The sequence below is a fragment of the Symphalangus syndactylus genome, chromosome 3, assembly GCF_028878055.3.
Source record: "Symphalangus syndactylus isolate Jambi chromosome 3, NHGRI_mSymSyn1-v2.1_pri, whole genome shotgun sequence".
NCBI classification, from domain to species: domain Eukaryota; kingdom Metazoa; phylum Chordata; class Mammalia; order Primates; family Hylobatidae; genus Symphalangus; species Symphalangus syndactylus.
The window spans coordinates 60,399,135-60,687,492 of NC_072425.2; the positions used below are offsets into that span (position 1 = coordinate 60,399,135).

Sequence of the window (288,358 nt, forward strand, 5' to 3'; positions counted from 1 at the left end):
CTTGCCTTTGCCACTTAACCATGTAGGCTCGAGGAAGTTACTTGTTTTCTGTTTTTAAATTTTTTTATTTCCATAAACATTCATTGACTCTCTGGGATGTGCTTATTATCTATTATGCATTAGACATTGACTGTGCTCAACAATGGAGACGTAAGGCCAGGCGCAGTGGCTCACGCCTGTAATCCCAGCAATTTGGGAGGCCAAGGCGGGCAGATCACGAGGTCAGGAGATCGAGACCATCCTGGCTAACACGGTGAAGCCCCGTCTCTACTCATAATACAAAAAATTAGCCGGGCATGGTGGTGGGCGCCTGTAGTCCCAGCTACTTGGGAGGCTGAGGCAGGAGAACAGCGTGAACCCAGGAGGTGGAGCTTGCATCGAGCTGAGATTGCGCCACTGCACTCCAGCCTGGGCGACAGAGTGAGACTCTGTCTCAAAAAAAAACAAACAAACAATAGAGATATAAAGATAAATAACAGGTTGGGCACAGTGAATCACACCTCTAATCCCAGCACTCTGGGAGGCCAAGGTGGGAAGGAAGGCTTGAGACCAGGAGTTCAATACCAGCCCAGGCAACATACAGTGACCCTATCTCTACAAAAAATTAAATTAGACCGGGCGCAGTGGCTCATGCCTGTAATCCCAGAATTTTGGGAGGCTGAGGCAGGTGTATCCTGAGGTCAGGAGTTTGAGACCAGCCTGGCCAACATGCCAAAACCCCATCTCTACTAAAAATACTGGGCATGGTGGCGGGGGCCTATAACCCCAGCTACTGAGGAGGTTGAGGCAGGAGAATCGCTTGAACCCAGGAGGTGGAGGTTGCAGTGAGCTGAGATCATGCCATTGCATTCCAGCCTAGGTGACAAGAGTGAAACTCCGTCTCAAAAAAACAAAAACAAACAAAAAACAAATACAAAAAAAAATTTAAAATATTAGCCAGGCATGGTGGTGTGCACCTGTATCCTAGCTACTCTGGAGGCTGAAGTGGGAGGATCATTTGAGTCCAGGAGTTCAAGGTTACAATGACCTGTGATCAAACCACTACACTCCAGCCTGGGCAACAGAGTAAGAACTTGTCTTTTAAAAAAGTCATAACGTTTAACTCCACCATCCAGAGATGATGGTGGTTATCATTTTAGTGAATTTTGTTGAACATTTTTACATCTTATGATTTTTTATTTTAGTTTTAAAAATTATTTTACTTTACAGACAGGGTCTTGCTCTGTCACTCAGGCTGGAGTGCAGTGGCTCCATCATAGCTCACAGCAGCCTCCCACTCTTGGGCTCAAGCAATTCTTCTGCCTTAGCCTCCTAGGTAGCTGGCACTACAGGTGCAAGCCACTATGCCCAACTAATTCTTTCTTTCTTTCTTTCTCTTTCTTTCTTTCTTTCTTTCTTTCTTTCTTTCTTTCTTTCTTTCTTTCTTTCTTTCTTTCTTCTTTCTCTCTCTCTCTTTCTTTCTTTCTTTCTTTCTCTTTCCCTCCCTTCCTTCCTTCCTTCCTTCCTTCCTTCCTTCCTTCCTTCCTTCCTTCCTTTCTTCTTTCTTTCTTTCTTTCTTTCTTTCTTCTTTCTTTTTTTTAGAGAAGGGATTCTCACTGTGTTGCCCAGGCTGGTCTTGAACTCCTGTCCTCAACTGATCCTACTGCCTCGGCCTCCCAAAGTGCTGGGATTGCATAAATGACCCACTACACCTTTGGCTTTCTTCTAATCTTCTAGGTCCACATGGTCAACCTATGGTTTTGTCCAGCACCAGACTGGACAAATGTGTCAGTTAGCAATGCAGACATCATTGAAGATTTTGCAGGGGAGAGAGAGGAAGGGGTTTGAATTGCATACTTCACAGCAGGAACATAAAGGCCACCACTGGGTGGGCGTGGTGGCTCATGCCTGGAATCCCAGCACTTTGGGAGGCCGAGGCAGGCAGATCACGAGGTCAGGAGTTCGAGACTAGCCTGACCAACATGGTGATACCCCGTCTCTCCTAAAAATACAAAAATTAGGCCGGGCGCGGTGGCTCACGCTTGTAATCCCAGCACTTTGGGAGGCCGAGGCGGGCGGATCACGAGGTCAGGAGATCGAGACCACGGTGAAACCCCGTCTCTACTAAAAATACAAAAAATTAGCCGGGCGCGGTGGCGGGCGCCTGTAGTCCCAGCTACTCGGAGAGGCTGAGGCAGGAGAATGGCGTGAACCCGGGAGGCGGAGCTTGCAGTGAGCCGAGATCGCGCCACTGCACTCTAGCCTGGGCGATAGAGCGAGACTCCGTCTCAAAAAAAAAAAAAAAAAAAAATACAAAAATTAGCCAGGAGTGGAGGCGCGTGCCTGTAATCCCAGCTACTCAGGAGGCTGAGGCAGGAGAATCGCTTGAACCCAGAAGGCGGAGATTGCAGTGAGCCGAGATTGTGCCATTGCACTCCAGCCTGGGTGACAGAGCGAGACTCTGTCTCAGTCAATCAATCAATCAATAAATGCCTCCATTAGCCATTCCCAGTGTCCCTGGGATTCCATTATCAGTTATCCTCTGCCTCCTCTCTGCTTCAGCTTCTCCCAACACCACCCCTTTCCCCCATCTTCCTCATTCCTTCTCAAGAGCAGTCAAATAATTCTTCCCCTTGTCTCATATGAGCAACACCACCCTCCTCTCTGAAGTTTGGGTACCAACCAAATCAGGCTTAGGAGGCTTATCTTCCACCTAGGGGCAGGCTAGCAAAGCATCTTCTCAGCAAAACTTTGTCTGTCCACACATGGATTTCCCGTTCCAGCTCTTAAGGAATAGGACTCTCCATGCCATCACAGGAAGGCTTTAGGCAAAGGACAGACAGTGAGATTCATGTCGTAGATAGATCAGCGTAGAAGGTGTGGAGGGTGGATTTGTAAGTGCAAGACTGGAGACAGGTGGACTAGTTGGTAGGCTGTTGCAGTAGTCTAGGTGAGTGATTGCGAGACCTTGAACTAGAGTAGAAAGGATTTGAAATATTCAGATGTAAAACAAGCAGAATTTGGTGACTAGAATAGGGAACGGGGTGGAGGCGGGGAGGAAATAAAGGTAGCCTCCAATGAGTCTTGCCTCCTAGTATTCATACTTTCATGCAGCCTGTCTCCTGAATGTGGGATAGACCCAGCGACTTGCTTCTAATGAACAGAATGTGGCAAAGGTAATGGGATATCCTGTCTACAATCAAATTATAAGTGACTCTGACTTCTCTTTTGCTGATTTTCTTTCCAGGGCTCATCTTACATGCTCAATGTGATGCAGAGGGCTACCTGTTCAAGGAACTAAGGGGAAGGAACTGAGGGCAGCCTCTGGCTAATAGCCAGCAGGAATGTGTCCCTCAGTCCAACAACACTCAAGAACTACCACCAAACACTATAGAAGCTTGGAAACAGATTCTGCCCCAGTTGACCCTGAAATGTTCGTGGCCCTGACTGACACCTCGATTGCAACCTTGTGACAGCCCTGAAGCAGAGGATCTAGCTAACCCACGCTCAGATTTCTGACCTATAGAAGCTACGACATAAGATTTTTTTTTTTTCTTTGAGACGGAGTCCTGCTCTGTTGCCAGGCTGGAGTGCAGTGGTGCAACCTTGGCTCACTGCAACCTCCGCCTCCGGGGTTCAAGCAATTCTCTGCCTCAGCCTCCCAAGTAGCTGGGATTACAGGTGTCTGCCACCATGCCCAGCTAATTTTTGTATTTGTAGTAGAGACGGGGTTTCACCATGTTGGCCAGGATGGTCTTGAACTGCTGACCTTGTGATCCGTCCACCTCGGCCTCCCAAAGTGCTGAGATTACAGGTATGAGCCACCGAGCCCGGCCAAGAAATTTGTTTTAAGCCACTAAGATTTGAGGAAATAGCTCAGCAATAGATAAATAATAGGTATATAATAGTGTTTAGTAGATGAAAATGTCATTTTTCATCCATTGTCAGCCAGATTGTTACCTTAGACCAGAATATTTCAAATTGCAGGCTGCAATCCATTAGTAGGTCATGAAATCAATTTAAAGGGTTGTAATCAACATTAAGAAAAATTGGGCTGGGTATGGTTGTTCATGCCTGTAATCCCAGCATTTTGGGAGGCCAGGGCAGCAGGATCACTTGAGGCTAGGAGTTCAAGACCAGCCTGGGCAACACAGCAAGAATCCATCCCTACAAAAAAATAAAAAATTAGCTGAGCGTGGTGGCCGGTGCCTGTATTCCCAGATACTTGGGAGGCTGAGGTGGGAGGATTGCTTGAGCCTGGAAGGTTGAGGCTGCAGTGAGTCATGATTGCACCACTGTACTCAGCCTGGGTGACAGAGTGAGACCTTGTCTCAAAAAAAAACAAAAAATTGAAGTAGAATAGGGCCAGGCACAGTGGCTCACTCCTGTAATTCCAGCACTTTGGGAGGCTGAGATGGGAGGATCACTTGAGGCCAGGAGTTCGAGACCAGTCTGGTCAACATAGCAAGATCCTGTCTTTAAAAAAAAGAAAAGTAGAATAGAATAAAATAAAATACATAGAACGTTGCACTTAGTAAAGGTAAGTATTGTTTCCCAAAACTTTTGTTTTCATTCATTCATTATTTATTTATTTATTTATTGAGATGGAGTCTCGCTCTGTTGCCAGGCTGGAGTACAGTGGTGCAATCTCGGCTCACTGCAACCTCTGCCTCCAGGATTCAAGTGATTCTCCTGCCTCAGCCTCCCGAGTAGCTGTGATTACACGCTTGTGCCACCACACCCAGCTAATTTTTGTATTTTTATTTTTATTATTTTATTTATTTATTTTTTTTGAGATGGACTCTCGCTCTGTTGCCCAGGCTGGAGTGCAGTGGCGTGATTTTGGCTCACTGCAACCTCTGCCTCCCGGTTTCAAGCGATTCTTCTGCCTCAGCCTCCTGAGTAGCTGGGACTACAGGCATGCACCACCACACCCGGCTAACTTTTGTATTTTTAGCAGAGAGGGGTTTCACCATGTTGGCCAAGCTGGTCTTGAACTCCTGACCTCAAGTGACCCATCCACCTTGGCCTCCCAAAGTGCTGGGATTACAGGCATGAGCCACTGTGCCTGGCCTTGTTTTCATTTATACACATACCTGTGTATTGAGTCATGATGTCAAGTGAATTTCTGATAGTGGCTCAGTATCAATCAAATTCGAAAGCCACTGTCCTGGGCTTGCTTTTCAGGTTGGGGTATGGATTATTTCCTAGTCTCCCAAGGTTCCCCTCATGATTGGTGGAGATTGCGGTTGCCCAATTTGACCATAGGGCCAAGCAAATCCACCTGGCACCAGTTGACAGGACCCAAGCAGTATGTTTCCTTAGGAAAGCTAACATTCTCTACACTGAATTAAGGAGCCAAAGGCAAAATGATGGCACAGAAACCCCCCCTCCTTTTTTTTTTCAGACGGAGTCTCACTCTGTCACCCAGGCTGGAGTGCAATGGCATGGTCTCAGGTCACTGCAATCTCCGCCTCCTGGGTTCAAGCGATTCTCCCACCTCAGCCTCCTGAGTAGCTGGGACTACAGGGGCGTGCCACCACACCCGGCTAATTTTTGTATTTTTAGTAGAGATGGAGTTTCACTATGTTGGCCAGGATGGTCTCGAACTCCTGATCTTGTGATCCGCCCGCCTCAGCCTCCCAAAGTGCTGGGATTACAGGCGTGCACCAACGCTGCCTGCCAGAAACCCCATTTTTAAAGTATAAAGCTTCTTTTCTCTCTGCCAGAGAAATTAAGGGAATTCATCAAACATTATAGCAACATTAAAAGAATTTAAAGTGGGAGAAGAGGTATGATCTGTGGTTTCCTTAATACTTCCTTTCTTTCCTGGATCCAGCTTTCTCAAAATGTGGGTGAGGGAAGATGATTTAGGCAAAAAGGGCACATATTTCTTTATTTAATTTGGTCTAACTGTAATCTTCTGTTTGTTACTGCTTTTCTGGTAAAGTGGACTGGGCATGGATGTTTTTCTCTGTAGGACAAGCATCCCAAAGCTGGTCTCCCATGGGACATATGCAGAGTTCTTCAGTGGACCTGAAAGATACAGTTCCCTTAAGGAGAAGACATAGTTCCCTTAAGAAGATCCAGCACTGGCTCAATTACTTCTGCTAATCCCAAGCCCAGCCCCTCCCACTGCCTCTTACTGTTGGGGACTAATCTGCAGGAGACAGTCCTCAAGACAATCTTCATGGGGCTTTAGCTTGGGTACCCTCCAAAGGATCCCCTGGACCATGAGCAAATCACAGGTTCTCCCCCTGCTAAACTGTAGGAACACAGGCTGCTCTACTACAGCAACCTCTCAGTTGCTTCGCTCCATTCTTGAGAAGCAGATCAGCTTACTTCTTCCCCTAGTTGCTCCCAACAGAAAGCCAGGTTTCCTATTCTAGCACATCACACAGGGTTTGCCCGTCACTCTTAGAGCCTCCTTTGACTTAGGTGGGAGGCCTCTAACTCTCCAACCTGCAAGGCCCAAGACCCCTTGACTCCACTGCCGAGTCTTTCTTACAGAGACTTAAAAAAAGAGATAGGATTGGAACTTGAATGGAATTAGCCTAGTCCTGCTATAAATCTTAGGGAGGAAGGGTTGGCAATGACTGGCATTCACTTTACAGTGTGGGGAACTTAAGTAACTCCTGTTCTCTAACTCTGGACTCAAGACATCAATTTGGGGACAATGGAAAATGACCCATTCTAATGCTGTTAGGCATTTACTGACCTCCTCTCTGCAATTATGTGGCTTCTTGAGAACTTCTGTTGAGACTTCTGGGTATTCCTAGACTTAAATTGTTATGTACTATTAATTATTGAAGCTTTGTCAGCAGACCAGTCTGACTTACCAATTCACAGTCATGATGTGAGTTTTTGTTTGCTTTCAAAGAGTTCTAAAAATGCAACATAATCAATTCAAATATTAGAATTTTAAAAATTATGTATTATGTATTATTTTTTTGAGGTAGAGTCTCATTCTGTCACCCAGGCTGGAATGCCATGGTGCAACAACGGCTCACTGCAGCCTTGACCTCCCAGGCTCAAACGATCCTCCCACCTCCGCCTCCAGAGTAACTGGAACTGCAGGCATGCTCAGCCACACCTGGCTAAGTTTTGATTTTTTGTAGGGATGGGGGGGTCTCATTATGTTGTCCAGGCTGGTTTCGAACTCTTGGGCTCAAGTGATCCTCCCAGTTCAGCCTCCTAAAGTGCTGAGATTACAGGTGTGAGCCACTGTGCCCAGACCGAATTTTTAAAATTTTAAATAATTCAGTTAAAAGAAAAAAAATAAAAACTATACATAAAATAGTCAGCTTTTTTCCCCCACCTTCATTCCTATATTTCATGAGAGAAAGAAGGCTTTTTGAAGATGCTTAGATTGTGCTACTAAAAACAGGAGGCATTAAAGCATTTAAAATCAAATTGGTAAAGTTAAATATTAGCATACGACCCAGCAATTCCACTCTTAGGTCCATACCTAAAAGACCTGAAAACAGGCTCAGCGCGGTGGCTCACGCCTATAATCCCAGCACTTTGGGAGGCCAAGGTGGGCAGATCACCCGAGGTCGGGAGTTCGAGCCCAGCCTGACCAACATGGTGAAACCCTGTCTCTACTAAAAATACAGAAAACTTAGCCAGGCGTGGTGGTGGCGCATGCCTGCAATCCCAGCTACTCCAGAGGCTGAGGCAGGAGAATCACTTGAACCCATGAGGCGGAGCTTGCAGTGAGTAGAAATAGCACGACTGCACTCCAGCCTGGACAACAGAGTGAGACTCCATCTCAAAAATAAATAAATAAATAAATAAATAAAAATAAAAAAAAAAGGAACTGAAAACAGACATCCAAATATTGTATGTGAATGTCCATAGCAGCATGGAAACAGCCCAAATGTCCACCACCAGCTGATGAATGGATAAACAAAATGTGGTTTGTCTATATCCATACAATGGAATATTTTTCAGCCCTAAAAAGTCCTGATAGGGCCGGGCATGGTGGCTCATGCCTGTAATCCCAGCTACTCCGGAGGCTGAGGCAGGAGAATCGCTTGAACCCATGAGGCGGAGGTTGCGTTGAGCCTAGGTGGCGCCATTGCATTCCAGCCTGGGCAATAAGAGCGAAACTCCATCTAAAGGGCCGGACGCTGTGGCTCACGCCTGTAATCCCAGCACTTTGGAAGGCCGAGGCGGGCAGATCACGAGGTCAGGAGATCAAGACCATCCTGGCGAACACAGTGAAACCCTGTCTCTACTAAAAATACAAAAAATTAGCCGGGCATGGTGGCACGCGCCTGTAATCCCAGCTACTCGGGAGGCTGAGGCAGGAGAATCGCTTGAACCCGGGAGGTGGAGGTTGCAGAGAGCCGAGATCACGCCACTGCACTCCAGCTTGGGCGACAGAGCACGACTCCGTCTCAAAAAGAAAAAAAAGAAAAGAAGTCCTGATAGATGTTACAACATGACTGCATCTTGAAAACATTAAGCAAAAGAAGCTAGACACAAAAGGTCATATACTGAATGATTCCATCAATAATGAAATGCCCAGAATAGGTAAAGCTATCATAGAGTCAGAAAGTAGATTAGTGGCTGGCTGGGGTTGTGGGGAGAGGAGAACCAGAAGGAATGACTGCTAACTGGTTTGGGGATTTTCTTTTGGGGTTATGAAAATGTTTCTGAACTATATACAGAGGTGATGGTTGCACAGCACTGTGAATGCATTAAATGCCACTGAATTGTTAGTTTTAAGATGGTTTCTGTTAGGCAAGTTTTACTCAATAAAAATAAAAATAAACTGAATTGGTAGCTAAGATATTGAAACACAGTGTGGAATCGTTCTCACTCATTTCACGAACCCGTGGAAAGATACTTGCGCTCAGGCCTCACAGACCGGTCCCAGCGCGTTGGTGGGACACATCTCGGGTTTGCAGGCAAGCCCAAGGGCTGGCCCTTTGCGGACTTCCTGGGGACGCAGGACTCTTGCGCGGCGGGCTTGGGGGCGCGGCCAGGATCGGGGGCGGGGCCAGGACGCGGCATCCAGGAGAGGACGCGGCGGGAGGCGGGCTTCGCTGGTTGCCAGGAGAACCCGCGACAACAAAAGACGCGGGCGGCGGCTGCGCGGTGTGGCAGAGCGAAGCTGAGGAGTCCGGCGCTCGCCGCCAGGGGCCTGGGCTGTCCCGAGCCGGTCAGTGCGCGGCGGGCCTGGCCGGGCGGTGCGGGGAAGTGGGGCGCCCTCTCTTCCGCGGTTCCCGCCCTCCAGCCCGCAGCGCCCGCCGCGCCCGCGCCCCCAGCCCGCCGTTGGGAGTAGTAGGCACCGGCTTGGGGTCGGGGCCGCCACGGCGGGGGGAGCGGAGGGTGGGCGGTTGGGGCGCCAGCGAGGCCTATGGGGACGTCCGAGGGGTCTGGGGTCGGGGCTGGGAGCCCGGCGAGCGACTAGAGGCAGAGCGCCCCTTCCGGAGGAAGTTGGGTGAGCCCTGAGGAGCGGGCCCCGGGGAACACCGGTCGACTGGAACTTGGGACCCGGCCCCTCGGAGCGCACCCCGTATTTGTCTCGTGTCGTTGCACGGCGTGAGGTGCGACGCGAGGGCCGCCACCCCCACCTTTGTTTTGTCGCAGGTGTCTTTTTCCCACCGTAGAGATTAAAACTTGGGCGCATTTCCCACCGTAGGGGTTGAAATTTGGGCGCATTCAAGCCCGAGAGCTCTCTCTCGGAGGCAGGTGACTATAAAGGGCAAAGCACCCAGATTCTTTGTTTGAAACACCTTTTAAGTAACACCTTTTAAGTCTCCAGTGTTGAAAATCCTTGTTGTTTGCCCTTTACTCCTTTGTCTTCTTTACGCATTTGGGGCCTTTTCTGAGCTCCGTATGCGATTTACTATCCATCTACTGGGAAGTTTTTTATGAAAATAATTAACAGACCACACATTTAAGACACCCACTGCTTTCTGGGAAATCAAGGGTACGGGATGGAAACGGTGTTTGGAGACACTCATTCCTGACCAGTGACATGACATGAGGGATTCAGTATTTCTCTTGCCTTTGCTCAGATTTCAAACACCCATTGAGTATACTTAAAGACGACCAGCCAATCAGATTTCGCCTTTTTTTATCATTTTATTGGCGACGTAATACGTATGTTTCTGATGACTATAATTGATCAGAATCTGAAGTATAAGTGCTATGGATTGTGTAAAAACTTTATTTCTTGTATATGGATGTTTTACAAGCCCTATGTGGACCATTATTATTGTTTGTTTTGTTTTGAGACGGGGTCTCGCTCTGTTACTCAGGCTGGAGTGCAGTGGCACACTGCAGCCTCAACCTCCCGGGCTCAAGCGATCCTCCAACCTCAGCCTCCCAAGTAGCTGGGACTACAGGTGCGTCACCACAGCCTGGTTCATTCTTGTATTTTTAGTAGAGACAGGGTTTCACCATGTTGCCCAGGCTGGTCTGGAACTCGTGGGCTGAAGCGATCCACCTGCCTCGGCCTCCCAAAGTGCTGGGATTACAAGCGTGAACCACCGTGCCCGGCCCCATTATTATTGTTTTTTTAATGCTTAGAATAAGTTTCAGTTGCCTTTATAACCAAATTGTTTATAGATATTACCATTAAAAACCCCAAGAAATGAGGCTGGGCATGGTGGCTCACATCTGTAATCCCAGTACCTTGGGAGGCCGAGGCAGGCGGATCTCTTCAGCCCAGGAGGTCGAGACCAGCCTGGGCAACAGGGTGAAACCCCGTTTCTACTAAAAATACAAGAATTAGCCGGGCGCAGTGCCTGTAATCCCAGCTGCTTTGGAGGCTGAGGCACGAGAATCGCTTGAACCAGGAGGCGGAGGTTGCAGTGAGCCGAGATGGTGCCGCTGCGCTCCAGCCTGGGTGACAGAGCCAGACCTTGTCTCAAAAACAAAACAAAACAAAAACCCAACAAATGAAAATATCCCAATTTGGCATTTTTTATTAGCAAATTCATTGGAAGCACTTAGGTTTGGCTTAATATAGTCCACGAGTTTTGCTTTAATTTGATGGCATACAAAGCAATAAACTAATCTGTATGGTAACTTCAAATGTTGGTCTTCAGAGACATTTGGAAGAATTAACTCAGCATTCCTGCAGTTGGAAAAGTTTCCAGTACCAAATGATTGTAGAGTTCTTTTTTTTTGAGACGGGAGTCTTGCTCTGTCCCCCAGGCTGGAGTGCAGTGGCGCAATCTCGGCTCACTGCAACTTCCGCCTCCCGGGTTCACGCCATTCTCCTGCCTCAGCCTCCCAAATAGCTGGGACTACAGGCGCCCGCCAACACGCCTAATTTTTTGTATTTTTAATAGAGACGGGGTTTCACCATGTAAGCCAGGATGGTCTCGATCTCCTGACCTCGTGATCCGCCTGCCTCGGCCTCCCAAAGTGTTGGGATTACAGGCTTGAGCCACCGCGCCCGGCCTGATTGTAGAGTTCTTTAAGATCCAAGAAAGGATTTATCAAACACATGAGCATTTTTTTTTCCAGTGTAAAATTCATTAGAATGATTTAAAAACTGCTAAGGTTAGGTGTATCTCTTTGTTTTAGCCATTAAAGATAGTTTGTTGCCTCTGTTTTGGGATTTTACAGCCCAAGGGACCTGATATTTTTTTATTCTCAGTGGGCTTTTAGAAGAGTGATGTAAATGTTTTTTGTTGTGATCCTCTTCACGCCATCTACTCACAGAATTACAAATGCAGAGTACTGTTGCAGAGTTTTGTTTTATTTTGTTTTGTTTTTGACAAGGTCTCAACCCTTTCAGGATCAAGGGATCCTCTCGCTTCAGCCTCCTGAGTAGCTGGGACTACAGGCGCACGCCACCATGCCTGCCTAATTTTTTTATTTTTTGTAGAGACAGGGTTTCTCCATGTTGCCCAGGCTAGTCTCGAATTCCTGGGCTCAAGTGATCCACCCACCCGCCCTGGCCCCCCAAAGTGCTGGGATTACAGATGTGAACCACCGTGCTGGGCCACGGTTTTTTTTTTCAAGAGTAGTGAATATTATCAATTCACTGTTATTAGTGTTATTAATAAAATATTATTTCAGTCTAGTTGTCTGTGTTACTTAATGGTAATCTTCAAGACTCAGCAGCTTCTCCAAAGAACCTAGCCTCACCTCAAACTCATTACTTTTCATCATCTGCACCTAAACATTGTCATAGATTACTTGTTAAATTTAGTATAAGCTTTATCCTTCCAAAACTGAACATTTGTACATAGGTTTTTATGCAAACACAATGTTTTCCTTTCTCTTGGGAGTGGAATTGCTGGGTCAAGAGATAACTGTATGTTTAACTTTTTGCAGAAGTGTCAATCTGTTTTCCAAAGTGGCTGTACCATTTTACCTTCCCACCAGTAGTGTATGAGGGTTCTAATTTCTTTATACCCTGCCAACACTTAACGATCTGTCTTTTCTATTATAGCAGTGCTAGTGGATGTGGATTAGTATCTCATTGTGGTTGTTGTTTGTTTGTTTGTTTGAGACAGTCTTGGTGTATCGCCCAGGCTGAAGTGCAGTGCTTCGATCTCAGCTCACTGCAACCTCTTGCCTCCTGGGTTCAAGCGATTCTCCTGCCTCAGCTTCCCTAGTAGCTGGGATTATAGGCGCCCACCACCTTGCCCGTCTAATTTTTGTATTTTTAGTAGAGACGGGGTTTCACCACGTTGTCCAGGCTGGTCTCGAACTCCTGACCTCAGGTGATCCTCCCACCTCGGCCTCCCAAAATGCTGGGATTACAGGTTTGAGCCACTGCGCCTGGCTAATTTTTGTATTTTAGGTAGAGATGGGGTTACACCATGTTGTCCAGGCTGGGCTTGAACTCCTGACCTCAGGACATCCTCCCACCTCAGTCTCCTAAAATTCTGGGATTACAGGCATGAGCCACTGTGCATCTGGCCTCTCATTGTGGTTTTGATTGCATTTTCCTGATAGCTAATGATGGTGAGCATCTTTTCATGTGCTCATTATTCATTTGTATATCTTCTTTGAAGAACTGCCTTTTCAGATGCTTTGCCTATTTAAAATTTTTAAAGAACTTTTTGAGTTGTAATATTTAGATATTCTAGTTGCAAGTTCCTTGTTAGATATATGTTTTGCAAATATTTTCTCCCATTCAGTGAGTTGTCTTTTCACTTTCACCAGTTTCCTTTGAGGCACAAAGTTTTTAATTTTGATGTTGTTTTTCCTTCCCTCCCTCCCTCCTCTCCCTCCCTGTCCTGCCCCCCCGCCCCCATTTCTCTGCTTCTCTCTTTCTCTCTCTCTTTGAGACAAGTTCTTGCTCTGTTGTCCATGTTATAGTGTTGTCCACATCATAGTGCAGTGGTGCAGATACAGCTCACTGTAACCTCCAGCTGCTGGGTTCAAGCCAATCTCCCGCCTTAGCTTCTCAAGTAGCTGAGACTACAGGTGCCTACTACCATGCTGAGCTGATTGAAAAAAAAATTTCTTTGTAGACATGGCGTCTCACTATGTTGCCCAGGCTGGGTCTTACTTATTTTTTAATCTATACTTCATCTTTATTTTTTGCTTTTATTATTATTTTTGATTGACACAATCATTGTACATATTTATGGGGTACAGTGTGGTTTTTCAGTACATGTATACAATGTGTAATGTTCAAATTGGTATTTTTTATTTTATTGCTTTTGGTGTCATATCTGAGAAATTATTGCCAAATTCAAGGTCATAAAAAGTTACTCCTGTCTTTTAAGAGTTTTGTAGTTTTACTTCTTATATTTAGGTCTGTGGTCCATTTTTGGTTAACTTTTGTATATGATATGAGATAGGGTGTCCAACTTCATTATTTTATCCATTGTCCCAGTGCCATTTGTTGAAAAGACTGTTCTTATACTTCAGTTGAATTGTCTTGGCACCTTTGTTGAAAATCAGTTGCCCATAAATGTGAGGGTTTATTTCTGGATTCTCAATTCTATTCTGTTGACATATATGTCTATCCTTATGCCAGTACCACACTATCATGATTACTGTTGTTTGGTTTTGAAATTAGGAAAGCGTGAGTCCTCTTACTTTGTTCTTTTTCAATATTGTTTTGGTTATTTTGTGTCTCTTGAGTTTTTCTGTGATTTTAGGATCAGCTTGTCAATTTCTGCAACTAAGTCAGCTGAGATTTTGATAGGTATTGCATTGAGTCTGTAGATCAATTTGGGGAATACTGACATATTAATGTATCTTTCAGTTCATAAACATGAGATGTTTTTTCATTTATGTACATCTTGTGCTTCTAACAGTATTTTATAGTTTTCAGACTATATGTTTTACACATCTTTTGTTAAATTTATTTCTAAGTATTTTATTCTTTTTGATGCTATTGTAAATGGAATTGTTTTTTAAATTTATTTTTAAGAGTGTTCTGCCACAGGAAGGGGAACATCACACACCAGGGCCTGTTGTGGGGTGGGGGGAGGCGGGAGGGATAGCATTAGGAGATATACCTAATGTAAATGACAAGTTAATGGGTGCAGCACACCAACATGGCACATGTATACATATGTAACCTGCACGTTGTACACATGTACCCTAGAACTTAAAGCATAATAAAATATATATATATATATTAAAAAAAAAAAAAGAGTGTTCTGCCAGGCGTGGTGGCTCACGCCTGTAATCCCAGCCCTTTGGGAGGCCAAGACAGGCGTATCACGAGGTCAGGAGATCGAGACCATCCTGGCTAACACGGTGAAACCCCATGTCTACTAAAAATAGAAAAAATTAGCCAGGCATAGTGGCGGGTGCCTGTAGTCCCAGCTACTCTGGAGGCTGAGGCAGGAGAATGGCGTGAACCCGGGAGGCAGAGCTTGCAGTGAGCCCAGATCGCACCACTGCACTCCAGCCTGGGTGACAGAGCGAGACTCCGTCTCAAAAAAAAAAAAAAAAGAGTGTTCATTGTAAATGTAGTTACCAATTATTTATTTATATATATTTTTAGCCAGGAAACTACAGTCAACAATTTAATTTTTAATGTATTAATTCTAGCAGAGATCTTCAGAAATAAGTACAACATAACATTTAGAAGTAGAAAAAGCAGTTTTTCTGTTAGTTTTGATTATTTTTGAATAAAAATTTAGTTTTAAATTTATATTGACTTATTGAAATTCTTAAAACTATTTTCATGGATTTATTTCTAATAATTGTGGCAAAGAGGAGATGCTATTTTTCAATGCATAGCTATAAAATCTAGTACTAATGTTTGTTTTTAACACATGTACACGCTGGGCGCGGTGGCTCACGCCTGTAATCCCGGCACTTGGGAGGCCGAGGTGGGCGGGTCACCTGAGGTTTGGAGTTTGAGACCAGCCTGGGCAATATGGTGAAACCCTGTCTCTACTAAAAATACAATAATTAGCTGGGTGTGGTGGCGGGTGCCTGTAACCCCAGCTACTCGAGAGGCCTGAGGCAGGAGAATCACTTGAACCTGGTAGGCAGAGGTTGCAGAGAGCCGAGATCTCACCACTGCGTTCCACCCTAGACTCCATCTCAAAAAACAAACAAAAAAACGTGTGTACAGTTCCTTACTTATCTCCTTGCCTTAATTTTCTAACTCCCTGGTTATTTAATATTTAGATTAATGAACTGGGAAACATTATTGTAGAAATAAAGGCACAATGGAATCCCATGTACTTACTACCTAGCTTCATCATTTATCAACTCATGGACCCCACACCTAGATTATTTTGAAGCAAACCCAAGACATACTATTTTGTCTACAAATTTACAATGTATTTTACAAGACAGGTTTACTCTTTGTAACTATGTTGTATTGGAACAAAAACCTGTTGTAATTGACTTTGCTTTAGAAGGTGGTTAGTTTATTGGGATACAAGGAATCAGTAATTAAAATTTGCTTTTTATTTTTGATACACAGGAATCCAGATCTTACATAAGATGGAAGTCTCTCACACTAGATACTGAACATTAAATAGAAAATCTATTTAGTAAAATCTAAGTTGCCATGGAAGAAATACCAGTAAAAGTTGCTGTAAGAATTAGACCTCTGCTTTGCAAAGAAGTTCTTCATAATCATCAAGTTTGTGTGAGAGTTATTCCAAACAGCCAGCAAGTTATCATTGGGAGAGATAGAGTCTTCACTTTTGATTTTGTTTTTGGCAAAAATTCCACTCAAGATGAAGTTTATAATACATGTATAAAGCCCCTAGTGTTGTCACTCATTGAGGGGTATAATGCAACTGTTTTTGCCTATGGACAAACTGGATCTGGGAAGACATACACCATTGGAGGAGGCCATATTGGTAAGATTCTCATACTCTTTGACTTTTATTTGTGACGCTAGAAAGAAGCTAAAATATGACCAGTACCTGACACATGGTAGGTGTTTAGCATATTGATTGAATAGTGAAGGAATGAATAATGTAATCAAATGTGATCATAAGATCATCATCTTTGAAAGATTTGTTTTTAAATATTGAAGTTTCATTAAGCAATCTAACTTAGGATTATATTTGCTTGAGGAAAGAAGTTTAAAATAGTTTTCAGTGGTCAGCTCTTGTTATTTTGAACAGAATTTAAAATAGAGATAAATGAGTTAACATGATCAGATTTTGCATTTTTTAACAAGCCAGTTGTAAATATTAAGAGTCCCACAATCAGGACTTAGGAATCATAGGAAAAATTTATTATGTAAAGTATCTTTTTTTTCATATTCTAGCCAGATTTCTTTTTTAAATTCTGAATATTTTAGGACATAATTTCTCCTGCTTATAATTATAGTTTGGAAAAGATGGAATCATAGGATCTCATGTAGAGCTGAAGGGAACCTTGGAAATCATTTTAGTTAAGTGTCTGGTAATAGAGTGGGGGAATTGACAGCCAAGTCCTCTGTTAAGATTGTTTACTGTATTTATATTTTTCCACTAAAAACAAACTTTTGAGTAGTGCACATATGCATCATTGTCTAAAGTTTTAGTTAGTATTCTCTGTATGAATAGTGGCTCTCAATATTTTTCTATTTTCATATTTCACAAATGTAAAATATATGGCTTTCAGAAACTTTTTTCTCTAGCTGTTCAGATATGAGCTGAAACAATAAAAAAATAAAAAATTTTAAAAAAGAAACTTCTCTCATTACATGCATGGATGGGAGGTGGCTTAGAGGGTGGTTGTGTAGTTTCAGGAAATCTTTATTCCAAAGATTAAAATGGAGGAGCCTTAAGATGCCAGTGCTCTCCAACTAAAAGAAAAAAATCTGTATATTCTGCAGGATTAGGAAATCACAGATACTAGATTGTTTCAGCATCTTACAATAAAAAGAATTCAGTTTTTCTAGTATAAATTGTGGCTTTTCTTTAGGATTGTAGGGTTTTTTTTTTTTGATTGGCAAATGTTTTATAATCCTAATGACCCATTATGTGCTTTATACCAATAGGAGTTATAAATGTTCAGAAGCTGGTGACTTAATTATAGCTATACTTTTTTTTTTATTATTAAGAGACCATGAGTACTGTTTTAATTTTGTAAGGGAAAAAGTTATTGAAGTTATCTGTTGTCCTAACATATTTTAATTGCTCTAAAATTCTCCCTATCAGAAGAAATAGAGGACCATTAAGAACATTTTGGATGGTGTTTTCTTTCTACTTTTTTTAAATTAAAGAAATATTTATTATAAGAAGGATTGCAAGTGATGCATAAGAAATTAAACAAGTGACAGCTCCTCTCACCCCAAAGAGATAAGTTTGATGCATATTAGTCACTTGTGTAGTTTTTGGGTTTTTGTTTGTTTAATGAGATATTATACTTGTGATTCTGTAACTTTCTTTTTGCATTTAACAATGTAAAATATCATTTCAGACCAGGTGCGGTGGCTCACGCCTGTAATCCCAGCACTTTGGGAGGCCGAGGCAGGCAGATCACTTGAGGCCAGGAGTTTGAGACCAGCCTGGTCAACCTGATAAAACGCTGTCTCTACTAAAAATACAAAAATTAGCTGGGCGTCATGGCACATGCCTCTAATCCCAGCTACTTGGGAGGCTGAGGCAGAGAATCGCTTGAACCTGGGAGGCAGAGGCTACAGTGAGCCAAGATCGTGCCACTGCTCTCCAGCCTGGGCAATAGACCAAGACTCTGTCTCAAAAAGAAAAAAAAAAAAGTTGGATTTATTTTTTGGTGTATTAGTGAGCATTTTGTGTTTCCCAGAATGTCTCTATAGGACACCAATTCTGGGTCAGCTTTTTGGCTGTTAACCATGCAAATAATTTTTTTTTCCCCTCCAGTGAATATTTATTGAGCATCTGCAGTGTCTAGGTTACCATGCTGGGCACTAGGGCAGAATGAAACTCTCTTATTTTAAAATGTATTTTACTTCATTTTAAAAACCTTTTTGTAGAGACAGTCTCACTTTGTTTTTTGTTTTTGATTTTGCTTTGAGATAGGGCCTTGCTCTGTCGCCCTGGCTGGAGTGCAGTGGCACAGTCACAGCTCACTGCAGCCTCAACCTTCTGGGCTTAAGAGATTCTTCCACCTTGGCCTCCTAAGTATCTGGAACTACAGGGGCATATCACCGCTCCCAACTAATTTTTTTTTTTTTTTGAATTTTTTGCAGAGACAGGGTTTTGCCATGTTGTCCATGCTGGTCTTGAACACCTGAGATCAAGTGATCCGCCCTGCCTCAGTCTCCCAAAGTGCTGGGATTACAGGCGTGAACCACCACGCCTGGCTTTATTTTTAAATATGATGCTTATTTAGCTAATATTCATTTCCCTGCTTTTCAGAATGTTGGAATTACCTTTACAAGGTATAGCCTTTTCCAAAAACTTTTGTGTACTCTTTAAATACCATATAATAACTAAATGAGAGTTGTTGAGGTATAAAACTTTGCAGGTTTTCTTTTGGAAATGGTTTATTTCAGGAATATAAGACTAACATTGCAAATTTTATATTTAAGTTATCAAAATACATATTTGAGCTTTATTATAAATATTTGAAATTAAGCTTTTTGATACGTCTTTTAAATTGTGCTTTGTTATCTATAGATGTGGGGAATAACTGAACTATTTCTGGTCAATTATTTATTCTGGATAACCAAGATTGCTTATCTATAAGCTCTTAAAAGAGAATCTTCCTTTGTACTGTATTAGAAGAAAACCCACAACTTACTTTACTTGCCACATGATGGCAGTCTTGCCTCTTAAATTAGGGGAAAGGCAGCCATCGAAGTTGCCAAAAATTTTCAGAATGATTGTTGCCAGAAACCTAAACTTTGGTGATCTTCAACTTGGAAGCAAGTTGTTTTTAAGTTTCATTTGTAAGTCAACTCTTTGTTGCTTGGAATACATTTTCCATGGAACAATGCTAAAAATGATGGGCAGTTTTCTAAATTAGCCTGCAGAAACTTTTAAAGTCTCAGTTTTTCCCTCCACTTATTTTAAATTTTATCTCATACACTTTTTTTTTTACTATTTTTACAATTATGATAAAGTACATATAAAGATCACCAAACTTACCATTGTAACCACTTTCAAGTGTAGAGTTCTGCAGCATCAAATATACTAATTGTTAATGCAATAATAACCAGTATTTCCGAAGTTTTCATCACCGAAACAGAAGCTATGTACCCATTAAGCAATAGCTGTCCCCACATTCTCTCATAATCCCTGATTTACTTTGTCTCTTTTAGTTTGCCTATTCTAGATATTTCATATAAGTGGAGGCCAGGCGTGGTGGCTCACTTCCGTAATCCCAGTACTTTGGGAGGATCACCTGAGCTCAGGAGTTTGAGATCAGCCTGGGCAACATGGTGAAACCCCATCTCTACTATAAATACAAAAAAATCAGTCAGGCGTGGTGGTGTGTGCCTGTAATCCCAGCTACTGGAGGCTGAGGCGGGAGAATCACTTGAACCTGGGAGGCAGAGGTTGCAGTGAGCTGAGATTGCGCCACTGCACTCCAGTGTGGGCAACAGAGCAAGACTCTGTCTCAGAGAAGAAAACAAAATCAAACACATAAAAGTGGTCCGGGCGTGGTGGCTCACGCCTGTAAGCTCACCACTTTGGGAGGTCGAGGCGGGTGGATCATGAGGTCAGAAAATCGAGATCATCCTAGCCAACATGGTGAAACCCCATCTATACTAAAAATACAGTGTGTGGTGGTGGGCGCCTGTAGTCCTAGCTACTCAGGAGGCTGAGGCAGGAGAATTGCTTGTACCCAGGAGGTGGAGGTTGCAGTGAGCCAAGATCGCACCACTGCACTCCTGGGCAACATAGTGAGAGCTTGTCTCTACAAAAAACAACAACAAAAAATTAGCTTGATGTGGTGGCACATGCCTGTAGTCCCAGCTACTTCAGAGTCTGAGGTGGGAGGATCGCCTGAGCCCGGGAGGTCAAGGCTGCAGTGAGCCATGATTGTGCCACTGCACTCCAGCCTGGGTGACACAGTGAGACCCTGTCTCAAAAAAGAAAAAGAAAAGAAAAAAAGAAGTGGAATCATACAGTATTTTTCCTTCTGTGTCTAGCTTCTCTCTCTTAGCGTGTTATGTCACCTATCAGAACTTCATTCGTTTTTCCAAGAACATTCCATTGTATGTATATACTGTGTTTTATTTATCCATTCTTCTTTTGATGGACATTTGGTGTGCTTCCCCCTTGTAGCTCCTGTAAATAATGTTGCTGTGAACACCGATGTAGAAGTGTCTGTTTGAGTCCCTCCTACGCCTATTTGTAAAGCTGCTCTAACTCCTTTTTGAAACAAGTGGGAGCAGAAATAAGTGTTTACTCATGATGTTATTGTACTGGTCTGTGCTCTGGTTTGTAGAAGCTGTGGGCTTAGATAGTGCTGGAGGAGAAGAGGTGTAGAGACGTTTCCTTCCTCATTCTTGAACTGAGGGTCTAGGCCTGGGCATAACTGGCCTTTCTGCACCGGTCTTCTGCACACATTCTCTGTCGCCATCAACTCTGGCTTACGTCCCTGTCTTTTCTCGTTATCCCTTTCTACTCTCAAGCTCCTTGGACCTTTTCACCCCATCCAGAAATCTCAGAACAGATACACTTGGTGATGTGAAGAAATATGATACAAGAATTTTTTTTGAAAAGCATTCTTGCCAACATAAATGAATTGTGCTCCAGTGATTGGGATTCCACCCAGACCATAATAAATGATCGAAAGAGAAAGATATTTTAGTGCAAAGGACTGTGAAATAGATTGGTCTTACCTAGGGCCAGTTTCCTGCTTTTTACAGCTATTTTCTGCTTTAGAAATTATATGTCATCTAAAAGCAACAACATTTTTATAACATGGTTCCCACTAGTAGTAGTGAATATCCGAGAGGTGGAGTGGCTTTGGGCAGGGGAAGCCCTTTGTGTAGAATGATGTTTTATGAGCCAAGGGCCACCTCTCTGGATCTAGTATTTAATGAACAGTGAATTGGGAAAGATTATGTATGTATGTATGTATTTATTTATTTAGAGAAAGGGTCTTGCTCTGTCACCTAGGCTCTGTCTCCTGGCTCACTGCAACCTCTGTCCCCCAGGCTCAAGTAATCCTCCCTTCTCAGCCTCCCAAGCAGCTGAGACCATAGGCATGCAACACGATGCCCAGCTAATTTTTTGTATTTTTTGTAGACAAGGGGTCTTGCCATGTTGCCCAGGCTTGTCTCAAACTTATTAGCTCAAGCGATCCACCCACCTCGGCCTTCCATGTGCTGGGATTACAGGTGTGAGCCACCACAGTATGGCCTATTTATGGAATAAAATGCCACCCCATATAGTTTTATCATTTATATTAAAATGTACATTTCTACCATATCTACCTGCTTTGAAATTCACCTGTGCAACTTAATGTCTGTTTCATTCCTGGGACTTTTCAAATATATGTTCTTATTAAATCTTTTTTTTTTTTTTTTTTTTTTTGAGACGGAGTCTCGCTCTGTCGCCCAGGCTGGAGTGCAGTGGCGCAATCACGGCTCACTGCAAGCTCCGCCTCCCGGGTTCACGCCATTCTCCTGCCTCAGCCTCTCCGAGTAGCTGGGACTACAGGCGCCCGCCACCACGCCCGGCTAATTTTTTGTATTTTTTAGTAGAGACGGGGTTTCACCATGGTCTCGATCTCCTGACCTCGTGATCCGCCCGCCTCGGCCTCCCAAAGTGCTGGGATTACAAGCGTGAGCCACCGCGCCCGGCCTTTTTTTTTTTTTTTTTTGAGACAGTTTCCCTCTGTCACTCAGGCTGGAGTGCAGTGGCGCTATCTCAGCTCACTGCAACCTCCACCTCCCAGCTTCAAGTGATTCTCGTGCCTTAGCCACCCAAATATTTGGGATTACAGGCATGGGCCGCCACACCTAGCTAGCTAATTTTTGTATTTTTAGTGGGAACAGGGTTTCACCATGTTGCCTAAGCTAGTCTTGAACTCCTGGGCTCAAGTGATCTGCCTGCCTCAGCCTCCCAAAGTCTGGGATTACAGGAGTGAGCCACCGCGGCCTCTTTCAAGTCTTTTCTCAGATGTCACCTTCTGAATGATGCCCACCATGACCTTCCTATTTAAAGTTGCAAGCATCTCTCAGCTGGTAGTTACACTTCTAGTCCCCTTACCCTGCCGTATTTTTTTTCCTCCAGGTACAATTAACACTTTTTAATATGCCATATAATTCACTTATCAGTTATTCTTTTTTGCTATCGTCTGTCTTTCCTCAGCAGAATCTCACCAGGGAAGGGATTTCTTTTCTCCCTGTTTTGTTTATTGGTGGATTGCAGAGTCCTAGAATAGTGCCTGGCACATAGTAGATACTAAATAAATATTTGTTCAATGAATGCATGAATGAATTCTTGGGAAGGGGATACATGTGAAAACTTTTACTTGTGAATTTTATAGTTGTGGTTTAAAAGAGTTATAATAGCCTGGTAGTGGGCATCTGTAATCCCAGCTACTCAGGAGGCTGAGGCAGGAGAATTGCTTGAATTTGATAGTTGGAGGTTGCAGTGAGCTGAGATTGCACCACTGCACTCCAGCCTGGGCAACAGAGCAAGACTCCGCCCCCACCACCAGAAAAAAAGTTATAATACATAGAAATATAATAAAATAAGTTAACTATAAATTTGGGGTTGTAGCTTTTCTTTTGTTTTAAGTTCCAGATGTGCTTTTTCTAAATTTTCAGCTTCAGTTGTGGAGGGCCAAAAGGGTATCATTCCTCGAGCTATTCAAGAAATATTTCAAAGCATCTCTGAACATCCTAGCATTGACTTTAATGTGAAAGTATCTTATATAGAAGTGTACAAGGAAGACCTAAGAGATCTTCTAGAATTGGAGACATCCATGAAGGATCTTCACATCCGAGAAGATGAAAAAGGAAACACAGGTAAAGTAGCCTGCTTAATCAGTTGCCTTCATTAGCAAACAGACATGCTTTAACGCTTTAATTAAGTTTCTGGATATATTCCAAGGAATCTTTAAAAACAGATGTAGAAGCAAAATGAATTTATTTTTACTTTTAAATTGAACAGCTTTATTATTAATCTCTCTCTCTTTTTTTTTTTTTTTTTTTTAAGATGGAGTTTTGCTCTATCACACAGGCTAGAGTGTAGTGGTGCAATCTTGGCTCACTGCAACCTCTGCCTCCTGGGTTCAAGTGATTCTCCTGCCTTAGCCTCCCGAGTAGCTGGTATTACAGGTGTGCACCACCATGCCTGGCTAATTTTTGTATTTTTAGTAGAGGCGGGATTTTACCATGTTGGTCAGGCTGGTCTCGAACTCCTGACCTCGTGATCAGCCTGCCTCAGCCTCCCAAAGTGCTGGGATCAAAGGCGTGAGCCACTGCTCCCAGCCTATTAATCTCTCTTAAATCACTCAGATGAAAAAGTAGTTCAGACTGGTTGGTAAGGTGAAGTTATTAATTTGTAATACAAGATACTGATTTCCTATCATTGTTCCCCTCTAGACTGACTTCAGGTGAGACTGTGATATAGGCTAAATTTGTTTTTATATCTTTTTTCCTCTCAGCTCTATCATGAGATTGGAGGTGGCTTTTGCTTTAAGTGTTTATCAAAGTTGACCCAGAACTTGCCTTTCTTTTCTTTGATTTTTGTCCCAGCACACATACTTCCTCTTTTTTTAAAGTTAAGAGTTTATATTTTTGTTTTTTGATATTGACATTTACCTGTTTTTTTTGTTGTGTTCCTCAAGGTCTGACTTTCTGCATTAGTAGCCTGTTAATTTCATTAACCAATACTCATTTGTTGGAAATGGGAGAAGGTTAGAATGGGAGGCTCAAACTGCAAATATTTTAAAGAATAACAATTTATGCTTTTCTGGTTTAAAAGCTAACATGTTCATCATAGAGTATTTTGAAAACAGGAAACTATAAGGAAGAAAGTTAAAAGATTATCTTTAATCCTAGAGCCTAGAAATACCAACTTCTCTTTTTGGTGGGTTTCCTTCTAGAATTATTTTTCTATGTACATATAATTTATTTGTTTATTTATTTATTTATTTTTTGAGACGGAGTCTCGCTCTGTCACCCAGGCTGGAGTGCAGTGGCGCGATCTGGACTCATTGCAAGCTCCGCCTCCTGGGTTCACGCCATTCTCCTGCCTCAGCCTCCCGAGTAGCTGGGACTACAGGCGCCCGCCACCATGCCCAGCTAATTTTTTGTATTTTTAGTAGAGACGGGGTTTCACCGTGTTAGCCAGGATGGTCTCGATCTCCTGACCTCGTGATCCTCCCACCTCGGCCTCCCAAAGTGCTGGGATTACAGGCGTGAGCCACCGTGCCTGGCCCATATAATTTTTTAAAAATATATACTTGCAACCCTACACACAGTTTTGCATTTTATATTTCACTTAATATTTATATTTTGAATATTTTCACATGTGATTAAATATTTTTCATACTTATGACTCTTCATGTTTATATGGTAATTTGTCTTATGAATGTGTTTATAGTTATTTAATATTCCACTGGTGGACATTTAGGCTGTTTCTAGGTTTTAACTGTTATTAATAATATTGCAGTGACTATTCTTTTTTTTTTTTTTTTTTTTTGGAGACAGGGTCTTACCTCTGTCAGCCAGGCTGGAGTGCAGTGGCATAATCATAGCTCACTGCAGCCTCAACCTCATAGGCTCAAGTGATCCTCCTACCTCAGCCTCCTGAGTAGCCGGGACTAACAGGCGCCCGCCACCACACCTGGCTAATTTTTGTATTTTTTTTGTAGAGACGGGGTTTCACCATGTTGCCCAGGCTGGTCTTGAACTCTTAGGCTCAAGAGATCTGCCTGCTTTGGCCTCCCAAAGTGCTGGAATTACAGGCGCGAGCCACCATGACTGGCCTATTCTTGGATGTCTTCTTCTCCTAAAAACCATATTTAGTAGAACCTTCCTGGAGATCCTGCCAGAGGAGGGAATTTCCTAGCAGTTAGGAAAGTAAGATGGCTTTAGTCAAAATAGCAGCCTACAGGAGGCAGCAAATCGTGCATCTTTATAGCCCTGTCCTGGCATTCCTGCATGGTTGAAGAAATTGTTTTTGTTTTTGTTTTTTAAGAAGAAACTATATGTGGTAGCTTATGGTCTTATTAGATAATTCAGTACAGTTTATCTGTTCTGGATAGAATTCAGACTGATGTTTTGAGCTCCTTTATCTTGTGGAATACAATTATTGGATGTTTTCATCTTTTATCAAAGAGTTACAAAAATAATACATGCTTCTTTGTAAAATATCAAGCAGGATAGAAATATATACACTTCACTATCACTCTTGATAAACTTGATCAAAATACTTCATATCTGATATCAATGCTGAAAAAATTTTGGAAGGATGTTACAAATGATCTTAAATTACAGTATGTCTTACATAATGTCTCACTCACAAGTAAAGTGCATTTGTTTGACATATTTCTTTAGAATCTCTGTGTGAAGCAGTGATGTCCATGCTAGCCGTCACACAATTAGTACACGTGGGAAGCTTTTTAAAAATACTGATTTCTGGGTCCTACTTCACAGGGATTCTGATTTAATTGGTCTGAGATGGTACCTGGGCATTGGCACTTTCGTTTTTATAAAGCTACCAGGTGATTTGCGTCTGGATTCGAGAACCATAGTGCTAACTTATAGCCTAACATTAGAAAAATTTAATGAAAGTTTTACTATGACTTACAGGACTTTAAATGAACTAGGTTGTTTAAAAAGTGCCATGATGGAAATAATGAAACTGAAATGATTATTTTTTAAAGAAATAGTGATGTGACAGTATCTGAGTAAAGAGGAATTATGGCAATATAATTTGAGCATGAAATTAGGAGCTTTCCTTCTCTGATTCAATTCCTAAGTCTACCTACTTCTCTTTGAAATATTTTTGGATATAGGCCAGGTGCAGTGGCTCACGCCTGTAATCCCAGCACTTTGGGAGGCCGAGGTGGGTGGATCACGAGGTCAGGAGATCAAGACCATCCTAGCTAACACAGTGAAACCCCATCTCTACTAAAAATACAAAAAATTAGCCAGGCGAGGTGGTGGGCACCTGTAGTCCCAGCTACTCGGGAGGCTGAGGCAGGAGAATGGCGTGAACCCGGGAGGCGGAGCTTGCAATGAGCCAAGATTGCGCCACTGCACTCCAGCCTGGGGACAGAGTGAGACTCCATCTCAAAAAAAAAAAAAAAAAAAAAAAAAATTTTTGGATATAAACAAATAATGCAGGTAGTAAATGTAGGTTATTTTTAGTTCATTCTGCGATTGAAATAAAAACTTTTTTTTCTTTTTTGAGTATGGTACATTATGGTGTTCAAAGTGTTTTCTTTTAATTGTCATCTCATCTGTTTACCTTGCACTCTGATGTTATGTAAACCATACCTGTTTTTAAAATGAATAACCAACTTTATTTGTATTGAATTTTTTACTCATCATTGATTATGACCTCACAATACCAAAAAACATAAAAGCTAAGGATGGCTTGATTATTAACAAAACTGAAAAAAAAAGAATGCCTTTTAATTGATACTAATTAATTCTTCTAATCTACTGATTAACTCTTTTGAATTATATATTTGATTAATTTATAAAAGATTAATCTAGGCCAGGTGCAGTGGCTCACACCTGTTATCCCAGCACTTTGGGAGGCCGAGGCAGGTGGATCACCTGAGGTCAGGAGTTCAAGACCAGCCTGGCCAACATGGTGAAACCCCGTCTCCACTAAAAATACAAAAAAATTAGCCAGGTGTGGTAGCGCATGCCTGTAATCCCAACTACTCGGGAGGCTAAGGCAGGAGAATCACTTGAACCCGAGGTGGAGGTTGCAGTGAGCCAAGATTGTGACACTGCACTCTAGCCTGGGCGACAGGCTGAGACTCCGTCTCAAGAAAAAAAAAAAAAGATTTATCTATTAGGCTTTACAAATCAAAAGACTGGAATGAAAGGTTTTTCTTTTGTCAGTCATTTTTAGGAATTGAGTGTGACTCATGACTCAAGATAAACTACATTGTTTTTTCAAAAAATTATAGCTTTTAGAATATAAACATCAAAATAAGTGCTGTCTGTTAAAATAGTTTCTTTGGGAGATTATCTAAAATTATTTGATGATGTTGCTGATGTTATTATTATTATCTGAAATGCTGTTGACTTTTTAAAAAAGGGACTATCTTGGCCAGGCTGTTTAGCAAATGGTAACTGTTAACTATAGTAGGTTTTGATGAAAACTTGGCTTAAAAACATGTTATTACTATTTTAAGTGATTGTTGGGGCCAAGGAATGCCATGTGGAGAGTGCAGATGAAGTGATGAGTCTTTTGGAGATGGGGAATGCAGCCAGACATACAGGTACCACTCAAATGAATGAGCACTCCAGCAGATCACATGCAATTTTTACAATCAGCATTTGTCAAGTTCATAAAAATATGGAGGCAGCTGAAGATGGATCATGGTATTCCCCTCGGCATATTGTCTCAAAGTTCCACTTTGTGGATTTGGCAGGATCAGAAAGAGTAACCAAAACGGGGAATACTGGTGAACGGTTCAAAGAATCCATTCAAATCAATAGTGGATTGCTGGCTTTAGGAAATGTAATAAGCGCTCTTGGGGACCCACGCAGGAAGAGTTCGCATATTCCATATAGGGATGCTAAAATTACCCGGCTTCTGAAAGATTCTCTGGGAGGCAGTGCTAAGACTGTCATGATCACATGTGTCAGCCCCTCCTCCTCGAATTTTGATGAGTCCTTAAATTCTCTCAAATATGCCAACAGAGCACGGAACATTAGAAACAAACCCACTGTAAACTTCAGCCCCGTGTCAGACCGTACAGATGAAATGGAATTTGAGATTAAATTGCTTCGAGAAGCTTTGCAAAGCCAGCAGGCTGGTGTCAGCCAAACTAGCCAGATCCATCGAGAAGGGAGTCCTGATACAAATAGGATTCATTCTCTTGAGGAGCAAGTAGCTCAGCTTCAAGGAGAATGTCTGGGTTACCAATGTTGTGTAGAAGAAGCCTTTACCTTCCTCGTTGACCTAAAAGATACTGTCAGACTAAACCAAAAGCAGCAACACAAACTGCAGGAGTGGTTTAACATGATCCAAGAGGTCAGGAAGGCTGTCCTCACCTCATTTCGAGGAATCAGAGGCACTGCAAGTCTGGAAGAAGGACCACAGCATGTTACAGTTCTCCAGCTGAAGAGAGAGCTTAAGAAATGCCAGGTACTTAGACATCACTTATTTATTTATTTATTTTATTGATACATAATAGATGTACACATTTCGGGGGTACATGTGTTAACATATTTAGACATTGTTATGGATAACTCTTTTAAGGACTAAATTTATTTGGGCAAGTAAATTCTAAGAGTCATTTTGGAATTTTAGGTTTTTTAAAAAAATGATTTATATATAGAATCCTACTTGCCTCTCTTACTTTGTTCTTTCTACCCTCCCCTTTCCTATTGCTTCCTCCTCGCAATTCATACCCTTCTTGGTTCTTCCTCCTTTCGCCTTTGGTTAAAGTGTATTTTAATTTGTTGTATTTATTAAATAGAACTTTGTGGACCTGGTTGTCAATTTAGAGACTGAAAATAAACTTGTTTTAGAAATAAAACTAAGTTATCTTTTACTGAGTTTTTCTCTCTCTGTGGGTCAGCAGTTCTTGAAAGAAAAAAACCTTCCTTCCTTCCTTCCTTCCTTCCTTCCTTCCTTCCTTCCTTCCTTCCTTCCTTCCTCTTTCTTTCTTTTTTTTCTTTTTTCTTCCCTCCATGGCCCAGGCTGCAGTATACTCCACTTGCTGCAGACTCCCTGCGTCCGCCTCCCGTGATTCTCCTGCCTCGGCCTGTGGGCTGCCTGGGATTGCGAGAGCGCGCCACCACCCCTGCCTGCTTTCTGTCCTTCGGCTGAAGGCGCGGTTTCGCCATGTTGGCCACGCTGCTCTCCAGCTCCTGACCTCGAGTGGTCTGCCCGCCTCGGCCTCTGGAGGTGCTGGGACTGCAGACGGAGTTTCGCTCACTCGCTGCTCCGTGTTGCCCGGGCTGGAGTGCAGTGGCGTGGTCTTGGCTCGCTGCAGCCTGGCTGCAGCCTCCGCCTCCCAGCCGCCTGCCTTGGCCTCCCAGGGTGCGGGGATTGCAGCCTCTGCCAGGCCGCCGCCCCGTCTGGGAGGTGGGGAGCGTCTCTGCCTGGCCGCCCATCGTCTGGGATGTGAGGAGCGCCTCTGCCCGGCCGCCCCGTCTGGGAGGTGAGGAGGGCCTCTGCCCAGCCGCCACCCCGTCTGGGAAGTGAGGAGCGTCTCTGCCTGGCCGCCCATCGGCTGGGAGGTGAGGAGCGCCTCTGCCCGGCCGCCTGGTCTGGGAAGTGAGGAGCGCCTCTGCCCGGCGGCCCCGTCTCGGATGTGAGGAGCGCCTCTGCCCGGCCGCCCCGTCTGGGATGTGAAGAGCACCTGTGCCCGGCCGCCCCGTCTGGGAAGTGAGGAGCGCCTCTGCCCGGCCGCCCCGTCTGGGATGTGAGGAGTGCCTCTGCCTGGCCGCCCCGTCTGGGAAGTGAGGAGCGCCTCTGCCTGGCTGCCCATCGTCTGGGAAGTGAGGAGCGCCTCTGCCTGGCCGCCCCGTCTGGGAAGAAGTGAGGAGTGTCTCTGCCCGGCCGTCCCGTCTGGGAAGTGAGGAGCACCTCTTCCCGGCCACCCATCGTCTGGGATGTGAGGAGTGCCTCTGCCCGGCTGCCCATCGTCTGGGAAGTGAGGAGTGCCTCTGCCCGGCCGCCCATCGTCTGGGAAGTGAGGAGCGCCTCTGCCCGGCTGCCCATCGTCTGGGAAGTGAGGAGCGCCTCTGCCCGGCCGCCCTGTCTGGAAAGAACTGAGGAGCGCCTCTGCCTGGCCGCCCCGTCTGGGAAGAAGTGAGGAGCGCCTCTGCCCAGCCGCCCCGTCTGGGAAGAAGTGAGGAGCATCTCTGCTCGGCCACCCCGTCTGGGATGTGGGGAGCGCCTCTGCCCGGCCGCCCGGTCTGGGAGGTCTACCACGGAGGCCAGACGCAATGTGGGGGCTGGACGTGGTGGCTCACGCCTGTAGTCCCAGCACTCTAGGAGGCTGAGGCGGGTTGATCACTTGAGGTTAGGAGTTCGAGACCAGCCTGGCCAACATGGCGAAACATATGAAAAATACAACAGACCAACCAACCAACCCAGCAACAACAAAACAGGTCTACCCTGGAGTCATACTCTAATTTTTTCTATTTTACTCCCTTTCTGATCCTTTATCCCACTTTCTTTTTCTTCCTCTTCCTTCTCCTTCTTCTTTGTCAAATAGAGGATTGAGTTATTATCATTGATCCATACAAAGTTCCTCTCTCATTTATTTTCTTTAATTCCTACCCCCCATTTCTATTCCCTGTCTTCCCATGTGCAACCTTCCTAATATGTTTGATATGCATCTTTTTGTTTGTATGTATTTTTAGAAAATGTTTATTGTTTTGTGTGCAAAAAAAAAAAAAAAACTGGCATGTCTTCAGGAAAAAAAAAGTCAATACGACAAAAAAAAAGAATTCAGCTAGCAATCTTGAATTTTACAGATTTACTTGAATATATATAATTTACTTTAAATTTATATGCTTGTTCATGTACATGTTAGGAAAATACATTCCATAAAAAATCACAAATATAGTACTTAGATCTTTAAACTGTAGGGTCTAGGAAAATAATAAATGGTCACCTCTTTTAAAAAAAAAAAAGGAAAAAATACTTCGTGCATCTCTTGTGTTTGGAGTATAGGTTTTAACAAAAACCAACAAATTAGCATATTTATTAATGTTTAAGGAATGTAGGTATGTACCTGTATACATGTTATATGTACATGTATTGAGTTCAGATTTACATTTCCCCGCTTTTCATTGAGAAACTATTTATTGTGTGAAGATTGTATGTCGTGGGAATAGTGGAGGACAGGACACACCTAGTTACTGCTTGCTTGGGTGGAGTTTGCAAGCTAGTGAGCAAATGAATGGTCCTTCAGTTGTTCCTGAGATAACATGGTTCCCAGCTTCCATGGTTCTATCCATTTTTCAAAATAGGAAAACTTAAAAAGATAGCTTTTAGTTAAAAAGGAAATATAGTTAAGTATATTTCCTTTTTTTAAGCTCTAAGCTTATTTCTCTATCTAGCTAGAAATATTTCCTCAAAGCCTTTTTACATGTAATATTATAAAGCAGGCATTTGTATTATCCTCTGTTACAGCAGTGCTCAAGTTCTCAAACTTTTTGATCACAGGACGACTTCTTTACACTTTTAAAGCGAGATCCCTCAAAGAGCTTTTGTTTATGTGGGTTATATCTATTGATATTTACTGTGTTAGAATTAAAACTGAAAAAATCTAAGCTATTTATTCATTCAAAACTAACAGTAACCCAATTACATGTTAATATAAAGGGCATTTTTAATGAAAAATATTTTCTAACAATTTTTTTTTTTGAGATGGAATCTTGCTCTCTCGCCAGGCTGGAGTGTGGTGGCGTGATCTCGGCTCACTGCAACCTCCGCCTCCCAGGTTGAAGCAATTCTCCTGCCTCAGCCTCCCGAGTAGCTGGGACTATAGGCACATGCCACCATGCCCAGCTAATTTTTGTATTTTTAGTAGAGACGGGGTTTCACCATGTTGGCCAGGATGGTCTCCATCTCTTGACCTCATGATCCGCCCGCCTTGGCCTCCCAACGTGCTGGGATTACAGACATGAGCCACTGCACCCGGCCAACACAGAAAAAAATTTTAGTAAGAGTAGAATTCCTTTACATTTTTGCAAATCTCTTTAACATCTGACCTAATAACAGACAGTTGGATTTTCATATCTGCTTCAGTATTCAGTTTGTTGCAATATGTTTTGGTTGAAGTTTGTAAAGAAAATTCAGCCTCATAATTGTATAATTTGAAGGGAGGAGTATTTCACTGATTTTTTCAGATAATTGTGGATGTTCTTCTTTCCTATTACACCAAACTCAACAAGCAGAAATTTCTAGTTACTTGAAATATGAGATTTGAAACTATCGTGTTACATTAAGATCTATACATTAAAATGTACTAGTCTCAGCCAGCACAGTGGCTTATGCCTGTAATCACAGCACTTTGGGAGGCTGAGGCTGGAGGATCGTTTTGAGCCCAGGAGTTTGAGACCAGTCTGGGAAACAAAATGAGACCCGTTTCTACAAAAAATCAGAAAACTAGCCAGGCATGGTGGCATACGCCTGTGGTCCCACCTACTCGGGAGGCTTAGGTGGGAGGATTACTTGAGCCCAGGAGTTCAAGACTGCAGTGAGCTATGATTGCACCACTGCACTCCAGCCTGGGTGGCAGAGTGAGACCCTGTCTCTAAAAATAAATGAATAAATAAATAGTAGCATAAAAACAGATAAGGTAATACTTTTTAAATCTTTTCTTTTAGTTCTTTTTTTTTTTTTCTGAAAGGTAATTGTCTAGGTAGAGCAGGCCCTTCCTCATTAGTATAAGAAACTGGTGGAACAGGAAGTACTGGTAATTGGAAGCTTGAATGTTGGGACACATACAGGACTTGGTTTATATAGGAGTTGTGATATATATCACAGTTTCTTTATCCATTCGTTGATTGATGGGCATTTGGTTTGGTTCCACAATTTTGCAATTGCGAATTGTGCTGCTATAAACATACGTGTGCAAGTATCTTTTTTGTATAATGACTTCTTTTCTTCTGGGTAGATACCCAGTAGTGGGATTGCTGGATCAAATGGTAGTTCTACTTTTAGTCCTTCAAGGCATCTCCACACTGTTTTTCATAGTGGCTGTACTAGTTTACATTCCCACCAGCAGTAGCATCTACGCCAATATCTTATTTAGTGAGATTTTTAAAATGCCAAGGCAATATGTGGAATGAGGCTCTTGACAAATAATTTTCTGTTTATTTAATTTAAAAGCTACTTTATTATTTACATATCCCAAATGTACTTAAAAATCGGCAAATTTACTAGAAACCAAAAAGTAAAACTGTTTAATCATTTTTAGACATCTTCAAAATATATCTCTTCATAATGAAAGTATACAAAATCAGCAAATCTGCTTCATTCAGATGCCCTAATGTATTCTTATAACCCTGTATGTCAATTTGGAAAATGTGACCTCTTTGAGTGATCCACATTAAAATCTCAGCAGTTCTAGCAAACTTGTAAAAATCTTAGTGAAGGTACTCTAGAACCAAAACAACTAGTTTTTATATACAGGAAGTAAAAATCAGGAAAATCTTCTGTCTTCATGGTAATGAATTCCTGTGTTATAGCAATGGTAGGTTCTCTCAACTCTTTCTGCCTTTCTTAGAAAGAAATCAGAAAAAGTTGAAAATGAAAAAAAATTTATGAGACATCATCAAGCTATAATCAAATCACCATTTTTGTGTTATATGGGTTTTCTTGATTATTTTCCGTGGTGAATGTCACTTGTGCCTTCTTTCCCCACTAGTGTGCACTTGCTGCTGATGAAGTAGTATTTAATCAGAAGGAACTGGAGGTTAAGGAACTGAAGAATCAAGTGCAGATGATGGTACAGGAAAACAAAGGGCATGCTGTATCTTTGAAAGAAGCACAAAAAGTGAATAGACTGCAGGTAGAATTTCTTAATGCATCTAGCTCTGTAGATTTTCTTGAAATAGTACCTAACTAAACACAGTAGCATTTTAAATGATAAATGGGAACTTAAAAAAAGGATGTTCATTTGAAGAGTTCTGAACATAGGCACCTGAAAGAATTATTAGTTTTTCCTTTAAATCTGCTTAAATGGAAACATTTTTATTGTTAGCCTGACTTTGGTTTTAGAAATATAAAGATAATACCCAGGAAATTAATTTATGAATCATATCATGGTTATTTTTCCATACTTTTCCTTCCTGTTGTTTGCCAAGGTATTAGGAAATGCAATATTGTTAGGAGTTGGAAGGTAAATACATAATTTAAACTTTAAAATGTATTAAATTATCCTCTTATACCTTGTGAGTGATTTGCTTTTTAACTCCACTTACATCTTTCAAATTTTCTATCTTAGCTTTCCTATTATATTAACATGGATATGTCTACAGTATAACATAGTATGCCTCTACATATACTCCCTGGCTGTGGCTTCTCCCATCACCCCAAATAGTTAATATCATTTAAAGCCTTTAGCTTCCTATCAGGGAATAACTAATTCCCCGAGAAATAATCTGATCCAGCACACATCAGATTTTGATTTTCACGTTGTTTGATTTTTATTTTCTTTTTTAACCCTTCTAATTATATTTTGTTGTTGTTTGTTGTTGTTGTTTTGTTTGTTTTGAGACAGGATCTCATTGTGTTGCTCAGGCTGGTGTGCATTGGCACAATCACAGCTCACTGCAGCCTCGATCTCCCAGGCTCAAGTGATCCTCCCGCCTCAGCCTCCTGAGTAGCTGTGACCACAGGTGCATGCCACCGTGCCCGGCTAATTTTCTGATTTTTTTGTGGAGACGGGGCTCTCACTGTGTTGCTCAAGCTGGTCTCGAACTCCTGGGCTCAGTGATCCTACCACCTCAGCTTCCCAAAGTGCTGAGATTGATTACAGGCATGAGCCACCATGCCTGGCCCTAATTGTATAATAATTTAAAAACATAAAACTAAAGTATATACAAAACAGTACATATTAATCAGTGATTTATCACAAAGAGAACAACTGGGTAGCCACCACCAGGTCAAGAAATTGCTAACTACCAGCGCCTCAAAATTTTTAGTGCCTCCTTACAATTATTATTCCTCCCTCTTCCTCAAAGAGAGCCACTCTCTTGACTTACATGGTAATCATTTCTTTGCTTTTCTTTATGGTTTTAATATCTAAATATGTATCCTTCAACACTACAGTTTAGTTTTTGGAATTTTTATTAATTTATTCAGTATAGCTTATTCAGTATCTGGCTGCTTTTGTTGATTATTATGATTCATCCACTTTTTAATTGTAATATTTTTTCTGTAAATTCTAATATTTTATCTGTAATGTGTGACTGTGGTTTGTTTAGTTTTATAGCTACATAGGATTTTATTGTATGACTGTACCACAATTTATTTTCTGTTCTACTGTTTGATGGACATTTGTGGCTTTCTGTGAAATTTTCTCGTGAATTTTCAGTGTCTCTTGGTGCACATGCACACATATTTCTTTCAGGTTTGTGCCTAGGAGTTGAATTCCTAGGCCATAGGGTACGTATATCTTCAACTTTTGTAGGTGATACCAGATTGTTTTCCATTTTATACTCCCACCCAGCACTATGTGAGCATTCTCACTGTTCCGTATGCTTCTCAACGTTTGTTATTAATTTTTAAATCTTAGCCAGTCTGGTAGGCATGTAGTATCATTTTATTGTGGCTTCAGTTTGCATTTCCCTGAAGACTAGTGAGGTTAAGCATTTTTTTCATATGTTTTTGGCTATTTGGATATCCTCCTTTGTGAAGTACTCATTCAAGTCTCTTGTTTGTTTTTCTATTGAGTTATCTGTCTTCTAGATTAATTTGTAGAAGTTTGTTGTATATTCTGGGTGTGAGCGCTTTGTCACTTACGTGATTGCAAATAATTTTTCTGTGGCTTGCTTTTTACTCTCAGTGGTATCTTTGATGAAAAGTTCTTATTGTAATCAAATTCGTCAATCTTTTCCTTTATGGTTAATGATATTTGTTTTCTATTTAATAAGTTTTTCCTTTCCCCAGTTGTTTCCTCTGAGGATACTTTCTATATTATCTTCCAGAAGCTTTATTGTTTTGCCTTCCACATTTAGCTGTATAGTCCTCCAGGAATTGATTTCTGTGTATGGAGTAAAGATCAAATTTCATTTTTTAAACATATAGATATTCATTTGTCCTAGCATCATTTATTGGAAACCATCTTTTCACAACTGTTTTGAGTGCTATCTTTATCATAAATCAAGGTCCATTTGTGCATGAATCTCTTGTCTATTTCTTGGCCTTCTATTCTGTTGGTTGATTTGTATCTCCTTGAGCCAAGATCACATTTCTTATTTATTGTAGATTTATAATAAGTCTAGATATTTTGTAGAGCAAGGCCTTCTGCTGTTCTCCTTCCCTCCCCACTCCCCAGATGTCTTGGTTGTTCCATAGAAATTTTATTTTAATTTTTAATTTTTTTAAATAATTACTTTATTGGGATATAATTCACATACTGTAGAATGCAGCCCTTCAAATATACAATTCAATGATTTTTTTATGTATTTACAGAATTGTCTAACCATCACACCGTCTAATTTTAGAATATTTTTATCACCCCAAAATGAAAATATTGTATCCATTAGCAGTCACTCCCCATTTTCCTCCTTTCCTCAGCCCCTAGCAAAAACCACTTTACTTTCTACTTCTATGGATTTGCCTATTCTAAACATTTCATATAACTGGAATCATACAGTAAGTGGCCTTTGTGTGCGACTTCTTTCACTTAGTATGCTATTTTCATTTATTTATTTTTCATGGTCAAATAATAATTTTGTATGTTTCTGGGATACAGTGTAATGTTTTGATGTAGGTATACATTATAGAAAGATTCAATCAAGGTGGTTAACATTAATTAACTAATTAACATTGAATTACATTTACATATCTGTTTAGAATTAATGAACATATTTTGATTGAGTCTCCTAATCCATAAGCATGGTATAGTTCTCTATTTACTTAGATTTCCTTTGTTTTTTCTCAGTAATGGCCTACATTTTTTTGTGCAGAAATATTGCAAATAATTTATAGATTTCTTTTTAGGTACTTGATTTTTTTCTGTCACTATAAATGGAATCTATAAAAAATTTTATTTTTCAAATTTTCTTATTGTTGGTATGTGTACCTATACTAATTTTTACATATTAATACATTATATATCCAGCAACCTGACTAAACTCAGTTTTTGATCAGGAGTGTCTACAGTTACCATCAGGTGAGGAGCCTTCAAAATTCCCGAGATAAATGGAAAAGATCCAAAGTTTTTGGAAGTAATTTCTTTTTTTTTTTTTTTATTTTGAGACGGAGTCTCACTGTGTCACCCAAGATAAGAGTGCAGTGGCACAATCTCCGCTCACTGCAACCTCTGCCTCCCGGGCTCAAGCGATTCTCCTGCCTCAGTCTCCTCCTGCGTAGCTGGGATTACAGGCACCCGCTGCCACGCCTGGCTATAAACTTTTTTTTTTTTTTTTGAGACAGAGTCTCACTCTGTCATCCAGGCTGGAGTGCAATGGCATGATCTCGGCTCACTGTTACCTCTGCCTCCTGGGTTCAAGCGCTTCTCCTGCCTCAGCCTCCCTAGTAGCCGGGACTACAGGCATGCACCACCATGCCTGGCTAATTTTTTTGCATTTTTAGTAGAGACGCGGTTTCAACATGTCAGTCAGTCACTCCTGACCTCAAATGATCTACCTGCCTTGGCCTCCCAAAGTACTGGGATTACAGGCATTAGCCACCGTGCCCGGTCTATACTTGCTTTTTAATTCTAATATTTTATCTGTAAATTCTTTTGGATTTTCATTTATAATTATGTCATCTGCAAATAATAACAGTTTCATTTCTTCCTTTATAATCCTTTCACCTTCTGTATCTTTTTCTTCTTCTATATCTTCTATATTGTATACTTTAAATAGTTGGGTTCTATAGTATGTGAATTTTGTCTCAATAAAGTTATTATAAAAATACCTTCTTGTATTTGCTGGGATCTCCAATGCAATGTTGAATACAAGTGGTGATAGAAAGCATCCTTGTCTTGTTTCCAATCATAGAGGAAAAGCTTTCAAAATTTCACTCTGAAGTATTGTATTTTCTATAGGTATTTTTAATTTACCCTTTCCCAAACTAAGGAAATAACTGAGAATTTTTATTATGAATGGATATTGATTTTTATCAAATGATTTTTCTTTATCATGATTTTTCTTCCTTATTCTGCTAATATGGTGAATTACACTGATTGACCTGATTTTTTTTTTTTTTTTTTGAGACGGAGTCTCACTCTGTCACCCAGGCTTGAGTGCAGTGGTGTGATCTCGGCTCACTGCAAGCTCTGCCTCCCGGGTTCATGCCATTTTCCTGCCTCAGCCTCCCAAGTAGCTGGGACTACAGGCGCCCACCACCACACCTGGCTAATTTTTTTTTTTTTTTTTTCATTTTTAGTGGAGACGGGGTTTCACCGTGTTAGCCAGGATGGTCTCGGTCTCGATCTCCTGATCTTGTGATCTGCCCACCTCGGCCTCCCAAAGTGCTGGGATTATAGGCGTGAGCCACAGCGCCTGGCTGATTGATCTGATTTTCAAACAATCTTTTATTCCTGGAATAAACCCTTTTTGTTGTTGATGTTGTGATGTACTGTTGTATTGGGGGTTCCCCAAAACCACCCTCAGATTGGATGACGTACTAGGAGAACTCAATTCATTCTCCTGGCTAGGATTTGTTACAGTGAAAGGATGCAGAGCAAGATCAGCAAAGGAAAAAGACACATGGAACAAAGTCTGGAGGAAACCAGGCACAAGCTTCCAAGACTTGTCTCTCAGCAGAGTCACAGAGGATGTGCTTAATCCCCCAGCAATGAGTTGTGACAACACCTATAAAATGTTATCTGGCAGGGAAACTAAGTAGACTCAGTGCCCATGGGTTATATTGAGGATGCGTGGGTCATGAAGGCACCCTTTGCCTAGCATGAACCAAAGTCCCAGACTACAAGGAAAGCAGATGTACAACATAAACCACATTGATTGTACAAATCTAGTCACATGTCACCTTTTTCATTCCTGATTATTTGTGCCTTCTCTCACTTTTTTTCTTGCAGTTTCAGTAGCTAGTAAAATTACCAATTCATTAGTCTCTTCAAAGAGACAATTTTTGACTTTGTTAATTCTCACTAGTGTATGTTTGTTCCTTATTTCGTTAGTTTGTTCACTATTTCACTAATTTCTGCCCTTTATTATTTAATTCCTTCTACTTTTGGGGTAACCTCCTGCTATCTTTTTAACATGTTTAGATGAATATTTAGTATATTGATTTTTAGCTTCTCTTCTTTGGTATATGCATTTAACATTACATATTTCTAAGCTTGTCTTGACTTGCACTCCACATTGAGCTCAAAATGTTTCCTAATTTTCATTGTGACTTTTTTTTTTTGACTCGTGAATAACATAGTTGTTTTATTTACAGGACATGGGGGATTTATTTTTGTTTTATCAATTTTTATTGCGTTGTGATCAGATAACATACTGTCTCTGATTTCAGTCCTTTGAATGTATTGAAACTTGCTTTTTGGCTCAGAATAAGGCAAATGTTTGTAAATGTTACAGAGGTACTTGAGAAGAATATGCATTCTGCAATCATTGGGCACTGTTAATCCTATCATTCAAATCTACATTTTTTACTCACCTTTGAAGTCTTTTTGTTATATCAGTAATTTATAAAGTGATGTTAAAATCTCCCACTATGACAGATCTCCACTCTGTCACCCAGGCTGGGGCACAGTGGCATGATCATGAGTCACTGCAGCCTCGACCTCCTGGGCTCAAGCAATCCTCCCACTTCAGCCTCCTGAGTAGCTGGGACCACAGGCGCCCACCACAATGCCCTGCTAATTCTTGTATTTTTTGTAGAGAAGGGGTTCTACGCCATATCGTCCAGGCTGCTCTCAAACTCTTGGGCTCAAGTGATCTACTGGCCTTGGCCTCCCAGCGTGCTGGGATTACAGGTGTGAGCCACTGTGCCCAGCCCTACTATAATTTTGGATTTGTCTTATTTCTCCATGAAGTGCTGATAGTTTTTGCACTACAAATATTGAAGCTGTGTTATTAAGTGCGTACAAATGTAGAATTGTTATACCATCCTGGTGAATTGCTCTTTTAATCGTTTTTACCTCTTCTTATCTCTTCTAATGAGTTTTGCCTTAAAGTCTACCTTGACCTTACTATAGCTACACCAGCTTTCTTTTGATTAATATTTACATGGTATCTCTTTTTCTATATTATTTTTAATCCTTCTCTGTCTATTTTAGATATATTTCTTGTAAGCAGCATATGGTTAGATAATTTTAAAATCCTTTCTGATAGTCTTTATCTTTTAATTTCATTATTCATTTATTAATTTAACATAATTACTGTTTTGGTAAAAATCCACCATTGTTCCATTTATTTATCCTTCCTCCTCTGTGTTCCTTTTTCCCTCTTTTGGATCGTTGGTTATTTTTTCTTCTTCTGTTGTTTTCCCCACTAACTTAGAAGTTATAGTTTTACTCTTTTTTTTAGTGGTTATCCTAGAGACTATACCATGCACCCTAATATTAATTGGTACTTTTATCCTTTTCCCAGGCAATGTAAGAACTCCATTGAATCCTTTGATGTTGTATATTTTAATTATCTGAATATGTGATTTTTAAGTAAGGTTGCATTTTTATTGCTCAGCATATATGCAATGAAAATGTAAGGTTTTTTTTTCCTATTTCAGCATTGTAGTACGTGTGAAGTATTAAGATGAATGACTGTTTCTTATTTACATAAATTCGTGCTTGTGAAACAAAGATTGACATTAGAGCTTTCTAGATTTGATACACTTCAAAAATTTTCTTTAGAGGATATACAAAAATAACTAAACCACATATACAGAAACACATACACGCATTCCTGATATACAATTTGTTCTGCCTTTGATTTCCAAGTTCTCCTTCCTCTCAGGACTATCAGTTGGCTATCTTCTATCTCTCTGCTTTTGGCTTCTTTTTTCACTAAGGCTTTCACTTCCCTGCACTTGTTACCTCCTTCTGCCTCCTTTGCTGCAAACTCTGCTGCCTACAATTCTTTCTCCACTTTTTCAACTTTCTTGTTCTTTTTACTTCTTGAATTTCATTCAGAAAGTCCATACTTTAATAAAGGTAGCTAATCAAAGTGCTTCAGGTTGGCAAAGCAACCAGTCACTGTGGATGGGGTGTTATCTTTGAGTATTTGACTTTTGACTTTTTTGGCTGTGTTTGTTGCTCCTTACTATTAAAAAGGTTTTACCACTCAGAACAATGTTAGTTACTTGTGAACACCAGAAGGCTAGTCTCTGGATAAATGAGAATTGACTGTATTATTAAAGTAGTTATGATTTTGGTCAATGTAAAATTCATTTTTAATCATAATCTAAAGGTACTGAAGTGCTCTATTTTAAAAATTTTCATCTGTCTTCTACAAAGAATGAAAAAATAATAGAACAACAACTTCTTGTGGATCAACTGAGTGAAGAACTAACAAAACTTAACCCATCAGTGACTTCTTCAGCTAAAGAACATTGTGGAGATGGGCCAGATGCCAGGATCCCTGAAAGGAGACCATATACTGTACCATTTGATACTCATTTGGGGCATTATGTTTATATCCCATCAAGACAAGATTCCAGGAAGGTAAAGTCCAAACAATCTTTTCCTTATTTTGAGATTAAAAAAATTTTAGCCATGTGTAATATCACAGTGTATTTATATAGTCTCAGCAGATTTTTTTTTGTTTGATTTTATGGATTTTGTGTATACTTTTTCTTTTAAGCATACTTCTTTCTAATAAAAAAAACTAGTAAACAAGAGAATACACAGTTACATTTGGAGGGAATAGTTGGATGGAGATAATGTCTATACTTCATCAATGTGAAAAAGGTATCCTTTGCCATATTTTCAGACATGACCCAGTTTAATATCTACATGAATTTATTTCTTCCTTTAACCACACAAAGTTGAGATGTTAGAGGATATTTATTTCAACTTGTTTGGCCTGTCATCATTTTTGAAATAATATTTATATGCTATTCAGTCTTACCAAGTAGACATAATCAAGACAATATAAATATCAATATAAATTTTAGTTTGTGTGTGGTTGGTAAATATATACACGCACAGTTTTAAGAATTATCAAAGAATCTCTATTATGGAAAAGACTTAATTAGCAGATTCATGAGTTTTGGTTTAGCAGGTTCATGAATTCTGGTTTCTATTTCCTCATTTTATGAAGGGAAATGATTTGTTCGCATGAGATCCATCTGGTTGTTACAGTCAGAGGGATAAGAAATGAAAGGCAAGTGATATATGAGCAGTGCCATGGACTTTGCATCAGACAGCCTTGGGTGGTATGAATACTATAATAGCTCTGGACATTTGGTTTTCTTTGTAAAAAGAAATTTTAAAAGGAAATTACAATCCCAGAGAATGAAGTTGGACTCTGAACAAAAGGTTTTATTATTTGCTCCTTAAACAATTCCCAAACTCTCACAAGAGGAAACTAGATGCCTGCCAGTTATGGGATAAAATAGCCATGTCTAGTACGTAGTATTTGTTAGATCAGTACTTCTTGAGTTGGTTTTTCCTTAAAGAATTCCCCTCCTTCATACCTCATTGGGAGGCCACCTAAAAAGCTTTACGCCCATCTATCATGATGCTGATGTGACAGATGATCTAATTAGGTGACTGACAGCAGAAGCACAAAAATCAGATATAAGATGATTTTCAGAATCAGGTAGGATTTTTTAGGAGAGAATACATGATGGGGGCCTATTGTCAAGTGATTAAATCCTAAACACCGTGTGATACTCATATTCCACTATATGTTATAATTTTAACAGCTTATAATAGTTTATATTGATAAATGGACTGTCTCCTCTAAGATTTTATTGCCTTTTGTGAGAAGTCATCTTGAGGTTTGGTTACAGAGATGGTGCAAAGGAAATATTTTGTATTAGAAACCAGAACAAAGGTATAAAGGCAATTTCTAATTTATTGTTGTTGTTTTCCAAGGTCATTTTTTTTTGAGAATTTAAAGTGCATTTCCAATAGAAGAATGTTGTACTACAGAAAATTCCCAGGCTAGCCGTACAATTTTATTTGTCCTATGACATATATTAAATATTTTTCCTAGAGCCTTAATTCAGCTATACCTAACTACCATGTATAAGGAATAAGTATATACATTGTGGTATTTAAATTAGGAATATTGCCCTGGCAGAGGGAGTGGAGACGGCTCTGGGTTTCTTCCTGTGGTGGGATTTGGATTGGATGGGATGCAGACCTTTGGCGGCAGCACCACAGCTCTCCAGGTGTTCTGAACTGGGAAGATGGGGAAGAGGGCACATTTGTTGGGGTGTGTCTGTGCTGTGTTTAAGAGCTAGGATGTTTTCCATGCATTCTTTTGGTTTCATTTTTGAATACTGTTTTCTATAAGTGAAGATAGAAGAGTTGTCCAGAAGAGAAGGAGCTGTGTAGATTCTGAAAGAAGTATTTGTCTGTAAGGCACAACAGTATTGTTAAATTAATTTTGACCTTTGTTTGAGGGGAGCATTTTCCAGTGATTGGCTATTTTAAGAGTGCCAATCTAATAACCCCTTTAAAAGCACTTAGAGTAATAGGATAAAATTAGACTTTTAAAATATCACTTTTTTTGTTGTTGGGTGGGGGAATCACTTGCAAGGTCCACACAAGTCCGCCTATGTACTCTCTGGATCGAATATTTGCTGGATTTCGAACACGAAGTCAGATGCTGTTGGGTCACATAGAAGAACAAGATGAGGTCCTCCACTGCCAATTTTCTGATAACAGTGATGATGAAGAATCAGAAGGCCAAGAGAAATCTGAAACTAGGTATGTTAAATATACACTGATTTAATAAATATTTAGAATTATATGCTGCAATAAATACAGAAGTGTAGGTTTTTTCCATTGGAGTATATCTTTTATGTTTAATAGAAGAGTAGGTAACTTTTGCTAAATCTACTATCATCTAATGTGTTATGAAGATAGTATTTGAACACAAGTCATCAGTCTTATAACTGAAAAATAATTCTGCTTTTAGAGCTTTTGTAGTAATGAGATTCTAATTTTCAGAGGGTTTTTTTTTTTTTTGATTTCCTTATTCTGCTGCCACGTTGGCAACAAACATGACTTTTCTACTGGATTCAACATGGGTGGGGGGGCATCCTTTTATTTTGAGCAATATTAGTAACATTCTGTTTTTATATGTAATTAATAATTCTTTAACATTACTGTCACTTTTTGGGGAAACTAATTTGAGGGCAGATTAGAAAACACAAATAAGTTAACTTTCTGATTTTTTTTAAGATGTAGAAGTTGTTCATGGATTCAGAAGCCAGACTCTGTTTGTTCCCTTGTTGAATTGAGTGATACTCAGGATGAAACACCAAATTTGGAGAATGAAGGTACATAGATTTTCTTAAATAATGTAGACCTAATGGTTATAGGACACTTATCTTTTTCCTCAGTTGATTAGTTAAGAAACATCCAGGAATTCTCAAAGACCAGAACTTGGTACAAATGCTTTCCTAGTTGGTAGAATTTCTTTTATGTTCTCCATTTTACCTCTTTTACTCCTTAATAAAAAAAGATTTTCTATCAATTAATTATGGCTAGAGATATAGGCTAACTCCCTCAGAATAAGGATTTTTATATTCAGACCTGAATTGATATGCTTTGTATTCCTGATGATGTTAAAATACAGTATAAATAATTATACTAAGTGTCTACTCCTTCACTGGGACTTGTGCCTAACATCAATGATGTATTTGGCATTAGAGCCCAGTTAGTGTACTGGGTGTTGGTAATGTTTTAGTACACAACTGCTAAGAATTTTTATGCATCAATAACAACATCAAAAACATTTATGAGCCACGCATAGTAGCTCATGCCTGTAATCCCAGTGCTTTGAGAGGCTGAAATGGGAGAATTGCTTGAGGCTAGGAGTTTGAGGCCAGCCTGAGCAACATAGTGAGATTGTCTCTCTACAGAAAATTAGCTGAGCATGGTGATGTGTACCTACTCAGGAAGAAGGCTGAGGTGGGAGAATTGCTTGAGCCCAGGAGTTCAAGGCTGTAGTGAGCCGAGATCACACCACTGCACTCTAGTCTAGGCGACAGAGCAACACCCTGCCGCAAAAAAAAAAAAAAAAAAAAAAAAAAAAAAAAAAAAAAATCTACTACTACCCTATAGTTTTCACAACTTTTTTTTTTTTTTTTTTTTTTTTTTTTTTTTTTTTTTTTTTTAGACGAAGTCTCTCTCTGTCACCCAGGCTGGAGTGCAATGGTGCAGTGTCAGCTCACTGCAGCCTCCGCCTCCTAGGTTCAAGCGATTCTCCTGCCTCAGCCTCCCAAGTAGCTGGGACTACAGATGTGTGCCACCACACCTGGCTAATTTTTGTATTTTTAGTAGAGATGGGGGTCTCACTATGTTGGCCAGTCTGGTCTCGAACTTCTGACCTTGTGATCTGCACACCTTAGCCGCCCAAAGTGCTGGGATTACAGGTGTGAACCACTGTGTCCAGCCAGTAGTAGTAGATTTTGTTAACTCATCTCTCTTGGTCAATGCGTGGTTGACCCACAAAAAATAAGGGAATAGGGAATATAAATAATATAAGTGCTACACTTTGAAAATATAGAGCATCTCTTTAAGAACCTATACATGGATTTATGAGCCTAAAATTTAAGCATAACTAAAATAAATTTCAAAATGTGGAAATAATAAAGGTAAATGCTACTCAAGCAGCCATGCTTGAGCTGTTTGTTACTGCTCTGCAACCAGGAAAAAAAACTTACGTCAGAATGTAAATGAGCTTACACTAGTTCTTTCCTTGAGAAAGTCTGGCTATGAAAAAAATGTCAGCTGAACTAAAGCAGTGTGCTTAGTGATATAGTTGATTTACATTCTGGTGCAGGACAGTAACAAACAGTGCTAGACCACACTCTGAGTAGCCTGGTATAGTCTGCATTCTCCAATTACAATAAAAGTAGAAGTTGATAGGAAACAAATTCACCCCTCTATCCATCTGGAAATTTTACACCTATCTCAAATAACTCATGTTAAAGGCAATGAAAAACTGTGTGTCTGAACCTATGGGTTATTATGAAAGAATATATACATATATGTATTAATTTGTAAGAAAATAAAAACTCTTACCGTAAGCTGGAATGGTAGAGTCCCAATTGCTGTGTATGTTTTCCCCTTTTTCCTTCCCTTCCTTTTTGTCTCTTCCACTGCCACCTCTAAATTGCTTTTGAGTCTGCTTTTCTTTTTTTAACTCTACTTCTGTTGAATATTTTACCAGCAGATAGTTTTATTTCTCTATTTTTTTTAAAGGTTTAAAGATTGATTGTCTCCAGGAGAGTCAAGAATTGAATTTGCAAAAATTAAAGAATTCAGAACGCATACTTACTGAAGCTAAACAAAGAATGAGAGAACTTACAATTAACATCAAGATGAAGGAAGATCTGATTAAAGAATTAATAAAAACAGGTAATAGTATCTTGCGAACCAGCTTATATGAGAAAGAAAACTTCTAAAATTGCTTCTGATGTGGTAACAGTTACTTTAGTTTTTGAAGCTCAGGTCTATCTACTTAGCTTGGATTGGTGTAACAAGGTGAGTTTTTAGGCCAATATGTGGAGGTTAGTTATCAAAATAATTTTGTTCTTTTGGGATTTCACCTCTGAATTGTTCTAACCAGTGTGAACTCTGCATTGTGCTGAAATTCTGTGGCACTTAATGTGCCAGTTACAACATGTTTATTTTTTGAGACAGGGTCTCACTCTGTCACCTAGGCTGGAGTGCAATGGTGCAGTCATGACTCACTGCAGCCTTGACCTCTGGGGCTCAACCAATCCTCCTACCTCAGCCTCCCAAGTAGCTGGGACTACAGGCATGTGCCACCATGCCCAGTACGCACCTGTAGTTTTTATAAATTTTTTTTGCAGTGTATTAGAATTGATAAAATATAGTATAGATGTCCTGTTATTTTTGGTTGGCAGAAGCAGCTGCTCTTCAAGAGAAGTCTTCAGTGAGAGGGCATTCAAAAGTAAGCACTCACTGACGCTTTTGATAGTCACCATCTCTGAGGATTTTTAGGAAAGCTCCAAATTGCCCTTGGTTCTAATGAGCAAGAAAAGGGTCTTCTCTGTGTAAGCTCTGGTATCCTCTATTTTAAAACAACTACGTTGGGTATACCGGGCCACAAACACATGCTTGTTTAATGAGATCCATAGTAAGATAACCTTTCTGAAAGAAAGTCATTGATTCTAATGGGTAAATATCCTCAACTTCCACAGGCAGTACTCTGAAATCTTGGGAATGGAGAAACCATTCTAGATCAGCTCCTAGATACTCCTAAGAGGGGTCAACTGGTGTTTGATCCTGCCTGTGGGGAAGCAGCATGGTCAAACTCATTTAAACATCTGGGTAACTGGAGCTAGGATGATGCATAGTACATATGTCACTAGGAATGAGAAAGGAAAAAGCTTTGGGAAAGTAGCTAAGCAGAGGATGCTTCTTAAAAAATGTCAAAAAAAAAAAAAAAAAACCACAAAAAACTTAATGCCCTTAATGCTGTCTCACTGAAGACTTCTCTTGAATAGCAGCTACTTCTGCCAACGAATAATAACAGGACATCTGTACTATATTTTATCAATTCTAATACACAGCAAAAAAAATTTATAAAAACTACTAATGCGTACTGGGCATGGTGGCACATGCCTGTAGTCCCAGCTACTTGGAAGGCTGAGGTAGGAGGGTTGGTTGAGCCCCAGAGGTCAAGGCTGCAGTGAGTCATGATTGCACCACTGCACTCCAGCCTAGGTGACAGAGCAAGACCGTCTCAAAAAAATAAAATAAACATGTTGTAATTGGCACTGTATTTTTTTTAGTGGTTCATAAAATATTGGTGTGTTGAACAATTAATGAATAGTCCAAAATGATTTGTTAATATATAGTAGTTGTATTTTAAAGTTAGTCAAGTAATCGTAAATTAGAGTCAGAGGACAGTTCACACTGCATTTAGTTAAATAACTTTTATCAAAAAATGATGAGTATTTTTGGGTAGCAGTATAACCAGCTATATAAATAGTATAATAGGCTGGGCACAGTGGCTCACGCCTGTAATCCCAGCACTTTGGGAGGCTGAGGCGGGCAGATCATTTGAGGTCAGGAGTTCAAGACCAGCCTGGCCAACATGGTGAAACTGTCTCTACTAAAAATACAAAAATTAGCTGGGCATGGTGGTGTGTACCTGTAATCCCAGCTACTCAGGAGGCTATCGCAGGAGAATTGCTGGAACCCAGGAGGCGGAGGCGGCAGTGAGCTGACATTGTACCACTGCACTCTAGCCTGGGTGACAGAGCGAGACTCTGTCTAAATAAATAAATTGTATAATAAACTGTCTCTGGTGATTATTCATCCCCTGAGCTTTAGACTCCTGTTTTCTACTGCCACGAGTTTGCCAGTCTAGTTCAGGGACGGTTGCCTATTCAGAGCAAATCAAAACCAAGCTTTTAGGGTCACTAGCTGGACTTAGAATCAAAAGAGATATAGAAATATCTTTATTCTATTTTTTCTGTTCTATATATTAATAAGAAAAGAATTTAAAAGGAATTAATCTTGAATAAGTTCAGGTTAGTGAAAAAGGAGAGAGTTAGCTTTGGATGAAAAGATTCTTAAGAGACAACAAATCAAAGGTATTGTGGACCTTGTTTAGATCCTGATTTAAATAAACCAATTGTGAAACACATTTTGAGGCAATTGGGGAAGTCTGAATATGGACTGATTGGTATTAATATTGTTAGTGTGATAATGACTTTTTGGTTATGTCCATATTTTGTATGAATGCTGATTGCAGTATGTATAAGTAAAAAGAGGAATTTAACAAAATGAAGTATGTATAGGTGAGATGAGTGACATCTGGGATTGCTTTATAATATTTAAGCAAAGTACAACAAAAGGCATATTTGAAGCAACTGTGACAAAATCTTGATAACTTTTAAATCTGGGTGATGGGGGTTCATTTTATTATTTTTTTTGTTATATTTTAAAATTTTCATAATAATTTAAAAAAGGAATTCAAGCAGACAGATTATTGGTAGCAGGAGGCTGGAGTATACTAAGAGGACAAACAGTTACTCCATATATCCTTCTTAACTGAGTTTGATGCCAGCAAAGCTCAAATACAAATTCAGAGGACCAGAAATGTCACTCTAAAACGCCAAAGATTGAACCAGTGAGACTGACTGGCAGCAGATGGGAACAGTCATTAAGGAACTAATCATTAAGAGGCCTGATGGCAAGCTGTGTTTGATGCGGGTGGATGGGGACAACTGGGTTTTTAATGCTATGCCTTAAATAGTATCACTGACTGGCTGGATTTTAGAGTAGAGTATTTTTATGTTTTTGATGTTTAACTTCTTTTTACATAATTTATACTAATAATAATTATTATTATGGTTAAGGTAATGATGCCAAGTCTGTAAGCAAGCAGTATTCTTTGAAAGTAACAAAGCTAGAGCATGATGCAGAACAGGCAAAAGTCGAACTAACTGAAACACAAAAGCAGCTACAGGAGCTGGAAAACAAAGATCTTTCTGATGTTGCAATGAAGGTAAAATTACAGAAAGAGTTTCGTAAAAAGATGGATGCTGCAAAGCTGAGAGTTCAGGTAATTTAAAAAATGTAATTGAGAAAATTTATTTAAGCTTTCTTGCTTCTGAGGATTCTTGTACTGAGTTAGGAAAGAAGTGGGATTCAGTTTATACCAGCAAGAGAAACTGGGTGTCAACTTTTCTTTTGTAGTGTGCTGGTCAATTTACATATTTTACAATCTGAGTAATATATTTCTTAATTCAAGAAGTATATTCTTTCAATCATCATATCAAAAAACCACATGGTAAGAAATAAACATAACCACGAAATGGTGTTTTTTTCTGAAGGACAAAGGATTAAATAATGGTTAAATAATACAAATAAAACAGCTGGTACATATATGACACTTTGTAGACACTCAACAAATGGGAACTATTTCGAGATATGGTTTTCCCAAACCATAACTGATTGGCTTAAGAAAGGTTAATAACTTTGTGTACTGCAACTCATCCTTAACTTCCTAATACCTGGTTTTAGCTTTAACTTTAGAAATAGCTACAGTTAAAAATTCTATTCTATGAGAAGTATTCCATCACATAGAAATTTTGTATGATGAAGCCATTTCCAGGTGCTTTGGAGATAGTCACAGTGCTTTGTTAGTCTGATCATAATGAACTTTCTAGGAGGTGTCCTCTATTTCTTTATCTCTCATGGTCTACTGCTTTCTTTCATGTTATAGAAACATTTTTATATTTTTCCATTGTAGGTAGAGTTGTAATTAACCTATTCACAGCATTATTATTATTATTGAACTATGCCACAGTTATTTGCTTTCAGCAAAATAGATGTTTACAATATACCTTTGGTGTGCCCGGTATATTGTAATATACCAGTATATTCTGGTGTGACAGGCCAGAAAAGTCCCTCCTGGGGTTTCTAATGCCACCTCAAACATCTGGATATTTCCACTAAAAGTTGTTAGCTAAATAGCTTCTCAAGCCAACATCAAGTTAAAATAATATGACTTGAATGTTTGAACTGCTTAAAGGAGGACATAGGGTGGTTATCTATGTCACACCTTCCATTTTCCTTCAGAATAGTTATTTCCACTTTGGAATTCACCTTTCCATGCTTTGCTTCCTGCTGTATATCCTTTTCTGCTAAGAGTACTGATAAGGAAAGAAAATGAAAGGTGTAGAACTTTACCTCAAAAGAAACATCTGATACAGCAGAGGACAGAAACAAGACATAGTTTTAGAAATTTTGTACCTTTGACATATCCCTGCGCTACTCATGGGGATAAGGTTGATGAGGATGAGGAGGACAGTAGTTACCATTTGTTGAGGGCCTATACATACCAAATGGTTTATACGCATTATTTAATCCTTTGAAGTCGGCATTTTTAGCCATTTTACAAATGTGGAAACAAAGGTTTAGAAAGGTAAAATAACTCAGTCAGAGTCCCACAGTGGTGATGACAATACCGGTTTTCAGTTCTCTAACATACCATACTTTTTTTTTTGAGATGGAGGCTTGCTCTGTTGCCCAGGCTGGAGTGCAGTGGCTTGATCTCAGCTCACTGCAGTTGCCTCCTCCCAGGTTCAAATGATCCTCTTGCCTCAGGCTCTCAAATAGCTGGGATTACAGGTGCTTGCCACCACGCCCGCAGATTTTTGTATTTTTAGTAGAGACGCGGTTTCACCACATTGGCCAGGCTGGTCTCAAACTCCTGACCTCAAGTGATCCACCCATCTCGGCCTGAGAAAGTGCTGGGATTACGGGTGTGAGTCACCGCACCCAGCCATATCATGCTGATTTAAAATATTGAAATACTAGTATTTTTACTGGTATAAAACAGTTATTTCAATTTTTAAAACAAAACATTTTTAAATTAAAAACTTCTAAAACCTGTATTTTTAATGTCTTTAGGTATATGTAGAGCATTACATGCTGCATTAATAGTTTAATGCTGACAGATGCACTTTTGCGCAACTATGAAATAAGTGCAAAAGACAATGGGAACAGTATCTCACTCTAAGACTTTCAGGATGTACACTGATATTTTTAATATTATGTGAAAAAGACATTAAAATGCTGGTATTATAATTTTTGCTGCAGTATTGTAATTACTGTCAATTTTAAGTGGCAAAGCCAGTGTCCAAATTTAGGTACTGGAAACGGCAAAGGCCTGTGGCCTCCAGGCCAGTGGTACCCAAAGTAGTCCATCTGCAGATTGTTCTTGTTCTGTGATGAGATAAAGGTCAATCATTGCACAGCTTCCTTGATCAAAAAAGTCTCACATGAAAACATCAACCGAATCTAACAGTATGCTGAGGAGTGCAAATTGACAACAATGTCTGTGAACTAGCACTGGTCCACAGATCACATTTTGAGTAGCACTGCTCTAAGCAGCAGTGCCTCTTGGATACTTAGTTTAATTAAAACAAAACTTGCCCATGCTAACACTGTATTGCCAAAATAAAGGAAATAATTGTGGTCTGCATAATTTATGAATGACATCCCTTTACCTTTTTTATGCCACCTAATTGGTACTTAGTGCAATGCTAATCACATAATACAAGTTTAATATATGTTTGTTTGGTCAGGACTAAATTGTAACATAAGTATTTTATATTAGTGATGTGAACACTTTGAAAGTCTAATGCTATCTATATGTAATTTTAGTTAGATGAGAAGGAATTTAAGATAAATGTTAAAATAGTAATTATAATGGTTGGTCATTCTCAGGGAAGATATTATCAGCTCTGATCATCCTAACTCGGGGATTAACGATTTAGGCTATAGCTGTAGCTATAAAAACAAGAGCACAGTGGAATGCTATGCAGCCACCCGGAACAAATCCATATGAAAAGACCTCTGAGATAAGTAGGAAAAAAGGGAGACAGTAGTCTATATAGAATACATATGCAGCTATTTGCATGCATATGCATACATTTTTTTCTAGAAGAATAAGAAATTGATAATTTTGTGTTGGGAAGCAGGACAGGTAGATTGGGGTGTACGATAAGAGTGACTCTTAAAATATAAATTCAGTTTCATACTGTTTTAACTATTTTTTAAATTAAAATACTTATTAATGAAAAGCAAATCATCTGTTTCATTTTGTTTGTTGCCCACAGCAGGAAGTCTCATCATTCTTTATACTTTTACATATGTGATGCAAATTATGATGGTTTCCCTAATTGCAAAAATGGAAATGTATGATAGTAAGCAATTGTTTGTGAACCTGTGAAAAATAAATGAAAATCTAGGGAAAATTCCTTCTTTTACCATCAAATGAAAAGATTAAGTTTAGTTGAGGATTGTGAGAGATTCAGTTTTTCATTTTGAAATATTCCGTATGATCTCAGGTCTTACAGAAGAAGCAACAAGATAGTAAGAAACTGGCATCACTGTCAATCCAAAATGAGAAACGTGCTAATGAACTAGAGCAGAGTGTAGATCACATGAAGTATCAAAAGATACAGCTACAAAGAAAACTACGAGAAGAAAATGAAAAAAGGAAGCAACTGGATGCAGTAATTAAGCGGGACCAGCAAAAAATCAAAGTAATATTGTCATACATTCCTGCTAAGTATAATATGAAATGTTAAACGGCTCAGAGCTAACGAATCCATGGTCTTCATTCAATTGGCTTGTGAAGTATCTATCCTTGACCTGCCCTTCACTGCTGTCCTTATTCACTTTAAAGCTTTGTTCATCTACATAGTAAAACCTATTTATTGAATTCTGAGTACTGTCTTGAAGGCTTTGACTGCACAAAAGAAGGTACAATGATAATTTCTCTTAGTAGGATCCTAACTTTAATTGAAGCTGTCAAAAACATACATTTATAAAGCCAACTTTCTAAATAATACCTATCATTTGAATAGGATTTTCTGTCTTCAAAGTGCTTTGACATGCATTGTCCATGTGGCTACACAGAAAAAGTACCAGGTAAAGTGGTACCTTTTCATTCACAGTGAGCAGAAAAATGATCAGACCTGTATGCACAGCAGTTCTAGAATAGATTGGGCTGGGGAAGAACTTAGTGGTGTCAGCCTAGGCTCTTTGACCAGGCTATCATAGGTTCAAACCCTAGCTCACTCAGTTGCTGACTGAGAGATTTATTGAGAAAATAAATTTTCTCAAATTTCTCAAAAATTTTACCCTCTCTGAGTCAGTTTATTCTTATCTAAAATGGCCTTAATCCTACTTGTCCCACAGGGCTTTTTTGAAGAAGATGATGATGATCATAATAACAGACACTTATCTAGTACTATGTGTCAGGCTCTGTTCCATTGAAATATTAAGCTGAACCCAAGGCATGGGACATAATTGGAGATTTCCTAGATATTTTAAAAATTAAGATTTTATTTTATTTTATTTATTTATTTATTTATTTTGAGACGGAGTCTTGCACTGTCGCCCAGGCTGGAGTGCAGGGGCGCGATCTCGGCTCACTGCAAGCTCCGCCTCCCGGGTTCACGCCATTCTCCTGCCCCAGCCTCTCCGAGTAGCTGGGACTACAGGCGCCTGCCACCACGCCCAGCTAATTTTTTATATTTTTAGTAGAGACAGGGTTTCACCATGGTCTCGATCTCCTGACCGCGTGATCCGCCCGCTTCGGCCTCCCAAAGTGCCGGGATTACAAGCGTGAGCCACCGCGCCCGGCAAGATTTTATTTTTTTAGAGCCATTTTAGGTTCAGAGCAAAATTGAAAGGAAGGTACAGAGATACTCTATATACTCCCTGTCCCTGCACATGTTTAGCCTCTCCCATTATCAGTATGCCCCAGATTTCCTAGATTTTCGACAATGGATATAACCTATTTTCCAACCTTAAAAACAAAAATCACAGAATTCAGCAATGGAAGGGAACTTAAAGAGCATTTAAACCAAGTTACTCATTATTTATTATTAATTTTTAAGTTGTGGTAAAATATATATAACATAAAATTTACCATTTCAACTTTTTTCTTTCTTTTTTTTTTTTTTGAGATGGAGTTTCACTCTTGTTGCCCAGGCTGGAGTGCAATGGTGTGATCTCGGCTCAACACAACCTCCGCCTCCTGGGTTCAAGTGATTCTCCTGCCTCAGCCTCCTGAGTAGCTGGGATTACAGGCGGGCACCACCACGCCCGGCTAATTTTGTATTTGTAGTAGAGACGGGGTTTCTCCATGTTGGTCAGGCTGGTCTTGAACTCCCGACCTCAGGTGATCCGCCTGCCTCAGCCTCCCAAAGTGCTGGGATTACAGGTGTGAGCCACTGTGCCCAACCCATTTTAACTGTTTTTAAGTGTATAATTCAGTGGCATTAATTACATTCACAATCTTGTGCAACCATCACCACTATCTATTTCCAAAACATTTTCATCACTCCAGACAGACACTCTGTAATATTATGGAATAGCTCCTCATTTTCCCCTTCCCCCAGCTCTTGGTAATCTCTAATCTACTTTCTCTATGAATTTGCTTATTCTAGATACTTCATATAAGTAGAATTATATAATATTTTACCTTCTGTGTCAGCCTTATTTCATTTAGCATAATATTTTCAAGGTTTGTCTACACTGCAGCATGTACAAGAACTTCATTCCCTTTTATTGCAAATAATATTCCATTGTATGGATATGCCACAGTTTCTTTATCCATTCATCCATCAATGGACACTTGAGTTGTTTCTACCATTTGGCTATTGTGAATAATGCTGCAGTGAACACTGGCATACAAATAAGTCTCTGTTTTCAATTCCTTTGGGTATGTACCTAGGAGTAGAATTTCTGGGTTATATGGTAAATCTGTGCTTAGCTTTTTGAGAAACCACTGTTCTTCATAGCAGCAGCATCATTTTACATTTCCACCAGCAATGTGTGAATGTTCTAATTTCTCCACACTTTTGTCAACACCTGTTTCTTTCTTTTTTTTACTATAGTCATCCGAGTAGGTATGAAGTTGTATCTCTTTTTTTTTTTTTTTTTTTTTTCCTTTTTTGAGACAGAATCTCTCTCTGTTGCCCAGGCTGGACTGCAGTGGCATGATCTCGGCTCACTGCAAGCTCCGCCTCCCGGGTTCACGCCATTCTCCTGCCTCAGCCTCCCGAGTATCTGGGACTACAGGCACCCGCCACCATGCCCGGCTAATTTTTTGTATTTTTAGTAGAGATGGGTTTTCACTGTGTTAGCCAGGATGGATGAAGTTGTATCTCATTGTGGTTTTGGTTTGCATTTCCCTAATGACTAATGATGTTGAGCATCTTTTCATGTGCTTATTGGCTGTTCATAAATCTTCTTTGGAGAAATGTCTATTCAAGTTCTTTGTCCACATTTGAATTTGGCTCTTTGTCTTTGTTGTTGAGTTGTATGAGTTCTTTATATATTCTGACATTAAATTCTATCAGATACATGATTTCCAAATATTTTTTCCTATTCTGTAGGTTTTCTTTATACTTTGATAATATCCTTTGATATGCAAAAAATTTTTAGTTTTGTTGAAGTCCGATTTATCTATTTTTTTCTTTTGTTGCTTGTGCTTTTTGGTGTCATGTCTAAGAATCTATTGCCTAAATCCAAGGTCATGAAGATTTATGTTTTCTGCTAAGAGTTTTATGTTTTTTGCTTTTATATTTAGGTCATTGGTCCATTTGGGGTCAGTTTTTGTATATGGTGTGAAGTAGTGGTCCAGATTTATTCTTTTGCATGTGGAACTCCAGTTGTACCAGTACCATCTGTTGAAGAGACTGTTCTTTCCTCCATTGAATGGACTTGGCACCCTTATCAAAAATCAGTTGGAGTGGGAAATAGGGAAATGCTGATAGGGGAAACGGGGAGATGTTGGTCAAATGGTACAAAGTTGCAGTTATGTAGAATAAATAAGTCTAGAGACTTAGTGTACAGCATGATGACTATTGTATACTGGAAATTTGCTAAGAGAGTGGATTTCAGGTACTCTTACCACAAAAAAAAACCAAAATGCTAACTATGTGAAGAGATAAATATGTTAGCTTGACTATAGTAATCATTTCATTATGTATATCAAAACATCATGTTGTATACCTTACACATGTACAATTTTGTTTTTTTGAGGCAGGGTCTCACTCTGTCACCCAGGCTGAAGTGCGGTGGCATGATCATAGCCCACTGCAGTCTCCAATTCCTGGGCTCAAGTGATCCCCCTGCCTTAGCCTCCTAAGCAGCTGGGACTACAGATGCACACCACCACACCTGGCTAATTTTTTTTTCTACTTTTTATAGACAGTGTCTTGCTATATTTCCCAGGCTGGTCTTGAACTCCTGGCTTCAAGTGATCCTCTGGTCTTGGCCTCCCAAAGTATTGGGATTACAGGCCTGAGCCACCGTGCTTGGCCCCAATTTTTATTTTTAAAAAATCAACTGGCCATAGATACATGGTTACTAAACTTTCAGTTCTATTCCATAGGTCTATATGTCTATCCTCATGCTAGTATCACACTATTTTGATTACTGTAGGTTTGTAGTAAGTCTTGAAATCAGGAAGTAAGTCCTCCCACCTTGCTCTTCTTTTTCAAGATGATTTTGGCTATTCAGGGCCCCTACAATTTTCCATGTGAATTTGAGGATGGGCTTTTCCATTTCTGCAAAAAAGGCTATTGGAATTTTGATAAGGATTGTTGAATCTCTAGATTGCTCTGAGTAGTATTGACATCTTGACAATATTAAATTTTCTTATCCACGAGCATGGGAAGTCTTTCCATTTATTTAGGTCTTCATTAATTTCTTTCAGCAATGTCGTAATTTTTAGTGTACCAGTAGTATTTTACCTCTTTACTTAAACTTGTTCCTAGATATTCTTTTAGATGCTATTATAAGTGGAATTGCTTTTTAAATTTCCTTGACACTATAAGACAACCCAGTGAAGAGTATGAGTTTAATTGCAGCTATGGAAAAGTATTCTATACTCACCTAGGATGGAGTATAGAAGTTAAGAGGGCAAAAATCAGAGCCATGAGGAACTCCCATATTTAAAAGAACTGGTAATAATAATAATGATTCATAATAATGGTAATAATAATGATTCATAATAATGGTAATAATAATAATTATAGCAATAGTTAACATTTATTGAGATTTATATTCAAGCAATACTTTGCTAAGCGTGTATGTGTCATCTTTTATCCTTTTTTCTTATTTTCAACTTTTTTTTTCTTCTGGATTTGTCTTTAATTATCTTAGTTTTTTCATCCTAAAATTATCCTCCTTCAACCTTTTTCCCCTCCCTTTCTTACCTCCCCTTTGTAACCAAACTTCTTGGAAAAGTTGACTGCATTTGTTTCTGTTACTTCTACTTTCATTCGTTCTCTTATCCTGTCCAGCTGGCTTCTAGCTCTATCACCCACTTCACAGCTCTTGAGAAGTTCACTAGTGCTCTCTCTGTCACTAAAGTCCTTATCTTAATACTGTGCATCCAGCACAGTTCAGCACTCCCTCCGTCTTGAAGTATTTTCCCCTTGCCTTTGTGACATTATACTTTCCTTGTTTTTTCCTCTCTTCCTGATTGCTTGTTCTCTGTCTTGGCTAGCTCATCCTACTCCACCAGTCCTTTTAAATATGGGAGTTCCTCATGGCTCTGGTCTCTGCCCTCTTCTATACTCTATCCTAGGTGAGTATAGGGTACTTTTCCATGGCTGCAATTAAACTGAAAATTTCCAAATTAAATGCTTAATCCCAAGTCTGTTCTTTGAGCTCCAACCTCTTCCCTAGGTTGTCTTATAGATGAATTAATGATCTTCCTTACTTACCTTTCCATGATTCCCCACTCCCTGCTCCCTTCATGGGGGAAAAATGTAGTTCTCCAATGTGCCTTACATGATATATCAGTTGGGTGTGCTAGAAATTTAGGCATCATAATTGGTTCTTGCCTCTTTCTTATGCATATCCAATGAACCACTAAAGCCTTCAGAGTATATCTTTAAAACACCATGAATCTGTCCAATTTTCATTTCTGCTGCCAACAACTTAGTCTGTTTTGTTTTAGCCCTTCTTCCAATGTGAAGATCAGGCCAGCCTGTTCAGTGTTGTGGTCTTTGGTTTTTAACTCCTCATCTCTCATAGGCCATGGCTTAAACCAGCAAGACATAGCACTCTCTAAATCTATGCTTAGGGAAAAAAAAGACACTGTCTTCTTCAAAGAGTAGAAGTCTGCTGAAATGCAACTCTGCTTGTAACTCAAACGTTTACCTTCTTATCTAGTGCACTTTTTTTTTTTTTTTGAGACAAGGTCTTGCTCTGTCATCCAGGCTTGAGTGCAGTGGTGTGATCGTGGCTCACTGCAGCCTTGGCCTCCTGGGCTCAAGCAGTCCTCCCACCTCAGCCTCCCAAGTAGCTAGGACTGCAGGCACATGCCAGCGTACCTCACACATTTTTAAATTTTTTGTAGAGATAGGGTCTTAACTATGTTGCCCAGGCAGATCTCGAACTCCTGGGCTCAAGTGATCTTCCTGCCTCAGCCTCCCAAAATGCTGGGATTACAGGCATAAGCCACCACACCTTGCCACCTAGGGCACTTTTATTCCATCTTGCCACATCTCTAATTCCAGTGAAATGACCCATTTATGGGGGATATCAGGTATTCCAGAAAAAGAAACAGACTTTCCTAAAGATATATTGATGTATCCTCTACTTAATGCAAAAACAGAAAACCTGCTTACAGTCCTAAAGGATATTTGCTGTCTGCTTGGAGCTAACTCTCTGAGACTCCTGTCTATTTTCTACTTGACTAAACCATTTCCAAAGAATAGTACTACTTCTGCATAGGTTCTCTTCACAGCAGCAGTTCTTAACTGAGGTCCATGGATAGGCTTTCAAGAAAAGATAAGAGAACTCCTGAAATTGTGGGTGGTGGTGTGATCTTAAGCTTTTTAACCACCCATTTCCTCATCCATAAAATGGATTTTATAATAGTCCCTATATCATAGGATCGTTGTGAGGGCTAAATGGGATAATTAAATATAAAAAGCCTAGCACAGTGCCTGGTACACAGTTATTTTAATATGTATAACAAAGATTACAATGTAAGAAAAAAGGCATTGTCTGGAGCAACATGTGGAAGAGGGAATTAGAAGTACTCCTGTATCCTTTCTTTTTTTTTTTTTTTTGAGACAGAGTCTCTCTTTGTTGCCCAGGCTGGAGTGCAGTGGCGTGATCTCATCTCACTGCAAGCTCTGCCTCCTGAGTTCATGCCATTCTTCTGCCTCAGCCTCCCGAGTAGCTGGGACTACAGGCACTTGCCACCACGCCCGGCTAATTTTTTTGTCTTTTTAATAGAGACAGGGTTTCACAGTGTTAGCCAGGATGGTCTCGATCTCCTGACCTTGTGATCTACCCGCCTTGGCCTCCCAAAGTGCTGGGATTACAAGTGCAGTATACTTTTAAAGTGTATGTGGACAAACAGAAATAGTAGAGAGTCAACTCCAAGTATAAGGTCTGTTTATTTAAGGTAGCTTTATTTCATCATCCTGAAATTTCTAGGACTATCACAGGGGCTAAATTATAGCTATGAACTAGAACTAGGGAAGCATCAAGAACTATGGGTAGTAAACATAATAGAGTCCAAATTCACTCATAACTCAGATGGGTGTAACATTTTTCTTTATTTAGTCTATAGCACCTGTCTTCTTTGTGAGTGCACCTCTCTTCTATCCATGTCATGATTATTGCTGGAAATATGGTGGAAACTAATCAGATGTTCTCTCTGTTCAAACCTTGTTCTAAAAATGTAAACATTTCCTTTAAATACTTCTCAGCTGTTTTGAGTAAGAATGCTCAGTCTCTTAGCCTCCTTTTCCCTATGCTTCTGTCCCTAAGATGACAGCCAGTGTATGTTGTAGTTGAGTATATAGCCTTCTTTTATCCTATGCCTTGGAGTTGAAGATTGTGACCAGCTGGAAATTATTTTCCCTTGTCCACCTTACCCTGCCTAATCTGCTGGCCCCTGATGATGAAACCCCTGGCTGGTATAACTCGCAGTTTGATCTTGCTTCTGGTTTAGAGCATGGGGGTGCTTTCCCTTCATCTCATCTCCCACTAGCATTATAAGCCCCTACTGAGGCTACTAGGCATTCTGTCTAGCTTGCTAGCCCAGTGGCCTGTCCTTATACCTAGTTTGGGAGCCAGTTCCCCACAATGACTACCTACATTAGCTCAACTCAGGATCCATGCCACTTGAGACCAAGGAGTCCAGTTGGGGTCTCTTTCCTAATCGTACCTCTCTGCTCTTTCAGCAAGGCTGGGCAATTGTGTATCGGTGTGGGGCTTCTGCACTGCAGTCTGCATTTTCTCTCCTGAATAGGTTAGGAGCCCGTCTCTCCCCATGGATACCTTTACTTATCATCCCCCTTTCTGGACCAAAACTCAGACAGAGGACAATTGGGAAACAAGTCTTTCTTACTGTCTCTTTTCTCCTTTCTGCCATTCCCAGGGCTGGAGAGCACTAGGCTTTTCTTTTACTTCCTTTCTATCAGTGCTTCTGAAATTACTTGTGGAGAAGGTATAGTTTTTATTTTGTTATAAATTTGTCACAGACTAACACTTTTATAAAACATGAATTAGTAGAAAAGTAAAATTTAAAATATACAAATAAAAGTCCATTTTAAAAATTGTTAGAGTCATCAGACATAAAATTATTCTGTCGAATTGCTATAAAAGTATCTCAGCACTTTCAATTGCGTACTTATCCATCATGGACCAGTAACAGAGAGTATGTGGACTGGCCAGCTTTGACTCATGGCCTCCTTCCTGTCCTGCTAAGCTTTAGTGATGGACAACATCATTTCTAAACCCCTAGAAGGCACCAGGAACATTGCGCCTTTTGTTTTGTTTTGTTTTGAGACGGAGTCTCACTCTGTCACCTAGGCTGGAGTGCAGTGGCGCGATCTCAGCTCACCGTAATCTCTGCCTCTCAAGTTCAAGCAATTCTCGTGCCTCAGCCTCCTGAGTAGCTGGGAATACAGGCACACACCCGGCTAATTTTTGTATTTTTAGTAGAGACGGGGTGTCCCCATGTTGGCCACGCTGGTCTTGAACTCCTGACCTCAGGTGATCAGCCTGCCTCGGCCTCCCAAAGTGCTGGATTACAGGCATGAGCCACCACTCCTGGCCAACATCGCATCTCTTGACTTGACCCTTAAGATGTGGATAGAGGCTGGGCGTGGTGGCTCATGCTTGTAATTCCAGCACTTTGGGAGGCTGAGGCAGGTGGGTCACCTGAGGCCAGGAGTTCGAGACCAGCCTGGCCAACATGGTAAAACCCTATCTCTCCTAAAAAATAAAAAAGAAAATACAAAAATTAGCCAGGTGTGATGGCACACACCTATAATGCCAGCTACTCAGGAGGCTGAGGCATGAGAATTGCTTGAAACCCAGGAGGCAGAGGTTGCAGTGAGTTGAGATTATGCCATTGCATCCAGCCTGGGTGACAGAGTGAGACTTTGTCTAGAAAAAAAAAAAAAGATGTGGATGGAAGCTAAAGAAATTTGGAAAATGCACTTCATAAGACCATGATCTGTCTTTCAAGTCTATTCTCATATTGCAAACTCCCATTTTTGAACACTAGAAATTGAACATTACTTTTCTTTTTGCATTTCTGCTATAATAAATTTTAATATACTCACAGCAGATGGATGTCTTAAGTGGAGTAACTATGAAAGTAATAAGCTCAGAAAGGCAGAAGAGAATAACCCACTTATAAATTTCAGACTCTTATCCTTGTTACGCTAATATGTAACACTCATGAAGAATGAAAAAAAAAACAACTCAGTTTTGTTAGTAAATCCTAATTTTTGCAGTTGTATTTTATTGCCTCAGTAAGAGCTAACATTCCTTTCTTCTTAGATATGCTAATTACCCTGGTCTGATCACTATACATTATATGTATTGAAATAATCACTATGTACCTCACGAATATGTACAATTATTATTTGTCAATTAAAAATTAAGGCTGAGCATGGTGACTTATGCCTGTAATCCCAGAACTTTAGGAAGTTGAGGCTGGAGGATCACTGGAGGCCAGGAAGATCACTGGAGACTGGCCTGGGCAACATAGCAAGACCCCATCTCTACAAAAAATTTAAAATATTAGCTGGATGTGGTGGTACACACCTGTAGTCCTAGCTACTTGGGAGGCTGAGGTGAGAGGATTACTTGAGCCCAGGAGCTTGAGCTTACAGTGAGCTATGATCACGCCATTGCACTCTAGTCTAGGTTACAGAGTGAGACCCTATCTCTAAAAAAATTTTTTAAACAAAAAAGTCCCCACATTATTTTCTTCTCAAATAGAACCCCAACCGTCATCTACTCATTTTCTCTTTCTGTGACTAAGGAAGTAAATGTTAAGAAAACGTGGCTGGATGGCTTGAGCCCAGGAGTTTGAGGCTGTGATTGTGCCACTGCACTCCAGCCTGGGTGAGAGAGCGAGATCTTGTCTCCAGAAAAAAAAAAAAAAAAAAGAAAATAATTGTCATCAGCATACTTAATGGTCAGGTGTAAAAGCAATAAGGTGTTTTCAACTTCTTTTTCTATAGGAACTACAATTAAAAACAGGACAGGAAGAAGGTCTAAAACTGAAAGCTGAGGACCTTGATGCATGTAACTTGAAAAGGAGAAAAGGTTCGTTTGGAAGTATAGACCATCTCCAGGTTTGTCAATTCTGTTTAGTGTTTCCTGGTTTCTCTTCAATCTGATGGTTGTCTAAATAGAGGTAAACTCACACCTGTAATCCTAGCACTTTGGGACGCCAAGGTGGGTGGATCACCTGCGGTCAGGAGTTCAAGACCAGCCTGGTCAACATGGTAAAACCCCGTCTCTACTAAAAATATAAAAATTAGCTGGGCTTGGTGGCGGGTGCTTGTAATCCCAGCTAGTTGGGAGGCTGAGGGAGGAGAATCGCTTGAACCCTGGAGGTGGAGGCTACAGTGAGCCAAGACCATGCCACTGCACTCCAGCCTGGGCAACAAGAGCAAAACTCCCTCTCAATAGATAGATAGATAGATAGATAGATAGATAGATAGATAGATAGATGTAAAAACTGGTGGGCTCTGAATAAAACCTTCAAACACTAGATGCTGCCCAAATGCAAAATTTCTAGTATTTGTTTTGAAACTTTATTATTTTTCTTTTCTTAAATTTTAGATTCAGGGATACACATGCAGGTTTGTTACATGGGTATATTGTGTGATGCTAAGATTTGGGCTTCTAATAATCCTGTTGCCCAAGTAGTGAAACTTTTATTATTACAAAATTATTTTCTCATCCAGAAATGTGCTGTATTTTTTGTTTTTTCTTGCTCTCAGCAGAATCAATATATTCTTATTTCAGTAGAAATGAGTTGATTTGAATGTTGTAGAATATAAACATGAAATCCATGTTCACTGGACTGTATTTATTCCCATCTCATGAAGACGAATATATTTTATTTTTTTTGAGACGGAGTCTCGCTGTCGCCCAGGCTGGAGTGCTGTGGCACGATCTCAGCTCACTGCAAGTTCCGCCTCCCGGGTTCACACCATTCTCTTGCCTCAGCCTCCCAAGTAGCTGGGACTACAGGTGCCCACCACCATGCCTGGCTAATTTTTTGTATTTTTAGTAGAGATGGGGTTTTACCGTGTTAGCCAGGATGGTTTCGATTTCGTGATCTGCCCGCCTTGGCCTCCCAAAGTGCTGGGATTACAGATGTGAGCCACCGCGCCCAGCCGAAGACGAGTATATTTCTAAAAGTCAGACCTCTACATTCAAAGAAAACCAAATTATATATGTACTTTATATATTAAAAAGCCATTATTTTAGTGCCACCTTTTAAAAAGAAAGTCATAATCCACAAACTGATTTTGAAGTTCAAAGAAATTGAAATTTTAAATTTTATGTAAGCAAAAAATACTGTATTTAAAATACCTAGAATGCAGTTATCTCTACCTTACTTTAGAAAGATTTATTCTCTCTTTATAAATTTTACATTACATTTTCTTAGTGACATTTAATAATGACATGGGTGCATTCCCACACACACCCATTCCACCCAGAAATGTCATCACCAGTTGTAATTTTTTAGGTTTTTTCCTTTTAAGTGGAGCTTAAAAAGAATCTCTTATTCATCTTTCAAACCCCACTCACAGTTTAAGAATGTTTGTAGAATATATTTAAGTTACTTGCTAGACTTCCTAGGATCTCCTACTGGAGTATTTAAGGATATGACAAAATTAACATTTTTATAGTTGCTCTTTCTCTTCCTAATAATTGTAGAGCTACTATAATATGTTAGGCTCCAGTGTCATCTGGACATGATAGTGCTTATAAGATTATACTATTAATATCTTGGTATTATTGGAAGACCGAATAGCTATGCATCTTCTTTGTCTTGGCCATTTTGCTCTCTTTTTCTCATATATATTCACTGTCTCATTGTATGATAGATTTCCAGAAACCCTTTCTATAAGGTTCATGAAAGACTAGGAAATAATACTATATGGATTTCTTTTCCTATTTATTTGTTGTTTTGGTGGCAGTGCTTCATTACCGTGTCCACTTGGTAGAGTTCCTTTTAAACAGTCATATTCCATCTATATTTATGTTTGTATTTGTTTCTGCGTATTCTTAATTCAAGAGAGTACTCAGATGTTTGTTTTGGAGATCTTTTCAGCAATTTTTTATTTTTGTTTTTTTTTCTTTTTTAAAAATAATTATTTGAGGTTGACAAGCTACAATGCAAATTGGCTTTTCTTCCATCCTCCATCATCTGTGTCTTCCACTGTGTGTATTCATTTATTCACTTCATTGACTGACTGAATCAGGCATTCATTCACTCATTCATTTAACATTTTAGGGAATGCCTACTGTGGCCCAGGCAATATACCAGCCATGTGGATAAACGGGTAAAAACTACAGCCCCTGCAATCAATCAAGGAGTTCCAGCTGGGGAGATAGATAAGTAGGGCAGCCACCAGTGTAAGTGCTGTGATGGAAGTGTGCACCACTACAACAGAGTAAAAGATTCCAGCATGTTCTTAATATAGGCATAGAAAATTATCAGCCCTTTCTTTGTCAGGCTAAAAAATCCTAGACTGTTTAACATATCTGGGGAATAAATTTTAATTCTTTATGAAACAACATAGCTACATCTTGACTAGAACCACTGATGTCTTTAGGATCTCAGACGGGTACCTGAGTTACTCTGAGTGATAGTTTTTAAATGTTCATTTAAGAGATTTCAGCCAATCTGAAATTCTATTATTACCATATAATTTTTATGGCAGAAGGAAAAACAAGTAACTTTTTTTAAATTTTAATGTAGAAATTGGATGAGCAAAAGAAATGGTTAGATGAAGAAATAGAGAAAGTTTTGAACCAACGCCAAGAATTAGAGGAGCTGGAAGAAGACTTAAAGAAACGGGAGGCCATAGTTTCTAAGAAGGAGGCTCTGTTACAGGAGAAGAGTCACCTGGAAAATAAGAAATTAAGATCTAGTCAGGTATTCTGTTTAATACACTACTTTATTCTGGTTGTAAACCACTCCACACTCCCCACTAGGATGACTATAATCAGAAAAACATAATAAGAAATGTGTGGGAGGAGGTGGAGAAATTGGGACCTTCATACACTGCTGGTGAAATTGGAAAATGGTGCAATTGCTTTGGATAACCATCTTGTAGTTCCTCAAAAGGCTAAACTTAGAGATACTAGGTGACCCAGTAATCTCATTCCTAGGGATGGATGGGAGGGTGGGTGGGTGGATTGATGGATGGATGGATGGATGGATGGATAGATAGATAGATAGATAGATCGATCGATCTATCTCTGTATTTCTCCATGAGAAATGAAAGCATGTATCCACACAAAAACTTGAACATGAACATTCATAGTAACATTCATAATAGCTAAAAACTGAAAACACAAATGTTCATCAAGTGATGAATGGATAAACTGTGATTATCCATACAATAGCGTGTTATTTGACAATAGAAGGGAATGAAGTACTGATACATGCTACAACATGGATGAACCCTGAAAACTCATGTTAAGTGAAAGAAACCAGTCACAAAAGACCACCTTTGTATAATACCATTTGTATCAGCTCTCCAGAATGGGTAATTCCATTTCTGTCCAGAGACAAAAACTAGAATAGTGGTTACCTAGGGTTGGTGGGGGATTGGGGGGGAAATAGAATGCCTACTAATAGGTGTGGGGTTTCTTTTTTTGGTGGGGTGAAGAAAATGTAAAATTGATTGTGGTGATGGTTACATAACTGTGAATATGTGAAAAACCATTGAATTATATACTTTACTATTATTTTTTATTTTTTGAGACTGGAGTGCAGTGGTGCGATCTGTGCTCACTGCAACCTCTGCCTCCTGGGTTCAAGTGATTCTCCTGTCTCAGCCTCCCGAGTAGCTGGGATTATAGGCGCACACCACCACGCCCAGCTAATTTTTGTATTTTTAGTAGAGACGGGGTTTCACCATATTGGTCAGACTGGTCTCGAACTTCTGACCTTGTGATCCACCTGTCTTGGCCTCCCAAAGTGCTGGAATTACAGGCAGGAGCCACCATGCCCTGCCTTGAGTTAGTTATATACTTTAATGTTGGTGAACTGCATGGTATGTAGATTATATCTCATTAAAGCTATTATGTTTTTTGAAAAGCCATAAAAGGGAAAAGACAGTAGAGGAGATAACAGAGGACAAAAGATTACAAAAAAAGAAAAGATGGAAAGCAAATAGATGAGAGCTTATTAACTTAGCAGAACAGAAGATGCTGCATTCCAAGTACCTAGAGAGACACAAATGAGAGCCAGGCCAAGATCCTACATATATGCTATCACCACACATCTTACCAGCTTTTTAATACCTGACTCTGAAATGTGATGGGCATTTTAGGAATGCTTTAGATGTTTTCCTTTTTTAAAAATAACAGTTTTAGAGAGATAAAATTCACATAGAACATCAAAAAGACTCAGAAATGAAGGGACCAAGATTTTCAGAAGGCAGGAGTAGCATGAAGATGAAAACAGGGCATAGTCATGAAACTATTTTTTCTCACACTGGGACCGATTTATTTTCTGAAGATTGAACCAGGCACAGCAAAGGTTGTGATAAGTCAAAAAACTCCAAATAGGGAATGAATGCAAGTCTGCATATGAATTGTGAAACATCTATTTCCTAATCTCTACTTGGATCCAAGAATGCTGGCAGCCAGATTTATACTTCCTAGCTGGAGACTGGCATATTTTCTGAAACATCTAAAAAGATATGAAAACTCTTAAATTTGGAAGCCCCCACTTAAATAAGTGGCCCACATATATGCTATTACCACAAATCTTATCTGCTTTTCGATACCTGACTCTGAAATATGATGGACATTTCAGGAATGCCACTGTTAGAGACAGAAAACAAAACAAAAGGAAAAAATAAACTCAGAGACATTAGAAATAGAGCAAGAAGCTGAAAAAACTTCACAGAAATCTTAATATCCTCAATGTGGTAAAAGATGACTATCTATAAAGAACTAGAAGTTATTAAAAACATGAAAGAACTCTTGGAAATTAAAAGGGTTGGAGGATAGGCAGGGTGCGGCGACTCACACCTGTAATCCCAGCACTTTGGGAGGCCAAGGTGAGCAGATCACTGGAGGTCAGGAGTTCGACACCAGCCTGACCAACATGATGAAACCCTGTCTCTTCTAAAAATACAAAAATTAGCCAGGCGTGGTTGTGGGTACCTGTAATCCCAGGTACTTGGGAGCTGAGGCAGGAGAATCACTTGAACCTGAGAGGCAGAGGTTGCAGTGAGCTGAGACCGTGCCATTGCACTCCAGTCTGGGCGACAAGAGCAAAACTCCATCTCAAAAAAAAAGGGTTGGAGGATAAAGTTGAGGAAATATTCCAAAAAGTTAGTAAAAATATAAGTTAATAGAAAGTAGGAGTGAAACATTTTTAATTGGCAGATAAATCCAGAAAGCCCAAGATCCAAGTAATGGGAATTCCAGAAAGATACAACAGAGAAAACAGAAAAGAGGAGATTATCAAAGACATCATATAAAAAATTTTCTCAACACCAGTACTGTGAGACTGTAGGCCACTCACGTGCAGAGACACACATAGGCTCAAAATAAAGGGATGGAGGAAGATCTACCAAGCAAATGGAAAACAAAAAAAGGCAGGGGTTGCAATCCTAGTCTCTGATAAAACGGACTTTAACAAAGATCAAAAGAGATAAAGAAGGCCATTACATAATGGTAAAGGGATCAATTCAACAAGAACAGCTAACTATCCTAAATATATATGCACCCAATACAGGGGCATCCAGATTCATAAAGCAAGTCCTTAGAGACCTCACAAAGAGACTTAGACTCCCACACAATAATAATGGGAGACTTTAACACCCCACTGTCAACATTAGATCCATGAGACAGAAAGTTAACAAGGATATCCAGGAATTGAACTCAGCTCTGCACCAAGCAGACCTAATATACATCTACAGAACTTTCCACCCCAAATCAACACAATATACATTCTTCTCAGCACCACATCACACTTATTCCAAAATTGACCACGTAGTTGGAAGTAAAGCTCTCCTCAGCAAATGTAAAAGAACAGAAATTATAACAAACTGTCTCTCAGACCACAGTGAAATCAAACTAGAACTCAGGATTAAGAAACTCACTCAGAACCGCTCAACTACATGGAAACTGAACAACCTGCTCCTGAATGACTACTGGGTACATAACGAAATGAAGGCAGAAATAAAGATGTTCTTTGAAACCAACGAGAACAAAGACACAACATACCAGAATCTCTGGGACACATTTAAAGCAGTGTGTAGAGGGAAATTTATAGCACTAAATGCCCACAAGAGAAAGCAGGAAAGATCTAAAATTAACAGCCTAACATCACAATTAAAAGAACTAGAGAAGCAAGAGCAAACACATTGAAAAGCTAGCAGAAGGCAAGAAATAACTAAGATCAGAGCAGAACTGAAGGAGATAGAGACACAGAAAACCCTTCAAAAAATCAGTGAATCAAGGAGCTCATTTTCTGAGATCAACAAAATTGATAGACTGCTAGCAAGACTAATAAAGAAGAAAAGAGAGAAGAATCAAATAGATGCAATAAAAAATGATAAAGGGGATATCACCACTGATCCCACAGAAATACAAACTACCATCAGAGAATACTATAAACACCTCTATGCAAATAAACTGGAAAATCTAGAAGAAATTGATAAATTCCTGGACACATACACCCTCCCAAGACTAAACCAGGAGGAAGTTGAATCTCTGAATAGACCAATGACAGGCTCTGAAATTGAGGCAATAATTAATAGCTTACCAACCAAAAAAAGTCCAGGATCAGAAGGATTCACAGCCGAATTCTACCAGAGGTACAAGGAGGAGCTGGTACCATTCCTTCTGAAACTATTCCAATCAATAGAAAAAGAGGGAATCCTCCCTAACTCATTTTGCGAGGCCAGCATCATCCTGATACCAAAGCCTGGCAGGGACACAACAAAAAAAGAGAATTTTAGACCAATATCCCTAATGAACATCGATGCAAAAATCCTCAATAAAATACTGGCAAACCAAATCCAGCAGCACATCAAAAAGCTTATCCACCATGATCAAGTGGGCTTCATCCCTGGGATGCAAGGCTGGTTCAACATATGCAAATCAATAAACGTAATCCAGCATATAAACAGAACCAAAGACAAAAACCACATGATTATCTCAATAGATGCAGAGAAGGCCTTTGACAAAATTCAACAGCCCTTCATGCTAAAAACTCTCAATAAACTAGGTATTGAGGGGACATATCTCAAAATAATAAGAGCTATTTATGACAAACCCACAGCCAATATCGTACTGAATGGGCAAAAACTGGGAGCATTCCCTTTGAAATCTGGCAGAAGACAGGGATGCCCTCTCTCACCACTCCTATTCAACATAGTGTTGGAAGTTCTGGCCAGGGCAATCAGGCAGGGGAAAGAAATAAAGGGTATTCAGTTAGGAAAAGAGGAAGTCAAATTGTCCCTGTTTGCAGATGACATGATTGTATATCTAGAAAACCCCATTGTCTCAGCCCAAAATCTCCTTAAGCTGATTAGCAACTTCAGCAAAGTCTCAGGATACAAAATCAGTGTGCAAAAATCACAAGCATTCTTATACACCAATAACAGACAAACAGAGAGCCAAATCATGAGTGAACTCCCATTCACAATTGCTTCAAAGAGAATAAAATACCTAGGAATCCAACTTACAAGGGATGTGAAGGACCTCTTCAAGGAGAACTACAAACCACTGCTCAATGAAATAAAAGAGGATACAAACAAATGGAAGAACATTCCATGCTCATGGGTTGGAAGAATCAATATCGTGAAAATGGCCATACTGCCCAAGGTAATTTATAGATTCAATGCCATCCCCATCAAGCTACCAATGACTTTCTTCACAGAGCTGGAAAAAGCTACTTTAAAGTTCATATGGAAGCAAAAAAGAGCCCACATCGCCAAGACAATCCTAAGCCAAAAGAACAAAGCTGGAGGCATCACGCTACCTGACTTCAAACTATACTACAAGGCTACAGTAACCAAAACAGCATGGTACTGGTACCAAAACAGAGATATAGACCAATGGAACAGAACAGAGCCCTCAGAAATAATACCACACATCTACAACTATCTGATCTTTGACAAGCCTGACAAAAACAAGAAATGAGGAAAAGATTCCCTATTTAACAAATGGTGCTGGGAAAACTGGCTAGCCATGTGTAGAAAGCTGAAACTGGATCCCTTCCTTACACCTTATACAAAAATTAATTCAAGATGGATTAAAGACTTAAATGTTAGACCTAAAACCATAAAAACCCTAGAAGAAAACCTAGGCAATACCATTCAGGACATAGGCATGGGCAAGGACTTCATGTCTAAAACACCAAAAGCAATGGCAACAAAAGCCAAAATTGACAAATGGGATCTAATTAAACTAAAGAGCTTCTGCACAGCAAAAGAAACTACCATCAGAGTGAACAAGCAACCTACAGAATGGGAGAAAATTTTTGCAATCTACTCATCTGACAAAGGGCTAATATCCAGAATCTACAATGAACTCAAACAAATTTACAAGAAAAAAACAACCCCATCAACAAGTGGGCGAAGGATATGAACAGACGCTTCTCAAAAGAAGACATTTATGCAGCCAACAGACACATGAAAAAATGCTCATCATCACTGGTCATCAGAGAAATGCAAATCAAAACCACAATGAGATACCATTTGACACCAGTTAGAATGGCTATCATTAAAAAGTCCGGAAATAACAGGTGCTGGAGAGGATGTGGAGAAATAGGAACACTTTTACACTGTTGGTGGGATGGTAAACTAGTTCAACCATTGTGGAAGACAGTGTGGTGATTCCTCAAGGATCTGGAACTAGAAATACCATTTGATCCAGCCATCCCATTACTGGGTATATACCCAAAGGATTATAAATCATGCTGCTGTAAAGACACATGCACATGTATGTTTATTGCGGCACTATTCACAATAGCAAAGACTTGGAACCAACCCAAATGTCCAACAATGATAGACTGGATTAAGAAATTGTGGCACATATACACCATGGAATACTATGCAGCCATAAAAAATGATGAGTTCATGTCCTTTGTAGGGACATGGATGAAGCTGGAAACCATCATTCTCAGCAAACTATCGCAAGGACAAAAATCCAAACACCGCATGTTCTCACTCAGGTGGGAATTGAACAATGAGAACACATGGACACAGGAAGGGGAACATCACACACTGGGGCCTGTTGTGGGGTGGGGGGAGTGGGGAGGGATAGCATTAGGAGATATACCTACTGTAAATGACGAGTTAATGGGTGCAGCACACCAACATGGCACGTGGATACATATGTAACAAACGTGCACATTGTGCACATGTACCCTAGAACTTAGTTATATATATATAGTTATATATATAGTTATATATAGTTATATATAGTTATATATAGTTATATAGTTATATATAGTTATATCTATAGTTGTATATAGTTATATCTATAGTTATATATATAGTTATATCTATATAGTTATATATATAGTTATATCTATATAGTTTTATATATATATATATATATAAAATGAAATAGCCCATCAAGGGCCCAGCAAAATGAGTACCCAAAACATATCACTGTGAAGATTTGGATACACTGACTGAGGAAAAAAGAAGGTCCTGAAAGAGTCTAGACAAAAAAGACTACTTGTAAGTTGCAAGAATCAGAATGGCACTGGACTTCTCAGCTTTCCTCATTAGAAGTTTAAGATCTGAAGCAATCTTTAAACTCATGAGGAAAATTAAGTCTAATAAATAATTTTCTTCTTAGCCAAACTCTCAATCAAATGTGAAGCTAGAATAAGCATTTTCAGGTAAAAAAAAAAAATCTCCCATCAAGCCTGTCAAGTGAAACTACTAGAGAATGTGCTCCACAAAAATAAGGGCATAAACTGAAAAAGGAAGACTCAGGATTCTGAAAATGCGCTCCAACATGGAAATGCTCAGGAAATACCAAAAGGAAGACCCAGGACAACTGGTCCAGTGTGGAGCAGGAGGGTGGATGCTCCAGGCAAAATGTTCCCAGAAAAGAATAGATTGAAAAGATTTCTTGATAAGTTTGATCAAATGAAAAAGTGTTGAGGAATTTTATAGTTCTGTTGGAGAAGAATTAGCTGTAAGGTGCAATAAAAGGTTGTATCAAAACAGAAGCATGATCATTTCACCCTAGATAGTTCACCTATGAATAACAAAGTTATAATAATGAAAATGAATATTGATTTAACTAAAAACTGTAATGTAACTTATATTGGGAGAATGGAGGAGGATGGGAAGTAGAGTAGGTATAAGAGTGCTAAATCCTTATCTCCCATAATACACAGTCAGTAGACAATGTCTAAAATTGATAATGCCATTTAGAAACATGGACATAAACACCAGAAGAACCAACTGAAAAGGTTGAAGGTGGCCGTCTGGGAGTAGGATTCAATTAAAAGCTTGGGGGAGGGGAATGCTTTTTTAAAATTATAAACCTTATGATAGTATGTGTCTATATAATAAACCTTATGGTAGTATATACAAATAATTACTGTGAAAATTATTTTACAAATTACCTGAAATTTGACCATAGTGAACATCTCCGTAAATATGGCCATATTTTCTGATCAGAATGAAATACGAGTAAAAACAAATTATATGTTTAAGCCAACCAATCATATGTTTAAACACACCACATGTCAACCCCTAGTAAACTGTAACATAATTCTACAATGTAGAATGTAAGCCAAGAAAGAAAAGTTCAATTTAGAAAATAAGAAAAAAGAAAAATACTGCCTCTGAAAACCTCGTCAAGGCAATTCTTGGTAGTAAACTCAGAGTTTAAATAGACTTTTTTTTTTAACAAAAGGCGTTCAACTTAAGATTTTAGAAAATGAACACCTCGGTCGGGTGCAGTGTCTCATGTCTGTAATCTCAGAACTTTGGGGGGCTGAGGCGGGTGGATCACCTGAGGTCAGGAGTTCGAGACCAGCGTGGCCAACATGGTAAAACCCCATCTCTACTAAAAATACAAAAAATTAGCAGCGCGTGGTGACGAGCGCCTGTAATCCCAGCAACCAGGGAGGCTGAAGCAGGAGAATCGCTTGAACCTGGGAAGTGCAGGTTGCAGTGAGCTGAGGTTGCACCATTGCACTCTAGCCTGGGGAACAAGAGCAAAACTCCATGTCAAAAACAAAAAAAGAAAATGAATGCCCCCTCCCTCAAAAAAAATCCATGGGAGAAAACAATAATGTAAAAACTAAAAATATATCCATTTAGCAATTTTCTCTATGTTTTTCCTAATTTTTATGCAGTCTAGATTTCTAGTAACTGTTTTTGGGGTGTCTGGTGGGTTGTATCTTTTAGGCCTTAAACACAGATAGTTTGAAAATATCAACTCGCCTGAACTTAATGGAACAAGAGTTGTCTGAAAAGAATGTGCAGCTCCAGACCAGTACAGCTGAGGAGAAAACAAAGATTTCAGAACAAGTTGAAGTCCTCCAGAAAGAAAAGGATCAGCTCCAGAAACGAAGACACAGTGTGGATGAAAAACTTAAAAATGGTAGAGTGTTATCACCTCAAGTAAGTCAGTATTCTTTGGAACTGGAGGTGCTGTATGATGGATCACTTGAGTGATTTCCTCAGTCTTTTTCACATAATCATAAATATTATCTGGTAAACTTGGTTCCTTGAAATTTTGTCAGATGTTAGTGAGTTCACCTGGCACTTCTTTGGCACCATAAACCACGCTTGACTTGAGACTGAGATATCCTCACATAGTGGTCCATGGACATGGCCCCTTCCTGGCACTGCCAGGCATTTGGAAATTATTACCTTTCCTTGAGTATATTTGCCTCCTCAGCTGGGGTTTCTTGTCTGAAATCACAGAACATAGAAAATGATTTGAGGGACTCTTCTGGAGGGCACCTGACTTTTCTCTATACATATTTCTTGAAAAATACTAGGTAATTTATTACATACAAGAGATGCCTAAGGAATTAGGGGTTAATTCTTTCCATGAAACCTTGGTTTAGAAGGCCCAGTGTCCATACTCTGTCCAGCCAGATAGATGCACAAAATTCTAGTCCCAGTAAAAGACGTTTTAGTTATAGTTACAGTTTTTTTAGAACTATAGTTTTAGTTACGGTTTTTTAAAACTATGTAGAAGACGATTCATTTATGGGCTGTCAAATTGCCCCAGACTTTGTCTTTTTTCAAAATTTTCAGTCAGTTGGCAGTGGTACCTTTACCTTACTTCATCAGAGAAAGATGAATTTTTGAATCTGAACTTCCTCTGCAAATATTTATTGTTGGTGTCTCATTATTACCAAAGCAAGGGAAAATTGCTAAGAGAGGGTGAATAGCTGAGAATCACACATATTGGTGAATCTTGTAGTGTTTTAGTTTGGAACAAGTGACAGGAAGTTATGGGGGCTAGTTAAGAAATAGGAGCAAGGATAACATTAGATTGTTGCTCATTGAGAATTGATGAAAGGATTGAATTACAAATCAATCCTTGATTGGGGGCTAAGTGGCAGTTGAAAGGAACATTATAGACCTCTGTTGCCCTGTTTTATAACTTAAGCTGGGTAGCTGTGCAGAGGAACAGAGAGCCAGGCTGTCCTCCCAAGGTGTTAAATTGGAGCCCAAGGGTTATAGATTTGAAGACATGAGAGCCTAAGATACAGCAGAATTCAGATATTTAAGGAATTCTGCCTGCCTGTGACTATTACTAAGCTCTATAGAAGATAGAAGAAGCAAAAAACAAAACAAAACAAAACAAAAGTATTATGTTTCCCTTGAGAAATTAATACTCTATTTGGGAAAACAGATAGAAATACAAGAAAACTCCAAACTCTGAAGGACATTGAAAATCAAGTTGTGGATAATGTATTACAGCTTACATTATTTATTCAAAGCAATGAAGTGATCATTTGGGGGAAGATTCATCAAGGCAGCCTCAGTAGATCAGAATCTTGAGCTAGATTATGAAAAACATGATATGCACTGGCAGATGCAAGAAAGAAGTCCGTTTTAGATAGAACATCTTTGAATAAGGCACAGAGATGAGAATTAACAAATTATGTTTGCAGTAGGGTAGAGTTCCATTAATATCAAGAAACATTTAGGTTTGTATTTCATGTGGGATCCTGTAACAAAAAACATTTACAGATTTGTGGTAAAAATATAGTATGGTGCATGATACCTATTTTGCAGCTATTCTGGACTGGGGTTTGAGGGAATGATAAGCCTCCTACAACTGGTAGAGTTCTACTTAGTCACATGAGCTTCTATGCACCTTTCTTCCACATGGTTGGTTCTTCTTAGTGTAGCTCTCAAGTGAGGCTCTGCTGTTATCACGATTTTAAAGCCAAGGTTAATATTCCAGATAGATCTGTCACTAGCAGATGATTGAGAACATGAGATTCTGATGTGACACAAGGCATCAATAAAATCTAGTTGGAATGGTTTGCTATCTTAATGTCTTTAAACTTGTTTAGGATAATTTTCTGTTTCCACAGTAAATTATTTTTCCTAATTTTATTACTTTATGGAAATGGATAGAAAGATTCTAGATCATTACACTAATAGTAGATTACCCAACAATTTACTACAGACAAGTCACACCGCTTTTTTTTTTTTTTTGGTAAAATCCAGAAACTAAAATTAAAGAATACCTGAACTTTAGATTTCTAATAATACAGAGTAGTTGCTTAATAAGTAGGGAGGAAAATATAAGAACTATTATGTTTATCTAATCTTTTAAACTTTTAATTTCTCATTTTATGATGAGAACATACTTTTTTTTTTTTTGAGATGGAGTCTCACTCTGTCACTCAGGCTGGAGTGCAGTGGTGCCATCTCGGCTCACTGCCTCCGTCTCCTGGGTTCAAGCAATTCTCCTGCCTCAGCCTCCTGAGTAGCTGGGATTACAGATGTGTGCTACCATGCCCAGCTAATTTTTTTTTTTTTTTTTGAGACGGAGTCTTGCTCTGTCACCAGGCTGGAGTGCCGTGGCGCGATCTCAGCTCACTACAACCTCCGCCTGCCTGGTTCAAGCGATTCCCCTGCCTCAGCCACCCGAGTAGCTGGCACTACAGGCAAGCACTATCATGCTTGGCTAGTTTATTGTATTTTAGTAGAGATGGGGTTTCACCATGTTGGCCAAGATGGTCTCGATCTCCTGACTTCGTGATCCACCCACCTTGGCCTCCCAAAGTGCTGGGATTACGGGTGTGAGCCACCGCGCCTGGCCTAATTTTTGTATTTTTAGTAGAGACGAGGTTTCACCATGTTGGTCAGGCTGGTCTTGAACTCCTGACCTCAAGTGATCCACCGACCTCAGTGTCCCAAAGTGCTGGGTTTACAGGCCTGAGCCACTGCACCCTGCCAAGAACATATAATTTATAGGGAAATCTCTTCAGTGCTTGCTCAAAAGTTGTCGTTAGTTTTTTTGTTTCATTTTACTTGGTCTCTGGACCAGCAGCAACAGCATCACTTGGAAGCTTGTTAGAAATGCAGATCCTTAGGCCCCAAGTGGACCTGCTGGATCAGAATCTGAATTCTAGTGAGCTCCTGGGTACACATTAAAGTTGAAAAGCAGTGCTCTGTCATAAAGCAGAGTCAACCCTTGATAACCTGTGGTTTGTATTGTGGCAAATTTTTCATCCCATGATAGTTTCCCATTGCCACGTATCTTGTCAACCTACACCTATTGCTGAGTTAGAGGGAACTACAAACACTGATGTGCTGCAGCCTCACTGGAGCGGGCTGTCCTTGGGTTTCTATATTCACACTACCTTATATTATCTCAGTACTTCCTTAACTTAGATCCAAAACCATAGAAACTGAATTTATATGAAATTGTCCTCAGCCATGTATAAAGGCAAACTCTTCAAATTTGTTTTTGATAAAATATAGTCATAGTATGAATTCAAAAGTCAAGTACAGTAAAGTCCTCACTGAACATCGTGGATAGGTTCTTGGAAATTGTCACTTTAAGAGACACCATGTACATCAGGTCCTCAAATTACATTGTTTTCCTTCAACATAGTTGCTTTTGTTTCAAAGTTAATAAGAAAAAAAATTTGTTTTGTTATATATTGTTTCTCTTAAAGTCACAGTTTCCAAGAACCTATTGATGATAAGGACTTACTCTATATTGGATAATTCACTTTTATTTGTGGCTCCTCTTATTCGTTCACCTAAGTACATTTTAGTATTTAAGGGGTTTTTTTCTTGAAAAGGTGAATATTATTTTATTCCTTATGGAGCAATTATCAAACCATCAAATTCCATATGGTTAGTGATTGCACAGAGAAATAGAATGGCTGATGAACATTTTTTCTTTAGGTAGATCAGAAATATTCACACTATTGACCAGGCATGGTGGCTCACACCTGTAATCCCATCACTTTGGGAGGCTGAGGCAGGCAGATCACCTGAAGTCAGGAGTTCCAAGACCAGCCTGGCCAATGTGGCGAAACCCCTTCTCAACTAAAAATACAAAAATTAGCTAGGCATGGTGGCATGCACCTGTAATCCCAGTTACTTGGGAGGCTGAGGCAGGAGAATTGCTTAAACCCAGGAAGTGGAGGTTGCAGTGAGCTGAGATCCCACCACTGCACTCCAGCCTGGTTGACAAAGTGAGTGAGACCCTGTCAAAAAAAAAAAAAAAAAAAAAAAGAAATATTCACATTATTTTCCTTTGGGATGTTAGGGGGAGGAGTGGAGAGAAATAACATGGGTCCTGTAACCAAGCACACATGAAAATTTTTTTCTCTTCTTTCTTCATTAAGTCAACAGATACTGAGTTCAAACTATGTGATAGGTACTGTGTTAGGCAATAAGGGTGTGCAGATGGACAAGATAGTCTGCCACCGGAACTTATTGAGGTGGCCTCCACAATAGGTATAGGTATATGGAAACATATATCCAAATCTCACCAATCTGAAGTAATTCCTTACCAGAGATTTGTATCACCAACATAACATGTATTTGGATAGTTCAAAGAACTGGAAGAGCTGGGCATGGTGGCGTGTGCCTGTAGTCCCAGCTACTCAGGAGGGCAAGGTAGGAGGTTCGCTTGGGCCCAAGAGTTTGAGTTCAGCCTGGGCAACATAGCGAGACCCTGTGCCCAAAAAAAAAAGAAAAAAAGAACTTGTAGGTTTTCCTACAGGGATTCATCGATCTCTAGTATGTGAAAAAATACTACGTTGCCCTATTTTTAACACCTACATTTTCCTTCTAATAACATTTCATAGGAATCTTATGAAATATTTCAGATACTTAAATCCTCACTACTTTTTTATGCCATATTGTGCTTTTTTATTACTAGTTCTTAATAACTTATTCTAACATTTAGAATAAGTTATTCCCTCTAGGCAGTATATTGTTTTGATAGATCACTGAAGGGACAACAGTGAGTCTCTAGATCTCACTAGTGGAAATATTGACATATAATATGCACTTTAGGGGTTATGGAGGAGATATATGACAATACTGCTAATCCTGTGGGCTTAGGCTTTGTTCAAGTATATTCCTTGGATTAGATGATCAGCATTTGTTGTATAACCTTGGAACATTTCAGAAATCACCTAAACTTCTGTCTTTTCCATTTTATTCCATCAGGTTTATTGCGAGGGCTTAATGATTATGTTAATATGTTGTGTGTGTGTGTGTGTACACACATGTATACACACATGTCTACACACATGTATACACACATGTCTACACACATGTATACACACACTGCATTATGTGGCATAGCAAGCACTCAAAAAACATTTTGTTAAAATCTAGTACAAGAGTGGTAACGTCCATTAGACTCAAATGGTTCAGTAGGATCTGAGTATATGAAAAAGTCAAAGTTATACTATTTCATTTAAAATGAGTGATTTCTGTTATATCTAGGAAGAACATATTCTTTTCCAACTTGAAGAAGGGATTGAAGCTTTGGAAGCTGCAATTGAATACAAGAATGAAAGTATCCAGAATCGCCAGAAGTCACTTAGAGCATCATTACATAATCTCTCTCGTAGTGAAGCAAATGTCTTGGAAAAACTAGCTTGCCTGAGTCCTGTTGAGATTAGAGCTATTCTTTTCAGATATTTCAATAAGGTTCGTTTTTGAGGGTCAGAATATTTTTCTTATAAAGATGGGTCAAGATGCTTACATCCTATATTTATTTTGAATTTTTAAAGAAATTGAAAGGCTTAAAGATTTGATGGTGTAACTACAAATTTAAGCATGATTTCTCTTTATAGAACTAAATGTTGTCATCTGAAAGCTTTGTGATTATCCAAATATGTAGGCCTAACTTTGTGAGGTTCTTAAAGTTGGAGGGCCTTTCAAAAGAAGTCCTTTTTGAAAGTTTTTAAAACCAAAGAATTTAAGTTATATTCCTTGCTCATTATTTCTTGGATGTTTTCTAGATGTGGATGTTCTACCTGGCACTCATGAAAAGTCAAGGGCCCTCCAAGTTTTGATTCCCTTTCCTTCATTGCTGTATAGGGTAGGGGAATCTGTACTTTCTCATCATGTATGAGCTAAAATGAGGATAAAGTGGTGTATCAGTGGCAAAGATAATAGTAGATTTTATTAACTGAATGTGCTTAAATCAATTAAAATGTTGTATTTTTTACAGATTAGACAATTTACTGATCCAGAGATGTTTCATAGCATTGAGAACTATATCCGTCTTTTCTCTAATGTCTTTTCCACTTAAGTTATATATTATGAAGTGTTAAACAATGAGATAACTCTTCTCTGAAAAGTACATTCAATTTATGAGAATATCAGACAATTAATGAAAAATAAAATACTGATATTTTAAAATAAAGTCCTAAGGCCAGGTGCAGTGGCTCATGCCTGTAATCCTAGCACTTTGGGAGGCTGAGTCAAGAGAATCACTTGAGCCCAGAATTTGAGATCCTGTCTCTACAAAAAATACCAGAATTAGCCGGGTGTGGTAGCATACACCTGTAGTCCCAGGTACTTGGGAGGCTGAGGCAGGAGGATCACATGAGCCCAGGAATTTGAGTTTGTAGTGAGCTATGATCACTACTGCACTTCAGTCTGGGGCAACAGAGCAACAGCCTGTCTCAAAAAAAATAAATAAAATTATAATTCTGTGAAATAAGATAAATGAAAATGTTATGCACAGCCTCCTCTTGGATAATCATCATCAGTAGTAAGCTACTGTTATTGTTACTGATGAGAGTGCATCCTATTGCTGCATGTTTGGAGGGTAGAAAGATGGTGGAGTGCTTTGACATAGATAACTTTTTTTTTTTTTTTTTTTAAGACAGAGTCTCGCTCTGTCGCCCAGGCTGGAGTGCAGTGGCGTGATCTCGGCTCAGTGCAAGCTCTGCCTCCCAGGTTCACGCCATTCTCCTGCCTCAGCCTCCCGAGTAGCTGGGACTACAAGCGCCCGCCACCACGCCTGGCTAATTTTTTTTGTATTTTTTTTTAGTAGAGACGGGGTTTCACCATGTTAGACAGGGATGGTCTCGATCTCCTGACCTCATGATCCGCCCGCCTTGTCCTCCCAAAGTGCTGGGATTACAGGCGTGAGCCACCGCGCCCAGCCTGATACAGATAACTCTTTATGCTGCTCTTTTTTTTTTTTTTTTTCCTGAGATGGAGTCTCACTCTGTTGTCCAGACTGGTGTGATCTCGGCTCACTGCAACCTCCGTCCCCCAGGTTCAAGCAATTCTCCTGCCTCGGCCTCCTGAGTAGCTAGGATTACAGGCGTGTGCTGCCATGCCCAGCTAATTTTTGTATTTTTAGTAGAGATGGGGTTTCACCATGTTGGCCAGGCTGGTCTCGAACTCCTGACCTCGTGATCCTCCCGCTTCGGCCTCCCAAAGTGCTGGTATTACAGGTGTGAGCCACCGTGCCTGGCCCTTGTGCTACTCGTAAAGCAAGGCAACCTGGCTAAGGTCAGTGGATTGTCTGATCCTGGGAACCCTTGTATTAATGATTATTTTTCTGGAGAGGTCATTAGATTATTAACAAGTTCTGTGACATAGACATTGTCTGAAGTATTTTTACTTCACATCAGCAGGGAAGAATCCAGTAGACAAAATGCATAACGTGGCTGGGTGTGGTGGCTCACACCTATAATCCCAGTGCTTTGGGACACCAAGGCAGGAGGATCACTTGAGGCCAGGAATTCAAGACCAGCTTGGGCAACATAGTGAGACCCTGTCTCTATGAAAAAATTTTTTTAAAAACTTAGCCAGGCATGATGGCATGTACCTATGGTCCCAGCTATGTGGGAGGCTGAGGTGGGAGGATCACTTGATCTCAGGAGTTGGAAGCTGCAGTGAACTATGATTGCACCACTGCACTCCAACCTGAGGTAACAGAGTGAGACTCCATCTTAACAACAACAACAACAACAAAACACCCAAACTGTCACTTATTTATAACATCCATTCTGGAGTTAAAACTTGGAATTGTCTAGATGTTTCAAGAATCTTTACCCTCTCACTATCCACCTAGACTAGAGAAATGAAGTTACAGAATTATTAAATGTAAACTGCATAGATTACATTTAACAAATTATGGAAGGGTGATTATTAGAGCAACAGTATATTAAAAATGAAAGTAGTGGCTGGGCACGGTGGCTCACGCCTGTAATCCCAGCACTTTGGGAGGCTGAGGCGGGCAGATCACGAGGTCAGGAGATCGAGACCATCCTAGCTAACACGGTGAAACCCCATCTCTACTAAAAATACAAAAAATTAGCTGGGCGTGGTGGCGGGCACCTGTAGTCCCAGCTACTCAGGAGGCTGAGGCAGGAGAATGGCATGAACCCGGGAGGCGGAGCTTGCAGTGAGCCGAGATTGTGCCACTGCACTCCAGCTTGGGTGATAGAGCGAGACTCCTTCTCAAAAAAAAAAAAAAAAAAAAAGAAAGTGTCATCAATTCAGAATTCCAACAAATTCTTTTTTTTTAAGACGGAGTTTTGCTCTTGCACCCAGGCTGGAGTACAATGGGGCGATCTTGGCTCCACTGCAGCCTCTGCCTCCCGGGTTCAAGCCATTCTCCTGCTTCAGCCTCCCAAGTAGCTGGGATTACAGGCGTGCACCACCACACCTAGCTAATTTTATATATTTTTTAGTAGAGACGGGATTTTACTATGTTGGTCAGGTTGGTCTCGAACTCCTTACCCCAAGTGATCCCCCCACCTCAGCCTCCCAAACTGCTGGGACTACAGGCGTGAGCCACTGTGCCCGGCCTGAATTCCAACAAATTCAAAAGGCTGTTAGGTTGTTTTGTGAATATGATACAAAGCATTTGCCTAAGGACCCAATACCTGGCAGGAATCATTTACACTATGGAAATTAAGGAAGTTCATCTTGAAGTAGCCTAAGAAAAGTAGATTATTATATTAGCTTATCTAAGACACACTTAAGAGGTCAAAATATGTATTTGTTAGGTGGTGAATTTGCGAGAAGCTGAACGGAAACAACAGTTATATAATGAAGAAATGAAAATGAAAGTTCTGGAACGGGATAATATGGTTCGTGAATTAGAATCTGCACTGGACCATCTAAAATTGCAGTGTGACCGGAGACTGACTCTCCAGCAAAAGGAACACGAACAAAAGATGCAGTTGCTGTTACATCATTTCAAAGGTAACTTCCCCTTTTGACAGTTATGTAAAGTTGTTGTGTAGGTGTGGGTACTGAAGGAAGATAGGACAGAATTTGATCACTTAAAAGCTCAACATGTTTAAATAGTTGCTCTTAGACAAGTTTTTGGGCTTTACATGTTTTGGTTGCCACATTTTGGGACAGTTGACTTTGTTGTAGGGCTATTCGTGCTTGGAATGCCATCTCTTCTGCCTGCCTCCAGTATGCACATAAGAACTGCTACAATCCTGTCAGCTTGTTGTTGGTCTAGTTTTTATGTAGAAATGTGGGATTGATTCAGCCTTTTTGGTATACAGTTAAATTTTTTTTTTTATTTCCCAGGGATATAATACTATCATATTTAGTTATTTTCCACTCACAAAATTAAAGTGATAGGTTCTGTCATATTCCTAGTTATATTTCTGGTTATAGTCATCAGTTGATTATAAAATTTTATGCATTAAAATAATATCTTGGGTCAAAATTATACTGCCATTGATGGACACATACCATTATCAGTGAGCAGTAGTTCACCACCAACTCTGATAGAAAACTCTTAGAGTGATCTGGCCTCATTTTACCTAGGCATATGGCCAGTATACAAACAGCTACTATGGCAGCAAAATCATTGTTAGGTGATACTGTTACTCCTTCAGTTCAGGCTGCTTAGTCTTGATTCTCATGAATCCATAGCTGAAAATAGATCAAAAGGGATCTGGAAGAAGCACCCTGAGTAAGCAGAAAATTGGAAAAATCTGTGAATTTGAGTGTTGAGGCAATTTGCTTCTAAGTTAATTCTGTCACTGGTTAATTAGCAACCAGTTGCCTAATGACAATTTCCTTGCAAGATCTCACATATCGTTACATTCAAACATGCTCTCCTTACCTTAGTTTAGTTCCGAAACTGATATTTTAATATTTTTTAAAGTGACTGGGATTATGCCACAAAAGTTCATGCTATAGCCAAATAAGAATATATAAAAACTTGGCCAAACATGGTGGCTCATCCCTGTAATCCCAGCACTTTGGGAGGCTGAGTCAAGAGGATTGCTTGAGCCCAGAAGTTCTAGACCAGCCTGGACAACATGGCGGAGCTCCATCTCTACAAAAAAATACAAAAAACTAGCCAGGCGTGGTGGCACGCGCCTGTAGTCCCAGCTACTTGGGAGGCTGAGATGGGAGGATCACCTGAGTCCCAGAGGTTGAGCCTGCAGTGGCTGTGGTCACACCACTGCACTCCAGCCTGGGTGACAGAGTTAAGACCCTGTCTCAAAAAAAAAAAAAAGTAAAAACGTCATTCATTTCTATAGCTGTACAAATTGTTCATAACAAAGTTGTGGCTGGGTGCAGTGGCTCATGCCTATAATCCCAGCATTTTGGAAGGTTGTGGTGGGAGGCTTACTTGAAAGCAGCCTGGGCAACATAGTGGGACCCCATCTGTATTAATCAAGGATCCCTAAAGGGACAGAATAGCATATATATATCATATATGATATTTTATATGATATATATTATATATATTATATATAAAATATACAGGATATATAAAATATATAGGATTTATATTATATAAATATATATATAAATATAAAGGGGAGTTTATTAAGTATTGACTTACACGATCACAAGGTCCCACAATAGGCTGTCTGCAAGCTTGAGGAGCAAGGAAGCCAGTGCGAGTCTCAAAACTAAAGAACTTGGAGTCTGTTGTTCGAAGACAGGAAGCATTCAGCATAGGAGAAAGATGTAGTCTGGGAGGCTAGGCCAGTCTCACCTTCTTATGTTTTTCTGCCTGCTTTATATTCATTGGTAGCTTATTAGATGGCACACCAGATTGAGGTTGGATCTGCCTTCCCCAGCCCACTGACTCAAATGTTAACCTCCTTTGGCAACACCCTCACAGACACACCCAGGATCAATACTTTGCATCCTTCAATCCAATCAAGTTGACACTCGGTATTTACTGTCACAAGTCCATCCCTTGTCAACTTGAACTCATACACATCTCCTGAGATCATACATAATCTTCAAATAAAGACAATAATAAGGTTATAATTACACCTAACATAATACAACTATCCTTCATACAACTGGAAATGCACCAATCCCCAACCCAAATGCTATTTCATAAAGTTAACAGTACTTAAATGCTGATGTGAGGTCAATAAATCTTATGTCACATGATAAAGGAAAACGGAAATAAAATGAAGATATTTTCTTAGTACAAGTGTATACGTGCACAAACATGTTTTTAACAAAATAAGGAGGAAATATGACAGTTACAGTCCTCGTTTCTGCAGCTGGTCACATGGTCATAGCTGGTATTGATGACCACCTTCTTCTGCTACCCATTCTGTATTCCCTTTGCCTTTAGCAAGCACCTCAGCAGGTTGTGGGTTTTCTTCCTAGTGGAGTGACCCAACCCTTCATTCCTGAAGGGACTGGACCATTTGTAGTCCTGACTGGATTGGGCTGTTGAAGTTTCCAATTGACCTTAATCACAGAGCATGGTAATACTAAGTGACACCCTAATGGATCTCCTCTATTTCTTGCATACTCTTCCTTACCTCTGTTATGGAGTAGTAGACTGATTTCATCTTGATAGTCCAGGTCAGTCATCCTAGCCAACACTGTAACTCCCTTCTTAGCCTGCTGACTTAACGGTAGGTGGAGCCCAAAGTGTCCAGGTGGCTATCTTAACTTTCAGTTTAATGGAATCATTGTTGTGTCTCCTGGTGGCAGTGTTCTTTCCTCTGAAACAAAGACCTCTAGGCCAGCAGAAGTGTAATGTTGTGGGAACAGGAAGCAAAAATATTGCTAATGGATCACTAGGGGTGATGGTGGGTGGTGCCACTTCTACTTCCACCCCTTGGTCCCTGGACTTCTGAATCCTGGCTATGGAAGAAACAGTACCATATACTGGATGCTGATGCAGAGCATACACAGCCTTCTGGAGAACTTTGTCCCAGCCCTGCAAAGTATTGTCATGTAATTGGCGTTGTAATTGTGACTTCAAAAGGCCATTCCACTGCTCTATCAATCTAGCTGCTTCAGGATGATGGGGACCTTCATCCTGTGAATGACCAGTGAATCCCATGAGCATGAGCCCACTGCCACACTTCTTTAGCCATAAAGTGAGTGACTTGGTCAGAGGCAATGCTATGTGGAATACCATGACAGTGGATAAGGCATTCTGTGAGTCCATGGATGGTAATCTTGTCAGAAGCATTGCGTGCAGGATAGGCAAACCCACATCCGGAGTAAGTGTCTATTCCAGTGAGGACAAACCTCTGCCCTTTCTGTGATGGAAGAGGTCCAATATAATCAACCTGCCACCAGGTAGCTCGCCGATCACCCTGAGGAATGGTGCCATATTGAGGGCTCAGTGTTGGTCTCTGCTGCTGGCAAATTGGGCACTCAGCAGTGGCCGTAGCCAGGTCAGCCTTGGTGAGTGGAAGTCCGTGTTGCTGAGCCCACATCCCTGCTACCATGGCCACTTTGTTCATGGGGCCATTGGGCAATGACAGGGGTGGCTGGGGAAAGAGGCTGAGTGGTGTCTACAGAATGGGTTATCGTATCCACTTGATTATTAAAATCCTCCTCTGCTGAAGTCATCCGTTGGTGAGCACTCACTTGGGATACAAATATCTTCACAGTTTTTGACTACACAGAGAGGTCCATCCACATACCTCTTCCCCAAAATTCTTTGTCAGCAGTTTTCCAATCATGCTTCTTCCAAGTCCCTGACCATCCAGCCAAACCACTGGCTACAGCCCATGAATCAGTATATAACCGCATATCTGGCAATTTCTCCTTCCATGCAAAGTGCACAACGAGGTGCACTGTTCAAAGTTCTGCCCACTGGGAAGATTTCCCTTCACTGGTGTCCTTCAGGGATGTCCTAGAAAGGGGCCTTAGTGCCGCAGCTGTCCACTTTCAGGTGGTGCCTGCATAACGTGCAGAACCATCTATGAACCAGGCCCTAGTCTTCTCTTCCCATCAGCTGATCATAGGGAACTCCCCATGAGGCCATCGGTGCAGGCTGGAGGAGAGAAGGCAGGGTGGCTAGTGGAGACCATGGGCATTTGTGCCACTTCCTCATGTAACTTATGCCTTCAGGACCTGCTTGAGCCTGATCACATATATAGCATTTCCATTTGATGATGGAATGCTGCTATGCATGACCCACTTTATAGCTAGATAGGTCAGAAAACACCCAGTTCATGATAGGCAGTTCAGGTCACATGGTCACTTGATGACCCATAGTCAAGCGTTCAGTTTCCACCAAAGCCCAGTAACAGGCCAAGAGCTGTCTCTGAAAAGAAGAGTAATTATCTGCGGAAGATGGCAGGGCCTTACTCCAAAATCCTAGAGGCCTCCACTGTGATTCACCTATGGGGGCCTGCGAGAGGCTCCAAACAGCATCCCTATCTGCCACTGACACCTCAAGCACCATTGGATCTGCTGGGTCATATGGCCCAAGTGGCAGAGCAGCTTGCACAGCAGCCTGGACCTATTGCAGAGCCTTCTCCTCTTGTGGAACCCATTCAAAACTGGCACCCTTTCAGGTCACTCAATAAATGGGCCAGAGTAACGCACCCAAATGAGGAATGTGCTGCCTTCAAAATCCAAATAGGCCCACTAGGCATCGTGCCTCTTTCTTGGTTGTAGGAAGGGCCAAATGCAGCAGCTTATCCTTCACCTTAGAAGGAATATCTCAACAGGCCCCACACCACCGGACCCCTAGAAATTTTACTGAGGTAGAAGAGTTCATGATTTTCTTTCATCACTTTGTCCACTGAACTTAGGAGCAACCAACCAGCTTCATTATGCTCCTTGGTTCTCCACATATGGTCAAATTTATTACATAGAGTCACTAAACTCCTTGCCTCTCACGAGCAGTGAATCAGGAGTGTCAAATGCATTTATTTTGCATAATTCTGTAAACAGTTCATGCCAAGGACTATCAGTGTTCTCCATACTATTAGGAATAGAGTCTTTAGCATTTTTGGGTCTAATCAGATTAAGCAGCCAACTCCAGAAACCCCAAAACCAACAAAAGAACTCCATCCTTAATATTCTGTTCCTTTAGACCCACTCCTGGTACTAAAACCTGGGTTCTCTAGAGGGATAGAACTAAGAGATACATATATATAGATATCTATATAAATATAAATATAAATATATATAGCTATCTATATAAATATCTACAGATCTCTCTCTATATATAAAGGGGAGTTTATTATTAACTTACACAATCACAAGGTCCCACAGTAGGCTGTCTGCAAGCTTGAGGAGCAAGGAGAGCCAGTCTGAGTCTCAAAACTGAAGAGCTTGGAGTCTGATGTTCGAGGACAGGAAGGATCCAGCATGGGAGAAAGATGTAGGCTGGGAGGCTAGGTCAGTCTCGCCTTTTTCTGCCTGCTTTATATTCGCTGGCAGCTGATTAGATGGTTCCCACCAGATTAAGGGTGGGTGTGCCTTCCCCAGCCCACTGACTCAAATGTTAACCTCCTTTGGCAACACTCTCACAGACACACTCAATACTTGGCATCAATACTTGACATCTTTCAGTCCAATCAAGTTGACACTCAGTAGTAACCATCACACCATCTCTACCAAAAATTTAAAAAATTAAGCCAGGCATGGTGGCATGTGCCTGTGGTCCCAGCTACCCCGGAGGCTGAGGTGGGAAGATTATTTGAAGCCAGGAGGTTGAAGCTGTAGTGAGCCATGATTGCACCACTATACACTCTACCCTGGGCAACAGGGTGAGATGCTGTCTCAAAAATAATAGTAATAGAAAATAAAAACAAAGTTATAACTGACAATGTTAACAATTCATGAATTTTCTAATTTCAACTGAATATCAGAAATAAAATTAAGTTGATTTATATGACATACTTTATGGGGATTCTGATTTATGATCTCATTAATTTTAAGTATTTTTTAAAACAAGATGATGGACTAATTTAAAATATACAAATAAACAAAATTCTACAAAACAGCCAATTGTAACCAAAGGAAATCACAAACCAGTAGGATCATTTTATAAATATGCCAGTAGGGGAGAGTAGGTCTGAAATTATGTTTTTTCTGAAGGTTAGTAAGCTGGATTTCACTGGTTCAAGAGCATAACCCAATGGAGACAATGTTAGACATTCATAAATATTAATGAAAATATTAATAAAGTTTCTAAACTTTATTACCTGTAAACTTAAAGTTTAGAAACTTTAAGTTATATTGTGGCATAAACTAGAACTTTATGCTGGATTATATTCCCTCTTCTTCTTCTGTGGTGTTTTCCTTTGTGATTTAGTCTTTATGGCCTCTTTTAACAGGTTTTGGTTTTTGTGGGGGTTTTGGCTGTATATTTCTTGGGCCTATAAATCCTAGTCATGTGACTTTTTATATAACCACAGCTCCTGATATAAACTTTACAGAAGATACTAAAGCAGCCAATGAACAGAGTTCCAAACTTGAATTTTTTATAGAAAACACCTTACTTCTGGTGTTCTAAGGATAGGTCTAGTTGGTAGCTACTGCAAAAAAATTCTTATGAAAATGTGAGGGTTGGTAGGGGGTAGGATGGAGGTGACTAAGGGCTCAATCCTACCTTGGGAAATTTTACAGGTAGAAAAATCCAAATTGTAGCTGAAAACAAACCCACTCAGGTAATAGATATGTGTAACATGCTTCTTATCCTTTAAATATAGTCCAGGGCCTATGTTAAAACATAATTTTGCAGCCTGGCACGGTGACTCATGTCTGTAATCCCAGCACTTTGGGAGGCCGAGGCGGGCGGATCACGAGGTCAGGAGATCGAGACCATCCTGGCTAACATGATGAAATCCCATGTCTACTAAAAATACAAAAAAATTAGCCGGGCGTGGTGCCAGGCACCTGTAGTCCCAGCTACTCGGGAGGCGGAGGCAGGAAAATGGTGTGAACCTGGAAGGAGGAGCTTACAGTGAGCCGAGCATATCACGCCACTGCACTCTAGCCTGGGCGACAGTGCGAGACTCCGTCTCAAAAAAACAAACAAACAAAAACATAATTTTGCATCATTTATTTAAAACTGATTTTAAATGCAAATTTTTGTTGTATAGAACAAGATGGAGAAGGCATTATGGAAACTTTCAAAACATATGAAGATAAAATCCAGCAGTTGGAAAAAGATCTTTATTTCTATAAGAAAACCAGCCGAGATCATAAGAAGAAACTTAAGGAACTGGTAGGGGAAGCAGTTCGGCGGCAACTAGCACAATCAGAGTGTAAGACTTTTAGTGTTGTCACTCTAACACTGTTTCTCTAGCATTTGGTGAAGTCATGCCAGCTTTGTAGTGTAGCCGTTACCAATTGATTGGGTTATTTAGGATTCTATTTGTCTCTGTAAATAAAAATGGTTGTCTAAGGTAGAACCACATGAGAAGTGAATGAACAAATTTATAGATGCAAAGGAAATGATCAATTATTGATTGTCTGCCATGTGCCAGGGGCTTGTAGACCTCAACTCATGTATTTATTTTTCTTTTTCTTTTTTTTTTTTTTATTATTATACTTTAGGTTTTAGGGTACATGTGCACAATGTGCAGGTTTGTTACATATGTATCCATGTGCCATGTTGATTTCCTGCACCCATTAACTCGTCGTTTAGCGTTAGGTATATCTCCTAATGCTGTCCCTCCCCCCTCCCCCAACCCCACAACAGTCCCCGGAGTGTGATGTTCCCCTTCCTGTGTCCATGAGTTCTCATTTTCAATTCCCACCTATGAGTGAGAACATGCGGTGTTTGGTTTTTTGTCCTTGCGATAGTTTACTGAGAATGATGTTTTCCAATTTCATCCATGTCCCTACAAAGGACATGAACTCATCATTTTTTATGGCTGCATAGTATTCCATGGTGTATATGTGCCACATTTTCTTAATCCAGTCTATCATTGTTGGACATTTGGGTTGGTTCCAACTCTTTGCTATTGTGAATAGTGCCGCAATAAACATACGTGTGCATATGTCTTTATAGCAGCATAATTTATAGTCCATTGGGTATATACCCAGTAATGGGATGGCTGGGTCAAATGGTATTTCTAGTTCTAGATCCCTGAGGAATCGCCACACTGACTTCCACAATGGTTGAACTAGTTTACAGTCCCACCAGCAGTGTAAAAGTGTTCCTATTTCTCCACATCCTCTCCAGCACCTGTTGTTTCCTGATTTTTTAATGATGGCCATTCTAACTGGTGTGAGATGGTATCTCACTGTGGTTTTGATTTGCATTTCTCTGATGGCCAGTGATGATGAGCATTTCTTCATGTGTTTTTTGGCTGCATAAATGTCTTCTTTTGAGAAGTGTCTGTTCATGTCCTTTGCCCACTTTTTGATGGGATTGTTCTTTTCTTGTAAATTTGTTTGAGTTCATTGTAGATTCTGGATATTAGCCCTTTGTCAGATGAGTAGGTTGCAGAAATTTTCTCCCATTCTGTAGGTTGCCTGTTCACTCTGATGGTAGTTTCTTTTGCTGTGCAGAAGCTCTTTAGTTTAATTAGATCCCACTTGTCAATTTTGGCTTTTGTTGCCATTGCCTTTGGTGTTTTAGACATGAAGTCCTTGTCCACGCCTATGTCCTGAATGGTATTGCCTAGGTTTTCTTGTAGGATTTTAATGGTTTTAGGTCTAACATTTAAGTCTTTAATCCATCTTGAATTAATTTTTGTATAAGGTGTAAGGAAGGGATCCAGTTTCAGCTTTCTACATATGGCTAGCCAGTTTTCCCAGCACCATTTATTAAATAGGGAATCCTTTCCCCATTTCTTGTTTTTGTCAGGTTTGTCAAAGATCAGATAGTTGTAGATATGCAGCATCATTTCTGAGGGCTCTGTTCTGTTCCATTGATCTATGTCTCTGTTGTGGTACCAGTACCATGCTGTTTTGGTTACTGTAGCCTTGTAGTATAGTTTGAAGTCAGGTAGCATGATGCCTCCAGCTTTGTTCTTTTGGCTTAGGATTGACTTGGCAATGCGGGCTCTGTTTTGGTTCCATATGAACTTTAAAGTAGTTTTTTCCAATTCTGTGAAGAAAGTCATTGGTAGCTTGATGGGGATGGCATTGAATCTATAAATTACCTTGGGCAGTATGGCCATTTTCACGATATTGATTCTTCCAACCCATGAGCATGGAATGTTCTTCCATTTGTTTGTATCCTCTTTGATTTCATTGAGCAGTGGTTTGTAGTTCTCCTTGAAGAGGTCCTTCACATCCCTTGTAAGTTGGATTCCTAGGTATTTTATTCTCTTTGAAGCAATTGTGAATGGGAGTTCACTCATGATTTGGCTCTCTGTTTGTCTGTGATTGGTGTACAAGAATGCTTGTGATTTTTTTACATTGATTTTGTATCCTGAGACTTTGCTGAAGTTGCTAATCAGCTTAAGGAGATTTTGGGCTGAGACAATGGGGTTTTCTAGATATACAATCATGTCATCTGCAAACAGGGACAATTTGACTTCCTCTTTTCCTAATTGAATACCCTTTATTTCCTTCTCCTGCCTGATTGCTCTGGCCAGAACTTCCAGCACTATGTTGAATAGGAGCGGTGAGAGAGGGCATCCCTGTCTTGTGCCATTTTTCAGAGGGAATGCTTCCAGTTTTTGCCCATTCAGTATGATATTGGCTGTGGGTTTGTCGTAGATAGCTCTTATTATTTTGAGATACGTCCCATCAATACCTAATTTATTGAGAGTTTTTAGCATGAAGGGTTGTTGAATTTTGTCAAAGGCCTTTTCTGCATCTATTGAGATAATCATGTGGTTTTTGTCTTTGGTTCTGTTTATATGCTGGATTACATTTATTGATTTGCGTATGTTGAACCAGCCTTGCATCCCAGGGATGAAGCCCACTTGATCATGGTGGATAAGCTTTTTGATGTGCTGCTGGATTCGGTTTGCCAGTATTTTATTGAGGGTTTTTGCATCAATGTTCATCAAGGATATTGGTCTGAAATTCTCTTTTTTGGTTATGTCTCTGCCAGGCTTTGGTATCAGGATGATGCTGGCTTCATAAAATGTGTTAGGGAGGATTCCCTCTTTTTCTATCGATTGGAATAGTTTCAGAAGGAATGGTACCAGTTCCTCCTTGTACCTGTGGTAGAATTCGGCTGTGAATCCATCAGGTCCTGGACTCTTTTTGGTTGGTAAGCTATTGATTATTGCCACAATTTCAGAACCTGTTATTGGTCTATTCAGAGATTCAACTTCTTCCTGGTTTAGTCTTGGGAGGGTGTATTTGTCGAGGAATTTATCCATTTCTTCTAGATTTTCTAGTTTATTTGCATAGAGGTGTTTGTAGTATTCTCTGATGGTAGATTGTATTTCTGTGGGATCGGTGGTGATATCCCCTTTTTCATTTTTTATTGCATCTATTTGATTCTTCTCTCTTTTCTTTTTTATTAGTCTTGCTAGCAGTCTATCAATTTTGTTGATCTTTTCAAAAAACCAGCTCCTGGATTCATTAATTTTTTGAAGGGTTTTTTGTGTCTCTATTTCCTTCAGTTCTGCTCTGATTTTAGTTATTTCTAGCCTTCTGCTAGCTTCTGAATGTGTTTGCTCTTGCTTTTCAAGTTCTTTTAATTGTGATGTGAGGGTGTCAATTCTGGATCTTTCCTGCTTTCTCTTGTGGGCATTTAGTGCTATAAATTTTCCTCTACACACTGCTTTGAACGTGTCCCAGAGATTCTGGTATGTTGTGTCTTTGTTCTCGTTGGTTTCAAAGAACATCTTTATTTCTGCCTTCATTTCATTATGTACCCAATAGTCATTCAGGAGCAGGTTGTTCAGTTTCCATGTAGTTGAGCGGCTTTGAGTGAGTTTCTTAATCCTGAGTTCTAGTTTGATTGCACTGTGGTCTGAGAGACAGTTTGTTATAATTTCTGTTCTTTTACATTTGCTGAGGAGAGCTTTACTTCCAACTATGTGGTCAATTTTGGAATAGGTGTGGTGTGGTGCTGAAAAAAATGTATATTCTGTTGATTTGGGGTGGAGAGTTCTGTAGATGTCTATTAGGTCTACTTTATGCAGAGCTGAGTTCAATTCCTGGATATCTTTGTTAACTTTCTGTCTCGTTGATCTGTCTAATGTTGACAGTGGGGTGTTAAAATCTCCCATTATTATTGTGTGGGAGTTTAAGTCCCTTTTTAGGTCACTCAGGACTTGCTTTATGAATCTGGGTGCTCCTGTGTTGGGTGCATATATATTTAGGATAGTTAGCTCTTCTTGTTGAATTGATCCCTTTACCATTATGTAATGGCCTTGTCTCTTTTGATCTTTGTTGGTTTAAAGTCTATTTTATCAGAGACTAGGATTGCAACCCCTGCCTTTTTTTGTTTTCCATTTGCTTGATAGATCTTCCTCCATCCCTTTATTTTGAGTCTATGTGTGTCTCTGCACGTGAGATGGGTTTCCTGAATACAGCACACTGATGGGTCCTGACTCCTTATCCAGTTTGCCAGTCTGTGTCTTTTAATTGGAGCATTTAGCCCATTTACATTTAACATTAATATTGTTATGTGTGAATCTGATCCTGTCATTATGATGTTAGTTGGTTATTTTGCTCATTAGTTGATGCAGTTTCTTCCTAGCCTCGATGGTCTTTACAATTTGGCATGTTTTTGCAGTGGCTGGTACCAGTTGTTCCTTTCCATGTTTAGTGCTTCCTTCAGGAGCTCTTTTAGGGCAGGCCTGGTGGTGACAAAATCACTCAGCGTTTGCTTGTCTGTAAAGTATTTTATTTCTCCTTCACTTATGAAGCTTAGTTTGGCTGGATATGAAATTCTGGGTTGAAAATTCTTTTCTTTAAGAATGTTGAATATCGGCCCCCACTCTCTTCTGGCTTATAGAGTTTCTGCTGAGAGATCAGCTGTTAGTCTGATGGGCTTCCCTTTGTGGGTAACCCGACCTTTCTCTCTGGCTGCCCTTAACATTTTTTCCTTCATTTCAACTTTGGTGAATCTGACAATTATGTGTCTTGGAGTTGCTCTTCTCGAGGAGTATCTTTGTGGCGTTCTCTGTATATCCTGAATGTGAATGTTGGCCTGCCTTGCTAGATTGGGGAAGTTCTCCTGGATAATATCTTGCAGAGTGTTTTCCAACTTGGTTCCATTCTCCCCGTCATTTTCCGGTACACCAATCAGACGTAGGTTTGGTCTTTTCACATAGTCCTAAATTTCTTGGAGGCTTTGTTCATTTCTTTTTATTCTTTTTTCTCTAAACTTCCCTTCTCGCTTCATTTCATCTTCCATCAGCGATACCCTTTCTTCCAGTTGATCGCATCTGCTACTGAGGCTTCTGCAATCTTCGCATAGTTCTCAAAACTTGGCTTTCAGCTCCATCAGCTCCTTGAAGCCCTTCTCTCCATTGGTTATTCTAGTTATCCATTCTTCCAATTTTTTTTCAAAGTTTTTAACTTCTTTGCTCTTGTTTTGAATTTCCTCCCGTAGCTCAGAGTAGTTGGATCGTCTGAAGCCTACTTCTCTCAACTCGTCAAAGTCATCCTCCATCCAGCTTTGTTCCGTTGCTGGTGAGGAACTGCGTTCCTTTGGAGGAGGAGAGGTGCTCTGCTTTTTAGAGTTTCCAGTTTTTCTGCTCTGTTTTTTCCCCATCTTTGTGGTTTTATCTACTTTTTGTCTTTGATGATGGTGATGTACAGATGGATTTTTGGTGTGGATGTCCTTTCTGTTTGTTAGTTTTCCTTCTACCAGACAGGACCCTCAGCTGCAGGTCTGTTGGAGTTTACTAGAGGTCCACTCCAGACCCTTTTTGGCTGGGTGTCAGCAGCGGTGGCTGCAGAACAGCGGATTTTCGTGAGACCACAAATTCAGCTGTCTGATAGTTCCTCTGGAAGTTTTGTCTCAGAGAAGTACCCGGCCGAGTGAGGTGTCAGTCTGTCCCTACTGGGGGGGTGCCTCCCAGTTATGCTGCTCAGGGTTGAGGGACCCACTTTAGGAGGCAGTCTGTCAGTTCTCAGATCTCCAGCTGTGTGCTGGGAGAACCACTACTCTCTTCAAAGCTGTCAGTCAGACAGGGACATTTAAGTCTGTGGAGGTTTCTGCTGACTTTTTCTTTGTCTGTGCCCTGCCCCCAGAGGTGGAGCCTACAGAGGCAGGCAGGCCTCCTTGAGCTGTGGTGGGCTCCACCCAGTTCGAGCTTCCTGGCTGCTTTGTTTACCTAAGCAAGCCTGGGCAATGGCGGGTGCCCCTCCCCCAGCCTCGCTGCCGCCTTGCAGCTCGATCTCAGACTGCTGTGCTAGCAATCAGTGAGACTCCGTGGGCATAGGACCCTCCGAGCCAGGTGCGGGACACAATCTCCTAGTGTGCCGTTTTCCAGGCCCGTTGGAAAAGCGCAGTATTAGGGTGGGACTGACCCGATATTCCAGGTGCCGTCTGTTACCCCTTTCTTTGACTAGGAAAGGGAACTCCCTGACCCCTTGCGCTTCCCGAGTGAGGCAATGCCTCGCCCTGCTTCGGCTCGCACACAGTGCGCTTCACCGACTGTCCTGCACCCACTGTTAGGCACTCCCTAGTGAGATGAAACCGGTACCTCAAGCAGAAATGCAGAAATCACCAGTCTTCTGTGTCGCTGGGGCTGGGAGCTGGAGACCGGAGCTGTTCCTATTCGGCCATCTTGGCTCCACCCTCTGGCCGACCTTAACTCATTTAATCCCTAAATTAACTGTATAATCTAACATAGCTGTTGTTTTCCTATTTTATAGTAAATTAAGCCTTCTGATTATCACAGAAAAAGATGTATGGTAGGTAAGAGTAAAAGTATGTATTTTTAAGATAAATCAGGTCTTTTTATATATCATGACCCCTGGAAATTAAAAAATGTAATAGAACCTATTTTTGAGACAAAGATGTTTCCTTTTATAATTATATGTAGATATGTAGATTTAGTGCATTCCTAAATGAAATAACGTATGACAAAATATACTTTGCAAAAGTAAAAAATACTATGAAGGTAATATATTGCTATGATTAAAATATACCCTCTTTAAGATAGCTGAATAGAGAGGAATCAATATTTCTAAAATAATAAAGTCTACATTTTATAAAAGAATTAGCTAATAATTTCTAATAATTCTAATAACTTAATTCTAATAACTTCGATAATTTAAGTATGGTTTATGAAAAGTTGACTTTAAAATCTTTTAGGCACACATGTATTTTTTACCTGGAAAGAAAACTACTTAAAGGTGGGCACACAAGATGTAAGAAGACCAGTGAAAAATAATATGGAGGAGCAATGAAGTGATATATGCTGAATATGTAATAGAAGTAGAATTGGCTAGGTGCAGTGGCTCACGCCTGTAATCCCAGCACTTTGGGAGGCCAAGGCCGGTGGATCACTGGAGGTTAGGAGTTCGAGACCAACCTGACCAACATGGTGAAACCCTGTCTCTATTAAAAAATATAAAATTAGCTAGGTGTGGTGGTGCATGCCTGTAATCCCAGCTACTCAGGAGGCTGAGGCAGGAGAATCGCTTGAACCCGGGAGGTAGAGGTTGCAGTGAGCTGAGATCGTGACATTGCACCCCAACCTGGGCAACAAGGGCGAAACTCTGTCTCAAAAAAAAAATGCTAACTTATATTTGTGACATTTATCATGTATAGACATTTTCAAAAATAATTCCCTTTAGCCCTCAAAATCAGGATAGGCTGGGGTCTGCTAACTCCATTTTCAGATGAGGCAACTGACGCTTAGAGAAGGCAAGTGACTTATGGACAGAACAATAACTATAACATAGTCTAATGTCCCTCATCTTCTGACTGCTGGTTCAGTATTCCAAGATAAAAGTTGTCTGAGGCGGCCGGGCGTGGTGGCTCACGCCTGTAATCCCAGCACTTTGGGAGGCAGAGGTGGGTGGATCACGAGGTCAGGCGATCGAGACCGTCCTGGCTAACACAGTGAAACCCCGTCTCTACTAAAAATACAAAAAATTAGCCGGGCGTGGTGGCCTGTAGTCCCAGCTACTTGGGAGGCTGAGGCAGGAGAATGGCATGAACCCGGGAGGCAGAGCTTGCAGTGAGCGGAGATTGTGCCACTGCACTCCAGCCTGGGCGACAGAGCGAGACTCCGTCTCAAAAAAAAAAAAAAAAAGTTGTCTGAGGATAAAGATGTGATACAAACATACAAATCCTGCCAAAGAGATTATTACACTTTCTGATTCTCAGTATAGTAATACAGAGGTGTTTACTGATGTAACTAATTTACTTGAAATGCCGCCTGCTATATATAGCTAAAACTTTAACTTGAAACATTACTTGCCAAAAATTAAAAAGTAAACAAGTATCAAGTAAGAAACAAAATAACATAAGACCACTTTAGCTTTGAAAAAAAGTCTACTGTCAAATTTGAGGTATCTGATATTAGACATCTAGTTTGTAAATGGCCCATGTTTATGCCACCGAGTCTACTAGACATTTCTTTAAAATGACAATGTAGTATGGTGGTATACAGGTTTAAGAAATCTAGATCTTCATCCTACTCTTTAACCAAGCAAACACACAAATCTAAAACATAGTTAATCTTGGAGAGGTGTAAAATGAGAACAACGCTGTTCTGACCAATTTAACCAAGGAGTCTAGTCTTGATAATAACGTCGGAGATACTATTTCAGCTAATTTGCTATTCTACCTAGAAACATTTAAAATCCTTGTATTTTTGGCTATAAAAATAATGTATAGTCATTATAGAAAAATCTGAAAATGAAGAAAACAAATCAGTTATAATCCTACCCACATTTGAGCATAATTCTTTTCATATTTTCCCCATGCTTTAAAATATACAGTTGCAATTATATTGGGGATATAGTTTACACTATATCCTGTCTCATAATGCTACTCTAATATAATGACATGAAACAAGGTTTGTTTGAATTATAAAATATAGCAATTTATATCAAACTCTGAGTTCCATAAAATGTTTTACATGCTTAATAATCAGTATCCTAGTTAACTATCTTGGTATTTGGTGCAGTGTTTTTTGTTTGTTTGTTTTTTGTTTTTGAATGGAGTTTCACTCTTGTTACCCAGGCTGGAGTGCAATGGTGCTATCTCACCTCACTGCAGCCTCCACCTCCCAGGTTCAAACGATTCTCCTGCCTCAGCCTGCTGAGTAGCTGGGATTACAGGTGCCGCCACCAGGCCTGGCTGATTTTTTATATTTTTAGTAGAGATCATGTCGGCCAGGCTGGTCTCGAACTCCTGACCTCAGGTGATCCACCAGCCTTGACCTCCCAAAGTGCTGGAATTACAGGCGTGAGCCACCGTGCCCGGCGGTTCAGTGGGTTTTGATAGAAGACTGCCTACAAGACTTATGTTTTCTTTGAATATTTTTGGCATTTTCAAATTGCAGAAAAATTCATCTTTTGACTAAAATATCTTGGTCACTTGATGGTCATCCCTCTGTTACAGTGTATATGTTTTCTAACATGAGGATAAAATCAGTTTTATATGAACCTGCATTCTCTCTACTTATATTTAAACCTATCCTTGTGTCAATTTAAATCACTATAAAACTATATGTAAGGATAATAGAGTCAAAAGATCTGGGTTGGAATCCTTACTTCTTTTACTAGTTGTTTGACCTTAGGCAAATTAATTTTTCCCTAGTCGGTTCCCTCAATTATAAAATTCTGGAAGAGGGAAACTTTCTTGTGAAGAATCCAAGTGGGCTTTGGAGTGAGCCTCAGCAGTGGGCCTCTTTTCTTATGATCTTTTGAAAATTAGATGCCGTACTTCTTCCCCCAGATACTGTCACCTGGGGAGCAGGATTTTTTTTTTAGAGTTGGGGTCTTGCTGTGTTGCCCAGGCTGGAGTGTAGTGGTACATTCATGGCTCACTGCAGCCTCAAACTCCTGGGCTTGAGCAATCCTCCCACCTCAGTCTCTCGAGTAGCTGGAGCTGCAGGCATAAACCACTGCACCCAGCTAGGGAGCAGGATTTTTTAAAGCTTCCCAGTGACTGTGATGTACAGCAGAGTTTGGGAGCCACTGTCTGTGGTCAACTTAGTATGAGTTCCATGTACGAGGATCTAGATCATTTGCTAGTTCAGGTTTTTTGATTTTGAGAGAATTTTAAAAACTAGAGAGTCAGTTATGTTTTAAACCAGGGGTTACAAACTAGAATGCCTACGTGAACCAGGGAAGCCAGAGTGAGCAGTGAGGACTGCAGCAGTCATCTAAATGGTCGGTGGCAACTGTGTTCCAGCTGCTGTTGCAATTCAGAAACTGTTTAACTCTTATAGTTTTTCTAGAAAAGCTGTAAATCTGTATTTTTATATGAAACTTTCCAATTTTTAAATCTTGGGTCAAGTATTACTAACATTATAGGCCAAGCAAAACATGTCTGTGGGCCAGATTTGGCTTGAGAGCTGCCAATGTGCAACCTGTGTTTTAAAACTTTGTCTTTACAGGACTGTGCCAGGTGTGGTGGCTCATGCCTGTAATCCCAGCACTTTGGGAGGCCAAGACAGGTGAATCACCTGAGGTCAGGAGATCAAGACCATCCTGGCTAACACGGTGAAACCCCGTCTCTACTAAAAATACAAAAAATTAGCCAGGTGTGGTGGCAGGTGCCTGTAGTCCCAGCTACTCGGGAGGCTGAGGCAGGAGAATGGTGTGAACCAGGGAGGCGGAGCTTGCAGTGAGCCGAGATCACGCCACTGCACTCCAACCTGGGCGACAGAGCAAGAATCTGTCTCAAAAAAAAAAAAAAAAACAAAACTTTGTCTTTGCAGGACTAAAAGTATACTAAGCATGCATCAATATGTTGAAGTTGGCATTTTTCATATTAGGTCTAGTACCTGTATGCATTTCCCTTAAGCAAGTTTTTGTCTTTGCTATTAGATATTCTTTAAGAACCTCTAGCTTTGATCTCTTCACTCTAATTCCAGTGGGATGTCCCCACCGAGGGCGTATTCTCTCATCTCCATTTTGATGACAGAAATTGTGGCACGCACCCCAGTGTACATTCAGACAGCAGAACCCTGCTGTCATGCTGGGAGTGCCAACCGAGGCCAGATTTCCACACATATAATGCCAAGTCCCGAGTTTTCCCTCGAGATATGGGGCAGAGCCAATATTATCCAGTGCTGGCATCACTTGGCCATGATTTAGAATTCACTAGTAGCAAGACCAGCAGAGAAGGCAGGCATGGAAAGGCACCAGAGGTGCCCAAAGCACTCTAATGTTTCCAGGGAGTACCAAACCCCCAAAAGACTATTTCTCAATTTGTTCCATGAATTAAAGTTTTGAGTTATTCACATGCAAGATGCCTATAAGTGAAATACAAATACTCATATTCACACATCTGTTCATCTAAAATAAGTCATTTAACAAAAAAGTTGAAAAACATTATGCATATTGGGTGATAATAATGTATTTATGTTAAGATGTTTTAAAATACCTAATTTTGAGGAAATAATATCTAATTTTTTGGTTCGGGGATTATTTTTAGATCATGAGCCTGGAGATGGAGTCCTGAAGCCAGAAGAAGGAGGCATGCTTTCAGCAGAATTAAAATGGGCATCCAGACCTGAAAGTATGAAATTAAGTGGAAGAGAAAGAGAAATGGACAGTTCAGCAAGCAGCTTAAGAACACAGCCAAATCCTCAAAAGCTCTGGGAAGATATCCCAGAATTACCTCCAATTCATAGTTCTTTAGCACCCCCCAGTGGGCATATGTTAGGTAATGAGAATAAAACAGAAATAGATGATAATCAGTTTACAAAATCTCACAATCGACTGTCATCCCAAATTAAGGTTGTGGGAAATGTGGGACAACTTCATGGTGTTACACCTGTAAAACTGTGTCGAAAAGAATTACGTCAGATTTCCACCTTGGAACTATCATTGCGACGTTCCAGTCTTGGAGTTGGCATTGGATCAATGGCTGCTGATTCCATCGAAGTATCTAGGAAACCAAGGGACTTAAAAACTTAGACATTTAATAATAGAACTTTTAGTAGATATGTAAAAAGATTCCTTTTTCTAACCTGTTAAAAACTAAAGCTCAAGTTCACTACCTCTTTCCTTAGAATAAAGGAAGAAGGGGAGGAAGAAATCCCTAATTCTTTTATATGCTATAGATGTGTACATCTTCTATATATATTTGGGGAGTTTTAGTTTATATTCCCATAGTAATCAAACATGTTTTCCAATACTTGATAACATTTAAATATTTACATTTATAAATACGCTTAAATGTTTTGCCAGGCATATTTGAAGAATAAAACGAGTAATAGACTAAAATATCTATCAAGTATGTATTATTATATAATATAAAGTACATTATATTATAAAAGTATGTTACAGTATAACTATATTATTGTTATTCTCAAATACAAGTACATTGTTATTTTTTAAAAGATCCAGCTAAATCTTGCTTTTGTCAGAGGGAGTCACCTGCTGCATATGTGGGCTAAGACAACCTCTCAGCTTTATGGATTGAGGCTCATTTACAGTCCTCAGAGCTCACACAAATGGTCAGTCTTGACTTTTTAAATATGCTCACTGTTCTGTTTCTGGAATTTTTTTGGATTTTTAAAAATTTATAATGCTATCTTTTTTGTTTGCTAATATTATGCAGTGTAAGTTTTCATGTCTTTCCTGCGCTATACACTCAATGTATCTCTCATTATGTTACTAAAATTGGGAGAAATGGATGCTGTTCCATGGAACACAGAAATTATAGAATAAAATGAAAGCATTCTAACATTTCAAGAGAAAGAACACTGGTTATGACATCTCTGGTCACATGGAGTATGTCTGTAAAGCTTGAAGTCTTGCTAAAGCATCTTTAATGATTTGATGGGCTTAAGTCTGATATTTTTTTCTGTTACCTCCTTAGTCAGGCTTTGCACACCAGCCAAACTACATTGGGGCTGTAAATATGTCAATGAAATCTTTACTAAAATCTCCAAGTTTTTCTGGTGAAAATTTTATTATATAATGTACAATTTAGTTTGGAATTAAGAACTAAACAGTTTGCACACCAAATGTAGTTTGTACTTTTTAACCATATTTTTTCAGTTATAGGAAACATCCATTGTAATGATCTGAGGAATTATTTTGTTACTTATGTTGTTCTTTGTTACTTTTCCAAAACACTTGTAAACCGAAGTTGAGTTTCTTAAACTAATTAATGTTTGGTTGGGGGCTATAGCAAAACCATCCTGACATGGATGCTTACTCAGAGTCACCCACTTCCTTGCTGAATCCATTTTTTCTGATGTAGTGCTGCTACAGACCTTATCCTTTTGTCCTTTCCTCTGTTTCTGTGGATTTGATCATCTCACATAGGACCCAAACTGTCACCCTGTGCTCAAAGACTTAAGGCTTCCTTTCTCTCATTGCTAGCCCCTAGGGAGTACAGTTTCTTGGTCTCCTTGCTAAAAACCAGTTCCTTTAGGAAACAAACCAAAACAAAACAAACTTATAAAAAGGAAAATAGTTTATCTCTTAAGCATGGTACTAAAATTTATTTAAATTAAATAGATTTCTGTGGACTTACCTGGGAATGAAACAATTTATAAATATTGGTCCAATGAGATACTATTTTCTAAATTTCAAAAAACTAATTTACAAACTAACTGGGAAATTTTATTTTTACCAGGGACTGTTTGAAGTCAGATTCTGGTTTCCAGATAGTCTTCCATTTTTATAAATTTATGTATATTTATATATAAATATAAATCATACAAACCAAAGGTAAAACATACACATTATAAATATGTATAAATGCACTGACCTTTTGCCATTATATATATATTTCACATATATATATTTCACATATATATTTCACATATATATTTCACATATATATTTCATATATATTTCACATATATATTTCATATATATATTTCACATATATATTTCATATATATATTTCACATATATATATTTCACATATATTTCACATATACATATTTCATATATATATTTCATATATATATATATATATACACTTGTACATATACAAGTATATAAGGAAATGTGTTTGTATTTCCATAGGTAAAACAAGTATGTGTAAATTAATTATTTCTAATTAAGGCATAACATAATCTTACAAGGAACTTATAATTAGGACCTTTGTTAATAAATACATATTTATTTAAATATTGCTGTGCTTTGTTGAAGGCACTGACCTTTTACCATTATAATATATACACTTGTATATAAACACTTGTATATAGATAGTATTATATATATACTTGTATATAGATACAGATATAGGGTATACATTATACATTATTTCACTTTATAATATATTATTTCATATATTTTATATCATGATATATCATTATATAGCTATAATGTATATATAGATACACTTGTATATATACATAGATATAGATATATATAATGGCCAAAGGTCAGTGCCCTTAACAAGCACAGCAATATTTATAAATAAATATTTATTAATGAAGATCCTAATAAGTTCCTTATAAGATTAAGTAATGTGCTATGCGTTATTTAGGAATAATTCATTTAAGAATATATTCTGATACTGGAATCCTACTTGCTCAAGAAATTAACACATACTTGTTTTACCTGTGGAAAATACACATTTCCACAAAGCCAACTCACTAATAAAGCAAGAAAATTTATATCAAAACAACGATTAGGTTTGATTATGCAATTGTGAGTTGATTTGTAAATAACAAAGGTATGGTGTTTTTCTTCCTTTTGGTTAAACATATATCCTTTATATATATGATAGATTTCATGCCACATATGCAAACACACATATAAATAACGTCATGAATAATATATTCTGGAAATGAACCTCTGGTCATTCTAGTTTAGTCAGTGTTCTCACAAAGGAAAGAAAAAAATGAGACACCTACCCAAGGTAAGTAAAATTTTTTTTTTACATATACTAATAATGATTTTACTCTTTTTCACATGCTTTTTCTAAACATTTTGTCACTTTATTGCCTTTTTGCATGTATATAAAATGTTTGTGGTTTTCTTTTTTTTGTTCATTATGTTCTTTTTTTCTCTAACTGTAATAAAGCATTTGAAAGGAAAAATATTTGTAAAGTACTAGTTACTTTCCTAATTCTAGAGTGTTAATAGCTAACAGAGATGGAAAATTCTTTACGTTGGGAACCACAGGTGGTGAGAACATTGATGAAGGTGCTTTTGTGCTTTAATGTTTGCTTTCTTCTTGTTAATGTATTTTTTTGTTGTTGCCTTAATTCTTCATATCTTCATGAACTCAGGGTCCAAGGAGTCAGCAAAAATATGATCTTCATTAATTGTGGACTAGATTCCACTAGCCATTGCCTTGTTCAGTCTAGGCCAGTAAAGTGAGGAATGCTTATTTGAGACTAAATTCTTTATACAGAAAAAAATAAAAGTCTTATACTAAGTTTTGGAATGACTATCAGGGAGTGAAATCCTTAGTGGGAGTTCGGTTCTGTGGTCAAAACAAATTCCCATACATTAAATGCATGTATGACATATTTTCATCTTTCACTTATTTCCTTAGGCACCTACTTGTGACTTTAAAACAGTGGGGTATCAGTATTTGAAAGTTCAGGTAGAAAGTTACTTATGTCCACAATTCCTCTCTCAACTTCATTGGACTTTTTAAAAAAATTCATTATGTAACTTTTAAACATTTAAAGTTGTAACAGATTGTAGGCTGCCTTGATTAACACTGATAATATATTCTTCTACATTTATATTTTCAAAAATTGAACATAAAGGCGAGAATGAGATCCATTTGCAATAAGCATCTCAAAAGCATTGGGCATGTAGTAGTTTTGAGCTTATGTTGGCAGAAGTACACCAAGGGTAGGGTACTGGGGAGCCTCTGCCCAATAAGGAGAAGTATTTTATCACTGTCATTGCTGCTGATAAAAGCAGGCTGACTTTTCATAGGTTTTTTTTTTTTTTTTTTTTGAGACAGAGTCTCGCTCTGTCTCCCAGGCTGGAGTGCAGTGGCGCAATCTCGGCTCACTGCAAGCTCCGCCTCCCGGGTTCACGCCATTCTCCTGCCTCAGCCTCCGAGTAGCTGGGACTACAGGCGCCCGCCACCGCGCCCGGCTAATTTTTTGTATTTTTTAGTAGAGACGGGGTTTCACCGTGGTCTCGATCTCCTGACCTCGTGATCCGCCCGCCTCGGCCTCCCAAAGTGCTGGGATTACAAGCGTGAGCCACCGCGCCCGGCCGACTTTTCATAGGTTTTGTTGTTTTTAAGTTATCTGTAAACAATGCACCCCTTATTGCCTACACCAAGGTTGACTGCTGCGATTCCTTCCATTCCTTGGAATGTACTGCATACAAAGAGAAAGCATCAAACACTGGAATAGTGTTTCATTTTTATAATGGCTTTCATGTTGACCCCAACATGACTCCAACATGGAGGTAATTAGAACAAAGGAAATTATGAAAAGAAATCCCAGAAAAAGTTGATGTTATAATGATGGCTTTTGATATTTTGCATAGTTCTCATTTGTCTGTTTTTATATTTCCTTCTAGGAATTTCTGCAGTGAGTCAACAGAAATGGCACTATTTGAAATGCTAACAGTGTAACTTGAACCCAAATATATTGAATTAGACTTAGATATTATGTTCTACTGGTTAATTATAACACACAGCTCTATTGAGTTATCTACAGTACTTTAAGAGAAAAATACAACAATCTCATAGTCTGTTATAATGAGCAAGATCCCTATATGCCCAAGGAACAAAACCATTCACAACAGAAAAGAATAGAAAATTAAATATTTTTTTAAAAATGTATACTTAATGATTCTTGGAAATTTAAAACTATTAATAATTATATAACTAAAGTAGAAAAGGAATTATTTTAAAACCTTATTTGTATACTGTATTATTGTGTTTTCAAGCTTACTACAGTACATATATAAAGCAAGGTATAATTTTTCAAGCCCAATGTGGTAAATATTGTTAGAAGTTATGTGATCAGCCAGGCATGGTGGCTCATGCCTGTAATCCCAGCACTTTGGGAGGCTGAGGCAGGTGGATCACAAGGTCAGGAGTTCAAGACCAGCCTGGCCATGATGAAACCCCATCTCTACTAAAAATACAAAATTAACCCAGTGTGGTGGCACACACCTATAGTCCCAACTACTCGGGAGGCTGAGGCAGGAGAATTGCTTGTACTCGTGAGGCAGAGGTTGCAGTGAGCCGAGATCGTGCCATTGCACTCCAGCCTGGGCAACAGAGGGAGACTCTGTCTCAAACAAAAAAAAAAGTTATGTGGTCTGAAGTGTCTTATTTTGAAACAAACCATTCCTTGGACCCCATACCACACTTACCAACAACAAATCATAGGCATGTACTTACTTACCTTTCATTTCCCACAATGATCCAGGATTCCAATAGCTCTAAGACAGATGACTGGAGTGGGAGGGAGACGGGGGAAAGAGGTTTATTTGAAAGCATTCCATAGACAAGAAAAGGATTTTCAAAAAATATTTTGAGAGAATATATTTCTCTGGCATAAGGACTGAAACTTAAATTCAACCTTTGGCTATCTCTAAACACTAAGGAATACTCTTGGTTAGTACTGACTTTGCCATTAAAAAATAACTTTTTTATACTGGTTTTTATTTTTTATACTGGTTTTTATTTTTCATATTTTTATACTGGTTCCTTTTCCTATGTTTACTATTCACTCAGGATATTATGAAAAGAAGCCATCCTACATCGAATTTGAATAGAAATTGTGGAGCCTTTCAATAGAGAATTACAAGAAATAGCAGTTTGTGGTAAATTCCAATGGCCTAACAACATACACTGAAGGAAAGCAGTTAGGACTTAAGTGATTTTACCTTTGAAGAACCATGAATGATATGCCAAAATAAACAAAAAAATTGCTGTAGGCAAAATGGGATTTATTTTTGTAAAACAATGATATCTCAACTATTTTGCTTATTTTTTTCCCTCACTAAAATGTCCCTGAATTTGTCTACTGAAAAACCTGTGTATAAAAAAACTTTAATTCAAGATTACAAACCAGCAGCTACTCGCCTGCCTTGAGGGGCTGGATTAATGTTATTCATTTTCATTTGCAGGCTGTAGTTGCACTTCACTGTCTATCCTCTAGGAATGAAAAGGAGTGAGGAGTTATCTGAGTTCAACTAACTGATAATTTTCATAATTTATAACTATTAAAGTCAAAGTTTTGTTGTTACTTTCTAGCATGCTTTTTCTAGATGGGAATAATGGGAACAGGGCAAGGTATTTTAATACTGAGGAGTTAATCTCCTTTTGAAATTCCCATCACCTGGGAGGGTTGGACAGCATCTGAATTGTTCCATTCAAGGCCTGGAGCTAAGCCCATCTGTTTCACTAGACATTTTCCTAGCTAGCTCCAGGTGTCACCAGCTGTTAGACATGACTGGAATGACACAGGCTGTAATTTTATTAATAGAGTACGTTAAATGATATTTTCTAAACCAAACAGCCTTTAAAAAACTATGAATCACTACCCTGCATTTAATATCAAAATCATATTTTTCAAATGAAACACAAAGTAATTAGGAGGGAAATTACTATTTTTGTTACATAGTAAATATTTTTGTTACATAGTCTTGCTTTATCAAATGCTTTATCAAATAAATGCTTTATCAAATGAAAGCACTTTGAAAATTGAAGCATCATATATGTTTAAGATTCAATTATAAGTAGGTTTTCCATACAGTTGGATGTCAAAATGGGATAACTGGCACACATGGTTGTTTATTTTATATATATGCAAATCATAAGACATCTTCTAAACAAATTCTCGGTTTTAGTTATACATATCTTCTAAACAAATTCCCAATTTTAGTTATGTATGTTTCAACAGTATAAATAACAGTATTCTCTGGGAAGATTAATGTGAATTCTAGCAAAAATATTTTAAAGACTTGCTGAATCTATTTTTATAGGCATAGAAGTGCTTCATGACTATTTCTTTATGAGTGAAAGAGGATGTTTCTTACTGGATCTTTGGCCACCAGTTTTTGGCTATTTATTACTTATTTTTTTAGTAACAGTTACATTTGTGAGCTATTGAACTATGGCTGGAAAATAACTTCTTAAAACTGATAAGAATTTTAAACTATTTTTCCCCAAAGAAACTATAAAACAAGAAGTTAATTTTTTTGCACATGTATAGGTATATGATCAAATAAAAAGCAAATCAGTCCTCATTTAGCATCTGAGACTTTTAGCTCCTAAATACAACAAGTGTATTAAATTTAACATTACCACAGTGGCCTCTCCTTCATAAACATTCAGAGGGAAGCTCGTTCCCCTTGGTTTGCAAGTATCTGCCAGTGTAAGGAATATTTTGTCTCTAGATCACAGCACCTATGACCTGAGCAGCCAAGGAAAGAGAAGGTCAAGACTTTAAGGATAATGGAACCTACAATCATAAGTATTCTAGTGGATTGTGAACAAATAAATCAGAAAAGAAGAATACTAACCTACAATCATAAGTATTCTAGTGGATTGTGAACAAATAAATCAGAAAAGAAGAATACTAACATACACTTTTCCTGAGTTACCTTAAGTGATATGAGGTATTCTTAGTAAGGTTTATTACAAAATTCAGTATCTCCCATGAGAAAGGAAGCTGGGTTTAAGCATTTGATTATGTGAGTTTAGTTGGCCCTTCACCCTTCAAGAAATGGGCCAGTACCGTGGGGTTTAGTTCTTGTATGGGAAATAATCTGTACCTCTTCCAAAGGGTGGGCTGGTAGGTAGTTATTTATTTCCTGAAAATATAAAAAAATGGCATCTATATGTAAATGCCAAAATGTAAAGATGGAAATTTCTACAGGCTTTTGATTTATAGGCATTTTCCTGCTTTATATTTTCTATCAACCTTTATATTTTTGCTGATACAGTTGACAACTAAAAGCCCTATCCCTCAAGGAACTTATAGTCCAGTGATATTACTTATGGAGAGAGTAAAGCAGGGTAAGGAAATAGAAAATTAGGGGTGCTTTTCCAGATGGAAATATGTTTCTGAGCTCACATATATATAAAGATGTAAGAACTACATGTAAACATACTGATCAAAAAATGCTCTAATGTATGCATGCTCAAAAGAAGCAAGTATCATAAATTGTATCTGAACACGGAAATCACATCCAACCAGCTTTGATGGAAGGAGAAGAGCACTTTATAGTTTTAAGTCTTACATTTGGGTCTTTGATCAATTTTGAATTAGTTTTTGTACATGGTATGAGTTAAGGGTCCAACTTCATTATTTTGCATGCAGATATCCAGTTGTGTCAATACAATTTGTTGAAAAAAACTATTCTTTCCTTATTAAATTGTCTTCATATATTTGTTGAAAACCAATTGACCACACAGGTTTATTTCTGGACTCAATTTTATTCCATTGGTCTATATGTCTGTCCTATGACAGACCGTACCACACTGTCTTGATTATGTAGTAAATTTTGAAGTCAAAGTGTGAATCCATAAACTTTGTTCTTCTTTTCCAACATTTGTTCATTATTTGGGGTCCTTTAAGTTTCCATATGAATTTTAGGACCAGTTGTCCATTTCTACAAAGAGGGAGATGGAATTTTGATAGGAATTGCATTGAATCTGTAGATCAATTTGGGGAGTACTGCCATCTTAGCAATATTCAGTCTTCCAATCCATGAACATGGGCTGTCTTTCCATTCTTTTAACCATGTTTTTTAGTTTTCAGTGTACATGTCTTACACTTCTTTGATGCTACTGTAAGTGGAATTGTGTTCTTAATTTCATTTTCAGATGGTTCATTGCTAGTGTCAAGAAATACAACTGCTTTTTATATATTGATCACTATTTATTTTTAGTGGATAGTAAATTGGTTTAAGAACACATGCCATGAATCAAGAAACTTAGGTGTTGCTTACCCATACAAACTAATTTAATGAGCAGAAACCCCAACTACTTTTTTGTTGTTGTTGATAAAATTTTAGCTGGTTATTTTTAAGACTGTTTCTTTAGGAATTGTTTCTATTTTATTTCTAGGTTAAGGGTGGTATGAGCACAGTAGGTCATTTGGCATTTGTAGTCTATAGTATGAGATCTTTCCTATAAGTGAAACACAAAGGAATAATCCTGAGCAACCCATGTCTCTCTGTATCTTGAGAATACTTTCTATATATTCCTCAATGCTATATACTGTATTTTAAAGATTAATTATAATGCTGACAAATTTAATTTATTCAATAAACTTCTGTGTGCTAGGTCTTCATGCTGAGTGCTAAAAGCTAAAAGAAACAAAGCTTAATAAACCACAGATCCATCCACCAAGGAACATACAGCCTGTTGAGGAAAGACAGACAAGTAAACAGGCAGTTACATTTGAGTTTGTTGATTCAACAACCATTTGAATGCAAACGATGAGCCTGGCACTGTAGTGACATACCAATGAGTAAAACAGACCCGGTCTCTGCTTTTAAGGGGCTCACAAAGTAAAGAGGAATACCATGACTCTGGTAAAAATATAGATGGTACTGTGGGAGTATGGAGGAAGGGCATCTAACTTTTAGGGGTAAGGTAAGTGAGAACACATGGTATTTGGTATTCTGGTTCCTGCACTAATTCGTTTAGGATAATTGGCCTCCAGCTGCATCCGTGTTGCTGCAAAGGACATGATTTCGTTGTTTTTTATGGCTGTGACTATTTTTCCTGGAGGTTTTTATTCCCTTTCTTCTTCTTCTTAGTTTTGTTTTGTTTTGTTTTGTTTTGTTTTGTTTTGAGACGGAGTCTGGTATTTTTGATCAGGTTGAAGAATTGTTGAAGTTTAGTTACTATATGGAATGACCTTGGAACAATAAGAGATGGTTGGAGAGTGGAGGCTTAAATTAGAGGAGGAGCTGTAGTTATCGGTAATATTAGAGTGTAAGGAATGCATATGAGAATGGATAATTGGGGTACCAGAGGGTATGAGATTCTTTGAAGGGAGGTCAAGGAATTGAGACACAGTAAGCATTTTGAAGTGAACATCCACATAGTTATATATATGTCTATTATACATACATACATACATATATACATATACCCCTCACAAAGAATTACTGCAAGAGTGATTCCACAATAGTGTTGTAGTAGTGAGTAGTTTTGGAGAGAGTGATAGTAGCCCTAGTACTAAAATCTTTAATCTATGAGTGAGGGGTTGAATTCTTCAAATTAGGCTGCACAGGGACATCAGTGGTTTAATATGTTAAACTCTTGCAAATATCACATTTCATTAAACAGATGCTTTTACGTTTTATGTTGCTAAAGTGAGATTTCTAATTGCTTCTCTCTGACCTCTCAAATTACGATGGTAACTGCCTTCTTTTACAGGAAATGCCCATCTGTCTGTATTAAAAACCAGACACATGCCATGTTTTCCAATTTAAATGATAGTACTTTAAAACTTGTCATAGACTACTCTGTCCTACCTCCAATGTGTATTTCAAGTAGATACATCTACAGATGCTAGCTCTGCCACATCAAACAATGCACAATGAATGTTCAAAATCTACATTAAAAACCTCAGTTATAAAGAGCTAGATACTCTGTTTTACATAATGTGATTATTACACATTGCATGCCTGTATCAGAACATCTCATATACCCCATAAATATATACATCTACTGTGTATGCACAAAAATTAAAAGTATTATTATTTTTGAGATGGAGTCTTGCTCTGTCAACCAGGCCGGAGTGCAGTGGCACAATTTTGGCTCACTGCAACTTCTGCCTCCCTGGTTCAAGCAATTCTCCTGCCTCAGCCTCCCGAGTAGCTGGGACTACAGGTGTCCACCACCACACCTGGCTAATTTTTTGTATTTTTAGTAGAGACAGGGTTTCACTGTGTTAGCCAGGACGGTCTCGATCTCCCGACCTCGTGATCCGCCCGCCTTGGCCTCCCAAAGTGCTGGGATTACAGGCATGAGCCACTGCGCCCGGCTCTTCCTTCTTTCTTAAGTTGCTTAGTTTTATCTCTCTCTCTCTCTTTTCTGAGACTGGATCTCATTCTTTCACTAAGGCTGGAGTGCAGTGATGCGATGATAGCCCACTGTAGCCTCAATCTCCCAGGCTCCCACTTCAGCCTCCTGAGTAGCTGGGACTACAGATGTGCACCAGTACTCCTGGCTAATTTTTTTTTCTTAAGGTAGAGACAAAGTCTCACAATGCTGCCTGGCCTGGTCTCAAAACTCCTGAACTCAAGCCATCCTCTTGCCTCAGTTCCCAAAATGTTGAGATTACAGATGTGAGCCACCACACCTGGTGGTTGCTTAGTTTTCTCTGTATCTATCACAATTACATGTCCGTATTTTCCACCAGAGTTGTGAATTTTGTTCAAAAGGTTCAGACATATTAGGTAATCCATCATTTCCATTTTCTTTTCATGGAGACATCCCTTCTAGAGCCTTCCATCCTCTAGTGTGCTCTCCAGGCCTGCTACACAGCTGACTTCCTGGAACCTCCCTTCACCTTCATCTAGGGCAGGGGTGTCCAATCTTTTGGCTTTCCTGGGCCACACTGGAAGAAGAATTGTCTTGGGCCACACATAAAATACACTAACAATAGCTGATGAGCTAAAAAAAAAATCACAAAAAAGTATGTTTTAAGAAAGTTTACAGATTTGTGTTGGGCCACATTCAAAGTCATCCTGGGCCACACACCACGGGTTGGAAAAGCTTGATCTAGAGAATTCTCTTTGTTTTCTGCTTTGTTGGAGTTCTGGTTTACCAGATCCCATGTTTTTCTGTTTCTCTTTTTCTCTTTTTTGAGACGGACTCTCACTCTGTCACCCAGGCTGGAGTACAGAGGCATAATCTCAGCTCACTGCAGCCTCCGCCTCTCAGGTTCAAGTGATTCTCCTGCCTCCGCCTCTCAAGTAGTTGGGATTACAGGCATGTGCCACCATATCAGCTATTTTTTTTTTTTTTTTTTGTATTTTTGGTAGAGACGGGGTTTCACCATATTGGCCAGGCTGGTCTCAAACTTCTGGCCTAAAGTGATCCACCTGCCTCAGCCTCCCAAAGTTCTGAGATTACAGGTGTGAGCCACTGTGCCCAGCCACATGTTTTTGTGTTTCTTGATATACACCTTTACTTGGATGGAGTGCTCCTTCCAGCAGTTTCTTGAGTGAGAAGAGTATATGGAAGTTAAAATTTTTGAGAATTTCTTGATTTTGACATGTTTTCTGGCTTTTTGCACTGCTTTTATTTCCTCCAAGTTCTTTTTTTTTTTTTCGAGACGGAGTTTCGCTCTTGTTTCCCAGGCTGGAGTGTAGTGGCGTGACCTCAGCTCACTGCAACCTCTGCCTCCTGGGTTCAAGCAATTCTCCGGCTTCAGCCTCCCAAGTAGCTGGGATTACAGGTGTCTGCCACCATGTGCAGCTACTTTTTTGTATTTTTAGTAGAGATGGGGTTTCACCATGTTGGCCAGGCTGGTCTCGAACTCCTGACCTCTGGTGACCCACCCACCTTGGCCTCCCAAAGTGCAGGGATTACACCACACCTGGCCTCTAAAGCTCTTTTTTTTCTTTTCTTGTTTGTTCATTGTAGGTTCTGTCTTTCATGTAAGGAGATTTCTTCAAATAAATGGAGATCATCAACTGTTCACCACACTTAAGAATGAGGTGATATCTGGGCATCGTGGCTCATGCCTGTAGTCCCAGCTACTTGGGAGGCTGAGGCAGGAGGATCTTTATTATTATTATTATTATTATACTTTAAGTTTAGGGTACATGTACACAATGTGCAGGTTTGATACATAGGTATACATGTGCCATGTTGGTTTGCTGCATCCATCAACTCGTCATTTACATTAGGTATACCTCCTAATGCTATCCCTCCCGACAGGCCCCAGTGTGTGATGTTCCCTGCCCTGTGACCAAATGTTCTCATTGTTCAATTCCCATCTATGAGTGAGAACATGCGGTGTTTGGTTTTCTGTCCTTGTGATAGTTTGCTGAGAATGATGGTTTCCAGCTTCATTATGTCCCTACAAAGGACATGAACTCATCCTTTTTATGGCTGCATAGTATTCCATGGTGTATATGTGCCACATTTTCTTAATCCAGTCTATCACTGATAGACTTTTGGGTTGGTTCTAAGTCTTTGCTATTGTGAATAGTGCTGCAATAAACATACATGTGTGTGTGTCTTTATAGTAGCATGATTGATAATCCTTTGGGTATATACCCAATAATAGGATTGCTGGGTCAAATGGTATATCTAGTTCTAGATCCTCAAGGAATCGCCACATTGTCCTCCACAATGGTTGAACTAATTTACACAGGCAGGAGGATCATTTGAGGCCAGGAGTTTGAGGTCAGCCTGTGCAACACAGAGATACCCCATCTCTAAAAAACTTGTTAAATTTTTATTATTTTTAGAGAGGGTCTCACTCTGTTAACCAGACCAGATAGTGGTGCAATCACAGTTCACTGCAGCCTCAAACTCCTGGCTCAAATTATCCTCCAGCCTCAGCCTCCCAAGTAGCTAGGACTACAGGTGTGTACCACCAGGCCCAGCTAATTTTTTATTCTTTTTTGTAGAGATGGGATCTCACTATGTTGCCCAGGCTGGTCTTGAACTCCTGGGCTCAAGTGATCCTCTCACCTCAGCCTCCTAAAGTTTTGGGATTACAGATGTTAGCCAGTGCACCCAGCCAAAATTTTTCAAATAAAAGAATGAGGCAATAAAATGTTGATGAGAGCCTCCGTAGGTACAATCAGGGATTGCTGAATATTGGGCTGACTGTAAAAGACAGTCAACAAGCCACACTCTTCACCATGGGATCCCCAAACCTCAATATTTGGAGACCTCTTCTCTTGGAGCAGCTGGTTTTCCCCTAAGAGGAAGCTTCCAGTCTCTTGACAGGATCCCAGCATTCTAGGATCTGAATTTGTGAATGAAGATGGGGGAAAGGGGTCTGCCTTATAATTTAATATGCACAACTTCACTTAATTCTGCTTTTCTATGTAGTGAGTCATCCCTGTCTTCAGCTCTGCCTGGTGCCTAGGAGAGCTCTGAGTCAACCTCTCCAGAAAGTAAACCATCTATCTTTCGGTGAATTTGGGAGCATGGAATGGAGTAGGGAATATAGGGGAGGCAGGATCATTCTCTTTAGAAAACATTCACAGTGAATTCTCCTTTTTAGCCTTGTTCTCCTTCTGCTTTCGGAGAGAAGGCAGCTTTAGTTTTAGAGCCTTCCCAGGGTGCTGTGACATGGATAGGCTCACTTCTGGCTGGTTCTGCCTTCTCCCAAAAGCTGAAGTAGTCACTTTGGCGGCTTTGGTAAGTCAGTGATCACTCATCCATCTGCTTTCCATGTTTCTAAGTTTTGTTGGCATTTTATTCAGTGGGGATCTCTTTCCCTGTTTGCTTTGTCTTTATAGATTTATATCTTTTTTATTCCTGTACTGTCATTTTAATGAGGTCTCTGGAGTAAGTGGAGAGAAATGTGTGTTCAATGCACTATGCTTAACCAGAAGTCCCCTTGCCACTGGGTCTTAACATGTACAGATGTAATGAACATTTTCTAAGTAGGAAAAGTCCATGTATAGTTAAAGCAATTCCATAATAATTAGAAATAAGTATGATAATAGAATAACCATACCTAACTTAATGCTTATATGTACTTGCAGTCTTTAGAATGGTTGTGTGTGTGTGTGTGTGTGTGTGTGTGTGTGTGTGTATAACGTGTCTTATCCTCACAATAACCTCATAATTCTACCCCTAGCAGTCTGAGCCCAAAGCCCCTATCTTATATAACATGGTACATCATTTCCCAAGCTGCAGGTAATCTTATTTCCAATTTATCAGGTCTTTAGCCAATCCCTACTTACTGTTAACTTAAGCTATAACTGAAGTTTTAATTTTTTAATTTTTAATTTTAATTTTTGGCCCAGGTACTGTGGCTCATGCCTGTAATCCCAGCACTTTGGGAGGCTGAGGTGGGTGGATGACTTGAGGTCAGGAGTTCATAACTAGCCTGGCCATCATGGTGAAATCCCGTCTCTACTAAAAATACAAAAAATAGTCAGGTGTGGTGGCATGCACCTGTAGTCCCAGCTACTCGGGAGGCTGAGGCAGGAGAATCGCTTGAACCAGGGAGGCAGAAGTTGCAGTGAGCCGAGACTGAACCACTGCACTCCAGCCTGGTTGACCGAGCAAGACTCCATCTCAAAAATAATAATAATACTTTTAATTTTTGTGCATACACAGTAGATGTATATATTTATGGGGTATATGAGATGTTCTGATACAGGCATGCAATGTGTAATAATCACATCATGTAAAACAGGGTATCTAGCTCTTTATAACCGAGGTTTTTAATGTAGATTTTGAACATTCACTGTGCATTGTTTGATGTGGCAGAGCTAGCATCTGTAGATGTATCTACTTGAAATACACATTGGAGGCCGGGCGCGGTGGCTCACGCTTGTAATCCCAGCACTTTGGGAGGCCAAGGCGGGCAGATCAAGAGGTCAGGAGATCCAGACCACGGTGAAACCCCGTCTCTACTAAAAATACAAAAAATTAGCTGGGCGTGGTGGCGGGCGCCTGTAGTCCCAGCTGCTCGGAGAGGCTGAGGCAGGAGAATGGCGTGAACCCGGAAGGCGGAGCTTGCAGTGAGCCGAGATCGCGCCACTGCACTCCAGCCTGGGCGACAGAGCGAGACTCCGTCTCAAAAAAAAAGAAATACACATTGGAGGTAGGACAGAGTAGTCTATAACAAGTTTTAAGGCACCGTCACTTAAATTGGAAAACCTGGCATGTGTCTGGTTTATAATACAGACAGATGGGCATTTCCTGTAAAAGAAGTCAGTTACCATTGTAATTTGAGAGGTCAGAGAGAAGCAATTAGAAATCTCACTTTAGCAACATAAAACGTAAAAGCATCTGTTTAATGAAATGTGATATTTGCAAGAGTTTAACATATTAAACCACTGATGTCCCTGTGCAGCCTAATTTGAAGAATTCAACCCCTCACTCATAGATTAAAGATTTTAGTACTAGGGCTACTATCACTCTCTCCAAAACTACTCACTACTACAACACTATTGTGGAATCACTCTTGCGGTAATTCTTTGTGAGGGGTATATGTATATATGTATGTATGTATGTATAACAGATATATATAACTATGTGGATGTTCATTTCAAAACCCTTACTGCGTCTCAATTCCTTGACCTCCTTTCAAAGGATCTCGTACCCTCTGGTACCTCAATTATCCATTCTCATATGCATTCCTTACACTCTAATATTACCGATAACTACAGCTCCTCCTCTAATTTAATTCAAGCCTCCACTCTCCAACCATCTCTTATTGTTCCAAGGTCATTCCATATAGTAACTAAACTTCAACAATTCTTCAACCTCATCAAAAACACCAGTTCAGTCACTCTACCATCTTTCCACCGTTCTTCATTCCTCTCATAACTTTACTTCTTACCACTTCTGAAATTATAAGGCCTCCTTTGCTTCTACCACCACAAACTCTGCCCTTATCTTCCCCTTATACTTGCCTGGTCAAATCTCAGTCCTGGTTACTGCCAAAAATGCCCACTCAGTGCCTGCACATGAGCAACTGAATATGGCTAGAGAAAATTGCATAACCAAGTGGCTAGCCTCACTATAAATTCATGACCACTTATTCAATGGGGCTGTTAGTAATGCCTGGAAACTTTACCATGTTCTTTAGTCACTTCACTCTCTCTCACTCATAAACTCTGATTTCACCTCCCTTCTCTCCTTTTCTCAATACTTTCCGTTAAGGACGACATTACCTAGAGTAGGCTAAACTGCTATAACAAATAGACTGCAAAATGTTATGGCTCCAACTAAATAGAAATATATCTTGCTCACGTAATTGGGTATCAAGGTCAGTGGGTAGCTCTCCTTCATCCAGGTACCTTCTTTCTTGTGGCTCTGCCAACCCCAGAGGCTTGTGGTCATCTGCATAATTGAATCAGAGTCACCGTGTCCAGGGTCCAGCTGGCAGAAAGGAAAATGCATGAAAGAGGCACAAGTACTCTCAAAGTAAACGCCTTGGCCTGACAGTGGCAGACATAACATCTGCTCACGTTCTATAACTTAATACTTGACCATATGCAACTGAAAGAGAAGCTGAGAAAAGCAGTCTGTTTTCAGGGAGAAGGGGAGACTAAATTGTGATGGACAATTAGCAGTCTGCCAAAATGATCTTGCTCCTCACTTTGCTGAGAAAATAGAAGCAACTGGAAGAGAACTACTTTCTCCCACTGTCAAATCTATCTACTTATCTTGATATGTCCCATATACGTGGCAACTGGGGAAGATGGGATGGATCCCTACACTAACCTTGACCAGAAAGGGGATCTTTCTTTCCAGGCTTTCAGTGAGAACAATGTGGTCTTAAAGACCCTACTACCTAATCACAAAGTGCAAACATACCTTCTTTCCTTGTGCTTTTCAACCTCTGTGGTTTTGGATACTGTTGATCAACACTCCTTCCAGCCCTGTTTTTGTGAAACCCCAATTTACCTTGTCTTGATGATTCTGCATTACCCTATTCTCCTCCTATTTTCTGCTCCACCCCCTTTCTTTGCTGGCTTGGCTCACCTAGATCAGAGCTTCTCAAACTTTTTGATGTGGCACAAATCTCTTCGGGTTCTTGTTAAGTTGAAGACGCTGGTTCAGCAGGTCTGGGGTGGAGCCTGAGATTCTGAGTTTCTAACTAACATCCTCATGTCAGTGCTGCTGGGCCACTGACCACGTTTTGAGTAGCGAGACTCTAAAGAGGGTGTTTTCCAAGATTCTGACCTTTGTTTTCTTATTTTATCTCACAGCAGTATCACTCCTAGGCTGATTATTTATGAGTCTATTTTCTAGTTCAGTCCTCTTTCCCATATTAGAAAACCTTTATTTCTAACTTATTAGTGTCCATGTCTCTCTGGCTGTCTTGACAACCCTTTGAATTCTTAAAATGTCCAAATCTAAACCGATCTTCTCTCAAGAAGTGGCTCCTTCTCCTTTCCTTTGTAATTGTCTCTTTTCTCTCTTGCAATTATCTACAAACTCAAAACCTCCACTTTCTTTGATTTCTCTCTTCCTACCCACAATTAATCAATCAGTTGCCAAATTCTATAGATTCTGCATGCACATCATCTCTCAACTATGCTCTTTTAAATTCCCCTGGCTGTCCCTTTAGTTCAGACTCATCATTACCTTTTACCTGGCCTACAGTAGATCTGTCAGTTTTTCCACCTCTAATTTCTGCTTCCCCTCACAGATAAATCAGTAGCACAAAGAAAAAAAAGCCTTCCTTTTCTTCCCCCAAACTTCTGAAACATAAAAACTCAAAATACTGAATTAAATATAAATTCATCCATTTGGTATCTTAGGCCCCATACTCCTTTGTCTTTTCTACCTCTCAACATACCCTGGAGTCTTTGGTCTTTCCCCAACACAACTTTCACTGATTCACCTTCATATATATTCTCATGCTATCCCTTCTTGCTGTAAAACTCTCCCTGTCTCCTTCAAGGTCAATCCCAAATGCCTACTCCTTCATGCTGCCTTTCTTTCCTTATCCCCAAGACAGATATACACGGTTCTTTGATTCCCGGCAGTACTCTGCCACTTTTCACGTGGTACCTATCATGGTTTGTCTTTTATTGTCTGTTTTATCTTTGTTTTATTCCTTACTTCTTTGAAGGCAAAGGTATCTTCAACTCCCCTCTAACTCCGAAGCATCTTACCTGTGGGGCGTCTAATATTAGTTGAATCAGGGGAATTTATGGAGATAATGTGATGCGCTGGTAAGCTCACAGAATTGGAAGCCAGTACAGCTGGGTGCCAGCTCTGCCGTTTATTAGCTGTGAGGTTTTGGGTAAGTCACTTAACTTCGCCTGTAAAATTAGTCCACTACTACCTGATGGAGAACCAAGGGAGACAACGTTAAAGCGCCCTGCAACTCTACAGGGAACTGAGCAATGTTAGTTATTTTCCTTACAGAGATCGGATGCACTCTTGCTACTGGAATCTTGACTTGCAGGACCTTCCCTACTTCATTGCCTGGAGGTTGAACTCCAAGTTGCAGGGAACCCGAGCTACCAGGTCCTACTGCCCTTTTCCACTCCAGGGCCCTCTCACTGCTCTCCGCGACGCAGGTGATCCTGCCTTGCTGCGGGGGAGTGGCCTGGAGTCTCATTCCCTCGGGAGGCCTCCCTCCTTCCACCCGCTTGAGGAGAGCCCTTCTCTACCCTGTGACCCCGAAGACCGTGGCGCCGCCGCCTACGTGAGGCGTTTGGACCCTGCCCGGCCCCCGTAGCTCCCCTTCTCCAGCAGGTGGTTCTGGTCCTCTCCCCCAACTCGGGCGCTCACGTCACCGGCGAACCTCTAACCAGCGCCAGCGCCGCTACCAACCGCGAAAATAAACAAACCCCCACGCTCGGCGGACGCGCCAGGCCCCGCCCCCGCCCCCGCCCCGAGGCTCTCACGCCGCCCCCTCCGTCCGGGCTTCCCTCCACCCTCAGCCCGCCCGCCTGCTCGCAGCCGCGCTCTCCCCGCCCCTCACCGCAGCCTGCAGCCGCGCTCACCGCCGCGGTCCGCCCCGGCGCCCCGGGACCCGTTAGTGCCCAGCCTGCGGGCCGACCGCGACCCCCGCCTGGCGCGAGCCTGCCCCCAGCTCTGCCGACACTTGACCCAGACCAGTCCCAACGCCCAGTGCGGCCGCCCGGGGAGCCGCGGGAGAGGCGGCGGCGGCGGGGGGAGGAGGGAGAGGAGGGCCGAGCCGGCGGCCCGGGAGGCCCGGTGAGTACGCGGAGGCGGGCCCGCCTCGCGGGTATCCGCTCCAGCACCCCGGAGGCGTAGGCAGCGGCTCGACAGCGCTCCCTTCGGCGCCCCGGCCTCGGGTGGCGGGGACTCGGCCTGAGGCGACGGGCCCCACTGGCCGGAGCCGCTGGGCAGAGGGCACGGGAGGGCCGCTCCGCGGAAAGGGCCGCGGCCCGACGCTCGGCGCAAGGCTCTGGGCGGCGGAGAGGGACTCGCATCCGACTCCCAGGCCGGCGGCCGCTGAGCCTCCCGAGACCCCGTGGGGGCCGCTCGAGTGACAGGTGCCACCGTCCCCTCCCCGCCTCTAGCGCCCGCGCTCCCTCCCGGGGAGCCGGGCGCTCGGAAATTTCTGGAGCAACGACCTGACTCGTTGTTTTCTCCCTTTCAGGTTTTGAAGCCGCTTCTCTGCCCGAGTTAGGTTTCGCCCAGCGCAATTTCTTGCTCTGTGTACTTTGCGAATAAGTTTCGGAGCATCGGTTAACAGCCTATGCGTGAAATTTGGCTTTCATTCATGAATGAGGTATAGTGAATTACTTTTTGAATATAGTGCTCCTCCTCCTCCACCGCCAGCTATTGAAAAGTGATTTTTTTTTTCTGTTATTGTTTGGAACAGCCTTTCCGAATTTTTGTCAGATCTCGAGCATTAAGGTGCTTCATAAATATTGAACAGTAATGACAAAAATAGTTTATCAAATTGTCTGATTGGCTTTTCTGTTACTCTTCTTTTTCACTCTTTACCTTCGCCAGATTTTTCAGAGTAGATGCTAATGCTTTCATTAGAAGGACTAATGAAAGATCGTCTGTCTTATACTAAAAAGCCGGAGACACTTTTCTTCACCACTTAGCATTGTCTGTTGTGTAGTAAATGTGCTTGGGATTGTAACTGGAATCATTTAATAAATGTGACTTGTAGCTATAAAAATATTTGAGAAGCTTTTTGGCAAATTAAAATATTAAAAATCTTAATAGAAATCTAGATTTCTTTTCTCAACAGATTTATAACACTATAGTAGCTTCAGTTCTGGAGTAAGAGCAAAACCCAGAAGTTGACCAAAAGAACATTGTGGGCAAATGAAAATACATGTATTTTACTCGTGGGAGAATCCCTCAGGTCCTCACTCAGTACCTGCTTGTATTTTTTGATTAACTTTCTTGGCCTACAGAAAGTGGGAGCTGCAGATTGGAGAGGGGTCTCAGTACTTAACTATGAGGAAAAAATGGAGTTTGGGGCATACCCATTGGGTTTACATCACTTACAGTAAGTGTGTTTGGAGCAGAGTTTTAGTATGCACTTCACATTTGCTGATTGTGAACCCTATTTTTTTTCTTTTTCCTGAGGCGGAGTTTTGCTCTTGTTGCCCAGGCTGGAGTGTAATGGCGCCATCTCGGCTCACAGCACCTTCTGCCTTCCAGGTTCAAGCAACTCTCCTGCCTCAGCCTCCTGAGTAGCTTGGATTACAGGCGCCTGGCTAATTTTTTTTTTTTTTTTTTGTATTTTTAGTACAGACGGTGTTTCACCTTGTTGGCCAGGCTGGTCTGGAACTCCTGACCTCGTGATCTGCCCGCCTCTGCCTCCCAAAGTGCTGGGATTACAAGTGTGAGCCACCACACCTGGCCTGTGAACCCTAATTTTTAAGAAGCCAAAGTGAAAGATACTGTTTGGTTATTTGAAGAACAGAACATGAAATAACACAATTTTTTATTTCACCAGGTGTTAAATCAGTGATACTTGGTGCCATTTCATATTACGCTCAGTTAATTTCAATCTAAGTTATATTTCAGTGAGGCCACACTAATTGGCATCTACATTAATGTCTTTTTTTGGTCAGGCTAACTGATAGTGTTAATAGAAGATGGCTATCATTCATCTCATAAAAAGTGATATATTTGGTTGTTCTTGATTTAAGGATTTTATATATATAATTGTGGGTGTGTGTGTGTGTGTTTTGAAGTTCCCTAATTGTGGTCTTCTGGACTGAGATATGGCTGCTGCTGTCTGTCTTGATTCTAGTGAGGTCATAGCGTGGAGGGATAAAGTCATAATGGCAATGTGCCTCCAAACCTTGGTAGAGGCCGAGACTACCAGCCACTTAGGAATTCTTCTGCTTGGGTCGGGCTTGGTGGTGCATGCCTGTAATCCCAGCACTTTGAGAGGCCGAGGCTGGAGGATTGCTTGAGCTCAGGAGTTTGAGATCAGCCTGGGCAATGTAGTGAGACCCCATGTATACAGAAAGAGAAAAAAAAAGAAATTCTGCTGCTTGTAGCTTAGGCTATTCATTTTTAGAAGCAGTTTACTTAAGCAACCAATGCATCCTAATTCTTTTAAATTAACACTTTTGTTTTTTGGTTTTTTGAGACAGTCTCACTCTGTTGCCAGGCTGGAATGTGGTGGCGCAATCTTGGCTCACTGCAACTTCTACCTCCCTGGTTCAAGCGATTCTCCTGCCTCAGCCTTCCAAGTAGCTGGGACTATAGGCGTGCGCCACCACGCCCAGCTAGTTTTTGTATTTTTAGTAGAGATGGGGTTTCACTACGTTGGCCAGGATGGTCTCGATCTCTTGACCTTGAGATCCGCCCGCCTTGGCTTCCCAAAGTGCTGAGATTACAGGCGTGAGCCACCATGCCCGGCTGGCTTAAATCAACACTTTAAAACCAGATATGCTTCCTAGACAAAATTGGTTGTGGCGATTAGTTTGTTAGAATGGTACTTACCGTAATGAAACAACTTTGAACTGCTAATAATTGCTCATGCACATCTGCATTATGGGAATTGAGGATTGTCTATTGTGCACTTCACATTTTTCTTTTTCTACTTGTAGAGCACATCTTTCACTGCATAGATAGCTGTGTACTTGAAGAACGTAAACATGAAGAAAACCCTAAGTTCAATAAAAGTGTCTTCTATGTGCCAGGTCCTGTGGTATTTGTAAGGGATAGAAACTCTTGTCTTTCAGGATCTTGAAATCAGGATCATAGGGGCTGGACACAACAAGAAAGATAATTTTTTTGGAGTCCATTCAATAATAGTAAGTTTAAAATATGGAAATATTACAGAGGAGGGAATGTTTGACTTCAGGCACAGGTCAGAGAACGCTTCATAGATATGCTAGCACCTGAGCAGGATTTTGAGGAATAAATGGAAGTTTTCAGTGGAAGAGATAGATGACATTGTAGACAAAAAAGAACAGCATAGTTAAAGATATGAACAAGTAAACTAATTTTGTGTTCAAGAAATTTCAAGTTGTTTTTTCTTGGAGTACATGCAAAATCTGAAGAAAGAGGGTTGCTAGTGAAAGCCCTAACGTATGCTATTACATTTAATAAGTCAAATAATTGGCTTTTTGGGTATGAAGTATATGTAAAATAGAGACTTTGTTATATTTTTGACACTGCTGCCATCTTTTTTTTTTTCTTTTTCTTTTTTGACAAAGGGTCTCAGGCTGTCACCCAAGGTGTAGTGCAGTGGCACAATCACTGCTCACTACAGCCTCAACCCCCAGGCTCAGGTGATCCTCCCACCTTAGCCTCCCAAGTAGCTGGGACCACAGTCATGCACCGCTATGCCTGTTGTACATTTTGTAGAGAAGGGGTTTTGCCATGTTTCCCTGGCTGATCTTGAACTCCTGGGCTCAAGCAATCTGCCCACCTCAGCCCTTCCAAAGTACCAGGATTACAGGCATGGACCACCATGTCTGGCCCGCTGCCATCTTAAGTATAAATTAATAGTTTTTACTAGTGGTAGTCATTACATTATGGAAGATAGTAGAAGATATATTTATTTATGGTGAACTGCCTGCATATTGAGAATGTGTGTTTATTTCACATTTTGCCCTGAAACATTTCTGTTTTTAAAATTATCTTGTGAATTTATTTTGTCTTCCTTCAACTATACATTATCCTTGAAACTAGTTTTATCATTTATTTTATGAGATAGGGTTTTGCTATGTTGCCTGGGCTGGTCCCAAACTCCTGGACTTAAGTGATCTCCTGCTTCAGTCTCCCAAGTTGCTGAAATTACAGGTGTGCACCACTGAGCCAAGATATCCTTGAAATTATTTTTAAAAGGAACTCAAAGGGAAGAGGGGAAAAATAAAAATAAAATAATCATTAGATTTCTGCACCAAAAACCTGATCCGTGTAGTATTTTAATAATATGTAAATGTTTAATATACAGTATTAGCCACCATATTCATAGACTAATGTATGTAACTTAATTGGCAGTCCATTGTATTTTCATTTGCATTGTACGCCTTAATTATATTATGTGTATATAAATGTCTGAGCATAGAAGCATCTAAATTTTAAAGACCAAGTGTATTTGAAAGAGAAAAAGTATAGAGAGGGAGGGAGAAGAGCTGTGTTTGAATCTGTTTATCCTAACATCTCTTAGATGTGACTGTATGTGGAGATGCAGAAGTTTAGGACACAAGACTGAAGGACTACTACCCCTAGCCATGACCTGAAATATAGTATCTTTTAAAAGCCTAATGTTTTCGTAGTCTTCCTATTTATTTCTTCTTAGCAAGATTTTAAAAAAAAGTTACAGAGGAATTCCTGGATTGCATAACATAACTATCTTTTTCAAAATTCTGAAAAATTAGTTAACGAGGGTAATGTTCTCTTAAAAGTATGCAACATATTCTTCTTCGATAGTTGCTCTCTGTCATTTGACTTGTCCATCACTGATGTGAATGGCCAAAGGCGTCTCATTGTCAATTGTGACCTGTAGTTGCTCTTTCTAAATTTTGACACAGGGCAAAAAAATCAATATTGTATTGATTACATTATGCTTAACTTTTTCAACTTGAGTATAGATAACCATTTTTTCTTTTTGAGATTTTTTTTTTTTTTTTTTAAGAACTAATATCATTGTAGAGCCGAGCATGGTGGCTCATTCTTGTAATCCCAGCACTTTGGGAGGCTGAGGTAGGAGGATTGCTTGAGCCTAGGGGTTCAAGACCAGCCTGGGCAACATGGCAAAACCCTGTCTCTGCAAAAAATTAGCCAGGCATGGTGGCACACACCTTTAGTCCCAGCTACTCAGGAGACTGATCTGGGAGAATCATTTTAGCCCAGGAAGTCGAGGCTGCAGTGAGCCATAATCATGTTACTGCATTCCAGCCTGGGCGACAGAGCGAGACCCTGTCTCAAAAATAAACAAATGAATAAATAAGTGAATGACAGGATTTCAAATTCAATTGACCTTTCTAATTTCAAGTGTTTAATGACAAAGCTCTGGGTGACAGAAAGCATATGCATTGTTTGAGCAGTCACCTTGCAGCTAGATTTGATGCTGCTGAAAATGCATGTCACTGGCAAATGGGTAAAAATATAATCAGTATAGAGATTTAAGGCTGTTGCTTTAAGGAAACCTTGCTCACTAGATTTTGGACTCCCCCATTCTTGACTTGCTGCTTATTCTACTGTGTGCCTTGCTGTTCAGGCACTTCGAACATAATCTTCCAACAGTTTCACAGGCCTGTCTATGATAATGGGTAGCAGTGCATTCTGCAGTTGTCTGATGAGGTAGATTACTAGGACTTGGAGCACTTCCCTTCTCATAGTTGACATAACTGCAGAGCAGCATGTGCAGGAGCTACCCATTGAGGAGCACTGGATGAGGTTTCTTATATCTGGAAGTGACTGGAACAGAGGCTTTTACTTTTTCAGGGGTTTCCTGGCTGCCCCAAGGCCTAAGGGAAACTTTATCTAAGGATACCCTGGTAAGATAGCTCTGCCTTATGCTACAGAAATAAAATTTCTATGAGCCTTGGAGAGATGTTTCAGAATAGACATTTATGAACATTTAACGCATGCAAATAATCCATATATGAAATTCACAGTTTTCCTATCAGTCCTAGAATGGAAAGAAATTTTTTTGTGTAAGATATAAGTCTTGATAAGGCTTCAGTAGCAATCTGAAAATTTCAGCAGCTGAAAGCAGCGAAGTTGCTTTCTTGCTCAAGCTACCATGTCCACCACAGGTTAGTAAAGGGGCTTTGTTCATTGTGGTTGCAGACTTTACTAGATCTGGCTGATAGAAATTCCATCTCAGTATATGCTTCCACAATCACAGAAGCAGGGAAAAGAGAACATGTTGAACCACACACTGACTTGTCAAGCTTTTTAAAGTTTATATTTCACTGGCCAGAGTAAGTTACCTGGTTATGCCTGCCTTCAACAGAGAAGTGATGTATAGTATTATTCCCCTTCAGGGAGAAACAGTGAATATTTGTGAACAGTAATACAGCTGCCACTTGCAATTAATAGTCCCAACATTTAAAATTGAATATAATGATAGTTGAACAGCTATATAGGATAATTATACCTTGAATGCTCAAGAAAGTAAAATTTTATATAGGATTATTATTTTTTTTTTGAGAGAGAGTCTGACTCCGTTGCTCAGGCTGGAGTCAGTGGTGCAACCTTGATTTGCCGCAACCTCTACCTCCTGGTTTCAAGAGATTCTCATGCCTCAGCCTCTGGAGTAGCTGGGATTACAGGCATGCATCACTATGCCCGGCTAATTTTTTGTATTTTTAGTAGAGACAGGGTCTCACTATGTTGCCCAGGCTGGTTTCGAACTCCTGGCCTCCAGTGACCTGCCCACCTCGGCCTCCCAAAGTGCCGGGATTACAGGTGTGAGCCACTGCACCTGGCCTATAGGGTTATTTTAATAAGATATGTTGAGGTTGAAGCAGAATTCATCTTTTCCATAATATTTCTGGAATTTCTTTTCCATTTTGAAACATTTTCTCCTTTGTAATAACTTATAAAGCTTTCATTCTCATGCTTGTAGAAAAGATTGGAGCCAAAAATCTGTCACAATTTATCAATGTGGTATCATCTCTACATTGTGATATTTTATCTTGATTTGCATATTTCTAGGCACAGGAGCAATTTGTCTTAACACGAGATTGTAATAAAAATGCCACGATTTAATGACGGCTAGATGGCATCTTCAGACGTCAGTTCTTACTGTGATTTTTCTTCATTGTATACTAAAAACTTGAAATATTTCCAGATATTTTTCTGGTTACTTAAGGTGGAAGATTGAATACATGCTTCTAATTTTTCTTCCCTCCTGAAAACATACAAACGATAGTGTGTGGTTAGCTTTCAGAATGGATCTTAATGATCCTTACTTCTTAGTATTCACCTTTACATAGCCCTTTCCCACAATGAATAGGGTGGACCTGTGTGATAATGTGATATAGTGAGAAATATATATGTAACCAGTGGGATATTTTGGAAATGATAGCAGTTCATTCAGATATGATCACTGTGAATCAAGGCATAGAATAAAACTATAAAGAAAAGCAAAGGAGTAAGTTATACAAAAATCAGGATACTTGTTATCTCTGGCTGGTGCAGTGGGGGAATGCAATTGGAGAGAAGCATAGGAGTCAGTTAACATTTTGTTAACCTTTGTGCTGGCTACTTGGAGTGTTCATCGTAATTTTTTCAAACTGAATACTTTATTCTGTTTTTAACTGAAACATTTCAAAATACAAATTTCTGAGTTGCCATTCTGTTAAGACAATCTGTGTCTTTTTTAATTAGAAGAGTACTTCGTCTTCTGGTTGTTACAGGGCTTCTTAATTTGGACTTTCAGAATAAGGTTCAACAAATCTAGGTCCAGGTGGAGACTCAGCCGCTGACTTCCAGAAAGAACTAAGGGAAGTCACATAACCAACTTAAACTCCACTTACCTTAGCTGTATAACTAAAGGATTTGGATTAGGAACTACTAGGGGACTTTTAAGATCCCTTCTAAGTCTAAACGGTTGTGGAAAAGCTGACAGCACACGGAATGAAGCTACACTGACCTATGCTTGCATGGAAACTAGTGAACTAAAACATAATGTGGAAGGCATTTTGAAAAGTTTCCTTTGGTTGAGAGAATTTAAGCTCTTTATTTTTGCAGTCAGTTCTAAATCACAGTCTCTAGAATCAAACCTACGGTAGTATTTTATATATGATAACAATGGTATTCCGTCTTTACTCCTTTTTTTCTTGTATTGGAAGTTGGGAGTTAACATGTAGTTGGACTAAAGGTCTTTTTTTTGTGTATGATGAAAAAATGATATTCTTTTCCACTGTAAACCATATTGATTTAGGATGTTCTCTATAAGTATGTATATATTACAGAATGATTGAGAGAGGAAGACCATGAATTTTTAAAGTATACATGGAAAAATGAGTACATTATATCTGTGAAATCTCATATCATTTTTCTATTGTAAAATGTTATATTGTTTACTTAAATATAAAAGTATGTTATTGCTAATAGTGCTGTGGGTATTAATCCAAATTTACTAAATCCAGTGTCAGAAGAAATTTATTTTATCTACATATGGTTGTTTTAGAATCTACAACAGATTTTACTCTGTGTTTGTTTACCCATCTGCCTACTCTTCTGCCTCCCCACAGAAATTATTCTTGACAGAAGTATTTTAAAAGAAAAATCTTTATGATGGCCTCAGCAGTACTTAGTTCTGTTCCCACCACTGCTTCTCGTTTTGCCCTGTTACAAGTGGATAGTGGCAGTGGCTCTGATTCTGAACCTGGAAAAGGTAAAGGTCGAAATACTGGAAAGTCTCAAACTTTAGGAAGCAAGTCAACTACAAATGAGAAAAAAAGAGAGAAAAGAAGAAAAAAGAAGGAACAGCAACAGAGTGAAGCAAATGAGGTAACACTTACAATTATTTGTGTTGTCTGCTTTCCCAGTAGATGGTAATCATCCTGAGAACAGAGACTATCTTGTTCCCCTATGTGTCCATAGTACCTGTTCCACAGGTACTCTGAAAATGTTACTTCAATGAATGGATGTGAATTTGTGTATATTTAAAATCAAATGTAATGATCTTTTCTTTTTGAGACAGGGTCTCACTCTGTCACCTAGGCTGGAGTGCAGTGGGATGATCACAGTTCACTGTAGCCTCAACCTCCTAGGCTCAAGGTATCCTCACACCTTAGCCTCCCAAGTAGCTGGGACCACAGGCACACACTGCCATGCCTGGCTAATTTTTGCATTTTTTGTAGAGATGGAGTTTTGCCATATTGCATAGGCTGGTCTTGAACTCCTGGGCTCAAGCAATCTGCTTGCCTCAGCCTCCCAAAGGGCTGGGATTACAGGCGTGAGCCACCACACCCTGCCTGAACATTTTTAAAGTACGTTTTTTCTGACTGTGGAAGTTTGTGTGTTCATTGCATAAAGTTTAAAATAGGAAAGTCTTAAAAGGAAACAAAGGTCATTTATAGATATGACCAGAGATAGAACCAATTAATATTTTGGTATGTGTTTTCTGTACACATACATAAATTTATATGAATATATACATGTACGTATATATCCGTGTAATACTTAAATTGGGGTTATATAATAGACTGTTTTATAACTAGCTTTTAAAAAAAATTAATCATGAGTGGTTTTCCATATTAGTAAATACAGATCTCTGTTATTTTAAATGAATCCACAGTTTACCATATTTAATTATGTGGTTATTTCATACTTTATTTAATTGAACTCATGATAAGCATTTGGGTTGTTTCCTGTTTTCTACTGTTACAGGCAAAAATCATACGACTAGTTTTTGTTTTTTTGAGACAGGGTCTCACTCTTGTTACCCAGATTGGAATGCAGTGGTATGATCTCGGCTCACTACAACCTCTGCCTCCCAGGCTCAAGTGATCCTCCCACCTCAGCCTCCCAAGCAACTGGGACCACAGGCACACACCACTACGCCAGGCTAATGTTTTGTATTTTTGATAGAGACAGGTTTCATCATGTTGCTCAAGTGATCCACCCACGTTGGCCTCCCAAAGTGCTGGGATTATAGGTGTGAGCCACCGCGCTGGCCTCTTTTTTTTTTTTTTTTTTAAGAGAAGACAGAATCTCTCTCTGTTGTCCAGGCTGGAGTTCAGTGGCATGATATAGCTCACTGTAGCCTCAAACTCCTGGGTTCAAGCAGTCCTCTCGCCTCAGCCTCCCAAGTAGCTAGGACTACAGGCAAGCACCACCACACCCAGCTAATTTTTTTTTTTTGTAGAGACAGGGTCACAGTACATTGCCCAGGCTGTTCTCAAACTCCTGGCCTCAAGCAATCCACCTGCCTCAGCTTCCCAAAGTGCTGAGATTACAGGTGTGCGACACTATTCCTGACCCTCTGTAACTCACATTGAATGTACATTTTTATGCATTCGATGGTCATTTTTTTTTTTTTTTTCTGAGATGGAGTCTTGCTCTGTCGCCTGAGCTGGATTGCAGTGCTGTGATCTCAGCTCACTACAACCTCCGCTTCCCAGGTTCAAGCAGTTCTTCTGCCTCAGCCTCTTGAGTAGCTGGGACTACAGGCACGTGCCACCACGCCTGGCTAATTTTTATATTTTTAGTAGAGACGGGGTTTCACAATATTGGCCAGGGTGGTCTGGAACTCCTGACCTCGTGATCCGTCCGCCTCGGCCTCCCAAAGTGCTGGGATTACAGGTGTAAGTCACTGCACCTGGCCCATTTCTTTTCTTTAGAGTAAAAACTGTATGGAAGGCCCTTTTTTCCTAGACATCCTTAGCATTAGTTATATGACCAACATTTAATATGCCCATTGTTTTTAAAAGAAATTCTGAAATACAACTCTAGTATGTGTTTTGTTTTAATAGAAGGAGCAGTTGGGTATATAAGGACCTTTCTTTTTATTATTTAATGAAAGAAGTAGTAAAAGTGTTTTATTCTCATAGTAATGTCCCAAGACTTAGAAAAAAGCCTTTTCAGTTTATTTTTTTCTGTTACATTTCCATCTCCATTGCTTTCTAAATGTTCTTTAAAATGCTATCCACACAGTAACTTTAAGGGAAAGATATTTTCCTCACTGGATGATAACCTTTCAGAAGTCAGATCTTTCAGAACTTTTGATTGCCCACCATTTTCTTTTAGGAATTAAGATGATTTGGGGGAAACAGAAAATAAGGCAATAATGGAGTTTATATTAGAGAATAAGAAAATATAAAACAGAATGAGTGTGAAGGATCCACCCTTTCCACTTCAGCCATTTGCAGTTCTATAAGCCTTTACTTTCTGTAAAGCAAACAGTAGCTGACCTACCAGTGCTTCATTTTCAGCAGCATCTCCTTCTGAATGTCCTTTCCAAATCAGAAACCAGCTACTTACAGTGGTGTTTCTATCTTGTTCCCTTTTGTAGAACAATGTATTTGGTAAAAACCACAATTACTTTGCACCAACCTAATATTACCAGTTAAAATTGTTGATCCTCAGTTGAAAGCCTCTTTATTAGTTTCTCAGGGCTGCCTTAAAAAAAAAAACCCACAAACTTGGTGGCTTAAAACAATGGACATTTATTTTTTCACAGTTCTAGAGTCTAGTAGAGGTTCAAATTCACACATCAACAGGGCTATTCTCTCTCTAAGACTCTGAGTAGAATCTTTCCATGCCTTTTCTAGCTTCTGGGTGGCAGCTGTCAATCCATGGCATTCCTTTGGCTTTCTGTGTCCTCACCCCAATCTCTGCCTGTGTTGTTATGTGGCATTCTCTGTGTATCTGTGTCTTCGCCTCTTTGTATAAGGATACCAGTCATATTGGATTAGGGCCCAACCTAATTCAGCATGACTTTATCTTAACTTGATTACATCTGTAAAGACTCGATTTCCAAATAAGGTCACATTCAGAGACACTTGGAGGTTAGGGCTTCAAGGTATCTTTAGGGAGGATACAATTTGTTAAAAACTTAAGACAAATTAAATTGAACACTTCAAATGCGCAAAGACCGATTCACAATTCAGCAGCCCCCAGAACCAGAATAGGTTCAGAGATACTCCTGGGCTGTTAGATGGTCAGATAGTATTTGTGGACAGAAAACGGAAGTGAGGTACAGAAACAGCTGGACTGGTTACAGCTCCACCTTTGCCTTATTTGAACATGGTTTGACAGTTGACCACCTGTGATTGGCTAAAACTGGGTGATTGGTACAAAAGTAGGTTATAGTTTGTTTATACATTGTTAGGTTACAGTTCACTATGTATGGAGAAACTTTCAAGTTGAACTTAAAATATGTAAGGAGGCAGTGGGGGCCGGGCGCAGTGGCTCATGCCTGTAATCCCAACACTTTTGGGAGGCTGAGGTGGGCGGGATCACCTGAGGTCAGGAGTTCAAGACCAGCCTGGCCAACATGGCGAAACCCCATCTCTACTAAAAATAGAAAAAGTAGCTGGGCGTGGTGGCATGTGACTGTAATCCCAGCTATTTGGGAGGCTGAGGCAGGAGAATTGCTTGAACCTGGGAGGTGGAGGTTACAGTGAGCGAGATTGCGCCACTGCATTCCAGCCTGGCGACAGAGCGAGACTCTGCCAAAAAAAAAAAAAAATTTGTAAGGAGGCAGCTTTAGGCTAAACTTTTTTTTTTTTTTTTTTAACTGCTCCTTGCAGAACAGGGCTAGCTCATGGGCAGTATGCTCAGAGTCTGCTGGCTAAACTTAATTTAACAAATTCAGTTCATAACAGCCTCTCAGTATTTTTCTCTCTTGTTTCAACTACTTTGTCTCAGATTATTTTTATCATTGGGAGTGGCTTGGCCCATACTGTTTTAGTTGATTATGTTACTTTGTGGACTAGGCCCTGTATTTTTCAGGACTAGCAAAGTAGTTGTCAGAGTTGCTTAGGCGATCTCTCACTATTTAAACTTTTGAATGTGTATGCTTTCTGAACTGTATTGTTTTGCATTTTATTTTATTTTTATTTTTGAGACAGGGTCTCACTCTGTCGCCCAGGCTGGAGTGCAGTGGCGTGATCACTGCTCACTGCAGCCTCAACCCCCCGGGCTCAGGTGATCCTCCCACCTCAGCCTCCTGGGTAGCTGGGACCACAGGTGTGTGTCACTACACCTGGCTAGTTTTTTTGTGTTGTTGTATTTTTTGTGAAGACTGGGTTTTGCCACATTTCTGAGGCTGGTCTCAATCTCCTGGGCTGAAGCAGTCCACCTGCTTCAGCCTTCCAATGGGCTAAGATTACAGGGGTGAGCCACTGAGCCTGCTGTGTTTTGCATTTTAAAAGCGCACTTGTTCTACTGTTTTCTACTCCTATAAACTTCTTTTTAGTAAAGAGGAATGATTAAAATGGTGGTATAATAGAGTATAATACATTTTTCACTTAATCATTTTATATATAGATCTACCAACATCATCTCAAATGCTGGCAAAATTAACATTCTACAAAGATTATAGAAAACACAAATAATAACTTTAGTTGTGTGAGTTAGCAAAACAAGTGTTTGGAGTAGAAATATAAAAATACCATTTTTGTATTAAAAAAATCATTAGTATCCCAGGATTGGTAAACTGAATTTAATATATTTTTTGTTTGTTTTATAGCTCAGGAATCTTGCTTTTAAGAAAATTCCCCAGAAATCCTCCCATGCTGTTTGTAACGCTCAACATGATCTCCCATTGTCAAACCCAGTACAGAAGGATTCACGAGAAGAAAATTGGCAAGAGTGGAGACAAAGAGATGAGCAGGTACAACTAAGTAAATAAAATTGCTTTGTTTTTCATTGAATTTATGGATTTTTCAGATGGCAGTGCCTCTGAATTCATGTCACCACTGTTCTGAGAAGCAATTTATATTGGATTAATTCATATTTGCTGCTTTTAATAAGAGATTCTGGTCTTGATCTACTCAAAAACAAAAGTGATACATTTGTTGTTTATGTTAGTTTTGGCAATACGAAGCAGTTATTTTGTGATTTTAAAAATCATCTGCCTTTTACAAATCAGGGAGAGACAGGGAAGGTAGGGGAACAGTATTAAATTATTCCAAGTAAGAAAATCATATTTGTAGGGCAGAAATCTCTTATTAAAAATACACAGTGACTAGGCTGGGAGTGGTGGCTCACACCTGTAATCCCAGCAATTTGGGAGGCTGAGGCGGGTGGATGGCTTGAGCCTAGGAGTTTGAGACCACCCTGGGCCACAGAGCAAAACCCTTTGTCTACAAACAATGGAAAAATTAGCCGGGCATGGAAGCGCACACTTATGGTCCCAGCTACTCAGGTGGCTGAGGTGGGAAGATCACCAGAGCTCAGGAGATCGAGGCTGCAAGTGAGCCATGATTTTGTCACTGCCCTCCAGCCTGGGCAGCAGAGTGAGACCCTGTCTCATAACAAAAAACAAATAATACCCAGTGACAGTTTTGCTTAAAAAAGAAATCCTTTGGGAAACTTTACCATTGTTTGTTTCTTTAACCTGTTTATGTGATATTTTGTTCTTCTATGTCTCTATTAAATGTCATTAACAACCAAATAAAATAGATAACTCATTAAGACCAGTACATATCTTTTTTGTGTGTGGAGTCCAGGAAAATAACATACTAAGCCTGGAATGTACTCTAGGAGATGCTATATGTATAGTAAGTGATGAGTTATTTATTTGCCTGTCAAACTATCATTTGATGCATTCAGAATGAGTATCATTCTAGCAGATGTTAGGTCTAGTAGAGTGGCTATTTCTATCATTCTTGGGTTACTAGTTTTAAAATAAATAGACTATACTAAGTTATTCTCTTAACATAAACTATGCTAATTATAACATTTTCTTTAGGATTTTGCAGTGCCTCAGGCTCATCATTATGAGCATCAATTATTACTGTAGAGCCATGCAGTAGTGCTATTCAAATGGCAGTTCCAGGCACTGGTATACTGGATAAATCATCTTGTACTGTTTCTAGGGGTTGATTCTTTTTTTTCCTTATAAAATATTCATTATGACCGATTCTTGTTTACAAGTATAAATGTTTTGATAATCTACTTGTTTAGCCAGTAATAGAATTTACCAGTGTCTTCATTGGAGAGAATTTCTCCCAGTGGCCTAAAGTGCACTGGAGAACTAATGAAGGAAAACTACTCAAATTTGCACCAAAATAAATTCCATGCAACATGGGAACTTGATCATAGATATCTGATTGCCTTTTCTTCTGCCCCCACTGATTGCTGCTGAAATGAGCAGGTAATGATGAAAAGGAAATAGTGTGACTTGGCCCTGATCCTATATAAGGATGCCGTTGAAGGCCCAGGAACTTTGATGAATTTCTGCTGAGTATACTACTGATGGGTCACTTAGGAAGACCTGGAACCTTATGTGGGAGACTCACTTGGAAGAAAATAATGTGTGGAAGTAGAGTAGATCTTGGGATAATTACACTGAGAGGTGAGGAAGAGATAAGGGCAAGCCTTGCAACTGATGGACAATATACTGTTTGGAATCTATTTTTTTATTATTAATAGAGTAATAATAGATTTCAAAAGTAGCTACATATACAGAGATCGGGCAATGACTATATACTAGGCGGAAAGCATTCAGTATAGGGGATGTTCTTCCTGACACAGTATGAGAAATTTCAGGGATGGAGGGCTGAGCCAGACAGAAAGCTGAACATGGAAAACTTAGCTGTTATTTGGCTGCTTATGTCAAACACAAAAGAGAAATTATGCTAAGAACAAAGTTTCCTATTCCTAAATCACCATATTGATAATGCAAATTTACGTCAACTAAGCCTCAGCATACAATCTGAGAGCTAGAATTAAACACCTAACCAGATGGACAGTAGGAAAGCACTCAGTTCACCTATTTATGAGCAAACACTGGATCCCAGTTCATCTCGTATCAATGGAAGAAAAGTTTCTTCCACATGAAGGAAAAGAACATTGTACTTAGTGTCTGGAGTAAAAGCACACCTTGAAAAAGATTTGCCGCAGGAAATGGAAGTTAATTTTAGATAGCACCTATTTTTTGCTTTAATAAAAATCAAGAGGCTAGAACATTTTGTAAAAGTCAAGGGGATAGTAATGTTATATAACAAAGTAAGATAAAATAGTGCACTAAAATGAAAAAGTGACTGAGAGAAATTAAAAGGGAGACGGGTGAATTAAAAGTGAGATGGGGCCAGGCGCAGTGGCTCACACCTGTAATCCCAGCACTTTGGGAGGCCTAGGTGAGCGGATCACCTGAGGTCGGGAGTTTGAGACTAGCCTGACCAACATGGAGAAGTCCCGTCTCTACTAGAAATACAAAATTAGCCAGGCGTGATGGTGCATGCCTGTAATCCCAGGTACTTGGGAGACTGAGGCAGGAGAATACCTTGAACCCAGGAGGCAGAGGTTGTGGTGAGCCAAGATCGTGCCATTGCACTCCAGCCTGGGCAACAAGAGTGAAACTCCATCTCAAAAAACAAAACAAAACAAAAAAGTGAGATGGGTGAATTTTAAAATTTAGGAAATAAAATCATAGCAGATTAAAAACTTAATTAGAAGGACCAGAGTATCTACTAAAGAAAGCTGAGCCAATTGTGTGAAGGAAAATTTGAGATAAGTTTTGCTGATAAAATTGACATGGTAGATTGGAACACTGAATTTAAATCAAACAGACGCATAATTAATGTCCCTGAAACAAATAGAACAGACGCAGGTATTAGAGATTATGTTGATAGGCCGAGTGCAGTGGTTTATGCCTGTAATCCCAGCACTTTGGGAGGTTGACGCAGGAATATTGCTTGAGGCCAGGAGTTTGAGACTGGCCTGGGCAGCATAGTGAGACCCTAGCTCTACAAAAAAGAAAAAAGATTATTTTGATAAAACCTAAGCTTGAAAAGAACACCAAATTTAAGTCTTTTAAGAATTAGATTCTAATTTTAAGAATGAGGAATAAGGAAATAGTAGTATAAATATATACACAGGAGAAAACTGGTCGCCTACACAGGATGAAGAATCAGGCTGGCTACTTTAAATACCAGAACCAAAACGTTAGGACCAGGAATTCCACATTTAGCCTAGAAGTCATTTGTGTGAATGTGAAAGAAACACACTCAGGCCCAGTGCAGCAGGTCATTCCTGTAATCCCAACACTTTAGGAGGCCAAGGTAGGCAGATCACTTGAGCCCAGGAGTTCGAGACCAGCCTAGGCAATGTGGCAAATCCCCATCTCTACAAAAAAATGCAAAAATTCACTGGATGTGGTAGCGCATGCCTATAGTCCCAGCTACTCAGGCTGCAGTGAGCCGTGATCATGCCAGTGCACTTCAGCCTGGGTGACAGAGCAAGACCCTATCTCAAAAAAAAAAAAAAAAAAAAAAAAAAAAAAAAAAGACACCCTCAGACATAACAATTACTGAGCGAGACCCTATCTCAAAAAAAAAAAGACACTCTCAGACATAACAATAACTGAGAGAGTATACCACCGTTATCCTTTCTGCAAATTTTTCTGAGATGTGCTCCTGCCAATTAAAAAGAAAATCTAAATGAAGAGCACAAATAATAAAAAAACACTAGTGGTGAGTATTTAAGCTAGTTCAATAAAGAATTAACTCTAAGTAGTAGCTAACTTGTATCTATCCCAGCACAGCACACTTCATTGTGGAAAAGTGGTCTTATATTCCCTACTCATTTATTTTCTTAGATGTATATATCAAAAGATGTGTATGTTTCTTAATTGAAATGAGTGTCATGTGATATATGATGTATAAAATGATATGTAAATTATATCCCAGTAAAGCTGTTTTTAAAAAAACATGTAGGGCATGGCTTTGACTTAGTTGTATGCATAATTTTCACTTTTTTTTTTTTTTTGAGATGGAGTCTCGCTTTTGTCGCCCAGGCTGGAGTGCAGTGGCACAATCTCGGCTCACTGTGACCTCTGCCTCCCGGGTTCAAGCGATTCTCCTGCCTCAGCCTCCTGAGTAGCTGGGATTACAGGCATGTGCCACCACACCTGGCTAATTTTTTGTATTTTTTTTTAATAGAGGTGGGATTTTACAGGCCAATCTAGTCTCGAACTCCTGACCTCACATGATCCTCCCCTCCCCACCTCCATCTCCCAAAGTGCTGGGATTACAGGCGTGAACCACCACGCCCAGCCACTGTTTTTTAAAATGATTAAATCAAGATCAAGAAACATATTGTTCACCAATAGCTGTTGCCTATGAATAAATCTCTGTGTAGATGTTTTTCAGGTATAATCTGCTTTATGCATGATGCACTGATATTATTGATTCCAGTGTACCTTTTTTTAAAAGTCATGACTCAAAAAATAAGTAGAAAAATCTGTTCTTAAGGGTTTCAGTGATTAACAGACCAAATTTTATTGTGTATTTCTTCTGTTACTGTATTAATTCAAACTCTACATGTCACTAGTATTTTTCTCACTCTGAAGTGAAATGTCTGTTAGTATGTGCACAATAGCAAGTTCTCTCTTACGTGACATCCTTCAGTTCATTTGATAAAGGTTTTTTTCCAATAGCTTGTTCTGGTTTTGTTTGTGAGTATAATATTTATCATTAACTATGTGGCTGGTATAATAAATCCCTTGGCAGTAGTTTGACTACCTGGTTTCCTTATAAGGAGTGTAAATTCAAATAAATCCATTGTATTTTTGGCTCTTTAGCAAAAAAATCACTTTTATGCTGGAAAGCATTACTTAGTAGTTGTTCTGGAAAGACTCCTACAGGTCCCTTGGCTTTGTTTGAAAGTGAAACAAAAACTGTGATATCTTCAGGCTACTGGTCTCACCAAGTTTCTTTCTCTTTTTTTTAAATTTTCATATTTTTTTGAGACGGGGTCTCACTCCCATCGCCCAAGCTGGAATGCAGTGGTGTGATCATGGCTAACTGCAGCCTTGACTCCCGGGCTCAGATGATTCTCCCACCTCAGCCTCCCAAGTAGCTGGAACTACAGGCACACTCCACCATGGCTGGCTAATTTTTTGTATTTTTAGTAGAGATGGGGTTTTGCCATGTTGCCCAGGCTGGTCTTGAACTCCTGGTCTCAAGCAGTCCACCTACCTCAGCTTCCCAAAGTGCTGGGATTATAGGCGTGAGCCACCACACCCAGTCTTCTGACCAGATTTCATGACAGGTAGCTAGGAGCAAATAGATGGATGACTCAAATGAAAAATTTAAATATTCATTATCTTAATTTTCTATTTATAACTTTCCTTTTCTGCTCCTTTTGTGACATCACTCTCGTCCTAACACATACACGTTTATATTCCATATTCACTGTATTGGAGTCCTGTTAATTTCAAAATTTATTGTGTTTTTATAAGTTACATTATTTACGGTTCTATTTTCATTGCTACTTCTAATTCTTTCATGACTCATGAACCATTTTTATTGCTTGGAGGTGTGATAAAGCATACAACAAAAATACAGACTTAGTAAATGCAAACAGCACTCAGAAGACATAAAAATACATTAGCTGAGATGAACTGAATGTGGTAATGAATGTGAATTATATATGTCATTTTTGTAGAACTCTGACAACCTTTAGAATAATTATGTTCAATAAGACTACTGTAAGATTTCTGGGAAAATAATCTTGCCTTCCAAATTTCTGAAAGATATGTAGTCTACACTTTGAAAATCTAATGGGTTGGAGGACCACTATGCACTACTGCTGTTAAGTCCAGTCAGTTGGCTGCAAGTGTCAGATGTCTTCAGAATGATGACCTCTTTTGTTTTATAGTAACTATATTTCCATGTTGCCTATGAGAATTGAAGACTAACTCTTCATTTGGAATTTATTTTGTTTGGATTTAAATGGGTAAAATTGTAATGGTACTTAGACTTACAAATTAATTTTTAAAAAATGTTAGTACCAAAATATTTACTGTCCTTTAGGTTTTTCATTGGTTCTTCATACTCTTTAACTGATTGAGCTATAGGTTTGCTTAAATAGAAAAAAAAAATGTTTTACTACTAGATGGGGAGTAGGAGGCAATGAGGAAGTCAAGAGGAAGGGGATCTGAAGTACTCCATCTTGGACACATGTAAGTATCTTCTTGAATTCTGTAGGCATTTTAGTGCCTACTATTTCCTCTTTTTCTTCCTTTCCTCCTACTCCCATAAATAAAAAGAAAATAATAAGGAACTTACCATTCGCAAACTTAAACAAGGTACTTTTTTAAAAGTATGCTTTTATTTGTATTTTATTGCCTGGAGCCTGTCTTATAGGCCCAGTCTCTGTCTCTGTCTCCCTCTCTCTTTTACCTATACATTTACTGATTAAGTAGATTGTCAGCTATATTTATAGCAGTCTTTGATAGAGAATAAAGATATGTTTAGAGAATTTTGAATCATGTTTTCTTTCTCTTTTCTGATATGTGTTAGTCTTGTGCTACCATTCTCCCTATTATCTAAAGTCAAAAACCTTATCTTTGATTCTTTCACACTTCATATTGTCAGTGTTCCAAAACTTGATCAGTCTCTTCTTTATTTTCTGCACTGCTACATTTTGATCCAGGTACCCATATGCTGTCTGAGATTACAATGGCTTAGTCAGACACATTGATTCTAGGTTTTCATTCTTCTAATATTCCAGTTTATGTCTTAAAAATTACTTTTATTTAATATTAGCATTCCTCTTTTATCTGCCCTATATCCTTAAATTTTAGGAAGTGTCTGGAACCTAATGCTGCCCTAACTAAGCAATCTTATTTTCTACTATTCTCCAACATGGGAGAGTAATTCTAATTCATTTGGTACTGCTCTTATGCCAGGAACTGTGCTAGGTACTTCGTACATATTACAACTTTAAATCCTCAGAACTACCTTGTACAGTTGATATTCCAATGTCCTTTTTAAATGTTCTGAGATTCACAGAAGTTAATATAACTTGTTCAAAGTCACAGCTATCATGAGTGGAATAGGAATTTAAATTATCCATTTCTGTGATCTCCCAAAGCCTGTGTTTTTTCCACATCTTTCTCTTGTAATGTTTAAAATTCACTTTTTGTCAGAATGACTTTCCTTAGTATCCCATAGTATAACTATTCTTAATATTATAACATTAACATAATGTGGCTCTTCCTGCAATTCTATTTCTGCCTATCCAAATTGTATCTATATTTAAATACCAACTTAAAAGGATTTTTTTTCTGTATCCCTGAATTACATTTGTTGTTGATCTTCTTTTTCTCAACTTTTGTAGCTCTTTTAATGTCTTGTTCTATTTCCTGTAGTTCATACACGTTAATCTTACATCCTCAACTGGGTAGGAATTCTTCAAGGGCAAAAGCCAAATTTATGCTGCTGCTTTAAATTAAGCCCCATAGATAGGGAGGGCACAGCCCCTAGAAGACTCTAAATGAATCCTTAGTGGCTGATTGATCATACAGTGAAATTTTTGGAAGATTTGTTCTAGTTTTCAAAAATTTAAATTTAAATCATTTTTGTCTCCCTGCATCTTCTTGTATACTAGTCTATGTTAACAATTAAAAAGTAAATTTAAAGTCTAAGCTACAATTAGAATCAGTTGCTGGGAGGGCCATATTTTTTTACTTTAAAATTTCTATTTCTATTTTCTTTTTTTTTCTGAGACGGAGTCTCGCTCTATCGCCCAGGCTAGAGTGCAGTGACACGATCTCAGCTCACTGCAAGCTCCGCCCCCCGGGTTCACACCATTCTCCTACCTCAGCCTCCTGTGTAGCTGGGACTACAGGTGCCCACCACCACGCCCGGCTAATTTTTTTGTATTTTTAGTAGAGACGGGGTTTCACCATGTTAGCCAGGATGGTCTCGATCTCCTGACCTTTTGATCTTCCCATCTCGGCCTCCCAAAGTGCTGGGATTACAGGCATGAGCCACCGCGCCTGGCCTAAAATTTCTATTTCATTCAGTTTTTATCATGCGATTAGAATGAGCTGCCTTAACATTTAAATTCTGTGAGTTAATATGAAAAATAAAAATGACATCTAACAAGACTTCCAACTTCCTAACCTGTTCTGCCCACTAACTTATTTCTGGAATATTGTCAGACTGTGACATATTAGAAATAATCTCAAATGCCCTTTCTATAATTAAATGTCATCAATAGGGATTAAAAGTTTAGTGGCAAATTGAAAAGCTTTGTTCAGAATAAACAAGTAGTTTTGTTACTTTTTCTTTTTTTCTTTTTCTTTTTTTGAGAGGGAGTCCCACTCTGTCATCCAGTCTGGAGTGCAGTGGTGCAATCTCAGCTCACTGCAACCTCCGCCTCTGGGTTCAAGAGATTCTTCTGCCTCAGCCTCCTGAGTAGCTGGAACTACAGGCATACACCACCATGCCAGGCTGTTTTTGTTTTTTGTGGTTTTTTTTGTATTTTTAGTAGAGACGAGGTTTCACCATGTTGGCCAGGCTGGTCTCAAACTCCTGACCTCAGGTGATCCGCCCACCTTGTCCTCCTAAAGTGCTGGGATTATAGGTGTGAACCACTGTGCTGGCCTAGTTTTGTTAATTTTTCTGTTAGGATGATTACTGTCCTTTAAGTTTAGTGAAACATTTTGTTATCAGTTTGCCATGAGGTTAGGTGGAGAAATTGATGTAAATTTCCTTTTACCTTATAACCGTTGAATACCCATATACATAAGTGCATATAATAAGCCTAAAAGATTAATTTATTACTTTTTCTTGCTAATTACTAGTTTAGATTAATTCTTCAATTCTTTTCAGTTAATCCATAAAGCATGTGTAATTTACACTGGGCTTAATCTGATTTTCTGGTTCTATATATCCTTACTTACCATTTTAATTCTAATTGTATTTTTCTGCGTTAGATTGTTTTTCTGTGTAAGCTTAATCCTTTTTTCCTCTCTTTTTATTGTATCAGCATAGGATTAGATGCTTTCAAAGGGATGACTTTGTTTAGAAATGTTTAGTTCATACTGTCCAGTATTAAGATTTTTCTAGTTTTTAAGATGTCTCTTTGAAACAGATCACTTCTTTTTGGAGTTGGTTTCTATTTTAGTTTAGATATTTAAAAGTCATTAAGCAATAGAAACAATTATGATTACCTTAGACAAAAAAAACTTTTTTGAAGGATACTGAGTGATTCACAGGTTTGAATTAAAAACTAAATAATTAGGTCTTGGCAAAGCTGGAAACCAAGGAATTTGGGAGTGCTCAGAGGCATGAGCTAGTAGATGTCATTTTTCGAAGGTTATCATCAGATAATTAAACTCCACCTACTTTTTCTTTGTTCTCAAAATTTAATTCCTGGGAGAAAAAAAAAGGAATTGGATCACTTGCCCCCACCTTTTGTCATTGGTGATGGTAGCTTGGGTGTTTGTGTGGTATGGTAGTGCTTAGTGTACAGAATTATGCTACTGGCTGTCCTGCTGAAACCATGGGACTTTGGAACGAAGTGCACTTATTTAAAGGAATTGAGGAAGGGATTCTGGACAGATAAAAACAAGAGATGCCCACTACATTTATGCTTTTGTTATCCTGTACACATAGACACATACATGTACACAAATTCAGGATGTTTACCCATGTCATGTTGCAGCTATCTTATATACCCACTCACCTTACGCCCAGTAGTGGACAACTCCAAGTCGCATCCAACTACTGCGGCATTCTGTTTGGCATTAGGAAAAGTAAGTCTTGTAGAGATTAATTGGATTGGAGGGTGGTGAAAACTGGATTTTAAAAAGTTAGGTGAGATTGATTAGTGAAAAAGAGGAACAAATATATATCACAAAGAATCATTATTAGATGACTTAAAGCAACCATATAGTTTATCATTTTGAGAGTAAAAAGATGCACTATGAACAATTTTTCTGTAACACCTGGCATATGCCAGGACATTTGGCAAACTTATTTTGTACCTGTGGTTTTTCCTATATTCAGGAAATGGTATATTGTGTTTAATAATGCTTATTGAGTTATTTTTTAGTATTCTTATATTTTTGAGTAATAATCACTCATAATTTTTAGTGTCCTAAACTGAATGTTGCCTTTGACATCTATTATAGTGCCAATTATTTGGTAAGATTTTTTTATTAAGGTAAAAAATAAGATTATATCATATACAATAGATAATTAACAATGAAGAGGAGAAATGGAAATCTCAAAATTGGAAGTTTGTATTTTGATGTCTTCTATAGAATATAGGCTTCCTAGTTTGGCATGGTTAGATAACTTTGGAGAATCCATATTGTTTTTTAACGTATTTGCTTTCTTTTCCTCTCTATATAGTAATATGTATGGTTATTTTGCTTCTGTGATGTAATGATACTGTCTGTTTATTGTGAAACTTTTTTTTTTTAGCTGACATCTGAAATGTTTGAAGCAGATCTTGAGAAGGCATTGTTACTAAGTAAACTAGAATATGAAGAACACAAAAAGGTATTTTCATACTTACTGATTTAGATATTTTAGAAGTTTAAGTGGTGAGAGGTTAAAGTCAACCTACTTGAATTTTACATAAAATTTCTTCTATAAAGTTTGTCCAAAAATTCATTACCATAATAAAATATTACCAAGAAGTGTTTATAATAGGATTCCTTCTCAAGTTTTGAGATAGAACAGAAACAGTTGGAATTAAGCTTTGTCTGGTGACTTGGAATGTTTAGTTAAGGAATTTCATCACCCAAGATGAAGGGAAGAGAGAGAATAAAGTTCACAACAGATGATTTTAATTTAATTTTATTTATTTTTATTATTATTTTTTCTTGGGACTGAGTCTCACTCTCTTGCCCAGGCTGGATTGCAGTGGCATGATCTCACCTCACTGCAACCTTCACCTCCCAGGTTCAAGCTATTCTCACGCCTCAGCCTCCTGAGTAGCTGGGACTACAGGTGTGAGCCACCACACCCAGCTAAATTTTGTTTTTTTTTAGTAGAGATGGGATTTCGCCATGTTGGCCAGGCTGGTCTCGAACTCCTGAGCTCTGCTGATCCACCTGCCTTGGTCTCCCAAAGTGCTGGGATTACAGGTGTGAGCCACTGTGCCCTGCCGATTATTTTAATTTTAAATGAACGTAGGAAATAAGTGGATTTAAAAATTTAATATGGGCTATTACGGTACAGGGGCATTTATTGAGATACCCTCTGTCAGAGATGCACTACAAATCAAATGAAGTAGAAGGCCATTTCTGAAATTTTGGCCTTGAAAACTCAGCATTTGTCACTGAGCTTTGATATTAGGTTGTGTGTTGAAATGCATTCTATAGCTTGTTATTGAAGGAGGATTTAAGTAAAAAGAAGTGTGGGTTTCCAGTTTCTGTATTTAAATTGTGTGAGTATTCATTATGTTAATATCATTTAACATTTTATTCCTTAACATTTATTGGGATTCTTTTTTGGTTTATAACATTTGTTCAAGCTGTGATTACTCAGTGGTTGATCATAAATGGCCTCTGGTCATCCTTAAGACTTTTTGGCCATGTCCTTGTGCATTAGTGTCTCTTCATCCAAAATTAAAAGAAGTGAATAATTAAAATTCACAGCAGCTACTCAGGAGGCTGAGACAGGAGGATTGCGTGAGGCCAGGAGTTTGAGACTAGCTTGGGTTAACACAGCAAGACACTGTCTCTAAATATTTTTTTTTTTAATTAGCTGGGCATGGTGGTGTGAGCCTGTATTCCCAGCTACTTGGGAGGCTGAGGTGGGAGAATCCCTTGAACCCAGCAGTTAGAGGATGCAGTGAGCTATGATCATCCCACTGCACTCCTCCCACCTGGGCAAGAAAGGGAGATCCCATCTTAACAAAAAAATTCACAGCATTGGTTTTGCTAGTGATTTATAGTTCAAGGGAAAAGGAAAAAAGTCACTAATAAAGTGGGCTGTATATATTATATGTGTTTCATTTCCATATCCCTTTCTGTTACCCCAAATAACGAAGAATGAACTGTAACCATTATTGTTACATACCCATTAGACACAAAGCAGGAAAATTACAAAAATTGATACAGCTAGTTTTACTATGATTGAATCATTTAAATGGACTGTCAGGTTACACTGGAAAAGTAATCCTGTCTTGCTCAATTAGGAGATAAAATTTATCAAATAGAATATTATACAAAGGTGACTTCTTGCTGTTAGATTTATAGATACATGTCTAGATTCTAAAGCTAGAAGGATTACCTGTACCTTAGAGGAGAAATAGAGTAAATAGTGTTGATAAAATGTCGTGCTCCCAGCCAGTGTTCTTTGCACAGTCATAGGTGTAGTACTCAAAATCATTGATTTTAGCTGACAATAATGACTAAGAGAAGGGAGGAGCTTCTTTTGTATGCAATGGGTAGTTTGATGTGATTACATTGATGGGTAGTCATTGAGATAAAAGTCAATATTCAATAAAACAACTTCTAATACAATTGTTTTAGCCTAAGGATTTTTATAACAGATAACTAAAGTTTGGGATGGCATTTTCTTTTTCTTTTCTTTCTTTTCTTTTTTTTTTTTTTTTGAGACAGGGTTTCATTGTTGTTGCCCAGGCTGGAGTGTAATGGCGCAATCTCGGCTCACCACAACCCCCGCCTCCCGGGTTCAAGCGATTCTCCTGCCTCAGCCTCCCGAGTAGCTGGGATTACAGGCATGTGCCACCACCCCAGCTAATTTTGTACTTTTAGTAGAGATGAGATTTCTCCATCTTGGTCAGGCTAGTCTTGAACTCCCAACCTCAGGTGATCCGCCCACCTCGGCCTCCCAAAGTGCTGGGATTACAGGCGTGAGCCACCACACCCGGCTGGGATAGCATTTTCTGTTCTGTTCTGTCAGTTATTCACCAAATAATTATTGAATAGCCAAAGTGTGCCCCTTGAGTGTAGTGGAGGGAGACATAGTGTATAGTATTGAGAGATGTATGTTCTCAGTGCAGTGGAAATTCAGAAAGATAGAAGGCTTTTCAGTGCCTTTGATGGGAATGGGTTTTAGGAAAGGATTCTTTAAAGAGTCTTATTAGATGTATTAGAAGTTCATGAGGTTGACAAGAGGAAAGTAGGCATTCTGAAGGAAGGAGTGGCAAGTATATAAGATGTGTACATGTGAAAGAATATAGCATATTTGAAAAACTGTCATTTAAGGACCTAGAACTTCTGGAGATACAGCCAGAAGGATATGACATAAATTGCTTCATGTACTAGGCAAGGAGATTGGGTTTTATACATCCATTGGCAGAAAGCTGTTTAATCATTTTAACTTTTAGATTGATTTTGGGTTTTCATTTTAGAAACTCATGTGTAGCAGTGTAGAAGATGGATTGAGGAACTAAAATTGGAGACTGTTGCAGTATCCAAGCAAAAGGGAGATGGGGGAATGACAGAATGTACAAAGAACAGAGAATGAATTTAAGATATCTTAAGGAGATAAGTTAAACAAGACCTAGTAGTTAATTGGCTGTAAGGTGTGTAGGAGAGTAGGCAAGGATACTCTGAGGTTTCCAACTTAGACAGATGTGCAGATGGTGGTGGCATAACAAGGTACTTCATAAAGGATTGAGTGGGGAAGGCAGGGTGGTGAGATGGAAAGATAGAATACATTTCGTGTGGAGATGCTTATTGAACATTCCAGTTCAGTTGTCTGTCTATACAGAAATAATTAGTTTATTGGTAGAACTTTAAACTTTGAGATTGAAAAGCAGTGGGTATAAAGCATTAAAAAAATAGGTTAAGAGTGGGATAATGTGAACAACCGCTACGCTTTTGAGAAGGTTGAGAAAAGAAGCCAGCAAAGGAAACTTAGCAGTAGTCAGAAATGTATTAAGAAAACCAAGAGATGCTTGAAAAAAAATAATGTGTTTTGGATATGGCAATAAAGAGGAGGTTGACCTTAATTTTAGTGTCAGAGACCAGCAGAAGCCAGATTTCAGTGGGATGAGGCAGGAAATTGCTGATTATTGTCTTAAATTTGGTCTTGAAAGGAAGAAGGTAGCAATGAGGAGGGGGTTATAGGCCAAGGTATGACTTTTTTTGTTTTCATTTTAATGTTTAAGATGTAAGGGATTGAGTAAATGAATAAAGAGGTATCCCTTTATACAATTTGGCTAGCCTAAATTTTGGTTTTTTATTTGCCTTTTATCTTTAGAAAATAAACTTTAAGAAACATATTACCTATTGGTGAGTTTATTTTACAGTTTGTAAACTGAACTTAATTGTTGTTGGTAATTCTTTTTAGGAGTATGAAAATGCTGAAAATACTTCAGCTCAGTCCAAAGTTATGAATAAAAAAGATAAAAGAAAGAATCATCAGGGAAAAGACAAACCTCTCACAGTATCACTAAAAGATTTTCATTCGGAAGGTAATGTATATACAATGCTATTACGCTAAAAGAACTATTCTACATCTGTTTTATACTTCAGTTGTAAATATCTTTCTAATTTTTAAACAGTAAGTAAAAGTTGTTCATGTATCATGTACAATGTAAAAAATGTAAACCTGTGTCTTAGTTCGTTTTGTACTGCTGTAACAGTACTTGAGAATGGGTCATTTATAATGAATGGAAGTTTATTGGCTCACAGTTCTGGAAGCTGGGAAGTTCAATATCAAGATGCCAGCATCTGGTGAGGGCCTTCTTGACAAGTCATCACATGGCAAGAGTGAGAGCAAAAGGGGGCCAAATTTGCCCTTTTATAACCAATCCCACCTGTGAGGGTGGAGCTCTGATGGCCTAATTACCTGTTAAAGATCTCACCTCTTAATATTGTTACAATGGCAATTAAATTTCTTCTTTTTTTTTTTTTTTAGGTGGAGTCTCACTCTGTAGCCCAAGCTGGAGTGCAGTGGTGCAGTCATGGCTCACTGTAACCTCCGCCTCCATGACTCAAGCAATTCTTATGCCTCAGTCTCCCGAGTAGCTGGGACTACAGGCCCGTGTCACCATGCCCAACTAGTCTTTGTATTTTTTAGTAGAGATGGGGTTTCACCATCTTGCCCAGGGTGGTCTCAAACTCCTGAGCTCAGGAGATCTGCCCGCCTTGGCCTCCCAAACTGCTGGGATTACAGGCATGAGCCACCACACCTGGTGGCGATTAAATTCCAACATGAGTTTTGGAAGGGACAAAACTGTTTGGAAATAAACTAAAACCATTTGGGGTTTTAAAGTAATTTAAAATAAGTCATTAAAACTTCATAAAACTTTAGTAAGAATTTATCTTTTTGTATTTTTGAGTTTCTCTCTTTCCTAAAACTTACTGAAAATAAAAACTGACATTTGTAATTTGAGTCATCTTGAAACATATTATTTTCCTTATACATGAACTGATTTGGCTTACAGTATGCCAGGAATAGTATTTTCATATTTCAGCCATTATTGGTCAACCTCTTCAAGTTATCTGGAACTGCATCTTAGAAAATTAAAATACAAATTTTAGAATGAGACTTATTACCAGAAAAGTGTTTATAGGATCATTTGTATTTTTTATCAAATGGAGAAGACAGAAGGAATTTTACTATCCACTAAACTTTTGAAGATAAACCACAAAGCACATTATATTTAATGTGGGTAATGTTAAAAATACTTAGCCTGTGCTGTACGGTATGGTAGCTACTATTCATGTGTGGCAGTTTAAATAAAAATTAAAATGAAAATGTAGTTTCTTAATTGCATTAGCCATATTTCAAGTGCTCAGTAGTCACAACTAGTGGCTTCCATGTTAGTCCAGCTATAGAACATTACTATCATCACAGAAAATTTTATTGAACAGCGTTGTGTCTATACCAGTCAGAATAGTTGCTCGCCATATGAACAGCTATTTGTTGATTGACAGAGCATTTTATTTGATTCATATGAATTCAGCCTCAGTACATTGGGCATTGTTCTGTGAGGATAAATATTACCATAGCAGTAATTTCAAAAAGAAAAAAACCTAAATACTGCTTTCAGAAATAAGCCTTTCTTTGAAAATCAGAGAATATATTTGAAGATTATATTGTTTTCCTTTGAGGATCAAGAAAGTTTTTCCCTGTAGGCTGCCAGTGATTAAGCTGCTTTGCTTTGGGGTTAAAAGAACAAATACATATTAAAATTTCCAAGTTTTGGTTGGGCGTGGTGGCACATGCCTGTAATCCTAGCACTTTGCAGGGACAAGGCAGGTGGATCCATTTCAGGTCAGGAGTTCGAGCCCAGCCTGGCCAACATGGTGAAACCCTGTCTCTACTAAAAATACAAAGAGTAGCTGGGCGTGGTGGCGTGTGCCTGTAATCCCAGCTACTCCAGAGGCTGAGGCAGGAGAATCTATTGAACCGGGGAGGTGGAGGTTTTAGTGAGCCGAGGTTGTGCCATTGGACTCCAGCCTGGGGCAACAGAGTGGGACTTCATCTTAAAAAAAAACAGAAAAAACGCTGGGCGCGATGGCTCACGCCTGCAATTCCAGCACTTTGGGAGGCTGAGGCAGGTGGATCACCTGAGGTCAGGAGTTTGAGACCAGCCTGGCCAACATGGTGAAACCCCATCTCTACTAAATACAAAAAATTAGCCAGGCGTAGTAGTGCATGCCTGTAATCCTAGCTACTCAGGAGGCTGAGGCAGGAGAATTGCCTGAACCCAAGAGGTGGAGGTTGCAGTGAGCCAAGATTGCACCATTGCACTCCAACCTGGGCAACAAGAGCGAAACTCCATCTATCTCAAAAAAAAAAAAAAAAAATCCAAGTTTAGTAAAAAAGATTTCACCTAAGAAATCTATTTTGGGCTGGATGCAGTGGACCATACCTTTAATCCCAGTGCTTTGGGAGGCCAAGGCAGGAGATCGCTTGAGGCTAGGAGCCAGAGGCTGGCCACGGTGGCTCACGCCTGTAGTCCCAGCACTTTTAGGAGGCCGAGGTGGGTGGATCACGAGGTTAGGAGATCAAGACCATCCTGGCTAACATGATGAAACCCATCTTTACTAAAAATACAAAAAATTAGCTGGACATGGTGGCACGTGCCTGTAGTCCCAACTACTCGGGAGGCTGAGGCAGGAGAATCGCTTGAACCCGGGAGGCAGAGGTTGCAGTGAGCCGAGATCATACCATTACACTCCAGCCTGGGTGGCAGGGTGAGACTCCATCTCAAAAAAAAAAAAAAAAGAAAAAAGAAATACATTTTTTTAAAAACTAGGCAGAAACGTGGAAAGAATGCTTTCTAAAACTCCTGTTTTCCACATTTGATTTCTTAAATAGTATGTAAATTTGAGAAAAACATCAGTATGTTATTAAAGAGAAGCTACACAGCTTTTGCAAGTCATGATTAACACAGTTGAGGTTCTTCCTTAGGTTCTGGCATCACTGTATGCTAAATAGAACATGCTGGAAGAGTGACTGTCTAATTTACCAAGATTTGGTAGTTTGATCTGAAGTTGGTGATTTTGGCATTTACTGTGTTTATGGACACTATTCTGATCAAGAAATTCTTTAGAGAACTGGACCAGCTTTTAGATTCTCAGTCATAAGAAAGTTATATTATTTTTAGTCCTTGAGAATAGAAAATTTCTGCTGTACACAAGAAGCATTGTTAAGTATTAGATATCCTGATCATCTCTACTTTAAATAAGAATACTTGCTCGCTATTTGTACTTTATTTAGAGACAGAGTCTTGCTCTGTCGCCCAGGTTGGAGTGCAATAGCACGATCCTGGCTCTCTGCAGCTTCCGCCTCCTGGGTTCAAGCGATTCTCATGCCTCAGCCTCCCAAGTAATTGAGATTACAAGTGTGTACCACCATGCCTGGCTATTTTTTTTTATTTTTAGTAGAGATGGAGTTTCACCATGTTGGCCAGCCTGGTCTCAAACTCCTGGCCTCGGGTGATCCGCCCGCCTGGGCCTCCCAAAGTGCTGGGATTACAGGTGTGAGCCATCACCCCGGCCCTATTTGTACTTTAGACTCCTTTATGCTTTCCTCATTCGGCTCTTGATAATTCCTTTCCAGAAATGCTGTGTTGTTTCTAGGCCAATAATTTGTTTCATCTAGATATATTTGTTATGGGTTATTTTTTGTGTTAATTCTATAAATATATATCAATTTTTAGGATTCTTTTATAGTGCTATTAAATCACCTTGATATATGTTTTTAAAATAAAATAGCTAATAGTTTTAAAGGACATAAATTACTATTCTACCTTTTCATTACACAAAAGCAGTAACCTGAACATTTTTTGTAGTTATAGTAACCTGTGATTTGATTTTGGACATATTTGTGTCCCCTTGACTTGCTCCCCCCACCTCCCAAATTATGCGGAACCAAAAAACTAAATTACGTGGAACTCATATGCTTAAAATGCAATAATATCCCTTGATATGGGTGGGATTTACCTAGGATAATAAGACTTGATCCTTAAGCTGAGTAAATTAGTAATTATATACTGAATTTTAACATCTTAAACCTAGAAAAGTAAATCAGATGAGAATCCTAGAAAACTCTTAAATGACTTCTATAACTCATAGGAGATAATTTTGAAATTCTTTCAGTTTGGTTTTTTTTTTTTTTTTTTTTTACATTTTTGTATGTTAAATTCCTTCAATAAATTTTCATCTTTGTTTCTTTTTCATTTACAGATCACATTAGTAAAAAGACTGAGGTAAGTCTTATTGTAGCCATCTTGTAGAAAACACTGATGATTTTAAGAATAATACTTAAATACTTAGCAGTAAGTCTTTTTTGAGACATAATCATTTAAAGGACAACCCATAGGTTTGTCTTGAGTGAACCCAGTCATGTTTCTGCCATTATATAAGGATGTAAAATGCATTGTTGTAGAATAAAAATAAGATTATTTGCATGAAGCATAATATCATTTGGCTTTATCTTCCTAATTTGTATATATACGTGTATGAGCCAAAGGTTACTTTGTGTGTGCCAAGCTTAAAATCTCAGAGAAAAGTGGTTTAATCTCCCACTCTGTATTTTAATCTTTATTAAAAACTTATCCTGAGAAGATGTCTCATATTATTTTGGAATTATGAAAGTTTGAAATAAACTGTGATTCTTTAGATATACTCATGGGTAAAAGTAACCTGATTATATACTTTTCTTACCATTTACTGTTAGTGTAGCCTACACTTCCTGGTGTTGGGGATTTGGGGTTTTTTGTTTCTGTTATTTAAATACTATAGTACAGCCTCTCCAAATCTTTTAGTTGGGAGATTGTGCTATTAAAAAAATCCTCTAACATTTAGGAAGATACTAATGAAATGTTAAAATTATTTTTATCTTTTAAGGTAATAGTTTCAAAGTTTTATTCTTCTATTATATATGTGTTCTTATTAGTAATTCCATTGTTTAATTTTTTATAGTCAGATGGTCCTTGATTTCACTTTAGAATATATGTGTGTGTGTGTATATATATATCTGTGTGTATATATATATAGATATATATATATATATGGCTTCTGACCATTTCTTGTTTGTTTCAAACATTTGCTTGACAGGTTAGGAAAACGAAATCTATCTCTTAAAATCACATCTAAATAATTTTGTGATTATATTAATAATTTAGTTCCTAACTACTATGCATGCAAACACAGAATTGGTTTGTTGTTAAAACAGATGGTCAATTTTTTTTAAAGTTATTTGCAAACCATTGTCATCATTTTTTAGATTAAAATTTAAATGACTACATATATAGACTGAATATTCCATGTCTGAAAGTGGAAAACATACTTTTGAACTGATTCCAATTTATTTTTGTCCATTGATTTATTTGGGGGATAGTGTTATACAAATAAGAAAGCAGATACACATGGTGTACGTGCTCCTAAGACAAGTCTATAAACTGTTTGATGCTTGCATTTTCTTCTTTCCTGATTTGAAAGAAGACAAAAAATGCAAACTGACAAGATCCTACCTATTTAATATATTAAAGATGAGTTGTATTTAAACAAGCTTCTGTATGTAGAATAATATATTTTGTCTTTCCTTATAATTTTAGAGCTGTGTTCTGTCTTGTTAAATAATCTGATATATAATAAAATTCATTTTGAAGATTTCTAATGATTAAGTTCCACATTTGTAAATGCAGTCTAATTATGATTTATTTCCCTTACAATTATATTAAGAATTTGGTTATAAGAGTATGTAATTCATGTTATCTTTATTTTTGTTTTTGTTTTTTAACTTTTAAAGTTCAGGGGTACACGTGTAGGTTTGTTATATAGATAAACTTGGGTCACGGTAGTTTGTTATACAGATTATTTTGTCACCCAGGTATTAAGCCTAGTACCCATTAGTTATTTTTCTTGATCCTCTCCCTCCTCCCACCCTTCACCCTCTGGTAAGCCCCAGTGTGTCTTGTTCCCCTCTATGTGTCCATGTGTTCTCATTATTTAGCTCCCACTTAAAGTGAGAACATGCAGTATTTGGTTTTTGTTTCTGCATTAGTTTGTTAAGGATAGTGGCATCCAGCTATATCCATGTCCCTGCAGAGGACACAATCTCATTCTTTTTTATGGCTGCATAGTATTCCATGGTGCATATGTACCACGTTTTCTTTATCCAGTCTACCATTGATGGGCATTTAGGTTGATTCCATGTCTGCTATTGTGAACAGTGTTTCAGTGAACATACGTGTGCATGTGTCTTTATAATAGAACCATTTATATTCTTCTGGGTGTATACCCAGTAAAGGGATTGCTGGATCAAATGGTATTTCTGTTTTTAGTTCTTTGAGGAATCGCCACACTGCTTTCCACAATGGTTGAACTAATTTACACTCCCAACAACAGTGGATAAGCATTTCTTTCTCTCGTAACCCTGCCAGTATCTGTTATTTTTTGACTTTTTGATAATAGCCATTCTGACTGGTGTACATTTTGATACTTGTTAAAAGTATGCCAAAATTATGTTCCATTTCCATTAGAGGCATTACTTTCTGGGACTTAAATATTTAAATGTTACAATGGTTATACCATTGATCTAGAAATTTAGAAGATCCTTTTTTTCCACAGAGAATCCAAAAAAGCCTAAAGAAAATTCCAATTTGAACTCTCAAACAAAATGTTATTTGCTCCTACAAATGTACTAGTTTTGTTAACATCGTATGCTGAATGATTGACTTAATTCATTCCATCTTTAATATATTACTTAGGCCAAGGAATTTTTTTTTCATGGCTACTCTAAAGTTCCTAACATCTGTGGCAAATAATATTCTTGCGTACCTCCTCTTAAATCAGATATTTATTGGATAAAATTCAGGAGGGAAAATATTTTACTTTATTGATGGGTGATGAGGTGTACTTGAACTGTATATATATTCCTGGTGCTAGCTAAACTTGTTCTCAGGTTAACTTCGTTATTTCTTTTTTCTTCTGTCTAGAGTAGGTACTTGTACATAGCTCTTTATAAAATCTCAACAAATCATGCCTTTTCAGGAGTTTTATTTGATTCTTAGTCTTTTTTTTTCTGTTGGACTGAAGTTGTTTTGTTTTTTAATATGTTGCTTTTTAAATGCCAGAACTGTTAGGAAGGGTATCTCGTAGATACTCATTTCTCTCTAGTCCCACTTTTATCTGGCCTTCCAAACTCCGGTCCTTCTACTATGGTTTTAGTTTAAAAAATCTTAGTGATCATCATATGTCTTGAAGTCTAAACGATCAAGTCTTCAATATGCTTGAATGCACTATCATTGGAAGAGTACCCAAGAAACTGTAACAGTGGTTGTCAAAGGTGGCAGTGGGGGAGATATTGGACAGAGGGATAGGAGAAATAGCCTGCCTCCTTTTTACAGTATAAGCTTCTGAATTTTCTGTCATGTCCGTGTACTACTTGTGTAAAAATTATATTAAAAATAAGAAGGACTGTGTGAAGAAAGGAACCAGGGAACAAACCCAGTCCTATCTGTCTCTACAACCTACTTCCTTCATATAGCACTGTGCTTTAGCACTATGCTCCACATGTCTACCTTTAGCTGATTATGAGCGTGGACAAATAATTTATTCACTTTAGGCCCTAGTTACATTACGAAAAGTAATGTTGGATCTGTTGATTTCTAAAATTATGATAAATGATCAGAGTGCAATTGAAATAAAGAATAAAGAAAAATATGCTAAAAAATGAACCCTATAGTTAATGCTACCAACACACAGGAGTGTAGCAGTAATAAAATTAGACTATTAATTTTATTTGTCTTTCTGAGATGGATTCTCGCTCTCTTGCCAAGCTGGAATGCAGTGGTGCAACCTCAGCTCACTGCAACCTCCGCCTCCCAGGTTCAAACGATTCTCGTGCCTCAGTCTCCCGAGTAGCTGGGGTCTACAGATGTGCACCACCATACCCAGCTAATTGTTGTATTTTTAATAGAGGTGGGGTTTCACCATGTTGGCCAGGATGGTCTCCATCTCTTCACCTGGTGATCCACCCACCTCGGCCTCCCAAAGTGGGATTACAGGTGTGAGTCACTGCACCTGGCCTAAATTTTTTATTTTGTTTCTTTTTTTTTTTAGACTATTAAATTTTAAAAGCAAATAAATTTAACCTAGCTTTAAATAAATCTCACCTAGAATCTGTTTTACCTAAAGATTCAACCTGTTTTCTATTCTTCTCAGTGTGTTGAGCTCATTCTTGTTACTAAGCCTTTCCTTGTTTGTATGTGTTACATTTGTTAGCTCTCTTTGGTTGTAAGCAACAGAAGCCCAACTCAATCCAGCATAAACAAAACAGAGACAGTTATTTGGTTCATATAACCACATCATGGAAGAATAGGGGGAGAGTCGATCTCATAGTTGACTGGATCCAGGCATTTAGACAGCTTTAGGACTCTCCATTTCACTCCCTACTCTCAGCTGCTATCTGTTCCTTCACTTCAAGGGAGGTCACATGATTACTTGGGGATCTCGGGGTTATAGCTTTGCATAATTTCTTATAAACCGTTAATTAGCTTTTGAGGTTTGATAGATTCATTTCTTTTTTTTTTTTTTTCCTTTTCTCTCTCTTTTTTTTTTTTTTTTTTTTGAGACAGAGTCTCTCTGTGTCCTCCTGGCTGGAGTGCAGTGGTGTGATCTTGGCTCACTGCAACCTCTGCCTCCTGGGTTCAAGCAATTCTTGTGCCTCAGCTTCCCGAGTAGCTGGGATTACAGGCGCCCACCACCATGCCCAGTTAATTTTTTATTTTTATTAGAGACGGGGTTTCACTGGGTTGCTCAGGCTGGTCTCAAACTCCTGGCCTTAAGTGATCTACTGGCCTTGGCCTCCCATAGTGTTGGGATTTCAGGAGTGAGCCACTGTGCCTGACTCAAGTTGTTTTCTTTCAAAAAAAAATTTTTTTTTTCCTTTTTAACATCTGCCAAGGCTCTGTCATCCATCAAGTTGTTTTCTTGAGGAGTTGAGGGAGGCAAGAATATTTCCTAGATGGCGTGATATATTTCCTATCATATCACATCAAGGGTCATAGAATGTGAGGTTATTTTTATGATGTTAAATTGATTACTGGTTCTAAAACCATTCTCCAATAAAAGGAACCAGGACTCCTTGGAGAAACGGCTGTGTCTAGGGCGATGACAGGGAATATACAAGATGAGCCCAGAGCCAGGCATGGTGGCTGGCGCCTGTAATGCCAGCTACTCCAGAGGCCGAGGTGAGAGGAATGCTTGAGGCCAGGAGATCCAGACCAGCCTCGGCAACATAGTGTGATCCCATCTCTAAAAAGTTTTGTAAACAAAATTAGTCAGGCTCAGTGGTGCACACCTGTAGTCCCAGCTACTCTGGATGCTGAGGCAGGAAGATCGTTTGAGCTCAGGAATTCCAGGATGAGCTATGATAGCACCACTGCACTCTAGCATGGGCGACAGAGTGAGACTCCATCTCTTAAAAAAAAAAAAAAAAAAAGAAGGGGCCGGGCGTGGTGGGTCACCCCTGTAATCCCAGCAGTTTGGGAAGCTGAGGTGGGTGGATCACGAGGTCAAGAGATCGAGACCATCCTGGCCAACATAGTGAAATCCCGTCTCTACTAAAAATACAAAAATTATCTGGGTGTGGTGGCATGCACTTGTAGTCCCACCTACTCGGGAGCTGAGGCAGGAGAATCGCCTGAACCCGGGAGGTCGAGGTTGCAGTGAGTCGAGATCGCGCCGCTGCACTCCAACGTGGCAACAGAGCCAGCCTCTGTCTCAAAAAAAAAAAAAAGGTTTTCTGTTTACTCTGTTGATAGTTTCTTTTGCTGTGCCGAAGCTTTTTAGTTTAACTAGGTCCCGTTTGTCAGTTTTTGTTTTTGTTACGATTGGCTTTTTTTTTTTTTTTTTTGAGACAGGGTCTTGCTCTGTCACCCACCCGGGCTGGAGTGCAATGGCACGGTCTCAGCTTACTGGAACCTCTGCCTCCCAGGCTCAAGCAATCCTCCCACCACAGCCTCCTGAGTAGCTGGGACTACAGGCACATGCCACCACTCCCAGCTAGTTTTTTGTATTTTTGGTAGAGACAGGGTTTCGCCATGTTGTCCAGGCTGGTCTTGAACTCCGGGGTCAAGTGATCCACCTACCTTGACCTCCCAAAGTGGTGGGACTACAGGCGTGAGCCACTGTGCCCGACCTGCAATTGCTTTTGAGGAGTTGGTCATAAACTCTTTCCCAAGGCCAGTGTCCCCATTGGTATTTCCTAGGTTTTATTCTAGGATTCTTGTAGTTTTAGGTCTTACATTTAAGTCTTAAATCCATCTTGAGTTAATTTTTGTATATGGTGATAGGTAGGGGTCCAGTTTCAATCTTCTGCATTTGGTTAGCGAGCGATCCTTGCACATTTTATCGAATAGGGAGTCTTTTTCCTTATTGCCTATTTTTGTTAACTTTGTCCCCAGTAGTCCTCATTTCTGGCATATAGTAGGTAATGTAAATGAATTTTGTTGATGAATAAATATTCTGCCTTTTCACCAAAACCTTCCCTAGACTTTTTTGGTCTGCCTCCCCTGTACATTTTAATGATATTTATAACAGGCACATAGTAGGTTTCATTTTGTCTGCCAGTTGAAGTATATCATTAGGGCTTTTATGGAGCTTTGCATTAAGAATTCTGAGACTGTCGTTGCTCAGCAAGAAAAAGTACAATTATCAGTTAATTATATTGCAATTTATAAAAGAGGAAGAAGTTGGTGAATACTTTACATGTTCTTGCCATCCCTGATTTACAGAAGAGTGCTTAATTATTGTGTCTATTACTATTTCATGTATTAGTTGTCTTTCTCAGTAGATTGTGAATTCCATGAGAGTAGCCCATGCAGAGCATAGTATTATTTGCATAGTAAGAGTTTAATAATGCTGAATTATTTCAAGTCAAGTTCAAGATTTGAGTCCATCAGGTTCATCTTAGGGGTGAGAAAAAGTATTTGTATATAATGTATACTTAATGTAATAGCTCATTGAAGAACACCGTTTTCTTTTTTTTTAATTTCCAACTTTTATTTTAAGTTCAGGGGTATATGTGCAAGATCTGCAGGTTTGTTACATAGGTAAACGTGTGCCATGGCAGTTTGCTGCACAGATCATCCCATCACCTAAGTATTAAGCCCAGCGTCCATTAGCTGTGTTTCCTGATGCTCTCCTTTCCCCCACCCCCTTCCCTTCCACAGGCGCCAGTGTGTGTTGGTCCCCACCCTCCTGTGTCTATATGTTCTCATCCATTCAGTTCCCACTTACAAGTGAGAACACTTAGTATTTGGTTTTCTGTTCCTGCATTAGTTTCTGAGAATAATGGCTTCCAGCTCCATCCATGTGCATGATTGCACAGTAGTCCATGGCATATATATACCACATTTTCTTTATCCAGTCTATCATTGATGGGCATTTGGTTGATTCCATGTCTTTGCTATTGTGAATAGTGCTGCAGTGAACATATGCATGCATGTATCTTTATAATAGAATGATTTATATTCCTTTGGATATATACCCAGTAATGGGATTGCTGGGTTGAATCATATTTCTGCCTCTAGGTCTTTGAGGAAAATCACTACACTGTCTTCCACAGTGGTTGAACTAATTTACACTCCCACCAAAAGTGTAATAGCTTTTTCTCCACAACCTCATCAACATCTGTTATGTTTTGACTTTTAATAATAGCCATTCTGACTGGAAGAATACCATTTTCTTTTGAGACAGGGTCTTGCTCTGTCGCTCAGGCTGGAGTGCAGTGGTGTGATCACAGCTCACTGCAGCCTCAGTCTCCTGAGCTCAAGTGATCCTCCTGCCTCATCCTCCTGAGTAGCTAGAACTACAGGTGCACACCACCATGCCCAGCTAATATTTTCTACTTTTTGTAGAGATGGGGTCTTGCTATGTTGCCCAGGCTGATCTTGAACTCCTAGACTTAAGCAACTCTCCTGCTTTCCACAGTTGGGATTATAGGTGTGAGCTATCACACCTGGCCAGAACATCATTATTCAGATTTCCTCTTGAAATAAGTTAAAAGCACACAAGAGTGGTAAAAGAGAAATAGCACATATAGATGGACCATTTTGAAGTTTGTGTGTTACTGTATATTAAGGTATCTTAAAACTGTAAAGCTGAGAGGCTAGTCCTTGAGGAGGTGACTTGGAGCCCTTGGAAATATGAAACTATTATAATGAAAGTGACAGTTTTTCCCAAATTGATCTATAGAGTCTTTGCAGTTCTAGTGAAAATCCTGGAGTTTTAAGAACTCAAGTTGGCTGGGCGCAGTGGCTCATGCCTGTAATCCCAGCACTTTGGGAGGCCAAGGTGGGCGGATCACAAGGTCAGGAGATCGAGACCATCCTGGCTAACACGGTGAAACCCCTTCTCTACTAAAAATATTTAAAAAATTACCTGGGCATGGTGGCGGGCACCTGTAATCCCAGCTACTTGGGAGGCTGAGTCAGGAGAATGGCGTGAACCCGGAGGGCGGAGCTTGCAGTGAGCCGAGATCACGCTACTGCACTCCAGCCTGGGCAACAGAGCGAGATTCCGTCTCAAAAAGAAAAAAAAAGAACTCAACAAATTAATATGGAAAAGCAATGGCCAAAAAGTAGCTAAGAACTGCTAACTAAGAACCATGTATAATGTCACTGTGTTGTTTATCAGTATTCCATATATGCATGTGTTAGTTTTTGAGCTATTTTGTTCCACTGGTCAGTTTATTCCTGTGCTGTTACCACACTCTGTTAAATATTGTAACATCGTAATATCTTATATATGAAAAAGCAAGGGACTCTTTTTTAGCCATATTAGAAAAAACCAGATTGGATCTCTGCCTTCTATCACACATTAAAATCCATTTTATATAAATTAAATGCATATATGAAAGGCAAATTTTACAACTTTTAGAACTATAAAATACAGTAAAATACATTTGTAGCACAGGGTTAGGGGAAAACTTAACAAAACCACTAACCATAAAACAAAAGGTTGATAAAGTAGATGTCACTCAAAATGAATAACTTATTTTCCACAACATACCAGAATGGATATAAAAAGACAAGGCACAAATGGGAAAAATCTATTTTCAAAACAGAACTGACAAAGCATTAGTATTCAGATAAAGAACTCCAATCAAATGGTTACTGTCTCATAAAAATATAAAAAATAGACAAGTGACATTATGCATTTCACAAAATAGGAAATATGAATAGCAAAAACATACAAAATATTCAGTTTTGCTGCTGATCCGAGAAATGCAGTTATGATCACACTGAGATACTGGTTTTTTTCCACCCACCAGGCAGGCAAAAATTATGAAGTTTGCAGATAACAAGATTCAGAGGTTATAGATCAATCGAGTTTTGGGTCAGTTTATATTGGTGGGAATGCAAATTAGTACAAATATTTCGCATGATTTTGGTGTTCATATGAAGTCAAATATTCGTTATAACCCAGGAGTCAGCAATTTTTTTTCTGTAAAGGACCAGGTAGCAAATATTTTAGGCTTTGAGGTACATTCAGTCTCTGCCACAATTACTCAGTTCTGCCGCTACTTAGTATAAAAACAGCTATGGACAATACTTAAATCAATGAGCATGCATGGCTGTGTTCCAACAAAACTTCATTTGCGAAAAAGAGGCAGCATTTCGGGCTGTAGTTTGTTCACCTCCGATACAAATTATGACTTAGCAGTCCACTTGTAGGTACACATGCCTTAGAGAAGATTGCATGTGTTTCCTAGGAGCCATGTAAAAAAATGTTTATATGTGCAATGGCCCAGCATCATGACCTCCATGTTACTCAGGAAACAAACCTGAAAAAATTCAAATGTTTATCTTCAGTAGAATGGATAAATTTTAGTATAATCACACATATATAAAAAATTATGTAGTAGTGAAAGCAAATGAATATTTAAGTCCAGGTAACAACATGGATGAATCCAAAAGAGAATGTTGAGTGAAGAACCAGTCTCAGAGGAATGCATCAGAGTGATACCAATTTTAGAAAACTTAAAATTCAGCAGAACTAAGTATTCCTGCTAAAAATGTTTAATCTATATGTAAATCAAGCCTTAAGATCTGACTTCCATTTTACAGGAGATGTAGGGGTTAGAAGTGCAAGTTAAGTGATACCTAAAGGAAACAATCAGGCAAATCTAGAAGATAGATAACTTTGTAGGACAACTGACCTGGTCTCTTCAACAGGAAACTGTTACGGAGAAGAAAAGTTTGGTTGTGGACGGGGGTCTCTAGATTGAGGAAGATTTAAGAGATATCAAATGCAATTTGTGCAGGCTTTTATTAGATTAGCAATAAAAAACATTTTTATACAATTGAAATTTAAATGTAAAGTAGGTATAGACTGGGCACAGTGGCTCATGCCTGTAATCCCAGCACTTTGGGAGCCTGAGGCGGGTGGATCACTTGAGGCCAGGAGGTTGGAGACCAGCCTGGCCAATGTGGTGAAACCCCATCTCTACTAAAAATAGAAAAATTAGCCGGGTGTGATGGCACATGCCTAGAGCAAAACTGTCTACAAAATAATAATAATAATAATAATAATAATAATAATAATGTAGGAATAAGGTGATGTTAACAAATATGATTTTTGTTAGGTATGATAATGATAATATGGTTAAATTGGGCAATTTCTTATAGCTGCATGTGAAAGAATTTCGAGATGAACTATCATAATAACTGCACTTTATTATAAAATACCTAGGCCCAAAAGGAGGGCTAAATATAGAAAATCCTTAAATCTAAATGTAGAGTATATGGGTGAAAATTTTCATAATAAAAAGTTAAGAAACCAAACAAAATGAAATTTTATTGTTTAGTGATGCATCTATAAAACAACAAAAACATGGAAATGATCAACACTAAGTTGAGGTAATGGTTACCTTGTCGAGGCACAAAGATGAGACTAAGGGAAGAGTATATAGATGGGCCATAAGGTCTGTAGGTAATATTCTAGTTTTTAAGTAGAATGGTGTGGGATCAAGTGTGTGTTTTTTTTAAACAGCTGTATTGAGTTATAATTTAAATACTATGAAATTCACCCATTGCAAGTATATAATTCACTCATAGTTGTGCAGCCATAAACATAGTCTAGTTTTGGAACATTTCCATAGTCTCAGAAAATTCCCTCATAGCCATTTGTAGTCAATCCCTACTCCCACCTTCAGCCCCTGGCAACCACTGATCTACTTTCTGTCTCTAGAGATTTGCAGTTTCTTGTAACGTATAATGGACTCATAGAATGTGTAGTCTTTGTGTTTGGCTTGTTTCACGTATCATGTTTTTGAGGTATATCCATGTTGTAGCATGTGGCAGTAGTTAATTCAGCTGTATCACTGAGTAGTATTTCATTGTATAAATGTTGTTTATTCACCACGTTATAGGCTTGCTATGAACATTTGACGTATGTCTTTGTGTGGATATGTTTTAATTTCTCTTAGGTGGTTACTTAGGAGTGAAATTGCTGGGTTGTATGGTGAATTTATGTCTAACTTTTAAAGAGTCTGTCAAATTGTTTTTCAAAATGACTACCATTTTTCACTCCCACCAGCAATATATGAGAGTTCTAGCTCCTATGCATCCTTATCAACGCTTGATATTATCTCTTGTTTTGATTATAGCCATTCTAGTAGGTATGTAATGTATTTCGTTGTAGATTTAATTTGCATGTTTCTAATAACTGGTGATTTCAGACATCTTTTCGTATGCTTATCAGCCATTCTTGTATCTTCTTGAAATATCTATTCAAATTTTTTGCTCATTTTTGTGTGTTTTCTTATTGATTTGTTTGATTTCTTTATATGTCTGGAAACAAGTCCTCTATCAGATACATGATTTGCAAATACTTTCTTCCAGGCTGTGCCTTGCCTTTTCTTTTTAATTTTTTATTGATACGTAATAGATGTACATATTTTGGGGATGTCTTTTTGGTTTTTTGTGTCTTTTGAAGCACAAAAGTTTTAAATTGTTATCAAGTCCAGTTTGTGACTTTATGGGTTGTACCTTTGGTGTTCATTAAATAAGTCTTTGCCTAACACAAGTCATGATGATTTATTCTAGAGGCTTTATGGTTTTAGTTCTTCCTTTAAGAGTCTGTGATCCATATTTTGAGTTAATTTTTGTGAATTGTGAAGAAAGTCCAAATTTACCTTTTGGCATATGCATAGACACTTCTCCCAGCACAATACTCCTATATCCTTAATAAAATACCTTGACACCTTTTTAAAAAGTAAATTTGATCATAAATATGAAGGCTCGTGTCTAGATTCCCAATTCTGTTCCATTGATCTGTATGTCTATACTTACATAAGCACCACACTGTCTTATTCATTGTATGCTTGGTACCAAATAGGTGTGCAGAATTTGAATTAAACTGAAATTGAATTGACTAGACTTATTATGTTAAATATTTTATGTTCTTACATTTGCCATATTTTAATCTTTTTCTGGTGTATGGGATGTAGTAGTTGATTTATTTTTGCTTTTCTCCCCCCTGTAGTTTGTTATCAATATATCTTTTGAAAAAAATCCCATCTCTAGATCAAAAAGAAACTTTGTGCCTCACTCAAAAATACTTAAGGGACAGAATGCCCTTTGTGATAGGCATGATGTGATGGTAATGGGAGCAACTATCAACAAACAGGGACATTGGCTAGAATTATAATCTCTAGTGATATGAAATCCAGAGGCTGATTAGTTGCTAGCAGTATGTTATTCCTTCCAGAGAAGCTCAGCAGTGTTTTTAGCATTTCTGTATTTATTGCTGTAAAATAAAATCTTACAAGAATATACTGGAACTATTTTATGAAGCAGTAATTTTAGAGTTATGCCTGTATCCCTTAGCAATCGCACATGCATTCTTAAGGCCATAATTACTTGGGGAGGAAATAATACTTGCTCTATCAACTTCTCATGATGTTTATGAAATTCAAATAAGGTAATGTTTGTTTAAGTGCTTTGCAAGATATAAAGTGCTGTACAATCATTTTTAATGTCATTCATATAGTAAGCACTGGTATACAAATAAATGTTTTTTCAAACACTTTACTTTCTAAGATAATGTGAAGTGAAAAGTATGAACAATTATTGAACCTTGGGGTCATTTGCCCACAAATACAATTGTGAATAGCTGTAGTTCAAGAATGTGGGGACAGGCATGGTGGCTCACACCTGTAATCCTAGCACTTTGGGAGGCTGAGGCGGGTGGATCACGTGAGGTCAGGAGTTTGAGACCTGCTGGCCAACATGGTGAAACCCCATCTCTACTAAAATAAAAAAAAATAAAAACAAAAAAAAACAAGTGGTGGCATGTGCCTGTAATCCCAGCTACTTGGGAGGCTGAGGCACAAGAATCACTTGAACCTAAGGGGTGAGGGTTGTAGTGAGCCGAGATCGGGCCACTGCACTCCAGCCTGGGTGAGAGTGAGACTGTCTCAAAAAAAAAAAAAAAAAAGAATGTGGGACATAGGTGAAACCAATGAGTGAGAGGAATATTTTCTTCAGTCTCTGTCTTCGTAACAGGATGTTGAAGAGGAAATGCTCCTTTTCTTGGAGAATGTAAAATTTCTAATATATAATTGGATAGACAGTGATAAAAATCTTATCTTTTAAAAATCTTCTATTGGCGTGTGGAATTTATATAAAAATTATTTTAAAATGCAATGTAACGTGGGTGCAGTGGCTCATGCCTGTAATCCCAGCACTTTGGGAGGCTGAGGCAGACAGATCACCTGAGGTCAGGAGTTTGAGACGAGCCTGGCCAACATGGTGAAACCCCATCTCTACTAAAAATACAAAATTACCCGCGCATGGTGGCACATGCCTTTAATCCCAGCTACTCAGGAGGCTGAGGTGGGAGAATTGCTTGAACCTGGCCTGGGAGGTAGAGGTTGCAGTGAGCCGAGATCATGCCATTGCACTCCAGCCTGGGCAACAGGAGTGAAACTCCGTCTCAAAAAAAAAAAGCAGTGTAAAAGATTGAGCAACATAAAACTATAATAATCAAGACAGTCTGGTAATGGCATAAGAATAACATTTACAGATTGATAGAATAGGATTAAGAGTTCAGAAACAAACTATTGATTTTGAACAAGAGTCCCAACACAGTTAAAAGGGCAAAAGAATAATCTCAACACACGATGCTGGATATCATCATGCAGAAGAGTGAATTTCGACCCTTTCTTCACACCGTGTACAAAAATTAACTCAAAATGGATCACAGAACTAAACACATGAGCTAAATCTATAAAACTTTTAGAAGAAAATATAGGAGTAAATTTTTGAGTTAAGCAATGGTTTCTTGGATAAAATTGGACTTCATCAAATTTAAAAACTTCAGTGGTACAAAGGATACCATCAAGAATATGCCAAGACAACCCACGAAATAGTAGTAAATGTTTGTAAATCATATTCAATAAGACACAGACATTTAGAATATATAAAGAACTGTTACAACTCAAAAAAACAAGTAACCCAGTTAAAAAATGGGCAAAGGATCTGAGAAGATGTTTCTCCAAAAAGATATACAAATCTTCAATAAGCACACAAAAGGGATGTTCAGCACCATTCGCTGTCAGGGAAATGCAACTGAAAACCGCAATGAGATAGCACTTCACACCCAGTGGCTATCATTAAAAAGGCAGATAACAACAAGTGTTGATGAGAATGTGGAGAAATTGCAACCTACTTGACTGCTGATGGGATTGTAAAATGATGGGCTGCTTTGGAAAATTATCTAGCGATACCTCAAAAGGTTAAACATAGAGTCACCAGCAGTTCTACTCTTAGGTATATATCCAAGAGAACTGAAAATATGTCCACACAAAATCTTGTGCATGAATATTATAGCAGCATAATTCATAATAGCCAAAAAGTAGCAACAACCCAAATGTCTATCAACCAACAAATGGAGAAATAAAATGTAGAATGGGATATTTGGCAATAAAAAGGAATGAAGTGCTGATACAAGCCATATATGGATGAATCTTGAAAATATTTTGCTAAGTCAGAGAAGCCAGTCAAAAGTTCACATATTGGATTATTCCGTATATACAAAATGTCCATAATAGGCAAATCTGTAGAGACGGTAAATAGATTAGTGTTGCCTGGGGCGGGTGGCAGGTATTAGGAGGAAATGGGGAGTGACTGCTAATGTAAAGTTTCTTTTTGGGGTGATGGAATTGTTATATAGTTGATTGGGGTGATGGTTGTACAACTCTGAATATATTAAAAAACCAGTGTCTTGTACACACTAAATGGGTGAGTTGTTCAGTATATAAATAATAGAAATTTAAAAAGCAATATCTAAGTCCAAAAAATATGAAGTACGAAAGGAAATTTCCAAATGTGTCTCTACTGTTTTATCTTCTGCAGATGGAGAAGGATCAAGTCATTGATTGTCTCTTAGCTGTCATTTTTCTTTCTTTTTTTATCCTTCTAGTGGTTGACTAGGTGTACTGAATGCATTTCCCTTCTTGTGGTTGACTAGGTGTATTAAATGCATATCAGTGCATGTCGAATGATAGTAAATCATAATTCATTTTTGACAGGAATTGAGTTCTTCTCAGACTTTATCACATGATGGAGGATTCTTCAATAGACTGGAAGATGATGTTCATAAAATTCTTACTAGAGAAAAACGAAGAGAACAGCTTACAGAATATAATGGAACAGATAATTGTACAGCTCATGAACACAACCAGGCATGTAAAGTAGAAAATTCTCTTAAAATCACAGTGAAATTGAAATGTAATTTTTATTTTTTAAACAAGCAATAGAATCAAATTATGATTGTATAAAGTAGTAGTTTAGGATATGATCTTAGTAATTATCATGCAAACATATTTATATTAAAAAGTATGAAGTATACTCATACTGTATGACTAGTTCATTCATTGATGACTATTTGCTGTGCATGTGCCATAAGCTATGTACTGTTAAGCACTCGTATGAGGGAGTGGAAACACGAAGATGGATAAGACCTTTCTTCCCTTAGACACTCAGAGTTGTGGGGATATGGAGAGGTAGACCTGTAAAAGGATCATCATTCAGCACAAATGAAGACTTTAAGGGAGATATGAACAATAAAAAAGAGGTTTTGAATAGCAAAGGTAATTGATCACTGCTTGGGTGAATTGTGATGGGTATATAAAAAGTGACATTTGGGATGGAGTATGAATAGTGAGGAACTGTAAAAGCTGAGAAATAGAGAAAGACTTTGGGTCTAAGGGAACTGAAAGAACAGACGTCCTGAAATATAAAAGACCCTAGACCAAATGTTTAGGAAACTGAAAAATTCTGCAACTAAGAAGTTTGCAGTTAAGCAAGTGTGGGATGACATGACTGGAGAAATAGACTAGATTTATGTCATAAATGTCTTTTCTGTGAAACTAAGAAGTTAGAATTTTATCCTATACAACAGTGCAAGCTATAGCCCATGAATCAAATCTGGTCAGTGGTCTGTTATAAGGACTGTAAGCTAAGAATGGCATTCATATTTTCAAAATACTACTTAAAAAGAAAAAAGAGCCTGGCACGGTGGCTCACGCCTGTAATCCCAGGAACTTGGGAGGCTGAAACAGGCAGATCACTTGAGGCCACTCAAGACCAACCTGGCCAACATGGCAAAACCTCATCTCTACTAAAAATACAAAAATTAACCAAGCATGGTGGCACATGCCTATAATCTCAGCTACTTGGTAGGCCGAGACACGAGAATTGCTTGAACCCAGGAGGTGGGGTTGCAGTGAGCCAAGATCGTGCAACTGCACTCCAGTCTGGGTGACAGAGCAAGACTGTGTTTAAAATTAAATAAATAATTTTAAAAATTAAAAAAGAAAGAGAATATGGCTGGGTGCTGTGGCTCACGCCTGTAATCCCAGCACTTTTGGGAGACTGAGGCTGGCGAATCACTTGAGGTCAGGAGTTCGAGACCAGCTTGGCCAACATGGTGAAACCCTGTCTCCACTAAAAATAAAAACAAAAATAACTGAGCATTGTGGAGGGCGCCTGTAGTCCCAGCTACTCGGAAGGCTGAGGAGGAGAATCATTTGAACCCAGGAGGTGGAGATTGCAGTGAGCCAAGATCACACCACTGCACTTTAGCCTGGATGACAGAGCAAGACTCCGTCTCAAAAAAAACAAAGAATATGTGACAGAGACTTTATAAAACCCATAAAGTCTAAGATGTTTGTTGTTGGGCCCTTTACAGAAAAAGTTTGCCAGCCTCTGCTACAAACCAGTGTTACCCAAAATATATTATCTGAGGGAGAAAAGGATGCTTTCTCTCCTCATACCCCAGTCCTGGATATATGGGACCAGGAAGAGGTGAGACCTACTCCAAGATCCTCACTGCCACATCTTAAATTCCATCATACAGAGAAAGTGTGTTACCTCTCAGAGCTCTATGTCTGCATTTATTTTTATCACCAAAACCACTAGTCTCTTACTTCGTCTTAACTATGAACCTGTTCTTTACCCTATATTGACCTCCAATCCGTCAATTCTCCTAGCTTGAAACTTGTAGTAATTTCACTAATGTCCCCATGAACACTTTACCCTTACTTCCTTAATTTTCTGTGATTCCTTTCTTGCCAGTTTGTAGCATTGGCTCTCACAATATTGTCTACCTTGCCTGTTTTAATTCTCCAGCCACCAGGTGTTTAAAAAGTATTTTTAAAAACACTGCTAATGTTCTCATCTGAAAATCAGTACTATGTAACTTTTGCCATAGTCTCAGTTCTACTTAACAGTCCTTTGATTGATCTCTTTCTAAATTTGACAGATTCCTATGATAGCCATTCCAAATTCAAAGAATCTGGTTCCCATCTGTTTCCATCTTTTCCTCTCTTCAATGGATGTTATCTCTTTGTTTACTACAAAGACTGGTAAATTCAGTCTTACAGCAAATTAATACCATCTATTAATATGTGTGTTATACGGTATACAGAAGAAGCTTTAAGAACTTTTTACTCTAATGCAGCAATAAGATTTGTTTATAAATAACACTATTTCTTATGGAAAATCTATTTTTGACTCAGTAGTGGGGAATCCTTGCCTACCCTGACGTACTCGTGAGGTTCTTTCTGGCATTGAATTAAATTTAATGTTTTCTTATCTTTTCTCGACTTCCAAATTTTATGTACAATCCAGGCGTATTAGTCCATTCTCATGCTGCTATGAAGAAATACCCAAGACTGGGTAATTTATCAAGGAAAGAGGCTTAATTGACTCACAGTTCCACTTGGCTGGGGAGGCCTCAGGAAACTTACAATCATGGTAGAAAGCACCTCTTCACAGGGTGGCAGGAGAGAGAATGAGTGCCGAGTGAAGGGGGAAGCCCCTTAAAGACCATTAGGTCTCATGAGTATTCACTCACTATCACAAGACCAGTATGGGGGAAGCCACCCCAATAATTCAGTTATCCCCACCTGGTCCCACCCTGGACTCATGGGAATTACAATTCAAGATGACATTCAGGTGGGGACACAGCCCAACCGTATCATTCTGCCCTTGGCCCCTCCCAAGTTTCATGTCCTCACATTTCAAAACACAATCATGCCTTCCCAACAGTCTTCCGAAGTCTTAACTCATTCCACGATTAACCCAAAAGTCCAAGTCCAAAGTTTCATCTGAGATAAGGCAAGTCCCTTCTGCCTCTGAGCCTATAAAGTCAAAAGCAAGTTAGTTACTTCCTAGATACAATGGGAGTACAGGCATTGGGTAAATACGCCCATTCCAAATGGGAGAAATTGGCCAAAACAGAGGGGCTACAGGCCCCATGCAAGTCTGAAATCCAAAAGGGCAGTCATTAAACCTTAAAGTTCCGAAATGATCTCCTTTGACTCCACATATCGCATCCACGTCTTGCTGATGTAAGAGATGGGCTCCCACGGTGTTGGGCAGCTCTGCCCCTGTGGCTTTTCAGGGTACAGCTTCCACTTACTGGCTGCTTTCACGGCTGGTGTTGAGTGTCTGCAGCTTTTCCGGTGCAAACCGTGGGTGGATCTACCATTCTGGGAGCTGGAGGACAGTGGTCCCTTCTCATAGCTCTGCTAGGCAGTACCCCAATAGGGACTCTGTGGGGGCTCTTGACCCCACATTTCCCTTCCACACTGCCCTAGCAGAGGTTCTCCATGAGGGCTCTGCCCCTGTAGCACACCTCTCTACCTGGACATCCAGGAGTTTCCATACATCCTCTGAAATCTAGGCAGAGGTTCCCAAATCTCAGTTCTTCTCTTCTGTGCACCCACAGGACCAACATCATGTAGAAGCTGCCAAGGCTTGGGGCTTGCACCCTCTGAAGCAAAAGTCTGAGCTGTACCTTGGCCCCATTTAGCCATGGCTGGAGCAACTGGGACACGGGGCACCAAGTCCGTAGGCTGCACACAGCGGAGGGGCCCTGGACCCAGCCCAGAAAACCAATTTTCCCTCCTAGGCTTCCAGGCCTGTGATGGGAGGGGCTTCTGTGAAGGTCTCTGAACATGCCTTGGAGACATTTTCCCCATTGTCTTGGTGATTAGCATTTGGCTCCTCCTCACTTGTGCGGTAGACTTGAATTTCTACTCAGAAAATGGGTTTTTCTTTTCTACTGCATTGTCAGGCTGCAAATTTTCTGAACTTTTATGCTCTGTCACCTTTTGAATGCTTTGCTGCTTAGAAATTTCTTTCACCAGATAACCCTAAATCACCTCTCTGAAGCTCAAAATTCCACAGATCTCTAGGGCAGGGGCAAAAAGCCACCAGTTTCTTTGCTAAAGCATAGCAAGAATGACCTTTACCAGTTCCCAACAAGTTCCTCATCTCCATCTGAGACCATCTCAGCCTGGACTTCATTGTCATTCAACAAGTCTCTAGGAAGTTCCAGATTTTCCCACATTTTCTTGTCTTCTGAACCCTCCAAAGTGTTCCAGCCTCTGCCTGTTACCCAGTTCCAAAGTCATATCCACATTTTCAGGTATCTTTATAGCAGCCCCTGACTCTCTGTGGTACCAATTTACTGTATTAGTCCATTCACACACTGCTATGAAGAAATACCTGAGATTGGGTAATTTATAAAGAAAAGAGGTTTGACTCACAGTTCTGCATGGCTAGGGAGGCCTCAGGAGGCTTACAATCATGGTGGAAGGTACCTTTTCACAGGGTGGCAGAAGACAGAATGAGTGCTGAGCAGAGTGGAAGCCCCTTAGGAAACCATCAGATCTTGTGAGAACTCACTCAGTAACCGGAGAGCAGTATGGGGGAAACTTCCCTCTCCACCTAGTTTCACCTTGACACTTGGGGATTATTACAATTCAAGATGAGATTTGGGTGGGGACAGAACCAAACCATATCACCAAGCAACAGTGTTAATTAACATTTACGGTTAGCATATTCACTTCTTCCTTTTTCATTGATTATGATTTTCCTTTTTCATTATGATTTTCCCCTTTGTAGTATCTTCTTTTTTAAAGCCACCTGAGATCATTTTTGGATAGAAGGAATGATATTTGTATATTTCAGCACATACTTAGGTTCCTCAAGGCTTTTATAGAACAAAGTTGGGTATATAACTTTATATTAACAAGTTTAAATAATTAAGTAGCAGTATGATTTAAACCGAAGTGATAGTGTGACATAGTGGAAAGAGAACAGACTTTGAAATCAGTTTTATCGATTATTACATTGGGATGAAATTACCTGCCTTTCTTACACTATTAGGAAAGTTAAAGATTATGATTTAAAATGTTTAGCAGAACATGTTTTCCACAGTATGCACTTAATAGATAATTATTTTTGTACAAGCAAAAAATGGTGAGCCCCAGAAAAGATACACTGTTAAAATGCTATAGTAATTCACAGGAAAGGAGATCAGAGATGGCTTTGTGAGGAGAAAATAGCATTTGGATTAGGAATTTAGAGTAGAATTTGGGTTTTCTTTGCTTTTTTAAAAAAAATTTTAATTTTTGTGGCTACATAGTAGGTATATATATTTATGGGTTCCAAGAGATGTTTTGATACAGGCATGCAATGCTTACATAATCACATCTTGTAAGCATTTATCCTTTGTGTTACAAGCAATCCAATGATACTATTTTAGTTATTTTTAAATGTACAATTAAATTATTGACTAATAGTCATCCTGTTGTGCTATCAAATACTAGGTCTTGTTCATTCTTTCTAATTTTTTTGTACCAATTAACTATCCCAACCACCTGCCCACTCCCTCACTGCCTTTCCCAGCCTCTAGTAACCATCCTTCTACTTTGTAACTCCACTAGTTCAGTTGTTTTGAATTTTAGATCTCATAAATAAGTGAGAACATGTGATGTTTGCCTTTCTGTGTCTGGCTTATTTCACTTAGCATATGACCTCCAGTTCCACCCATGTTGTTGCAAATAACAAGATCTTTTTTTATGGATGAAGAGTACTCCATCGTGTATAAATACCACATTTTCTTTATTCATTCATCTGTTGATGTACACTTAGGTTGCTTCCAAATCTTGGCTGTTATAAACAGTGCTGTGATAAACATGGGAGTGCAGATAGCTATTCAGTATACTGATTTCCTTTCTTTTGGGTATATACCCAGCAGGATTGTTGGATCATGTAGTAGCTCCAGTTTTATTTGATTTTTGTATATGGCAAGAAATAGGTGTCTAGTTTCATTCTTCTGCATATGGATATCCAGTTTTCCCAGCGCCATTTATTGAAGAGACTGTCTTTTCCTCAGTGTATATTCTTGACACCTTTGCCAAAAGTGAGTTCACTGTAGGTGTGTGGATTTGTTTCTGGGTTCTCTGTTCTGTTCCATTGGTCTGTGTGTGTGTGTTTATGCCAGTACCTTGTTATTTGGTTACTATAGCTCTGTAGTATAATTTGAAGTCAGGTAACATGATTCCTTCAGTTTTCTTCTTTTTGCTTAAGATATCTTTGGCTAGTGTGTCTTTTGTGGTTTCATATATATTTTAGGATTGTTTTTTCTATTTCTGTGAAGAATGTCATTGGTATTTTGATAGGGATTGCATTGAATCTGTAGATTGCTTTGGGTGGTATCGACATTTTAACAATATTGGTTCTTCTAACCCATGAACATGGAATATCTTTCCATTTTGTCATCTCTTCTTCAGTTTTGTTCATCAGTGTTTTATAGTTTTCATTATGGAGATCTTGTTTGGTTAATTCCTAGGTATTTATTTTTATTTATGGCTATTGTAAATGGGAGTAAATGGGTTACTTTTGTTGATTTTTTTTTTTCAGATTGTTCTCTGTTGGCCTGTAGAAATGCTACTGATTTTTCAAGGTTGATTTTGTATCCTGCAACTTTACTGAATTTATCAGTTCTAATAGTTTTTTTGTGGAGCCTTTAGGTTTTTCCAAATATAAAGTGATACTATCTGCAGACAAGGATAATTTGACTTCTTCCTTTCCAATTTAGATGCCCTTTATTTCTTTCTGTTGTCTAATTGTTCTAGCTAGGACTTCCAGTACTACGTTGAATAACAGGGTGAAAGTGGGCATCCTTGTCTTGTTCCAGATCTTAGAGGAAAGGCTTTCAGTTTTTCCCCATCCAGTATATTACTTTCTGTGGGTTTATTGTGTATGGCTTTTATTATGTTGAGGTATATTCCTTCTATACCCAGTTTTTTGAAGGTTTTTATCATGAAGGGATGTTGAATTTTATCAAATGCTTTTTCAGCATCAATTGAAATGATCATGTGGTTTTTGTCCTTCATTTTGTTGATATGATGTATCACATTGATTGATTTGCATATGCTGAACCAGCCTTGCATTCCTGGGATAAATCCCACTTGGTCATAATGAATGATCTTTTTAATGTGTTGTTGAATTCAGTATTTTTTCAGGATTTTTTGCATCAATATTCATCAGAGATATTGGTCCCTAGTTTTCTTTTTTTGATGTTTCTTTGTCTGGTTTTGGTATCAGGGTAATACTGGCCTCATAGAAGGAGTTTGGAAATATTCCCTCCTCCTCTTTTGTCAGAATAATTTGAGTAGGATTGGTATTAATTCCTTAAGTGTTTGGTAGAATTCAGCAGTGAAGCTGAATTGGATCCTGGGCTTTTCTTTACTGGAAGACTTTTTATTATGGCTTCAATCTTATTATTGGTCTGTTCGATTTTGGATTTCTTCATGGTTCAATCTTGGTAGGTTGTGTGTGTCTAGGAATTTGTCCATTTTCTCTAGATTTTCCAATTTATTGGCATATAGTTGCTCATAGTAGCCACTAATGATCCTTTGAATTTCTGTAGTATTAGTTGTAATGCCTCTTTTTTATCTCTGTTTTATTTGGATCTTCTCTTTTTCTTGATGTGGTTAAAGGTTTGTCAATTTTAGTTTTTCTTTTTTTGATGTTTTTTGTTTTAATTTTTTAATTTTTTGTGTTTTTTTTCAAGTTTAATTTTTCAAAAAATCAACTTTTGGATTCCTTCTTCAATTTCATTTACTTCTTTTGTATTGCTTTCTTCATTTTAGTTTCATTTATTTCTGCTCTGATGTTTATTATTTCTTTTCTTCTAATTTTGTGTTTGGTTTGCTCTTGCTTTTCTAGTTCTTTAACATTAATTGTTAGGTTGTTTATTTGAAGTTTTTCTTCTTTTTTGATGTAGGCACTTATAACTATAAATTTCCCTCTTAGTACTGCATTTATTGTATTCCATAGCTTTTGGTGTGTTATTTCCATTATCATTTGTTTCAAGAAATTTTTCAGTTTCCTTCTTAATTTCTTCATTGACCCACTGATCATTCAGGAGGATATTGTTTAATTTCCATGTATTTGTATAGTTTCTAAAATTCCTTTTGTCCTTGATTTGTAGCTTTATTTCATTGTGGTCAGAAAAGATGCTTGATGTTATTTCAATTTTGTTAATGTTTTAGGACTTGTTTTGTGACCTAACATAGAGTCCTTGAGAATGATCTGTGTGCTGAAGAAAAGAATGTGTATTCTGCAGCTGTCGGATGAAAATTTCTGTCAATATCTATTAGGTCCATTTGGTTTATAGTGCAGATTAAGTCCATTGTTTCTTTGTTGATTTTCTTACTAGAAGATCTGTCCAATGCTGAAAGTGGAGTGTTGAAGTCACCAGCTATTACTGTATTGGGGCCCATCTCTCTCTTTAGCTCTAATAATATTTCCTTTATATATCTGGGTGCTCCAGTGTTGGGTGCATATGTATTTAAAATTGTTATATCTTCTTGCTGAACTGACTCCTTTATCATTATATAGTGACCTTCTTTGCTTCTTATGGTTCTTGTCTTGAAATCTATTTTGTCTGATATTAATATAGCTACTCCTGCTCTTTTTTGGTTTCCCTTGGCATGGAATATCTCTTTTCATCCCTTTATTTTCAGTCTATGTATGTCTTCATAGGTGAAATATGTTTCTTGTAGGCAACAGATCATTGGGTCTTATTTTTTAATCCATTCAGCCATTCTATAAAGACAATAGAATTTGAACATGCAGAGATGAAGAAGAAGAAACTGGGATGCCTTGAGTAAAAGTATGGAGGTAATGAAGTATAAACCAGTTTAATTAAAATAGAAGGTTCATAGAGGAATGTAATATAAATTTGGTAAGTTAAGTTGGAAAAGATTGTGGCGAATTTAAAGTCTGGTTTATAATTTAGTCAGCAGACATTAAAGAATTTTTGAAGGTTTTGGAGCAGAAAGCAAAGTTTATTACAGTAATATTAATTTCACTGCAGTGCCTAGGAAAAAACCGAAGGAAGGTAAAGACTACTAATTATTAGGAAGGATATAGAACAGCATTAACATACTACTAGTGGGGAATGTAAATTGGTCTAACCATTTTGGAAAACAATTTGGCATTCACTTTTAAAGTTGAAGATAATGGGCATGACCTTATGTTCTAGAAATTCTACTCCTAGATTAAACCCTGAAGACATGTCCAAAAAAAATGTTCAAAACTCAGTTGTTTGTAATAGCAAACAAATAGGAGAAGTGAATAAGTTGTAGTTATACATAGCAACATGGATGCATATCAAGAGCATAGCATTTAATGAAAAACACAAGTCACCAAATAATAATTTGATGACATTCATATAAATTTTTTTTAAATAACCCTGTCTCTACCAAAAAAAAATTATCCAGGTGTGTTGGCATGCACCAGTAGTTTCAGCTACTCAGAAGGCTGAGGTGGGAGGATTGATTGAACCTGAGAAGTCAAGGCTGCATAGAGCTGTGATCATGCCACTGCCTTCCAGCCTGGGCATTGAAGCAAGACCCTGTCTCAAAAAAATAAATAAAAATTAAAAATAGAAATTTAATACATTACTCAGGGCTTCATGCACATGTAGTAAAATACTTTAACAAAGGAAAAGAATGACAAAATCTGTAATCATGGATATCCTCAGGAGAGGAGGGAAAAGGGGTATGATTGGGGAGAGGCATATGGGGGCTGCCAAGGTATTGGTAATGTTCAAATTCTTAATCTGCTTTTTGGTTTATTTTTCTTTTTATCTAATGTGTCATACATAAAATTCTTTTGCATATGTGAAATTTTTCATAAATTAAAAAATTAGAAGTTTTTCATAGCTTTCATTAAGTGTAAAGGAGAGAAAAGAGGATTCATGCCATTTAAAGAATTCTCCACTTCTCTTTCTGTATATACTTCTTTCCTCTACCCAGTGTGCTCCTTTCTCAGAGAGAGAAAGCTCTTCTGCTTTCCAAGGTTAAAATCCTTTTTAACTGTGCATACATTAACATATTAGGCATTTTTAAAGGTGAAAAGTAAACCAACCCTAAGTCTGTCTTTCAGTTTTTTTTTTTTTTTTTTTTTTTTTTTGGGAGATGGAGTCTGTCTCCTGGCTGGAGTTCTGTAACGCTATCTTGGCTCACTACAACCTTCACCTCCTGGGTTCAAGCAATGCTCCTGCCTCAGCCTCCCAAGTAACTGGGATTACTGGCATGCACCACCATGCCCAGCTAATTTATTATTTATTTATTTATTTATTTAGTAGAGACAGGGTTTTGCCATGTTGGCCAGGCTGGTCTCGAACTTCTGACCTCAAGTGATCTGCCTGCCTCAGCCTCCCAAATTGATGAGATTATAGGCATGAGCCACTGTGTCCAGCCTAGTTTCAGTTTTGAATAGTGTTTTTCTAGGAAAATGCCTAGATGCATAGGTATTTTAAAATAATTACAACAATAATGAATCTAGTTTTCTAACCCCTTTTGTAAACCAGGTGTTATATCCTGCCAAATCAACATGCTGTAAGTTGCTTGGTATTTGCCCTATTATTGAACATTGTTTAGAATTGATGGCTTGATACTCACTGATCATACATTTAATTTTTTGGTGGATCATTTCCTTGGAATAGATTTTTTAAGATAGTAATTGAATCAAAGGATATAAGCCTCTGTGTTGCTCTTGGTGCATTCAACATATTGTCTTCTAGCAGCAGGATGTGAGATTACTAATTTCTCCATAACTGCACCAGCGCTAGGTAGATCAGTCATCCCTGATCCTGTCCCCTCTTGTGGCCTTCGGGGCTCTGTTTTATTAATGACCCTTGTGGCATATTCCATCCTGTTGTTTGATGGATACCTTAGTCTCACTGTGTTCAAACCCAGGCTCATCATCTTCCTCTCCATACCAAGCATTTGGCTTGACTTCTGTCATTTCAGTTTTTGGTTTCCTCGTTTTATCTAGATATCCAGATTCTACACTTTTATTTTTCACTTTTCTGTTTTTCAAGATTTTTAGAGTTTTAAATCTTTGAAACATTTTTCAGATCTTTGTTTCCATTCTTACCAACATTTCTCTAATTTAGGCTCTCATTATCTCTTACTGGCATTATTTCAGTAATCTAACCAATCTTTCTGTTTCTTGCCTTTAATGCCGTATAATGTGTTACACCCTGCTAACTAATGCCTTTTTATAAGTCATTACTTCCATCATGCCATGCTGTGCCCTTAAACTTCAGTGTCTGTTGAATTAAGTACAGTGTCCTTGACCTGACACCTAAAGTCCTTAGGCTGTGCTTTTCAAACTGAGTTTCCCAGTCCATTCAATAGGTCCTAAAATCAGTTTTGTAGATTGCTACCAAAAAAATGGGACAGGAGAAAGTGTCAGAATATGTGACACCTATTTATATTTTGAGAAATTTGTTTCTATGTGTTCATGTGTCTGTGTGTCTGTATAAAACATTCCTATCATAGGTCACTGTCAAATAAGTTCGAAAACATTGTTATACAGGATATCCTTAACTTAATTAACTTTAGCTGTTTGTACTCTTCCAATTTTTATTCTAGCTGGAGCAGACCACTCCTGTCACAGAATGCTGGGTATGTCCCAGCTTTATTCAAGGTTCATTTCATTCATTTCACATGCCATCTCCTCCCAGAAGCTCTCTGTCACTGCCCCAGCTGAACCCCAAACCTGAGACACAGAAAACCTGGATATAATTTTCCTTTTTCTGTACCCCATAGCATTTTGTTTTTCTTATGGCACATTTCACACTGCACATTTTCCCTGTCATTTTTAATAGATTACAGATCCCTTGTCAGCATAGACTTTATCTTGTACATCTTTTCATCCTCATTTTAGTATAATATTTTCTACTTAGAAGATACTTTTTAAAAGGTACTACGCCGGGCGCAGTGGCTCACGCCTGTAATCCCAGCACTTTGGGAGGCCGGGGCGGGCGGATCACGAGGTCAGGAGATTGAGACCATCCTGGCTAAAACGGTGAAACCCCATCTCTACTAAAAATACAAAAAATTAGCCAGGCGTGGTGGCGGGCGGCTGTAGTCCCAGCTACTCGGGAGGCTGAGGCAGGAGAATGGCGTGAACTCAGGAGGCGGAGCTTGCAGTGAGCTGAAATTGTGCCACTGCACTCCAGCCTGGGCGACAGAGCGAGACTCCGTCTCAAAAAAAAAAAAAAAAAAGGTATTTATTGAAATGTAGGACTTCATTGAAAATGAGTATACATTAAAACAATACGACTTTGTTTTAAAAAGTAGTATCTCTTGTAGAAATTTTAGGAACTACTGATAAGTAAAATGAAGAAATGATAATGGCAAAAATAAGTATTTGAGGGTTTGTTATGTATATGCCAGGCACTGTGTTAAATACTTAAAATGCATGATCTCATTTGATTATTAACAACTAACTATGAAGTTGGTGGGTATCATTATCATCCCCAGTTTTCAGATGTAGTGGGAGAAAAATGACCCTAATCTCATTCACCTAGAGAAAACTACTACAGTACTGATAATTTGGTGTGGTCTTACTATGGATGTATTCTTTCTCCCTCATTAATGTAGAAACTGTTAGATGGACCACTTTTTCAGTTAAATACAAATGGTGAGCATTCAGGACATTAATTCTTTTTGTTTTCTTTCTTTTTTTTTTTTTTTTTTTTTGAGATGGAGTCTCACTGTGTCGCCCAGGGTGGAGTGCAGTGGCGCAATCTCAGCTCACTGCAACCTTCGTCCTCCAGGTTCAAGCCATCCTTGTGCCTCAGCCTCTCGAGTGTCTGGGATTACAGGCATGTGCCACCACACTCAGCTAATTTTTGTATTTTTAGTAGAGGATCACCATGTTGGCCAGGCTGGTCTCAAACTCCCAACCTCTGGTGATCTGCTCACCTTGGCCTCCCAAAGTGCTGAGATTACAGGCATGAGCCACTGTGCCTGGGACATTAATTCTTATACATGAAATAATTCAGTTTATAGGTAAATTGCCTCCAATTACACTAAGAAAAAAAAAAATTTTTAATGTACCAGTTAGGCTGGGTGCGGTGGGTCACGCCTGTAATCCCAGCACTTTGGGAGGCCGAGGCAGGTGGATCGCCTGAGATCGGGAGTTCAAGACCAGCCTGGCCAACATGGTGAAACCCTGTCTCTAGTAAAAATACAAAAATTAGCCAGGAGTGGTGGCAGGCGCCTGTAATCCCAGCTACTTGGGAGACTGAGGCAGGAGAATCGCTTGAACCCAAGAGACGGAGGTTGCAGTGAGCTGAGATCACACCACTGTACTCTAGCCTGGGAGATAAGATGGAGACTTCGTCTCAAAAAAAAAAAAAAAGTACCAGTTTGATAAAACCTGGATTTGCTTACTAGTGAGATTGTACTTTTTTTCATATTTGTTGGTCATATGTCTGTCATATTGGTTGCAATTTATTTTGTTTTTCCTTTACCTTTTTATTTTGTTACAGTGGTTTTTTTTTTTTTGAGATCTTTCATCAAATCACATCTATCAATCTTTTCCATTTTTCCTCTTTTTTTGATGTCAATTTCAGAAGGGCTTCTTATTCAAAGATGATAATCATATTCATCAAGATTTCTAAAAATACTTATATGGTTTATTTTTATTCAAAAGTAAAACAGTATTATTCCATGATTATTTACTCAGTATAAAATAATTTTGATAAAAGGAGATTTTAAACAATAAAGTAAAATCTTTGATAACCCCATGTTCACGACAGTTAAAGTTTTGGTGTATGTTCTTCCAGAATTTTTTCTTTGCACACATTACAACTTTGGAATCATGCAAATATTATTTTATAGCTCTATATCACCATTTTTAGTGACTTAGTTTTTAGTTTTTGAATTTGCTATATATTTAACCTGTATCCTATTGTTTGGCATTTAAATTGATGTCCAGTTTTTTGTTGTGACAAATCTACAATGAACTCTTTTCATAGATACTTCCCCACCTCATTTATCTATTGGAGATAAATTCCTAGAGGTGAGATTCCAGAACTTAATAGTAATATATTTCTAATTTTGACCTACTCACCTCATTGCTTAAACTAGAAACTTAGATTGTAGTGTTCATCTTCCTCACCTGCCACATTCTTTCAACCTTTCATCAAATGCTACCTCCAGATTATTTCTCAAATATACTTCTCTCTATTTATACTGCTTTCACCCTAATCCAAAGCATAGTCTTATTTGACCTGGGGTTAGAGTAGTAATTAAAGGATCTTTCCAGCTGTCTTACCTCACTCCCTTTCATTTCCACACAGCATGAAAAGGGATCCTTTATAAACATAGGTCTCACACAGTCAAATCTAACCTAGCAGTCCTGTTCAAAATCCTTCACTGCTTTGTATTTTACTCAGAATAATGTGCAGACTGTTCTTACGGCTTACGGCTTACAAGGCCCTCCAGGATCAGGTCTCTACTGGCTTTTCCAAAGTCATCTTGTACCATCTTCCCCCTCACTATCTTACCATACTGGCTTATTTTTTTCTTCAAATTCTCCAGGCCCGTCCTTCCTGCAAGGCCTTTAAACATACTGTTCTTTCTACCTGGAAAGCTCTCACTTCCCCTTTTTACTTAGCCAGCTCCTACCCATCACACAAGGTTCAATTTAAGTGTCACCAGTTGAGAGCTTTACTAATCTAGAAAAGAAACACAGAATCTTTTCAGTTCTGTTCACCATGGTGTACCCAGCTCCTAGAAGTTAGATGCTCAGTGAGTATTTGTAGAGTACTACATTGATGTTGCCACATTACTCCTTAGATAAATAGAACCATTTATATTCTCATCAAAAGTATGACTTTGGGGTGATTTTTTTTTTACACTAAATTTGTTTATTTTGGTATATGGTGCAAGATGACAGGGATTTAACCTGATTTTTCCCAGTTAGCCATTTGTCCTATAACCTACCATTATTCTGTAATTCAGCATTTTCTCACTTTTTAAAAGTATCATCCTTACATTACAATAAATTCTTGTATCTGAAGTCTCTTTCTGGATTTCTTTTCTGGTATGTTGTTCTATCAACCTAGGTTCCATGATTTTATTTATTTTGCCTTATATAATTCTTCATCAAATTAACTTTTTGTTTGCTTCTATCCTGAATTCTCCAGATGAAGTCTTATTATCTTTTTAAGTTCTGAAGAACAACATCCTATTGGGATTTCTATTGAAATGTTATTGAACTTACAAAGTAACCTGTAGCCTTCCTATTTACAAACCATACTTTGTTCCATGTCATTTTCAAGATTTTATAAATTTCTTAGTGTTGGTCCTGATCACTTCTTAGTTTTATTGTTCTGGTTAGTTTTTCTTGCTGTTGTGAGGAAATTATTTTTCTATTATGTCTTCTACCTGTTAATTGCTAATATAACGAAAAGCTATTTATTTTAGTTTTTGTATTTTTTATTTATTTTGTATTTTTAGTCATTTTTTGAATTTTTGAATTTTTAAGATAGACTAATAACAACTTGTCACAGAGCACTTTTAATATGTTTGTTCCAGGATAGAAATATCCTTTGAAAGCTCTGATATTGTTTGTCAGTATGTTTGGGTTAATTGTAAATACTTCCTTGCTTGCATTGTATGTATTAGGATTATATAATTGAGTAAAAGTAGAAATGTAGTCAGCAGCATAAGGTGGCCTCAGAAAATTAAGGTCAGAATTTTTCCCCTTAAACTTTTCACAAAGGAATATTATAAACCAGGATTAGCAGAATAATCAAAGTCCTAAAGTGTTGTTTCTCTCTTTTCAGGAAGTGGTTCTGAAAGATGGAAGAATTGAAAGACTAAAGTTAGAGCTTGAAAGGAAAGATGCTGAAATCCAGAAGCTGAAAAATGTAATCACTCAGTGGGAGGTTTGTGTCCATTTACTGTTGTTAAAGAAAATAATTCTATAAATTTTCACGTTTTCTGTTTTTCTTATATGTAAATATGTTTAATACGCAATCATGGGAATAGTCATTCTATTTTTTATGTTCTTAAACTCTTCGATTAATGGTTTAAAGTCTGAATGATTATTTATTTATTTATTTATTTATGTTGTTGTTGTTGTTGTTGTTGTTTGAGATGGAGTCTCATTCTGTTGCTCAGGCTGGAGTGCAATGGCATGATCTCAGCTCAGTGCAACCTCCGCCTGGGTTCAAGCTATTCTCCTGCCCTGAGTAGCTGGGATTACAAGCATGAGCCACCATGCCCGGTTGGCCGGGCTGGTCACGAACTCCTGGCCTCAAGAGATCCGCCCACCCCAGCCTCCCAAAGTGCTGGGATTACAGGCGTGAGCTACCATGCCTGGTTGTATTTTGTTTTTTAAAAATCCACTTTATTGTGGTATAGTTTTCACATAGTATAATTTATTTTTGTTGTTGTAAAATACATGTAACATAACCATTTAAAGTGTACAGTTCAGTGGGGCATTAAGTACCTTTACACAGTATTGTGTAACCGTCACCACTGTCTATTTCCAGAACTTTTTCATCATCCCAGGCTGAAACTCTTAACCCACAAAGAACTCCCCATTCTCATTTTCCACACCCCGGTAACCTCTAATTTCTATGGATTTGCCTATTCTAGGTACCACATGTAAGTGGAATCATACAGTGTTTATCCTCTTACGTGTGGCGTATTCACTTAGCATAATGTGGTTTTTTTGTTTGGTTGGTTTTTGTGAGACAGAGTCTCGCTCTGCTGCCCGGGCTGGAGTGAGTGGCACAGTGGCTCACCACAACCTCCACCTCCCGGGTTCAAGCAATTCTTCTGCCTCAGCCTCCCAAGTAGCTGGGACTACAGGTTCGTGCCACCATGCCCGCGCCACCATGCCTGGCTAATTTTTGCATTTTTAGTAGAGACGGGGTTTCACTGTGTTGACCAGGCTGGTCTCGAACTCCTTACCTTGTGATCTGCTCACTTCAGCCTCTCAGGGTGTTGTGATTACAGGCATGAGCCACTGTGCCTGGCCTAGCATAATGTTTTTAAGGTTCATCCACGTTGTAGCATGTGTCAGAATTTCATCACGTATTATAGCTGAATAATTTTTCATTGTGTGTATATATTTTGTTTACTGGTGCATAAGTATCTGAGTCCTTGCTTTCAGTTCTTTTGGGTGTGTACATACCTAAGAGTGGAATTGCTGGATTATATAATTCCACGTTTAACTTTTCGAGGAACTGCCAAACTTCCATGGCACCCGTGTCATTGTACATTCCCACCAGGAGTGAACAAAGGTTCCAATTTCTCCACATCCTTTCCAGCACTTGTGATGTATACAATGTATTTTTAACTACAAATTGTACCTCTCCCCTTAGGTTTTTTTTTTTAAAATCTATTTTTTAAATCCGTTATTCATATCAAGTATCATTCCTTTTTACTAATATGAATTCACTCAACAATTATTTATTGAGTGCCTATAATGTGCCAGATACTTTTTGCGCCCTGTGTATGTGGTAGTGAAAAAAAATAAATCAAGTTCCAGCCCTGATGGTTCTTACATTTCCCTTCTTCTTCTACGCATGCCTTTAAGAATCATCCCTACTAAAACTTTTTTTGACTGCACCCATTCATTTACCTTAGCTTTTCATTTACATTTCCCTTTGCTTTTGTTGTACTAGACACAGGGAATACAAAGATGAGTTAGCAAGAAGCTTATAGATTAATGGGGAAGATAAACATGTAAATAGTTTCAGTACAGTGTAGGATATGACAGAGTGCTCCAGAAGAACAGACAAAGGAATGAATGAGTTGCTGCTATCAAAAATTGGTAAGGATCTCATAGAAAAGATGATTTTTCCAGGTAGAGAGAATTGTGTGTACAAAGGCGTGGGAATATGATGGAAGGTACATTGTGGCTGACATTCAGAGAAATAGGAAACTAGAAGTTGAGATTGCAGATATGAGTTGGGTTCAGAATTTGAAGGCATTTGGATTTTAGAGAGGTCTTTAGGCCGGGTGCGGTGGCTCACACCTGTTAATTCCAGCACTTTGGGAGGCCGGGGCAGGCAGATCACGAGGTCAGGAGATCAAGACCATCCAGGCTAACATGATGAAACCCTGTCTCTACTAAAAATATGAAAAATTAGCCAGGCTTGGTGGCACGCACCTGTAGTCCCAGCTACTTGGAATGCTGAGGCAGGAGAATCGCTTGAACCTGGAAGGCGGAGGTTGCAGTGAGCTAAGATCGTGCCATGCACTCCAGCCTGGGTGACAGAGCGAGACTCCATCTCGAAAAAATAAATAAAATAAAATAAAATAAAATAAAATAGGGCATTAAAAATCTTTAGAAGGTAAGTGACATGATAATTATTAAGTACCTGGCACGTTACAAGCATTGAATAAATAATTTTTATGTGAATTAATATTAGTCAAAGACGAATACTTGAGATGAATAATAGATTAAAAAATAGATTTTTTTTTCTAAGATTTCAAAAGAATTTATGTAGCAGGCTGACCTTTTCATGTTGCCACAATTCCATGGCTTTTGTTCTTATAAACACGTGAGGACATTGCAAAGAAAATAGTGGAAACTTATAAATTAAAGGTTCTTCAATATTGATCAGGCTGTAACATCTAATTAACATTTTCAAGGCTTTCATTTCCCTTAGATGAGTGGCAGGCCCTGACTGGCAGCCACAAGACAGCTCATGAACATGATTACAGCAAAGTAATTTGCCTTTGTTAGATACAGACTTTCAGTAATAGTGTTCACTTGGCTTAATAAAGTTAAGCACCACTTATCATCTGTACTTCATTTTGCTCCTTTCCATCGTATAGTGTGTTGGCTGTTCTGTTCTTTTTTTTATGATTATTATACTTTAAGTTTTAGGGTACATGTGCACAATGTGCAGGTTTGTTACATATGTATCCATGTGCCATGTTGGTGTGCTGCACCATTAACTCATCATTTAGCATTAGGTATATCTCCTAATGCTGTCCCTCCCCCCTCCCCCCACCCCACAACAGTCCCCGGAGTGTGATGTTCCCCTTCGTGTGTCCATATGTTCTCATTGTTCAATTCCCACCTATGAGTGAGAACATGCGGTGTTTGGTTTTTTGTCCTTGCAATAGTTTACTGAGAATGATGGTTTCTAGTTTCATCCATGTTCCTACAAAGGACATGAACTCATCAGTTTTTATGGCCGCATAGTATTCCGTGGTGTATATGTGCCACATTTTCTTAATCCAGTCTGTCGTTGTTGGACATTTGGGTTAGTTCCAAGTCTTTGCTATTGTGAATAGTGCCGCAATAAACATACGTGTGCATGTGTCTTTATAGCAGCATGATTCTAATTAAACTAAAGAGCTTCTGCATAGCAAAATAAACTACCATCAGAGTGAACAGGCAACCTACAAAATGGAAGAAAATTTTCGCAACCGACTCATCTGACAAAGGACTAATATCCAGAATCTACAATGAACTCAAACAAATTTACAAGAAAAAAACAAACAACCCCATCAAAAAGTGGGCGAAGGACATGAACAGACACTTCTGAAAAGAAGACATTTATGCAGCCAAAAAACATGAAAAAATGCTCATCATCACTGGCCATCAGAGAAATGCAAATCAAAACCACAATGAGATACCATCTCACACCAGTTAGAATGGCGATCATTAAAAAGTCAGGAAACAACAGGTGCTGGAGAGGATGTGGAGAAATAGGAACACTTTTACACTGTTGGTGGGACTGTAAACTAGTTCAACCACTGTGGAAGTCAGTGTGGCGATTCCTCAGGGATCTAGAACTAGAAATACCATTTGACCCAGCTATCCCATTACTGGGTATATACCTAAAAAATAGATTTTTTAAAAAGCCTAAGGGAGGAGATAAGATTTGTGGTTTAAAATAAAATGTATACATAACAAGTGCTGGCAAGGATATCGAGAAATTGGAACCTGTTCACTGCTGGTGGGAATGTAAAATGACGCAGCTGCTATGGGATGATATTGAGAAGATATTTGCGATGATGATGCGTGTTGCTGAGGCTTGGAGTGAAGACAGTCTGCTAAAACAATGGATAAGTATAGAGTGTAAGAGGAAGAGCATGTCTTTAACTGGTTTGGGGAATGGGAACTAATAGATTTCATTTTGGATATGTTGCGTTTTAAATGGCTACTTTTTTAGACACAGTGCAGTAACAACACATGTGTATTTAATTTTATTAACTTTGCTGTCATGAAATTAAATATGCTAGCAAGAATGTTATGTATTTCATATGTGCTCTTTATTATAAGCTAATATGTTACTGGTATTTTATACATTTATATTTTTATATATGCAGTTTTTAAGCAGTGCAAATAATTGTCACAGGTAATCATGCTCATTTGCAATTTTTGCTTTATGAGCTATTTTAGACCCTAAACCTTGAATAAGAGGTACCTCCATGAAGACTGATCTGGACCTTGAACAAAGGCTTGAGCCAGAGATAGAATCTGGTGAAATACTAACACAGGTTGAAGCCCAGAGGGTGGGAATTTCATAGTGAGTGTAGTTTCATATTCACAATGAATATTTCTATATTCATAGCGAATATAGTTGTAGTTGAGTGTATGTGTTTTCCCCCATTATGTTTTTATGTTTCCATTTGACTGGTTTCCCTTGTTCGTTTCTGAGCTTCTCAGCAGTCTTCCTACGTTTATATTCAGTATGGTGCTTTACTTCAGTTTATTGTATTCACTGCAGTATTACTCAGAAAACATTGTTTACTTATCATCAACAATTTAATGGACAGAGTACTATTTAGTAAAAGCCATCTTTATTGGGCTTAAAACACATTTTAATTTGTTTTTAAAAAAGATTTGAATCTGGTAACTTCTATACATATCTGTGTGTATGTTGAGAGGAAAAAAAATGATTTTTCTTATGTTAATGTTTTCTTTAGGTTTTTGTTTTTCTATACTATGTTAAATGCTTTGTTTTCTCTAATGTATTAATGTATTAAATCTTTGTAAATGATTCAGGCCTGGGCGCAGTGGCTCACGCCTGTAATCTCAGCACTTCGGGGAGACCAAGGCGGGTGGATCACTTGAGGTCAGGAGTTCAAGACCAGCCTGGCCAACGTGGTGAAACCCCATCTCTACTGAAAATACAAAAATTAGCCAGTCATGGTGGCGCACACCTATAGTACCAGCTGCTAGGGAGGCTGAGCCAGAAAAATCGCTTGAACCCAGGAGGCGAAGGTTACAGTGAGCCGAGATCGTGCTACTGCACTCCAGCCTGAGTGACAGAGTGAGACTCCGTGTCAAAAAAAAAAAAAAAAGTAAATAAGTGATACAGAGAGTGTTATAAGACATGTTTAATAAGGGTAGCATAGGGATAAAATTGCCTAAAATATGGATATTAATGTGGGAACACAATCCTTTCTGTTCATAAATGTATACTTGTATCATTTATGTAATGTGAGAAGAAGCTAAGCCATCTGGAAAGAGAAATTGAAAAAGAGTTGAAAGATATTTGGGTAAAGTACTAATTCATGCCAGCCAAAAATTATAACAGTGATTAGTTAGTGAAATAACAAACGATTAGTGAATCTTCAACTGAGAAGGTATAGAACTGCCCTATAAAATTCAATATCCACTACAAGTCTATCACATTTTAAATTTAAAATTAAAGTTTAAAATTAAAAATTCATTTTTTTCAGTCACACTAGCCACATTGCTAGTGTTCTTTCAGTAGTCGCATATTGGACAGTGACAAATACAGAGCAGATGTAGAAAGTCCTAGTATATTGCCGGACAGTACTGCTTTAGAACTGTGGCTCATTTCCTTTTGGTTTTCATTCAAATTATTTTGACTTGTATAAGGGTTTTATCTGAGGAAGAAAAGAAGATTATTTAGGAAAATTTAGTATTATCCTAAGTTTTCTCCACTTTTATCCCTCTCTTCTTTAATTTTCAATCACGTATAATATTGATGTATATTATTGTGCCAGGGACTTAATTTAAGTTGTAGATAGTTCCGAATACATTTTCCTCCATCCTGTTTGTTTCAAAAGTAATTATATCTTTGAGCAAGCCTAGAATTCAGAGCTTTGTAAGTTGACAGTAAATAATTATATCACTACTTTTAAAAAAACTAAATCTTTTTTCTTTGACTGTTAGGCAAAGTATAAGGAAGTGAAAGCAAGAAATGCACAATTATTGAAAATGCTTCAGGAAGGTGAAAGTAAGTGGATTTTATGTTTTTGTAATTAGAAATTTATCTTAAATAATATCTGAAGGTACTTTTTCAAATATGTGATTTACCAACTCAACAAAAGTGTTTGATAGCACAATAGGGTGACTATAGTTAACAATAATTTGTATATTTCAAAATACCTAGAAGAAAAGATTTGAAGTGCCCTCAACACAAAGAAATGATAAATGTTTGAGTTACTGGATATCTTAAATACCTATTTGATCAGTACACTTTGTATGCCTGTATAAAAATATCACATGCATCTCATAAATATATACGATTATTATGTGCCAATAAAGAAATTGAAAAAAAGACTCAACAAAGTAGAAAGGTTTCCCAGAGTGATATAAGCTAGATAGTTGGCCAAGCATGGTGGCTCACCTGTAATCCTAGCACTTTGGGAGGCCAAGGTGGGCAGATCACTTGAGGCCAGGAGTTTGGGACCAGCCTGGCCAACATGGTGTAACCCCGTCTCTACTAAAAATATAAAAAGTAGCCAGGAGTGGTGGTGCACACCTGTAATCCCAGCTACTCGGGAAACTGAGGCACGAGAATTGCTTGAACTCGAGAGGCAGAGGTTGCAGTGAGCCGAGATTGCACCACTGTACTTGCAGCCTGGGGGACAGAGCAAGACTATCTCAAAAAAAAAAAAAAAAAAAAGCTGGATAGTTGCTGATAAAGTTATTATTACAGGTCACTCTTACAGCATCTTAGTTTTATACCAGTTTATAACTATTCAGGTAAAAGAAACTCTTAAAATTTCAATTCTTATAACTTACTGAACTATATTTAGAGGGAAAACAAGCCTAACATTTGCTTAGGATTCTGCTTTTTCAGTTATTGAAGGAGGCAGCCTGTCATCACTTTAGGTTTTCCTTTTTGTTTCCTTCTCTCCTTCTCCCCTCGCCACCATCTTCATACTTTTGCTTCTACTCTGTAAACTTTTGACAAGAGGTTACCAGCGGGAAGCCAAGGAAATCAATCGAAAAAATGATTACAGATGATAAGATTAGTAAAGCTGATATACAAAAGCCCACCAAATCAGTTGCATTTCTCACTGTGTATATACCTAGTGACACTTATCTTGAAAGTTTTATGAAAATTTTACATTCATAATAGAAAAGGAAATATATGTTAATGTTTTAGTATGAGACTTAGGCAAAGGAAATTATAAACCATAAGAAACACAGATTAAGACATAAAAGAGAAAATCTTTCTCTGAATAGACAAAATTAAATATAATCAACAGTTTTCATATTAATAAATGCTAATGAAACTCCAAAAATAGCTCCTGTGAATATTGTATAGCTCTTAAGAAATTGTGAAATTCACCTTGAAAAAATGAAAAAACAAAATACCAAAAATGGTTTTCAGATGTGAAGGTATAGTCAGCACTCCATATCCGTGGGTTCCCCATCTGTGGATCAGTCAATTGTGGATCACAAATATATTTGTTGAAATTGTACATGTGCAGACTTTTTTCTTGTTATTACTCCCTAAACAGTACAGTGTAGCAGCTATTTACATAGCATTTGTGCCATATTAGGTATTATAGGTAATCTAGAGATCATTTTTTAAATATATATATTTATTTATTTATTTATATTTTTTATTTTTTGAGAAGGAGTCTTTCTCTGTCGCCCAGGCTGGAGTGCGGTGGCACTCACTGCAAGCTCCGCCTCCCAGGTTCACACTGTTCTCCTGCCTCAGCCTCCCGAGTAGCTGGCACTACAGGCGCCTGCTACCACGTCTGGCTAATTTTTTTGTATTTTTAGTAGAGACGAGGTTTCACCATGTTGGCCAGGATGGTGTTGATCTCCTGACCTCGTGATCCACCCGCCTCGGCCTCCCAAAGTGTTGGGATTACAGGCATGAGCCACCGCGCCTAGCCAGTAATCTAGAGATGATTTAAAGCATATAGAAGGATATGCATACGTTTTATGCAAATATACACCATTTTATATTAGGGACTTAAGCATCTTTAGATTTTGGTGTCCTTGGGAGGTCCTGCAAGCAATTATATACCAAGGGAGGACTATACTTGGAATAGAAATGTCCAAACAAAATTTAAACTACATTACAAAATAGTTGTCAAACAATGAGTAAAAATCAGAAATCATGTCCAGTTGAACATAACATGAATACTCTTGAAGTAGGTTCAACCTTATATTTTTTATAACTTAACTATTACACAAATAGAAGTTAAAGAATTATAGGGGGGAAGCTAGGCGCAGTGGCTCATGCCTATAATCCCAGCACTTTGGGAGGCCGAGGCAGGTGGATCACTTGAGGTTAGGAGTTCGAGACCACCCTGGACAACATGGTGAAACCCTGTCTCTACTAAAAATACAAAAATTAGCCAGGTGTGATGGTGCTTGCCTATAATCCCAGCTACTTGGGAGGCTGAAGTGCAAGAATCACTTGAACACAGGAGGCAGAGTTTGCAATGAGCCAAGATCACGCGACTGTACTCCATCCTGGCTGATAGAGTGAGACTTTGTCTCAAAAAAAAAAAAAAAAAAATTATGGGGAAAGACATTATTTGGACATTTAGATGTCTGCATCCTGAGATTAATTTAGACCTGTGCATGTTATTGATCTCCATGTGGGTCTTTTAATGAACAAAATTATGAAAATAAAAAAGTTATTTAGAAGATATATTTCTAAGTGCAGAAATGAAGAGTATCATTGCGTATTGGATATATAAATTCTAAATATATAAAAATAAAATAATATTTCCTCCCCATAAAACACTGTGGAAATTGAGAAAGTTAACTGATAAAAGCTTGCTCTCAAAAATAGATTAAAAATCGCTATCAGTAACAACAGTGTCCATAGCATAAGTAATCCAAGTAGAATTTTATAGGATCGTTACATGAAAATACTTGTAACACTTATAATGTAAATGTAAATATGGTCAGTTCTGTAATAATGCAGCATGTGTTCCTAAAAATCACTAGTCTCTGCAAAATCACACAAGATGGCCAGGCACAGTGGCTCACACCTGTAATCACCTGTAATCCCAGCTTTGGGAGGTTGAGACAGGCAGATCGCTTGAGACCAGGAGTTCGAGACCAGCCTGGGCAACATGGCAAAACCTTGTCTCAAAAATTATATATACAAAAATTAGCCTGGCATGGTGGTGCACGCCTGTGGTCCCAGCTACTTAGAAGGCTAAGGTGGGAGGATCGCATGAGCCCAGGAGGCTGAGACTGCTGTAATCCTGCCACTGCACTCCAGCCTGGGCAACAGAGTGAGACCCTGTTGATATGGTTTGGCTCTGTGTCTCCACCCAAATCTCACCTTGAATTGTAATAATCCCCAAGTGTCAGGGGTGGGACCAGATGAAGATAATTGAATCATAGGGGTGCTTTCCCCCATGCTATTCTCATGTTAGTGAGTTCTCACGAGATCTGATGGTGTTATAAGAGGCTTCCCTCTTCGCTCAGCACTTACTCTCTCTCTTGCTACCTTGTGAAGCGGTGCCTTCTACTATGATTGTAAGTATCCTGAGGCCTCCCAGCCACGTGGAACTATTAGTCAATTAAACCTCTTTTCTTTATAAATTACCCATTCTCAGGCAGTTCTTTATAGTAGTGTGAGAATGAACTAATATACCCGTCTCAAAGAAACAAAAAAACCCCACAATACTTACGAGAAAAAGGGAGGTTAGAAGCATAGCACTTAAAAACGTTGTCAGTGACACATGAAAAAAAGATGGGAAACTAATAAAAACAGTACCATAGTTTTACATATGTTAAAATGATTAAATACATAAATATTACATAAATATGGCACTTTACCTTGAAGAAAACCTGAAGTTTGCTTGTGGGTAAGTAGGTCTCAGAAGGGTTACAGCTTGTGTGTTACTGCTACATGGTGGAAGGATGGAAAGTTGTCAGACCAGATGGGTGTGGTTCCTAACACACAGTGAACCAAGGTAGCTGGTAGATATTCAAGGAGTACATGTGGGTGTGGTTTTCTCTGTTCATAAAATTGTACATAAGTGTATTGAAAATTTGTGTTATGTTCAAGTTGTTACCTAATACATCAACCTCATTGAAACAAATTTGTGTTTTCAAAACAAGCATTATAGGAGAACTGATTGTAATTGAAATATTACATAACTCTTTAAAATCACTAGTTTTCAGCAAGTGTTTATAATCCTGGGGATGGAGGAGTAGAAAGCATAATTTGTAAAAGTTCCCAGGTTGATTCTTGAGAGACTGAACTGATTCTTGATAGGGTGTTTCATCTTATCATATTAAACTATGAAAATAAATTTGAACTACAATCTTACATTGCAGAGCTGTGGTGATATCAGTACTCATTTTCCTCCTTTGCTAATTTTATTACAATTTTACCTCTCTAGTCTCTCCTAGTTTGTTTTCAAAGTGAGGAGCTAGTTTTTCATACATTAGCCATTACCATGAGTTAAGGAAGTTCTCAGCCATGTGAAAATTTCTGAAGCTTAGGAAACATAGGGCCAAAGTATAGATATCTTGCTTCCCCCAAGAGAGAGAAGTGTCTAGGAAAAAATGAATAGTTCTAAGAGACCACACATGTCATATGATCATTTGTGATCATATGAGCTACATTTAGTTGACATTGCCTTATTGGTGTGAAAATTTATTCAGAGAATAATAATTTTGTTGGCATTATAGTATGCTCACTACCCCAACAATTCAACAAAAAAAGCACTCTACATTGTTTTTATTTATTTATTTTGAGACGAGTCTCACTCTGTCACCCAGGCTGGAGTGCAGTGGCGTGATCTTGGCTTACTGCAGCCTCCGCCTCATGGGTTCAAGTGATTCTCCTGCCTCAGCCTCCCGAGTAGCTGGGATTACAGGAATGTGCCACCATGCCCGGCTAATTTTTGTATTTTTACTAGAGACAGGATTTTGCTGTGTTGGCCAGGCTGATTTTGAACCCCTGACCTCAGGTGATCTGCCTGCCTCAGCCTCCCAAAGTGCTAGGATTACAGGTGTGGACTACCATAATTGTTTTTAAAATCATGCCTTAAGATTAGTCAAGGTATTTATCAAGTTTTTCCCATATCTGAAATTTTGTTTTCTTGTATCCTTGTCCTATTTAGAGTAGATGTAAAAATTACTCTTGCACCATATTTGTGCAATTAAAAAATATGTATTTTTTTATTGACAGAGTCTCTCTCTGTCGCCCAGGCTGGAGTGCAGTGGCACCATCTTGGCTCACAGCAATCACCACCTACCCAGTTCAAGGGATCCTTATGCCTCAGCCTCCCAAGTAGCTGGGATTACAGGCATGCACCACCACACCTGGTTAATTTTTGTATAATATTTTTTAGTAGAGACAGGGTTTTGCCATGTTGGCCAGGCTGGTCTCCAACTCCTGGCTTCAAGTGATCTGCCCACCTCAGCCTCCCAAAGTGCTGGGATTATAGGTGCGAGCCACCATGCCCAGCAATAAATATTTTAACACCACAGAAAATGTAAAATTTCAGGCTGGGCGCGGTGGCTCATGCTTGTAATCCCAGTACTTTGGGAGGCCGAGGCGGGCGGATCACAAGGTCAGGAGATCGAGACCACGGTGAAACCCCGTCTCTACTAAAAATACAAAAAAATTAGCCGGGCGTGGTGGCAGGCGCCTGTAGTCCCAGCTACTCGGAGAGGCTGAGGCAGGAGAATGGCGTGAACCTGGGAGGCAGAGCTTGCAGTGAGCCGAGATTGCGCCACTGCACTCTAGCCTGGGTGACAGAGCGAGACTCCGTCTCAAAAAAAAAAAAAAAAAAAAGAAAATGTAAAATTTCTAAGAAAAAAATGCTGTGGTGATGATGATCAGAATTTACTGGTGAAAATGTAAAACAAACAAGCAAAAAAGAATTTACCAGTGAAAAGTAAGAGCTATGCAAGGTCAAGAAGTAGATTCTTTAAGTATGACAGGAAATCATTGTTCTAACTGCACTACTGTGTCTTAGTTCCCTGAAGTATTGTTAAAGTATTTGAGTGACTGGAAAATCTGTGCTACTGTTTTTCCTTTTTTGTCAGTGAAAGATAAGGCAGAAATACTTCTGCAAGTTGATGAATCACAAAGTATCAAGAATGAGCTCACTATTCAGGTAAGGAACTGTGGAGCATACATGACTGGTTTTCTTAGGCTGTCTTTAGTCTTGAATTATTAAACGTAACTAAACAAATACAGCTCATCAACACTGTAAGGAAGTAGTATAAATTATACTTTATTATTATGTAATAGCCCATGAATGAAGATTCTGTTTACAGCACTAAAGGAGGTAGGTATGTCCTTCCCCCTGAAGAATGGGGGATGATAAGGCTGTATTTTAATGAACCATGAATTTAGAGACAGAAAGGGCGGATAGAACTTACCCTGTATCTGGGCTTTATTTTTCTCCCCTTCACATCCTTATTGTCTTCTTCTCTCAGGACAGTTTGCCCCATCTTTAATATAGAGCTGTGTACAATACCAAATGGAAATTATGGGGGGAGCTTCTCTGTTACTCATCCATTTAGTTGTCAAAAACCTATCATTGTGAATATGTTAAGAATTGAATATTTGCCAAAAACCCCAAAATGTCTTTTTCTTATTGAATATTTGGTTATAGGTGACTTCACTTCATGCTGCATTAGAACAAGAAAGATCTAAAGTGAAAGTATTACAAGCAGAATTAGCCAAATACCAGGTATGCTTTTATAATTTATAAGTGTTTTTATCAAAATAATACATTTGGAGTAGATACTGTGTGAGAATAAATGCAGTATTTTATTCTTAGGCCAAAATTTATTCACTAAATATATTGATAATTTTATTATTGGTCATATAATTTACAATGTAGAAGATGTTATTCTAGACATTATTATATACAGCAATAACTAGCATAATTCATTAAAATCCTTGGTACTAGGCCGGGTGCGGTGGCTCACGCTTGTAATCCCAGCACTTTGGGAGGCCGAGGCAGGAGGATCACAAGGTCAGGAGATCGAGACCACGGTGAAACCCCGTCTCTACTAAAAATACAAAAAATTAGCCGGGCGTGGTGGCGGGCGCCTGTAGTCCCAGCTACTCAGAGGGGCTGAGGCAGGAGAATGGCATGAACCCAGGAGGCGGAGCTTGCAGTGAGCCAAGATTGCGCCACTGCACTCCAGCCTGGGTGACAGAGCGAGACTCAGTCTCAAAAAATAAATAAAAAAATAAAATAAAATAAAATAAAATCCTTGGTACTACATAGATGATACAGCATACATGCCATTGAATCATATTGGGGAAAGGCACAAAAGGACAATTGTCCTGTTTATAAGGTTGATCACTTGGATACAGTGATATCTCCTAGATATCTCCATTGTAATTATATATTTTCCCTTTTATAATTAATATGTGAGGTGATACTTTGAGATTGTATGAATATCCTTTTCATCTAGTGGCTTTAGCATCCATTGATATTTGTGCCTTTTTTTGTGATTGCAAAATAGTAATTTTCTAATTATATCATTTCTTCTGCATTTACAAGCTAGCATTGAGCAGTTTGTTCCAGGATGAAGCAATTAAAAATACCAGTGCTTTTGCTTTTGTGTGTGTGTGTGTGTGTGTGTGTGTGTGATATATTTATGTGTGTGTGTATATATATGTGTTTCTAAATCATAATATAAAATACATTAACTGGAATCATAGCCAAAAAATCTCAAAAGCCACTCATGGTGTGGAGAACATAGCAGTTGATTAGCCCTGGCTTTAAAATTGAATCAGTCCCAGAAAGAGAATTCCCTTTACCTGGGAGACCTTGAAAAGGATTCTTCTGTGTTTGTTGTTTTGGATTTTTAAGAAATCTCATCGAGAAGCATGGTAGGAGTTTTATGTATAGTGGGTGGGTATCTACTTCAAAAAATATTTTTGCTAAGTTTATTTTTATTTTTCTGCTAACTAGAAATCTTGTTTTTAATACATGTCATTACACATCTCCTGTTCCAAAAAAACTATTCGTATTCATTTTGTTTTATAATGTTGATGTTGAAATGGTTATAGTCAGAAAAAGAATGAAAGAAATGAAGAGAAACTGCCATCATTATCAAATGAGTCTGGGCTCCATATGCCTCTGATACAACCACCTCTCTTTAAGAGATGCACTTCCACAGAAAAAGTAGTTCCCAAACTTGGCTGATCATTGGAATCATTTGGAAACTTTGAATTAAAGATTGTTAGTCAATTAAATAGATGTGGGACAAAGCCTAGATGTCAGAATTCTAAAAATATTACTGTTTAGGTAATTCTGATGATCAACTAAGTTCGGACACCATTGCCATAGTTTATAAAAACGGGAAAAACTATACATACAACTATTATAAAGTAAATACATTAAACCATTATTTATGGTTAAATTGAAGGGGGTAGAGTAGCTATTGATGATTTTAATTTTATTCTTTGCATGTTTGTACTTTCCATATTTCTATAATGAGTATTTGCTTTTTAAATCAGAATAAAACAGAAAATGTTATGTTATGTTAAAATATTTATGTAAAACTCTTCTTGTCCTTTATGCTGCCTTTCCTTTTCCTTGGCTCAAGTCAAATACCACAAACGATGTTTCATATGGAGCAAATTAAATACAAATTTATATATGCAACTGAGCAATATGAAAACCATAACCTAGTTTTCAATCCACTAGTGAACAAAATCAAATTTCTAATGCTAATATGAGCAAAACTCAACAGAACTTGAATTATAAATTGAATTACCCAAAAGGTAATGAACTGAATTACTAAATTTGCTGATCATATGGAACAAATTAAATGTACTGTTTATTTTAGTATTGATCAAAAACTTTATTTTTAATTCTGGAACAGTGAAAATAAGTTCTAAAAAAATAAGATATTGGTGAGCTTACTAAGGCAAGACTGTTACTCAAATAGAAGTAACTTTTCTAAAACCAATCTTAACCATTTATAAAAAATAACCATATTAAAATAATGTAGCAGTATATAGACTCAAATTTACAACAAAATCAAAAAAGAAATTGCTTACTTCTCATACTCCAAGATGCCTTTGGTCTATATTTTTTAAATGAAGTGGTCCCAAAATGGTATGTCGTAAATAATTTTCCCTATTTTTTTTTTTTACAGGGTGGCAGAAAAGGGAAAAGAAACTCTGAATCCGACCAGTGTAGGTGATTACATTAGCCTTTGAAGTCACCACAAAGTTTAAAACTTTCAGGATTTTGCAAAGTTGTATATATTTAATGCTGTGCAACTGCTAAACTATGCAGTTTTTGTTGAAGGAACTAAAAGCAACTAGCTCCGTAATGGTCTATAATTTTATTTCTTTTGGCTTAAAGTGAAAAAGAAGAAATAGAGAATTCCAGCAGAATTCAGTGGTTGTTTACTATCCATACTTCTTATCACTTTAGTTTTTCATCAGTCAATAAAATTAATTTACTCTTCCACTAATACGTTTGATTTGTTAAGTTTCAGAAACGTGAAAGTATTTTTGCTTACAGCACAGCCAATCAGTTGGGTCCTTTCAGTTTAGTGAAAATTTTCTCAGCACTTTCTGCACACTAAACCCTATAGGACATGCAAGATGAAATATGGCTGATACCCTCAAGTAGCTTATGCTTGGGGGAAATAGAAGGTGGGAGTGGTTAGGCCGGGTGCGGTGGCTAACACCTGTAATCCCAGCACTTTGGGAGGCCAAGGTGGGCAGATCACTTGAGGCCAGGAGTTTGAGACCAGCCTGGCCAGGAGTTTGAGACCAGCCTGGCCAACATGGTGAAACCCGTCTCTACTAAAAATATAAAAATTAGCCATGCATGGTGGTGTGCGCCTGTAATTCCAGTTACGCGGGAGGCCGAGGCCGGAGAATCGCTTGAACCTGGGAGGTGGAGGTTGTAGTGAGCTGGGTGACGTAGAGAGACTCTGTCTCAAAAAAAAAAAAAAAAAAAAAAATGAAGGTGGGGGTGGGTAAAACAAGAGCAAAAATTACCGTAGATAGTAGACTGTGAAACACATTGTTTGGTGATTGAGAAAACTTGCATGAAATAGCTTTTAGAGGGTAGATACTTTTTCTGTAAATTTATTGACAGGCAGTCCAGGCAGGCAGAATGAAAAACAGTCTGTGGGCTGGGAATGGTGGCTTATGCCTGTAATCCCAGCACTTTAGGAGGCAGCAGTAGGAGGATCGCTTGAGCCCAGGAGTTCGAGACCATCCTGGGCAACGTGGTGAGACCCCGTCTCTAAAAAAAAAGTAGCCAGGCATGGTGGCATGTTCCTGTAGCCCCAGCTACACAGGAGGTTGAGGTGAGAGGATCACTGGAGTCTGGGAGGTCAAGGATGCAGTAAGCTGTGATCTTAACACTGAATGGATGACAAAGAAAGAAAAGAATTAGGGCTGGGTGCAGTGACTCACACCTGTAATCCCAGCACTTTGGGAGGCTGAGGTGGATGGATTGTTTGAGCCCAGGAGTTCGTAACCAGCCTGGGCAACATGGCGAAACCCTGTCTCTGTAAAACTAATAATAATAATGTCTGTGAATGCTTTCACCATAAGATAAGAGTTAAGCCAAGGTTGTCTAATCTCCACACTTCCCCCATGTCAATACTGTATAGGTGATCCTACCTCATGCAGTAAAACAAGAAAAAAAAAGTATACAGATTGCAAACAAACAAAAACAATTTGGCTTGGGAATAATAACATGACTCACTGGGAATAGAAAGAGTATTGGTAGCTGGGTTTGGTGGCTCATGCCTGTAATCCCAACACTTTAGAAGCTGAGATGTAAGGATCACTTGAGCCCAGAAGTTCAAGACCAGTCTGGGCAACATAGTGAGAACCCATTCCTACGAGAAATTTTTAAATAATCAGCCAGTTGTGGTGGCATGTGCCTGTGGTCCTAGCTACTTTGGAGGCTGAGGTGGGACGCTTGCTTCAGCCTGGAAGGTTGAGGCTGCAGTGAGCCGTGATTGCAACACTGCACTTCAGCCTGGACAACAGAGGAAGACACTGTCTCAAAAGAAAAGGCAGGGGCATTGTTGTGTAGGAGGAATAAATGAGAGCTTTTTCACTAGTCTAATCAATTGCTATAATAATTAGTTTATGGGATTCAACTGTTTTTAGTAGAGGCAGTAAAATACAATTATGATTCATTAAAATACAGGATTTTAGGCCAGGCACAGTGGCTCATACCTATAATCCCAGCACTTTGGGAGGCTGAGGCAAGTGGATCACTTGAGGCCAGGAGTTCCAGACCAGCCTGGGCAACATAGTGAAATCCTGTCTCTCCTAAAAATACAAAAGTTAGCCATTTGTGGTGGTGCATGCCTATAGTCCCAGCTACTGGGGAGGCTGAGGCACAAGAATCGGTTGAACCCCAGAGGTGGAGGTTGCAGTGAGCTGAGATCACACTGCTGCATGCCAGCCTGGGCAGCAGAGCAAGACGCTGTCGCAAAAAAATAAAAATAAAATACAATTTTATGTATGTGATAACAAAGATGAACACATAAATGCTGGTCTTCAATTGAACAGAATAGGTGCAGCCAGAAATAAGGCCACACACCTCCAACTATCTGATAATTAACAAACCTGACAAAAATAAGCAATGGGGGAAGGATTCCCTATTTAATAAATAGTGCTGGGATAACTGGCTAACCATATCAGAAAACAGAAACTGGATCCCTTCCTTACACCATATGCAAAAATTAAGATGGATTAAAGACTTAAATGTAAAACCCCAAACTGTAAATACTCTGGAAGACAACCTAGGCAATACTATTCCGGACATAGAAACAGGCAGAGATTTCATGATAAAGACACCAAGAGCAATTGCAACAAAAGCAAAATTTAACAAACAGGATCTAATTAAAGAGCTTCTGCACAGCAAAGGAAACTATCAACAGAGTGAACAGACAGCCTACATAACGGGAGAAAATTTTTGCGAACTATGCATCAGACAAAGGTCTAATATCCAGCATCTATAAGGAACTTAAATTTACAAGGAAAAAAAAACATTAAAAAGTGGGCAAAAGACATGAACACTTTTCAAAAGAAGACATGCAGCCAACAATCATGAAAAAAAAAGCTCAACATCACTATCATTAGAGGCAGATCAAAATCACAGTGAGATACCACATCACACCAGTAAGAATGGCTGCTGTTAGTCAAAAAATAACAGATGCTGGCGAAGTTGTGGAGAAAAAGGAATGCTTATACACTCTTGGTGGGAGTGTAAAATAGTTCAATCATTGAGGATGATAGTGCAGTGATTTCTCAAATAACTAAAAACAGAAATACAATTTGACCCAGCAATCCCATTACTGGATATATATCCAGAGGAATATAGATCGTTCTGTCATAAAGACACATGCACACGTGTTCATTGCAGCACTGTTCACAATAGCAAAGATGTGGAATCAACCTAAATGGCCATCAATGGCAGACTGGATAAAGAAAATGTGCAAATACACGATAAATACTATGCAGCCATAAACAAAAAAAAACAAAAAACAGCAAAATTGTGTCGTTTGCAGGAACATGGATGGAGCTGGAGGCCGGTATCCTTAGCTAACGCAGGGACAGGAAACCAAATACCCCATGTTCTCACTTAACAAGTGAGGGCTAAATGAAAACACATGAATGCATAGGGGGAACGACATACACTGGGGCCTACCAGAGGTTGGAGAGTGGAAGGAGTGAGAGGATCAGGAAAAATAACCAGTGGGTACTAGGCTTAGTACCTGGGTGATTTAATAATTTGTACAACCCCTGTGACAAGCTTACCTATGTAACAAACCTGCAATGTACGCCTGAACTTAAAATTTTTTAAAATGCTGGTCTTGGCCTCCAAAACCAGCCTTTTATGAAAAATTCCACTTCATAACAGTCTTTGAAGAAAAAAACACAAAGGTAATGAAATTGTCATCATTGCTTATATATGTCTGGCCTCTCCCATGAGGTTATATGAACACTGCAAAGGAATATAGTTACAAGGCATATAGAAAACAGCAAAATGACAAGTCTTATCACTAATTACTTTAAATGTAATGGACTACATAATCCAATCAAAAGACAGAGACTGGCAAAATGGATGTAGATAAAAACCATGATCCAACTAAATGCTCTCCACAAGACACTTGATTTAGATCCAAAGACAAAAATAGGTTGAAAGTAAAAGGATAGAAATGGATATTCCACACAAATAGTAACCTAAAGAGAAGTGGCTACATAATATCAGACAAAATAGACTTTAAATCTAAAAAGGTTGCAAGAGACAAGACATTATGTATAAATAAAATGTTCAATACAGCAAGTAGACATAATAAACATGCATCTAATAACAAACTATCAAAATATACGAAGCAAAAACTAATAGAATTGGAGAAATAGCTCTACCATGATGGTTGGATATTTCAATATCTCACTCTCAATAATAAATAGAACAACCACACCGAAGATAAGGAAAATAGAGGACTTGAACCACAGAATAAACCAATTGAATCAAACAGACATATACAGAACACTCTACCCAACAACAGAATACCTGTTTTTTCTCCAGTGCATATGGAACATTTTCCAGGACAGACCATATATTAGGCCACAAGCTAAGTCTCAAAAGACTTTCCGTTTTTTTTGTTTTGTCTCGTTTGACTCATCTTCCATCAATAGACTTTAAAAGATAGATGTCAAAGTATCTTCTCCAGCCACAAAGACAGGAAGTTAGATATCAGTAACAAAAGAAAAATGGAAAAATTTACAAACTTGTGGAAATTAACACACTCTTAACCAATGGAACAAAGATGAAATTACAAAAGAAGTTGCAAAATACTTAGAGACAAATGAAAACAAAAACACAAAATACCAAAACCTACAGGACACAGTGAAAGCAGTGCTAAGGGGGAAATTACTGTAAGTGTTTATATTAAAAAGTAAGAAATCTCAAATCAACAACCTAACTTTGCAAAGTAAGGAATTAGAAAAAGAAGAACAAACTAAACATAAAGCTAGTAGAAGGAAGGAAATAATAAAGACTAAAGCAGAGATAAATTAAATAAAAAAAGAAAAATAATAGAGAAGATTAACAAAACCAAAAGTTGGTCTTTCAACAAGATTAACAAAATCGACTTCAGCTAGATAGAAAAAAAGGAAGAAGACTCAAATTACTAAAATGAGAAATCAAAGTGGGAACATTACTACAAATTCTACAGAAATAAAAAAGGGTAAGAGTACTATGAGCAATTGTACACCAACAAATTTGTAACCTAGATGAAATGGAAAAATTCCTAGAAACAGAAAATTCACCAAGATTAAACCACAAATAAATAGAAATGTTTAATAGACTTATACCTAGTAAGAATATTGAATCAATAATCAAACTTTTCTTTTAAGAAAGAAAAGCCCTGGACCTGATGGGAGACGGATGGTGGTGATAATTGTACAATGTGAATATACTTTATGTCACTAAACTGTATACCTAAAAATGATGAAGATTTTAAATTTTATGCTATGTGTATTTATGTTACATGTATTCCCTACCATAAAAAAGTAGAGAAAAAAGAATATTAGGCTCTTCACATAAAGAAAAATCTAAATGGCCTGTAATCCTAGCTACTTGGGAGGCTAAGGCAGAACAATCACTTGAACCCAGGAGGTGGAGGTTGCAGTGAGCTGAGATTGTGTCAGTGCACTCCAGCCTGGGCAACAAGAGCGAAATTCCACCTCAAAAAAAAAAAAAAAAGAATATACACAGAAAGAATTTAAATGACAGTAATGCAGGAAATGAGAAATCAAAATGCTATAAGGCATATAGAAAATAAACAGCAAAATGACAGCAGTCTTTTCTATCAGTAATTACTTTAAATGTAAATGGACTAAATAATCCAATCAAAAGAGACTGGCAAAATTGATGTAGATAAAAACCGTGATCCAACTAAATGCTCTCCACAAGACACTTGCTGTAGACCCAAAGACACAAATAGGTTGAAAGCGAAAGGATAGAAATGGATATTCCATGCAAATAGTAACCTAAAGAGAATAGAAGTGGATACATAATATCAGACAAAATAGACTTTAAGTCAAAAAAGGTTGCAAGAGACAGAAGATTTTATATATTAATAAAATGTTCAATACAGCAAGTAGATATAAACATTTATGCATCTAATAAACTATCAAAATTTATGAAGCAAAAACTAATAGAATTGAATGGAGAAATCATTCTACAATGATAGTTGGAGACTTCAATATCCCACTCTCAATATTAAATAGAACAAACACATAGAAGATAAGGAAAATAGAACCACAGAATAAACCAATTGGATCAAACAGACATATACAGAACACTCTACTCAACAAAGAATACCTCTACCAACATGGCAAAAATTTAGAAGTCTGATAATACCCAGGGTTGGTGAAATTTGGGACCAACCAAAATTCTCTTACAGAACTGGTGGTAGTGTAAATTGTTACAACCATTTTGGAACATATTTTGGCATTACCTTACAAAGCTGAAGATTCATGGATCCCATAACCCAACAATTCCACCCTTAAGTATATATACCCTGAAGAATCTTATGTACATATTCATAGAAGCATCATTTGTTATAGTAAAAAACTGGGGAAAAGAAGTCCATCTAAAATAGATTAACAAGCCTCCCCTATATAGTAACAATATGGATGGATCTCAAACAATACTATGTGAAAGAAGAAAGAAAAGAATATGAATAGTATGATTTTAGACATATGAAATTTGAAAATAGGCAAAATTAATTTAATTACATATTGATATTTTACAGATGATAACATACAAAATCAAATACATGATTATCATGAAAGTCATTTCATTGTTTATCTCTAGGGGCTGGGACAGGATTGTAATAGGAAGAGACACACCAGGGTAATCTTTTGGGCTGCTGGTTCTATTCCTTGACCTTGGATACAATTATATATTTATGCATATCTTAATATATATCTAAATTATATTTATATATATGATGTGCTTTATGTACCATATAATATATATCACAAAATTAATTCATAAAAGGGGGACTGTTTGCAAGCATCTCTTATTTTAAATACTCTCCATAAGGCAGTTCCATGTTATGTTAGAAAACTAAAATAATCCTATACCCTAGACCCTTAAATAAAATAAACTATTTAAATATTTCTAGGAAGAAACAATTAGGCTTTTTCCTCCCTCTTAAAAATGTGTGGATGTATCTGGGGCGCTGGAAGACTCTAAATGTCCATTTTGCCTTTTTTGTGATTTTAAAAATATTCTCGATTTTGCCCTTTTGATAAATAATGAGCAAAAGGGGGAATTTTTGAACACCATGTAAATTTTAAAAGTGTACTTTAAAAAATGTACATGACTACAAATGGGAATACTATATTCTGAGTAGTAATCTGTGATTTAAGATCATAGTAATGCATTGGCCATAGCTCTTACTTGCTTTAGAGCGTTGATTGTGTGCATCTTTTCCCAAGTTCATACTGAGTAATGTCATATCATATTGATATCTTGAAATTGAATATGGTGGAATATTTACAGCATGGAAATTGGCAAATGATACAAGCTACAAATGCACCCCCTTCCCCACCCCAGCCATTTGTTAAACATTTATCAGCACACCACTGCTTAAGGACTAAGAGTTCTGAATATAACTTTAAACTTTTTTTTCATTAGTTTTCGTATCTTTGGAGAAGCTTAATCTGCTTGACAAACAACTCTGTCAAGGCAGTCAAGTATTTCTTAGGACTCAAACAAATATGCATCTCTAACAAGATAACTTAATTGGTGTAAAACTCAGAAAAGAATAAATTGAAATGTAGAAAAAAATGGAAGAATAAACACAACTTGGCCTGCCTTAGACCATGCCCCTCCCATTTTGTTGCTAATATGAAAAAGAAAAATTACTGAAATAGTCTTCTTTTTAGGCAGTTTGCTCAGCAGTTGAGTTCTACTTCCAACTGCTCCATTTAGGAGAAAATAAAACTGTCCTCTGTTCTTTGGAGGTGAAAACATGGAGGCAGTTTCCATATTTGGAATATCATGAAATTTGGGGTGAATGTGTTTAGTATTTGATGTAAAGTTTTTTTCTCTTTGTCCCAGCTCCCTGAAGCTATTTAATAAAGGCCTTTACATGGGCGCAGTGGCTCACGCCTGTAATCCCAGCACTTTGGGAGGCAGAGGCGGGCGGATCACGAGGTCAGGAGATCAAGACCATCCTGGCTAACACAATGAAACCCCGTCTCTACTAAAAATACAAAAAATTAGCTGGGCGTGGTGGCAGGTGCCTGTAGTCCCAGCTACTCGGGAGGGTGAGGCAGGAGAATGGTATGAACCTGGGAGGCGGAGCTTGCAGTGAGCTGAGATTGCACCACTGCATTCCAGCCTGGGTGACAGAGCGAGACTCAAAAAAAAAAAAGAAAGGCCTTTACAGTTTTATTGCTATTGTATTAATCAGGGATACAGAAGTATTATTTATCCAGCTTTTCCATCAAATGGAAAACTTTATAATAGCCCTTCTAAAGTGAGATGTAGATACTACATACTTGTGAGATGCAGTGGCCTTTAGTGAGTTAATGTCTAATAAGAAGGAAAACGGGATGGAAATCCAGAAAACCCAGACTATGTTTTGGCTGTGTTGACCATTTACCCGATGATAGCCATTTAGTTGTCCTTTGCCTCAGTCTCTTCATTCTAAGACTTAGACTTACAATACTGATCATATAATTCATAAAGATTTGTACTTATCTTTTGGAGCATGTTGGGATAGAGGCAGTGTTGAAGCATAAAGTGGTAAAATAGATTTAATGGTCCAACATCAAACAAGACAAAAACAACTTCTGCATTTCAGTAAAGGCTATGTTTTCTTCCTCCTCTTCCTTTTTCTTCCCCTTCTCCTCCTCTTTCTCCTCCTTGTTTCTTCTTCTTTTTTGTAGAGGTGGCAGTCTTGTTTTGTTGATCAGGCTGGTCTCAAACTCCGGGGCTCAAGTAATCCTACCTTGGCCTCCTGAAGTACTGGGATTACAGGTGTAAGCCACTTCACCCAGCCTCACCCACTTTTACTTCTGTGCCATGTGATCTATTTCTTTTATTCTTTTTTTTAACTTTTATTTTAGGGTCAGGGGTACATGTACAGGTTTGTTATATATGTAAATTGCATCTCATGGGAGTTTAGTGTACAGATTATTTCTCCACCCAGGTAATAAGCATAGTACCTGATAGGTAGTTGTTTGATCTTCACCCTTCTCCCTCCCTCCACCTTCAAGTAGGCATTGGTGTCTGTTATTCCATTCTTTGTGTCCATATGTACTCAAAAGTTTAGCTCTCACTTGTAAGTGAGAACATGTGGTATTTGCTTTTCTGTTCCCGTGTTCACTAGGATACTGGCCTCTGGCTCCATCTATGTAGCTATAAAGGATGTGATCTTGTTCTTTTTTATGGCTGCACAATATTCCATGGTGTTTGTGTACAACATTTTCTTTATCCAGTCTACCGTTGATGGGCATTTTGGTTGATTCCATGTCTTTGTTGTTGTGAATAGTGCTGTGATGCTGTGATGAACATACACATGCATGTGTCTTTATGGTAGAATGATTTATTTTCCTTTGAGTATATGCCCAATAATGGAATTGCTGGGTTGAGAGGTAATTCTGCTTTGAGTTCCTTGAGAAATCGCCAAATTGCTTTTCACAATGGCTGAACTTCTGTGTTTAGTACACTGAACCTAAGAGATTTGGCTTCTACTTTGCAGAAAAGCTACTCCTTTTGAAAGCATACTCTCCCTCCTGCTCCTCCTCCTCTTTGTCTTTCTCTTCTTTTTTCCTCTTCTTTCCTCTCTCCCTTCCTCCCTTGCATTGTACTGGCTTGCTTAGCAGTGGATTTTAAGATACAGCCTTCTAAAAAAAATGGCTAGTTGTTGTGTAAGATATTTTACAGAGTCTAAACTCCTACAAAAATAGGCCTAAGCCCAGTCTAGCCTGCCTGTAAAGTTTTCATTTAATTATCAAATTCAGCCTATATTTAGAATAACATTCTAATTACACTGTTCACTTAGATGTATTTTTGCACTGATTTTTTTTTAAATTCACAGTTTCATAGGGGAAACTCAGCCTCTTTTGAGGTTGAAAAACAATATTTGTGCTGAAAAATTTTAGTTGCTTTTTTCTCCACCAGATTTTAAAGTGAGAACTATATTGGAGGTTGCCAGGCCCTGCTAGGCTCAGTCAATACAAGAATCCTTCTGTAGCATCATGTAATATACCCATGTAACAAACCTGCACGTGTACCCCTGAATCTAAAATAAAAGTTGAAATTATTTTAAGAAAAAGAATACATACACTCATAGATACATTTCCATCTATAGTTATATCTATACTGAAAACCATGAGTTCAACTGATTCTAATCCAGTATTGTAAATTTCATTCTGGTTTTCTCCCTTACTATATTTGTAATTCCCTTCTCAGACAGTAAGAGACCTGGCTCCCATTATCCTTAATATCCTTACAATTGAGTCTTATTACTCACAGTAGTTATACTCTATAAAGTCCCCGGGAACACCGAATTACTAAATACTGAACAACTGGTCAGAGAAGAAGCACAGGGTTTGGTTCCTGCAAGTCTCTGGTCACAACATTTCTATCCACTGATTAATACGTAACCTTCTTTTATGTGTGTTTCTATTTAAGGACCCTTATTTAATATATATTGTTCATTCATTAAAATTAAACTCATGGCCACAGCACTATAACTCATGCCTAAGCAAAACTTACCTACATATGTATTTTCTCCATAAGGCACATCACAGCCTTCTTGTGCTTAAGAACACTAGTCTGCACTTCAGCCCTATGCTTGGGGCCATTTTAAACAGTGAAATCACCACAAAAGCAAAAAATGCCTTTTTAAAAAATTTGGTACTAAATGAACTGTGGAAAAGATAATTGTTTACAGTATGAGAGCTGAAATGAAACAACAAGGCCTCAGCTGGGAATGTGTACATCCAGCAACTTAAGTTTTTTGTTGCTATGCTCATGTCCGTGAATGGTCATGAAAGCATCACAAGTATTGATTTTGAGGTTACAAATACATTTTACCAAGTAGGCAAATTCTCAAATACGGAATCCACAAGCAGTGAGGATCAATTGTATTTATTTCATGAATGTCCTCATTTGTAACCCATCTCCTATCGGTGCTGCCTCCCCACTCCACTGTGGGAATGCCTTTCTCACCCTGCTCAGTCTCTGACACTCAGCTCTGGCTATAGTGCCTGCCACCGTGCCCCCCTACCTTCTTCTCTTCCACTCTTGAACCCACCTGTTGACTTTAGGACTGAATTAGGAAGAGAAAGGAGAAGGATACTACTTCACTTTGAAAGTTTAAAAAGAATCTGTCTAAATCAGTGAGGCATTTCAGGGGTAGGGAAGAAATAAAACATTTATGTATGTCTCACTGAGCTTAAGGAATAAAGTAATACGGATACAATTGAGGCAGATCTTTCCATGTATTCTTCCCCAGTTCCATTCCCCTTCTCTCAAAGGTGGTTACTGTCTTCATTTATTTGTTGTTATTCCTATGCATGTTTTTATACCATAATATATTGTTTTGCATATTTTAAAACTTGATATAAAATACTATATGTAGTGATATACGACTTGCATTTGTTTCTGCTGAATGTTTTTTAGATTTTGCTAAATTGATACCTATATCTCTGGTTTGCTGATTTTGCTTGCTGTATCATATTCTGCTATATGAATATGATACATAAATATGTTATTTCCCACTTTAATTATTACAAACAGTGTTGCAATAAATATTCTTGTACATGTCTCTTGTGATACTATAAGGGAGTTTTCTAAGGCCTATACTTAGAATTGCTGGATTGTTGGATGTGAGTATCATCAACTTTACTGGATACTGTCAGTATTATTTTCCAAAGTGGCTATACCAATTTACACTCCCAGTAGCAGTATGTGAAACTTCCCTTTTCTTTATATCCTTAACAGCACTTACTATTGTCAGATTTGTTTTTGCCTATAAGTATAATGGGTATGAAATAATACCTTGTTTAAATTTGTATTTTTCCATATAAACTAATGAGATTGAGCATTTCTTAGGCATTTACATTTGAGTGAAATGCCCATTTTTCTTTTAGGTATTTTTTTCTTATTTATGTGCAGGTATTCTTGATATATTCTGGATACTAATTGTTGTTTATGTGTTTCCCACATGTACTTTGCAGCATATGGCTTATCTTTTCATTTTGTTTATAAAGTTTTTGATGTACAGAAGTTTTTTATTTTTTATTTTATTTATTATTTATTTTGAGACAAGGTCTCACTCTGTCGCCCAGGTTGGAGTGCAGTGGTGTGATCATGGCTCCCTGCAGCCTTGAAGACCTCTTGGGCTCAAGTGATCCTCCTGCCTCAGCCTCCTGAGTAGCTGGGACTACAAGGCATGCACCACGACACCTGGCTAATGTTTTTTCTTTTTGTAGAGATTAAGTCTCACTATGTTGCCCAGGCTGGTCTCAAACTCCTGAGCTCAAGTGATCCTTTTGCCTCAGTCACCCTGAGTGTCGGGAATATAGCTGTGAGCCATTGTACCCAGCCAGAAGGTTTTTTTTTTTTTTTTTTTTTTTTTTTTGAGACGGACTCTTGGTCTGTGGCCCAGGCTGGAGTGCAGTGGCGCAGTCTCGGCACACTGCAACCGCCTCCCGGGTTCAAGCGATTCTCCTGCCTCAGCCTCCCGAGTAGCTGGGATTACAGGTGCGGGTCACTGCGCTTGGCTAATTTTTGTATTTTTAGTAGAGACAGGTTTTTTTTAATTTTAATGTAATTATGTAAGTGTTTTTGTTATGATTTGTGCTTTTTGCATCTTTTTAAAGAAATCCTTTGCTAGCTTCTAAAAGTTACTAAGGTTTGCTTTCCACATTTAGGTTACCAATCCCATACAAAAACTTCTTGCTTACCCCACTCAAGCTATGACACCATCTTCCAATGATGGTTTGGATGTGGTTCGTCCCCACCAAAAGTCATGTTGAAATTTGATTCCCAATGTGGCAGTGTTGGGAGGTGGGGGTCTAGTGAGAGGTGTCTGGGTTATGGGTGGCAGATTTCTCATGAATAGATTAATGCCAAGTGAGTTCTTACTGTTAAGGAGTGGATTAGTTCTCTCAAAAGTGGGTTGTTACAAAGTGAGGTTCCTCCTGTTTGGCCCCCCTTTGTACATGTCCACTGCCCCCTGTGACCTTCTGCCGTGTTATGACATAACTGGAAAACCCTCACCAGAAGCCAGTGCCATTCCCTTGAACTTCCCTGCCTGCAGAACTATGAGTGAAATAAACCTCTATTCTTTAAACATGACCCAGGCCTAGCTATTCTGTTATAGCAACACAAAACAGACTAAGATAGTCAATATGTATATCAATACAGTCATACTTTTCAGGGATTGCACCTTGATTATACCCAATTGAAACAGAGTGCTTAATCTTTCATGAAACTTCAGAGTTTGTCTTATAAACAGTTGAGCATTTCACCCTAAACTTAATTGAAGACTATTAGGAGGCCAGGTGCAGTGGCTCATGCCTGTAACCTCAGCACTTTGGAAAGCCGAGGCAGGTGGATCACCTGAGGTCAGGAGTTTGAGACCAGCCTGGCCAACATGGTGAAACCCCATCTCTACAAAAAAATATAAAAATTAGCTGGGCATGGTGGTGCCTGCCTGAGTCCTAGCTACTCAGGAGGCTAAGGTAGGAGAATTGCTTGAACCCAGGAGGCAGAGGTGGTTGCAGTGAGCCAAGATCATACCACTGCACTCCAGCCTGGGTAACAGACCGAGACTCCATCTCAAAAAAAAAAAAAAAAAAAAAAAAAGAGAAGAAAAAACTATTAGGGAGTTCTTACAATTAGCATTTTTGTAAACCTTAGTAATTAAGTGATTTTTCTTTTTTCTGTAACTCTAAATTCTCCCAATGTGGGGAATGTACTTATAAATAATAAATTAATTAAAGTGTTGCCATTTCTTAACTGGAATCATGCTAGTTTGAGGATCTTATTCTATAGAGTAGCATGGGCCAAATCAGATCTGCTGCCTGTTTTCCTACAGCCTGTGAGTAATAATGGTTTTTACATTTTTTTAATGGTTGAAAAAAAACAAAAGAAAAAATTTCATAACATATGAAAAGCAGATGAAATCCCAATTTCAGTATCCACAAGTGAAGTTTTATTGTAACATTGATTGCTACACTGATTCATTTATATATTGTCTATGGCTGCTTTAGTGCTTACAATAGCTGAGTAATTGCAACAAAGACTGTATAGTATGCAAAGCTCAAAATACTTGCAGTCTCACAAGATAGTGTTCCCTGTGAGAGCAAAAGGCAGGAAGGTTTACTGCCTATTATAAAAGATTTGGGTTCCCTAAGCTCTGAGTTCCTCCCTTGTAATGCAATCTACTACATGTACTGATGACATTTGGCCCTCTTTGAGTTGCCACAACTCTGGCAACTAGGCCTTGGGGAACTGGCACACTAAAATACTGATACTTTGCCTACTGTATTGCTGTCAGTAACAAAGTCCTTTGTTTCAGGAGTCTTGTGTCTTCTATCCACATCCATAAAATTGTGGCAGACTAACTTGTTTTTTGTTTTTGTGTTTTTCTGAGATGGAGTCTCACTCTGTCACCCAGGCTGGAGTGCAATGGCATGACCTGGGCTCACTGCAACCTCTGCCTCCCAGGTTCAAGTGATTTTCCTGCCTCAGCCTCCCCAGTAGCTGGGATTACAGGCATGCGCCACCACACCCAGCTAAGTTTTGTATTTTTAGTAGAAATGGGGTTTCACCATGTTGGCCAGGCTGGTCTTGAACTCCAGACCTCAGGTGATCTACCTGCCTTGGCTGCCCAAAGTGCTGGAATTACAGGCATGAGCCACCATGCCTGGCCTCAGACTAACTTGTTAGTTGGCATGTAGAGTAAAACCTCAGATGCTTCACAGTTCTTGAAAGTTTTGATACCCAGAATGGGATACTGTCAGACATGGCTTTTTGGAAGAGGAAAGATAGGGGTCTTGTGGCCTGGTTAATGGGATTTTAGGGAATCATCAGGAAGTCCAAAGGAACCTATTGATTAAATTGTATTCTCAATCAGGCTACACATTGTTCTCCATTTTACTGCCTGTTAATGAGGAAGAATTGGAAAGGTGGTCACAGGCCAACTACGGGGAAATAGGTTTAATAACAGCTACCCAAATGGTGGCCTGGTTTTTGCTGACTCTCCTCTGGGTGAGAGAACTTCTTTGTCAGTCTGCAAGTTACTCCATTGTAACCACAGCTAAATTTTGCCTTCTTTCAAACAATGAAGAGTATGCACCTACATTGAACATAAAAGGGAAATATGCAAATGCTATGGGCAGAAACGAGGTAAATTTTTAGAACTTTGACTGGTTTACTTGGGAGATGAGGGCGTAGGTGTGTAATGCTTGATTAGAAAGGCAACAGCTAGGCTATCTTACAGCTCAGGTCTTCCTTTAGTCTATCATGTTAATCTTAGATCCATCTGGAGATGACAGTAAAAAGTCTTGGAATTTTTTGCAGTGCACATGGACTGCTACAAAAAGCTTTGGCCCTCTGAGAGATTTTCCTGAGACAGATAACTCCTGTGGGAAATGATAAATGAGGCATTCAGATTACTATTAAGGCTCTAACAAACTGCCTCAGACTGAGATTACAATGTTGATGAGGTAACCAACTGAAGAATGAGAAACCCAAAGAAATCTAGATAACTTCTTGTAATCAGCCCTGCCATCATGGAAAACTCCACCTATCACTTATGTTGAATTTAAGAGATGTTATTTTGATGATGGGGCAGCAGATGTCCCAGATTAAGATGGACTCCTCAAAAAGGTCATGTTTTGTGAGCCAAGCCCTAAGGGCACAAACCCCAGACATACTTGGAAAATGTAGTTCTGGCTGCCACAGTTCCCAAGGCTGAAATACCATGAGCAAATTAAGACTTTGCAACCTTATATGTGGCTTTCAGTGGATGGAAAACATTGGAAGTTTGTTTGGTTAAGCTGTGGTCAGCCACTGCATAGCTTAAAATGCACCTTGCTTACTGTGCATAGTCACTCTCTCCTGTGCCTCTCAATCCCTCCCTCCCCCACTACCTCAACCTGCTTTAAGGAACAGATGATTAGGAGTTTCCTGGTCACCAAGGGGGACCGAAGATATATGCACCTGTCAAGTGTGCTGGGGAACTTTGGGGAGGGGAGGAACTCCAATTCTTACGGTTTTGTTGGATATAGGCATCCAAGTCACTATTCTACCCATTTCCATGGGAGGCACTAGCATGTGCATTCAGCTAGTGGAATCTGGGCAGAGTTCACCTGGTGAAAGAGAGCTAATAGGTGAGACCCATGGTTCAATCAGTGTATTGTGTATTGCTTTTACATATGAATGTATAATAGGAATTGATGTGTTATATACTTGTGTTCCCTCATCCTGTAAGTGCCATAGGAGAGTCTCCTGATTGGGAAAAGCTGCAGGTAGAAAAGTGCTAGTGCCTGAGGCACCATAGTCCTAACGACCCCTCTAAGTTACAAGTTTATGTGACTGATGATTTTGCTGATTGAAGCCTCTGACAAAGGGGGCCAGCTTCTATCTGGAGGTGCCCTTGGGGTTTGGGACTCATAGCCTCCCTGACATGGCAACCATATATATCCATTTTGAAAAGCACCTGGTAGTTTGCTACTGGGCTCTTGAAACACAACGCCTGACTGATAAAGGTCTTTTGACTTCTAGCCTGATATTCCCATTTTGGGGAGCATCAACTTGAACAGAATGACTAACAAGGTGGGAAGGGCTCAACAAGCCTTGTTTGTCAAATGGTATTCAAGAATGCCACTGTTCTGGCCCTAGAAGCATCTTGGCTTTATAGGAGAAAGTGGCACCTATCTCTCTGGGAGAAACCTTATCTTTCCCCTTTCCTCCTGACTTCTGTCTGAACGAAAGCCACCAGCTCAGTGATGCCTTCAATTCACAATTCATCATCCTAAATGCCTGTGCCTAATTCACTCATGGTTTGGCCAAACTGAAACCTGATGGGAGTTCTCTGAGCTGTTGTAGCTGTTCAACCCCAGTGTTGACTATGTAGAACCAAAAATGGATGTGGTTACTGTACTAGTAGGCAGAATTCAAGGCCAGTCTCTTATCTGTGACCATAGTCCTCTTGATGAACCTTGTTATATTAATACTAACTCTTGGGCTGTTGCACTGGCCTGGCTCTTTGGTCTGCACTTGGAAACTACAAACTAGCAGGCTGAAAACTCTCCTCTTTGGGGCCGTGAACTGTGGAAACAAATCACAGCTGATGACTCAACTGTGTGGGTGCCTCAAGTAGATGTCCATGGTAAAAGCCCAATCTCTGATGAGGCTGATTGGAGTCAAGCACTGATCAAGCTTGGACTGCCCTGACACCATTGTTGCCTCTGTGCATCGTTGTACTAGACATGGTACACACTCATCATCATAGACAGGGCAGAGTAATCTATATACCTGATGCAAAGGCTACCATTGCATGCCAAACCTGTGACTCCTGACAAAAGTTGACACATTCGTCTCACAGTGAACAAGACCATGCTCCTGGCGTATTAATTTCACTGGACCTTTGACCCCCTCTCATGGATATTGGTGGTGCCTAACTGCTGTTGACACTTTTTCACGTTATTGTGTAACTGGTCCAGTCCAGTCAGCTGACTTTAGCCACACTGTTGTGGTCCTTGAAACTAATTTGCATCATGCCTTTGAGTTTCTGGACCATTTGCAATCTAGTGCTGCTGTGCCTTTTACGGCAAAAGCCACTCAGTGGGCTAACAATCAAGATACTTAATGGACCTTCCATGCTCCCACTATCCACAGACATTTGGTATTGGTGAGCATTGGAACAATTACCTCAAAAATTAACTCAAAAAGATCTCACTCTATCTCTCACATTTCTTCTTAGCCCACACATTTTGGTACTAGGTATTTTGGTCACTGAATGGGGCTGTCCCCATAAAGGGATCATCTTTTCTTGGCCACTTCCTAGATAATGATCAGGACGAAAGGGATGGGATTGGGTGAGGCATGTGTTGCTTATAAATCTGCCTTGCACGGTGGCTCCCGCCTGTAATCCCAGCACTTTGGGAGGCAGGGGTGGGCGGATCATGAGGTCAGGAGATCGAGACCATCCTGGCTAACACGGTGAAACCCCGTCTCTACTAAAAATACAAAAAATTAGCTGGGCGTAGTGGCGGGCACCTGTAGTCCCAGCTACTCGGGAGGCTGAGGCAGGAGAATGGCGTGAACCCTGGGAGGCGGAGCTTGCAGTGAGCCGAGATCGCGCCACTGCACTCCAGCCTGGACAACAGAGCGAGACTCCATCTCAAAAAAAAAAAAATAAATAAAAAATAAATAAATAAATAAATAAATAAATAAATAAATCTGCCTTGAAAATTCAGAATTCCACCCTGGGAATTCCTGGGCATGAAGCTTCTCTCTTTACCCTAATGGCAATCACAGGCTGACCCAGTTGGTACATCCTCTGGGTGGCGGCCAGCCAAAAGGAGGCCTAAGGGATTTAATTCTGGTTCAGCTACTTAGCTCTTGTTTAACAAGGCCCCAGGTCATGAGGATAATGACCACGTGGTTGGGAACATTGCTCCCTATAGTAGCCCATGTGGACCAAAATGGGGGACACAATGGGTCTCTATATGTTTTAGAAAAATATCCTTTTGTTGTTGTTACACCTTACCTTTCTGGATACAAGGTCTGGGTGTGAGAAGGAAATTATTTGACAAAAAGGTAAAGTTACAGCTACTGGATTGAGACACATTGATTTTTTTTTTGAGATGGTGTCTTGCTCTGTCACTCAGGCTGGAGTGCAGTGGTACAATCTTGGCTCACTGCAAGCTCCACCTCCCAGATTCAAGCGATTCTTCTGCCTCAGCCTCCTGAGTAGCTGGAATTACAGGCATGTGTCACCATACCTGGCTAATGTTGTGTGTGTGTGTGTGTGTGTGTGTTTTAATAGAGATGGAGTTTCACCATGTTGGTCAGGCTGGTCTCAAACTTCTGACCTCAAATGATCCGCCTGCCTCGGCCTCCCGAAGTGTTGGGATTACAGGCATGAGCCACCGCACCCGGCGTGGTGGTGGTGGGGGTAGATTAAACAACCCCAGCACTAGGAGAAGGAACATCTTAGAGCTTGGGAGGCATAGGAAAGGTAGAAATATCAATGATCTTCTATCTTTCAGAGCCATCACTGGATCTTTACTCATGAAGGAAAATCATCTGGTGAGGCTCTCCTGAACTCGCAAACACTTCAAATATAACTGACTACTGCATCTGCCACATCCTGCCAGACAGCTCTGACTGCAGTTGATTGCCATACTCCTTCACCTTAATAAGAAAACTACTGAAAAGAGCAGAAAATGGCCCAGCTCCTGCATCTCTCATGTAAAACATCTGTCGACACCTCTGGATATCTTTCCCACTCCTGCTCCTGTAAATTTTGCTAGTCATTCTATAGAGTAGATGAATACCACCTGGCTGGTGGCAAGGACAAATAGAATGGTATGGACTGGAGGCCCTCAGGCAGTCCCTCCATAAATAAAAACTAGGCTCAGTTATTCAAACTGTCCTGGGAATCCTAAGGCGTACCAACCATCTGGGAGGCCCTAATGTGAATCATATGTTGGGGGCTCCAATAATTATAAACAATGTTTTCTTCCCAGGTGCACCACATATACTCCTAGGATTTATTTATTTATTTATTTTATTTATTTATTTATTTATTTTTTGAGGCAGTTTCACTTTGTCGCCCAGGCTGGAGTGCAGTGGTGCTGTCTTGGCTCACTGCAACCTCTGCCTCCTGGGTTCAAGTGATTCTCCTGCCTCAGCCTCCAGAGTAGCTGGGACTACAGGCACACAGCACCATACCCAGCTAATTTTTTTATTTTTAGTAGAGACAAGGTTTCACTACGTTGGCCAGGCTGGTCTTGAACTCCTGACCTCAAGTGATCCGTCTGCCTCATGAATTTCTTATGTAGAAGTCAGCCAGTAACTTGCCTTATCTTAAAAACACCTTACAGGCTGGGTGCGGTGGCTCACGCCGGTAATCCCAGCACTTTGGGAGGCTGAGGCAGACAGATCACTTGAGGTCGGGAGTTCGAGACCAGCCTGGCTAACATGGGGAAACCCCATCTCTACTAAAAACACAAAAATTCACAGGGCGTGATGGCATGCACCTGTAGCACCAGCTACTAAGGAGGCTGAGGCAGGAGAATCACTTGAACCTAAGAGGTGGAGATTGCAGTGAGCCGAGACTGCACCGCTGCACTCCAGCCTGGGTGACAGATTAAGACTCCGTCTCAAAACCAAACCAAACCCCAAAACACCTTACAGTGACTTACACTGTAGGAGTGGTCATAAGAAAGCTTCAAGTGTTTAAGGAAACACCATCAGTAGATAACTGGGAGAACTATGCAAATGAGGCTACTCTAGATTACTCAGAGGATTTTCTCAGAGGGATAGCTGACTGGCTATGTATATATGCACCTGTGCCAATTATTCCTACAATGTGAGCCCGCCAATTAAAAGAATGAAACAAAATTTTTCCTAACTTTAGCTGAAATGACCAGTGATATATTGGCTCTGGAAGGGATTCAAATCCATCTCACTTCACTGCTTAGGGTTGTTGATTGATATAACTGCCCTAGATTTCCTCCTTGCAGGCCATGATGAAATATGTGCAAATGCTAATACATCTTGCTGTACTTGGATATATTCCTTGGGCCAAGTGGAAAAAAATCAATACATAATGCCAAGGAGGCAGCCGAAGTAGACCCTAAAGCTTTATAAGATTTGTTCAGCCGATTGTGCCTGGAACCCTGGAAAACATGGTTATTAATATTGCAGGTTGGCCTTATCTTGCTACCAGTAGTCTTGTTGACAATAGCCTTATTAATGCTGTATGAAACAAATTGAATAGATTTGGTTTCAGCCTCTGGTGAAGATTCATCAGAGTGACTAACAGTGTGGCATACTCATGGGAAAGTTTGCCAGAAGTCAAGAAAGTACAGAAACAAGGGGTGGATGTTGAAAGACAATTCTTTACAGGTCTTTCATGATTCTGCACATCTGATGAATAGAGGCACTGCCAGGCTATAGTGGATAGAACAATGGCTGCCCAAAAATGTCCATATTTTAATCTGTAGAATCTTTGAGACTGGGCACAGTGGCACAGGCCTATTATCCTAGCACTTTAGGAGGCTGAGGTGGGAGGATCACTTGAGCCCAGGATTTTGAGACCATCCTGTGAAACACAGGAGAACGCATCTCTACAAAAAAAAAAAAAAAAAAAAAATTAGCTAGGCATGGTGGTGTGTACCTGTAATCCCAGCTACTGGGGAGGTTGAGGTGGGAGGACTGCTTGATCCCAGGAGGTTAGGCTGCAGTGAGCTGTGATCGTGCCATTGCACTCCAGCCTGGGTGACTGAGTGAGATCCTATCTCTTAAAAAAAAAAAAAAAAGGAAAAAAATAAACTGGCTGGGTGCGGTGGCTCACGCCTGTAATCCTAGCACTTTGGGAGGCCAAGGCAGGCACATCACGAGGTCAGGAGATCCAGACCGTCCTGGCTAATACAGTGAAACCCATCTCTACTAAAAATACAAAAAATTAGCCAGGCGTGGTGGCGGGCACCTATACTCCCAGCTACTTGGGAGGCTGAGGCGGGAGAATGGCGTGAACCTGGGAGGCAGAGTTTGCAGTCAGCCGAGATCACGCCACTGCACTTCAGCCTGGGTGACAGAGTGAGACTCCCTCTCAAAAAAAAAAAAAAAAAAAAAGAAAAAAGAAAAAAAGAAAAAAAGAACCTTTGAAAATATGTTACCTTACATGCAAAAGTGACTCGGCAGGAGGCAATTAAGAATATTAAGATGGGGAGAGAATCTTGGATTATCTGAGTGGGTCCAACATCATCACAAAGATCCTTATGAAGGAAAGAGGGAGGCAGAGAGTCAGAGGAGATATGACAATGAAAGTAGAGGTTGGAGTGATGTGGCCACAAGTCAAGGAATGCAGGCAGCCTCTAGAAACTGCAAAAGGCAATCGATTCTCCCTTACAGCTTCCAGAAGAAACACAGACTTTGATTTTAGCCTTTTCAGTCAATTTTGGACTCCTGATCCCCAGAACTGTAAGTTAATAAATCTCTGTTGCTTTAAGCCACTAAGTTCATGGTAATTTGTTACAACAGCAACAGCAAACTAATACATTGTGTTTCTTCTGGACAATTGTCTTTTTTTTTTTTTTTTTTTTTTGAGATAGGGTCTTGTCTGTGGCCCAGGCTGGAGTGCAGTGACACAGTCACAGCTCACTGCAGCCTCAACCTCTGGGTGCAAACAATGCTCCCATCTCAGCCTCCTGAGTAGCTGGGACAGCAGGTGGGTGCCACCACACCTGGCTAACTTTTGCATTTTATGTAGAGATGGGGTTTCGCCACATTGCCCAGGCTGGTCTTGGTCTCCTGAGCTCAAGCAGTCTGCCTGCTTCAGCCTCCCAAAGTGCTGGGATTATAGGTGTGAGCCACCAAACCTGGCCTGGACTATTTTTTTCAAGGGTATTATAGTGAACAGTCTTAGAAGATAAAGTATCTTCCTACAAAGCAAAGGGAAGTCATGCTTACTGCCCATTATAAAAGATTTGGGTTCCCCATGTTTGGACTTCCTATCCAATCTGCAAACCACTGTGTGTACAGGTGTCATCTAGCTCTCTTTGTATCACCTTGTGGAAATTAGGGCTTGGGTAACTGGTGCAAGAAAATGGTGACATGGCAGCCACTGATACTGCTGTGAGTAACAAAGACCTTTGTTTCTCATGTAGGAGTCTTGTGTTTACAGCTTGAAACTGATAGCTTGTAAGTGGGGACTCAGATCCTTCACAGTTATTTGACATATTATAGAACTTGGATAAGCCACAGGTTCTGCCTTGACCTTTCAACTCATTGACCATTCTCAAATGGGAAAAAAGGCTGTAAGAATTATTCAAGTGCAATGAATGATGGGAAGACAATACTTTCTTCTTTAAACACCTCTCAGCTTCCGGAAGCTTTATATTTTTCCCCCCAGAAGCATTAGTATCCTCTGGAATTCTTGGATGACTGGCATCATACTTCAGATTTTGAAAATTTCTAACCTTCTTTTCTGCGTCCTCAGTAATCACCTAAAATTTCCCCATGGCTCATTTGCTTAGTTTATTCATGACGGCAGACTCTTCACATAAGCTAACCTCCTAAGGTCAAGAAACACATTCCAAGTATGTTTGTTTTGAATACATTTGTCCACTGAAATCACCAGGCTTAGAGTTTTACACAAAATAAGACCAAACCTGAGTCTACTTATCAAAATATATATCCTTCTATTCATATGTTTCCAGGAGAACGAGTCTTAACACTTCTGCAAGATATTCAATGCTTGCCTTAGGGACTGTGTCTTAGGTTATCAGCAGTAACCTGTTTGTAAGAGAGGTCAAAGGAGAATAGTCTTCAAATATTTTCAGGCATTTTCATAAGACCCGAGTAAATTCCAGACTCTTGATAAGGGATGAGTAGGTGAGATGCAGTAATTGAGATTAAGTTTATAATGGAATCCTGGCAAGACTTACCACCTACTGGGAAAAATTCACAGTGAAGTTTATCTTGAGTATTCTAATAGACTCAGAATTAAAAAGACTTTGAAGTGAAGTATCATTCTTTGATACTTGATAACATTTGCTACTCCACTTTGTAAGAGGGGAAATAAGAGGAAAGATGCAGATGGTAAGGATGATTCCACCAGCTCTCTGTACAGCAGTGGTTCTCAACCAGGAGCAATTTTGCCTCCTATGTGACATCTGGCGCAGTCTAGAGACATTTTCTATTGTCATGACGGGTAGGGTGGGACTGCTACTGATATCTAGTGAGTAGGGATTCTGCTAAACATCCTACAATGCACAGAAAAGCCCCCCACAACATAAAATTATCTGACCCCAAATGTCAACAGTATCAAGGTTGAAAAACCCTGTAATTCTGTATCTTGACTGCAGTGATGGTAACATAAATTTATGTATGGAATTTTGCATACAGCTACATGCATACACACACACACATGCAAATAAATGCAGGTTAAAAATATGATACAACCAGTAAGGTCTGTAGTCTAGTTAACATGTCAATTTCCTAATTTTGATATTATGCAACAATATCAAATGCCACCACTGGGGGAAGCAAGGGTACACAGGACTCTGTTATATTTTTGCAACTTCCTGTAATTACTTCAAAATAAAAAGCGAAAAAACAAATAGAGCGCCAGCCATGTTCTTCAAAGAGGCTGCTATGTCTCCTTACCTTGTGCCGCTGCCAGCCCCCTTTGCTTCTGTGTGTTATGCAGTGCTTGGTATAGCACCAAGAGAACTGTGGGAACGTACTTAGCAACTTTTATCCAAAGTTTGTAGCGGCTGTACATGTATTAGGCTGGTGCAAAACCTATATGCAAACCTATGTCATTAAAATATGGCAAAAACTGCAGTTACCTTTGCACCAACCTAATATTTGCTCCTTCTACCCAGTGTCTAAAGTTTTAGTTGGCAAATTAATAAGCACCCATCTTTACCACCACCTCTTCTCCAGCCCGAAGACTCAGAAACAACTGGAACACTTTATTCCCTTTGATTTTGAAGTAGCCCTAGAGATATTTATGAAGTGTTCCCATTGTTCCTAGGCTATGGACCCAATTTGAGACTGGTGTTCTAGGAGAGTTTCTATTCCCCATTATGAACTCTTTCTCAAGATGTCATCCCTCTCAACATGCTTAAAATCATATCCATTCCTTATGGGCTGGCTCAAAATCATTTCCTTCAAAAGCCTCTGACTTTTCCACCTTCTCCTGCCCCAATGTTTTATTTCTTTGAACTTCTATTGTAAAGCAAATACGTTCTAAGGCATGTATGTATACATCTATCTTTCTTTGAATTAATCAATCTATCTATGTCACTACACTATAAACTTCAGGAAAGACAAAGGAGTATAAAATACGATCTACTGCTCTAAAGGAGTTTCCTCTGTGGTGGAAAACAGGATGGTTCAATAATTCATTTCAACAATAAATGCTCTCATGCCAAGAAATCACACTGGGCACTGCGTGGTATTAGCTTGGTGCAAAAGTAATTGTGGTTTTGGACTGTGAATTTTAAATCATTATAACTAGGCTCAAATGCATCTTATTAATCAAAATAGGAACGATTACAATCAACACATTTTTGCCAATGAGAAATAAGTTTGTTTATTCCTGTAGCATAAAAATCCATGCTTCGGGATTCGATGAAGTATTGGAAAGCATGTTCTGCATCCTGCTGGTTGTGGAAGCATTTTCCCTGCAAAAAGTTGTCAAGACGCTTGAAGAAGTGGTAGTCGGTTGGCGAGAGGTCAGGTGAATATGGAGGATGAGGCAAAACTTCGTAGCCCAATTTGTCCAACTTTCTAAGTGCTGGTTGTGCAATGTGTGGTTGGGCACTGTCGTGGAGAAGAATTGGGCCCTTTCTGTTGACCAATGCCAGCGGCAGGCGTTGCAGTTTTTGGTGCATCTCATCAATTTACTGAGCATACTTCTCAGATATAAGGGTTTCCCCAGGATTCGGAAAGTTGTAGTGGATCAGACCAGCAGCAGACCACCAAACAGTGACCATGACCTTATTCTGGTGCAAGTCTGGCTTTGGGAAATGCTTTGGAGCTTCCTGGTCCAACCACTGAGCTGGCTGTCACCGGCTGTCATATAAAATCCACTTTTCGTGGCACATCACAATCCGATTGAGAAATGGTTCACTGTTGTTGTACAGAATAAGAGACGATGACACTTCAAAACGACAATTTTTTTGTTTTTCGCTTAGTTCATGAGGCACCCACTTACCAAGCTTTTTCACCTTTCCAATTTGCTTCAAATGCTGAACGACTGTAGAATGGTCAATGTTGAGTTCTTCGGCAACTTCAGGTGTAGTTATAAGAGGATCAGCTTCGATGATTGCTCTCAATCGGTCACTGTCAACTTCCGATGGCTGGCCACTATGCTCCTTATCTTCAAGGCTCTCCTCTCCTTTGCGAAACTTCTTGAACCACACTGCACTGTGTGTTCATTAGCAGTTCCTGGGCCAAATGTGTCGTTGATGTTGTGAGTTGTCTCCGCTGCTTTATGACCCATTTTGAACTTGAATAAGAAAATTGCTCGAATTTGCTTTTTGTCTAACATCATTTCCATAGTCTAAAATAAATATAAAACAAACAGCAATGTCATTAGCAAAAAAAAAAAGAAATGCACATTAAAATGATGTATAACATAACCACATTTATTTAAAAATGTATTCCAATATCAAATGACAAATTCCAACAGTGCAAAAACCACAATTACTTTTGTACCGACCAGCAGTTCCCCAACCTTTTTGGCACCAGGGACTGGTTTTGTGGAAGACAATTTTTCCATGGACTGGGGGTTGGGGGAGATGGTCTTAGGATGAAACTCTTCCATCTCAGATCATCAGGCATTAGATTCTCTTAAGGAGCACACAACCTAGATCCCTCAAATGCCCAGTTCACAATAGGGATCACGCTCCTATCAGAATCTAATGCCGCTGCTGCTGCTGATCTGATAGGAGGTGGAGCTCAGGCAGTAATGCTTGCTTGCCTGTCACTCACCACCTCCTGCTGTGTAGCCCAGTTCCTAACAGGCCACAGACTGGTACTGGTCCATGGCCCAGGGGTTGGGGACCTCCGGTATAAATGATGATTAAGACTTGATCCCTGTTTTCAAGGCCTTTATCTAATAAACGAGATATGAACAGACGTATGATACAAGACAGAATGCGGTAAGTGACATCAAAAAGGTAATAAAGCTATATGGGAATAGAGAGGATTTAAAGACTATTTCGGATCCAAAAAGGGTTATTAGGGAATGTCACGTTTGAGTCTTGCAGGATGGGTAAAATGATGGGGTCAAAGTAAGGGTGAAGAATTTCTACTTGCAGTTGAAGCTGGAAAGTGCAAGACATGCTTGGAGAGCTTAGCTGACCAGTTTGGTTGAGGATATGATATGAGTGAGGAGCAAGGTCTTTGGTTTACAGAAGACCCTGGACACCATGCCACAAAGTTTAGACATTACTCTTAACACTTTGGTGACAGTGACTGGAAATTTTCAAGCAGGTGTCATAATCAAAGCTTCATTCTAGGATAACATATGGCATCACTGGAAAATAAGAGTTGAGGATGGAGACTTTAGATTGAGGCAGAGGAATCTGTAGGAGGTTATTGCTGTAATCTAGGCCAGAGCTAATGAGGGTGTAAACTAGACTGGTAGCAGGAGAAAGTTTCAGATAATAGAAGCTGTGCTACAAGTGATGAATGGTCAAGTGAAATGTGCAGGTAATTATGACGGAAGGTCAGATTCTGTAAGCTTGGGTATTCAAGGAGTTTCAGAAAGCAGGTAGCAATAATGAGTACAAGAAGGTGGGTGTAATGACTTGAAGGAATGATCAGAAGTAAGAAAAGTATAATGTACAAGTGCTTCTAGAGATGGTAATAAAGGTATTTGACTGGAATGGAGCATATATATTGAGAGCAACAGGAGTCAACACTAGGAGTTAGCTGTGGAAGGCCTAGTTAAGAAGCTCTGGGCTGGGCGCAGTGGCTCACACCTGTAATCCCAGCACTTTGGGAGGCTGAGGTGGGTGGATCACCTGAGGTCAGGAGTTTGAGACCAGCCTGGCCCACATGGTCAAACTCTGTTTCTACTAAAAATACAAAAATTAGCTGGGTGTGGTGGTGCATGCCTGTAATCCCAGCTACTCAGGAGGCTGAGGCAGGAGAATCGCTTGAACCCAGGAGGCGGAGGTTGCAGTAGGCCAAGATCATGCCATTGCCCTCCAGCCTGGGCGACAGAAAAAAACTGTCTCCAAAAAAAAAAAAAGCTTTGGCTTTATTTTCTAGGCAGTGGGAAACTTATGATTGATTTTTCAGTAGCCTAGTAACATGATGAAGGCATGTTATTTATAGCACTTACATGACATATGTACTACCTCGTATTAAAGGTATGTTCCTGGACACAAGATTAGAGGATTAAAGTTTGTCAGAGGATACTCAGTGAATTCTTATTGAGTTGACTGAATTATTTTGTCAAAAAAGAATTATTCTATCATGTGAATAATAACCTTCTATCAATATACTTGAACTCTGAATAATGGATTTTCTCAAAATGGGACTTCTTCAGTTGGAGCTGGCTCATACTGGCTTGTGAGGTCTTACTGGTAAAATTTCACGTGTTTTGTGAGGCAGATGATCTCAAGTTGGTAACCATTTGCAAGTATTTACATCAAGGAAATTGGCAAATGTAATAAATCAAAGTTTATTTTCAGGAGGACTGGTTACTAGTCATTTACCAGGACATCACTGCCAGTCTCCCTCCTATCCCTCACCCCCACCATCCAACTATCACTTCAAGTTTTTTGACAGCAGAAACTGAGTCTTATTATTCTTGTATGCTCAATACAGTATTATACAGTATTAGGATACTGTGATAAAATATGCTCTTACAATTTTCTCCAGACCATTTAACAAACAAAAACCATTCGGAAGAAAATGCCACAAATAAACATCTAGACCTGGGGTTGGCAAACTATCTTCTGTAGGCCAAATCAGATCCTATGTCTGTTTTTGTTTTGCAAGTAGAGTTTTTAGTAAACACAGCTATGATTATTCATGTATTACAGTCTATGGTTACTCTGTGATACAACGGCATAGCTTAGTGTTTTAGACTGAGATCTTGTGGCTCACAACGCCTAAAATATTAGGTTGATGCATAAATAATTGCGGTTTTCGCAAATTTTTTTTTGGCACCAACCTAATATTTACTATCTAGCCCTCCCAGAAAGTTCACTAATCTCTGATTTACACCATAGTCCCCCTACCTCCGATTCTCATACAGGTCAGGATTATATCTAAAAAGTGCCATAACAATGGATAACTATACGGTATCTTCTTATAGGTAAATCTTATTACCTTATAGTTTCACACACATCAAACATTTTTAGACAATAATGTAGACACAGAAAATTGCAAAGTCCATAAATGCAGGGAGACAGACAGACAGACAGACACAGACACACACACGGTATTTGTTGGAGAATCAAGGGAAAAACCCTATCTCTAAATGGTAGGGAGTGAAGTCTTCCTGGGGCATGTGACACAGGATGAGTAGAGGTTAGACAGGTGAAGGCAAGGGGAAAGTCATTCTAGGTAGAGGAAGGCAGCCTAGGCAAAGCATGCAGGTAAGACACAGCATGACAGGGAAAAACAGGTAATGAGGAGATAATGAAGTTGAGGAGAAATTTTATTTAGACATATGGAAGAAATTCCAAATGACTGGTTGTCCAGTTGTGGCACTTTCTAGCTTTAGAAGCAGTGATTACCTCACACCTGGACATAACCAAGTAGTCATCCTTCATTAAGCAGAAGGCCTTGTTATTGAGCCACGCTGTCAGAAATTTAGGTGATATCAAATGATGTCTGTACTGAAATCGATACCCTCAGAATTCTGTCAGACCCAGATTCCATAGAGCTCTGCTAAAAAGTCGTGTTTATGTAACAGTATTTATTCTCAGAACAGGGTTGGACGGCTTAGGAGCAGAAACGCAGAATGTATCTTCGCGGATTTGGGTCACAGTGGGCTGTCAGGATTTAAATTGTGCACTGATTAATAATGGGCTGGTTTGTACATTCCTTGCAAGTCATCTTTAAAAGCAAATGACGTCATTTCAAATTAGGATTCTCAGAGATAATCTCTCTCTGTATTACACTGAAAATAATTTTGGAACTATCCTTAATGCCACTTAAAGCCTGAAACTGACCAGTAACTTAATTTGATAGAATATAAAGTGAACACCTCAACTATATTAAATTGTCCCATTTGGGTGGACACTCCTCGGGCACCCTGTTCCGCCCTACACACAGATAATCTGGGGGCGCTCGCGCACAGCTGTCATCGTAGCAGCAGAGGCCACTGTCAATACAGGTCGCCTGACTGATCGTCTGACCAAACCGGGCTAACCCGAGGGCAGTAAATAAGCTCTGGCCATGAAGCAATGACTCCGCAGGATTGCGCAGGGCAGTCACGGGCGTTTACTCCATTTTCTGTTCGTTGTGCTGAGGATCTTTCCGCCATTAACTTACCCCAACTCCCCCGCATAGGGCAATACGACCCCTTCAAATATCAAACGCTAAGCATATTAAAATAACAACAAAATACCTCGCCGCTATTTTATCACCAGACCCTCCTCCCAGCGGAGAACGCAGAGTAGACAGAGAGGCAAGGGAGGGCAAGGCGATTGTGACAGCGCGGAGGAGTGAGCACGGCCCAGCCGGGCATGAGGTAAGGTGCGGAGACTACCTGGACAGCGAGCGCGCAGGCGCATCCGCGGCCGCAGGGCCCACTGGTCCCTTTCTAGTAATTTCGCTAACCGTGACGTCATCTCGGTGCGCCCTTACAGCGCTTAACTGGAAACTGCGATTTAGTTTTTGGTGAAAAGAGTGGAAAAAAACCATGAACTGACCTACCCCACCCCATTTGCTTTTAGTCCTTCATACTGGCTTTGCCTGCACTTTGGGCAATGGAGCGGGAAAGGAAAACGCACGTAGGCTGAGCTGAAAGCGGCGCCAGCCGGGGATGACTCGGCGACGCCGCCAGGCGCGTTACCCGGCGTGCTCCGCGCGGCGCCGGCGAAGGGACGTGGGGGAAGGGGCAGGGAGGAGGAAGCGGTGGCTGCGGCGGATGTCGGTGTGAGCGAGCGGCGCCTGAACACACGGCGGCTGCCGAGCGCCTGACCCGGGCCTGCGCCAGAGCCTGCACCGAGCTCCGGGGCCCCACACCCGCTAGGGTGGCCCTGCGCCCGTTGCTACTGAGGCGGCGTGCTCTGCATTCTTCGCTGTCCAGGCCTGCCGGCTCTGGTGTCTGCTGGCTCCTCCTTGCTCGCCTGCTCCCTCCTGCTTGCCTGAGTCACCGCCGCCGCCGCCGCCGCCACAGCCATGGCCGAGAGTGGTGAAAGCGGCGGTCCTCCGGGCTCCCAGGATAGCGCCGCCGGAGCCGAAGGTGCTGGCGCCCCCGCGGCCGCTGCCTCTGCGGAGCCCAAAATCATGAAAGTCACCGTGAAGACCCCGAAGGAAAAGGAGGAATTCGCCGTGCCCGAGAATAGCTCCGTCCAGCAGGTGAGGCCGCCTGGGGCGCGGGCCGGGATGGGGGTGGCGGCAGAACCTCCGCCCGCCGCCCCAGGAGACCTTTTGGAAGGGCCTGGGAGAGGGGTCGTCCTCCCAGGTGCCCTCGGCCATTCTCCCGGGCGTCGTCCCAAATTAGATCACACCCAAGTTCGTGGGTTTGCGCCTTGGGACACCGCAATGGTTTGTGGCGTGGCGGCGCGGCCTGTTTGTGGGACGGGCCGATGCCGCTTTTCTCGGAGCCTGCCTTCTCTGGTATCCGCCGACCCTCAGCCTCCTCCCCCAGTTCCCCGCCCTCCGTCGCCTCCCCTCCAACTCCTCACAAAGGAAAGGGACCCACCGCCAGGCTCTGGGCGGGGTGGAGGCTGGGCGGGGGCGAGGGTTCGCTTTAGCTCAGGCTGCGGTTTTGTTTCATGAATTAAAAAAGGGGGTGGGTGGGATCCTCGTTGTTTTACGTGCCTGCTTGTTAAGGTAGGTTTGGGGGTGAGGTGCACGTGTGTATTTAGTTCTGCATTTTAACTCCTGAAGTCTTTCCCACCTTGCAACCTTTAAAAAAAAATTATGACGTAGAAACTGTTTTTAGCTCTATCTTAAGTAATAGTAATAGTACTAAGGTTTAAGGAGAAAAGTGAATGACTTTCATTGATGACTTGCTCTTTCCCTTTTAGTATGTTTATCATCTCTTAGATGCCAATCATTGGGTGGGTTTTTGTTTGATTTTAGAGGGGCGATAGCGATGTTGATATTAGCGGTTGCAATCAAATAAAAGAAAATTGGAGTTAATGCAGAATATTAAACTTGGTTCAGGAATACAAATCTTGCAGTTAATTAAGATTCTTGGTGGAATTTAACAAATAATTTTAGTGTATTGTTGAATACGTCGTATTTTCCATGATTACTGACAATCTCTGAAGATCGCAAACAACGTGAACAGTTTGTGACAGGAAACAACAGTTCCTGAAATGTACCTATCAGTTTCCCCAGGGACAGTAGGTGATTGGGGTATTGGTTTAGCGAGTTCCAAAGGTAGTGTATTTTGTGAGGCAGTGAGGTGTGAAACATCAAATGAGAGAAACTTTTACCACCAACGGAATTATCACTTTTTTTTTTGTCTCCCAGTGCTTGTAAAAATTTTCCTTACCATTTTTGTATTTTCAAGCATGCGGAAAGTTGAAAGAATTGGGCAGTGGATACACATATGTCGATCATCTACAATTAGCATTTTACGGCATTATAATCGATTATCAAGTTCATTTAATTTTGGGGAGCAATTCACAGTAAGTTGCACGTATCAGTAGATGACACCAGTACATGTCACTTCAGCATTGTGAACTTTTTTGCCTAAATTCAACTTCATTTTTTACGTTTTTTGACGTAATTTTGGCAGCAGTGAAATGCATATGGTTGCCATTCCGTGAGTTTTCACAAATGCTTACACCTGTGTAGCCCAAGCTCTTATCAAGATATAGAACATTATAATTGACTAGAAAGTTTTTTCTTGCCTTTTCCCAGTCATTTCAGTCACTCGGCCTTTCCATCAACCACCCATTTTTTTTTTTTTAATGCCATAAGTTACAGAGTTGCCTGTTTTAGAACTTAACATTAAGTGGGATCCCATAGAGTCTATAGTACTGTGTGTATTTTTCTGGCTAAGGCTTTTTTTTCCCACTCTGCATAATGTTTTTGAGTTTCGTTTTTGTTGCGTGTATCAGTAGATCCTTTTTATTGGTGTGTAGTTTTCCACTGTATGTATATACCATAATTAATCTATTCACTGTTGAAGGTCACCTGGGCTGTTTCCAGTTAGTTACTATGAACAGTCTTACACAAGTCTTTTTGTGGTCTTACTCTTTTATCTTTCATGGTTATATACTTAGACTTGGTTTGAGTAGGTCATAGGGCAATTGTATGTTTCAGTTTTGTGAGAAACTATGTTTTAAAAAATGCTTCTGGGCTGGGTGCGATGGCTCACACCTGTAATCCCAGCACTTTGTGAGGCCGAGGCGGGTGGATCGCCTGAGGTTTGAGACCAGCCTGGCCAACGTGGTAAAACCCCGTCTCTACTGAAAATACAAAAATTAGCTGGGCGTGGTGGCAGGTGCCTGTAATCCCAGCTACTGGGGAGGCTGAGGCTGAGGCAGGAGAATCATGGCTTGAACCTGGGAGAGGGAGGTTACAGTGAGCCAAGATTGCGCCATTGCAGTCCAGCCTGGGCAACAAGAGCGAAACTCCGTCTCAAAAAAAAAAAAAAAAAAAAAGTAGTGCTGGCTTCAGCAGCACATATACTGAGAAATGCTTGTATCATTTTACCATCCCACCAACGAAGATATATGGGAGTTCCTGCTGCTCCATATCCCTGCTAACATTTCGATATTGTCAGTCTCTGTAATTTTAGCTATTTTAGTGGGTGTGTAGCCATATTAAGTTTTAAAGCTCTCGGGTCTCTTTTCTAGGATTCCTATTTCATGCCTCCACCATCCTGGGTGCTATCAGCATTTTACTGCAAAAGATTAGAAATAGTATTTTACAAATAGAAAAATTCCTTTCAGTCAATATATGGTGTTATAGCTGTGAGGATGTTTTTGCTTTTTTTGTGATGTTAAAATTAAAATTATAAATTCTGTGAACGCTTTTATTTTACTCTGCTGTAACCAAAGTGAGTTGTTTTTTTTTTTTTTTTTTTTTTTTGAGATGAAGTCTCTGTCACCCCCCAGGCTGGAGTGCAATGGCATGGTGTCGGCTCACTGCAACCTCCGCTTCCCGGGTTCAAGGATTCTCCCGCCTCAGCTTCCCTAGTAGCTGGGACTACAGGCAGGTGCCACACCACACCTGGCTAATTTTTGTATTTGTAGTAGAGAAAGGGTTTCACCATGTTGGCCGGGCTGGTCTTGAATTCCTGATCTCGTGATACGCCTGCCTCGGCCTCCCAAAGTGCTGGGATTACAGGCGTGAACCACAGGGTACCCGGCCCAGTACGAATTGTTAATAGATAAAATTAAAGTCTTTCTGAAGTAGCCTTTTCTGATGGCAGTTAATTTTTAGATTCTTGATCATTGTTTTATGTTGAAGCAGAAAATGTGATAAAAATTGATGCTTACCACCACACCAGAGAACCTGAAGACAAGTTGGGCTTGTATATGCAAGGGAAACAGATACAGGAAAATGTGGAAGAAAAAGAAAAGCAGTTTTCAAATGACCTATTTGTAAAATCTACTTGAAGCACAAAAGATATGCCATTTTATAATTTAAAAATTTTAAAGGGTTTGATTGAAACTTTGTTACAAATGAAAATTTGTCATTAAAAAATACTTAATGACATTAAAATTACACTGAAAATGTCCAGTTAGAAATTGGGAAATATTTAGTCTTTAAAATTTGTACCTAATTTTGGAGGGTCAGAGGGTAAGCTGAAGACCTCCAGAGGATAATACTGAAGGCTTATGCTCTGTATCAGGCAAATTCCGTTTTCTATAAGTTAAAATTTCTTTCAATAAGTATTTCTACGTAATGTAGATTCCTTAACACATTATACCAAAATGCTGTTTATATGAATATGCTGTAATAATTGATTAGATGAAATTACGTTAAACTTCTTGGGTAAATTGTAAGGTGGTCATTTATTTTCCTATTTTTCCGTTGGTTTCTGGTTGTGAGTACCGACAGGCAGAAACAGGTTGCCTTAATTTTTTACAGTGCTGTATACATTTGGTATTTAATAATGTTACTTGTTCAAGGTTACTAATAAAGCTTAAGCTTTTTTCCAATTTACAGTGAAATTTATTATTCATGGAGCACTCAGAATCAACTGAGTAACATAAATTTTTACTTACAGGTAGCTAGAATAGGTAGTGAGAATATAAACTGCACTGTGTATATTCCAAGGTGCTGTCATTAATAGAGATTTTTGTAATACAGGCTGAGTATCCATTATGGGAAATGCTTGGGATCAGAAGTGTTTGGGATTTTGGATTTTCTCTTTTTTTGGGATTTTGGAATATTTGTATATACATAATGAGATATCTTGGGGATGGCACCTAAATATAAACATGAAATTCAGTTATATTTCATGTACATTTTATGCACAGAGCCTAAAGGTAATTTTATACTATATTTTAAATAATTTTGTGAGTGAAACAAACTGTATACATTGAACCATAAGAAAGCAAAGGCGTTACATACGGGATTTTTCCACGTGTGGTATCATGGTGTTAAAAAATTTCAGATTTTGGAGCATTTCAGATTTCATATTTTTGGATTGGGGATGCTCAACCTGTATGTAATTAAATAGATACAAAAGCATAAATGTGTAGTGGCACAAAGTCCCCGTGTATGATTTTTTTGTTGTTGTTAATTATTCATCATCAACTATTGAAAAGAGCTTTGAGGATTTCCAAACATCCATGAGCAAGATAACATCTAGAAGAATGGATTGGAGAGTTATATATGTGAGACATTAGTGCAGATAATAGAGGGGAGTTTCTGTATAACTTCTAATTAGCTTATTTTGGGATTTCATAGACTGTTAGGTTATGTGTAAAATTTTGAAGTACATTTACTTGAAATGTTCAGGCAGTATATACTCTGGTTTTAGAAAGTGCCTTCTGTCAGTGCAAACTTCTGAGAAAATATTAATATACTTAGACATAATTTAAATGTATTGAGTCAAATTGAGCCTTTCTTTGATAAGGGAAATTGCCTTAGGGTCATCATCACACACATCATTTAACATTATACTGTATAGTGTGGATCTAGAACTGTACTGTCCACTTTGATACCATCACCCACATGTGGTTAAGTACTTAAAATGTGGTTGGACTGAAGTGAGATGTGTTAAGTGTAAAATTTACACCAGATTTTGAAAATTTGGTATGAACAAAATAACTTAAATATCTTAATAGTTTTGATATATTATGTGTTGAAATAGTATTTTGCAGATCATGAGTTAAGTAAAATAGCAAAATTAATTTGACCTTTTATTAAAAACTTTTTTTCAGTATGGCTGCTTAAAATTTTTAAATTACTTGTGGCTTATATATATTTCTGCTGGACAACATCTTATCCAGAAGGTTGGATTGAATCAGTATAGTAAGATATCTGAGAAAAAAAATGTCTATGAGATGATTGTTTTCTTATTTGCTTTATTCTAATACTGGACAGCTGAAAAACTCGTTATTTAATGATTCTGATTAACAGAGATTGCTTAGCTTTTTTTTTAAGAAACAGCATAATTGAAGTATAATTTGCCTACCATACAGTTCACCATTTTAAAGTCTGTAATTGATATAATACGTTCACTGGGTCGTGTAGTCAATTTTAGAACGTTTAGAACCCTCATAAAGAAACGCTGTACCCTTTAGCAGTTGCCCTTTGTTTCTCCCTGGGCCCCCCAGCCTTAGGCAACTACTGATCTATTTTTTGTCTATAGATTTGCTTGTTCTGGACATTTGTTGTAAGTGGAATCATGTGGTCTTTTGTGATTGGCTTTCACTTAGCATAATGTTTTCAAGGTTCATCCCTGTTGAAGCATGTGCCGGTACTTCCTTCCTTTTTATTGCCGAATAACATTCCATCGTGTTGCCAACAGCATTCCACATTTTATTTTTCTGTCACGTGGTGGACATTGGGTTGTTTCTACTTTCTGGCTATTATGACTAATGCCTCTGAATACTCATGTATAAGTTTTTGTGGGGACATACGTTTTCATTTTTCTTGGGTGTAGATCTTGGAGTGGAAATTGCTGGGTCAAAGCTCTATGTTGAACTTTATGAAGAGCTGCCAAATTATTTTCCAAGGTGTCTGTACCATTTTACATTTCCACTAGCAACGCATGAGGATTCCGATAACCACATTCTCAGTAACATTTATTACTGTCTTTGTGATTATAGCCATCTTACTGGCTGTGAAATGATATCTTACTGTGATTATTTTGCTTTTTATTTTCATTATTATTTTTGCTGGGGGCATTCTGAGGAAAACTGGAAAGCCTGCTAGATAAATTTGCTTTTTATTATTTGAGCAGTAGTTCTCAGTGTGGTTTGGGGGGTCCCCATACCCTGTTAAGGGGACCATGAGATGAAACTATTTTCATAGTAATTCTGAGATGTTATTTTTATTTTTCAGTCTAATTTTCTCAAAACTGGGCAGTGCACTTGGCTAGAGTCTTTAAGGTGTGGGGTATGACAACAGATCTGAAAATCCAGCGGTCTTCTATTATAAGACTAAAGTGATTTCCAAAAATTTAAAATAATGCCACTCTTATCACTGAGAAAATAGTTATTTTTCGTAAGGATGTTATTTTTATTAATATATAATGTATTATTTTTAAATGAATTTATTTTTAAAGATTATTCAGTTTTAATTTCTGATATTATAAATATCAACAGCTATAACCTAAATAAACAAAACTCTTTGGAGTTCTGAAGTTGTAAAATGGTGTCCTGAGAGCAAAAATTTCTGTGTGTTTAATAGATTACATACTTAAAATATCGGGTAGTGGCTCCACTAAGTTGCCATTACCTCTTGCCTAGAAACTGCAGTAGCCTACTGGTCAGTTGCCTGACTTTTCTATAACTCTCTCACCAGCCATTCCAAGACTGATCTCTGAAAAATGTTAATCAGAGCATGCCACCCTCTGTGTAAAGCTAATGGCTCCCTATTGGTCTTAGAATGTATAACGGAGTAGTGAGGCCCTTTGTAATACGGTTCCATGCCCTCTCCATTTTTTGCAGATGCCTTCTTTCTTTGCTTGCTTGGCTGACTACATTGACCTTCTAGTTCCCTGATCTGTTAATACTTTTTTTCCTGCCCGAGGACTTCTGTAGTTTGTTCTTGCTACCTAGAATGCAAGAACACTCTGCTCATTCCTGTTCCATCTTTAAATCTTAATGCAAAGGTCAGTTTCTCCAGGTAGTATCTATTTCTGATTGTCCAGACTAGATTGGGATCCCCTGTTGGATTTCTCACAGTAGCCTGTTTTTAATAAGAATTCATCACAACTTAAAATTGTATATTTATGTGATTCCTTCTCTTTAGAGAGGGGCTGTGATTGTTCACCATTGTGTTACCAGAGCCTAGGGCTCAATAAATTGTTCACAGATGAATCTAGTCCATTGTGTACAATAATACATATTCAGTAATAACTACTTATTGTTGAACCTTTACTGAGTGTAGTATGTACATAATCTCGTAGCTCCCAGCCCTCTTGTGGAAGCTTCCTCTTAAGCTGTTCCCGCCAGGTCACCACTCTCCAGGCACAACTCTTGACTGCTTCATGATGTTCACTCTTGCTTCTCTGCCTGGAAGAGGCAGAGACTCTTACTCTTCTAGAACCACCTTTCTTAGCTGGAGATTCTCATCTGAACCACAGAGCACAGAAAGTGATATGAATAGCTATCCATTTCTTTCAAGGATGGTTCATAATGAATATAATTTTAGATGTATAGGAGAGAAGTTAATTCATTACTAAGTGAGTGGTTCGCTGGTAAATGCTGGTTTATCAACCAGTTCTTCAGGAAAAACACTGATTTGTAGTGTTTGCTGGATTTCCATGATATAAATATTCTCACTGGCAGATTTCAAGATACCGTTATTAAACTGGTTCACAACGTTTATGAAAATTTAAGAGCCATTGCTTATAATGGGTGCTTTAGGGCAGGGGCCAGCAAACTGGTAGTCGAAATCTACTGTGCCCATTTGCTTATGTGTTATCTATAGCTCCTTTCAGAATAGACCATGTGGCTGGTAGAGCCAAAAATATTTACTGTCTAGCCCGTAACAGAAAGTTTGCTTACCCTGGTATTAGGGCTTCCTGTTACTCATATCTCGTTCATCAAAACAATTGGAAATTTTTACCATGACTTATTTTTTATAGAAATACAGTGTGAGCAGGGCTCAGTGGTTCATGCTTGTAATCCTAACACTTTGCGGGGCCAAGGTAGCAGGATTGCTTGAGCACCATGGCTCAGTGATCATGGCTCACTGCAGCCCCCACCTCCTGGAATTCGAGACCAGCCTGTCTACAAAAAAATAAAAATTTAGCTAGGTGTGGTGGCATACACCTGTAGTCCCAGCTAGTCCAGCAAGGTTGAGCCCAGGAGTTTGGAGGTTACAGTGAGCTATGATTGCACCGCTGCATTCCAGCTGTGGTGACAGAATGAGACTTGGTCTCTTAAAAACAAAAAACAGTATGAGCCACGTATGTAATTTTCCTATTAGCCACTTTAATCAAAAGGAAGGACTGAAGTTAATTTTTCGATAGTGGTGACTCACATAACAAAATTTATCATGTTAACCATTTTTAAGGGTTCACTTCAGTGACATTAAGTACATTCACATTGTTGTACAATCGTTACCACCATCCCTTTCCAGAACTCATCTTGCAAAACTGAAACCCCGTACCGTTTAAACAATAACTCCCCACTTTCCCCATTCCCCCACTGCTAGCAACCACCATTCTTCTTTCTGTCTCTGAATTTGACTACTCTAGGTATTTCATATAAGTGGAATAAGACAGTGTTTGGCCTTTTGTGATTAACTTATTTCTCTTAGTATGATGTCCACAAGGTTCATTTATGTTGTAGCATGTGTCAGAATTTACTTTTTTTTTTTTTGAGACAGGTCTCACTTTGTCACCCAGGATGGAGTGCAGTGGCACAATCATGGCTCGCTGCAGCCTCCACCTCCTGAAGTTCAAGTGATCCTCCTGCCTTAGTCCCCCAAGTAGCTGGGACTGCAAGCTCACATCACCATGCTTGGCTACTTTGTATTTTTTTGTAGAGACAGGGTTTCACCATGTTGCCCAGGTTGGTCTCAAACTCCTGAGCTCAAGCGATCTGCCCCCTTGGTCTCCCAAAGTGCTAGGATTATACAGGTGTGAGCCACCGCACCCAGCCAGAATTTACTGTGTATGACTGAATAATATTCCATTTTATGTATGTATCATATTTTAAAAATCCATTGATCTGTTGCTGGTTGCTTGGGTTGCTTCCACCTTTTGGCTATTGTAATTTTAATATGTTTATTTAACCCAATATGTCTAAAATATTTTAAGGTGCAATTGATATAAAGGCTATAAAATGTCTTGCGTTTTGAAATACTAAGTCTTTGAAATATATTTTGTAATTTACACTTAGGCATATCTCACTTTGAAGTAGCCACATTTCAAGTGCTTAATAGCCATATGTAGCTAGTGACTACTGAATTAGCACAGCTAATAAAGCTTTCAGGATGTGCTTCCACCTACCTTTTCTCCTGTTTTCGTTGGGTTTCAGCCAGTTTGTATTGTCTCTTCCCCTACCCTCAAATATCACTGGCTCTTTCTTCCCCTTTTTGAACCTTTGCAAATGCTCCTAATGACAATGACATAATGGCCAATATTTATTGCAGGCATGATTTATAAGGCATGATGCATCATATTTTTTTAAAATGTCACACAACTTTATGCTGAAAGCACTATTATTATCCTTTTTTTAAAAAATGAAGATGCTGGCCAGGCATGGTGGCTCATGCCGCTAATCCCAGCACTCTGGGAGGCCAAGGTGGGTGGATCACATGAGGTCAGGAGTTTGAGACCAGCCTGACCAACATGGATAAACCCCGTCTCTACTAAAAATACGAGATTAGCCAGGCGTGGTGGTGCATGCCTGTAATCCCAGCTACTCGGAAGGCTGAGGTGGAGGTTGCAGTGAGCCGAGATCATGCCATCGCACTCCAGCCTGTGGGATAAGAGTGAGACTTCGTCTCAAAAAAAAAAAAGGTACAAAAAATAGCCGGGTGTGGTGGTGCACGCCTGTGGTCCCAGCTACTCGGGAAGCTGAGGTGGGAGAATCGCTTGAATCTGTGAGGCAGAGGTTGCAGCTAGCCGAGATCTTGCCACTGCAGTCCAGCCTTGGCGACAGAGGGAAACTGTCTTTTTTTTTTTTTTTTTGAAACAGTGTCTTGCACTGTTGCCCCGGCTGGAGTGCAGTGGTGCAATCTCAGCTCACTGCAACCTCCGCCTCCTGGGTTCACGCGATTCTTTTGCCTCGGCCTCCTGAGTAGATGGGATTACAGATGCACACCACCACACCCGGCTAATTTTTTGTAGTTTTAGTAGAGACGGTGTTTCATTATGTTGGCCAGACTGGTCTCGAACTCCTGACCTCATGATTCGCCCTTCTTTGCCTCCCAAAAGTGCTAGAATTACAGGCGTGAGCCACTGCACCTGGCCTAACTCTGTCTTTAAAAAAAAAAAAAAAAAGATACTGAGACTCATAATAATGTGATCAAATTCATACACATATTAAGTAGTAGACTCTAGATTCAAACCCAGTACAAACTTGGGAGGCCTCACCGATCCACTGCCCCAAACTGCCTTGACTTTCCTTTGACTGGCTTTTCAGTCTTTAGAAGTTGATTGAAGAGCTAGGTATGGTGGTGCAAGCCTGTAGTCCCAGCTACTTGGGAGGCTGAGATGGGAGAATTACTTGAGCCCAGGAGTTCCACGCCAGCCTGGGCAACATAGCAATACTCTGTATCTTTTTTTTTTTTTTTTTTTTGAGACGGAGTCTCGCTCTGTCACCCAGGCTGGAGTGCAGTGGCGCGATCTCCGCTCACTGCAACCTCCGCCTTCTGGGTTCACGCCATTCTCCTGCCTCAGCCTCTCTGAGTAGCTGGGACTACAGGCGCCCGCCACCACGCCCGGCTAATTTTTTGTATTTTTAGTAGAGACGGGGTTTCACCGTGGTCTCGATCTCCTGACCTCGTGATCCGCCCGCCTCGGCCTCCCAAAGTGCTGGGATTACAAGCGTGAGCCACCGCGCCCGGCCCTACTCTGTATCTTTTTTAAAAAAGTTTATTTAAATGTTAGTTCATCAGAGGGTAATTGGACTCATCAGTCTATATCAGATCATTGATTGTAATCTCTGATACCATTTTGTGATTATATCAGTTGTCTCCTTCACCCCCCCCCCCGCCCCCGAGTACTGTAAGAACTTCAGGGACAGGGACTGTTTTGCTTACTTTCTAATCCCATGTTGCCTAGCACTGTGTCCTGGGCACACACTGAGTAGACAAGTATTTATTGAATGACCAAATAGTGTTTTAAATATTTATCTGCAATATTTTGTACCTAGTTGGGATTTTTTCTTTTCCTTTTTTAGACAGAGTCTTGTTCTATCACCCAACCTGAAGTGCAGTAGTGCGATCACAGCTCACTGTGACCTTGACCTCCTGGGCTCAAGCGATTCTCCCACTTCAGCTTCTGGAGAAGCTGGGACTACAGGTGTGCATCACTGCGCCCAGCTATTTTTCGTACTTTTTTTTTGTTTTTTATTTTTTTGTTTGTTTTTATAGAGACAAGATTTTGCCGTGTTGCCCAGATGGAAAGAAAATAGTGGTCTTAGGAATATTTTAACAATGTGATTTTGAAAAAATGTGTTTATTCTTAGTCAACTTAAATGTATGATGGCATTATTACAGTTACTTTCCTGTACCAGCAGCTGCTACTACAAAAAAGATAAGAGAGGTGATAGATATATTAGCTTGATTTAATCACTCCACATTGTTTACATCTATCAAAACATCATGTTGTACTTCATAAGTGTATACAATCATGATGGCAGGCGGATTATGAGGTCAAGAGTTCGAGACCATCCTGGCCAACATGGTGAAACCCTGTCTCTACTAAGAATACAAAAATTAGCTGGGTGTGGTGGTGTGCACCTGTAGTCCCAGCTACTCGAGAGGCTGAGGCAGGAGAATCGCTTGAACCCGGGAGGTGGAGGTTGCAGTGAGCTGAGATCGTGTGACTGCACTCTATCCTGGCAACAGAGTGAGACTCCGACTCAAAAAAAAATTAATTTGAAAAGTGAAGTTAAACTATACAAATACCATTAAATTGAGATTAGGAGCTTTTTTTAGAGACTGAAGTTGATACTTAAATCTGCTGTTTGCAGAGACTGTTGGATTAGCATACTTCACAGATTCCATTTATTATAGGCATGAAAATATATGTGTGTATTTGCAAAATATTGTTGCTAGACCTGAGCTCTGTTTTTTCCAGGTAAATGTATACAACTGTGAGTTAGTTTGATGTCCTATAGATATAGCAACAGTCTGCCTGGTTTACTGGTTAAGCAGCTGCTTATACAGATGTCTAAAACTTGGGGGTAATTTTTTTTTTTTTTTTTTTTACTCTTTACAGCTCTCTCCAGTTTTCTTAAAGGATATAACTTTTACATTAAAAAAATACCTTATATATATTTTTACTTTAAAATTAAGAAATTCAAATGATGTTGAAAAGTGTAAAAAAGGGGACTGGGTGCGATGCCTCACTTCGGGAGGCTGAGGCGCGCAGATCACAAGGTCAGGAGTTCAAGACCAGCCTGGCCAATATAGTGAAACCCCATCTCTACTAAAAAATAAAAAAATTAGCCAGTGTGGTGGGGCGCACCTGTAGTCCCAGCCACTCAGGAGGCTGAGGCAGGAGAATCACTTGAACCCGGGAGGTGGAGGTTGCAGTGAGCCAAGATGGCACCACTGTACTCCAGCCTGGGCGACAGAGTGAGACTTAGTCTCAAAAAAAAAAAAAAAAGGTGGGGGGGCCCATTCAGGATAAAAGGTAAAGTTAACTTTTTTTTTTTTGGTGATTCTGTCCAGAAAGGTATTTATATGTTCATATATAATTTTTGACTTTTGTTAAGCAAATGGGGTCAACCACCCACAATTTTCTTTATCTTACTCTTTCTACTTGTATTACCTTGGTAGTCTTTCCATGTAGAACTAGCTCATTAGACTATTACTTATTACTTTTATGATTTATTGTTTTGGTTTGCTTATTACTATTTTGAGTAAGGAGAGCATGAACCTTAGAATTGGAGAAATCTGATGATGGGTAAGGAGCTTTAATCATCTCAGCCTCACTGGCTACATTTTTAACATACCATGTAATACCTGCTTCAGTAGATTGTTTGGAGGATTTCGTGACATCGTATGCATAAAGCACCTGACTCAGAGTTTATATGATTTGCTTATATTGGTTTCTTTCCCTACAGCCTTTTGTTCACTGGTGAATTGAGTTTTAAGTTTTTGCAATAGAAGGAAGTATATCTATCCTAGCATGTGAATAGTGAAACATTTAGTTTGTTATTCTTGTCAGATTTAAATCAGAGAGAATCTAAAAAATAAATTTTCTAAACGATACACTAACATTTGTGGCTGTGTACAGTTTTATGAGAGAGTGCCTCTTTCTCATATGTGTTACATATTCAGTGTAGTTGTTTCTGATACTTGGCATCCTTGTATAAAGGGTTATGCAGTGTTTTAAATAAGACTACTAACTTTAAGGTTAAACATCAGACTCTTGGAGAGTGATAACTGACAGAACCATGTATATGGATGATTTATGGACATTTTTTCAAATATTATTAGCAATATTGAGTAAGGAGCTAATTCAAAAATAGACTCTTGAAGGATCTCTGCCTTAAAATACTGAAATAGCAAAGATTTGAATACAGTATTCAGATAACTATTTAGAGAATCCTTGCTAAATGCTGTTAATATGTGATTCTGCAGGAAATGAAATTGTGTATGTTTTATCTTCAGAGCTGAAGTAAATTTTACTTTTGGATAGGTTGATTCCCAAACCCCCGGATGTTTAATAGGTGAGATAGAGAATGGTTGTTTAAAAGCAAGTTTGGATGGTTGGATTTTGGAATGTTTGTAAAGGGTGACAATGTTGCTTTTAAAGTCAGATTAACCCCATTTTCAGAGTGTTTACAGTTAAGAGTTTATCCTTGCATAATTAGGTTAGCAATATTTGAATGTCTTAGTGAGTGAATTGTGCCCAGGAAATTTCCATATGTCTCTTAATTCTCCCATCAGCCCTGCAGAATAAATATCTCTATTCCTGATGAAGAAACCAAGGCTCAGAGACAGGTAACATCCTCCCGGTCACACAACTAATATGTAGCAAAACCAAGATTTGAATTCAGGGCTACATGTTTCAAAAATATTCTTTCCTAACCTTGATTCTCCTCTCTTTCCTCCATATGTGTGTCTTATTTTCTTCTCGAAAACAATCGAGAACAGGGAGTAAGCAAAGTCAGCCCTCAGCAGCTGAGGTTGGCACCATAAAAGTTGATACACTAAATCTTGACACATTTTCATTTCAGGACAGCATTTCACATTCTTTGCGCACTCTATTTGATACGGTTTTCTAACTTCTCTTAATTATTTGCTGCTTCTTCCTCAGATTAAAAATAGAAAATTTAGGGGAGAAAGAAGGTATGCTTTCAAGACAAGAACTTGACAGTCTGGTTGAAAAAAATAAGAAAAAGAAAAAGGCAGATACAGGATACCTTGAGAGTCTGGAACAGTTATCACTATATTGCAGAACTGCGGTTGATATTCACACCAGTAACTCAGCATTATCAAAAGTTAAAATTACATTCAGTAGAATGGAAAACAATTTTGGTGCTCACACAGGGGTAACCTTCAGTTAGCTGGAGAATCCACTCATGTGTAACACCTGGCTTTTGGATGATGTTGAAAAAAATGAGGGGTTACTGAAAGTTGTTTTGTCTGTGCTGGGTTCATTCTGAAATCATTAAATTGCTTATTCAAGGTGCATTAGAATTTTGATTCTTATGGTTGTTGAGAAAGAGTTTAGTAATTCTCAGCTTTCAGTTCTCTGGCCTGTAGTTATTGTAGGTTATCAGTGCAAGACCAGAGTTGGATGTACATTTGTAGGAAATATGGATACTTTGAGGCCCATTCTATCATGTATCTTTCATTTTGAGTTAATAGTGACCACATAGGCTTAAGGATAAAAATAAGTTAATCTAGGTAATCTTTTTAATGGAAATTACAAAAATTCTTCCTTTATGGTTCTGGCTATTCCCTAGATGAAAATATTTATTAATTATTATTATTGTTATTATTATTATTATTTTTAAAACGGAGTTTTGCTCTTGTTGCCCAGGCTGGAGTGCAGTGGCATGATCTCAGCTCACCACAACCTCCACCTCCCGGGTTCAAGCGATTCTCCTGCCCCAGCCTCCCAAGTAGCTGGGCTTACAGGCATGTGCCACCATGCCCGGATAATTTTGTATTTTTAGTAGAGACGGGGTTTCTCCATGTTGGTCAGGCTAGTCTCAAACTGCTGACCTCAGGTGATCCGCCTGCCTCGGCCTCCCAGAGTGCTGGTATTACAGATGTGAGCCACTGCACCTGGCTGAAAATATTTTGTATAATTGTAGTAAGTTTTATTTTTGTGCAGAGGAATAGTGTCAGTGAGCTACCTCTGTCTAAACAGCTTTGAGATTTTCTAAGATGGCTAATTAAGTTTTTCTATATCAATACTATTTAGCTTCTGATTTTTGCTGTTGTATGATAAAAGTGTAGATTAAACAGACAAGGAAGTTACGTTCAAATGTTAGAAAATTTCTAGAAATTTTGAAGACAGTGTAATCTGAAAACTTTTTATTCTATAGGAAGCAGAATAGAAGTAAAAGATATTTGAAGTATGTGCAGAATTTTTAGCTGTAGAACAAATTCCATTTAGATAAAAACACTACATTATTTAACTTGATTTAATTTTCTAAAATATGGTTTATTTGGAAAAGTGTACCATATCTGGCACGGTACAATTAAACTTAAGATTAATTTACCTTTGTTTCAAATAGAATGGCAGACAGCTGAACTTACAAAGTTGCTTATCTCTTGGTTTTTGCTTGCTTGTTCCAAGTTTTGTATATTTTTCACTCAGAACAAATCAATTTAACAGTAGCCTTCTACTTGGAAGTGGTTCTAATATCTAAACTAGGTGACATTGGTGGTTTGAAATTTATAAGAACTGAATTATAAATGGTAGTCATATGCAGTTGTCTGTAGTTCCCTAGAACTGTACTGTATGCTAGCACCATTTTTAACATGTTTCCAACTTTTAGCATGAACTGCCATAAATTCATACTTCAAGACTTAAGATACCCTTCCAGAACCAAGAGTCCCATGAGGTTGGAGGATCCCGTATCTATGACATTAATTGTCAACAGCTCTGTAATTTTGCCAGTGAACATGATTTCTCACATGTCTGTCAGGACTTTGGTTTGGTTTCTTGAGGTTTTGTTGTAAGGAGTGAATGTGAAAATGTGTGTGTGGTGCCAGGTACAGCATAGCTGTATAATAATGATTAATGGAGGTAATTTTTGAATGTGTACTGTAGTGTCCTACTCTGCTGCATCTAGTACATTGTAGAGAAGCCCTTAGTCTGTCCAGAAAGCCCTGATGATCCTTCAGATACTGATACTGACAACTCATGGTTAGGAGACTCCTGTCTTTAAATGTTACCAGAGGTTCAACTGAGCTATATTCATTGCTGTTCTATTAGATTTTGAGATTACAGCTGTTTTGGATATCAGGTTTTAATTGTCTCTGCCACATACAATGTTAATGGATCATCTTGTTAGCCTTCGGTGATTATCTCTGTTGTCATTTTCATGTCTTATATCCAGTCTGGTCTGCTACCTAAAACTAAGTTCTCTTCATTCCATTTCCTTTCAGTTGACCTGCCCAAGATGAGGCATATATATATGTATTATATGTATATATATATATTTTTTATTTTATTTTATTTTTTTATTTTTTTGAGATGAGTCCCTCTCTGTCACCCAGGCTGGAGTGCAGTGGCGCGATTTTGGCTCACTGCAACCTCTGCCTCCTGGGTTCAAGTGATTCTCGTGCCTTAGCCTCCCGAGTAGCTGGGATTACAGGTGTGTGCCACGACGCCCGGCTAATTTTTGTATTTTTAGCAGAGACGGGGTTTCGCCATGTTGGCCAGGCTAGTCTCGAATTCCTGACCTCGGGTGATCCACCCACCTTGGCCTCCCAAAGTGCTGGGATTACAAGTGTGAGCCACTGCGCCCACTCCAGTGAGGCATATTTTAGCTTTGGGGAAGGGAATAATTTGAAATTGAAATACTCGGGAGAGCTGGCTGTGTTTCGACTTCTTGATGTTTCTGTTCTTTTTTTTTTTTTTTTTGAGACAGGGTCTGGTTCTGTTGACCAAGCTGGAGTGCAGTGGCACGATCATAGCTCACTGCAGCCTCCAACTCCTGGGCTCAAGCAGTCCTCCCATGTTGGCCTCCCAAAGTGCTGAGGTTACAGTCATGAACCACCACGCCCAGCCCCTGCTGCAGCTTAAAAGTTCACAGTCAACTTTTAAAACTATTTTTATTAAAGTACAGTATAGAAGAAAACGTGTCATAAACGTACAGGTTCGTGTTTTAGCCTAAAGGTCGAGAAAGTACAACATGATACCAACTCCCAAGAAGTCACTTGCAAACTTAAAGTAACCACTATTCTCACTTTGGACACCATGGATTTTGTCCCCAACCCTTAAAAAAACAAAAAAAACTCAAATAAATAAAATCATACAATTTATATTCATTTGTGATTGGCTTTTTCGCTCTGTGTTGAGGTATCCGTGATTATATGTGGCAGTAGTTCATTTGTTGTCATTGGGGGTAATCTATTAAATGACTATACTATAGTTTATTTTACAGTTGAGGGACATTTGGATTGTTTGCAGTTTTTGGCTAATACAAGTAATACTGGTTCGAATGTTGATTGTATTTTTTGTGGACATGTAATTTGTTAAATAGTGGAATTGTTGGGTCATAGGGTAAGCATATGTTCAACTTCTGTTGCAAAATATTATTCCAAAATGTACTGATTTATACTTGTAGCCACAGTGTGTGTGGTTTCCAGTTGCTCTGCATCCTGTGTAACACTCTTTAACAGTCTTAAGCTGAACCATTCAGTGCACATTTGTCACTGGTTTTAATTTAAAGTTACCTGTGTTGTTTGCCATTTAAATGTAAAGGATTTCATTTTTGTGAAATTCCTGTTTCAATTTCTTGGCCATTTTTCACTTGGGTTGTGTTTCTTGGTGATTTGTAGAGATTATGAAATCTGGATTTGAGCTGTGCTAGTTGTGTTGCAAATTGTCTCTTTAAGGGCTTATCTTTTTACTCTGCTAGTGATAGTCCAGTATATGGTGCCCCTTTAAAACAATGGTTAGGTCTTTTTGTATCCCACTTAGGTCATCTTTTCCAATTGATCAACACTTGATTTCTTGTTATCTTTTGGTAGTTTAATTGCATGTGGTCACAGAGTACAACTTGGTCAGATTTTAATTTTTTGAAATATGTTGACTTTCTTTATGGCCCAGCATATGTAGTCTAATTTAGTAAAGGCACTTAAAAAGAATGCTTATTCTGTAGTTGTTGGGTTTGGTGGTCTGTGTATGCCCAGTTAGGTCATATGTTAATTGTTCATATCTTTTCTATTTTTACTAATTCATTTTTGCCCATTTAGTCTGTCGATTTCTCTGAGATAAATGTATCACATTGTTTATAATAGCCAAAAGGTAAAAACAATCCAAATGCTCATCGCCTGATGAGTGGATAAGCAAAATAGGTGGTATATCTATACAATGGAATACTGTTTGGCCACAGAGATGAAGTATTGACACATGCTGTGACATGGGTGAATCTTGAAAACATGCCAAGTATAAGAAGCTAGTCACAAAGACCATATGTTATAATATTGCATTTATATGAAATACTCGTATGGAAACAGAAAGTATAAATTACTGGTTTCTTATGGTTGGAAGTGATGAGCCATAGGTGGGTGATAGCTGTAGGGTATAGATTTTTTTTGAGGTAAAGAAAATGTTCTGAAATTGATTGTAACACATATCTGTGAATACTCCAGAAACCATTGAATCGTATACTTTAAATGAGTGAATTACGTGGTATGAGTTATGTCTCCATAAAGTTTAAAAAATACTATTTTTTTTGTAGGTATTTGAAAGAATGTAAGAATAGATACATGTCTTTTTTTTTTTGAGACGGAGTTTCGCTCTCATCGCCCAGGCTGGAGTGCAATGGTGCAATCTCGGCTCACTGCAACCTCTGCCTCCCAGGTTCAAGTGACTCTCCTGCCTCAGCCTCCTGAGTAGCTGGGATTACAGACATGCACCACCATGCCCAGCTAAGTTTTGTATTTTTAGTAGAGACAGGGTTTCACCATGTTGGCCAAGATGTTCTCTATCTCCTGACCTTGTGATCCGCCCGCCTTGGCCTCCCAAAGTGCTGGGATTACAGGCGTGAGCCACCGCGCCCGGCCAGATGCATGTGTTTAATCTAGCATCTTACCTTCAAATCCTAAAATATGATAAAATGCTATATAACTGTATGTTAAATAATTAAGTCATTTATTTCAGAATAACGAGGGATATCAAAGATTTTGGAAAGGATTTCTGAGTTTAAGGTTAAGAAACACAAATCTAGTTTTACCCTCTCATTTTGCATATGAAAAATAGTTAATCTGGGTAGGTTTGTCTTTGAAGTCAAATCTAGGTTTGAATCCTAACTACCAGTTTATTAGCTGTGTCAGTGTGGGGGAGGGGAGACATCTGTAACGTCTTTTTCTGTGTCTGAAATAGGATTAAAAACTCTTCCTCACAAAATTGTTGAGTATTAAGAGAACTGGCATAGTAGTAGCTACCATTTATTGACTACTGCCTGTATACCTGATGTTTGCATTTATATACATTCTCGTTTAATTCTTACAAACCATGTGTTCTGCCATTCATTATATTATTATTTTGGATAGGTACTAAAGGGAAAAACGAGATGTCTAATAATGGGAGGATAGTTAAATTATGACCTGTTTCCAGATATAGAATATCATGCAAATTGTGTTCTATGAAGATTTTCTGTTACTTGGAAATTGCTTATCTTAGATAAAAGGATTATGTATCATAGGATTTCAAATAAAGGAAAGAAAATGCAGACGGAAAAGCTTCAGAATATTTACTGAAGTATAGTTTTGTGTTATCTTTATGCTTTTTTTGGTATTTTTCAAAATGTTAGCAATGTGTATGGGAGTTGACAAAGGTAAAACAGATTTTTTAAAAACCAGTTGTTTACATTGGCTGTTGTAACTTCATTATGGAAAATTTTATTCAGACACAAATGTAGAGTGTTAGGAACTTTCATGCACCTATCTCTGATTCTCAACAATTATATGTAGCTTATCATGTTTTTTATATATGCCTTCCCTTCCTTGTTCCCACAAGATTTTTTAAATGTCAGACATTTTGTCATTTAATGTCTTTCCATTTATCATGACAACCAGAAAAATACCCCTATATATTTCCAAAACAGCTTCTTGGCAGCAGTTTCCTCATCTATTGAGATACACTGCTGTGGGACAGTGAGATAGAGTGGTTTGAAGATGTGATTCTTTTCTGAATTTGGACTGATGTCTTGAGCCAGTCTTTTAATGTAGATTCCTGGGCCCACTCTGAAGCTTTCCTATTTGGACAGTCTGGTAAAGCCTAAGCATACTGGTGATTTTGGTAAAGATCTGAGAATAGTATAAGTAAGTTTTTCTTTATAGCACGATGCTCTTTTCTCTTGTCTGGTTTTATGTGTCTGGTCCCTGGAAAGCCTTTCTTCAGGTTTTATCGGTTACTTTCTTTAGTTGTCTTTATTTAGTTTTCACTTATGGAAAGCCTTCCCTGACTTCCCTTTATGCATCCTTTGGACTTCATGGTTTTACTTGACTCTCATTGGACTGTTCACCTTCAGGGAAAGAGTTGTGTCTTTTATCTTTGATTTTCCATAGTACTGCTTGTTAATAAATACTGAATAAAGTAAGTGGGAAGGATGGTCAGTATAATACAGATTAAGTATACTTTATCCAAAAACTTTTTTTTTTTTTTTTTTTTAAACAGGGTTGGGACCAGAAGTGTCTCAGATTTCAGATTTTTTTTTTTTTTTTTTTTTTTGATTTCGGGATATTTGCCTTATATACTTACTGGTTCAGCATTCCTAATTTGAAAATCCAAAGTTTGAAATGCTCCAGTGAGCATTTCCTTTGAGTGTCATGGATACTCAAAAGTTTTGGATGTTGGTGCATTTCAGATTTGGGGTATTTGCATTAGAGATACTCCACCCCTAGGCCAAGAATATGAGATTGGCTGTGTATACTGTATTCAACTAGAAAGAAAGGAACAGGACTGAAGATAGAAGTCTGAGGAATGGATTATTTTGGACGTGGTAAGAGCTAATTGTGGCTCGAACTAAATTTGGTCTCACATAACAAGAATAAGGATATTGGGAAGCAATGCATTGTTAGGCCTTAGCAGAGGATCGAATATAGGATATATGCACCTATAGTAGGACCTTTGTTTTAGAGATGAAGTAATAATAATTTCTTACTAAGATCAAGATACTGAAATAAAAAGGATGCATCTCTATATTGTTTGAATTGGGGATTTTTTGTTTTGTTTTGTTTTTAGAGGTGGGCTATCACTCTGTCACCCAGGCTGGAGTGTAGTGGTGTGATAATAGCTCACTGCAGCCTCGAACTCCTGGACTCAAGCAGTCCCCCTGCCTCAGCCTCCTGGAACACTGGGATTACGGTGTTTGAATTGTAGTGTCTGTAGTAGGGGCCTCTATGAGGTACCTGTAGAAACTAGACTGTATGGTGCTGTGCAAACAACTGTAATACATACTTATTTTATTTTTATTTAGTTTAAGGAAGAAATCTCTAAACGTTTTAAATCGCATACTGACCAACTTGTGTTGATATTTGCTGGAAAAATTTTGAAAGATCAAGATACCTTGAGTCAGCATGGAATTCATGATGGACTTACTGTTCACCTTGTCATTAAAACACAAAACAGGTATGGTTTTGGAAGATGTGCAGCTTTAAAATCGTGGATAAATGTTCATACTTCTAAAAGTAACTAGTGTTGGCTGTAAATTACTTTCCCTGTCATTAATATTTAAATAGTTAAAATTCTTTCCTTGCTGTCGATAACAATTTTTTTTAAAAAAGTGATTCCATGTTAATGCTTACATGATTGTCAGATAACCATTTCATATTTTACAAGGTTCATTGGTATTTAGTTATCATATCTAACTTATTTGCATTACAACAAGCAAGTTTTTAGCTTTTCTTTTAGTAAGGAAATTTTTAGACAAAGATCATGAGTAACTTATCTCCTTAGCAAACCACAAATTGATAATCATATTTCATTAAGTCTAAGGAACTTTTTTTTTTTTTTTTTAAAGAGACAGAGTCATGCCATGTTGCCCAGGTTGGGCTCAAGTGATGCTCCCATGTCAGCCTGGGACTGTAGGTGCATGCCACAGTATCCAGCTGTTTAAAGAGATACCTTTGTATATCACTAAGAAAGAATACTGCTAACTGAATTGATGTTTTCTTGTCACTTAAAATGTTTATTTTATACTTAGTGAAAGAGCTCCTTTAGACTTACATGGGTATGGAATTTTATCATATCACTCTTGCATAACATACAAAGACTTAGTTGTCAGTATCCATATTTTTTCATACAGTATCAAACTCTGTTCTGTCAAGAGTGTTGGTAGTGTAGCATTGCTTAAAAGAGCTTTCCAGTATTTTCTCCAGGATTTTGTTCCAAGCCATTAACACTCATTCTGTAAGTTTTTATGCTGGTATTCACCAACAGCAAATACTTGCTTTACTCATTCAAAATATTCCTTCTATTTTGGTGCTATTCTGAATACATGGTAACTTCTATCAGTACCAATTAATAGTGTAATTATTTTGAAGACACTTAATGTGGTAACTAAGCCCATTACGTATGATACAACAGTGTACCCAGGCATTCAGTTGAAGTCATGTAGACTACATGTGCAGGCATGTAGTTGATGCCTGGCTGTCAGCAATTGTAAGACAGATCCTGATTTCAGAGACGTTAAAATGGAAAAATGTGTGCCTTAGCTAAATTCAGGGAAAGAAGCAATGAGTGGGATTCAAAACTCTTACCTGGTATCATCTGGAAGAGTTTTTTTATTTCCTTACTTTTTTTTTGAGACAGATTTTCACTCTTGTCACCCAGGCTGGAGTGCAACGGCGCGATCTCAGCTCACTGCAACGTCTGCCTCCGGGTTCAAGCGATTCTCCTGCTTCAGCCTCCCAAGTAGCTGGAATTACAGGCATGCGCCACCACGCCCGGCTAATTTTGTATTTTTAATAGAGACGGGATTTCCTCATGTTGGCCAGGCTGGTCATGAACTCCTGAACTCAGGTGATCTGCCAGCCTTGGCCTCCCAAAGTGCTGGGATTACAGGCATGAGCCACCTTTCCTGGCTTATTTCCTTTTAGAGATAATACTAACTAATAATCAGGCCAGGCCTGGTGGCTCACACCTGGAATCTGAGCACTTTGGGAGAGTGATGTGGGCAGATCACCTGAGGTCAGGAGTTCCAGAGCAGCATGGTCAACATGGTGAAACCCTGTCTCTACTAAAAATACAAAAAATAGCCCAGCACAGTGGTGTGCACCTGTAGTTCCAGCTACTCAGGAGGCTGAGGCAGGAGAATCGCTTGAACCTGGGAGGCGGAGGTTACAGTGAGCCGAGATCATGCCATGCACTTCCAGCCTGGGTGACAGAGCAAGACTCTGTCTTTAAAAAAAATAAATTAATAAAGTAATAATTATTAATCATATTGATTTGTTGGCTTTCTTTTGGTGAAGTCTCTCGCTTTTTATTGTTTTCAAGAATTTCAAGGGCCAGAGTAAAACTGGCTTATAACCCTCAAGAACTAGAAGGGGATAGATAAAAAAGTTGTGGGTTTTTTTTGTTTGTTCGTTTTTCGAGAGTCTCGCTCTGTCACCCAGGCTGGAGTGCAGTGGCGCAATCTTGGCTCACTACAACCTCCGCCTCCTGGGTTCAAGCAATCCTCCTGCCTCAGCCTCCTGAGTAGCTGGGATTACAGGCATGTGCCATCATGCCCGGCTAATTTTTGTATTTTTAGTAGAGACAGGGTTTTACCATGTTGGCCAGGCTGGTCTTGAACTCCTGACCTCAGGTGATCGCCTGCCTCGCCCTCACAAAGTGCTGGGATTACAGGTGTGGGCCACCACGCCTGGCCAAGATAAAAAAAGTTTTTTATATAGTCAAGCTTTGTGGGTATAACTGGTCATTGGCTTCCCTCTTATGAGATAACCTACCTCCCTCTCTTACATAAGCAATATGATTGAAACTAATGAAATATTTGTGTACATTATACTCAGAGAGGAGGGGCAATTGCAGCATATTTTGTATTTTGTAGGGTTTTATTTTATTTTGTATTTTTTGTTTCTAATGCTTAGTTTTCTCAGGCTTTTTACTAAATGATAATTTGATTTGATCTGAGAGTTTACCCTTTATTTCTAGATGTCAGGATTTCAGTGGTTCTTTTTTTTTTTTTGAGACGGAGTCTCGCTCTGTTGCCCAGGCTAGAAGGAGTGCAGTGGCACGATCTCGCTCACTGCAAGCTCCGCCTCCCGGGTTCTTGCCATTCTCCCGCCTCAGCCTCCCAAGTAGTTGGGACTACAGGCGCTCGCCATCACGCCCGGCTAATTTTTTGTATGTTTAGTAGAGACGGGGTTTCACCGTGTTAGCCAGGATGGTCTCGATCTCTTGACCTCACGATCGGCCAGCCTCGGCCTCCCAAAGTGCTGGGATTACAGGAGTGAGCCACCGCGCTTGGCCTTCAGTCGTTCTTTTAAAAATAATCAGCTCTACTGCTTACTCTGTGATTAATTATTTTCCCTAGGCCTCAGGATCATTCAGCTCAGCAAACAAATACAGCTGGAAGCAATGTCACTATGTCATCAACTCCTAATAGTAACTCCACATCTGGTTCTGCTACTAGCAACCCTTTTGGTTTAGGTAAGTGTCTTTAGTCATTCCAGTAGGGATGGGAAAAAATACTCTTTTCCCTTCCTGGGTAGTTTCAGATAAAATGAGAAAATAAAACATTGTCACTTTAACAACAAAAATTAAAAAAAACCATATTCCTATAATTGTAGATATTAAGGAAGTAGTTAGGGATATGGATATTCTTACATATCAGTTGGCGCCTTTCTTTTTAATAATGAAAGAGATGTAGTTTGTGTATACCTGATCTGACTACCACATAATTTAGTATGAGTAAGATTAGCTGGTTATTAACCGTAAGCCAGCGTCCCTGAATAATAATTTTTTCATTTGTAAAAGGAAGGGATCAGACTGCATTAGTTATTTTGTAACCGTCCTGAACACATGGAAGGGGGTCTGGGAAGCCAGCCTAGCCTAAAACTGCTTTTGTTTTTCTTATATTAGTTTGTTTGTTTGTTTTTTAAGAGAGGCAGGATCTTGCTCAGTCACTGAGGCTAGAGTGCAATGATGCCATCCATAGCTCACTGCAGCCTCAAACTCCTGGCTTACGGTGTCCTGCTGGCGTCCCAGAATGCTGGGGTTACAGATGAAAGCCACTGTGCCTGGCCTATATTAGATTTACATATTGAGGTTTTGTGGAATTTTTTTTTTTTTTTTTTTTGGGACAGAGTCTTGCTCTGTCGCCCAGGCTGGAGTGCAGTGGCACGATCTCGGCTCACTGCAACCTCCACCTCCCAGGTTCAAGCGATTCTCCTACCTCAGCCTCCCGAGTAGCTGGGATTATAGGAGTGTGCCACCACGCCTGGCTAATTTTTTTTGTATTTTTAGTAGAGACTGGGTTTCACCGTGTTAGCCAGGATGTTATAGATGTCCTGAATTTGTGATCTGCCAAAGTGCCGTTATCCATTTTCTTTTGATAATAGCCAAACTCAGCGGCTTATTACAACAAAGCTTCATTTCTTGCTACATTTTTCTGCATGCTACTTGCTTTTTACCGGTTTGTAAGGTGCCCATCCGTATAGTCCCTCAGAGACTCAAGCTAATGAAAGTCATTTTTCATTCTGCTGTATTATAACTCTACCATTTGGAACATGGCAGAAGAGATAGTTCCAGGGTTTTAAGTTGAACCTGCTATACTTTGGCCAGAAGTGGCACATATCATTTCTTGTAGTCCTTTGGCATTTCACATAGGCCTGTCCAAGTGCAAAAGAAATAATAAGGCTGCAAAATGAAATGTTTGGTGAGCACTGCTGTCTGCTACTGTAGTTAGTCATACTGAAGTTTTTGTGGTTTTAAGAATGCATTAATACATTTATCTTTGTGCTTTTTGTATATGGTGTTCATTGTGCCTAGTATTCAGTCCCCCTCCTAACCTTCTTCACGTTTCCTTGCCAAAGTATTTATGTTCCAGACTCATTAAGTGTCATCTCTTCTTCTGAAAGTAGCCATTCCACTTGGGTTATATTACCATAATATCCTGTGAATATTCTTTACTGAAGTACTTAACATCTGTATAGACATTTATTTTCTTGTCTGTCTTTCCCACTAGATTGAGTTCTGAGGATGTCTTTCTTGTTGCCTTATTCTCAATACATATGTAATATAGTCTCTGACATATATAAAAAGTGCTCAGTAAGTGAGAAATGAATGCATTTGGTTGGTTATGTAATTTTACAAAGTAAACACTTTGTGATAAGCACTTGGTCATCCTGTTGCTCTGTTAGGTTTCTCCTTGATTTAAGTCCTCCAAAGAGAAATCTATTTCCAGGTATTCCCTGGCTTTCTGTCTCCTTGACTGGCAGTATCAGCCCTCTTGTACCCAGTGTTTATAGGTGAATTCTGCTTCCTGTTAATAAAAAACTAATCTTTTGGAAAGATTATTAGAAGTATAGTCTGGTGTGTGTATTTATTATTTCTCCCTTTAGCTGGCATAATCTGGAGTGTTTTTTCTGACACCAGCCAATTGTCCAATACCAGCTCTGTGTCCAAGATTCAGCTTCATTTCTGTTACTACCTACCTACAGTTAGTATCCGATCTCACAAGTTAGCAGACTCAGTCCTGCAAGACTGCCTCTACTTCAGATACTGGTCACAAGTCCTAGGCTACCTGTACTTCTGACTGACCAGCTCTAAATTGGGGGTTCCCCTGACCACCTCCTCAGGTTCAATAATTGCTAGAATGGCACCTAGAACTCAAGGAAACACTTACGTTTACCTGTTTATTATAAAGGATACAACTCAGAAACAGACAAATGCTTGGAAGATAATTATTAGGGCACAAGGTATGGGTATGTGGGGGATGGAAGTTGGGCTCAAAGGTTCCATCCTGGTCTCCTCAGCGCACAACCCTCCTAACACTCAGATGTGCTTTTCATTTTGAGTTTTCTTAATCTTGTTGAAGAATTTGCATAGAGCTCTATCTCTACCTCCCTACCCTTACTTTCTTGGTGGGTGGGGCTGAAAGTTTTAGCCCTTTAATCACTTTGTCTTTCTGGTGACCAGCTCCTTTCTGAGGCTATCCAGGGGCCTAAGTCACTTCATTAGCATAGTGATCAACAGGGCTTGTAATGAATAATAAAAGATACTCCTGTCACTCAGAAAATTCCGAAGTTTTAGTAACTCAGGATGGAGAAAGACCAAATATATTTATGTATTATACTACACACATGAAAATATATTTTGTTGATTTTATTACTTAAATTTAATAACCAAAGTATAAATTTTTGGCTAATTTCAATGATAGGAATTAAATATTAGTAATAGGTATTCGATTTGTTTTTAAATGATTTCTTGTAATAGACTATTGGGTCAACTAATACTTTTTTGCATCTTCATATTTTATGTCATGTTAATGATAAATTTTCTGACTTTGATTTGTATGTTTTTGCCCTTTATCCTCTTAGGTGGCCTTGGGGGACTTGCAGGTCTGAGTAGCTTGGGTTTGAATACTACCAACTTCTCTGAACTACAGAGTCAGATGCAGCGACAACTTTTGTCTAACCCTGAAATGATGGTCCAGATCATGGAAAATCCCTTTGTTCAGAGCATGCTCTCAAATCCTGACCTGATGAGACAATTAATTATGGCCAATCCACAAATGCAGCAGTTGATACAGAGAAATCCAGAAATTAGTCATATGTTGAATAATCCAGATATAATGAGACAAGTATGTAGAAAGTTCTTTCAGTTCGTTTAGCTAAAGAATGATATATTTGTTATTTAGTTTTCTGTGGTTAACGAGATTGTCCTGTATGTATGGTTAAGCTAAAGAGAGAAATCCTTATCTTTGTTTAAGAAAACTCAACAAAGCACTAATTTGGCTATTTGAACTCTGAATTTTCTGTTAAATTGAAGGATCTTTGTAAATAGTTTATTTTGAAGGCTTAAGAATCAAAAAGTCCAATGCTGGAGATGGGAAATTCACGCATAACAAAGTGCTTCCTTCATTATGTTATTTGAATGCTAAGTTGCTTTTTTGAGGTGAAATATACCAGGGATTATTTAAAATAATCTCCTGCCTTATATATTGAATACAAAATTGCAACAACTTTAAAGCTTTAATTGGTTTTTATTTGTGATTCTAGTATCAGACAACACCTCATTTTATAAAATAGAGTGTTCTCATAAGCTGAGCAGAAGAGGTTGGCTTTATAGGCATAAAACGGCTGAAGAAAGCAAAAACGAACAAAAAGCAGATGGGTCATTTCAAAGTTACTTTCCTAATAGGGTTAAAATGGAGGGAACTCTTTCTTGTTACAGTGACTCATGTTGACTGCAGCTTACTATGGTTTTGGGGGAAAAACTGGCCCTTTTCATAGTTCATTTTGATTACGTGGCATTTGGCACAAGTGGCTCTATTTTGGTTTGGTGTGGTCTGTTGGGGCATGGTGCAGGAGGCTGGTCCAAAACAGTGGCCTCCTGGCCGGGCGCGGTGGCTCACGCCTGTAATCCCAGCACTGTGGGAAGCCAAGGCGGGTGGATCACGAGGTCAGGAGATCAAGACCATCCTGGCTAACATGGCGAAACCCCGTCTCTACTAAAAAATACAAAAAAAATTAGCCGGGTGTGGTGGCAGGTCCCTGTAGTCCCAGCTACTCGGGAGGCTGAGGCAGGAGAATGGGTGTGAACCCGGGAGGCGGAGCTTGCAGTGAACCAAGATCATGCCACTGCACTCCAGCCTGGGAGACAAAGCAAGACTCTGTCTCAAAAAAGTTAAAAAAACAAAACAAAACAGTGGCCTCCCATAAACTTTGTTTAATGGCAGTTAATAAAGTAATTAATGTAATTCATGTGTATTTCAATGCCTTTTTTTTCTCTTTGTTTATTTTTTCGGAAATCTTTAGACGTTGGAACTTGCCAGGAATCCAGCAATGATGCAGGAGATGATGAGGAACCAGGACCGAGCCTTGAGCAACCTAGAAAGCATCCCAGGGGGATATAATGCTTTAAGGCGCATGTACACAGATATTCAGGAACCAATGCTGAGTGCTGCACAAGAGCAGGTGATCCACTGGCTCCAAGGTTCAGGCCAAGGAGTAGCTTCTGTTTTAACACAAATATGTGTATGATTGAGGGTAGCTTTTATATGAGGAATGTGGTTTTCAATTTTTAAAAAGTTCAGTGGCCGGGTGCAGTGGCTCACGCCTGTAATCCCAGCACTTTGGGAGGCTGAGGCGGGTGGATCCCAAGATCAGGAGATCGAGACCGTCCTAGCTAACACGGTGAAACCCCGTCTCTACTAAAAATACAAAAAATTAGCTGGGTGTGGTGGTGGGCGCCTGTAGTCCCAGCTACTCGGGAGGCTGAGGCAGGAGAATGGTGTGAACCCAGGAGGCGGAGCTTGCAGTGAGCCGAGATCACGCCACTGCACTCCAGCCCGGGTGACAGAGCGAGACTCCATCTCAAAAAAAAAAAAAAAAAGTTTCGTATCTTATTTAGAACAAAAGCTTATTCTTTGTGATTTTTATGTCTTTTATTACAGTTTGGTGGTAATCCATTTGCTTCTTTGGTGAGCAATACATCCTCTGGTGAAGGTAGTCAACCTTCTCGTACAGAAAATAGAGATCCACTACCCAATCCATGGGCTCCACAGACTTCCCAGAGTTCATCAGCTTCCAGCGGCACTGCCAGCACTGTGGGTGGCACTACTGGTAGTACTGCCAGTGGCACTTCTGGGCAGAGTACTACTGCGCCAAATTTGGTGCCTGGAGTAGGAGGTATGCTTTTAACAACTCAGGCTTTTTTCTTTTTTGTCCTCATTTACATAATTAAAACATTGTTTATACTCTTATTCTTGTGCTTTTGTGTGTATGTATGGTATCTTTTATAAACTATCGTTTTCATGTTGCTTTTGTTTTGTTTTGTTTTTTTGAGATAGAGCTTCACTCTTGTTGCCCAGGCTGGAGTACAATGGCACGATCTCAGCTCACCGCAACCTCCGCCTTCTGGGTTCAAGTGATTCTTCTGCCTCAGCCTCCCGAGTAGCTGGGATTACAGGCGCCTGCCACCATGCCTGGCTAATTTTGTATTTTTAGTAGAGACAGGGTTTCTCCATGTTGGTCAGGCTGGTCTTGAACTCCTGACCTCAGGTGATCCGCCTGCCTCGGCCTCCCAAATTGCTGGGATGATAGGTGTGAGCCACTGCACCTGGTCACATTTTGTTTTTTAAAGGAAGCTTTAAATGTAGAGAGAACGCTTATTTACCTGTGTAGTTGTTACTAGAGCACATGTTTGCTGTCTTTAGCCTGGTTTTGTATTTTAGATCAGTAGATTGTGAAGCACCTGTCTTGAGGTCAAGGCTATACTGGCTGCATCAGAGCACCTGCCAGGTTTGTTAAAAATCAGATTCCCAGATCTTACCCTCAGACTTTGTGGAGCCAAATCTTTCATAGTGGGGTTAAGATCTGTGTTTGTGTAAAGCAGATTCTCATGTGTGAACAGGTTAGAAATTTACTTTTGTCCACTTTTCTGTAGACTGGACTCAGTAAATAGATGTCTTCCTTTCAGCTTTTCAGATACTACATGCGGATGTTTTGTCCGTGAATTAGGTCCAAGATCATTAGCCATAGTGACAACTTTAGTCCTAATACTTGGCATATAAGTAGGAAGAAATGGAGACATGGGAGCACTTCTCTAAGATGAGACAGACTGGGTATGTTTTAAAAGATGCCTGTACTTTGGCAGAGGAATTGGAAAGATGAGGTGCTGGATGAAGAATTTTTTAAAATTAATTGCTGAAAGAAGAATCATAATGGGAAGAGTAATTAATGATCACAGTTGATACATATTTTATAGAATACAGTGGATATCTTGAGATTTATGTTTATAACATAGGTTTTGTAAAAACTGAAGTAATACCATTTTTAAATCAATAAAAAATATTCTGTTCTGTATTCTACTTAATCCTTACTTGATACTAACAATCTTTTGAGAGAGTTGCATTGTTCTTACTTTAAAGAGTATAGAGCAGGCAAAGATTTAATCATATTTCCTGACTGGTTAAGCTGTTGTTTTCTTTCCCTTTACCATGGTTGTCTACAGTAATAACTTTTGTCTAAAAAACCAAAAATCAGTTTTGCAACCTTTTACTCAGATACTTAATGGTTTGATACTTTAACATTTCATGTTAATATTTCCATCAAGGGAAAACAAGAAATAGCAAGAATGAACTTACTCTCCTGGCCTATCAGATTGTCAGCATATTTGTACAGTATTATGATTCTTACTCAACTGTGACATTTGATGCATACATATATGCACACATACACATGTAAAGATGAAATTCTTGACTCTTCTTTGGTCCTGTAAGCACCTGCTCTAGAATGTAAGGAAGTGTTAGAGCAGGAGTTGACAGATTTTTCATGTGAAGGGTCAGATAATACTTTAGGTATTGCTGGCCAAGAGGCAAAATGGAGAATGTATTACATCAAGAGACAAAACAAATTCCCACAAATTTTTTAATTGAAAAAATAAAAAATTTGGTAATATTTAGTTACAATATTTTCCTTGTATCTACTGATAAGAGGAATGGGACTTTTTTGGGGGAATAACATTTTGCATAATTGGGGTTCAGTGTTCTGTTTACCAAAATTGCAAAGTTCATCTGTTATACGTGGTGAGACTTGACTGACTTTATTCAAAATACGTACTCATTCCAAAAGCATTTGATTTTAATAGCATGTTTATCAGTGTGGAAGGCATTTATAGAATTCCATTAGATAATGTTGTTTTTAACATGCCATTACATTCAGATTAATCACTTCAAAGTGAAAGTTAGGTTAGTAGCTCCTCAATTGCACAGTTAATTAAACTTTGAAATGTCAGTTGCCTTTGCATTTGCATTGAGGTCTGAAAAATGTTGCTGGTAGTATGAGCTCAAAAGTAAATCTGCAAATTTGTGAGAATGGAGATCTTGCTTCTTGTGATTTTTTTTTTTTTTTTTTGACGGCATAGGAAGTCTATAAAGCACCTTGACATTGCTTGTGATTCAAACAATTTTAGTTGTCAAAATGACTTTAGTATGATCACACATAAATGCTGTTTTGCTTTGTAGTTTTAGGTTGAATTCATGCGTAAGCATTACCAAGTCTAACAAAAACGAATTCATATAGTAATTCAATGTTTGGTTGTTGGAGGATTGGCAGGGTAGTGGTTCTCATTTACTAAAATTTTAATCTTTGGCATGAGCTAATAAAATAATGCAATGAAACTTTACCTCTGCTAAGGTTAGGTATGTCAGAATATTGAGCTATTGTTAATAAAAATTCATGAAGTTGACTATGGTTAAGTTTACAGGAGTGAACAGTGCTCCTCATTGATACTCCTGGTTCAGTAACATGATAGATCCAAATATTTTCCAGAGTACCTACTGATGAATAAGACAGTGAATAACTATAGTCTTTAAATACCTTACATTTTTATATGCTTTGAAAATATGTCCAACTAAGTCCTTTTAATTCTGCATGTTTTTGCTGCCATGAGATGTAGCACATCTTAGCAGATTCTACTTCAAGTAGTACCAAATTCTTATTTCTCAACTTTTTAAAAAATGGTCTTACCCTGGTTGTTCCATTCAGACTATTTATAGGGGGTAATTTTCCGGTCACTTCAAACTTGCCATTGACTCCTCATACAATTGAGCAGTATCAGTAACATCTGTCAGCTCAACAAGAACTTAGAAATAGCACTCAGAATCATTTGTGTTGTTTTTAAATTGAATATTGATATCCTTAACTCTGAGAAAAACTGTTCTTTCTGAGAGCCGAGTAGACTTCAGCGAGTTTATTTTCTCGACACATTTGGTTACTGCAATCAAGATTTAATTAACTGTTAAATTAGTCATCACTAGTACTTGGCTTTCTTTGGCTAACAAGCCACTTGGAAACTTAACTTTGGTTGCAGTCTTATTTTCATTTTTATTTTTTGTGAAAAAGTGGCTATGATGAGGTATTTCATTCTAAAGTTTATATTTCTTCTGACCATTGCTTTTCTGTGAGTGGGGAGTATTGTGATGAGTGGTTGGTCCGGCAGTGCTTATATATGTTGTATTCTTTTAGTGTCATTGCATAAGAAACACAAGTTTTGCCATCTCATTTAATAAAATATATTCCACTGTGCCTTAAAAACCTGACATTTGTAACTCCCCTTCCTTTTTTCTTGTTCTGGCATGATTGGTATATACTGGTTATTATTTTTTTTAATGCTGCAGTGGTTTTGTGCTGCATGAGTATAACTGATTCACTGTGTTTTGTAGTAGTATACTGAACAACAGTATGAAGGAGGCCAGGTGTGGCATGGTGGCTCATACTTGTTATCCCAGGACTTTGGGAGGCTAAGGTGGGTGGATTGCTTGAGCGCAGTAGTTTGAGACCAGCCTAGCCAACATGGTGAAACCTCATCTGTACAAAGAAGACAAAGAGTAGCCGGGCATGGTGTGCAGCTGTAGTACAGCTACTTGGGAGGCTGACGTGGGAGGATTACCTGCGCTTAGGGAGGTTGAGGCTGCAGTGAGCTGTGATGGCGTCACCACACTCCAGCCTGGGAGACGGAGCGAGACCCTGTCTCAAAACAAAACAAATAACAGTATGAAGGAGTGACAGTACCGTAGACAGTTTCTGTTGCAAGTACTCACTGCTTTTGTAAAAGCACAAAACACCCATAGACAGTAAGTGAGAATGACTGTTCCAATAAAATGGTATTCATGGACATTGAAATATGAATTTCAGATAGTTTTCACATTTCACAAAATATTTATCTTGGATTTTTTTTCCCTTAACTATTTAAAAATAAAAACGTAAAAGCAGATTTTTTTTTCTTTTTTTTAAAGACCGATTCTCGACCTGTCACCCAGGCTGGAGTGCAGTAGCATGATCACGGCTCACTGCAACCTCCGCCTCCCAGGTTCTAGTGATTCTTGTGCCTCAGCCTCCTGAGTAGCTGGGATTACAGGCACCCACCACCACACCTGGCTAATTTCTTTGTATTTTTTTCTTAGTAGAGACAGTGTTTCACCATGTTGGCCAGGCTGGTCTCAAACTCCTGACCTTGGGAGATCTGTCTGCCTCGGCCTCCCAAAGTGCTAGGATTACAGGTGTGAGTCACTGCGCCTGACCAAAAATTGTTTTGGTTTGTTTTGTTTGAGACAGAGTCGTCACCCAGGCTGGAGTGCAGTGGTATGATCTTGACTCACTGCAACCTTCTTCTCCTGGGTTCAAACGATTCTCCCTTCTCAGCCTCTCCAGTAGCTGGGATTACAGGTGTGTACCACCACACCCAGCTGATTTTTGTATCTTTAGTGGAGACGGGGTTTCGCCATGTTGGCCAGGCTGCTTGAACTCCTGACCTCAAATGATCCACCCGCCTCAGCCTCCCAAAGTGCTGGAATTACAGGTGTGAACCACCATGCCTGGCCTTGAAACGTAAAAGCAATTTTTAACTCATTGGCTTAGCAGAAACATGTTGTAGGCCAGATTTGTCCTGCAGGCTGTAATTTGCTAACCTATCTTAGAATACAGACATACCTCATTTTGTTAGGCTTCACAGATAGTGTGATTTTCACAGTTTGAAGGTTTGCAGTGACCCTGCATTGAGCAAGTCTGTTAGTACCATTTTTCCAACAGCATGTGCCCACCTCATGTCTCTTTGTCACATTTTGATAATTCTCAGAATATTTCAGGCTTTTTCATTATTCTGTTTTGGTGATTCTGTAATCAGTGATCTTTGATGTTACTTTAGTAATTGTTTTGGGGTACCAGGAACCACCTTGTACCTGGCGAACTTAATCAGTAAATGTATGTGTTCTGACTGTTCAACTGACTGGCTGTTCCCCTTGTCTCTCTTCCTCTTCTTGGGTCACCCTATTCTCTGAGACACAATATTGAAATTGGGTCAGTTAATAACTCTCCAGTGGCCTCTAAATATTCAAGTATAAAAAAAGACTCCTGCATCTCTTACTTTAAATCAAAAGCTAGAAATAATCTTGTTTAGTGATGGAGGCATATCAGAAGCTAAGATAGGCCAAAAGCTAGGCCTCTTGCACCAAACAGCCAAGTTGTGAATGCGAAGGAAAAGTTCTTGAAGAAAATTATAAGTGCTACTCCAGTGAAGACATGAATGACAAGAAAGCGAAACAACTTTATTGCTGATGTGGAGAAAATTGTTGTGATCTGGATAGACGATCACACCAGCCACACCATTCCCTTAAGCCAAAGCCTAATCCAGAGCAAGGCCCTAACTCTTTAATTCTATGAAAGCTGAGAGGTAAGGAATCTGCAGAAGAAAAGTTGGAAAAGTAGCTGAGGTTGACTAGCTTAGGTTTAAGGAAAGAAGCCATCTCCGTAACATAAAAGTACAAGGTGAGGTAGCAGGTGCTGTTGTAGAAGCTGCAGCAAGTTATCCAGAAGATCTCCTAAGATCATCAAGGAACGTGGCTACATGAAACGACCAGTTTTTAATGTAGGTGAAAAACAGCCTTCTATTGGAAGAAGATATCATCGAGAATTTTCATTTCTAGAGAGAAGTCAATTCTTAGCTTCAGTGCTTCAAAGGAAAGGCTGACTGTTTGGGCTAATGTGTCTGATGACTGAGTTGAAGCCAGTGCTCATTTATTATTCCAGTAATCCTAGGGCCTTAAAAATTATGCTAGATCTATTCTGCCTATGCTCTGTAAATAGGGGGGAAAAAAAAGCCTGGATGACAGCACATCTGTTTACAGCATGGTTTACTTAATATTTTAAGTCTACTGGTGAGACGTTGCTAAGGAAAAGATTCCTTTCAAAATATTAGTACTCATTGACAGTGCATGTAGTCACCCAAGAGCTTTGATGGAGATGTGCAATGAGATTAATGTTGTTTTTATGCCTGTTAACTAACACAGCATTCATTCTGCATGCAGCCCATGGATCAAGGAGCACTTTCAACTTACAAGTCTTATTTAAGAAATACATTTAATAAGACTATAGCTGCCTTAGATAGTGAGTCCTCTAATGGATTTGGGCAAAGTAAATTGAAAACCTTCTGGAAAGGATTCATTCACCATTCTCAATGTCATTAAGAACATTCCTAATTCATGGAGAGGATGTCAAAATATCAACATGAACAGGAGTTTGGAAGAAGTTTATTCTATCCCTCGTGGATGCCTTTGAGGGATTCAAGACTTCTGTGGAGGAGGGGACTGTAGAAATAGTGGAAATAGCAAGAGAATTAGAATGTAAAGTGGAGCCTGCCAGGTGTGTTGGCTCATACCTGTAATCACAGCAATTTGGAAGGTTCGGGCAGGAGGATCCCTTGAGCCTAGGAATTGGAGGTAGCAGTGAGCTATGTTCGTGCCACTCCCCTCACTCCAGCCTGGGTGACAAAAGCGAGACTCCATCTCAATTTAAAAAGAAAAAAAGAGGTGGAGCATGAACACTGACTGCGTTGCTACAATGCCATGAAAAAACTTGAACAGATGAGGAGTTGCTTTTTGTAGATGAGCAAAGAGTGGTTTCTTGAGATAGAGTCTGCTGTAAGTGAAGATGCTATGAACATTGTTGAAATGACAGCAACGAATTCAGAATGTTTTATAAACTTAGTTGATAAAGCAGTGGCAGGGTTTGAGAGGATTGGCTCCAATTTTGAAAGTTCTACTGTGGCAAATGCTGTCAAACAGCATAGAGTGCAACAGAGTTTTCCTGATGTGGCAAACTTCATTGTTGTCTTATTTTAAGAAATTGCCACAGCCACCCCAACCTTTAGCGACTACCAGCTGACTCACTGTTAGCAGCTTTCGACAATAAAGTATTTTTATATTTGTGTACAGAGTTTTTTTTAGACTGAAGGCTGTGGCATACTTAATAGACTACAGTATCATACAAACAACTTTTGTATGCACTGGGAAACCAAAAAATGTATGTGACTTGCTTTATTGCACAGCAGTCTGGAACCAAACCCACAGTATCTCCAAGGTTGGACTCTAGGATGTGAAAAAAAAACTAAGTTAAAATTTACAACATGAGAAAATAGGAAAAACAAGAACTATTAAAAACAAAATTATAATAAACTAGAAAGATAAGTGAGAAGAGTCAGATGTCTTAAGCCTGATATAACTGGATGGAATAGCAGAAGGGAGGTGAAAACCTAATGAGTTGACTTGGCATAGTAAGTTTGAGAATATATTTGAGTTTGAGTGTATCTAGTTGGCAGTTGAAAATCTAGGTGTAAGTCAAGCAAATTAACTTAGTTTTCAAAGAAAATTTACCTAAATATACAATTGTCATCACATATGGAATTCACATAAATTCAGCTGTAGCCCTTGGCAATAAAAGGAAAAACAATAATCATAACAAGTGCTTTGTACATTAATTTTCTTACAACCACCCTATGAAGTAGATACTGCTTTCTCCATTTTACAGATGGGGAACCTGAAGTATGAAGACGCTAGATAACTTGCCCAAGATCACATGGGTTAGGTTAGATTTGAACCCAGGTAATCAGGCTCCTGATACTGCTTGGTGTCACTGTGCTCTATTGTTTCAAATGTTAAATGTGCCTACCATTTTACTCAGTGAGTGGCAGTACACAGTGAAAATGGGTGGAGGCATTACATCTTTTGTTCCCTTGGGCATGAAGGCTTCCTGCTTTCATAAGGGTGGGCAATATTAAGTGCCGAATATGATTCTAATTAATTCTTTGCAGTCTTGGAGGAAAAGTTGGCTCAGTCCTTTTCACTTTATGGAATTTTTCAGCAGTAATTTTGACCATACATAATTTTTGCCTTAAGTTGACTTCAGAAGCTAGCTCTTCATTAGACAAGATTTTACTGTAAATGCAGAATGTTTAAACTCTTAAGTCCTCTTTTCCTTGTATATGTTGGGCATATACTTTTAGAGATGTTTTAGTTTTAAAAGTTCTTTCATAGTTCAGTTGATACATAATATGTATAATCATTTGTACTTGGTGAAATTAAACACAGTTCATATTACATTTTAAAGCTTCAACTTTTAAGTATTTTTTCTTAATATGTCTTTTTTTAAAACAAACTTTCAGCTAGTATGTTCAACACACCAGGAATGCAGAGCTTGTTGCAACAAATAACTGAAAACCCACAACTTATGCAAAACATGTTGTCTGCCCCCTACATGAGAAGCATGATGCAGTCACTAAGCCAGAATCCTGACCTTGCTGCACAGGTGAGTTTGTAATTGTATTGAAAAAGACTGTGCAGTGTGAATTAGAATAACCTAATCTAGTAATTGTGATTTTGGCACATTTGTGTTGTGTATGATATCTTAATACACTAGAAAAATAAGTAAACTGTGTTTCCAATTTTTTAGACCACGTGTTTCTTTGCAGTAAATTCATACTTTATATGTAATTAAAACAACTTTATCTCTGCCATTCATTGACTAGAAAGAAGTGCAGGTTTAGTTTGTTTCTACGTAGGTTGAGTTAGGAGACAAGTACAAAGTTCTGGAATGCCCACTCTTTTGAAGATAAACTACTTAATGAAATGTAAATCTTGAAAGCAATTAAGAGCAATGTTAATACATTTGAAATACTTTTATTTAGTAGATCACTCAGATTATAATAGTCATGCTCAAAATGGCAGTTGTAAAATAGCGTGAAGTCATTTATTAAAGACGGGGATTTGTCAGAACAATGTTCTCATTCTTTCAACTATTGATTCCCCTGCTGAAGATCGTATACTGGTCCCTTATTAACGTATTCCTTTTTCTAATTTGTTTCTAAAGAGACCACAACTAAGAAAATTGGGGATCTTAATGCTGGCTGAACACTCAGGATCACTTGGGAAGCTTTATAGACCGCACCGATAGACAGTACTGATGGTTGGGCCCCATCCTTAGAGATTTTGAGATAATTGCATCTGATAACCCCTTCTCCCTCAAGTTCCCTAGGTACTGTCTAGTTTCCATACCATAGGGCTTGAAAAACCACGGAGAATGTGAAATAAACCTTGATCATCTGTAGTTTATATTTGCTGTTTGTTAAAAACGGCTTCTGTAGTGTGTCAGGAATTTGGAAGACTTTATAGTTAATCTCATCCCTTAAATTTTAAAAGCTTTAAGTCAAATGAATGGTTTTTATTTTCTAAATTCTAAAACTATATTGATTAAAGTATCTTTGATGTATAATTCTCAGTAATAACTTAGGCCCTCACCAGATTTGTGGAATTGGAGATAACAAATTTTAAGAAGAATTTTTGTGCCTATGATTCTGTATATTGGAGGTACATTTTATGGAAGATTGATTTATGCATATGAAACTTACCAGACTGAGTTGTTAGTATTAAATGCCTCAATTTACCATAATAAGCCATTTTAAGTGTGTATTTGGCTAATACTGAATATGCATCTTGCTTTTAAAATTTGACTTTAACAAGCACATACGTAGCAATTTTGTAATAATCTTACTTTAGTAAAGTACTTGAGCACTCACATACCATTTATTTACTCTAAAACAAAATGTGGCTAATACTAGATTGGCATGTCTTTTATTACAGATAATTTAGAAACTATTACAATGTTCTTGTTATCTGCAGATTAAAATTTGTGTTTTTTCTATTTTGATTTTTAAATATTTAAAAAGACTCTTGAGTATAAAAACTTGTGGTATAAGCACTCAGGTAAGTTATAAGAAATACCTAATCAAATAAGATGATTATCTGTGAAAGGATACGTTTAAGATGACATGCTTTTTTAAGATTAAATGAAGTGAATTCCAAAAGATATGTGTGATAACCTCATTAATATGTTAATGATAAAGAAGTATTTGGAACCAATAAAGAAGCAGGTTTGTTGACCTTAAGCCGGTATTAGTTTACTTACTGTGAACTTACTGGTCACTTTGAAATAAATACTGTATGTTCCTGAAAGGTTGTCTGACGTCAGCTTTGGTTATTGTATTGAAATTAACTAAAAGATCACTTTGCAAGAATTGGGGCAAATTTTCTCTACCAGCATTTACATTGCTCTTAAATACGGTTAACTACTTGAGGGCTAGGATCATTTCCTCTCCAGACTTTGGATAGATAAATAGGCTATCAGTAAATCCTTGTTAGTTGACTTTTTACTCCGTCTGGGGAAAATGATATAAAATGTGTCTTTTGAAGCTACGAGAATTTATTAGCTCTGGTTATGCTCATTGTGTATTTTAATCTTATTTTCAGGTATATGACATTATACTAATAATGATCCTGATTTTTAAATTCTTAACGTTTATTTGAAGTTTAGGAGATGCCACTTTTCTCATCTCTGGCGGTAGTGAGGTGAAATCCAGATGCTAATCTTGGTGTTCTCAAATGGATTTACATCTTTTAGGTCTTAAATCATTTTAATACTTTTCCCAGAGGACTGTTGGTGCTAGGCCTGACTGATTTTCACCTAGCAGCTCCATTTCTCTGGCAAGTTGGTTGCTGTTTTGCGGTGTTATTTTTTTGGACCTAATATTAGCTGTTTTGTAGTAGGCAGGTAGATGTAGTGGTCCTTTTCAGATCTAGATTTTCTCTGTGCCTGCCACTTGTTGTGTTGAGGTTTCTAAGCAAGCCATGTTACATAGTTCATGTATTGATGTTTATGTTTATTCTGTCAGTGTGGTAGAAAATATATCTTCATGAATGCCAGTTACTCCCATTTTTCTTTGAATGGCATATATTCACGTCTGTTCAAGGAAAAGCCTAAGAAAATGATTGCTTTTATTTTTTAGGATATTGCATGTCATTATCATAACCACCATTCTCATTGAGAGAGAATATGCCTCATTTTTTTGTTTTTGTTCTTCTGGAGATCCCTCTTGTGGACAGTATCTTCCCTTTTCCTTTTTTAATTTATGTTCTACCTTCCTCCCTTTTAAATGCCAGTTTAGGCGCTTGGGGGAAGATAGAATAAAACAAGGTACATTACTTGTTTCAGATATTTCCAGTTAAAATTGTTTGAACACTTGCCCCATAGATGATGCTGAATAATCCCCTATTTGCTGGAAATCCTCAGCTTCAAGAACAAATGAGACAACAGCTCCCAACTTTCCTCCAACAAGTGAGTAAGACAAGATGTTAGCTATCTTGGGTAATGATTTGTTTGAAAAAATTTGATGATAAACATTTTCCTTGCTCTTCTCTGGCTGATAGCAAAACATAGAATAGAGACCAATAATGCTGTCAATTCGTAGAGAATTCAGCTTGATCTTCACTGAGTCCCATTTCACTGCTGACCTTTTGCTTGTGTTTCTTGAACATAAATTCTCAGGAAAGAACATTTTGTTTTTGCTTTTGAGGACCTAGGATTTTGAATGCTTTGTTAGTACCATAAACCATTTCCTTTCATTGTACTAACTTTGAAGTGCTTCCTTGTGTCATGTTACGCTTTATGGTTTAACTAATTTTGAGTAACAGGAAAGAGCTACCCTATTCTATTTTATAGGTTGTTTTCTTCCAAATTAGTAGAATTTTTTTTTTTTTTTTCCAAGGGGTAGATCTCATTTCCTCAAACTCGGGATTAGTAAGATTAAAATACTCAGTGTTGTCATATAAGGAAGTAAGGAAGGTTACATTATAAACAAGTACTTGAGATTGCCATGGTATTTTATTATTTAAAACGACAAAAGAGAAGTCAGTCTTGGTGTTTTGAAACTGGTAGTTCTAGGGCTTCATATGTTATGCAAATGACTCTGAGACCTGTAAACCATTTTCCAAGGTTGGTGTCCTTGATCTATTGTAATGATGTAAGCCTATCTTTGGTTAGTCAGGTGGTGTATATTTGGAAGTAGTAAAGCTAAACTCAGGATACATGTATTAATGTCAAATTTGGAACTGTTGTTTTAGAGTGTACCTTACTGGTAAAATTGTTACATCAGTAACAGATAACAGTTAGGTGGAATATGTGGCTTTTTACCATATCCATGTCGTAAGAATTGTGTCTTTGGAGGTTGTGTCTTAGAAATAATACTTTATCTTCTGTTGGAGAAGGGGAATAGTTGTGGCTTCCAAAGTAGCTCCTGATTTTCTTCCATTACGAAAATGGCTTTCATAATGGATTTAGGAGGAGGTCAAGTAATGATTTGCACACTAGGTTTGCTGTCAAAGAGGAGATACTTGTGTTTATTTTGGGAAAGAAATTATGGATTACCAGTGTCCAGGAGTAAGGTTTTAGATTTTCTCCAGAAGCATAACAAAAGATTTAAAAATTTACCTTCACTGATTTTAATTCCTTTGTAACCACTAGTTTTCTTTCTTCCTTAGATGCAGAATCCTGATACACTATCAGCAATGTCAAACCCTAGAGCAATGCAGGCCTTGTTACAGATTCAGCAGGGTTTACAGACATTAGCAACGGAAGCCCCGGGCCTCATCCCAGGGTACGCTTATTTGGGGAAGATAATGAAAGTGTATAATGGTTACTTTCTCTGAGAATTTCAGATTTAGTATTATTCTGCCTGCCTTTTTTTTTTTTTTTTTTTGTGGGGGAGAGAGTCTCGCCCTTCACCTAGGCTATGAGTGTGGTGGCACAGTCGTGACTCACTACAGCCTCGACCTCTTGGGCTCAAGGGATTCTCTCACTTCAGCCTCCCAAGTAGCTGGGACTACAGGTGTGCACCACCACACCCAGCTAATTTATATATATATATTTTGTTGTTGTTATTGTTTTTAGAGATGGGATTTTGCCATGTTATCCAGGCTGGTCTCAAACTTCTGGGCTCAAGCGATTTGGCCTCCCAAAGTGGGATCAGAGGCATGAGCCATAGCACCTGGTTCTCCCCCACCGTTTTTATTTATTTATTTACTTATTTATTTATTTAGAGGTGGGTTTTTGTTCTTTTACCCTGGCTGAACTTGAACTTCTAAGCTCAGGTGATCCTCCTACCTCAGCCTCCCCAGTAGCTGGGACACAGTGCCTGGCTATGATTATTTTTAAGTCAGGGTTTTCAAAGTTAAAAATGATTATTATTATTTTTTAAGTTCCTTTTAGAGATAGTCTCACACCATCGACCAGACTGGAGTGCAGTGGCACAATCTCAGCTTACTTCAGCCTCTACCTCCTGGGCTAAAGCAATCCTCTTACCTCAGCCTGCCAAGTAACTGATACTACAGGTGTGCACCAGCACACCCAGCTAATTTTGTTTTTATTTTTTGTAGAGATGAAGTCTCAACAATGTTGCCTAGGCTGATCTCAAATTCCTGGGCTGCTGGGATCATCAGTCTCCCAAAATGAGCCACTGCACCAGGCCAAAAGGGCTTATTTTAAGAAGATGGCTTAGCTTATATTATATTAAAATGTAACTGATATACGGACTGGCTTCTGGTTTTGCAGGACCTTAGGATATTTCCTATTTGTGCTTTCTTTAGGTTTACTCCTGGCTTGGGGGCATTAGGAAGCACTGGAGGCTCTTCGGGAACTAATGGATCTAACGCCACACCTAGTGAAAACACAAGTCCCACAGCAGGAACCACTGAACCTGGACATCAGCAGTTTATTCAGCAGATGCTGCAGGCTCTTGCTGGAGTAAATCCTCAGGTATCGGTTCTTTTCCATTCAAGTTTTGTATTCCTTAATGTTGGAAATTTAGAAATTTCCAAAAAGAAGGAAAAAGGGGGAAAAAAGGAAAGCAGTAGTTCTTAGGTGTTTAGATTAATGAAAAATACAGTCTTAAGGATATTGAGTAAGAAAACAGGCATTACAAAAATTGTTGACTTTGGTGCTGAGACACTAAAGGAAACATTGTTACGGTTGTAGAGAAGACATGCTACAACCTAAAGTCTTATTTTTTAGAAATTAATTGCCTTTAAAAATGCATTTTTTTTGTTCCTATTTGAAAATCATTTGAAATAGATTTTGCTTTAAAAAAGTTCTTAGGGAGGAATGGAAACTTGATTATCCCAAGTACCTCCAGGGCAACTGTATTCTAGTCTGTCTTTTGACTGGAAAAAAGTCCTAACTACCTTACTCCACCCATGACACCACCTCCTGCGGTAGCTTGTGTTACATATATATATATCTCGTAAATATGGCTAAAGAATATGGACCCCCTAATAATGTGCTTGCATCTACAAACATACATTGGCTTTACTAATAATGTGCCATTATATAAAGATGATCGCCAGTTTAAACCTGTTTTATTAGGTTGTCCCCAAACTTCTTAATGTCTCAAGGTCTGTTAGGTGCTTTCTGTTTTCTTTTCTGGGTTTCTTTTTTCTTTCCCTTTCCCCTTTCCTTTTCCTCCTTCCTGTTCCCCTTTCCCTTTTCCCTTTCCTCTTCCCCTTCCACCTTTCCCCTTTTTCCCCTTTCCCCTCTTTGCCTTTCCTTTTTTTTATTCTTTTCCCTTTCCCTTTCGACAAAGTGCCCAGGCTGGGTGCAATCACAGCTCACTGCAACCTGCACCTCCTGGGCTCCAGCAGTGTTCCCACCTCAGCCTCCGGAGTAGCTGGGATTACAGGCGCAGACCACCACACCTGGCTAATTTTTGTATTTTTTGTAGAGCTGGGGTTTCACCATGTTGCCCAGGTTGGTCTCAAACTCCTGAGCTCAAGCGATCTCACCCGCCTTGGACTCCCAAAGTGCTGGGATTACAGGCGTGAGCCACTGTGCCCGGCCTGCTTTCTGTTTTCAAGCCTTACTAAATATAATAAATAGGGTAGGGTTCTGTCTCATACATATCTGTATTCCCGATAAGCTAGCGTAGCATAGTTTCTGGCTCGTGGTAGGTACTCAGTAAATATTCATGGAATAAATAAGAAAGAAGGATTTGGAGTATTAGAATTAATTGTTACATAAGTTAACTTACAAGCCTCCAAATTATCAAGTAGGCCTAGGATTGATTGGTCATTTATATGGGGATTTTTTTTTTAACTTCATTTCTGAAGAAAAGATTTGATGCTGCTGAATTGTCAGAATTAAGAGTATAATTTTGGGCCTGAAACTGAAGCTCTTTTCTAAGAATTGACTGTCCAGTGCAAAAGTTAAACTCACATTCATTCGAAGAATCATTGAAGCTTTAGAATTTTATACATGAGGATACCAGCTTTTATAGTTACTCAGTTGGTCAGTAGCTACACAAATCATCTAATTCTGAACGATTTGTGTGTATATATATATATATATACATACAGGTTTTTCTGCATGTACATGATCCTCTAAAATAATGGTTGATGTTTATTAAGCTTTTTTCCCCCTCCCCCAAAGTAGAGTCGTGATCTATTTGACATGATTATTTAGGTATAAACTAGACTATTTAAAATAAAGTGCTAATGGACTTTTAAATATGTTGGATAAGTTTCAAGAGGTGGGCAGTGTTTTTAAAGCTCAGTAGATCAGCATATGTTATAAAAAAGCAATTAAAAAATTTTAAAAGTCAGTCATGTGTGGCAGGGACTGGCTTCCTTTAGAGTTGGATTAATTTTTTTTTTTCTTTAATAGCTACAGAATCCAGAAGTCAGATTTCAGCAACAACTGGAACAACTCAGTGCAATGGGATTTTTGAACCGTGAAGCAAACTTGCAAGCTCTAATAGCAACAGGCGGTGATATCAATGCAGCTATTGAAAGGTTACTGGGCTCCCAGCCATCATAGCAGCATTTCTGTATCTTGAAAAAATGTAATTTATTTTTGATAACGGCTCTTAAACTTTAAAATACCTGCTTTATTTCATTTTGACTCTTGGAATTCTGTGCTGTTATAAACAAACCCAATATGATGCATTTTAAGGTGGAGTACAGTAAGATGTGTGGGTTTTTCTGTATTTTTCTTTTCTGGAACAGTGGGAATCAGTGCTTTTCATTTAAGGCTACTGCATGCATCACCTCTGCATTTATTGTAATTTTTTAAAAAATCACCTTTTATAGTTGGGTGACCAGATTCTGTCCTGCATCTGTCCAATTTATTTGCTTTTTAAACATTAGCCTATGGTAGTAATTTATGTAGAATAAAAGCATTAAAAAGAAGCAGATCATTTGCACTCTATAATTTGTGGTACAATATTGCTTATTGTGACTTTGGCATGCATTTTTGCAAACAAAATGCTGTAAGATTTATACTACTGATAATTTTGTTTTATTTGTATACAATATAGAGTATGCACATTTGGGACTGCATTTCTGGAAACATACTACAATAGGCTATCTGAGCAAAACACCTGTAACCAAAAAAGTGAAGATAAGAAAATACTCTTAAAGCTGAGTATTTCCTAATTGTATAGAATCTTACAGCATCTTTGACAAACATCTCCCAGCAAAAGTGCCGGTTAGTCAGGTTTGTTGAAAATATAATAGAAAAGCTGATTCTGGTTATCTCTTTAAGGACAATTAATTGTACAGACACATAATGTAACATTGTCTCAACATTCATTCACAGATTGACTGTAAATTACCTTAATCTTTGTGCAGACTGAAGGAACACTGTAGTATACCCCAAAGTGCATTTGCCTAGGACTTCTCAGCTTCTCCCATAGGTAGTTTAACAGGCATTAAAATTTGTAATTGAAATGTTGCTTTCACTGAAAAAGTGTCTTGATGTTTCAGTTATTTTTAATCGCCATAAAAAAATAGAACTATCTTTTGGATTTGTCTGTTTTCTCATGCACAGGCAATACACAAATTTAAAATGAGTTGTGAGCCAGTTGTTTCTGAAGTGTTTTGGTAGTTCTATTAAGAAATAGTTAAATATTGTGCTTTTCAGAGCCTCAGAGAAAGGGGGACAGGGTGGGGGGGTGGGGCAGCGGAATCTGTCCTGGATGGGGCCAGCTTAAATAATACTGGCAACCAAGATTCTGTTAGGATTTCTGTGCATATAGTGTAGTAAAGAAGTATCATTCAGGGGTGAAAAACAAAGAGCCGTTTTAATGATGTCGAGTACATTTGGCTGTTTTTATAGCCTTTTTCTTCCCTCCCCAAAGAATTCTGTTTGCCTAACTCCCAAACTGTTGGGGTGGTACATTCCTTTAGGACCAATTAAAACATAATTGAGGGTCAGTGATACATTTGACTGACTCTGGTTCAGTATTCTCTTAGGTGATTATATTCTTTCATGTACAGTTACAGGAAATTAAAATGTTAAAGTAACCTAAAATGAATTCAGACCAATAAAATCAAGGGAAATACAAGTTGATTGCATTACTTCTGTACGTTGCTTGCTATTAAAAAGGTTAAGAGGCCAGGTTACCCACCAGTCCATGCACTGTTCTGACACTTTCCCTAGGAGGAAAACAAGTACAAAGGTTACAGTGGAGGCATGAGTAGAGGAGATTGTTAAGAAGGGTATTCATGTATCTTTGCTCTTTCTGCTTTATGCCTCAGTTTGGTTTAAAAACTTCTGTACTGGCAAATGGTGGTATTCAATGTGGGATAGTGTCATAACTAATTTGACAATTTATTAATCACAAAATAACAATAAATCTCTAGCTTTTACACTTGATTTGTCTTGCCTCTTTTGTAGAAAGAAAAAAGTCTTTAACTTTTGCTAACCATGTGTTTTAAAGGCTACTGGAGTTGATTTACCCCAGATTTTGTCACATTTTACATTCTTTATTTTTCAGGTTTTCCAATTAAAATGTCACAGTCTTTTGTGGTGTGATAAAAAGATAGCACACTGGGAAGGTAGGTGACTTGAGCTCCACTTTTGATCTTGGTACTTGACTAGTTATGTGACATTGAGGCATCATGATTTCTTTATTATACATGTGGTGGTGAGGCTTATAGGTGCGCTGGACTGGGCGATAAGCTCTGAAGTACCTTTAAGCTACTGCAGTGGTATGGTTTTTGTTTTTAATATGTTTATCTTTAGGTCTAAGTCTAAAGATAAATATCTACATCTTAAGGGGTTGAAAATACTTAAAATTCTTATCAGCACTAAAAGGATGTTTAAAATACTGTAGGCTTAAATTGTTCTCATATTGAGTGATAATATTTAGTACAAATTGAATAAAGAATGGGGTAGTGAAAATAGCATTTCAGGATTTTATTTCCCGGTTATAATATTTGCGATATCCTAAACAAAGTCTAGCAAATATTGAAAAATCAGATAAATGACACCTGGCCTCTGTGTGTATTTAGAATCTTGAGTTTCAGACTTGGTTTAAATATAATAATGAAAAGAGTCTTTTATTCTTAACTATGTTAATGTAATAGGCATATATCACAATAAAATATAACTGGATAACAATATGCTAGTGACAAAAGTGAAGCTAAGCCGTGTGTGCAATGACATACACATGATTAACAAAAAAAAGACTGATTAATGCAGGGAAATACTGCATATTGTACTTCTCGTAGAGATTAATATTAAACATACTACAGTCAACAGGAAGTCTTACATGAAAGAAGTCTATTTAAAGTTTTATCAGCTTTTTCCAGTCTCACTAGACCATCTCTTAATTATTCTTTAAGGTGATGGTGTATACAATGAACACACTTCCTATACTTCATGTATCTACCCTTCTCTGGTGTTGCACATGGTATTTATCTACTTTGGCTCCTATAAAGCCTGCCATTCTTTCTGGGCTCAGTTCTGAAGGCGTCCTAAACTTTGCTGATCCAGTGTTTGGTGTAAACTCTTAACTGTTCATACTTAGTCTTTACTGTCAATTGCTGCATTTTGCTCCTCCCATTCATCTTGTAGCATTTTGTTTTGTTTTTGTTTTATTTTTCTGCTCTAAAGTTGTCTTGGCAATTACCTAAGTAACATCAGTTGTTCCTCTTCAACTTCTCTGTATCTTTTCTCATAGGCAACTATTATGTCAGAAAGTCAAATTATTGAACATCTACTGAGTGCCAGGTTCTTTTCCAATTGCTCAGAGTATAGCAGCAAATAAAACAAGATTCTGTCCACATGGGGTTTACATAGTAGAATGTAGGGAGATAGCAAAACATACAGATTGCCTGCCAGGTAATCAGTGCTTTGGTGAAAAATTCTGCATAGTGAGGAGACTAGGTCAGGAAGGTGGTGTTCTTATTTTATGTAAGGTTGTCAGAGAAAGCCTCAGCTCATTGAGGAGGTGACATTTGAACAGAGACTTGAATTATCTGGAGGGGTGAACAACTTTTCCAGGAAGAAGGACAACTAATGAAAAGGCCCTGAAATAGTGTCCTTGAGTGTATGTCAACCTAAAGGGAAGAAGCGGAGGCACAAAATACAATTTTGAAAGAGTTTACTTGAGCCAAAGTGAGAACAGCTGCCAGGGACCCATTTCAGGTTGCCTTGGGGAGTACTGTGTTTGGTACAAGCAGGTTTTTAAAGGCAAAGGGGAATAAGGGGTGGGCTGATAAGTTTTGACAGGTATTCTCATTGGTTTCCAGAGATAATATTGATTAGCCATTGGCTGTACACTGTTGAACATAGGGTAAAAGTTATGATGTCTACTGTATGACATCTTAATGGCTACTTGGTGTCAGTCCAGAGCCCACATAGGCAGTTGCTTCAAGAGGTAATTATTTAGCTCAAGAGGGAATGAGATGTGACTGATGTCACATTTTAAATGCCTCTCTGAGGCCTGATAATTTAAAGGGGTTTGCATTCCTCAGATAAAAACTTTTGTTTCTTTCTCAGTATGTTTGTAGAACACAAGGAATCCAGTGTAGGTGGGCAAGATGAACGAGGGGGGAAAGCAGGGTAGAAAATAGGAGAGAGATAGGGTGGTTCAGGTGTTTGACATGGAGGACTTGGTAATACACAAATCTTTATGACCCACCCCCAGAGTTTGTGATTAATAGTTATGGAGTTGGGGAAGAATTTGCATGTTTAACAAGTTCCTAGGTTGAACAACTAATGAAACAACTAATGAAAACCACTGCACTACAGGAACCAGGGTGAAAGCAGGAAGGCTTTTCGGAGGTTATAATCTAGTGAGAGATCACAAGGACTTGGACTGGGCTGGTGACAGTGGAGGTGGTAAGAAGTTGGATTTGGGGTATGTTCTGAAGGTAGAGCCAATAGGATTGACTTATAATAGAGGTGTGAAGTTTAGAGCAAGAGAGGAGTCAAGCAAGGCAAACAAGGTAGAAAGACAGGAGAAGGAGTGGAAATCAGGATTTTGGTGTTGACATATTAAGTTGAATGTACTTGATGGAACATTTAAGTGAAGACATTGAGGCAAGTGGAGGAGCTCCAAAGGAGAGGAACAGATAGGTCATAAGGTGAGAGCTAAGAGAGGTCCTGAAAGCAGATGATGAAACTTACTAAGAAGGAGAGCGGTTCAATACACTGCTGCCTCAGGTTCTCATCATGGATTGAGCGTTAACCCTTTGCCTTTAGTAAAGGAAAGACCCTCATGGCTATGACTATAGCGGTTTAGAGTGTTGGGGTAAAATTGTGGTTAGAGTGGACTGGCAGGAGGCACAGTTTGGAAGAGAGAGAAACGGGGCAGTAGTGGTGGGGAGGGTGCTGTGGTGGTGTAGAAATTTGCCTTTTTTTTTTTTTTTTTTTAAGATGGGAAATACTACAGCATGTTTTTATTTTAATTGTAATGACCAGTGTGTGGGGCATGGGGGAGGGGACTTGCCCAGGTAATTATTTTCTACCAAAAGAGAGAAATGTACAGAGAGAAACGAGTTACTGCCAGCTTTTGATTCCCAGAAGAGGTTTTAAAAAATAAAATTGGCACCTTTGTTACATGGGCTGAGATGTGAGAGAGAGGGTTTCTTTGTCTTTCCAGCCATCATTTGCCTCAGCTGGGTCTGCCTTTTCCCGCCAGTAGAAGTGGCACCTGCCCAGCCCATCTGAACTACACTTCATGGTCAGCCCTTTCAGAAGTAGAGGAAAAGCATCCCTCCCAGCTTTTTTGCTTGGGTAAGATCTCATTGAACAAAATTGAGATTTCCTCTAAGCTTGGACAGTGGTGAAGCACACCCTCAGTTTGTAATTCCAGCCTGTGCCTGATAACATGAGTATTTCTGACTTCCAGTCAGCTGTCTTGCTTACCACTTTATGCTTAGACAAGGCTAGACACATATAGGAACTCAGTAGTTTCCCTCAAAGACCAAAGCTAAGTGTGGGAGCCTAATTCTTTAATGGGATATATAGTAGACACTTGGGTATTCAAGCCAGATTTTTAAAAAAAGGTATTTCAGACACATTTTCAATTCCTTATATTTTACAGAGAGGGGAGGGAATTTGCACTGTGTTGTGGTTATCTAATGCTTTATAACAAAACTATACCCAGCTTGGTGGCTTAGAACAAAATCATTCATTTTGTTCATGAGTGAGCAATTTTGTCAGGGCTTGGTGAATACAGCTGGACCAACTTGACTGAGTCTGGAGAATTTACTTTCAAGAGGGCTTATTATGCACATGGGTGTTAAATTAGTGCCTGCTTTTATCTGGGAGCGCGCTCAGGGTCTTAGTTCCTCTCCACATGGGCCTTCCAATAGGGCTACTGTGCTTCCTTACAACATGACTGGTGGGTTTCAAAAATAAGTATTTTAAGAAAAATGACAAGTGCTGTTTTTTTTAAGTTCTGGGCTCCTAACTGGCCCAGCGTCATATCTCCAGTATTCTATTGTCCAAGCAGTCTTAGCTTGCCCAAATTTAAGAGGAGCATTCGAAGACCCCACTGCTTGTTGGGAAGAATGTCAAATAATTTGTGACCATCTTAATCTATCACACACTGCAATCCCAGAAGGAGGAAAATGTTGGAGGGGTACACATTTCTTCTCCACTGTGCCTCCCTTTCTAAGGGAAGTAGTGACATGGCTGCTCGTTGAATAGTGTAGAAGGAACTAAGCATAACTATGAACCCATTTGGGAAACTGTCCAAAGGGAAGCATGCATGCTAGTCTACTTCCTGTCACAAGGTTAGTGAGATAGGCTTGACCCCTATGGGTTTTTTTTTTTTTTTTTTACTGTGGTAAAGTATACATATCATAAAATTTACCATTGTAACCATTTTAAAGGGTACAATTCAGTGCCATTAAGTATATTCATAATGTTGTATAACCATCGCCATCCTTCAGAACTTTCTTATCACCCCAAAAGGAAACCTTGTAGCCAGTAAGCATTCAATCCCTATTCCCTCCTCACCCAACCCCTGGCAACTGCAAAATCTGTTTTCTGTCTCTCTATGGATTTACCTATTCTGGACATTTTATATAACTGGAATCATTTAATATGTGGCCTTTTGTGTCTGGCTTCTTTGACTTATGTTTTCAAGGTCCATCCATTTTGTACTGTGTAATCTCATTCCTTTTTATGGCTGAATAATGTTCCACTGTATGTTTATGCCACATTTGATTCATTCATCTGTTGATGGACCCTTTTCACCATTTTCCTATTGTGAACAATGTTGCAATGAATATTGGCCTACAAGTTTGAGTTTCCATTTTCAGTTTGTGAACCTGAAAAATCTAAGACAGATCTCAGTTCATTTAGAAAGTTTATTCTGCCAGGGTTGGGGATGCATGCCCATGACACAGCCTCAGGAAGTCCTGACAACATGTGCCCAAGGTGGTTGGGGCACAGCTTCATTTTATACATTTTAGGGAAACATGAGACATCAATCAATATATGTAAGATGTACATTGGTTCCGTCTAGAAAGGTGGGACAACTCAAGTGGGGAGGGGGCTTCCAGGTCACAGGTAGGTGAGAGACAAACGGTTGCATTCTTTTGAGTTTCTGATTAGCCTCTCCAAAGGAGGCAATCAGATATGCATTTATCTCAGTGAGCAGAGGGGTGACTTTAAATAGAATGGGAGGCAGGTTTGCCCTAAGCAGTTCCCCTGCTTGACTTTCCCTTTAGCTTAGTAGTTTTGGGGCTGTAAGATTTATTTTCCTTTCACAATTTCTTTTGGGGATATATGTAGGAGTGGAATTGCTGGGTCATAATGGTAATTCCATTGTTAACTTTTTGTGGAACTACTGAATGGTTTCCATAGTGGCTGTACCATTTTACATTCCCACCGGCGTTGTTTGGGTTCCAGTTTACATCTTGCCAACACTTCATTCCTCCTCCACTTCCCTTCCTTGTTTTTTAAATTACTGCCATCGTGGTAGGTGTGAAGTGGGATCTCATTTGTTTTCTTGTTGTTTTTGAGACAAGAGCCTCGCTCTGTTGCCCAGGCTAGAGTGCGGTGGTGTGATCTCAGCTCACTGCAACCTCCGCTTCCCAGGTTCAAATGATTTTTCTACCTCAGCCTCCTGAGTAGCTGGGACTACAGGCCTGTGCCACCACACCCAGCTAATTTTTTGTATTTTTAGTAGAGACGGGGTTTCAACATGTGGGCCAGGCTGGTCTCGAACTCCTAACCTCAGGTGATCTGCCCACCTTAGCCTCCCAAAGTGCTGGGATTATAGGTGTGAGCAGCACCAGGCCTCATTGTGGTTTTGATTTGCATTCCCATAATGACTTAATGATGATGAGCATCTTTTCATATGTTATTGGCCATTTGCATACCTTTGGAGAAATGAAGTCTTTTTCTATTTTTCTTTTGTTGCTTGTGCTTTTGGTGTTGCAGCTAAGCATACATTGCTAGGCTGGGTGCTGTGACTCACACCTGTAATCCCAGCACTTTGAGAGGCTGAGGTGGGTGGATCACCTGAGGTCAGAGTTTGAGACCAGCCTGGCCAACATAGTGAAACCCTGTTTCTACTGAAAATACAAAATTAGCTGGGCCTGGTGGTGCATGCCTGTAATCCCAGCTACTTGGGAGGCTGAGGCAGGAGAATCGTTTGAACCTGGGAGGCAGAGGTTGCAGTGAGTCAAGATCGCACCACTGCACTCCAGCCTGGGTGACAATAGTGAAACTCCGTCCCCTGCTCCCCTGCAAAAAAAGAATACATTGCGTCCTCCTATATTTTCTTCTAAGAGTTTTTTGGTTTTAGCTCTTCTGTTTAGGTAACTGATAAATTGGAGTTATTTTTGTTTATGGCAAGTCGCAATTTGTAATTGGTTTTGTGGTTCTAGATTTGCAAAAGGAAGACCAGAATGTTTTACCCATTCCCACCCTTCTCATTTAAGAAAATAATAAAAACAAAACCTAGAAAGACCAAGGACAAATTATGGCTTAAAGATAACATGATACTAGATACTAAAATGTTGCTGATTGTAGACCATGCTCTTGACCAACTGAGATCTTTGGTTTTCCCAGGAAATTGTTGAAGTTCTATACTTCTTCTTCTCATTTCTATGTCTTCTCCACCCTCATACACTATCACCCAGTATGGCTTCCATTCTCTAGTCTTAATGAAGGTGTGATTTGTATCATATCCGCAGATACTAAGCCTACTTCATACTCTTGTACCATGTGCACTGTGAACGCTGATCCCAATTTTAATGTAGCACTGTTAGAAGTCTCAGTATCACATATAAGCAGTGGGTACAAACCAGCCTAACAAAAGCATGTGGGTGAAATCCATATGGAAAGAATGTATAAATGATGTTAAAGGCATCATTTGTTAAATAAGTTAAAGACGGAAAACATTGATTAGACAGTGAGGCAAGTGATAACTTTGTGTACATCCTCATTGAATTGAAGAATTAGTTGAGGGCTACAGAAAATGTTAATCAGCAAAGAGGTGGTAATTCTCAACCCTTGCTTCACATTAGAATCAACTAAAAAGATTAAAAAATAAGGCCACCTCAGACTAAGTGGAATTGTATCTGGGTGAGGCTCATGCATACATTTTAAAAGCTCTTAAAGTGATTGTAAAGTGCTGCCAGAGTGTGACTTAGGCACTGGTTTTCAGCTTCAATTGTGCATACAGATCACCTGGGACCTTGTTAAAATGCATATTCTTAATTCGAAAAGTAACTCAGAATGGAGCCAAGACATGAGCTAAAGCAAAAAACTCTTAGAAGAAAACATAGGTGTAAATCTTTGTGACCTTGGATAAGGCAGTGGTTTTTTAGATAGGACACCAAAAGCACAAACAACCAATGAGAAATAGGTAAATTGGACTTCATCAAACTTTAGAGTTTTTTGCTTCAAAGGAAATGATGAAGAAAGTACAAAGACAATCCAGTTCACAGAACGCAAGATAACATTTG

General features: G+C 39.1%; 4 protein-coding genes and 1 long non-coding RNA gene across 15 annotated transcripts; 3 read left to right on the forward strand and 2 right to left on the reverse strand.

The window, feature by feature from the left end:
* Positions 1 to 5,754: 5,754 nt before the first annotated feature.
* Positions 5,755 to 9,619, reverse strand: LOC129478508 (translation initiation factor IF-2). The gene is made up of 2 exons (XM_055270067.2): positions 8,820 to 9,619; positions 5,755 to 6,015 (listed from the first exon to the last, which is right to left on the reverse strand). The coding sequence occupies exon 1, from the start codon at positions 9,617 to 9,619 to the stop codon at positions 8,840 to 8,842; it is 780 nt and encodes a 259-aa protein (XP_055126042.2). The 3' UTR covers positions 5,755 to 6,015; positions 8,820 to 8,839.
* KIF27 (kinesin family member 27) lies at positions 8,960 to 104,650 on the forward strand. Of its 7 annotated transcripts, none has more exons than XM_055272118.2 (18): positions 8,960 to 9,148; positions 15,863 to 16,247; positions 23,096 to 23,296; positions 27,655 to 28,613; positions 33,862 to 34,005; positions 41,590 to 41,796; positions 43,844 to 44,013; positions 44,491 to 44,588; positions 46,519 to 46,674; positions 49,653 to 49,858; positions 53,154 to 53,351; positions 63,336 to 63,449; positions 66,098 to 66,274; positions 74,751 to 74,966; positions 80,298 to 80,504; positions 83,834 to 84,032; positions 91,139 to 91,303; positions 102,535 to 104,646. In XM_055272118.2, exons 2-18 carry the CDS (start codon positions 15,950 to 15,952, stop codon positions 103,017 to 103,019), a joined length of 4,200 nt encoding a protein of 1,399 aa, XP_055128093.1. In that variant the 5' UTR covers positions 8,960 to 9,148; positions 15,863 to 15,949; the 3' UTR covers positions 103,020 to 104,646. The 7 variants fall into 7 exon arrangements, with proteins under 7 accessions (XP_055128093.1, XP_055128094.1, XP_063493006.1 ...); XM_055272120.2 differs by having other exon boundaries at positions 9,046 to 9,148; positions 91,139 to 91,263; positions 102,535 to 102,681; XM_055272119.2 differs by lacking the exon at positions 33,862 to 34,005 and having other exon boundaries at positions 8,989 to 9,148; positions 102,535 to 104,647.
* Positions 102,515 to 122,346, reverse strand: LOC129479275 (uncharacterized). 2 transcript variants are annotated; one of them, XR_008656631.1, is made up of 6 exons: positions 122,307 to 122,346; positions 121,803 to 121,975; positions 119,929 to 120,057; positions 108,404 to 108,453; positions 102,877 to 102,990; positions 102,515 to 102,612 (listed from the first exon to the last, which is right to left on the reverse strand). It is a non-coding gene; the product is annotated as an uncharacterized lncRNA (long non-coding RNA). The 2 variants fall into 2 exon arrangements; XR_008656632.2 differs by lacking the exons at positions 119,929 to 120,057; positions 121,803 to 121,975; positions 122,307 to 122,346 and adding an exon at positions 110,311 to 110,449.
* A 370-nt stretch (positions 122,347 to 122,716) lies between these two features.
* GKAP1 (G kinase anchoring protein 1) lies at positions 122,717 to 202,292 on the forward strand. 3 transcript variants are annotated; one of them, XM_055272125.2, is made up of 13 exons: positions 122,717 to 122,856; positions 123,266 to 123,397; positions 131,310 to 131,568; positions 136,256 to 136,399; positions 146,955 to 147,032; positions 150,804 to 150,927; positions 155,156 to 155,178; positions 170,517 to 170,673; positions 186,453 to 186,550; positions 192,784 to 192,847; positions 198,889 to 198,959; positions 199,464 to 199,541; positions 201,973 to 202,292. In XM_055272125.2, the coding sequence occupies exons 3-13, from the start codon at positions 131,350 to 131,352 to the stop codon at positions 202,018 to 202,020; spliced, it is 1,104 nt and encodes a 367-aa protein (XP_055128100.1). In that variant the 5' UTR covers positions 122,717 to 122,856; positions 123,266 to 123,397; positions 131,310 to 131,349; the 3' UTR covers positions 202,021 to 202,292. The 3 variants fall into 3 exon arrangements, with proteins under 3 accessions (XP_055128100.1, XP_055128101.1, XP_055128102.1); XM_055272126.2 differs by having other exon boundaries at positions 170,517 to 170,669; positions 186,449 to 186,550; XM_055272127.2 differs by lacking the exon at positions 170,517 to 170,673 and having other exon boundaries at positions 186,449 to 186,550.
* A 29,640-nt stretch (positions 202,293 to 231,932) lies between these two features.
* On the forward strand, positions 231,933 to 280,796 carry UBQLN1 (ubiquilin 1). Of its 2 annotated transcripts, XM_055272123.2 has the most exons (11): positions 231,933 to 233,150; positions 254,741 to 254,892; positions 257,798 to 257,913; positions 260,805 to 261,067; positions 262,245 to 262,403; positions 262,883 to 263,117; positions 271,426 to 271,568; positions 274,347 to 274,430; positions 275,633 to 275,748; positions 276,737 to 276,905; positions 278,805 to 280,796. In XM_055272123.2, exons 1-11 carry the CDS (start codon positions 232,971 to 232,973, stop codon positions 278,955 to 278,957), a joined length of 1,770 nt encoding a protein of 589 aa, XP_055128098.1. In that variant the 5' UTR covers positions 231,933 to 232,970; the 3' UTR covers positions 278,958 to 280,796. The 2 variants fall into 2 exon arrangements, with proteins under 2 accessions (XP_055128098.1, XP_055128099.1); XM_055272124.2 differs by lacking the exon at positions 274,347 to 274,430 and having other exon boundaries at positions 232,418 to 233,150.
* The last annotated feature ends 7,562 nt before the right edge of the window (positions 280,797 to 288,358 follow it).

Excerpts from the sequence above, each read along its gene's own strand:
- GKAP1 (XM_055272125.2), top strand. The coding sequence starts at position 131,350 with ATGATGGCCTCAGCAGTACTTAGTTCTGTTCCCACCACTGCTTCTCGT. Across the intron at positions 198,960-199,463 it reads AGAATGAGCTCACTATTCAG|GTGACTTCACTTCATGCTGC; the intron begins GTAAGGAACTGT and ends ATTTGGTTATAG. Across the intron at positions 199,542-201,972 it reads CAGAATTAGCCAAATACCAG|GGTGGCAGAAAAGGGAAAAG; the intron begins GTATGCTTTTAT and ends TTTTTTTTACAG.
- UBQLN1 (XM_055272123.2), top strand. The coding sequence starts at position 232,971 with ATGGCCGAGAGTGGTGAAAGCGGCGGTCCTCCGGGCTCCCAGGATAGC. Across the intron at positions 263,118-271,425 it reads TTTGGTGCCTGGAGTAGGAG|CTAGTATGTTCAACACACCA; the intron begins GTATGCTTTTAA and ends ACAAACTTTCAG. Across the intron at positions 274,431-275,632 it reads TCCCAACTTTCCTCCAACAA|ATGCAGAATCCTGATACACT; the intron begins GTGAGTAAGACA and ends TTTCTTCCTTAG.
- LOC129478508 (XM_055270067.2), bottom strand. The coding sequence starts at position 9,619 with ATGCGCCCAAGTTTTAATCTCTACGGTGGGAAAAAGACACCTGCGACA.
- KIF27 (XM_055272118.2), top strand. The coding sequence starts at position 15,950 with ATGGAAGAAATACCAGTAAAAGTTGCTGTAAGAATTAGACCTCTGCTT. Across the intron at positions 53,352-63,335 it reads GGGACCAGCAAAAAATCAAA|GAACTACAATTAAAAACAGG; the intron begins GTAATATTGTCA and ends CTTTTTCTATAG. Across the intron at positions 74,967-80,297 it reads GTAGAGTGTTATCACCTCAA|GAAGAACATATTCTTTTCCA; the intron begins GTAAGTCAGTAT and ends TGTTATATCTAG.